This window comes from Triturus cristatus, chromosome 8 (assembly GCF_964204655.1).
Source record: "Triturus cristatus chromosome 8, aTriCri1.1, whole genome shotgun sequence".
Classification (NCBI taxonomy): domain Eukaryota; kingdom Metazoa; phylum Chordata; class Amphibia; order Caudata; family Salamandridae; genus Triturus; species Triturus cristatus.
This window is the reverse complement of record NC_140591.1, coordinates 138,069,431-138,357,788: the sequence shown is the minus strand read 5'-3', so window position 1 is coordinate 138,357,788 and position 288,358 is coordinate 138,069,431. Positions and strand designations below refer to the sequence as shown.

Genomic DNA, 288,358 nt, shown 5'->3' with positions numbered 1-288,358 from the left:
GAGCGGACTTCCTGCACCTGGCCTGGACCTGCCCATACATCGATGACTATTGGAGCCAGGTATACGAGGCCTTGGGGGAGATGCTAGGGTCCCCGCTGCCGCCCTCTCCTTTACAGGTCCTACTGGGGTATACTCGAGACATACCTAAGCCTGACCGCCGTTTTGTTATGTGTGTGCTGCTTCTAGCTAAGCGCCGTATAGCGTGTCGATGGGGGCGTGGAAGACGCCCCAGGTTTAAAGAATGGCTGCGGGATTTGATCACCTGCCAGGAAAATGTCCTGATATATTCATATTTGCTTCCGTCCGCGTCCCGGCCCCCCGACATATGGGGGCCCCTGACGCGGTACCTCGCAGCACACGGCGACCAGCGATCGCCTTCCGCTTCTGTTTGAGGAGTGCAGCTCCTGCTGCCAGCCCTGGCCGGGGGGGAGGCACTCAGTACAGGCCTGTTGGGGACTGAGTCATATGCTTTCGTCCTGCCCATGGGACGCGGGGGGGACACTGCCTGCGCAGGGGCGAAATGATGGCCGCCTGCGGTGCTACCCTTGCATAGCATACCACTGCACTGCCACAGCGAGCCACGCGGGAACATTACCTGTCTTTATGGGGCAGGGTGACTGGCTGCTTCTGGGGGCTCAAAGCATGCTGAATGTGATCACAGGGGGGGTCTGTCGGGGGGAGTAGAGCTTATGTCGGAATGTTTGGGGATGGGGAACGGCCTTGGGAGGATGGAGCTGCGTAGGAACATGTACCTGGCTGGTGTGTGGGATTCCTTGTAGTATGTCATTCTGTTACTGAAGCCATGTATGGACAAGTGTGTTGCATTATTGTCTTTTGATGCAAAAATTCTAAATAAAGAGTAAAAAAAAAATAAAAGAACGTGTTACCAAAATAGCCGGGGACACACTCTTTTTGGTAAACTGTCCCATCAACGTGGCAAAAGGCAGGAAGACCTTTGCATACTACTAAGGAGAGTGGGGCCGGCTCAAATGATCAGAGCTTGCAGATGATTTTGGGCATTTGCATACTCAGGGTAACTATAAGGGAGAACCATCAACTCTGCTTTAAAATTTATACAAGGGGAATATGACCCAGGGGACCCCACCCCAGTCCAAAACATAATATGGATGGGGGGACACACAGTCCCCCTTCCCGGACTGATTTAAACCCTGGGAATCCAGTCCCCCAGCATCAGCCAAAACATAATGGGGGAGGAGGGGTTTTATGCTGGGGGCCCTGGAGGCCACCCAGGTCACCCCGTGTGCAGCGTTGGGGATCACGTGGGGGAGCCCCCACTGTACCTATTGGCTCTCTGCCTCTAGAGGAAGCCGGCATTGCTCCCACATGTAGGGAGCAGCCAAAAATGCTGTTCCCTGTAAGTGGGAGCAATCCTTTCACCTGTTTTCCTGCCTGCTTGATAGCAGGCAGGACAACAGATGAAAACTCTGCCCCAAGCAAGCATGAGCCATTTTTCCAGCGAGAGTGGACTTACAGTGTGCTCTCGCTTGGCACGAGCTTTCAAAGCTCCAGCTAAGCGAGAGCAAATTGCTATCTCCCGAAGGCGGTCATTACTGGTGCCAGAAGGGGCACTGCACAGCCCTCCTGTTTTCGATTGCACAGGGCCAGCACTGGGGAGGTAATGGTCCCCAGGGCTGAAAACGGGCCCAGGAGGGGGGCCACGCATACCACTCCCTCTTTGTTATAAGCCATGCCCTGGGGAGGTGGTGGTCCCCAGGGCCAAATATGGCCCATGAGGAGGACTGTGTGGCCCCCCTCCTCCTAGTTCATGTCTTATCCCACAGGGTGGTAGTGGTCCCTGGGGCATTTTTAAATGTAGGAGGGTTGGCCGTGTGGCCCCCGTCTTACATATTTACATGCCCCATGGAGGTGGTGGTCTCTCCGGGGTCTTTGAAGGCCAAGAAGGGGGGACTTCTCATAATGATTTTAAATAAACCCCACCTGGGTCTGGTTCCCAGGGCTTAAAATGCCTTGTGGAGGGGGTGCGCATTCCACCCCCTCCCCATTTCTTCAATTTACATTTACCCCCAGGACCTTGCCCACCCGTGGGCTAATATTTAAACAAGCGTGGGAGACCACACTTGTTTTCTTTTTAAATTTTTGTTGGGATTTGTGAATATTCATGCACCATTCTCTTTTCTTTTTTCATTTTTCTTTGGGACTCGGCTGAGTCCAAGTCCCAAGGTGGCTGCCAACACTTCCTGGGTAAAGTGTTGGCAGCAAATCATATCTCTTCACAAGATCTTTAGGATTTGTGAAGGGTCCGCGTCCCTAGTTATACAACTTTCTTTTTCCTCCAAAATCTCAAGAACCACTGAACAAATTTATACCAAATAACAAAAAACATGCTAATGGACAATAAGCTACCTTTATGCCAAATGTGGGTAATTCCGTCGAACGGTGTGCCTGTAGTTGTGTTCAAAATCCGTATGGGAAATAGCATTTTGGGAACACAAATTTTTCTCAGCCCACACTTGAGAAATCAGCCCAAAACTTTCAACACAGCAGGTGTGATGCCAGGACTTGCAAAAAACCTCCACTGTGTATGTCCAATTTTTGTGCATAGTGTGGCTGCCCACTTGTGAAGTGGTGAGTATACACCCTGGCCACAGGCTAAGCCCTGTGTCAAACCTGTCCTACGTGTGGCTTGAAAATTGTGTGTAGTTGATGCTTGCAGATGGTTGGCCTTGCCTAGGCAAGGAGTCCAAGTCCTGATGAGTACTGGATGCAGGGTCTGACTGAAAACTATGAAAAAAATGCCTCAAGTGATGTCGTTAATGATGTCATTCAACATAGCAAGAGTGAGGTCTTATGTGAGGTCACAAGCAGTGCATGATAAAACTGTAACTAGCATATTTGTTTTTTAGGTTTTTAACGTTTGCCCATGTTTCATTTCAACACCTAACTGTAACGTCACTTTAATATTTTTTTTTTTGTTGAATTCTTATTTCTTTTTTAAACAAGTTAAGGTCTTCACACCTAACCTAACTATAATGTCATTTTAACTTTTGTTTTTGTTTCAGTGACATATATTAGTCTGCTGAAATGTTACTATTTTAGGGAGTTGTTAGGCAAATGAGAAAATGGGTAGGCTCGGTAAACAAAGGTGAGAAGGAGATGCTGTGCATATGCAGACAGCTCTCTCTTGAACTATTTTTAGCCCTTGTAAAAATGCATTATATCTCAATTTTTTTTATAACCAATTTTTATTGTTTTCAAACACAACGAAGTGCTTCGACACAGAAACTACACAAATCTGCCACACATGTAATAGTGTAAAGCAAAGGATTACTGGCGATATCCACTATGCTGTTACTCGTAGACCACAGTGATCCAACCATAACCTCCATACGTGTTCATATTTGCAGGGACATCCTCATGCCACATTCACGGGTTCCTCTCGAGGCGCACACAAATCCATCCCCCGGCCCCACTCAGCCACTGTTGTGCAGTGGGCGATTTTCACGTCGAGCAATGTCTCTTTTTGCCACAACCGTGGTCAACCTAATAAGGTACCTCCCCCCTGGAACTGCTAAGATCGTCTAGAGCTCACAGAAGGGCCTCTTTCGGTGGCAGTGTGAGTGTGTATCCCGGGACCCAGGACAAGGAGTGTGCCATACGCTTCCAACGCTCCGCGATTGGGGGACACAGCCAAGTCATGTGGAAAAAATCCACATTCGAGGTAGGGCAACAAAAGCAGTATTGGAATGCATTTCCCGGGCCTGCTATAGTTTCAAAGGTGTAATGTACGTGCAGTGACTATAGTTCAATTGAATAAGAAGTAGCTGAGAGGACATCGCTATTTTGGGGGGGGGGGGGCATTCAGGCAAACTGCCAGTCTGCATCATCCATAAGACCCATCCAGGGCTCCCACTTTATCCTCAGGGGGTCTAGGGCATCAGAGGCATTGTTATTCATGGGACAATAAATACAGGGCACCACGCCCCTCCCCAGTGCACCCATTAGTGACTGGGCTACCAACTGGAGCACTTTGAATCGTCCATATACACAGCAAGGGAATGTCTGATTTGCAGGTACTGGTGAAATCGGGTATCAGAAAGGGCATATTGTGCCTTAAGGTTCTGGAATGATTTGATATGGTCCCCTTCCCAAATGTCGCCTAGGTACGTAATACCTATGTAGTCCCACACCTGGAAGCTTGGAAGTCTGGTGGAGCTGGAGGCCATGCCACAGTGGAGTTTGCTGAGTGAGTGTGTTGTGCCAACCAATTGCTCGTGATGCTGTTTTTTAAGTCTGGGAAAGTACCCTAGTCATCTCTGGGGGATGTTGCGGGACAGGGTCACCAAAGAGCAATCCCATGACATAATGCAATTTCAATCCGATATGTAGGATCATCCCACCCTATGGTTAACCAACTAGTGATAACCAGGAGCTGTGTGGCCTGATACTACATTTGGAGATCAGCCATTCCCACTCCACCAACGTAAACTGCGCATTTGGCATTTAGTCCAAACAATACGGGTGGGCAATCAGCCCACAGGAAGGCACTGACTATGGCTGTAAAATCCATGAACTGCAGGTCGGGAATTAGCAGAGGTAATCTGGGAAAATGTATAGACAGCGGGTGAGAACCACCATCTTAAAAAGGGCCACACGGCCTAAGAAGTTTAGCTGGAGTCGCACCCAACACTGCAAGTTCACCCTTGCCTGGGTGAGAAGAAGGGGCAAATTCAGGATATACCTCAAAATTACTAAAAATACACACCTTCTGTGAGAAGTCGGCCTGGTATATACTGTCCACTAATTAAAATGGGCACCTTGCACCAGTCAAAACAACCCTCATGTTGATTTAAGAGGTCAAAAATAACCTTAGAAAGCTATCTAAGTGGTAGCTGTGGAGAGCAGCCTTCATGCTTAGTCTTGAAGGAATGTTAAGCAGCTTGTTTTACCAGAATGCAACCTTATTGTATTGGTTAAATGAAAGGAGAATCGCACAGCAGTTATAAAAATATGTATTTATTATTATAACACACTTTAAATACCTCACAGTATCTGCTACATGCAAATTAACGCAAAGCGCACAATACTGTAGCACAGAAACAATCGTAAGTAGCACTAATACACAGTGGGCTCCAGGAGGAGACCAAACCATATACTAAAATAGTGGTATAAGAACCACTACTCAAGTCAAGACAGTGTCTAGAGGATGTAGAATCGCTGGGACCCCAAGGAACCACCCAAGGTGAGTAAGTAGGGATCCCACGGAGGACTGGTGCAGTGTGAGAACACGACCGTGTGCTACGTACAATTCAATGGGAGAGTCGTGGTTGCAGTTTTACAGTTTAAGGAGCATTCACAGTGGATTATGAAGCAACACTTTGGAACTTAGAAGGTTGGAGAGCCACCCCACCCGTGGATACCAAAGTACCAGAGTAACCTATCCCAGGTTAGCCGGGTGCAGATGGTCGAAGTGGCGCCGAAAACCGCTGTTGTTCGCAATGGGAGTCTTCAAAGAAATGCCACTGCTGGAAAGAAGAAAAGAGTCCGATGCAACCCACAGGTTGATTCTTGATGGAAGGAACCTGAAAGAAGAGGGGATAGAGTGTGGGTCACTCAGGAGTGACCAGGTGCTTGGTAGATGAATGCCCACCGATGTCAGGTGATTCAGGTGTGAAGATGGAGACCTTGACTCTACAGCTGCAGGGACCAGGAGATGTCGAGGATGACCAGGAGCTGGAGACAAGCTGTCCCACAAAGGATATCGAGTGCTGAGGGGTCGGTGTCCGGCGTTAGCACCAACAAGCCTTGGCAGCGGCAACCCAAGAAGAAGGTCAAAGAAGGTTACGGTCTCGCCCCGCAAGGACTAGGGGACTCACCATAGCAAGGGGAGTCAGGGCAGGCCTGAAGCAACCAGGGGAGCTCAAAAAAAGCAGTGTTGTCCCTCAAGTGGACCCACAGGCCGAAGGCACAGCACTCGTGAGGGGACCTCTAGCAGTTTCCCAAAGTTACAGCTTGCAGGCACAGAGTGTGAGGAGGAAATGTCTTTTGTATGAAATGAATGTGCGCAGAGGTTGGGCTATTGACAGCCCAATGCACTTAGTTGGGGAACGTCAACAAGCATATGCACTTGCAAAGTGCACGTACACAGGGGTTTGGGTTATGTTGTCCCCACGAAGGATACCAGCCTCAAACTTGGTGAGAGGGCAGCTCAACCACAAGGAACATAGGAACCCACCTCCTGTATTGCTGGAGCCTTCGGAGTCCGCAGGAGCTCAGGATCAGCAGACCGGTCAGTTGTTCTACGGTGCCTGCGAATGCAGGGAAGTAACTCCTTCACCCCGAGGGAGATACTTCAGTTGTACTTGATGCTCCACAGGTCCTGCACGGAGCCTGTATGGTGCACAGGCACAGGCAATGCTCTGGACGGAGAGGAAGATGAAGTCAGGCCTAGTCAAAGTCCAGCAAAGTCTAGAGTGTCCCGACAGTCAAAGGTCAGTGGTTTCTTGTTCAGAATCGTGTCCACATCGAATCTAGGGTCCTACAGCCAGGTAAGCCCTTTTGTACCCTAGGGAGAGGGTTGGACAGATTCAGGGGACCCTCCCAGGGGAGGGTCAGGACAGTTGGGATGTTACTCCCATGTCCTTTTTCCAGTTTCGGGCCAGAGCAGGAGCCAAGGGCTCCCAGGACTGGTTTGAACTGGGCTATGCACAGGGACACAAAATGTGCCCCTCGTGCAGACTTTCAGGCACTTTGAAAGTACACCCACCCAGCCCCCATACACTAAATCCTGCATGGGAGGTGGTCACACCTCCCTGTGACAGGATGCCTATTGTGCTGCCTTCCCCTGCTCGAGTTTGGCTCAGCAGCAGAAGGGTAGAAATGTGTCTTTGGTCGGCAGCAACCATTTTGTGCTGTGCGGGTTGAGAAGGCTGGTACCGGGAAGACCAGGGACCCCACGAAGCTCACTTCAGAAGGGTGGAATCATACCTCCCACACCGGCTACCGGTATGATTCCAAGGTGTTTGATACCAAACACCACATGGTTTGTTGCAGCTGTTTTCGAGATAGCATGTTACTCGAGCAAATAATGCACCTCTACCTATAATTCTGGCTGCGTCAACCCGGGAGACTGGTCGCGGAAGGCTGCAGGGGTGCTCTGCTCGTGCAGGGGCACCCTTTCCGTAAAACCCAGCACCCTGCCTATGGGATTGTCAAGGCCTGATATAGGGATGACTTATAGGTTTTAAGTGTAGTGACCTGTAGATATAGTAAACCTATATCTAAAGTAAGTGGTGCATGCACCATCTTACACAGGCTGCAATGGCAAGCCTGTAGTTCCATTTTGCATGGCCTCTCATGGGTGGCATAATACATGCTTCAGCCCATGGGAGGCCTCTGGGGTACCTATGACCTGGGTACATGTGTACCATATACTAGGTACTAACAAGGGAACCACAGCATGTAATCTGGAGAGTACCTAAATACATGGCATAACATTTTAGGGAGAAAGCAGATAAACTGTGGTCCTGATTAGCAGGGTCCCAGTCAAACTAGTCAAAACAGAGTAACATCAAGCAAAAAGTGAGGGTAACCATAAGAAGCAGATCCCACTTTCCTACACTTTCCCACTAGTTTCATACCTGCATTAACATCTCAATGGTCATTTACATTACTCAGGAAAGGCTATAAATTCAACAGTTCCTATACCAACAAAATGGCAATGAGGAGTGTCTCACTTTCGCCTTCAATACAAAATGTTAGTGCTCTAGTTGTTCATCAGAACTCTGTGGTGAAGCAGCATTTGATTAACTGATATACTGTTGCTGGTGTTTTGAAAGTAATTGGTTCACTCTGCAAGGCAGATTGTTTTACTGAAATGGATGAGGAAGATATTTGAGAACTCAGGAAATGTGCCCTTGTTTTAGCTTTCTAGAGCACTAAACATAATTTCTATGTCAAAAGAAACCCTTTGTGAAAAACTGGGTAGTTAGTTGAGGGAGGTGTGAGCCCTTCTCAAGCAACAGCTACAATCCTTGTCGGAATGAACCACAAATGTCACATATTTAACCTGTGCTTAACCCTCTGGTAGGATGGTACAACAGCAGTCAGAATTAACATAGTTGCAATGTGTAAAGTATTACTCAAATAGAAGTAAAGGGAAAACACAACACAAGAAAAATACCACAGCAATTTAGAAAAATAGAATACAATTTAATAAATCATTTGACACCAAAACTCCAAACAGTAGAACCAGAGTTATGAATTTTCAGAGATTTAGGTAATGTAGCGACAAAAGGCACAAAGTGCCGCTCGTGGTTATCTGGTCATTCTAGACCATGGAAAGGCACAAGTTCAGGCCGACTGTGAAGGCGCTCTGGCTGAATACAAGGACCAGATTAGTCCTGCTGAAAAAGGTAACTTTTACAAAGTAATTTGCGATGAGGCAGTGAGGAGAAAGGAAAGCATCGAGGATGGTCATCGCTGTAGTGCAAAGAGCAAGTCAGGCATTGCGGACGGTCATCAGTGTAGTGCAAAGATTCTGTCGGGAATCGTGGATGGTTGTTAATGGAGCTTATGTTATTGATCACCGCAGACTATTGTCGCTGTAGAGCAAAGTGCAGCTCTCACGTTGACAGTTGTCGGTGGTGCCCCGAAGAGTCATGTTTGCAGGAGCTTCACGTTGGCGGTCATTTCAGGATGCAAGACCTCAGCATGAACTGGTCTGTTTGCAGTTGTGAAGAGCCTAAAGCTTCAGAATTTCTGCTTTGTCTTCAGAGAAGTGCACTCTGATGCCAACGAAGGGCCCAGTACCTGGAGAGGCAGGGCTCAGGCAGGTCCAGTTGCAGGTACAGGCAAGGCCAGTTGCCACAGGGAAGCCTCTGGAGCTTGTTGTGTTCCTGTAGCTCAAACAGGTGATCAGTCAACTGACCCTTGGAGCCACTCATGTATCCTGGGATGAAGAGAGCAGGTCTAGCCTTTCTTCTTTGACAGCAGGGTAGGCCACCTGAAGCAGGGCGGTCCTCTGGCAGCAGGCATGTCCTTCTTCTATAGTATTATAGTATCCAGAGGTCCAGAAGTGTACAGAAGAGTTAGCTTTATGGTCCAATATTTATACCTTATGCCAGCTTTGAAAGGGGAGAAACTACTAGACTTCCCCATCTCATCTGGTACTGTAATTTATTTCCTTTCCCTGCCTTTGCTCCAGAGGTCTATATTGACACCAGACCAATGTGAAGTCCTATTTGAGGTTGCTGAGGTAGCCCCTTTGAAGTGCAGAATGGAAGGTGACAGCTTCGCCTCCTCACATCCTGACAAGATGGCCGATTCTGATGACACCTTTTGTATCACTGTCTGGCAGGATACAGAAAGGCTAACATTAACTACACCTAGTCATGTGACACAGGATACAGGCTGCAGGTACGAAATGGTTAGGACAAATAAACAGTAGCAGCTCGTCCACTAAGGCAGAGGAGCGTTGCCACACTGCTTTGCAGCAGTGAAATGAAGGAAAAATAAAACGATAAACTCAACGTTATTATCATGCAATTTTTTCTTGCTGCAGCAGCTTTGCGGGCGGGGCGGGGCGGGGGGGCTGCTCTGATGACAGAGGAGCAGAGGGAGGAGTGGTGGGACAAAGTTAGTGTGCATGACTGTTTAGCCGACCATCTCAGAACGGCCAGCCATGTGCCCTTTGCATGCTCTTCACCCAGGCTGCATTATAGCCTGGGTGGAGAACATGCGCAGGCTTGCCTGTCTGAGCACCAAACCATGGCGCTCAGACCAATCACAATGCTGCATACCTGGGTGCTTCCTGTTCCGGCCCGAAGTGGTGGACAGCGAACGAGAGACGCAGCGATAAGGTAAGTTTTTTTAATTTCTTTTTGTACAATCTTGTGTTTTTTATCTGATGTCATGGCAATATTTATAGATGCTCCTATAGAAAATAGTTTTTGGGAAAAACGATTCATAGAATTCGGGCATTATATGTAAAACCTTCCGCTGGCATGGTTATAATGGGGAAAAAATAAAAACATTTTAGAATCACAAGGGGCACGAGGCCAATGCCCCTATCCCTCTTGCTACTTGTTATACTTAGAGCTTTACCTACTAGCGTTAAAGAGAAATCTCGATATAGCTCCAGTTGCTCCTAATGATGTCAATCTGAAGGTCTCCACATACACAGATGGCATTGCTATACATTCGAATAATAATCACTGACAATGGGTTCAATTGAACAGGTGATTGGATGTCTGGCGAAGACTCAGATTATAAACTGAATGTTAACAAGACTTAAATTATATCAAATTACATGGCTCACAGGTAGGATATAAGCATGATTGAGGGTGCTATCTATTTTGCCACCATGATTTGCTGTAATGTAAGTCAAATAATTTAAATCATTTTGAGGTGTTACTGGAAAAATGCTGCAGAAATTACAGAAACTGGAATCGTCTACCTATTACATTAATGGAGCGTTGTTACATAGTTAAAATAAACGTGTTACCCAAATTCTTATATTTAATCAGATCAATTCCGTTATTTGTTCCTATTACTTCTTTCGGCAACTTGAATCAGCAATTAATTGTTTTCTATGGCACTAAAAAAGAAAGAAGAGCTATCAAGATTATTAAATTACCGGGTGAGAGAGGTGGTCAATTTTTCCCTAGTATATTAGCAATCAGATTATAAAGGAGTGGTCTAAATTATGGCGTGCCATAGTTGGGCAGCTATTCCATAATGGGATGTTTCTCTCATTTACTGAGCTGCTGAAAAATGTAAATATCTACAAGTACCTGTTTCTTTTTTTAAAAGTTTTCTAGTATTATTTTGGAATTAAATGAATTGTTAGCCTTGCTTTAGTAATTACTGGGTGATCACTTTCTTCAAAGTGGACCACTATGTTTGGTCAGGGCATTGATAGTTTAGAGATCACTAAAGCATTCAAATTGGGGTTTGATACGTGCTGATCACCAACTCTGACTACAACACTGTGAAATACACCATATGACTATACACACCGTATAAATTAAACTGTTTGGAGGATTCTAAATGTCCTCGACATCATACAGATGTAGCAGATAAAGTTTATATGTCTGGACAATGTAGGAGCTTATGTTTTCCTCTAGATAGCAGCCTCTCACTACTAGTCCTTTTCAAGATCCTGAAAGGAACATGGCGACTTCCAGGAGTTGTAGAACGACATCAGCACGTGACCATCCAGTGCAGCACTAATTCTCCTCCTGGGACTCTCCTGGGACTCTGGATCAATGCAGGCAACAGAGCAGCCCTCGCCCACGTGGGGGCTCACATCCAGAATCCAGTGAGGGCCAGACTGCCGTCGTGGTAGCGCTGTACTGTTATGTACCCCCAACAAAGGGGCATATCAGCAAGGCGAGGCGATAGAATTATCGCTGCTTTTGCGGCCGTTTTCGGCCGAAAAGCAGCGATAATTTTATCGCCTAATTAGCAAGCTCATGCTAACGCGTGAAAACTTGCGTTAGCGTAGGAATTCCTAACGCCCAGCTTTGCATCTCTAATGAGATGCAAAGTGGGCGTTCCTGACCTGACATGACAGGAGAAATGTCGCTAAGCGACATTTCTCCTTTCATCAAGCCCCACGCTATGAAGCATAGCGGCCAGAAAAGTAGAGATGACCCCTGTTATCGCTACTTTCCTTACGCCTGCTTCAGGACTGACTTAGCCATGATATTCTATGGAAGGTGGATATCATGGCTAAGTTCGTGGGGCCCTATCAACAAGCTAAAGCCACATTGCGTGAGATTATCGCTGGGTTTCCAGCGATAATCTCACGTTAGGCAGTTAGCGTGAGGATTTCTATTGCTTTTGAGATAAGCGTTGCTAATAGCACGCTATCTCAGTGATAAAAATCCACACTAGCCGGCGATAATTATCCTAGCGCTAAGTGCGCTTAGCGATAATTATCGCCGGTTGTTGCTGATATGCCCCAAAGGGCCATATTAGCAAGGGCAGTATCGCCACTTTAGCGGCACTTTTTGCCGATAAAGCGGCGATACTTTTATTGCCACATTAGCAAGCTGTCGCTAACAACTGTTAGCGACAGCTTAATGGCGATAGCGGACGTTTTTTTACCGCTTTGAATGTCAGCGATATTTATCGCTAATGACATGCAAAGTGGGCGTTCCTCACTAAAAGTAATAGAAAGAAGTCGCTAACACAACTTCTCCCTATTAGCAATGCCCGTGAAGCGATAAAAAAACTCACGCTAACCGCGATTATCGCTGGATTTTAACACCTGCTAAAATCCTGACTTGGCCATTGTTTTCTATGGAAGGTGGATTCTACGGCTGAATCCACACCTGCCTATTAGCGACCTTTTCCTTAGCGATGGAAATTCATCGCTGGAATTCCCGCGTTATTGATGGAGAATCGCCGCTATCGCTGGTTTATTATCGCCTTGGAGATAAACGTTGATAATAACGCGTTATCTCCACGATCTAAACCAGCGATAAAAAATACAGCGCTAAGCCTTGCTAAAATGGCCCAAAGTTCGTGTGTAGAAAGTTAGATTGCTGTGTTTTAGTATAGTGCGGAGCTGTAATGAGTAGATTCAGACTTAGGGTAAAGCAGATCAGAGCAGGAGATTGTAGACTGCTTTGAAAATATATTCATTCTCTGTCTTTCTTGCGGAGCCTAAAGTGCTTCTCATTTATTGAGTGTATTGTTTTGTTGACCAAGCTCAGTTGTGAAATTCGATTCATCCAATAGCACTTTATGCGCCCTGACATTTGCACATAGAAAAGCCATAACAGTACTTGACCGTTACAGCACTAGCACCCATATTTTTTTATGCCAGATCCTACGTACTAAGATAGCCAAACCATGCTTTAAATAAAAAAATAATGCCTCCTTGCGGGCACAAAGGTGGACTAGCAATATTATTCCATATTTTCTGAATTATATAGGAAACACACATCCATCAAATCTAGGCATAGGGTTTTTTACGGAAAGGGTATACCTTCCGTACAAACCCTTTGCTAGAAATCAGATACACCTTTGCACCATGAAGCAACAGATTCTGCATGGCTTGGTTTGGGTTGGTTTGTGCATGGTTTGTGCACTAACACAGAGGAAGAGAGTAGTGGCAGTCCATTTTTAGTAAATGCAGCTCTGCGCTCTTTTCCCCCCTTCCACAAAACAGTGCAGCATCTTTAGTTTCTAAGATTTAGAATTTCATAACTTTCTTCAAAGTTTCCTTCCTAAACTACTCAGTACCACTGGCCCACTTTTTAGATCACCAGACCTCTCTATGTTAGTTCTCAGGCGCCAGTGCTCATTGATCACCTGGGTGTTTTGAAATGGACTCAGGATGGAATGTGCATTTTATAAACAATGACATCAAGGGGGACTCCAAGACTGGTACACTGCCATGAAGGGAGGGGCTCACGCCGACAGAAAACTGAGAAAGGCATACTAACAATGACGCAGGGGCCCTGACATGGGGGCACCAAGACTGTCACTGGCTCACTGCCACAGGAGCACCAACACTGACATGGGGACACTAACACTGTCTCAGCGACAAAAGTAGACTGACACTAGGACACTAACATGGGGACACTAACACAGAGACTATGGCAAATAGGGTACTCATACTAGTACACTAGCATGGGACACTAACACAGAGGCTATGGCAAATAGGGTACTCATACTAGGACACTAACATGGGGACACTAACACAGAGGCTATGGCAAATAGGGTGCTCATACTAGGACACTAACATGGGGACACTAACACAGAGGCTATGGCTGATAGGGTGCTCATACTAGGACACTAACATGGGGACACTAACACAGAGGCTATGGCAAATAGGGTGCTCATACTAGGACACTAACATGAGCACACTAACACAGAGCCTATGGCAAATATGGTGCTCATACTAAAATAGTGATGCTTGGACACAACACCAGGACAGTGAAATGGTACAAGCACACTAACGCAGGGGTACTGACTGGAGGGACAAAACACTGGATTTCTGCAGTTGCTGGCATGGGTCACTGACACAGAATGCTGACATAGGAATACAGACACTGATACTAAAACATGAACACTAACATGGGCACTCCAATACTGCCAAGGGTTATTTCCACAGTGGCACTGCCTAGAAAAACAGATACTGGGACATGAGGACACTGTCAGAAGGGCACTGATATTGGGATGCTGTCATTGGCACATCGGCAATGACACAAAGGAGCTGACATGGATGCACTGTCGTGAAAGCACTGACACTGGTTCGATAGATAAACAGGGTCACTCACTTTGATACTGGTACAATTGTGGAAATTTAGCTTGTAACTGAACATTATCTGCGCCATCTTGCCTCTCCCCAGCGCCACGCACAGCGAATGCACGGCCACCATTTTAGGCACCTCACTCTCTCCCCGCTCATTCTCGATCGCCAGCGCGTTCCCCTGGCGCTGCGAGCATCCCCCGCGCGCCGGCCACCCCCGCTCTCTCATACACGGGCCATAAACCCTCTCATTCTGCGCGACCCTGCCATGGAACCACATCCCATGCCTGACCGACATCCCATACATGGTCATGCCTCTCTTTGATAACCCCCTTCCTCTGCGCCCCATTGTCCGAACCGATCCCAGGCCATCACCTAGCCCTGCTGTGGTAAATAATTTAATTACCGGTACTTAATTTGATGCGGAAAATTTATAATAATAGCTCAGTAAAATAAGAGGCAGAATCCGTGGTATTAGAGGTTCAGAACGGGCTTTATTCCAAAATCAATTCGAATTGTGGACTCCATATTCCATCACCACGAAGGTTCAGGAAGTGAAGGACAATACTTTATTGACAGGTAATCATTTTTATAGAAGAGGCATTACAGTGAAACAGATGCAGGAGGCGTAACAGTTGATAACAGAGATAAAAACATACATGCGTAACTAAAATGGGTGTAACTAGGCGTAACTAAAGAACGTCATTAGGTATGATGTCACAAATGGGTGGTTTCATGAAAGAATTTCGCAATGTCAGCAAAAATACTTGGCAGAGATGCGCGCGCAGCAGCATGACGTGTGATTGACGTGCAACTAGGGGGAGAATGGGACTTGACATTTAGCTCTGCATGTGGAGACAGAAGTCTGGGGTTATGTCAACCTAATCCTAAATCATATCTTACATCCTATGTTTAAAGAACTGTGTTATCCAAAAAGAGAGGTCTCTTAGGATAGAATCTTATTCTATACTGACTATACTGACTGTTAGTGCGTGTACAAGCGTCTAAGTGTCTACACTAGATGCGAGGGCAGAAATCTTCCATAGTAACAGGGCTATGAATTACTTGCATAAGGACAGAGAAGCCGGGCCCTTTTGCACGGTAGCTAGAGGAATGTTTACTTAAACTGCTAGACAGGAATGCATTGGATGAGGAGCGGAGCAGAGCAGATAATCTTGAAGGTGAAATACAGTTTTTGGCAGGCAGACAGGCCGACAGGCCGAGTCAGGCACCGTTAGCCGCGCAGGGAGTAGGACAAAGTTCATGGATACAGATGCGAGCTCAGACTGGAGCTTTTCAGAGGCAGAAGGCAGGAAAAAGGCTTAATGGCAGAATCAGGGCCTACTCGCCTGGACTGTAAAATGGGATAAATGAACCATATAAAGCCGGTGGCCTTTCATACTTAGGAATAGAATATCCGGCCCATTCATGGCGGATCTGAAAGAGGACATGTTAACGGTGGACGCACATGTGTTTGCGTCTTCATAACTGGAACTGGAGGGAACATACATGTACTTGTGATTTATACATGAAACCGTTGGAGTCCAAGATAGGGGACATAACTGATCATAAAAATCCATATTTCCACATTCCCTCCTTGTCCCCTACTTGCCCTTAAGAGATATCAATCTTCATCAATCCGTTGATCTGTTCATATAACATCATTTGTTCTTCTTTCTTCTTCCGGGATCTCGAACGAAAACTTGGATGTGGGATACACGAGGTGGCACACAGACCACAAATCGCTGGCCCACATTGTAGACATAAGCAGCAACTGAATAGTATGAGAAAGCCAATACCTAGGAAGGAGAGCATTCTCCATCCCCAGGCTGACAACACGCCCCAGAACCAACCGGACCAAGTCCAGGTGCCTGGACTCTGGTGTATCTGGCTTACAATCTTATGAAGGCGGGTTATGGCTTTATATACTGACGGCGAATTTTCTGGTATGAAAATGCAACAACTTGATCCGATGACCCTACAAGCTCCGCCCCTATCGGCCAGGATGACGTCAAGGACAAGACGATTTTGAAGCACAACAATCCGCATAGCAGACTGCTCTTCTGTTAAATTGCCTAAGGCGGAAATAGTTTCGTTCACTACTGCTTCAAGGGTTCTGGTTAATCTACGTATCAGCTTACTATTGGTAACTGTACCTATATAGGGAAAGAGACCTTTATTGAAATCTGTGTATTTTTCCCATGCTGTTTCAGTGTAATCGACCATTGGGAGATCTCTCTGCTGTCTATTGTGTACTAAATGAGTATTTCTATGATAATCAGGAGGAGCTAGGAAAACAGGTGGCAAAAGGAATCCGATGTAACAGGTACCATCCCAATCTAGAGGCAAACGTGTATATGCAGTCTGACCACATACAAAGTAGGAATGGCGAGAAGCTCTAAATGTAGACTTGCCTTGATCACTGAATTCTATTACAGTGGTGCACTTACTATGGCCCATATGTATGGAACCATTCTTTCTTACACACAATTCACCTTTAACTGGAAATACTGACATAGCGGGCAAAATTGGTGCAGCTTCGGATTCAACATTCAGGATCATGAGATTAAGCGTGAAATTACCTAATCCGTATACTTCATTTTCTAGATCAGTTCCTGTTCTTTTGGGAAGTCCCTCCTTGTTAGGGTAGCAGACTTTAAGCAAAACTAAGTTCAGGTTTCCCCATACCCAGTTGTCTTGATAAACTGCGGAATTCGAATCTAGGGAATTAATAAAACTAAACCATGCTCCACAGGAGCCATTGTGTGTGAACGGGTATGGAAAAAGAGGCAGAATTCCCTTATAGTTCTGATAGGGAGGGAGTCGGCCACATATCCAACAATTTGTAGCATTGCTAGTCTGATGGGAATGATGTAACATACTAATAAAAGTGTTATTGCGCAGCGCAAATCTATAGGACAACTCATGCGGTGGTAATTCACTAAAAGAATGTTCAGCAGTAACATTGTAAACATGTTTAGAAATAGGATAATATACGTGCAACAATATACTTGCAACTATTATTAAAAGACTTAAGAAAAACAAAATTAATAATGTCACTGTGCAATGACTACGCAGTGATTTACAATACGCATGTTTTTTCAACTGTATCTTTCGGTTTCTTTCTCTATTCAGGTCTAGGGGATACATGTCAGAGACAAATTCGACCGATTCACCTTGGAGAGGACTTAAACAATCAAATTGTCTGACTTATTAGACCGTAGTTTTAGTTTGTATAGTTCCTTATCACTCTGTTCAACCAAAGGAAGCTTTGAGTCAATCGGTGAAGACACGCGAGGTGTATCGTTTACATCAGACGGTAGTCCATGAAATTTCTTGATATGACTTGAATGTATCCAACCTTTGCGACCTTCGATCTTCACGGCTGTCCTCGTGGTGAGTAGTACAAGTTGAGGCGATTTCCACCTAGGATCCAGCTGAGTCTTCCGGTCAAAATTCCGCACTAACACCAGGTCCCCGGGAACTACGTCATGGGGTTTCACCTCGGTGTTGTCGGGAAAGGCTGCAGCTACCTGTGAACGACAAGATTGTAGTGCAGACATCAAGGAAGCCAGGTAATCTGTCAGCATATTACAGTCAACATCAGTTATTTTGCGTGGTATAGGCGTCCCCCACATATTTGGTGGTCTACCGAAGATCACCTCATAAGGGGATAGCCCTGTTCGAGAGTGCGCTACCATTCTCATGTAAAAGAGTGCAACTGGTAAGGCTACTACCCAATCGACACCTTTCTCTCTACATATTTTGGACAATCTAATTTTCAGAGTTTGATTATGTCGTTCCACGAGACCTGCTGCCTCGGGGTGTCGGACACAGTGAAATTTCCACTGATAGCCTAACAAAAGTGAAACGTGTTTCATTAGTTCGGATGAGAACGGCTGGCCGTTATCTGAGTAGACAACACGTGGTAAACCGTACCGTGGGAAGAATTCTCGAACCAACTGTTTGGCAGTAGTCGGGGCAGTGTAATCTGAGACCGGGTATGCTTCTGTCCAACGGGAAAGAGCACAGACAACTACGAGAACATATTTGAATCCTCGACATCGTTCCATCTGGATATAATCCATCTGGAGGACTTCAAAAGGGTGCTCAGGAGGCTGAAATCCACCCTGTTCTACGGGAATGCTTTTACCTGGGTTGAACTGACAACAGATCATACAGGTACGAACTTTTTGTTTAGCTGCTGCTCGTAAATGTTTGTTAAACCAAATGTGTTGAATGCTGTCTAGCATAGCTTTTTCTCCTAGGTGCGCTGGACTATGTATTGTATTAATGATAACTTGAACCATAGAATCAGGAAGGAACCATACAGATTTTTCCTTCGTCATCCATCCTTGATCCGTTTGGATCCCTCCTAATTCAGTCCATTTCTTTATTTCATCTGGTGTAGCATGTGTCTGTATGTCAATTACGTCAAGAGTGGGATCCTTAACCATCATGCAATGTGTTGGTGTCGGAACTATTGTCTTTGTCATGTCGGATGTGTGAGTTTGAGCAGTCTGTTTAGCTGTTCTGTCAGCTAGATCATTGCCTTGGGAAATGATATCAATAACTTTCGTATGAGCTTTACAATTCATAATTGATATTGCAGTGGGTAGATGTATTGCATCTAATAAGGCATGAATGAGGGGTCCGTGCTGAATGTGGGCACCGTGAGAAGTTAAATAACCTCTCTCTCGCCACAGCACGCCGAAGTCATGTACAACTCCGAATGCATAACGTGAATCAGTGTATATGTTGACTTTCTTATTCGTAGCTTGAATACAGGCTTGTGTCAGAGCGATGAGCTCTGCTGCTTGAGCTGACAAGGTATTTATGCAATTTGTTTCAATGATTTCGGTGTCTGTTGTGACTGCATACGCGGCCACTAGCTCTCCTGTACTTGTTCTCATACATGAACCATCTACATACAACGTCAGGTCTGGATCTGACAATGGGACGTCTGTCAAGTCTTGTCTAGGTTTCGTCGTGATAGTAATAACTTCAATACAATCATGTGCTAGTGGGTCTGTTCCGTTTACTGGCAAAAGTGTGGCAGGATTCAATGTATTACAACGTCTGATTTCTATGTGTGGCTGAAACAATGTTAATTCGTAACCGGTGAGTCTTGCTATAGTCAAGTGTTGTGTTTGTGTGCGGTTCAAGAGAACCTCTACTGCATGTGGTACTTGTACTGTCAATGGATGTCCTAACACTATGGCATCGCTTTGTCTGATTGCTAAAGCTGTCGCTGCCACTGATTTCAGGCACGCAGGCAGAGCCTGAGCTACGGGATCTAATGTACTAGAAAAATAAGCACATGGTTTGTGTGATCCTGCTTGTTCCTGAGTGAGTACTGACAAGGCAGTACCTTCGCGTTCTGTAACAAAGAGTGTAAACTGTTTATTGTAACATGGTGTTGCTAAAACAGGTGCTTGACATAAAGCTTTCTTTAGGCTTTCAAAAGCTAGTGTATGTTCCTGAGTCCAAGGGAGGACAGTCGATGTGGCTGCCTCCTGTGTTGTCAACTGAATGAGTGGTTTTGCTAGAAATGCATACTGAGGGATCCACTGCCTACAGTATGAAGTGAGGCCTATGAAAGCCCGCACCTCCTTTTGTGTCTTGGGTATTGACATGTTAGCAATTAACTGGATGCGATCGGGTGTAAGCTGCCTTCCCTCCTTGGACAGCGAGTGCCCAAGGTAAACAACTCGCTGAACACAGAATTGCAGCTTAGAAGGGGACACCTTGTGCCCCTTTTCGGCCAAAAATTGTAAAACCGTCAGTGAGGCTTTTTCACATTCAGTTTCGCTTCTAGCGGTGATCAGCAGATCATCGACATATTGAAGCAGGGCAGTGTTGACTGGCATGTGGATACTGTCAAGTTCTCGTTTCAGTGCTTGGCTATAGATGCTGGGGCTTTCTGTGAATCCTTGAGGTGCGCGTGTGAATTTAAAGCTTCGTCCATTTAAACTAAATCCGAACAAGTATTGGCTTTCCGGATCTATTGGGACGCTGAAAAAGGCATTCTTGAGATCAATTACAGTAAAGAATGTTGCTTCGGAATCAATGGCTGTCAGTAATGAAGAAATGTCTGGGACTACGGGGTATTGTGGTACAATACATTTATTTAATTCGCGCAGATCAATAACCAGTCGATATACTGGCGGGGCTTTTGGATCAGTTCGTTTAAGAATCGGAATTATCGGGGAATTACATACATTGGAGTCGGTTTCCACAACCACTCCTTGGGTAATAAGCTCGTCAATGATTTGCAGTAAAGCCACTACAGCATCTGGGGGTAACTTGTATTGTCGCATTCGTGGTAGTACCACTCCTGTCTTTAGTGTGACTCGATATGGTGTAATGTTCATGCAACCAACATCTGTAGGGCCTTGTGCCCATAAATGTGTGGGTAAAGTCTGCAGTCTGTTATCCATGTCTCGGGACACATAGTGCCCTTTGAAATCACGTAGAAACAATCTTACTCCTTCCGGAGAACAACATATTATAGCTCCTAGAGCTTTCAATGTTTTTATACCTAACAGGTTTTCTGGACATGATTTAGTAAGCAATAAATCTGTAGTTCGTGTCAAGGGACCAATCGTAAGTGGAAGAGGCTGTGATACTTCGTTAATGATAGGTTTTCCCGAAAAACCAAGGGAAATATTCTGTAAGCCTGAGAGGGGTGCCCCTGGAACTTCACTACGTTTTATGGTTGTTCGGCTTGCCCCTGTGTCAAGTAAAAATTTTCTATCTTGGCCTAATAGTTCACTGTGTACATAAGGTCCTTCTTGATCTACAGGGACCTCGATAAGGGGTAAGCCAACTTCCCTCTCTAGGCTGTTTCATGAGTATCGTTGATAATCAGGATAGTCATACTGTGCGGTCTGGTACATCTGTTGTGTCGTTGTTTGTGTGGCAGCAATAGGCTGCGGTGGTGGAGCTGGCATAGATTGTTGCGGAGCCGGCATGGACTGTGCATGCTGCGGGGCTCCTTGTTGGTTCTGATCCTGTCTAAGTGGCCGTGGTCTTTCTTTTGTATTACCTATGGCGATATTATGTTTTAAAACTGGACAATCGTGTACATAATGACCTGGCTGTTTACAATAGTTGCATGTCCCTTTTACAGGACCTGCTGAAACACTGGACTGTGTCATACCCTTTTTATGACCGTCAGCTGGAACTGTCTGGGAAACTAGCATTTTATTTCGCTCGGGTACCTTCTTCAATTAATAGATTTTCTCGGACTTTATTTGAATTCTCCTTACTTTTCTCTTCTTGTCTGAGTGCTTTTTCTATACGTCTATATGATTCTTTACGCCATAATTCAATGGCATCTTTCTGTGATTGTCTAGCTTTCTTTTTCCATAATTCTTCCTCTACTTTCATGATGCAATCTGCATCCCAGGTCCCAGCTGCGGGCCACCTCTGACTTTCTGGTAATTCCTTGGTGTAGTCTACCCATAAATCAAGAAATAATATGGCGTCTAGGCCATGTTTATGATACATGAAGTACCCTGGAGTGTCCCTAGGAGGAATGGGAACAGCTTCTTCGAGTACCCCTTTTCTAGTTTTGATCTGTCTTAATCTCGAAAAGAGCGGCATATTGAGAACTGATCTGATACCTAATTTTGAACACGTTTAATACAACAAAACACAATAATGAACAGTCATTCACCCCACAATATGCAGAACGTATTTAAAACATTTGACATTTAACATTTAATGAACAACAATGATGGCTATTTAGGGAACTAGTCACTAAGCATAATACTCGGCACTAACTAGGTAATTCTGAATTATATACTAGACATACTTGATATACTGCTAAACAGTACAGATACACTGCTGAAACAGTGCAGACCGGATTTGTGTACCCAAACCCGTCTTGACCGGCACAACCTATGTGCACGTCAGAACGCCTCCCCGGCAATGGTACTCACCGGGTAGCTCGGAACGGAAGGCCTCGGAACTGAACTGTACTGGACTCGGACCAGACTGGACTCGACTCGAAACTTCGGAACTTCGGAACCTGGTGGGCCTCTGTATACCTCGGATCTTGCTCTCTCAGCTAGGCTCTGGTCGGGATAGTTCGCACTTCTCACCGCCTCGTCTGGGTGTTGATCGCAGCCTCAGTTACCCCCGCTCGGCAGGAGGGAGATACAGGAAATCCTGTGGGTACGCGTTGTTGTCCGTCCAGCTGTGGCAGGAGACCGGGCCTGCAACGCACCTCCGGCGCGTGAGATGAGAAAGTGTCCCTATTCGGGCGCCATATATGTGGTAAATAATTTAATTACCGGTACTTAATTTGATGCGGAAAATTTATAATAATAGCTCAGTAAAATAAGAGGCAGAATCCGTGGTATTAGAGGTTCGGAACGGGCTTTATTCCAAAATCAATTCGAATTGTGGACTCCATATTCCATCACCACGAAGGTTCAGGAAGTGAAGGACAATACTTTATTGACAGGTAATCATTTTTATAGAAGAGGCATTACAGTGAAACAGATGCAGGAGGCGTAACAGTTGATAACAGAGATAAAAACATACATGCGTAACTAAAATGGGTGTAACTAGGCGTAACTAAAGAACGTCATTAGGTATGATGTCACAAATGGGTGGTTTCATGAAAGAATTTCGCAATGTCAGCAAAAATACTTGGCAGAGATGCGCGCGCAGCAGCATGACGTGTGATTGACGTGCAACTAGGGGGAGAATGGGACTTGACATTTAGCTCTACATGTGGAGACAGAAGTCTGGGGTTATGTCAACCTAATCCTAAATCATATCTTACATCCTATGTTTAAAGAACTGTGTTATCCAAAAAGAGAGGTCTCTTAGGATAGAATCTTATTCTATACTGACTATACTGACTGTTAGTGCGTGTACAAGCGTCTAAGTGTCTACACTAGATGCGAGGGCAGAAATCTTCCATAGTAACAGGGCTATGAATTACTTGCATAAGGACAGAGAAGCCGGGCCCTTTTGCACGGTAGCTAGAGGAATGTTTACTTAAACTGCTAGACAGGAATGCATTGGATGAGGAGCGGAGCAGAGCAGATAATCTTGAAGGTGAAATACAGTTTTTGGCAGGCAGACAGGCCGACAGGCCGAGTCAGGCACCGTTAGCCGCGCAGGGAGTAGGACAAAGTTCATGGATACAGATGCGGGCTCAGACTGGAGCTTTTCAGAGGCAGAAGGCAGGAAAAAGGCTTAATGGCAGAATCAGGGCCTACTCGCCTGGACTGTAAAATGGGATAAATGAACCATATAAAGCCGGTGGCCTTTCATACTTAGGAATAGAATATCCGGCCCATTCATGGCGGATCTGAAAGAGGACATGTTAACGGTGGACGCACATGTGTTTGCGTCTTCATAACTGGAACTGGAGGGAACATACATGTACTTGTGATTTATACATGAAACCGTTGGGGTCCAAGATAGGGGACATAACTGATCATAAAAATCCATATTTCCACACTGCGGATGCAGTTTATTGCCCCTACTGTAAGGGAAACACCCCACATCAAAGGAATTACAGTGGATCAAAGCCCCTATCCCCTGAGACCTGGCCGGTTGCACACACCCCCGGGAATTGGCGGAATGTCCAGCTGCGTGATAGCCATCTCCTACTGTAGATGGGGTGAGGACTTCCACTGTAGATATGTGTGGGAACGAGTTCGAAGTGGGGATTCCGAAGACGTTCTTTTATACATCAAAGTAATCTCAAGAATGTGCCATGTACAATAAAACCTGCAATAAAGTCATAAACCTGTGTATAAGAGGCCAGGCCTCAGGGATGCAGTTAGAGCACCTCGTGACGATACCTTGCTGTCTGATCTGATGTGTTCTGCTCCGACGGAATAAAACTTTGTTTCCTGCCTTCCAGTCTCCGGCGCCTGCCTCTTTTATTGGTAAATTATCGAGTGGTATGAGAGGCGATTACCGCCGGGCAATACTTGAAAGGTTATCGACTGAAACTGCCGCTACCATTTAACAATTGGCGTCCCAAACGTGGGGCCCATCAGAGACACGTGGATCCAGTGGGAGAGGTCCTGACGACAGAGTGAACGACTGCAACGATCGGGAGAGCTCCTGCCCAATAGACCCTCGTCTGGCAGCCGATCATCCGAACTTCACTGGTTCCGAGCAGACCTCTCTCGAGTGATCTACGGTCCTGACTGGGAACCATCAGGAGTGCCGCGGCAAATACGGAGAGTAGAGGACGATCGGGCGCTGGAGGCGGAAGACGAGAAACTGTCCACGCGGTCCGGGTAAGGTCGTGATACACGACAAATTGCGAAATAATTGATTGATTGTTTGAAGTTTTGAAATACTAGTATTGCTCATTGATTGTTCTCTTTGAGATATTCGCTGTCTACAAACGGGGAGGAGTAGAAATACTCTCTCTCTCTCCCTTTGCAGATAGTGAAGGGTAGGTAACGCAGACTTTTGTCCCCGTTGAAACCCGTCGTGCCTATCTTTATCTCCCCACTGATTGATTGTCCGAACATTGATTGTTTTGAAGAATAGTGCTCTCTGATATATTCTCTGTTTGCAAATAACGTAGAATAGAAATATTCTGTCTAGTCTTTGCAAATAGTGAAGGGTAGGTAACGCAGACTTTTGTCCCCGTTGTAACCCGTCGTGCCTATCTTTATCTCCCCATTGATTGATTGATTGATTGTCCGAACACTAGTTGTTCGATATTGGTTCTTTGGAGGTATTCTCTGCTTACAAATAACGAGGAATAGAGATATTCTGTCTAGTCTTTGCAAGCAGTGAAAAGATAGGTAGTGCTGACTTTTGTCCCCGTTGAAACCCGTCATGCCTATCTTCTCCCCACTGATTGGTAGTTGGTTCTGCCCGGACCGCTTATTAGAGGTGGACCATCCGGCTCCTCTGGAGGGCACCCCTAATAAGGACATGTTCACTAAATACGAACTAATCGCTGTAGTTTATAGCAAGCTAAGGCATAAAATATACAAAGGGGGACCCCGAGAGTCAGTGGCCACTGGTAGGATCCTTTTTGACCCTACAAAACTAAAGAAACGCTAGGAAGTAGCCCTTTGTGGGCTATATGGAACTAGGGGAAGGAACCAAGCTCGCGGTCAAGACGGCCACGAGGTAGCCCGGCTCCATCGCTCTCGCTGCCTAAACATGTCTGCCCTACCACCCACCCCGCCCAGTAGACACAACCGGAAGTCTGTTGATACCCACCATCAACGCCACCGAACTTGACTAGGATCACGTGCAATTGGACAATGCCATTTTTCGATTACACTAACTAGATTGCAAATATGTGCAACACTCCAACAAAGTAGTATGGTTAAACATTTTAATAACTTATAGGTATAACAACATTCCAACAAGATGAACAGGTTAAAACACGTTTTAAACAACTATTTACATGACAGTCTGCTGCGACCTGCATCCCAAAGCATTTACGTCCACGTGACACCGTCCTCGCCTCTCCTTCCTCGAAGTTGCAACATTGGCCTGTTTTGGGCGGTCCTTTTAGTCGGTTTTGGGCTATAAAAGCCATGCAAAAATCCATCGACATCAGTGGCGGACAACTGTGCGAATAGTCCGGAAGCCACACACGGCACCAAGACCCCGACAACGCTGAGGTGGGTCTGCCACGACGTGCGGATCTTCCCATTTTCTTCTTCTTTCTTCAATAACGGAGGGTGCCCTGGCGGGGGGAGGCGACGCGGACGGGCCTCCCCCACCTCCCCAGGTGGAGGCTCGCCAGCAGATGAGGGCACCCCAACCGTCTCTTTCACCAGCCAGTCGAGTTGCGCCCTGCCACTTCATTCGCCGTTCGGCTGAGCTGGCGCCCCTGCACTCGACCGATGGGCAACCACCCAAGCACGGGTTCACCAGGGTTGCCGCTAGCGCCCGACGCGAGGAGTGGGCCCCCGCAGCCGAGTAATCGGGGACCCACCCCGGTGGCGGTACCATCCGAACTGCCGTTGTTGCTGCTGTTGGCTCCTCTCCGGTGGCTGTACCGAAGAGCTGCTGCTACTGCTGCCCTTGGACTCCGGCGGTCGACTCCTCCGGATCCAGGCCTAGCCCACCGTGAGACAATTCTGGACTCGAAAGCTTGTCTGCTTGGGCGTGGGCCCCACCCTTGACAAAACGCTCCCCTCAGCTTTGCAGAATCTGCTGGAGTCATTGGCACTCGACTCCCGTGGACTTCCGGTAAGGACAAACCGCCGCCATTGTTCTTTGCCCCGGGCGGCAGCCACCTTGTCTCCGCTTGGTGCAGTGAGAAACACTGATTCAAGGCGTCGGCGGAAGAACCCGCCCGCTGCCCCTCCCCAAGAACGGACAACGGCATTGCTACTAGATCGCGGTGACGCCATGCTTACGCAATCTGACGCTAACGAAAGTTCTCGAACTACCGAAAGGAATTCTGGTCCAACAGTTAATTCATGGAAAGACTTAGACTGTGCACTGGCCGGACCTCGCCCCAAAATGGCGCCGATGTAGGAGAGGCCTGCAACTCCTTGTGGCGTTCCAGTCACGTGACATTTGTGTTAAAAAGAGATATGTATGCGATGTTTCCACACATGATAGTCGGGGGGGGGTGGGGAGGGAACCGATTTTATGCTAAAGTAGTGTTGCTCATGATACTCGACGCCTCCCACGCTGTGGCCGGACTATAGCGATTGTAGGCCCGTATTTGCAAACTGACATTATTTTAAATAAAGGGCTTCTTAAAAGGAATTACGGAATCAGTGTCATGACAAATCATCTAGGTTGGTAAAGGTTTTTCGTTTGAATAAATGATTGTCACTCCCAAGCAAAAGAATACAGATAATGCAGACTCCATTTGCCTGAGTCTTTTTAATTAACGGAATTTGTACCCATCTCACCTGTCCTTTTCCAAGAGTTGTCAAATCAATGGCCAACTATAGCTTAAGGTGTATACCGAACGCAAGGTATGGTATCTTGCACCATAATACACGACCGATTGAGGAATGCTTTTACGACAAGGGAACCCGAATTTAGGAGATGAATGAAATAGAGCATCTTTGTCTCGGACAAAAGGAATAATAGGTCTGTGGTATTACCCACTCCTGCGGCTAGCCTGGTACATGGTAAGTAGAACTTTTTCGTGTCTACACGCGCTAAGGTACTTTTGAAAATTGCGCATCCCCTCCCCTCTTTTTCCCCTCTATAGGTCACGACGAAGTTCCGACTGAAGAGTGGAGTGGACATGGACCGCACCGAGTTCAATATTAAGGAAAACATAGACAAACGTTGTGGGATAGTGCGTAAAAGTGCAGACCACCATTGGGAACATGAAAAACTGTATGGTATGATTGTGCGTGTGTGCTACGATTATACGGTATGAATGTGTATGTATTTCATGCTTGGGTCACTTGAAGAGAGCATCACCGTACGATTGAAGCGCTCGTCCATCAATCAAAGGGAGGAGAGTAAAAGGTCCGACACCCCCCCCCCCAAGATAAACTACAAAATACTGAAAATATGCAGCATGCATAGGAAAGAGAACAGGAAAGGAGAGGTCCCCATACTCAACGTAGCCCTGAGTCTCCGTCTTAAGTCTCTGCGCATGATGCATGTACTGTCACACCCTACCCGGCATTTGTGTGTACGTGATCACCGAATTTATGTCTTTTCCCCGCTTGTGTTTTCTTACATAGAACAGACCCATGCTACTCCATGTTGTGTGTGCACCAAGTGGCCTATTATCATACCCATGTCTCTCTCTCGTTTTGTATCGTACGTATGCCAAATAGCCTACTTGATGCACATCTCTCTCTCTCTCTCTCTCTCTCTCTCTCTCTCTCTCTCTCTCTCTCTCTCCCCTCCCTCACTAAAGGCTTTCTTTCCCTCTTTCTTTTTGAATAAATTAACGACACATACCTCTTCGATAAGTGTATAATTGGCCTGAAACACGGTGGTGTTCGAACAAATTGACAGAAACAAAACGACCATACTTTACCACGTTACTACCTCTCCTTTTTGCAAATGTTGAGCTTAATCGGCTGAGAAAGAAAGGACAGGTAAGACGACTGATGTCTCCCAATCTGGCCCTCAACACGGGGACTATATGTCAGTGGTTTTTGTTTTTAGAAGACACCATCACCACCACCCAGAATTACCCCCGACCAATTACCCCGAAATAGAATGTCTAAAGCACCCTGTTCTCCCAAAGATAAACCCAGCCCTATACTAGCCGTCTCAGAGTATTTTGAACGAAACAGCTGATGACCCTATTTTCTAATAATACATCGCCTAAACTGATAAAGGGTTACCTATTGTCCCCAGCAAAAATAATGCTTAGCTTATGTTCCTCCCCGAAATGGATACTCGTGAACGCATGACAGTAGCACCTCGCACTTACTTTTTCATAAACTTAGTAGTCCTCGGAGGAAAATGTGTATTACCAAAACTTGTGTTGAGATGAACGAGTCTCTACCGGAGAAGCCGGTTTGAATTTTTAATAGACCAGAAGGTTGACAGATGTCAGGCTTCCTGCAACGGTTATAGGGCGCAGGAATCGACACCTAGAAGGCTAGACGACGGACAGGGACACCCACAGAAACCTGCACCACAGCAATAATTAATAGATTAGTAACACGCACACTAACATCAGAGTTAATAGACATCAATCATACAGCAACAGATAAGAGCATTTCCGCAACTACTCGGTGGTTGGGAGAGAGGATGAAGTATGTAAATATCTTACCTGCCAACTCTCTAAGATTTTTGTTTCTTGTACCCATTCAAAGATAATCGGCGACCATCGGAAGAGAAGGGTCGGACGTGACGCACAGCCTGACTGCGGACCATGGAACATCTATGGCATCGACCAAGGGGGAAGCATCGAAGCAAAAAGGGCGTGAGACGAGGCACCCTTATCAGGATGATAAGCGATAAAACGAGGGGCTGTATCAAGGCCCCCTGCTCACTGACCAGCGTGCCTGAAGTCCCAACCCGTCGGGCCCGATTGATGGGCCCAGTGCTGGAAGATTCTGCTCCCCTTGGTCCGCATTTTTGATCCGATCCCACTCCACCCCCTCTTCCCTCGGCATCCCGAAGCACGTCACACCCTTCTCTCTCTCTCTCTCTTTTATATGGATTATGAATCTGACTTAACTACAGAAGAACAAAAAGCAGGTACCCTGTCTCAAAGTACCTATGGTGAACTGTGTTAAGGAACAGGACTGTGATCGGAGAACAGTGAATGGTCACACCCTGCCACGTGAGAAATTGGATTTGAGCTGGACCTTAGCTCCACCGCCGGTGCACAATAGTGCCAGCGAAAGAAGAACAACAATAAGAGCTTACCAGTGATGGCTCTTTATAAAAAGGACACTGGAAAGAAGAACCCATGTCAAGTTGAAAATCCTCTCCCAACCACCCCCTTTTTTTTTTTATATATTAACTATCTTCCTATCAAGTTTTCATGATGTTGCATCAATCACTTCCGACTGTACACTGAGAAGTTAAGAAAATGTAACTTTGTATAGTGACATTCATACAACACCAGCCATGCACACGACTATACTGACTATTTTCGATCCACACGAAGTCTGGGCCTTAAGTAATGTACGAAATATCCCTTGTTTTGCCAGAAACATCCTTTTTGCTTTACAGTATCCTATTTGTGCTCAAACAAACTCCCCTCCTCCTATCCCTGGGCCTAACATGCGGCACAGCTGACGTAATTTTGTATGTACTACCTCCTCGCCTACTTTCTCAACTGTATGTAACTATGTACAAATGTGTCAGATTACTCCCGCCTGCCCCAAAAACTCTGTATCTTTAAGGAATGTATGAAACATTAACGATATTATAGCTGAAGGGTTAACGAAGGTGAATGTCGGCCAGGCAAGCTGGCGAGATATGTTAAAAGGGAGGACTGTGGAAATTTAGCTTGTAACTGAACATTATCTGCGCCATCTTGCCTCTCCCCAGCGCCACGCACAGCGAACGCACGGCCACCATTTTAGGCACCTCACTCTCTCCCCGCTCATTCTCGATCGCCAGCGCGTTCCCCTGGCGCTGCGAGCATCCCCCGCGCGCCGGCCACCCCCGCTCTCTCATACACGGGCCATAAACCCTCTCATTCTGCGCGACCCTGCCATGGAACCACATCCCATGCCTGACCGACATCCCATACATGGTCATGCCTCTCTTTGATAACCCCCTTCCTCTGCGCCCCATTGTCCGAACCGATCCCAGGCCATCACCTAGCCCTGCGGATGCAGTTTATTGCCCCTACTGTAAGGGAAACACCCCACATCAAAGGAATTACAGTGGATCAAAGCCCCTATCCCCTGAGACCCGGCCGGTTGCACACACCCCCGGGAATTGGCGGAATGTCCAGCTGCGTGATAGCCATCTCCTACTGTAGATGGGGTGGGGACTTCCACTGTAGATATGTGTGGGAACGAGTTCGAAGTGGGGATTCCGAAGACGTTCTTTTATACATCAAAGTAATCTCAAGAATGTGCCATGTACAATAAAACCTGCAATAAAGTCATAAACCTGTGTATAAGAGGCCAGGCCTCAGAGATGCAGTTAGAGCACCTCGTGACGATACCTTGCTGTCTGATCTGATGTGTTCTGCTCTGACGGAATAAAACTTTGTTTCCTGCCTTCCAGTCTCCGGCGCCTGCCTCTTTCATTGGTGAATTATCGAGTGGTATGAGAGGCGATTACCGCCGGGCAATACTTGAAAGGTTATCGACTGAAACTGCCGCTACCATTTAACACAATGACCGAGTGAGCCAAGGGGACACTGTTACATATGCACTAACACTGACATGGAGACACTGACCATGAACACTGACAAGTTCACATATATTAACGCTCAGACACCGAAAAGGACACTTGCACTGGGACACTGGTGCTCAATGCTACAGTCTAGGAAGTGTCACAGCACCGAACACCAACAAGGAGGCACGGACACTGAGTGGCTTGTGCTAGAGAACCAAAACTGACAAAGGCATATTGACATCGGGGCACTGACACAAAAGAAAGGATAAGGATATATTGACACAGGATTATCAGTATTAACAGTAGACTACTAGCATGCAAAATGAGAAGTCCACTGCTGCCACTGGCGCAGTGCTTTCCCCTTTATGCATGTTTGGTAGGCCGTGCCATATTGGGAGAAGTATTTGACCTCAGCTAGGTAATAGTTTCTGAGGAGCAGGCAAACTGCTCGTCCATAAGACGGACGAGGATGTAACTGTGTCTGTTGGCAGTTGAGGTCTGGGCTCTTGTTTCTCTCATTATCTCGCTGAGAAGCATGATACTGCTTACCCTTGCTACCCTTGGAGTCAAGCTCAGAGAGGTGTATACGTTGCCCAGTTTGCACCACCCTAATAGAATGGAACCCAGGTTCCAGTGTAAATTGCCTCAACCATTATGGTTGGGGCTAAGTAGCGCCTGTCTGCCGTTAGGTCCTCCAAAAGGGTATCTAACAAACTGCATACATTTAAAAGAATGTATGTTTTGCAAGAGTGCTTTCAATTAAGATAGTGAGCATGCCACAGACTCTTCCATTAGAGACAAGATTTCACAGGTGAAGGCAAGGAAAGTATTTACTTGGAATGGTGTGAGGTGGGGAAGAGGTTAAGAGCTTACGAGAGGGAGAGCGAGAGGGAGGGGGATAGTAGAGCAAGCTAGAAACTGATGTCTCTCTCTTTGAGAGATGTAGGGACTCCCACAGAGAGAAGGAGGGCAAGGACAATTCCTGCTTAGGGACGTAACTATCAACAGTGGAAAAGATGGAATGTCTGATGGCACTATTTTTCTTGTTACCAACAAACCAGAAGATAGTTCACTGACACCAAATCGATGTCATAAACATCGATGTAAAAAATATTGATGAAAAAATATAAACTTCAAAAATATCAACTCCTCTACCTAAACAGGTAAGTACAAAAATATCAACAAAAAAATATTGTTGCAAAAAATATAGATGTACAAATATCGATTTATATATATATTTATATATAAGTTCAATACGGGGTTACCAATCGCGCTCTCAGGTTGTCCAAGCAGGACACCAAAGTTAGAATTGGGGGTTTATAGGCATCATAAACCCTCCATGACGTGTTTCGACTTCGTAAAATCTTGATCACACAACGGGACAGTACGTAGCAGTTACTTTCATACACTTCCTCTTTAGTAGTCAACATAGATAACGGACTCATTACAGTTCATGACAGTGACGTGAAAGTCCATGGTTACCATCTATAAGTGGTTGAAAAGCAGTTCTGTAGTATTGTAGTTGTGAGTATACGGAGGGTTTATGATGCCTATAAACCCCCAATTCTAACTTTGGTGTCCTGCTTGGATTTTTGCGACAACCTGAGAATGCGATTGGTAACCCCGTATTGAACCTATATTGAATTCCCGGCATCGCGCCACCCCTCCAAGGGCTCGGGATCTCTGGAAGGAGTGTCTTGATTGGTATACATATATATATGACATTGACGAAAGCCAGGAGGCTGAAACGCGTTTGTCAGCAGATCGTGTACAGATCGTGTTTGCAACGAACTTCAATAAATTATTGAATTGAATTGAACACTGACCAGAGTGCGCAGCAATCTTTGAAACTGTGGCTGGTATGGATTCGCGAGTTTCGTCCTCGCGGCTGGAGCACCCGCTGTGCTGAGAGCGGGATAATTGACGGAGAACGTGGAATATATATATATATATATATATATATATATATATATATATATATATATATTATCTACTGGCGGTCGCCAGTAGATAGTTATAGTTAGGACCGAGTTTCCATAGGAAATCTGAAAATTCTATTTTGAATAACTTTGGCGCCGGTTGACGAATCCTCGCGAAATTTTCAAAACTAATGGGGCGCTTCGTTCAGCTCCTACCCTGAAAGTCTCGGGGTGATTCGTCAAGCGGGGGCTGAGAAAAAAGGTGGGTCCCAAAACACGTTTTCCCCATGCATTTTTCCATAGGACCTTTAGTCGAAGGTACAGCCCGAACCGCTGAACAGAATTACTTGAAATTTGGCAGAGAGGTAGTCCTCAGATCAGGGAAGTGCCTTTTGCAGGTCTGGTGTCAATCTGTTCATTAGTTCCTGAGAAAATAGCATTTAAAAGCATATAAATATCTATAAGCGCGCACCGTGCGTGCACCGTGCGAGCGCCCTAACGTGCGCGAGCGTAATTCTGATTGGTGGTTACATGTTAGTCAACGTTCGAATCGGTCGAAATCAGGAAGTGTCAGCCGCCATTTGGTTTGTTTTCAGTGCGAGAGTGAAAAAGGAAGGTGGCGAACGTGAAAAGGGGGCAGGGTAGAGAGTTCCTGACCCCCTAGCCTTTGTCAGGGGGTCCCTGAAGGACCCCGAAGGCAGAAATGTTTTAAAAAAAATTTTTACAAAAAAAATCGCGGGGGTGCGCGCACCGTGCGCGCACGGTGAAAAAACTAAAAATAAAAATAACATTTTTTAATACGTATTTTATTGTAAAATAAATATATAAAAAAAAATAATAATACATAAATAAATTAGCATTTAAAAAAACGTACAAATTCACTGAAAAAACCATAGGTTTCACACACGTCATAGTTAGGAATTAGCATTTAAAATACCTTGCAAATTCACTTAAAAAACCATAGGTTTCACACATGTTATAGTTAGGTGGATATTTCACTCGTAAAAAACCAATGAAATTTCCCCGTTATAGTTAGTTCAGATAACTATAACTCGCACGACCGCCACTCTATCACAAGGATGATGTCATCAGTGATGTCATGAGTGATGCCACTGACCATGTCATGAGTGATGTAATATGTGACGTCATGAGCAGTGGATTGCGGGCGCGCGAGTTATAGTTATCTGAACTAACTATAACGGGGAAATTTCATTGGTTTTTTACGAGTGAAATATCCACCTAACTATAACATGTGTGAAACCTATGGTTTTTTAAGTGAATTTATATATATATATAATTCACTGAAAAACCATAGCTTTCAGGGGCGTTATAGTTAGCTGGACATTTCCCTCGTACAAAACCCTAGAAATTTCCCCGTTATAGTTAGTTCAGCTAACCATAACTCGCGCCCCCGCAATGCACTGCTGATGACGTCACATATTACATCACTCATGACATGGTCAGTGACATCACTGATGACATCACTGATGACATCTGAAATGACATCACTGATGACGTCATCCAGTGAGTGTGTGTTTCTGTAAATTTTAAATATGTTTAATATATATATAGGGAAAAACCTATGGAAGAATGAGTGGGTGTATAAGTGTGTGAATGGATGATTTAGTAGGTGCGTGACTGACTCTATAAGTGAGTCATTAAACGTATCTTACTGCAGACTAGTGACTAAACTGTGTGAATGTCTGTATCTGTCTGTTTGTTGGTGTATAAGCGGCTGCATGGTTTTGTGAATAGCTATATGAGTGTCTCTATGGGTTATTGATTGGTTGTCTGAGTATCTGTATGGGTGCCTGAGTGTTTGTGTGGGTGGGGTGTGTGTGACTCTGTGCATACATGTGTGAGTGGGTGATTCTATGGGTGCATGGTTTTAAGAGTGCATCTGTGATGGACTGTATGGTTGGGTGAGTGTATAGTAATCATTTGATGTTCACTTTGGAATGTAATGGGGTCATTGATGACATGGGAGGAATCTAGAATGGAGAGAGAGCAACAGCTGTTGAGCTGTTGAGCTGAGGATGCTGTAGAGTTCAATCTGGAAATCAATAAATTGAACTTGGATCTCAAGATATAGCTGTGCTGGAATCTTTACATTGGCGACGAGTTGAAGAGAAAGCAAGAACTGAACTCAAAGTTATAAGAAAAGTCAAGGACTACTGTGCAAGGGACAGTGTCAGCATCCTCACCCTTGGAGAATATACAAGAATTACAAGACTAAGTGATATCATTTGGACTGAACAGGCAAACTTCTGTCTTTTATCACACGGTTAATTTTTTTTCTATCGTAATTGGGTAATTGCATTATCCAAACTGAAACGATTCAACGCGAGCGGGAGGCACGAGTAACTAAACCGCGTGAGGGAGCGCGTGAAGACAGCACGAAGAAGCGTGTGTTGCCAGCGCGTGTAAAGTGCCCCTGCTAGCACACGTGTAAAGCTCGTGAACAAACGCTGCTGTCAGCACGTGTTAGGAGGAAGAAAAGATCGCGTGGACAAGCGCTAGTACTAGCGCGTATACATACGAAACGATCAAAGTCAAATTCTTCGAGCGCGAAAGCTAGCGCGTATGTATATGGACAAGCTCAAAAGACAATTTCTTCAAGCGCGAGTGCTAGCGTTTATGTAGTAACAATCAAAAGAATTTCTTTTAGAGCGCATCAAAAAACACCGGTCGTGCGCGTCTAAAAAGAAATTGAACAAACAAATATTTTCATGAAAGCACTAAACGACGTTTCTAGCACTGTGTATACAATCATAATAAATGCCTCATCACTTGCCTGATTACACGAACTATTTCAAATAGGAGCATCCACGAGAGCAGCAACTGCACCTTCGTTTCTTAAGGAAGTGAATTGAATTAGAGGAAAGCACCTTGGAATTTTATACATAAATAAGCTCTGCAGCAAACAAGAAAAGTTAAAGGAAGAAAATAAAAAGGAAGATAAAGGAAGAAAAAAAAAAAGAAGGGAAAACTAAAAATGTATCTTTTATTTTTTTTGTTTTAGTTTATTGTATTATATTATTTGGAGTAACTATCTTAACTTAATTGGTTGCCTCATCATGGGTGATCAGTCAATGTCGTCACCTCCATCTTTTTTGTCATCTCCTGGTGAACCGCCTGTACCTTGTAAACAGTGGAAAAAACCTTTCGTAACGTATCTTTTAGCAATCAGTGGTGATCGTTACGGACCCCTTAGGAGCCAAGCAATACTACTGCATCATCTCGGGATAGAAGGGAGGCGGATATATGAGGACTTGCCTGAAGTATCTTTGGGCATGGGTGATGGACAACCAAACAATGTATATGATATGTCTATGCAGATGCTTGAAATTCAGTTCACTCCTACAACAAACTTGGTATTAGAACGACATAAATTATTTTCTACAGCGCAGAAACAATACGAGGATATAGCATCTTATGTCGCTACTTTGAGAGGTTTGTCCTTGTCATGTCGATTTGAGCAGTTGACTGATTCTCTGATTAGAGATCAAATAGTCAGGGTGCATATTTTTGTTTTTAAATGCATGATTCTTATTGGTTAACAAAAACTGATTGTAAGGAACAGTATATATGATAAGCTGATATGTTGAGAAGTCAAGCACACTTGCTGTCTTGATTAGCAACATTGTGTGTGCTGAACTTGTGACCTGTGTGCTCAGTACAGTGTTCCATGACCTGTTTCTATGGTAACGGGCAGAAGGCAGATTGGGGGAAGGGTTGAAGTTTATGTCATTTGGAAAGGGTTGAAATGTTTAACCATTAGAAATGTGTGTTTGCTTTTGAATTTATGTGGGAAGGAATGTGATTTGATGTTTACATGTATATGTGTGGAAAATGAGAGGGAAACTTTGCCATTCTTTGGTTCTGCTGACAGGTGCACAGTGCAGAGATTCTGTATAAGAAAATCTGGTGTGTGACTGATATACTTCTTAATCTACAAAACATCTTGAAAGGTGAGTTATTTAATTGTGAGGGGATGTATGTAGACTATTTTTAATTTAATCAGACTAATGTATTTCTTCTGCTAAAGTGTAGGGAGTCCATTTTTTTTTCTCTACAATCTTATTGACAGTGTGTGTGCATGTAGAAACCATTTTGGGATAAAGATTTGTTTTTTTCATGTGTTTGTAGACAGATAACTATGCAGTTTTTATATTTTGGTAGAATTAGAAACCAGTCATTGTTTATGAATTTGTGAAATGAGTTATATTTCTGCACTAAAATGTAGTACTCCTTGTAGATGAAGAAATGTGTTTTGGTGTAGTGCAAGGGATAGTGTTGTTTGTCTAGAATCACACAGCGAGCCTGGGTGCATTTGGGAACCACTGTGAGAGAAGCATTTAGCAACATCTTGTATTTGCTGACAGATAACTCTTTTAAAACCTGTCATGTTGTCAAGTTTTAGAAGCAATAGAAGCCAGTCTTTGCTTATGCGTTGATTAAATGAGTCAGGCTTTGACACAAAAGTGCAGTCTTGAAATATGTACATTGTGTGCAGTTCCCTTACCACTTCCACTGTAGTGAATGAGTTTTGGTAAACTCCTAGGGATAGTGGTGCTTGTCTAGAATTACACTGTGAGTCTGTGTGCATTTGGGAACCACTGTGAGAGAAGTGTTTGGTAACATCGTGTATTTGCTGACAGATAACTGTTTTAAAACATGTCATGTTGTAAAGTTTTAGTAGCATTAGAAGACAGTTATGGCTTATGCTTTCATTAAATGAGTCAGGCATTGACAGTAAAGTGCAGTCGTGAAATATGTAGATTGTGTGCAGTTCCCTTACCAGTTCCACTGTAGTGAATGAGTTTTGGTAAACTCCTAGGGATAGTGGTGCTTGTCTAGAATCACACTGTGTGTGCATTTGGGAACCACTGTGAGAGAAACATTTGGTAACATCATGTATTTTCTGACAGATAACTCTTTTAAAATCTGTCATGTTGTCAAGTTTCAGTAGAATTAGAAGCCAGTCATTGCTTATGCGTTGATTAAATGAGTCAGGCATTGACACTAAAGTGCAGTCGTGAAATATGTAGATTGTGTGCAGTTCCCTTACCACTTCCACTGTAGTGAATGAGTTTTGGTAAACTCCTAGGGATAGTGGTGCTTGTCTAGAATCACACTGTGAGTCTGTGTGCATTTGGGAACCACTCTGAGAGTAGCGTTTGGTAACATCGTGTATTTGCTGACAGATAACTGTTTTAAAACCTGTCATGTTGTCAAGTTTTAGTAGCATTAGAAGCAAGACTTTGCTTATGTGTTGATTAAATGAGTCAGGCATTGACACTAAAGTGCAGTCGTGAAATATTTAGATTGTGTGCAGTTCCCTTACCACTTCCACTGTAGTGAATGAGTTTTGGTAAACTCCTAGGGATAGTGGTGCTTGTCTAGAATCACACTTGAGTCTGTGTGCATTTAGGAACCACTGTGAGAGAAGCGTTTGGTAACATTGTGTATTTGCTGACAGATAACTGTTTTAAAACATGTCTTGTTGTCAAGTTTTAGTAGCATTAGAAGATAGTTATGGTTTATGCTTTCATTAAATGAGTCAGGTATTGACACTAAAGTGTAGTCGTGAAATATTTAGATTGTGTGCAGTTCCCTTACCACTTCCACTGTAGTGAATGAGTTTTGGTAAACTCCTAGGGATAGTGGTGCCTGTCTAGAATCACACTGTGAGTCTGTGTTCATTAGGGAACCACTGTGAGAGAAGCGTTTGGTAACATCGTGTATTTGGTGGCAGATAAGTGTTTTAAAACCTGTCATGTTGTCAAGTTTTAGTAGCATTAGAAGCCAGTGTTTGCTTATGCATTGATAAAATGAGTCATGCTTTGACACTAAAGTGCAGTCCCATGTAGTATTGTCTTCACTGCACCAGAACTGAAAATGTAAAAGTTTTACCCAGGCACTGTCCTAGAAGTAGTCTGATGATTTAGTCGGTTTCTAAGTACTTATGTTGTGAACCATTCATTACCAAATAGACTGCATCAAATGTCTATGTAGTATGCATGTAGTTCTCTAACCACCTACACAGTTGTTTTTCACACCTTCAATTCCCTAGTCAGTATCCATACACCCTGTCACTCCCTTTGCAGTCCTCTAGTGACCCATTCAGCACCATGTACTTATCCATTCACTGTGCCAAAACCCAAACACTTATAAATTCACCAAGACACTCTTTTTCCAGTACTCTAATGATTCAGTCACTGCCTAAGTATTCATGCACTGAGCCAGGCCTTAGCACATGGACTGCTTCAAACCCCTATGCACTATGCATGCAGTCTTCTAACCACCTAGACACTTGTCTTTCACAATTTCAATTCCCTAGTCAGTATCCATATAGTCCAGCAAACATCCTGTCACTCCCTTTGCACTCTTCTTGTGACCCATTCAGTACCAAGTACTAATCCATTCCCTGCGCCAAAAGCCTACCACTTATAAATTCACCCAGGCACTCTCCTTGATGTAGTCTAATCATTCAGTCAGTTCCCAAGTACTCATGCAGTGAGCCAGGCCTTAGCACATGGACTGCTTTAAATGCTTATCCAGTATGCATTCAGTCCTCTAATCAGCTACACAGTTGTCTTTCACACCTTCAATTCCCCAGTTAGTATTCATACACTTCTAGCAAACACCCTGTTACTCACCCAGTGTATCTCCTTTTAGTACTGTAATCATTCAGTCAGTTAGCATGTAGTCTTTTAGTAAGGTAGGCTTTAGGGCATGAACTGCTTCAAAGTAGTATGCACTATGTATGTAGTGTTTTAACCATCGTCACATTTGTGGTTCAGGGCTATAGTTTCTTAGTCAGTTTTTATATAAAATGTGTTTGTACAGTAATGGAATACTGTAAATTTGAAAGTTATTAATATACATTTATTTGTGATTCTTTTTTGCAGATACTGTTTTTCAACGTTAAAATAGAGAAATTATGCCAGAAAAAGAAAAGAACAGAGACAGGAGGATTATTTGAAGAAACATCAACCACAAGTATTGAATGAACAAGATAATGTGGCTAAAAGGAAAAAATCTTCTGGTAAGATCACAAAGCAATTTATTAAAAATGTTTGTAGGAGCAAACAGAATGTAGATAATGCTGCAACTTCGGAGAATTTTTCAAGTAAGAAAAAAATTCAAAATAAGAGGAAAAGTAAAAAAGTAAATGTTCAGTCAAAAGAGATAAAGTATGGTAAAAGAAGACAAAATCAGTATAAGGAATTACGCAAAAAAATATTTTACAAGAGAGTAGTGCATAATTTGCTGAAAGATGTGAAGAAATATAAAAAGAGAGCTTTATTTTATAAAAAGAAGAAGCATACTGAAAGTATTGTGGAAAAGGCTTTTGAAGTAAAAAGTTAAACAGAATTCGATCACTAGATAAACCAATATATGTAATGAAGGCCAAAAGTAGGAGGAAAAGAGTTATTAATAAAAACATAAATTTGTGATGTTTTTTTGGGAGAATGGAAACACAGTTCTAGTTCAGAGCCTTTTTTTAATGAAGAGAGTTATTCACTGAGTGAAAAATTATTGTATGCAGTTGACACCAGTGGTAGAGGTTATGAGGTTAGTGATGGTTGTCCAATGGAGAAAGAGAAAATGGTTGAAAGAAATGCAGAAGAAGTGATAGCTGATGAAGTTTTAGGGAGACGTGCTAAAAACCCTGTGTACACTTGGGATTGCAGTAGTGTTTGTAGTGTACGACAGGAATCTATTGAAAAATTATGTAATTTTTTACGAGCCTATACTAAAAAAAGTGTAAGACAAAAGATTAAGCTATTACAAGGACTAGACCCTTGCAGAGTGAGAAAACATTATGGTTTGCAAGGTCATTCTCTGGCTTGTCTTTCTAGGAAGGTTTGTGAAAGTGTTTTTCACCATTTCAGAATGCTGGCAGTACATCATACTCAAATGCGGAAGTTAGTGAGAAGGTTGTAGTATGCAAAAAGTCCAGCACTAAAGTTAAGTGAGTTGAACAGTGCTCTTTTACGTGGGTCAGTTTCAGATGTGAAGCAGGTCTGTGAGGATATTGAGTTTTGTTACTTTGGGCCTGTTGGAACCAGCCCACTCCCACTCCGCAGGGTGGTGGTGGACCTTCCCGACACAACGGGGTAGCTTGGCTCGAGTGGTCAGGAAACAGGCGCAGTGCTAAGCATACAATATACCCATACAATAACCATGCGTGCATCCGTTCCAAAAACGACTCTACACCGTAAAAATTATGAAAATATGCTTTCTTTATCTTTCTTCTCTTAGTTGCTGATTGGGAAAATAAATAACAATCACAGTATATACATTTTAAATAGAGCAGGTCAAATAAATACTGGCTGTTTGCTGAAATAAATAGGGGTGATCATAAATAACAGGGCATAAATACAAGTGCAATATATACAGTCAATTAAATACTTTGAGGTAATAAATACTGTACTAATAAATACTGTCCCAATAAATACTGTACACCAACAAGTCCTGTGGACCTATAAATTCAGTGCAGCAATAAATAGATAAGAACTTAATAAATACAGTTTCCTCAATAAATAATTAGAAGTATACAGTACACTTTGTGAATCAGATGGCACTTCAACTCTTAAGGGCTGATTTGGCCCAGGTACAGCTTGTAGGGTGTGGAAGGCTTGAGGGGGGCTACTCCCTGGCTGAGGCGAAGGCTGAGGCCTAAACTGAGGTAGATCAAAAGGGGGGAAATTCCAATGCCCTGGCTTCCCTCTCCACACAACCTCTCTAGGTCAGTCCCAGTTCACCCCAGGCACAGTCAGGTGGGTTTCAGCACCTCCCTAGACCCTTAGAGTAGTCTCTCAGGTCTCCACAGGGCCTTAGGCGCCCTCTACTCCACTTACTGCCCTTTTCTGATGCTCCGACGCCGCTGGAGTCGTGTCGACGCCGTGAGGCGGTTCCGGTTCGGTCTCGGCGGCCTCGGCACAGTGTCAGTTCTTTGACGACGCCGGTAGGCGGTTCCGGTCCGATGTCGGTGGCCTCGGTTCGAACTCGACCTCCGATTCGATGGCGTCGGGCAGTCTCTTCACGATGTCGACTTCGGGCGGCTCCGGTCCGATGGCGCACTCGGCTCCGATGACGTCGGCCGGCCTGGCCTCGCTGTCGACTTCCGGCGACTCCGGGGTGCGATCCTCACCCCCGACCTCCGGTGTTCCTCCTTACAGGTTCCGGGCGACTCCGGAGTGCGATCCTCACTCCCGACCTCCGGTTCACCTCTACCTCGGTCTCCGACGACTCCGGAGGGCGGACTTCACCCTTCCGATGACGCCGCTCACTCGACCTCGGTTCACCTCCTTCTCGACCCTTGGTATTCCACTCGACCTCCGCCGGCGCCCTCTTACGACCTCAGGCGGCTCCGGGTACGACGTCTGCTACCTCAGTCAGCGCCGCTTCTTCACCTCGGGCTCCAGGTCTTCGGCTACTCGACGCCAGGCTCCAGGGAAACCAGTTCTCAGGTCAGAATCTTGCTGTTTTCTTGGTTCTAAGGCCTGTTCCTGCTGTCCAGGTCCTTAGGAAGGTTTTCTTCTGACTTCTTCCCACACAGGGCTATAGGCTGGGATCCATCAGTAGGGACAAGTATCAAGGGTGGGTTTATGGACCCCACTCCAGGCACAAGTTTCCACCCCTGCTGCTTCACTCCTTCCTCCTTCTCTGTTGTGCTCCTCTCTCTTCACCAGTCAGGTGCCAACTGCCAGCTCCAACTGCCAACTGCCTCTCTTATCCTCCCAACATTCTAAACGGTTTCCAACTGTCACACAGTTCTGGAATCTCCTGGAAGGTTCTGGAAGGTGCTGGTAGGTTCCAGTGGATGCTGGTGATGTCATGGGAGGCCACCATTTTGTGCTTCAGGCCCTCAGACAGAAGTTTCAGGGGTAGCTAAAATGGCTCCCTGAATCTGTAGCAACACTAAAAAGAAGTCTGGTGGTTCCCAAAAAGGAAAAATTCAAACAGGGTTTGAGGCAAAAGTGGGACAAAATAAATAATGATGAGGAGGGACCACCCAAAGGGCTGACAGGTCTAACACGCGTCCCCCCAGCTGAAAGTGGGGAGAGCTACCCAACCCCTTGGGAGTTCTCATCACTAAGGCGGAAATACCTTGAGAGACCGTCTGCGTTGGCGTGGTCCACTCCAGGCCGATGTTCCACCTGAAAGTCCATCCCCTGTAGGGAAATAGACCACCTCAACAACTTGGGATTCTCCCCCTTCATTTGCATCAGCCAACGAAGGGGTCGGTGGTCGGTCTGAACTAGGAAGTGCGAGCCAAACAGGTATGGCCGCAACTTCTTCAGAGCCCATACCACTGCAAAGGCTTCACGCTCTATTGCACTCCACTTCTGTTCCCTGGGAAGTAGTCTCCTGGATAGGAAGACCACGGGTTGATCCAGACCCTCTTCGTTGAGTTGCGATAACACTGCCCCAATGCCATGTTCTGATGCATCTGTCTGGACAATGAACTCCTTGGAAAAGTCTGGGGCCCTTAAGACCGGGGCCTCGCACATGGCTTTCTTCAATTTCTCAAAGGCTTGCTGACAAGCCTCCGTCCAGACTACCCGTCGAGGTTGTTTCTTGGACGTGAGCTCCGTGAGAGGGGCTACGATGGTACCGTACCCCTTCACGAAGCGGCGATAGTATCCCGTGAGGCCCAAAAATGCTCGGACCTCAGTCTGTGTCTTGGGGGGTTCCCAGGCCATGATGGCCTCGATCTTCGCCTGGAGGGGTTGCACCGTTCCCCTACCCACCAAGTGTCCAAGGTACACTACCGACCCCTGCCCGATCTGGCACTTGCTGGCCTTGATCGTCAATCCAGCTTGTCTCAGGGCCTGGAGAACAGCTTGCAGGTGACGCAAGTGATCCTCCCAGCTGTTACTGAAGACGGCTATGTCATCCAGATAAGCAGCAGAGAAACTCTCCATCCCGGTGAGGATCTGGTTTACCAGGCGCTGAAACGTGGCAGGTGCGTTCTTGAGCCCAAAGGGCATCACACAGAACTGGTAGTGGCCATTGGGCGTGGAGAAGGCTGACCTTTCCCTTGCTCCATCAGTCAAAGAGATCTGCCAGTACCCTGAAGTAAGGTCAAAGGTACTTAGATATTGGGCAGCTCCCAGCCGGTCAATTAATTCATCCGCCCTAGGGATCGGATGTGCATCAGTCTTTGTCACTGAATTCAGTCCCCGGTAGTCCACACAGAACCTCAGTTCTGGTTGGGCCCCCGGTGGTGCAGCTTTCGGTACTAACACCACCGGACTAGACCAGGGGCTGCTAGAAGGTTCAATCACTCCTAGCTCCAGCATCTTAGTGACTTCACCATGAATGCTGGCCTTCACCTTGTCTGACATCCGGTAGATCTTGGACTTCACAGGTGGGCTGTCTCCTGTGTCCACGTCATGGACGCACAGGTGAGTCCTACCCGGGACAAGGGAGAACAACGAGGAGTACTGCCCCAGGACCTGGCGACAGTCCTCCTGCTGTTCAGGAGTTAGAGATGGGGAGAGAATCACTCCCTCCACCGACCCATCCTTTTCTTGAGACGCAAACAGATCAGGGAGAGGCTCGCTTTCCACGTCCTCTCCTCCGTCAGTCACCATCATCAAGATGACTTCGGGCCTCTCGTGGTGGGGTTTGAGGCGGTTGGCATGCAGCACCCGCAGGGGCTGACGAGGGGTCTTCAGGTCCACCAAGTAGGTAGCCTTACCCTTCTTCTCCAACACCTCAAAGGGTCCTGACCAGCGATCCTGGAGGGCACTAAGCTCTCCAGGTTCGATCACCCACACCTTCTGGCCAGGCTCCAACTCCACCGGGTGAGCGTTGTGGTCATACCACGCCTTCATTACTGCTTGGCTGGCTTCCAAGTTGTCAGAAGCTTGCTTCCACAACTTAGCCATTTGGCTCCGGAAGGCCAGCATGTAGCTCACCACATCCTGGGGGAGCTTTCTGGGAGTTCTTTCCCATCCGTCTCTCACCAGGTTAAGAGGTCCGCGTACAGGGTGCCCATACAGAAGCTCGAAGGGGCTGAAGCCCACTCCCTTCTGTGGCACTTCCCTGTAAGAAAAGAGTAAACAGGGTAGGAGGACGTCCCATTTCCTCCGCAGGCTTTCAGGCAGACTTCTGATCATGCCTTTCAAGGTTTTATTAAACCTCTCCACCAGACCATTGGTCTGGGGGTGGTAAGGAGTTGTGAACCGGTAGGTCACTCCACACTCCTTCCACATTGCCCGCATATATGCTGACATGAAGTTGGTCCCCCTGTCGGACACAACTTCCTTGGGAAAACCCACTCGGGTAAAGATTCCCATCAGGGCCCTAGCCACAACAGGTGCTGTTATGGTCCTCAGAGGTATTGCCTCTGGGTACCGTGTGGCATGATCCACCAGAACCAGGATAAACCTGTGACCAGCTGTAGTTGGTGGATCTAATGGACCCACAATGTCGATGCCCACCCTTTCAAAGGGGGTGCTAACGACAGGAAGTGGTTCCAGGGGAGCTTTCAGCTTCACCCCTGTTTTCCCACTGGCTTGGCAAGACACACATGTCCGGCAGTAGGTATCGGACGACACTTTCATCTGAGGCCAATAAAAGTGTGGGACAAGACGGGCGAAGGTCTTGTCTTGCCCCAGGTGTCCTGCCAATGGTATCTCGTGAGCCAACTCTAAAAGGAAGGCTCGATAACGTTGAGGGACTACCAAGGCTCGTGACGATCCATGTAGGGGTGCCTTGGGTTCACTGTAGAGGAGGCCATCCTCCCAGTAAACACTGTAGTTCCCTTCAACGTTCCCTGCTGCCTGGGCTTCGGCCTGTCGCCTCAGCCCCTCAAGGGTAGGGCACTCCCTCTGGCCCTGGCAGAATTCCTCCCTGGACGGGCCTCCCTCCACGTGCCACTCGGCCGGGATGGGTAGGTCCTCCAGGTTGGTAACGTCCCCCTCCGCAGACTCCTGGTCCACCACCTCCGGTGGCCTATCCGTCCTACGGGGTGGAGACGCCGAGGCAGGCTCCTCCTGTCCTCGGTTCTTCCCTTGACTGGCAGCTGGCTGGGCCTTTGTTCCAGGCTCCAGCCGGAATGAGCTCCCTCTTCGGGTAGTCTCGGACCTTGTGCTAACACAGGCCCAGTCAGGTGTACCCAGCATCTCGGTGTGAGTCCGGTATTCCACCTCCTTCCAAGCGTTGTGCTCCATGTCATTCCCCAGCAGACAATCGACTGGCACGGCAGGGCTTACGGCAACTCGAAGTGAACCTGCAACCCCCCCCCATTCAAAGGGAACCTCAGCCACGGGATAGTGGCCGGTTCTGCCGTCAGCCATCGCGGCTGGGTGGAGTACATCGGGAATGACTTGCTCTGGAGACACCAGTTGGCTACGTACCATAGTCATACTGGCTCCTGTGTCTCTCAGAGCCTCCCCTCTTTGGCCATTGATGGTGATCCACTGCCCATACTTTGCGGTATTTGCGGGCACCTGGATCTTAGGAACCATCTCCCGTTCTCCCAGGGACACTAAAGTGACACCCGCCCACTCCCTTCCCTTAGTTAAGGGCATCTCCTCCCCGAGCACTACACTAGCTACTCCGGGGGGCTTTCCTCCAGTGGGAGGGGGTGAGCGTTTCTGACACTTCGGATCTCCTTTATAGTGTCCAACGCCACCGCACTCGTAGCAATGGACAACCCTTGGCTGCTGACTCTGGCCAGGATTAGGGTTTCTGGGAGGGTTAGCCTTAGAGGTGAATCCTGTTCCCTTCCCTTGGAAGTTATTTTGGGGGCCTTTGGAGAACTCCTTTTTCTTTTCCCCTCCTTCTTTCTTCTGGGGGGCGCCCTGTCCGGTCTTTTGAGTATCCCCTCCAGTCCCCCTTGTGGACACCCGGGTACTAGCCCAAATGTCCGCCTCCTCAGCAAGCTTCCGGGGACTGGTCAGCTTGCTATCCACCAGGTGTTGCCGCAGTTCAGGGAAACATTTCTCGAGTAGGTGTTCCTTCAACACTAGGTCAAACAGCTCCTCGTAGTTCCTTACTTCACTGCCCTGAATCCAACCTTCCAGTGCCTTCCAGGAAGTCCACCCAATTCTGCGTGCCCAGCTTGTGACTACCCCTGAACTTCTGTCTGTACTTTTCCGGAGTAAGTCCAAACTTCCTGATGAGCGCCAGTTTCATGGTGGGGTAGTGGGTTTGCTCATCCTCTTCGAGGGCCAATAAAGCATCCCTACCAGCTGGAGGCATGTATTTATACAGTCCCCCTCCCCAATACTTCGCTGGAACCCCATGGGCCCTCAATGAGACCTCATAGGCTGCTAGCCACTTGGCGATGTCGTCACCTGTCCCATAGCTCGCTACAATGTCCTTTGGCAGGTAAGGTTTGGATTCCCTGGTGGACTCTTGGTTTTGGCTGCCACCATTGGGAACAGGTTGTGCCCCGATTCGCAAAATCTGAAGATCTATTTCTTTCAGGCGCAATTCATGGGCCATCCTCTGCTCCTCCTTTTCCTTCTCCAGCTTTGCTAAGTCCCATGTGAGCTGTCTTTTCTCCCTCCGGTCTGCTAACTCCACTTCAGACAAGCCCCCGCTAGAGGCACGGCTGCCCCCCCTAGAAAGTGTCCTGGGCCCTGCGGACAGGTTCCCCACCTCAGGTTGGTACATCTCAGCCCCCTCGGGGTCAGGCTCTCCATCCCTGTCTTCTTCCTCAGCCTTGCTTTCCCTGCGTGCCTCCCCCCAAGCCCTTAAGCTGGTTTGAAGTGCACCCTTCTTTGCTCCTGGGGGACAGTACACCCCCTCTCGCTGGCAAAACTCCCTGAGTTGGGCCACAGTGTACGTGTCTAGATTTTCAAGAACAAACTCCATCTTGCCCACTCAGGTTAGAGGACAGGTTTTGTGCAGTAACAATGCAGGGGGGTACCTTTAATAATACCTCCTCCCACCACCAGAGTAAATTTGGAAAAAACAAAAACCCACAATTAGGAAGGCCGCTGTGAGAAAACTCCCGGTGTAGGCCTATGGACTACCCACAGTTATTGTTGAGTATATGTAGGCACAGCTCTATCCCACCACTGAACACCAATTTATGTTGGAACCAGCCCACTCCCACTCCGCAGGGTGGTGGTGGACCTTCCCGACACAACGGGGTAGCTTGGCTCGAGTGGTCAGGAAACAGGCGCAGTGCTAAGCATACAATATACCCATACAATAACCATGCGTGCATCCGTTCCAAAAACGACTCTACACCGTAAAAATTATGAAAATATGCTTTCTTTATCTTTCTTCTCTTAGTTGCTGATTGGGAAAATAAATAACAATCACAGTATATACATTTTAAATAGAGCAGGTCAAATAAATACTGGCTGTTTGCTGAAATAAATAGGGGTGATCATAAATAACAGGGCATAAATACAAGTGCAATATATACAGTCAATTAAATACTTTGAGGTAATAAATACTGTACTAATAAATACTGTCCCAATAAATACTGTACACCAACAAGTCCTGTGGACCTATAAATTCAGTGCAGCAATAAATAGATAAGAACTTAATAAATACAGTTTCCTCAATAAATAATTAGAAGTATACAGTACACTTTGTGAATCAGATGGCACTTCAACTCTTAAGGGCTGATTTGGCCCAGGTACAGCTTGTAGGGTGTGGAAGGCTTGAGGGGGGCTACTCCCTGGCTGAGGCGAAGGCTGAGGCCTAAACTGAGGTAGATCAAAAGGGGGGAAATTCCAATGCCCTGGCTTCCCTCTCCACACAACCTCTCTAGGTCAGTCCCAGTTCACCCCAGGCACAGTCAGGTGGGTTTCAGCACCTCCCTAGCCCCTTAGAGTAGTCTCTCAGGTCTCCACAGGGCCTTAGGCGCCCTCTACTCCACTTACTGCCCTTTTCTGATGCTCCGACGCCGCTGGAGTCGTGTCGACGCCGTGAGGCGGTTCCGGTTCGGTCTCGGCGGCCTCGGCACAGTGTCAGTTCTTTGACGACGCCGGTAGGCGGTTCCGGTCCGATGTCGGTGGCCTCGGTTCGAACTCGACCTCCGATTCGATGGCGTCGGGCAGTCTCTTCACGATGTCGACTTCGGGCGGCTCCGGTCCGATGGCGCACTCGGCTCCGATGACGTCGGCCGGCCTGGCCTCGCTGTCGACTTCCGGCGACTCCGGGGTGCGATCCTCACCCCCGACCTCCGGTGTTCCTCCTTACAGGTTCCGGGCGACTCCGGAGTGCGATCCTCACTCCCGACCTCCGGTTCACCTCTACCTCGGTCTCCGACGACTCCGGAGGGCGGACTTCACCCTTCCGATGACGCCGCTCACTCGACCTCGGTTCACCTCCTTCTCGACCCTTGGTATTCCACTCGACCTCCGCCGGCGCCCTCTTACGACCTCAGGCGGCTCCGGGTACGACGTCTGCTACCTCAGTCAGCGCCGCTTCTTCACCTCGGGCTCCAGGTCTTCGGCTACTCGACGCCAGGCTCCAGGGAAACCAGTTCTCAGGTCAGAATCTTGCTGTTTTCTTGGTTCTAAGGCCTGTTCCTGCTGTCCAGGTCCTTAGGAAGGTTTTCTTCTGACTTCTTCCCACACAGGGCTATAGGCTGGGATCCATCAGTAGGGACAAGTATCAAGGGTGGGTTTATGGACCCCACTCCAGGCACAAGTTTCCACCCCTGCTGCTTCACTCCTTCCTCCTTCTCTGTTGTGCTCCTCTCTCTTCACCAGTCAGGTGCCAACTGCCAGCTCCAACTGCCAACTGCCTCTCTTATCCTCCCAACATTCTAAACGGTTTCCAACTGTCACACAGTTCTGGAATCTCCTGGAAGGTTCTGGAAGGTGCTGGTAGGTTCCAGTGGATGCTGGTGATGTCATGGGAGGCCACCATTTTGTGCTTCAGGCCCTCAGACAGAAGTTTCAGGGGTAGCTAAAATGGCTCCCTGAATCTGTAGCAACACTAAAAAGAAGTCTGGTGGTTCCCAAAAAGGAAAAATTCAAACAGGGTTTGAGGCAAAAGTGGGACAAAATAAATAATGATGAGGAGGGACCACCCAAAGGGCTGACAGGTCTAACAGGGCCTCAGCAAGAGAGTGGAGAAACTGACACATTAGTAGAACAAAATGTTGAAGACAATGTAGAACCTGTAATTACAGAAAAATTTGAGGATGAAATCACAAAGTTTAAGGTAATTTCAGGTGAAAGACCAAATGTTTCTGGTATTTGTTGTCGGCGAAGTCACTATAAAAATCAGACTAGGGGTGTCAATCTGTATTTAAAAAGTGAAATAGAAGATAATGATAAGTGGATGGAATTTGCAACTTATTTGTTGGTAGAGGATTGTTTTGATTTGGGATGTGAGCAGTGTATTTGCCAATATTGTTATAACAAATTAGATGAGAATAAAATGCCTGTTAGAACTGTTCATAATAATCTAGAGTTGGTTGCTATTCCTCCAGAGCTGATAGATTTAAATACGTATGAGTCTATTCTGATACAATGTGTTCACCCATTTCAGGCTATTGTTCATATGGAGCCCAAAACAAGTAAATTATCTCCATCAGAATTGCAAAGAGGATTGAAAGGAAGAGTTGTGTATTTACCATTAGATTTAAGGAAAAATATTGAAACTATTGGTGTAGATCATGCAGAAAATGAGCCACTAGTCATTCTAGTTAATGGTGTTCCTACTAAGAATAAGAAAATCTGGCAAGAGTTAGTGGATGTTAGAAAAGTGCAAAAGGCATCATTGTATCTGTTAAAAAATAATGAGTACTATAGAAATGTGTTTGTTGGAGAAGATGAAATAGATTTAGCAGAAGATAGTGAAACATTAAGTGGACAAATTGAAAAAGTGGACATGTCCAGATGTGAAGAGATCTATGAACATTACAGTGTACATCCACTTCATTCCAAAGAGGTGATGGGGAATACGATTAAGTTGTTTCAAATGAAAAAAGCAACAGGAAGTCCCATGAGTGTATGGGAAGAGAGCTTGGAAGCTCGTTGTTTCCCGCAGTTGTTTCCAACAGGAAAAGGTGGACGATATGATGAACGTCCTGTGCTGATTCCGGCATCTGAATATCGGACGACAAGCTTATATGCAGAAGATCCAAGATTTCGACAATGTATCCCTTATATGTTTCATCTTCTGTTTGAAAGTGACTTGTCTGGACTTTCATATGCAGTAAATCACATTTTAAAAACTGGAATGCATCTTCAAAATGTAACTGGACAGGATTTTATGGATAAAGTGCATCAGAGAGATGATCATTTAGAATCTCAGTTGATTAATCTTTTGGCATGTCAGCGTGGGACTAATGAATATTGGTACCGTCGACATGGAGAACTGAAATGTATGCTACGGAACTTGGGAACTCCTACATGGTTTGTTACACTAAGCTGTGCTGAGTATGCTTGGGATGATTTACTTGAATTTCTTTGAGAGGCAAATTCCAATCTAAAAAATATTGAATACAAGACACCTGGAGAATTGTGCTCTTTGGATCCTGTCAATGTATGCAGATATTTCAATCATAGATTTGAAGCTATGATGTCTTTCATCTGCAATAAAAAGAATCCTCCTCTTGGAGAAGTTGTGGATTTCTTTTGGAGAAAGGAGTATCAAGCAAGAGGTGCTCCTCACATACATATGTTGTTATGGGTCAAGGAGGCCCCTAAATTTGGAACAGATTCAGATGAAACTGTTTTGTCTTTCATTGAAGAGTATGCTACATGCGCTCTTCCAAATAGCAGAGAAGAGAAAAACTTAAAACAACAAGTCTTACGATTTCAAAGCCACAGGTGTGGAAAATACTGTTGACGAAAGTACAAGTCAAAGGATAAGTTCTATACCAAATGTCGTTTTGGATTTCCACGTCCTGTATTATCCAAAGGAAGAGTGAACAGTTTTATGTCAGCTGTACAACATACCATCACAAGAAAGTCTCCGAAAAACACCTACAACTTAAGAAGAAGCGAAGAATCAAAATACATAAATGACTACAATCCAGTTACTTTATCCATGTGGAACGCTAACATGGATATTCAGTATGTTGTGGACAATTCCATTGCTGTTGCTCGATATGTAACGTCTTACATTACTAAATCAGAAAAGACTGAATTGAAAGAAATGTGGGAAGAGATTTCTCACGAGAAGACTCTAAGTAAGAAATTATACAGTTTCAGTTTGAAGATGTTATCGCATCGTGAAATTGGAGTATATGAATGTTCAGATCGGTTATCATCTGCAAGTCTATATTCCAAAAGAGATTGAATATTTAGCAGAAAATGACCCTGAAAGTACAGATATTTTGAAAACCAATATGTTGGACACATACTATCCAAATAGAAGTCATCATGTTGAGAACATGTGTCTCTATGAAAACTACACTTTTAAACGGAATATTACAGAGAACATCAACAATGGAAAATATGGAGTGATTGGTTCTGAAGGATGTCTGGTGAAACAAAGGAAAGGAAATTTAATTAATCACAGAAAACTGAGTTGCGACACTGGTGACAAAAGGGAATTTTACTATTTAGCCCTTTTGCAAATGTTCAAACCATGGCGTTCTGAACTGGAATTACTTGGACATTTTCCCAGCTATGAAGATTCATTTAATGCTTGTAAAGATAGCATACAATGCAGTGCTTTCGCAAATTATGTCAAAATGTTGAATGATGAAATTGATCAAGAAGCTATAATTGCAGCTGAGATTGCTAGAGACAGTTCTCAAGACAATCAAAGTTCTGCTGCACGATCCACTAGGACAACCAATTGTTGAAAATGAAGCAGCGATTGCAACGAATGAGGTGGAAACAGCAATGTATCAAGCACAAGAAGATGCAATACAGTTAGGAAACTTGGAAGAGCAACTAAATGTTGAACAGAAACAAATATATCAGCAAGTGAAAGAGCAGATTGACCATGGATTACTTCATGAAAAGAGAGTGTGCTCATGTACATCATTTCAACCTATCCGAATGTATGTGAGTGGTCAAGCTGGAAAAGGAAAGTGTTTCTTAATTAAAGTAATTACAAGTTATCTGCAAAAAACAACTGAGTCGCATTTGTCTTGTGTTGTCACTGCTCCAACTGGGTTGGCAGCACATAACATTAAAGGAATTACTTTACATCGTTTACTAATGCTGCCAGTAGAGCATGAGAACAAATTGGAATACCACAAGCTATCTGGAGAAGCTTGTTGTGAAGTTTCAAGAGTCCTGAAGAAAATGAAACTTCTCATTATTGATGAGGTGAGCATGGTTTCAAACTTTTTTTTTTTTTTTTTTTTTTTTTTTGAAACCGTTTATTGCATCCATAAAAAGGTTACAGGTATGGGCCTACAACCGCACGGCCGGCCGCTAAAGCATCACAAATATAGTACATACAGACAGTAAAGGTCTCTCAGCGGTGTACAGTAGAAACACAGGAGTAATCAACGGTGCAGGCCTCACGGCGTCCTGCCACAGAGTACGGTTTCATTTTAAGGACTAACAACATCAACAAAAAAAAACCACAACCGCAAGGCAACCCGAGATTCAAGATGACAACACTTGCTCCATAGTGTGGGATCCAGACTGGCAGGAAAGATCTGAAGAGGGGGATGGGAGGAGATCAAGGACTGGGGGGCCGCGTGCCCGCGGCCGAGCAAGAGGGTCCAGCTAGGGAGACGGAGCAGGCGAGGCAGCCGGCAGCTGTGGTGGCTCACAAATGCCCCCACGGTAGGCGTTCCAGGGGCCCCAGATTTTCACCCACGCCCCAGGCTTACCCCTCGCCACATACACCACCCTTTCACGGAACATACACCAATCCATGTGCTCTTTCCAGGCCGACACCGCAGGGGGCCTCTGGGATCCCCACAATTGAGCAATATCACGTTTCGCTATCATGTATCCCAGAGTCACCCACCGCGTCTGCGGAACCGAGTAGTCATTCGGTTCCCATACATTCAACAAGCACCTCCTCGCTTCGGGCAGCAGCGCTACACGCGTGACCACACGCAGGACCTCATGCACACCACGCCAGAATCGCTCCACCTTCGGGCACTCCCACAGTATATGCATAAAAGTCGCCAACGCACCGCATCCACGCTTACACAGTCCGTCCATGGCAAAACCCATACGTAGAAGCCTCGGCCCCGTCACGTAGACCCGGTGAAGAATCTTGAGCTGGACGAAACGAAGGCGAGCCGGGATGGCCACCTCTTTCGGAGAGGCCACCGCGGACATCCAATCCTCGTCGTCCAGCTCCAGCCCGTCGGCCACCCAAGCCTCGCGTAGACTAGTTAACAGGCACGATCTATCATTAATCAGCTTCTTGTATATGAGGGAGATCGTGCTGTCCGGGACATGGCCATCCAGCACTCTGTCCTCCAGGGGGGAAGACTCCGGGATGGATGCAACATCCGGGAAGACGGAGCCCAGCGCATGGCGGACCTGCAGGTACCGAAAGTACTCACTGCCCTGCAGCTGGAACTCCGCCTGCAGCGTCTCAAAAGTTTTGAATCCCCCCCTCGTCCAAAGATCCCCCACTGTGCTGATTCCGATCGTGTCCCACTTCTCGAAGCCCTTCGATGTCCACAGGGAGCCCAGTCTCTCAGAGGCATACAGTGGAGACGCCCGGGTCAAACGGTCCTTCCACCCCATAGCTGCATTAGCCGCGTGCCAAACCCGCACCATTACACGCGTCGGTCCCGTCAGACGGGAGTCAGGCGCACCAGAGTACAGCGCTCGATTGTAATCGCCACCGGGCAGGAGCATCTTGTCCATCTCGAATGCCGGGTTCAGGGCGGGCCCGTAAAGGCCATGATTAATTGCAGCTAGCTGGGAGGCCCAGTAATACCGTTTAATGTCCGGGAGGGCGACCCCTCCATCGTACCACGGGAGCGTCAGTTTAGCCAGAGCAATACGCGGCCTCCCGTCCCAGAACAGGCGCCGCTGAAGGCCCTCCACCTCACGAAAGTAGCGTGCCGGGACCATATCCATAGTGTTCTGGAGGGCGTAGAGGAAGCGCGGCAAGGACATCATTTTAAACAAGGCCGCTCGACCGAGCGGCGAGAGCGGGAGACGCCGCCAGCGCACCACATCCTCCTTCAAACGCTGGAGAGGGGGCAGCAGATTCCGCTCATAGCGGGCCTCCGGGTCAAGAGTGATATATATACCCAAGTACCGGAAACCCTGGGAGGCAATCTGGATCGGGCAGTCCCGCGGCAGGACCGGAGCCTCCCCGGAAAGCACGTAGACGCAGGATTTCGCCCAGTTAATGACTAGGCCTGAGTTGCGACCGAAGGAGCGCAGAACATCAACTAGGACGATCAGGGACTTGCGCGGGGAGGCGAGATACAAAAGGATATCGTCCGCGTAGAGGGACACGCGGTCCTCGTGCTCGGGGGTCCAGCGGAGACCACGGATGGAAGGGTGCCACCGCAGCCACTCCGCCAGGGGCTCCAGGGCCAGGGCGAACAGAAGAGGCGACAGGGGACAACCCTGTCGCGTGCCCCGCCCCAGCGCGAACGGGGTCGACACACGCCCGTTCACCACCACCTGCGCCATCGGGCCCGAATATAGTAATTTGACCCAGCTGATGAAACCCGGGCCGAACCCAAACTTCGCGAGCATCGCCCAGAGATATGGCCATTCGAGCGTATCAAACGCCATGGTGGCGTCCAAGGACGCCAAGATGGCTGGCTCCCGCACAAATGGGACACGCGCGAGCACGCCGTGCAAGCGCCGTAGATTAAGAGCCGTATTGCGGTGTGGGATAAAGCCCGATTGGTCTTGATGGACCAAATCGCCCACCACGCCAACCAACCGGTTAGCCAACACCTTGGCGAGGATTTTGGGCTCCGCGTTCAAAAGCGAAATCGGCCGATAGGATGTGACCCGTTCACGGGGCTTCCCCTCCTTGTGGATTACCACAATTGTGGCCAGACGCTGGTCCGGCGGGAGGGAGCCCTGCGAGTGGGCCGCGAGGAACATCGCTCGCAGGTGGGGTGCCAGCACATCCGGGCGTAACTTATATAGCTCAATGGGAATGCCATTGGGGCCCATGGCCTTGCCGGATGAAATCGAGCGAATAGCCGAGGCAATTTCGTCCGAGGTGGGAGGGACGTCTAGCGAATCTCTGTCTTCCGCCGTAAGGGAGGGGAGTGCAATATCCCGAAGCAGGGCACGGGAGTCCGCCTCCGAACAGGGAGAAGCAGGGGAGTAGACTCCGCGGAAATAATCCGCGAAACAGGAGACAATGGCTTCCGGCTCCGTGGCACACGCACCATCCACACTCTCAATCAAAGGCACCACTCGGCTCGCTCTCTCTCTCCTATCCAACCACGCAATCAATTTACCGGCCTTATCACCCACATCATACAAGCGCCCCTGCTGCTCTCTACCAAGGCCCCTGGCCGCCTCCGTGACGAGGGCCCGGTAGGCCGCCTGCTTTAACTGCAGAACATGTAACTTGGCGTCTGTTACCCCGTTCCCCAGGTCACCCTCCAATTCCGCAATCTCGGCCTCCAACCGGGTCACCTCCTCCCGCTCACGCCGCCGGGCACTGGCAATAAAGGAGAGGGCCTCCCCTCTAAGAACCACTTTGAAAGCCTCCCATAGGGAGATGGCAGATGGGACCGACCCCACATTCTCCTCAAAATAGCGCTGCAAGGATGTGACCAAGTCGGCACGAATGGTGGGGTCGCGCAGATACCAGGCGTTAATCGGGGCCACCCTGCCATCCCCCCTCGGGAAGACATCGAAATGCAACAACAATGGGGAGTGGTCTGAAATACCCCGTGCCAGATGGCGCACCTCTCCCACCCTCCCCGCATGGGCCGCTGGGACAAGGATGTAATCAAGCCGCGAAAGACTACCATGGGCCCCCGAGTGGAAGGTGTATTGTTGCAATACGGGATGCTTTAAGCGCCAACAATCCACCAGGCCCAGTGTGTCTAAAAGGCCAGGCAGCCACGCCTGTGCCCGGGGGAGGTCCCTAGGGGGATGGCGATCCATAGATCCAGAAACAACCGCATTAAAGTCCCCTCCAACCACCAATAGGCCACTCGGAAGTTCCAGAAGGAGGCGCCCCAGGTCCGCAAATGTAGTGGCCTGTAGCCCAGGCGGGACGTACACCGACACAAAACTGAACACTCTACCCTCCATACGTCCCGCCAGAGCAGTGTAACGTCCCCTCTCATCGTGGTGCACCTCATCAATCTCCAACGGGAGCGAGTTCCTAACCATAATACCCACCCCCCGCGAGCCTGAGGTGAAGCCAGAGTGGGCCGCCAAACGATATCCCCTCCGATTCATTGCATGAAAGGTGTTACCTATAAGGTGCGTCTCTTGCAGAAAGACAACATCTGGGGAAATACGTTTTAAATACTGCAGGACCACACCACGCTTAATCCTATCCCCCAGGCCGTTAACATTCCATGACAACACAGTCAAGTCCCTACCCCCCATCGTACGTCGAAACAATCGGTCGTCCCCCACCGAGCAGTCTAAAGACAACAAAACAGTCGCAGGATTGCCTTGCGGTACAAACAAACAACACACCCCCCCCACCCCCCGGTCCCAACAAAACTCCCCCCTCCCTGCACCCCTGCATGAGCCCAGACAGCCCCCCCAAAGTGCAGTGTGCCTGTCGCCCCATAGCTAAATACTAATTAGTCCCCCAGAGGAGGAGGGAAGCCCCCAGCAGACCCCACATGACCTCCATGGGAGGGGAACCTACAGAAGCAGTATGTGGTGAAGGAACAATGTCCCGAGTAAGGCAATACAGTCACCCCTCAATTCTGAACCAGCGGGCCCCCCTCGCCAGCTGCGCTCCCCCCACCCCCTCGGCCCCGATCCCCAGGCAAGGTGTCCAACCAGTCCCCAGCCGCCTCGGGCCGGTCGAAGAAGTGCGTGCGACCATCCACCTCCACCCGCAGCTTAGCCGGGAAGAGCATTGAGTACTTAAGATTTAGGTCCCTTAAACGACGTTTGATGCCAATAAAGCTCTGCCGCTGCTTCTGGACTGCCGGGGTAAAGTCTGGGTAGAAGTTTACGTCCATGTTGTCCAACCTGACCGGTCCCTGTTGCCTGGAGGTCTGGAGGATGGCATCTCGGTCCCGAAAATTAAAGATTCGGGCAATAAGGGGCCGCGGCGGGGCACCGGTCTTAGGGCGGCCCCCGGGGACCCGGTGGGCACGTTCCACCGCAAAAAACTTACTCAGCCCCCGGGGCTGGAGATGGGTCAGGATCAAGTCTTCCACGAAGAGATCCGCCGCCTCCGCCTCACGTCCCTCCGGCACACCAATAATGCGGATATTATTCCTCCGGGCGCGACCCTCGGAATCCTCCAGTCGCCGGTCCATCAGGGCGCTCGCCTGGCCAAGCCGGCGCACCTCCTTCTGGAGGGCCACCACGTCAGTCGTGAGGCTCGTTGTGGTGTGGGTCAGGGAATCGACTCGGTCGTTCGTCTTTGACAAGTCCGCCCTCACAAGGCCCACATCCACCAGGACCGAGTCAATTTTTTGCGACAAGGTATCAAAACGCTGGTCCACTGAGGCCTTCAGTTCAGCGATGGCGCCCATGACGTCCCGGAGGGTTAGATCCACTGGGTGGGCAGGTGTCTCCGTCGGTCCCACCGGGGATGACCGCGTTGTCTCCGGAGAACCCCTTTGGAGCGTGTAGCGGTCCATACTATTGGCCTGGTGCGCCGTGCCACGGCGGGTCGTCTTCACCTTCGCCCGGTCGCCATCTTGTTTGGTGGCCATGCTGGCCCTTCCACCGTCGCGCCAAGATCTCCAAACGGGCCGTCACACCAGATCACGGGTGTCAAGGGGGCGACCACAGAGCCGCGGGTCGACCCACCGCCGGCGGGCCAGCTGGGTACCTGGACAAGGCCACACCACCGCACCCCGCTCCGCAGCCCGACCTCGCCAGAGAGCAAGGAGGGCGCAAAAGCGAAAGTGAAAGTGCGGGGTGCGCGAGCTGCCCAGCCCCGCTCGCCGCTGTTATTCACCTTGTCCCCGGATCGCGCCACTACTCCAATCCGGGGGGCCGGCGAGGAGAAGGCCGCAACCTTCAGTCGATGTTCCCACCGGTGTTCGGGGTCCGATTCGAGCCCAAAAAACGGGTAGTGCCTCAGCTCGGGTTCCCCGACACAGTCCCCTTAACAAGGACAGGATATTTCCAGGATTTATTCAGGAGGTCGCGGAGGTCCTCGGGAGCCTCGCACCTACGCGGCCATCTTGGTTGCGCGCTAGGCTCCTCCCATGGTTTCAAACTTGATGCTTGCCTTTGTGCATTTAAGAATGCAGCAAAGTCTTAAAACAGAGTATGAAGTGTTATTTGGAAGAAAACACGTCATAGTTTTTGGAGATCTACTGCAACTGACACCGGTAAAAGGACAACCAGTATTTAAAACACTTGCCCATGAAGATACCAGAAAGTCTCTTGGCAGTGTTGGTAATGTGAACGTTTGGAGTAATTTTGAATACAAAGAACTAACAACAAATATGCGACAGGCAAATGATGCTGAATATGGAAGTATTCTTCAAGATATAAGAATTGGAATTCTTTCAAAAAAAGGGAAAGAAGCTTTGGAGAGTCGATTACTTTGCAATGTCTTTCCAAATGAAAATGCAGTTCCTGCAAAAGTGTACGTGGAAATTGCTAAAAATAATGTCAGTGATTTGCTTAATGCCAACACTGCGTGAGTGTTCAATATTCAACAAAGAATTATTAAAATTGGAAAATGAAGAAATTGTAAAAATGGAAGCCATCGATAAAATACTACATGAAGGAATCACTATTATTTTGATGGTTAAGTCGAGATCAAAACTGGATTGTTTAGAAAAAAAATATCTAAAACTGCTGGTTTGGAAAAGACACTGTATGCGTGTGTAAACTGTCGGGTAATTTTAAGGCATAATTTGGATGTAGAGAAATGTTTAGTTAATGGTGCAATGGGCAAAGTGGTGGATTTTGTGAATTATCAGAAAAAAAAAGGAATTGAATTTTTTAAAATTGAATTTGATCAGATTGATGAAGTTAAAGAAATTGGTCGTTGTTCAGTTCGTTTTTTGCTTGTTAAAGATTTATATGTCCGTAGGAAACAATTTCCATTTTCTCTGGCATATGCAGTGACTATTCATAAATCGCAAGGATTAAGTGTAGACAGTGCATTGGTGAACATTGGATCTACCGTATTTAAAGAGGGTATGGCATATGTTGCTTTGTCGCGAGTCAGAACATTATCTGGTTTGTTTTTGATTGATTTTGATGAGACAAAGGTTACTGCAGATGCAAACTGTGTAAAAGAGTATAATAGGTTAAGAAGGGTGTATGCTCCAAATTTAGGTCAATATCCTGTATTTGAAAAGCGTATGGTTGGTCGAAAAAAAAGGGTTAGAGAATATCTGGTCTGAAGGTATCAAGAAAAGAAAAGAACAAGATAATGTTGTGATTGCAGGTAAAAAGAAATTGGACACTGTTGGAGAGATTGTTGGTTATCAGTTTGAAAATAGTTCTGGTGTCAACTGCTATGCTAATGTAGTGGTCAATGTTGTATTTTATCTTGAAGGTTTGCAAGAACAAATCATGGAGAATCGGCAAAAAAGATTTTGTTCTCTGTTGCATTCTGTTTATGAAAAATTGACAACAGATAGAAGTAAAATACAATCTGTTTCAGATGTTCGTAATCTTTTGGATGTGTGTTCTGGTTCTACACAATTTACACAAAATATCCAACAAGATGCTCAGGAATTTTTAAATGTATATGCTTACCATTTTTGAAAATGAAGGTGTAGAAATAGAAAATATTTTTGGCCTTTCTTACAAATGGGAACATGATTGTGAAAATTGCATGTATACATGTAGCACCAATGTAGACACTGAGAGATTTCTGTATTTAACATTACCAGACTGTAAATCAGTGTCTTTCAATAAATTAGTTAAAGGTGCAAATCAAAACATGGAGTGTAGCCAATGTAAATCAGAAATGTTATCCACATTATTTTTACCAGAATATGGAAAATACATCATTTTAATGGTGCAACGTTGTACAGCTGACGGAAGAAAATTGGATACTTTAATAAAGCAATTTGTAGCAGCACAACTATCAATATCAGGACGGACTTTTGTAGCAATTGCTATAATTTTTCATGATGGTCCTTCCACCACATCTGGACATTACACTGCCTATCTAAAATGTGACAAAGGCTGGACACTTTGTAATGATGCCCAGTTGGTTTTCAAACAACGTTTGCCTAGTGAATTACCAAATTCCTACTTAATATTTTTAAAGCCAAAGTTTTAGGAAGATAATTCACTCTCTGAGGAATTTATTATTATAATTTATTAGGATTACCATTGGATAATTTACATAAAGAAGAAGTACAAAAAAAACATTTGGCCTCAAGGAAAGGTATATTTTTAAATTATGGACTTTTTGGTGGTCATTTATTCGGTGATTATTTTAATGCGGCAACATTTACAGTTTTTATAAATTAAAGTTATAAAATTTTGTAATCTGTAAGCATTTCATATATGTATGATTTGTATTTTCTGGTATTTTACTGACAATAGTATGTTGGGTTCTTTTTAACAATATTTCTGATTGTTTTTTTTTTTGCCCGCTGTTAAGTGATGAGTACGATTGAAATCACTTTTTCTAGTGAAATTCAATATATTCTGAGAACAGCAAAAAAGGCAAACAAATTACTTTGTGGAAATTATGTTGTGTTGTAAAAAATGTATTATTATGTAATAATACATTTTTTACAACACAACATTTTTTTTTTCTTTTCTTTCACAGATCCAAGCAATTTTTAAGAATTTAGATTTGAATGAAAATGTGCAAAAAATGTGTACCATGTTTTATTCCTATTAGTATGAAGGTAAGTTTAACTAAGTCTCAATATGCAGAATGAGAAGGTCTGCAAGAAGCTACAAAGTGGAAACATATTTCTAAAAACACTCTGTTTATACCTATGTAGATTTGAAATCTGACCATAATCAGATATCATGTGACCTGCAAAAAAAGAGATTTGAGGGGTTCATATTATTTCCTATTTTAGCTATTGAAGGACCGCAATTATTTCAATCATTCTTCTTTGAACATCTTTGCAGACAAAACTCTGTGCTTACTTTTATCATTCGCAAGGAATTTTAAAAACGGAAATATGTCACTTTTTGTAACATAGTTATTGTGTAAGATACTGGTTCATATTTACAAAGAGAGGAAAAGGCTCTCTGTGCACTTTTTATACTCCATATAAATACAACCTCATCATGCAGACCACTTAGCGTTGTTAGGGTGTTCTATAAGTGTTGTTGTGCATGATTGCACTGAATACTCATAGAACAAGACACATGTCTAGATTGATCATAAATCATAAATCTCGATATGTGTGTGAATGGTGCACCATTCTAAAATTGGTGTAGGAAAGCACAACAAGGAGAATTGTTTTCATTTCTCCACATTTTTATATTTTCAATGCATGCTGAAATGTTCAGCATACATTGAAGGAGAAAAATGCATTTTCTCATTGTTTTCCTGCAGAAAAACAAACAGCACATGACACAGATATCCTTGCACTACGGTGCAAGGGTGCCTGTGTCACCACATGGCTGCAGTTTAAGCAGTCGTGCAGACAGAAGCAAAGATTTGCAACATATTTATGTACATATGTTGCATCCCTGTGCTTCGGAAGTACTACAGCACACTGCAGTTAAAGAGGTTACTGTGTGATGCTGCAGCACTTCCTCATACTTCTGCACTTATACATTCACCATACACTACTAATGCATTCATTCAGTCAAATACGTACTACACATACATTCATCTAAACTAACACTAACAAAGAAATTTAGCTCTTTTTTTAAACCAGGAAAGTTAGTTCTTACAAGAACTTTTTTTTTCTTCTTTCTCCTTTTATAATTTTTTTGGGGTTTTCTGAACAATTTTTAAATTTTTTGCGTTTTTCTGCAAACACCCCCCCCCCTCACCCCCCAAAAAAACCCAGGAGAAACCAAACAATGAACTTCAGGGAACAATAAAAAAAAAAAAAAAAATAGCAAATGTGACTTTCTCGATCCACTGCTCACCATAGCACAAAATCGCATTGCACTTAGTGCAGAGCACTTTTAAAAATTCAAATTGAGGACGGATGTCCAAGGTTTGGGCTGATGGATGCACTCTTGATGTGCTAGGCTGCGATGAGGTGGATGGCGCAGGAGCAGGATTGTTTCTCATCCGTCGGCACTCTTCTCGTGCAAGATTGTTTGGATGATGGGTCCTCATGTGCTTCATCATACTTGCCGTGCCGTAAGAGTATTTCTTGTTAGGATCCCTTCGCGACAGGACTCTTTTGCAAATGTTGCACGTGACCAAGGTGGCATTGGTCTTATTATGCCCCTCTGGAAAAGTAAAAAATTTCCACACCACTGAAGAAAAACGTTCTTTCGGTGGTGCCTCCGGCAAAAACTAATCCTCAGAAGTATGAGGTGATGCAGGTGATGCCTGCTGCCCTGAAGCCATTTTTGAAAAGTGTAAACTTAGTCTAAAAAATCTTCTCTCCAAAGAGATGGTGCTCCAAAGAAGGTCAAAGAAGAATGATTGAAATGGGTGGGGTCTTTCAATAGTTAGAAGAGGAAGTGTAATGAACCAATCAAATATCTTTTTTTGCAGGTCACATGGGATCCGCGCACCCTGCGCATACGCAGTACGGACCCAGCGCGCATCCGCGAAATTGAATTAAAAACAGATTATAGGGTTAGATGTAAAAATATATTAGTTTTAAGACTAGTTTAGAGTTTGACTTTAATTAATATTCACATGAAATACATACATGTTTTTTTAAATGTTAAATACTTCGCGGGATCCGCGCACCCACCGCGTCATAGACGCAGATGACGCATCGCGGAAGCGCGTAAACGTCGCGTTACATACATCGAACGTGTCACGTATAGGCTGGGAGTCGCGTACCGGTTGCATTGGAATCGCGCAGTAACCACGTACCCGGCGCATAGCATGCGCGGATGCTATCGCGTAGGGATTGAGAACGGTGCGCATAGGGTCCGCTGATCCACAAACATTAATTTTTAAAAGAATTAATTGAAAAAATAAGTTTAAAAAATGGTGATAAAAAAGTATTTAAAAAAAAAAGATAATTAATGAAATTGACACACTGAATTTGAAAAATATAGAAATCCAATCAAAATCATTAAACATGATATCTTCAGAGATAAGTTATAGATAGGAATTAGCAATTAAAAAACCTTTGAAATTCACTGAAAAAACCATAGGTTTCATGCACGTTATAGTTAGGAATTGGCATTTAAAAAACCTTTGAAATTAACTGAAAAAACCAAAGGTTTCAGGGGCGTTATAGTTAGGAATTGGCATTTAAAAAACCTTAGAAATTCACTGAAAAAACCATAGGTTTCAGGGGCGTTATAGTTAGGAATTGGCATTTAAAAAACCTTAGAAATTCACTGAAAAAAACATAGGTTTCAGGGGCGTTATAGTTAGGAATTGGCATTTAAAAAACCTTAGAAATTCACTGAAAAAACAATAGGTTTCAAGGGTGATATAGTTAGCTGGACATTTCCCTCGTACAAAACCCTAGAAATTCCACTGTTATAGTTAGTTCAGCTAACTATAACTCGCGCCCCCGCAATGCACTGCTGATGACATCACATATTACATCACTCATGACATGGTCAGTGACATCACTGATGACATCCCTGATGACATCTCAAATGACATCACTGATGACATCACTGATGACATCATCTATGTGATAAATTAGTGCATCTTCTCACACCCTATTATAACCTTTGATACATCGACTCAAAATTTCAGATGGCCATTTTGAAAACCATAGATACTCCAATACTAATAACTACATACCCACTCATTAACTCTTAGGTCTACATACACCTCCACTCACTCACCTGTACAGTCACTCATACTTACAGTCACTCTGTACAAGACTATCATATGCATTTATACACCTACATAGACACTCACACACCACCAATCATCTATAGAGGTACTCTCACACCTAGTCAGTCATGCAAATAATTAATCACACTCCCATTTACTCACCTATGCAGTTATACACACTCAAGTTCACTTACTCATAAAAATAGTACCACATTCTTACGCTCTTATACAATCATTGATACAAGCACACACTCATCCATACAGCCACTCTCACAATCACACACTCTCACATATACCCACTTATATACTCTTACACACATATATACTGCCTTTCACATATGTAGTTAGTCACACATGTACATTCAATCCCTAACACACCCATACATACACTCACTCAACCATATAGTTCATCACAGATGCACTCTTAAAACCATGCACCCATAGAATCACCCACTCACACATCTATGAATAGAGTCACACACACCCTACCCACACAAACACTCAGCCACCCATACAGATACTCAGACAACCAATCAATAACCCATATAGACACTCATATAGCTATTCACAAAACCATGCAGCCAATTATACACCTACACACAGACACATACAGACATTCACACAGTTTAGTCACTAGTCTGCAGTAAGATACATTTAATGATTCACTTATAGAGTCAGTTACACACCTAGAAAATCATCCATTCACACACTTGTACACCCACTCATTCTTCCACAGGCCTTTCACTATAAATATATAAAACATATTTAAACTTTACAGAAACATACAGTCACTGGATGACTTCATTAGTGATGTCATCAGTGATGTCATTTGAGATGTCATCAGTGATGCCATCAGTGATGTCACTGACCATGTCATGAGTGATGTAATATGTGACGTCATCAGCAGTGCATTGCGGGGGCGCGAGTTATAGTTAGCTGAACTAACTATAACAGGGGAATTTCTAGGGTTTTGTACGAGGGAAATGTCCAGCTAACTATAACAATGAAATTCCCCCTTTATAGTTAGTTCAGATAACTATAACTCGCGCGCCCGCAATCCACTGCTCATGACGTCACATATTACATCACTCATGACATGGTCAGTGGCATCACTCATGACATCACTGATGACATCATCCTTGTGATAGAGTGAAATATCCACCTAACTATAACATGTGTGAAACCTATGGTTGTTTAAGTGAATTTGCAAGGTTTTTTAAATGCTAATTCCTAACTATAACGTGTGTGAAACCTATGGTTTTTTCAGTGAATATGTACGTTTTTTTAAATGCTAATTTATTTATGTATTATTTTTTTTTAATATACTTATTTTACAATAAACTACGTATTAAAAATGTATTTTTGGGTTTTTCACCGTGCGGGCACGGTGCGCGCACCCCCGCGATTTTTTTAAAATTTAAAAAAAAAAAAAAAATTCTGCCTTCGGGGTCCTTCAGGGACCCCCTGACAAAGGCTAGGGGGTCAGGAACTCTCTACCCTGCCCCCTTTTCACGTTCGCCACCTTCCTTTTTCACTCTCGCACTGAAAACAAACAAAATGGCGGCCGACACTTCCTGATTTCGACCGATTCGATCGTTGACTAACATGTAACCACCAATCAGAATTACGCTCGCGCACGTTAGGGTGCTCGCACGGTGCGCGCTTATAGATATTTATATGCTTTTAAATGCTATTTTCTCAGGAACTAATGAACAGATTGACACCAGACCTGCAAAAGGCACTTCCCTGACTACCTCTCTGCCAAATTTCAAGTAATTCTGTTCAGCCGTTCGGGCTGTACCTTCGACTAAAGGTCCTATGGAAAAATGCATGGGGAAAACGCGTTTTGGGACCCCCCTTTTTTCTCGGCCCCCGCTTGACGAATCACCCCGAGGCTTTCAGGGTAGGAGCTGAATGGAGCGCCCCATTAGTTTTGAAAATTTCGCGAGGATTCGTCAACCGGCGCCAAAGTTATTCAAAATAGAATTTTCAGATTTCCTATGGAAACTCGGTCCTAACTATAACTATCTACTGGCGACCGCCAGTAGATAATATTTATATATATGTATATATATAAATATATATATATATATATATATACATATATATATATATATTTCTATCCGTCACAATTGCGATAAAACACACTCTCAGGCTCCAAAGTAAATACCAAGTGGGATGTTTATTTCCATGCCTGGCATGGAAATAAACATCCCACTTGGAGCCACTTGGAGCCTGAGAGTGTGTTTTATCGCAATTGTGACGGATAGAAATTTTGAATACCGGGTGCTCTTCCGGAGCACACACCACCCTCCACGGGTCCGTGGTCTCACAAGGAGCGTTTTTGGTTGGATATATATATATATATATATATATATATATATATATATATATATATATATATATATATATATATATATATATATATATATATATATATATATATATATATATATATATAATAAAATAATATATATTAAATATTAAAATACATTTCATTTAATATACATTAAAAAAAATAACAAATAAACTTAGCAAAATATAAACACACAAACATAATAATTTATATATATATATATTCTTTAAAACAATGTATAAACTATTAGTTTTAATTTATTTTAAAACTTTAAAATTATATGAAAATGAAAAATATATATATCAATAATTTAAAATATAAGAATACAATTCTATAATAGATTAATATATTAAACTGTTAAAAAATATTTAAATTTAAGTTTCCTAATACAGTCAGTGCAAAAGTAGAGATAGTGTTGAACAGCAGGAGAGGTAAAAATTATTATTCCCAGTTTAATACCTACAACAGTAGGGAAAGTGTTGGCTAGCGAAAGGGTAAAAATTACTATTCCAACTCCAATGAGTGCAGCAGTAGGGTAAATATTGGATAGCGGAGGTAATAAATTTACTATTCCAACTCCAGTCAGTTGAACTGTAGGAAAAGTATTGGATAGCGAAGGGGAAACATTTACTATTCCCACTCCAGTGGGTGCAATAGTAGGGAAAGTGTTGGATAGTGGAGGAGTAAAAATTACTATTCCCACTCCAATGAGTACAACAGTAGGGAAAGTGTTGGTTAGTGAAGGGGTATAAATTACTATTCCCACTCCAGTAAGTGAAACAGTAGGATAAGTGTCGGATAGCTGAGGGATTACATTTACTATTCTAAACTCCAGTGAGTGCAACAGTAGGGAAAGTGTTGGATAGCAGAGGGGTAAAAATGACTATTCACACTCCAGTCAGTTAAAAAATAAAAACAAAATAAATATATAAATATCCAAAAATAATATTATAAAAATTAAGAAATAAATACATGTATAAATATGTTACAAATTAAAATACCAATATATTTAATATATAAAAAGAAAACATATTATAATATTAATTACATATAACAAATAACTACAAATATTATATACAACAAAATAAAAAAGCAATTTAACAAAAATAAATATTTTAAACTAGAACATATTTACAAACAAAAACATTACTTATTACATAAATGTATTTATTTTATTTCCTAACCTATATTACCACACAAATCACAACACACTTCTAATAAAATATACTTCCATAATTAACATAAATAATTATCAATTGAAAAAATATAATGAATAAAAAAAATTGAAATAATGAATTAACTACCCACACTTTAACCCTATGATCCCCACAACACACACCTAAATTAAACTGTGAAATAATTAACCCCGGGCGTAGTACTATGCTTCGCCCACGTAGTGTACGTAGCGCTGCCTGCTTCGCAGTTTTCGAAGTAGGCGAAGCAGGCAGCGCTACGCACACGACAGGGTGAAGCGGAGCTGCCTGCCGCCCGCCACCCGCCTCCCGCCCGCCATCCTTTTAAAATAATGTCATGTATGATAAAAAAAATTAAGTATAAAGACTTACCTGCAGCGCGGCGTCGCCGGGGCTCCCTCTTCCTCGTTCACAACTTCTTGTCAAAAATGCGCGGACGACCCGCATATGCGCATTTCTTCAGAGAAATGCGCATGCGCGGGCGTACGCGGTCATGTGCAGAGACCGTGGTGGACCGGAGAGTAGCCTAACAGTTTGTGTGGTGAGTGCAGTCAATGAAGCTGTGAAAGTGCCCCCCAGTCTGCTCACTATCCAGAAACCAGTGCGTGGCAGTGCGTGGCAACACAACATATGTTAAAACACAGCGAATTAAAGGAATTTAAGACAGGTGTAAAATTGTGCTCAACATACAGCATACATTGCGCTAAGCAGATTGAAGAAGCCTGCTGCTCCACTGCATAAGCGCGGTGATTTTATGCCCTGTTGGCCAAAATCACTAGAGAGCTAACTGTCACCAAGATGGCGCCTCTGCCCCACCCTCTGTGTCCGGCTTTCCTCTCTCCACTCAATTGGTCATGTGCAGAGACCGTGGTGGACCGGAGAGTAGCCTAACAAATCGTGTGGTGAGTGCAGTCAATGAAGCTGTGAAAATGAAGCTGTGAAAGTGCCCCCCCCCTGCTCACTGTCCAGGAACCAGTGCGTGGCAACACAACATACGTTAAAATAAGGCAAATTAAAGGAATTTAAGACAGGTTTAAAATTCTGCTCAACATACAGCGTGCATCGCGCTAAGCAGATTGAAGAAGAATGCTGCTAAGGAATTAAACATACATTACTTCCCCCCTTTACTCATATAAACACCACAACCCACACCTAAAATGAATTACACAATTACCATAATTAATTACCAATTAATTCATTAATATTATTTAACAACCAATTATTAATTAATTAATAATACATTAATTTACACAATTAACACTTCAACATCTTAATTAAATATATTTTAATAATTAAAAAATAAACAATAATTGTATGTAATCAAATTACTTCCCACCGCATTCCGCTATAAACCCACAACCCGCTACAGAACTAAAAAACGCAAAATTCAAACAAAACAAAATTAATAACTACGAAAAATGTAACATATATATGAAAAAATATAAACAATTCTTATACAAAAAAATACATCACATACATTTAAAATATATACTACAATACTTAACATTAAGTTAAAAATCGATATTTTTAACAACTATGGGGTTGATTAGGATGGCGGGCGGTAAACCATTCCGACCGCCTTGGTAGCGGAAATTAACTGTCTGCAGGTACTGCTGGAAAACCGGCGGTCAGATTAGGATGACCCGGCAGTAAAATCTGACCGCGGCGGACGGATTCCACGAATGACCGCCGGGAGCGTGCGAAGCAGGTGAAAATCTGTCCGCGGGGGTCGGATTTGCTGCGGAAAGACCCAAAACTGACGCATGGCCAGCAGATTGACTTCACGTCAAATTAGGATACCATTGCGGTGACAGTGGAACGATCAGCTGTTTCCGACTGCCGCGATCGCAACTATAGATGAATGGGAGAGCCAGTGGAAGGGCTGTTGCTCCGGAAGAGTAATGGCGGTCAACAAAAAAACACACACCAAGGCTGCCAAGTGTGGCCATTAATCTGACTCAGCCTCAAAAAACACCTAACACACCCCAATGACACAACACCATGGCAACTGAAAAATAAAAATCCAAGGTCAACCCACACACACCGGACAGGAATACTCCATCTTGACCCACCCACGTAGCTGAGTATAAAACCAGCCCCTTCCTGACCAGAATCCTTTGCACTACTCCACTACTGAAGGAACCAACCCCACAGCACAAAGGAGAGGCAAATCTGCACACATCACACCATCACAACAACACACACTCACCACACACATCACCACCACCACCTTCACACCTGCACCTTTAACCCATTTGCACATCACACACCATGTCACAGAAGAAAATGCCCAAATTCACTAACAATGAGTTGGCAGTGATGGTAGATGAGGTAATCAGAGTACAACCACATTTGTTTGGAAGCCTGGTGCAACAGACACCACAAGCCATTAAAAATCAAATGTAGGCAAGGATAGTCAACAAGGTCAATGCAGTAGGGACCATCCCTCGCTCCCAGATAGAGATCAAGAAGCAGTGGAATGACCTCAAGAGCAAGGTGAAAGAGAGGAACAGCAAGAACCTTAAGCTGGCTCAGATGACTGGCGGTGGCCCTTCCATTCCACTATGAACATTCACCGAATGGGAGGAGAAAGTGCTTGCCACACTGCATCCAGAGAGTCTCACAGGAATAGCCGGGGGAGTGGAGGCTGGTAAGTACCAACAAATGTCCCCCTTTACACTGCTATGTACTGTCTTGTACAACTACAAAGCAATACGTCCTAGGCCCAAATGCATTCATGTGCACCACACTCACCAACACATGTCTCACGGATCCAAGATTTACTCCCTCTGATTCACCCCAAAGGTAGCTAGCAATATTTCCATGGGGGCATGTGTACAGGCAGCCAGCACTACAACTCACACCAGGCACCCCAGTCCCAAAGCTGAGCAGGATGTTCTGATGGCCCACGTTTAAACTCTGTATGAGTCCCCATGGCCTGTACATATACTGCCCAATTTGACGGGGATCCATCAGTGAATGGACAGAGTGAGACATATGTGTTGTCTGCCACCCTATTTCTCAATGAGCTATCCTAGGCCTGAGGATTGCACAAGAAAGACCTGGTGAGAAGGGTGTGAGAATGTAAGATAATGTCCCTAAATGTGACCTCCAGGACACAGTGAGCCATTCACAGGCCAAGGACATTGAGGGGTGTGTAGTGTTGGTCACAGTGAATCTGCCCCGACACATCATTTACAATGTAATGTATGTCTTGCACCGTTACATACTGCATCACAGATGAGGGCCTTCTTAACATTGCTTTCTGTGCTGGCATTCTGCATGTGTATGAGATGGCCAGGTACTATGTCCATCCTCATACCTGCATGCATTTCTATGCGATTATCTGATGCAAATGAACTATGTGTCATGCTGTAAGGCCTCTGCTAAACATTTGTGTATCGCTGTTCTAAGTTTGTGCATGCTCCTGTACTGAGACACAGTGGTACATAACACAGTGTCATTGAAACTTCCTTTTCTTGTCTCCCATACTTGCAGCTTAAAGTCCACCAGCGTAAGGTCTTATGGAGGGCCATTGCACGTAAGGTGCGGGCTCTAGGTGTCTCCAACCGACGGCACACACACACTGTTACAAGTGGTGGGATGACATCTGCCGGCTGAGCAAAAACATGGCAGAGATGACGCTGGGGCTGCTCCCTTGGACTGGAAGGTTGGCGCTCAGGAACATGACAACACTAATGGCCCTCATCTTGGCAGTGACACAGCCAGAGCTGGATGGACGTTTGAGGGCACATCAGTAGCTAGTTGGGGGTGAGTATTCTGCGAAGGGTGACTTTGGGTGTGAGTGACTACATATAACCCAACCCTGAGCCAGTGAGGAGCTCTCTGATGTTTCTAGTGTGATGCAATGGCTTGTAAGTGGCCTCTGTGTTGAGTGCAGCTGTCATGCATTTTCGATACATGTACTTTCTGATGGGTTCAATATAATGGCCTTTGACATTGCAAGATGAGATGTTGCCTTATGACATCTACTGCATTATGGGTGTCATAGACATCACCGGGCAGTAAACAGCAGTGTGCATCATCTTAGTGTGCTTTCGTCGATGTGTGCAGTGCCTGATTTGGAAATTGTGAGAACTACACATCTGACACCAATGTGCAACAGTTGTTGTGCTAAAAAGCACAACATGGTGGACATCAGTAGTTCATGGCCATTGTAAAAGGAAATTTTGGAGTCAGTATCAGTGTTCTCCCCTTAAAGTGGCTCCATATGTGACTGAGACAACATGTTGAGATGTATATCTATCTCACCTACAGGCACGTAGGTATGCTTACAGAGATCAGTATGTCAGGTTACAAGGAGGCACGGGCCAGCTATTTGGCTGCGTGAATGTCACATGGGTCATTAATGCCAACTTTGCATGTTTCCATGCATCTTCTGAGTTTTGAATTAAGGTTCCACATGCAGACTGCACAGGGTGGTGTGCAACATGGGGGTATCGTATTCTAGTTTTGTGCTTTGCTTGCATATGATGTTTGTGAGTATGGCACTATTATGAACCTACATCTCTGTCTATTACAGCATCTACCGATGGCACGGAAGGATAGGAGACGGACACCAGTGGTGAAGCTTCTGGCATGACTGCTACACATGAGCTCACTGATGTGACTAGTGCCTCGGAGGGTACAGGAGTGCCCTGGAAGAATCATGCTCAGAAACACCAACCTCAACATCATCTGACTCCAGCAGTGACTCCTCGATGTTGGTGGGCACAGGGAGTGGGAAATCTGCTTTTTCTTACACCACACATTGTCCAGTGCCCACCCTCCTGGCTACTACCACTAGTTCTGTATGTGCCCGCAGCACCAAGAAGAACCGCTGCCCCTGCCCCTGTCTCCCCTGTCTCCCCTGCTGCCCTCAGTGTGGAGGCCGTGGACCTTTTGCGCCAGCTGTGTGTGGGTCAGCCTACTCTACTGAATGCCTTCCAGGATCATGACAATAAGTTGGCACAGGTAGTTGCCTTTATGGAGGGCATTCATTCTGACGTGCGTGGGTTACACAGAACTGTTGAGTCTTTGTCCTCCACAGTGATGGCGGCCATTCAGCTGTCACAGGCTCAGAGTCCAGCTCCAGTACCTTCAGCAACCACCCTGCCAGTGGCAACATCTGACGAGAGTGACCACACATCACAGCCCTCAGGGTCCAAGTACTCCACACGCAGCACATAACAGCAGCACTCCAAGCAGCCCAGAGCACAGACACCATCCCCAAAACAAAAAACAGGCACACAGGAGCGCAAAGGCAAAAGCACTTCACATGACACTCAGGGTCATCAGGCCAAGAAGCAGGCCTCAGGCTCACATGCATCCAAATCACCCCCATCCAAGGACACTCCCGTCCCCACACCTGCTCCCAAAGACAAAGAAACAGTTTCCCTGCCTGCTGTGAGCTGGTGCCTGCAAAGAGTCCGCACAAACAGCTCTCTAAGGCAGATTCACCCACAACCTCAGCTCCCGCCCACACCCCTGTGAAGCTGGGACAGGAGAGCAATGTGGGAGGTTCACCTGGTCAACAGGGGATGGAGGGGAAAAGGCAAGGCCAGCCCAAGCGTTTCACCAGATCCAGCAAATCCCCACAGATAGAGCCACCTGCACCCGATACACCTTTGGTGGTGTGTGAGGCTGTTGTGCCCGCCCCATTTCCCACTGCTAACAAGACAATTCTTGCCTATCGAATCCCCAAGAAGTGTAGACTCAGCCCTCCACATTCACCCTTTTACACTGTCTCTCCCGGCAGCATGTCTCCGCCTCCCCTTGCCACCAAGCCACCAGGTCCAAGCAGCCCTCCAGCTCTAACACCCACTGATGCCTCAAACTCAGCTGGTCCTCACTTTCCAGGTCTAGTCCTCCAAAAAGCCCGACAATCAGCCACCTCCAAGTTCAACTGACAGCCAAGTCTGAGGCAAAGTCCCCCTCTCAAACCCATCTCCCCCACAGTGGTGCCTGGACTGCCCATTTGTATCCCCGGAGCTGTGGTGATTCCCATGGCAGTGTTCGTTGTTACCCATTCCCTGTGTAGTTTCTCATGCACACATGTACATACTTTGCACTATGGACTGGCCAATGGCATTGCTGTTTGTCACTCTGGATGCCATTGACTGTGCAGTTTCTCATGCACACAAGTACATACTTTGAACTATGGACTGGCCAATGGCCTTTCTGTTTGTCACTTTGGATGCCCATTCCCTGTGCAGTTTCTCATGCGCACATGTACATACTTTGAACTATGGACTGGCCAATGGCCTTGCTGTTTGTCACTTTGGATGCCCATTACCTGTGCAGTTTCTCAGGCACACATGTACATACTTTGCACTATGGACTGAACAATCGCCTTGCTGTTTGTCACTTTGGATGCCCATTCCCTGTGCAGCTTCTCATGCACACAGGTACATACTTAGAACTATGGACTGGCCAATGGCCTTGCTGTTTGTCACTTTGGATGCCCATTCCCTGTGCAGATTCTCATGCACATATGTACATACTTTGAACTATGGACTGGCCAATGGCCTTGCTGTTTTCTACTTCTGATGCCTATCTGGGTAATATGTAATAAAGACAGTTACTTCTGATGTCTGCTTTGTCTATGTCCTTTCTAAATAAAAGTTTTATGTATGGGTATGGTTTCACGTGACACATGCTCTGTATGTCACTTTAACATTGCCAATTGCTTGTTTTGCTTTTTCAGAGTTTCTCAGAGATGACAGGCACTTTAGTTCTTCTTAACTCTGAGGGGACTGAGAGCCAGAGAGCCGGAGAGGTCGGACGCTGCTGGCGTGTAGAGAGAGGCGAGAGCGAGTGGAGCGAGTCGAGTGAGCAGGCGACGGACGACGGGTGACGGGGGAGAGCCAGTACTACCAAGGCCCCCCGAGTCTCCTGAACGGCACCCGCAGTTCTGCTCTTCTTCATCGTGAGTCGCGAGCCGTCTCAGCATCAGCCGCGCCAGCCACTCCAGCAGCTTTACAACGCTGGAGCCGAGCGGTGGTACGTGAGGGGAGCTGAGAGCAACGAGCAGAGAGGCCAGGGCGGGGGGAGCTGAAGAACTCCGATCACCCGATCTCACCTGTCTCCTGCAGCCCCGCAACTCCCGTAACTCCAGCAGCTCCCGTGAAAGAATAATACTAGCCGGGGGGGGGGGGCGGACAACTAGAGCGAGTGTGCCAGGAGACCAGGAGTCTGGAGAGAGTGAGGAGGACGCAGGGGACAGCGGGAAGTGAGCCCTCCACACCACGGATTGTGATTTGAACCACAAAGCTGTACTGGGAGGCTCTGTGGGAGGCTGCAGGTAGCACTAGCAAGTCCCGGGAAGGCCCATTGATCCCCAGTGAGCCGTGTGGGAGCCGGATCGGCAGAATGGAGTCTAACCGTGAAGAACTGTGCCCACAAGATCCTGGGGCCCAGGCCGGATCTTCCAGAGAGCCCATATGCCGCGGTGCTGTGGTCTTGAAGCTGTTGAGGCGCTTGTGCTTGTACTTCTCTACTTCTCTACTTCACATCGTCGCATCTCCACTCGCCACCCATCACTTGCCATCACTTGCCTACAGCCGGAGCTCGTGCTACCGAAGCTGTTGAGGCTGCCGTGAGGGTGCAAGCGACTCCCCGCTTTACATCACTCTACATCGCTTCCAAACCCCCGCTCCTCCGCTCTTAACTATTACGCCGACAGATCATTGCTCCCAATCATTGTTTCCAACCTGTTGAGCGTGTGGGTGGAGAATTGCAGGGGAACAGCACGAGAGCAGCAAGGGAGTAGCGGTGATCTCAATCCAATTTAGAGCATGTATTGGCTCCGGTGGTGGCCCAGGAGGGCAGACATCGAGCCCGTGTGTGTGGCTGAGTGGGAGCCACAGGTGGGAGCCACAGGCAGCGAGAGCGAGAGTAGCGGGTGTTCCTGACCTTTCATCAGTTTTCTCGGGAAAATGAGGTCTGCCACGCAAGTAGGTGACTGAAGGTGTTTTGTTTTGTTTTCTAATATACGTGTTGCAATGGCAAAGCGATTACGATGCAAGGAGAAAATTGTTGGTGCTACGGGTGATATGGCGGGAACATTAGATGCTTTTCTGACCCGTGCAGAATCAGTTCTTAATCGTGAAATCCTGATGACGGAAAAGAGAATTTCCTTGGACCCTGTCTCTCTGCAAAGGAGGTCTTCTTTGGGACACATTAGCCGGGTGAGATCCCCAGGGCAAGCTCTCCAAACGGTCTTGGTCTCTCATGAAGCCTCCGGTCACTTCTCTGCTACGGACAGCGCTACCGATGACCTGCAACCCGTTAATAATGAGCCTATAGTCTCTATCTCTCCCTCATGATTAGCACAGACCCCTCCTGTAGATGAACAAGTGAACTTGAGGACTGGTCCTTTGGCTGCACAAGTGGACGAACAATCTCTACCCTTGGACTCATCCCCAGTGCTTTCCTTTTCCCCCCCAAAAGTCTTGTGAATTAGTGTTGTTACAAGAAGTTGATGTGTCTCGTAGAGTTATGAGGGCTAGGAATTATAAACATAAGATGTCCCCCGTTAAACAAAGGGGTGGTACAATTTTACGTGCCCCGGCAGTTAAACGGACACGCAAGGTTCCATCTAAGGGATCAAAACAACCCTTAAAGAATAAATCTCTTTTCCAGCGCCTGTCGTAGAAACCCATATAACTGACGGGAACTTGTTAAATCAAGCAGCGACTCCACCCACACATACATCTCAGGACCCCTTACTTATGGGAAGCGTCGACGAGCAATGGTTAAGACTCGAGGCACTTATGTCTGTGCTGCTGGAGCCTTTGACCAGTAGGTTGCAGAAAATTTAGGAGAAGCTTGTAACGATATAACACAGACTAAATGGGATCAAAGAAAAGAGATCTACTAGTGTCATGTTTTACCACTTGGAGGCTATGGCTACTAGTCCACCGTCTACATCTGGTGTGGCTAGGACGGACACTTCCTTGGTGAGGGTAGACGTGGGGGGGGGGTTACGCCTGCAAGTGTCCTTAATAATGTTCTCACTAATCATGCTCTTATTCCCAATAACCTTGAATCAAATAGCCAGACCACTCCGGGGGTTAGTACGTCAAGCCCCACTCACCATCCCACTGTGCCTCTTAATAGCACAGACCTAAACACCGTTTCCCCCCCTATGATTCCACCTGTAGTCTCCCGGACAGGTTATGGGAGACCATTGGTGGGTTTTGCCTGTCAAAATAGCTACATTGCCCAAGGGGTCAGCATTCAATGCCCTAATAAGCAGGGGAAGGATGTGGGGGGCATAAACCATGAGCATGCTGCTACTGCTATAATTGATCTCCCCCCTGCATGTAGCCCATATACCATTGTTTTGGCAGGGGTTCCGGGTGCAGAAGGGGAACACACTTACCAGCTAATGAATAAGGTTCTTCACTGGTTATGTAGATATGCCAGTTTTAACCTCGAAGACCACGCTTCGATACTAATGGCCAGGAGGGTAGCATGGATCGGGAAGAGTACTAAAAGACTTCCGGGAGATTGTGTTATTGTCACCCTAAGGCATCCAGGCATGGTTCAGAGCATTATTCAACAGTGCAATGATTACCTAACTTTTGATACCCAAATAAGACCTTTACCTCTTGCTTACTTCTATAGACCGACGGGCCGCCCCAACTCCATCTCGGGCCTCCCGAGAATGGGTGGAGGTTGGCTGAATGGTCAGGTCTATTATGGTAATCGTTTCGCCCCGCTGGAGAGCTTGGAGTCATTAGAGGGTGTAGACTGACTGAGTTCTTGGGTCCTACATCAGTCTTTAACCTCGGCTGACTCATCAAGCCAGATAGGGGTCAATTGTTCAGTCAGTGAAGCTAGTGAAGTAGGAACAAATGCTGGTATTAGAGTTCGATCCCACGATGCCAGGTCGAAACTTTCTGTTGACAACATGGATATAGTTACACCAAGCTCCACTGAACATCGGGTACTTAGTGAAGGCGAGAACACATATGAACACAGGAGTATTAACTTCATTTCCTGGAATATAGCGGGATTAGCCAGCAAACTTCATGACCCACATTGGCTGAGAATGATTAGGAAGTATGACATAATTTGTCTCCAAGAGACTTGGGAAATTGGACATGACATTTTTTTGGAAGGTTACAAATCTTACCATAGACAAGCAGCAAAATCATCATCTGGGAGGGCCAAGGGAAGTCTGATTGTTTTTGTAAAATTGGGGATGTCAGGCACATGGAGGGATTTGCTGTTGGACTCAGCAGTGACGCAGGGTATCACAATGACCACTCGCGTCATGTGTCTGATTATCCTAAATTTTTAAAACGCACAATCTAACTGTGAAGGAGGCAACTCGTTCTCTGAGCTTAACTCGAGGCTGAGCTCAATACTGGACAAGAATGCAGGTCGAACCGAACTAATCTTGTTGGGAGACTTTAATTGTCATTTGTGCCCAAATTTGATGATCACTAGGGGAGACTGGTCGACATGTCCGGTGCGTAAGGGCCTACATATGGAACACTCGCAGACAGGTCTAGAACTTACTACTGTTACAAGTTCTTTGGGCTTCGTAAACATAATGGAAACGCTCTCCGTCACTGGAGATAGTCTAATCTCCCCAACTTTTAAAGGGAGGGGTTGTAATTCCTTCATTGATTTTGTTTTTGCCACCCCTTTGTTAGCAAGCAGAATCCTAAACTTTCACATTATCTCTAGCCCATTCAGTGATCATAACCCTCTTGTCTTTTTGCTCCCTACTATCGTCTGTGCCACATCGCTGACTAGTCACCTTAAGGCCTCCTCCCTTACAACCACGGGTCAAGGGCGGCGAGTAAGATGGGCACAAGTAGAAACGGAATTATTTACTTCTTCTCTTTTTAAAGATGGACAGGAGCATATAAGGAATTGCTTAGATCCCACTGTGGGGGGTCTAGAAATAATTACTTCCTTTGAGGCCCTTGCAAATTTGATTAGCACCCTTCTTACTATCCCTGCGAGGAAACCTAATCCGCAGCAATATAGATGGTTGGATGCCTCATGCTCACTTGCTCTAAGGAACCTCAAAATGGTTATGAAAGAATCCCCGTGTGTAAAGGCAAAAGTGGCTGAATGTCAGAAACAGTATAATAGGGTGTTAAAGGAGCGCAAGAGCCAAATTCAGCGCGCGGCCTGGGAAGACTTAACAGAGGCTGCAGAATTACACGATACTACACGCTTCTGGCAGGTGTTAAATAGTCCCTGCTTTGCAGATCCAAATAAGCCAGACATTTCAACAGTAATTTTACCGGATGATTGGCAGGTGTATTTTAAAGGGCTTTATAACCACCCCACAGATCAAGTGGCCTTTTTGACCCCAGCAGTCTCTATGGATTCCACACAGTCACTATTTTTCTCTATGGAGGAAGTTAGTGTAGGTATTGCCGCCCTAAGTCGTAACAAGGCCCCAGGTCCCGACGGTATTCCGCCAGATCTTTATCATAGCAATCTTGAAGTGTGGATCCTGCTTCTGACTAGAGTTTTAAATGCTGCTATTACAAGTAAAATGCCAGCCACATGGTCCTCTGCAATAATTGTCCCGATATCTAAGAAGGGGGATAGGGACAGTCCCCATTGTTATCGTCCTACTTCGCTAATAGACGCCACCATGAAGGTTCTGCGTGGGGTGATTTTAAACAGACTAGAGGACTGGGCAGAACTTAAGGGGGTGATTACCGACACCCAGTATGGGTTTTGGAAGTGAAAGTCCACAGTGGATCAATGTCTCAACCTATATTTAATTAGTGCCAAATACACCATTGCCAAAAAGGGATCATTATTTCTGGCCTTTATGGACCTCTCAGCTGTGTTTGATCGTGTGAATCGCAGCAAATTGTGGGCACTGCTTGGCGATATGGGGATTGACCCATCACTTATAGGCATACTGCATACTCTTCACTCTGACACCTCATCCGTAGTTAGATACTCCCCAGCGGGGAATTTAACCAAAAGTTTTGAATGCTCGAGTGGGGTGCGCCAGGGTTGTATTCTAGCACCCTTTCTATCTGTCTTATATATAAATGGGTTGGACTCCACTCTTAGCAGTATTCCGACAGATGTCCCTAGGATAGGCTCACGTAAAGTTCCTGCCCTATTATACGCAGATGATGCTGTTCTCCTGGCCCGCACTCCCTCTGCACTACAAATTTTAATAGGCAGTTTTACAACTTTCATGACAAATCTGGACATGTCTACTAATCTCACTAAATCATATGTGATGACGGTAGGGGAGAAACCACGTAGACAACAGAACTTTACAATGGGCACACATGTACTAGGAAATGTACCCATGTTCACTTACTTAGGCATAACCTTTGATGTAAAGCTGAATTTTAAAAATCTAATAGACGAAAAATGTCTTAACATGTCCAGGATTACAGGGTCCATCAAGGGATATGCCACTCGGCTGGGGTACTGGACGCCCGGTCTTATTTTAAAATTGTATAACTCTATCTGTTGTTCAGCGGTTCTATATGGTAGTGAAGTTTGGGGTTTCATAGAAACATCTAAACTTCAAACTGTGGAAAACAAATATTTGAAAAGCTTGCTGAGAGTTCCGCCTAGCTCACCTACTTTCAGCATACACGAGGAGTTGGGGGTCAGCTATCTCTCTGACTTGGTGGCCGTCAAACCTCTTCTTTGCTGGCTTAAAATTTGGCTCAATGAAGACTCCGGATTAACAAAATCTGTCTTATTGGACTGCTTGAAACTGGATCATAGCAGCAGGATCCCGTGGCTGTGATACGTCAAAACCACATTTATGAAATTGGGACGTGAGGAACTGTACAGTGCACCCGAGATAATTAGGTCCAGCGACAAGGGGAGTATAAAGATCTTGCATTCTAATTTTCTGTTTACAACTCGTGAAAAGGCGGAACTCTCAAAGGGGACTGTGAGAGAACACGCCTTGGTCAAAACAACCACTGGTATAGAACCCTATCTGTCTTTTGTACTTAACCCACATGAAAGATTTTTAATGACCCGTTTTAGATTTGGTCATATTCATTTTTTATTAGCAGTGCCAGAGGGTTTTACCGATAAACTTAGCGATAAAGGGCCCTGCGGCTGCGATTGTAGATCTCCGCAGAAAACCCTTCATTTTATATTTTTATGCTCTTTTTATGCCAGGCCAAGGAGACAGTATCTGAAAGATCTGCTTAAGAAACTTAAGTTTAAACATGTAAGGGTGGCATTATTGTTTTTAAAAATGTCTACTGATCAATTCACTTTATTTTGTGTTTTAAACTTTTTGAAGGCAGGAATGAGACTACGTGAAACTAGAACTGGGGTGGCAGAGTGGGCTAAAGAACAGTGATGGATCAAACCAGGATCTGTTGACTGGGTGTGAGTGTTTGATTGGTTCTGATGCTCCATCCATCACCACCCCCTTTTGTACCGCTTTGTTCGCCATAAGTTGGCAGGGTATGCTCAGACGTGAGTCCCTTGCTCACTTTGCCACTGGATTCAAGCAAGCCTGGCTGAAGACGGCTGAAATGCCAGAAACCGGTCCTAGGAAGCTTGTTTCCGGTCCAGGGAAGGCATGGCTTGGCAGTTCGGGCTGGACTGTTCCCATGAGGCACAGGGTCAGACTGATTTGTATATGGCCATGTCTGAACTGGGGTGGCAGAGTGGGCTAAAGAACGGTGATGGATCAAACCCAGATCTGTTGACTGGGTGTGAGTGTTTGATTGGTTCTGATGCTCCGTCCATCACCACCCCCTTTTGTACCGCTTTGTTCGCCATAAGTTGGCAGGGTATGCTCAGACGTGAGTCCCTTGCTCACTTTGCCATTGGATTCAAGCAAGCCTGGCTGAAGACGGCTGAAATGCCAGAAACCGGTCCTAGGAAGCTTGTTTCCGGTCCAGGGAAGGCATGGCTTGGCAGTTCGGGCTGGACTGTTCCCATGATGCACAGGGTCAGACTGATTTGCATATGGCCATGTCTGAACTGGGGTGGCAAAGTGGGCTAAAGAACGGTGATGGATCAAACCCAGATCTGTTGACTGGGTGTGAGTGTTTGATTGGTTCTGATGCTCCGTCCATCACCACCCCCTTTTGTACCGCTTTGTTCGCCATAAGTTGGCAGGGTATGCTCAGACGTGAGTCCCTTGCTCACTTTGCCACTGGATTCAAGCAAGCCTGGCTGAAGACGGCTGAAATGCCAGAAACCGGTCCTAGGAAGCTTGTTTCCGGTCCAGGGAAGGCATGGCTTGGCAGTTCGTGCTGGACTGTTCCCATGAGGCACAGGGTCAAACTGATTTGTATATGGCCATGTCTGAACTGGGGTGGCAGAGTGGGCTAAAGAACGGTGATGGATCAAACCCAGATCTGTTGACTGGGTGTGAGTGTTTGATTGGTTCTGATGGTCCGTCCGTCACCACCCCTTTTTGTACCGCTTTGTTTGCCATAAGTTGGCAGGGTATGCACAGACGTGAGTCCCTTGCTCACTTTGCCACTGGATTCAAGCAAGCCTGGCTGAAGACGGCTGAAATGCCAGAAACCGGTCCTAGGAACCTTATTTCCGGTCCAGGGAAGGCATGGCTTGGCAGTTCGGGCTGGACTGTTCCCATGAGGCACAGGGTCAGACTGATTTGTATATGGCCATGTCTGAACTGGGGTGGCAGAGTGGGCTAAAGAACGGTGATGGATCAAACCCAGATCTGTTGACTGGGTGTGAGTGTTTGATTGGTTCTGATGCTCCGTCCATCACCACCCCCTTTTGTACCGCTTTGTTCGCCATAAATTGGCAGGGTATGCTCAGACGTGAGTCCCTTGCTCACTTTGCCACTGGATTCAAGCAAGCCTGGCTGAAGACGGCTGAAATGCCAGAAACCGGTCCTAGGAAGCTTGTTTCCGGTCCAGGGAAGGCATGGCTTGGCAGTTCGGGCTGGACTGTTCCCATGAGGCACAGGGTCAGACTGATTTGTATATGGCCATGTCTGAACTGGGGTGGCAGAGTGGGCTAAAGAACGGTGATGGATCAAACCCAGATCTGTTGACTGGGTGTGAGTGTTTGATTGGTTCTGATGCTCCGTCCATCACCACCCCCTTTTGTACCGCTTTGTTCGCCATAAGTTGGCAGGGTATGCTCAGACGTGAGTCCCTTGCTCACTTTGCCACTGGATTCAAGCAAGCCTGGCTGAAGACGGCTGAAATGCCATAAACCGGTCCTAGGAAGCTTGTTTCCGGTCCAGGGAAGGCATGGCTTGGCAGTTCGGGCTGGACTGTTCCCATGAGGCACAGGGTCAGACTGATTTGTATATGGCCATGTCTGAACTGGGGTGGCAGAGTGGGTTAAAGAACGGTGATGGATCAAACCCAGATCTGTTGACTGGGTGTGAGTGTTTGATTGGTTCTGATGCTCCGTCCATCATCACCCCCTTTTGTACCGCTTTGTTCGCCATAAGTTGGCAGGGTATGCTCAGACGTGAGTCCCTTGCTCACTTTGCCACTGGATTCAAGCAAGCCTGGCTGAAGACGGCTGAAATGCCAGAAACCGGTCCTAGGAAGCTTGTTTCCGGTCCAGGGAAGGCATGGCTTGGCAGTTCGGGCTGGACTGTTCCCATGAGGCACAGGGTCAAACTGATTTGTATATGGCCATGTCTGAACTGGGGTGGCAGAGTGGGCTAAAGAACGGTGATGGATCAAACCCAGATCTGTTGACTGGGTGTGAGTGTTTGATTGGTTCTGATGCTCCGTCCATCACCACCCCCTTTTGTACCGCTTTGTTCGCCATAAGTTGGCAGGGTATGCTCAGACGTGAGTCCCTTGCTCACTTTGCCACTGGATTCAAGCAAGCCTGGCTGAAGACGGCTGAAATGCCAGAAACCGGTCCTAGGAAGCTTGTTTCCGGTCCAGGGAAGGCATGGCTTGGCAGTTCGGGCTGGACTGTTCCCATGAGGCACAGGGTCAGACTGATTTGTATATGGCCATGTCTGAACTGGGGTGGCAGAGTGGGCTAAAGAACGGTGATGGATCAAACCCAGATCTGTTGACTGGGTGTGAGTGTTTGATTCGTTCTGATGCTCCGTCCATCACCACCCCCTTTTGTACTGCTTTGTTCGCCATAAGTTGGCAGGGTATGCTCAGACGTGAGTCCCTTGCTCACTTTGCCACTGGATTCAAGCAAGCCTGGCTGAAGACGGCTGAAATGCCAGAAACCGGTCCTAGGAAGCTTGTTTCCGGTCCAGGGAAGGCATGGCTTGGCAGTTCGGGCTGGACTGTTCCCATGAGGCACAGGGTCAGACTGATTTGTATATGGCCATGTCTGAACTGGGGTGGCAGAGTGGGCTAAAGAACGGTGATGGATCAAACCCAGATCTGTTGACTGGGTGTGAGTGTTTGATTGGTTCTGATGCTCCGTCCATCACCACCCCCTTTTGTACCGCTTTGTTCGCCATAAGTTGGCAGGGTATGCTCAGACGTGAGTCCCTTGCTCACTTTGCCACTGGATTCAAGCAAGCCTGGCTGAAGACGGCTGAAATGCCAGAAACCGGTCCTAGGAAGCTTGTTTCCGGTCCAGGGAAGGCATGGCTTGGCAGTTCGGGCTGGACTGTTCCCATGAGGCACAGGGTCAGACTGATTTGTATATGACCATGTCTGAACTGGGGTGGCAGAGTGGGCTAAAGAACGGTGATGGATCAAACCCAGATCTGTTGACTGGGTGTGAGTGTTGAAAAGCCCCTGAGCTTCTGTGCAGGGTGTTCTTCTTCACCCCCACCTTCCCAGTCAATCTCCCTTGTCCTTTGATGTGTGAGATGCGAGGTCTGGCAACACCTGGCAGATTAATTGGCACAGAAGGAGCACACAGCATGTTCCCAAATGGGTGTGGGAAACGTAGTGTGGGAAGGGTGAAGGTGGAGCCCTGTGAATCTTGGCGACTGCTCATGCCTGGCGCATGCCCTGCCTACTACATTGTGCGAAGGTTTTACTGCATCTTCACCGCTGCGGTGATGTGACCGGGACATTGCAGTGATTTTGCGGTTGATGGGTGACTCAGATGCAGAGGGGTGAGTTTCTGACAGGTGGACATGTGTGGGTACACTGGGGGATATGTTCCTGTCCCCACCAGAGTGTCTGATGTGGACAGGAACTGTATGTCAACACAGGAGTTGTGTATTGTGGTTGTGTGCTGAGTTGTGTATTTGCGTACCTGCGGCATTGTCCTTGGTGGTGTATTAGTTGCTGGTAGTGGATGAGGTACAGCAGCGGAAAGGCTTGAAGAGCTGGATCCATAGCGGTCAGGACCGGGTGGAGGGGACTGGGAGTCTGGTTTTGCTCTCCACAGTAGTGCTTCCGCCGTCTCCGGATGAGTGGATTCTCCGCTATGGTGTGATGGGCTGTTTGCAGCATCGTGATTTGTACGGCGGACAGGACGTCATTCCGCACGGCGGTGAGTCTCTATTGGTTCCCTCTGCTGCGGTGGCGGTGCAAATTTCTGGCGGTTTACGTAACTCTGCTGCGGACGGAAAATGGGCTATGTTTGCCCATTGTAATATGGCGGACGCAAGGACCACTGCTGGAGTGCGGAAAAATACATTTTCACCACGGCAAGCACCGCGGATGTGCCTCCGCCCGCCATCCTGATGAGCCCCTATATTCTTGCAAACAATATTAAACACTTCGATATTATTTAAATTGATATTACTTACCTTAAGTCGATATTCTTGACCACAATATTCTTGCTGTCGATATTTCTCACTTACAATATTTGTGACTCGATATTTCTGCCAGTCGATATTTAAAACTTGATATTGTGTCTCAGCACCCCAGAAGACAGGGGCCTTAAGTCCTTGCTCGCATAAGAGGCAATGGCGTCTTTGCTACACCACTGCTCCAGATATGTTGTCGAGAGATGGACAGCCAGGCAGAGAATTTCACCCAATCGAAAGAGTGAGACCCATAAACGACATAGCTACCAATAGTGCAGCAGTACAGTGGAACTGCAAGACTCTTGTCTGAGGGACTCATTGGAACCCAGTAATAAATGTTTTAACTACTAAACAAGGACATAGGAATCCTATATTCCAATTGGGCCTATGGCACCCTCGCTATTAAACCGAGAACAAGGCTAAAACAGAGAAAGGGAAAGGAGAGAACGCAGACAGGGTAGAAGAGAAATTTATATTTCAAGGACAAAGTATTGAGCAGTCCAGCACAGAGACGGAGGCAAGAAGTTCCCTGAAAGGATGCAAAGATGATGACACCTTAGGATTGGGGAGAGAATATTATTGGCACACAGAGGGTAAGAGAGATGCAGAATTTCTTCCAAAAAAATATAACTCACTCAGAGATAAAGACATGGACTCACCCACAGGTGGAGAGAGGGAGATACAAAGAGTCATCAGTAGGTAGGGTGACATGAAGGCTCCCACGTGAGCGATAGAGACAAATATTCTAACAGAAAAAGGAAAGGACTGCACAGAGAGAACGAGACAAAGTTGGTTGCAGGTGAGTAGTGTGTATTTATGTGTAAATTAGTGGCTGGCAGGATTTTGCCCTTTCTGTTATGCTTTTTTGACGAACCTATGGTTATGGGTGGGAATCTTGGCTTTGTGGGGCTATCTTTCCCATAATGGTGCCCTCTCTGGTCAAATTTGTAGTTATGTCATATTGATGGTAAACTATAGCGGTTTGGGGCAGTGGTAATTATTGTCATTTTAGGGCCATTCATTGCGACATGGTGCACATCCTGACCAAAATGCTAGCCATGATAAATACATAGTCATTTATGGACTGAGATGGTAATGCAATGACATGTAAAGTAGAGTTTATCCTTTGTGCTACAGTAGTACAAGTAAGTACTTCATAGAAATGGAAAATCATGCTTAGGCAATGAACATGTGTTTAATACATATGAAAAGGTGCTATTTCAGGACAAAACTATTTTTCCGTGACAATGATAGGATTTTGGTAAAAGGAATCAAGTTTATTGTTCTAAAATGAAGTCAGAATATTTAATAGCAAAATATTTGCATTTTCATAAACCGACAAGCTAATGTTTGTGGATAAAATTATTGCATTTTCAAAATATATATCTAAAGCAGACCCATGGGTGATAGTACTGCAGTCTGAAACCCCAGTCTGTTACATTAGTATCCTAAGAGCAAATGTGCAGCTCTTCTACTGTATGTACTGCCTGCTTCAGATTTTGAGATTTTGTTTTTACATCTTGTCCTTTTTAAGGTGTTTTTTACTCATAACATATAACAAAGGGGCAAGGTGGAAAAACAAAAGGAAACGTAATGTACAATTGTCGATTGATACTATAGTAAATTATATACCATGTAAAATTTAATTTCCAGAATTGATTGTTTCCCTTAAGGCTTTTTATGGCACTAATGTTGCCATCAACCCACAACTCTCCTCCGATCTGGAATGGAGCATCCTACTCGACTCCTCCCAATCCAGATTCCGCAGCAACCACAGCACCGAGACAGCCAACATTGCGGCTACCAACAACATCCTAGCCCTACTTGACAGAGGAGAGACTGCGACTCTGATTCTCCTAGACCTCTCAATAGCCTTCTATATGGTCTCTTACCACACATTCATCACACATCTGCACAATATAGACATCCAAGGAGCCTCTCTCAGATGGATCGTCTGTTTCCTCACTGGAAGACCGCAAAAAGTCTGCATTCCCTCTTCACCACAAAACCCAAGGACATCATCTGTGGAGTACGCCGAGGATCCTCACTCAAACCCACCCTCTTCAACACTTATATGAGACCTCTGGCTAGTTTCACCAAAACCCATGGATTTAACATCATATCCAATGCTCACAACACACAACTCCTTCTCTCTCTCTCTCTCTCTCAGAAGACACCACCAACACCAAGACCAACTTCCACAACTGCATGAGAGATGTCGCCAGCAGGATGAAGGATAACTGCCTGAAGCTCAACATGGAGGAGACAGAGGTACTGGTTTTCAGAAACAAAAGCTCCCCATGGGACACATCCTGGTGGTCCTCAGAACTTTGACCCCCACTGACCACACTAGGAACCTAGGCACCATTCTGGACAACAAGCTGACAATGATGACTCAGGTTAACTCCATCTCCTCCTTCTACTTCTTCATCCTCCGCATGCATTGTACGTTATTAGAATTGCTACCCCAAAACATAAGACACACCAATACCCAGGCCCTCATCATCAGCTCACTGGACTAGGGCAAAGCTCTCTATGCTGGGATCGCAGCTCATGTCCTCTGATGACTACAGACCATACAGAACGCCGAAGCCAGACTCATCCTGGATTTCCCTAGATGAACCCACATCACCCCCCATCTCCCGTAAATCCACTGGCTCCCTGTACAGAAAAAATGTCAGCTCAAGCTCCTGACCCATTCATACAAGGCCCTACACAACTGCGACCCTGCCAGTTTGAAAAACCACCTGAACTTCTATCTTCCCACCATACACCTCTACTCTGCGTTCCTTTCTCTAACCCTCACCCCCTGCATGCAACATAGCAGATGTGGAGGTCGCTCCTTCCCCTCCATAGCAGCAAAGACATGGAACGAGCAACCCTTTCATCTACGGACCTCTAGATCTATTGCAGAGTTCCAAAACTTCCTGAAGACCTGGCTATTTGGCTCATCAACTGGACCCTGCCCGCGTCTGGACATCCTACGGGGTGACACGAAGGGCTATACAAATCTACTGGTTGTTTGATTGAATGCAGTGTTTTGCCACCATATTCTTATAATGACCACAGGGGCAGGAGAATCCGCAATACCGACGCATAGTTCTCGCACCAAGAGAGTACTGGAAAATTCCATAAGTGCCATTAAAGATCATTCCTAGTTTAGCAAATTTATGTCACAAATGTGCTGCAAAATGAACTATTAAGCAAATGCCTCCTGATACTGAACATAGAATTTACGAGCTTGAATTTAGCAGAGAATAGATATGATAACTGATTACCGAATGCTTTTCTGATGGTATCCACTCATTCTCTACCTCTTGGTAGCAAGGCAGCAGTTCAGTGATTGAGCGTTTGTACCAACTTGGCATCTGAACTCTGAAAATATATTGGTTTTACGGCTGTGATAGTGCATGGCGTGTTGCCACTGTACTTTAGCAAACAGAGACGCTTCACGTGGTTATAATGCATACAGCACACTAATTTACGCAAGCCTTAAAACTGTTATATTATTCAAATCGTATTGGTTAGGTTAACTCAGAGATGGTAATTTGCCTCATTATGAACATACAAACTAAAACGAGTTCTGAACATTTTAAAATTATTTTCTAAAAAGACAGTGTTGGAAACGGATGGCTAAAACCTTTGCAATAACTGGACGATATAATCACTTATAAATAATCACTTCCGCACAGATTTTACAAGGAAGTCAGACGTTTTCGGGGGTTAGAAAATTCTACTTAAATGTTTAAACATTACAAATCTAGACTAAACACAACAGCATGATAACTATATACCAGTGTACCAGTGCAGAAGTGAGTGGTTATGTGTGGCCGCTCTGCTGATCCTAACCCTCTCCATCAGATACACGTGAGGTGTGCAAAGTGATGGCCACTACGATAAGAGAAAGCACCCAAGTCAGTGACAGTTGTTTTTGTTACATTCGTGTTTATAGTGCAGTGTGGTTATTTGTGTGGCCTCTTAGCACTCAGACCTGGCACAGTATTTAATGGGTACTTGTGGGGAAGGAGAAGCAAGGCGCTCTTTTTCCACAGGCTTTTCAGATGGTGTTAGGTAAGGTCGATAGGCTAATAACTTTATCTGTAGGTCCTCTTTTAGTAACTGGGCAGCACGTTGTATTCCTGGAGAGAGGTCAAGTTCAGTCAGTGGTAGGTTGAGGTTTAGTAAAGTGCTTTACTAGCTCTATGGCTGTTCGAAGCTATAAAGCAGAGTTGCATACTGAGGGAGCTTGGGAAGGACTTAGTAACCAGAGTTTTGGAGCAGCGGAGGGTGGCACAGAGGGCATGACAAGTGGGCTGGCTTAGGGGGTAGCCACAGCTGTATTAGACTGCTTGCCTCAGCAAAATAAGTTAAAGAAAGCAGAGGAGGCAGGAGGGACTGAGGTAGACAGTGGGTTTGGAGTGCTGGGAGGGGACCAATGGTGTGCTGGTGGTAGGACCTAGAGGTTCACAAGGGCAGAGGAGCCCTGCGAGGCTTCTGTGGTAGTACTGGTGGCCGAGCAGGATGAGGAAAAGGCTGGAACATAACTTACCATCTGTGGTGGTGAGCACTGCGGTGAAGAAGGGTTGTCAGGATCAGAAGCAGCTGTTGCGCTAGGGTTTGTGCCCCTCTGACAGTGAATCATATGCGTTGTTCAGGGAGCCAAGCAGGTGGCTCACAGCGAGCACACGGGATCCTCCCTGGCGTGCCCATTCAAAGCAGCAGCCATGACATCAAGAGCTAGGCGATGGCCTGGACCGGATGCTGGAGTAGGACTTCAGTCATTGCACTTAATGCTTTGGAAGCCTAAGTCCGATGTGAGTTTTGTGACAGGGGAAGGAGGGTTTTCGAAGTAAAGGTGGACAGGTAGGCAAAGTATGCTGGAAAAAGAGTCCATAAATGATTAAGTAAGGGATGAAAAATGGATGTTAGAAAACAAATATGGCCAGGAGATGGGAAGTATAGGGGAAGGAGGGAGCAGGGAGCAAAACACGTGGGGGTTATGAACAGTGGTTGAGCAGAGAGGAAGTGAGTTAAGATCTCATAGAAGATGGGTCGTTAGGCCAACGGACGAAACACCACATCACTGGAGGGCAGTAGGGCCAGAAGAAGGGTGAAGTGCAAAAAAGGGACGCTGTTGTTGGTGGGGACTGAGAGAGATAAAACAACATCTGGGGACAACCTAGATAATATGAGAAAAGGGGTTGGTATCCAGGCAGGCTTGAGGAGTAACGTCAAGTGGGCAAACGCCCACTGGTGAAGAAGAATGGTGATTGTGGAAACCGGTAGAGTTCAGTGTGGCTTCAAAATCTCAATCAGAAGACAGGGTAAGGTCCAGTGGACAAACCCAGAGGTGTTTAGGGATATGGATGAGAATGCTTGATGAAGGTCTAGTGTGACAAATTAAGTGATCAGTTTAGGGATGCGGGTAATGGAGAGATGACATGTACTAGTGTTTTGTGTATGGATGAGAGAATGTATGATGGAGTAAGGGAAACAATGCTGGATTATGAGGATGATGATGATGAAGTGGAAAGGGGAGATTGGAGAGGAGGGCAATGAACTGTGCGTCTCTGGACAAGAAGTGTGGCATTGGAAGGCGAAGGACTTGGTTGGCTGATGCAGACCACGATGCACTAACCCGGAAGAAGAGACTAGTATTTTGCAGAGAGCTGTAGCGGCTGAAGGAACAGTGTCAAAGAGAAGGGCACTTTCAGAAGAAGGACAAAGATTTACAACAGGCCGACAGACCCCAATGCTACAGCCAGGTATTGGTGTGTGAAAAGACAGAGACAAAGAGGGAGGTATAAGTATGCGATCTATTGGTGTTGGCAGGGGCGTTACACAGGCCCCCGCAGCCTCTGCGGTGCAGGGTGGCCCGAGCAGCAGAGGGCCCCCTCAGCACAGTGCTCAGGCCTCAGAGCTCTGGATTAAATCCGGAGCGGGAGCCCCTTTGTGTACCTTGCAGGGGAGCTCCCTCAACTTTCATTATGCCACTGGAAATTGGAGGTGAGTTAGGTCAGAGTGTGACCAATGATAGGATAATAAAAGGATGGCATGAGTCAGACAAGAGTATTGGTACAGAGGAGATGACAGAACTGATGAAGGCACACAAAAAATTGGCAGTTGGTAAGTGAGAACAAGGAAGGGAATGTGAAGGATAAGAAGAAAAATAAAAAACAGAAATAAAACAAAAGTTATCTTACAAGGGAGTGACAAAGCCATTGGATGCGCATCCTAAGACTTCTACTGAAAAAAACATTTGAAAGGAAGAGTACATCAAAGTTTTCAATTTAATACAAATAGAGGTTAGAGAAAAGGAAGATTCTAAAACAGAAAGAGCTTGAGCATTCACTGCAGCCAAAGATGCCGGCGAGAACAGAGAAATGAATGTTAGCTTTTCTGATTTTTGCCATTGTATATACTGTGAGAGACATCCAGAGAGAAATGTGTGGCACTCTTTAAGTATATTGATGTCTAAGAAAAGTTCATACAAGCTTTGAAGGTTTAGACTTGGTCTAATAGTTATAACATAAAGGATGTTAGTGCTAGATTGGCAGAGTATGCTGAAAGCAAGTAGCACGAGATGGATATGAACCTGTGGCTGCAATAGATGGCACACATTAGACCAAGCAATGAATTTTCTAGCCAGTGGGCATCCTGGGTTATAGAGCAGTGGTTCTTAACCTGTGGTCCGACGACCCATGGGGGTCTGCCAAACTTACTCATGGGGTCACTGAGACTGCTTACAAAACTAAACAATATTAACAGATTGGTAGATTAGTAAAGTATAAATAAATAAAGAAGCAAAATGCAAAAGTGAACTTTTTAAAACGTTCTGTAAATGTGAAGTAATTTGAAATTGGAGGCTGAAAATGAATATCCTGTGATCGATTTGTGGGTGCAGATCAAGTGCATCAAATAGAATAGAATATGGAAGATGGGTGGGAATTTAGAAAAGCTCCAACCATCCCATTAAAATAAAAATGTTGATTTTTTAAAAACATTTGTTTCTGAATTAAATAAAATATTGAATCATTTGTGTATTGATTGATGAATGCTTGTGTCGGTATTTTTTGTGCAGTTTTGCGAATAAAATCAGCGAAAATGCTTAGGCAGGGTCCCTGGCTTCCATTAATGGCTGAGTAGAGGTCCCCAGATTCCAATACTGATTCAGTGAGGCTCCCCTGGTGCCAGTAATGATAAACAGGGAGTCCACAGAAACGAAATGGTTACAGACCAGTGATATAGAGTCTGGTTCAAGGGCGGCCCACCTAGGGAGTAGTGGGTGGACAGGTGGGAATACACTGGTCCTATAACAAAGGTTTCTGCAATAGAGAGTATTGCAGGTTCCTCCGGCATGAGTGTTCGTAGTGTGGGACAAAGCACCATCTTACACATTGCTTCAAACAGGTGGGAAGGAATGAGCAAATGGGAAAGGAGAGTCTTCGCCGCCACAGAAACATGTGACAAGTAAGGTTGACTACTAGCTGCAATTGTACCCCAAAACAAAAGATGGCTTATTGTTCAATGGTTTCTGGATTGGTTTTAGACTGGGATATGAGGGGTCTAAGGTTAGGAGATGGACAGAGAACTTGTGTTCAGTAGTGATCTGGTGTTTAAGAAGCAGCTAGTGAAAGAGGTGGTGTAAGGGAGGATGAATGATTAGCCTTTAGAGAGGTAGATGATATGTCCACATATGCAGTGCCCAAAATAGAGAAAGCTGAGTTATGCTTGAGTCAGCCAGATGGTTAATATGTAAACAAGTTAAATGCAGAAGAATTGAGGTTGGTTCATTTTTCATTAATGGGTGATGCCATTGAACTGGTAAGAGCAGCACGTTCAGGAGTCTACAGGGCAAAACCAGCCTTTTGACAACTAACACTACAGCTGGATGATTACAGGTTGAAAGACATACAATTTCGGGGTTACATCATTGTGGAGAAGGCCTTACCAATGGAGTGTTATTTTCTGTTGTTTGAGAAGTTTAGTTCTGAAGTGATTACACACAGACAGGTAAGTGTAAGAGCACTTAATTTATTGACCGTTCGTCTCCACAGCTTCCAGGGAAAGTCACAACTGACCCTGGACTTCAAACAGCAACATTACGAAACCATAGAGGTGACGTCATAACAGGGAAAGATAGATTTTCACATTACTACAACACAGCAACATTCCGAAACCATAGAGGGAACATCATAACAGGGAAAGATAGATTGTCACATTACTACAAGTTCCTTTGTTGTTCACATTTGTCACAGACTCGTCAGCAATAACACATTACTTAGATGATTTCTTTACTGCTGTGTAGCAGATGTCAATGAGATATCATGCAGCTCTGGATAGATTTAGAACAATCACAACAGAAATGGGGGTGACACTAGACCCTGAGAAAAGTGTCGATCCACTCACAGTTCCAAAACCCCTAGTTAAACAAACTGATTCTCTTGTTTTGGAGGCAAGGGTTCGTTTAGACAAGAAGATGTCATTGTTATTGCCATTGCTGGAGGAGATGGGTACAAAGAATGTTGTTTCAAGTACTTTTAGGTCATCTGCATTTTCCAAGTAAGGTGGGAAAAGTGGGCAAAGCATTCTCCAGGACACTTAGATTGAGCTTGGAGGGACAAAGTTTGTTACATCATGCAAGCCAAGTGACTGCAGCAGTGAAGGCAGATTTGTTACCGTGAAAGACGTTTTAACACACTTTATGTTGGGAGTTTGGAAGATAAAGCACAGTGGACAGTGCAGATGTTTTTAGATGCAGCTGGGCTGGTAAGTTTTGGATTGATTTGACAAGGAAAGTGGTCAGACAAATGGCTGCAGGTGTGAAAATGTTAAGAAGCGTTCAATTCTTGAAGTCTTCGCATTGGTAGTGCCATTAGTTATGTGGGGGTAAGCATTTTGAAGAATAAGAGAGTGAATTTCAATGTTGACAACATGACAGTGGTGAGCACAGTGATTTTTCAGTCAGCAAGAGATGTGAAGGTGTTTCAGTTGTGAGTGATTTTACTAGGCTGTTTTTATTACATTATGTTTAGTTTGAGACATAGCGGATACATTGCCTCAATCACAATGGAAGAGGTCCTGTGACCTACTGCCAGAAACAGACTTGGACAGGACAGTGATGCCAAAGGACTTGTTTGTGGAGGTTAGACAGGTGAGAGTGATCCAATTAACAGAAGGGTCATTGGTGCTATTGAAGACAAAAGTGTATGGGCAGGCCTGCACAGACTTTCTAATGTCTAGAGCAAAACATATGTCTTTGGAAGCTGGGGACATTCAAAGGAGAAGGGAGGATGTAGTTATTTATTATGGCATTATGTGAAAAACGTTTGTTCCCCTTTACAAATTGTGGGGAAATTTGTGGGTTTGGTGTTTTACTAAAGATATTTTGGAGTTACGAGTCATCAGTTAGGAAAAGGGCAAGAGAATTTTAGAGGGTTGGTGGAGGGAGTTCACTGGCACCACTAAGGTGAGAAGACCCATAACAGTTTCTTTGTTATGTCGGAAACTGCAGACCTATGGAAGGTTTACTAGGGCCCATGTAACAAAGCAGCTTATTTCTTACATTGTCCTCACAAATAACATTTCCAGCTGTGACCTTTTGTACACATTTGCACTCACAACAGTGTTGGATTAGTTTCTCTGAAACTAAACTTGTTTTTACATCTAGCTTTGCACGACATTATCACCACACCCTGAACATTATGTACTAGGTCCTGTTTCATACTATGTACAAATGTCATCACTTTCTTCATCCATGGGGTGACAGGACTATCTACATATCCATAACATCACTAATCTATACGTACATTGCAAGGCTACTTTTTATTATAAAAGATGAGCATCCCGATAGATTAGTAGAGGAGGTCCACCGAGGGTCCTTGCATGCTGAGAAATCACCACGCAGCGGTCTGACATCTTGTGAGGGGTGTCCAGTTAATGACCAAGACGGGGTCCTTCATTCTCTCCCATCAGGTGATGGGGTTGGGTTGTCCCTTGGGGGAATTCTTGGCTGTACACCTACACACACTCTAGTAGGATCCGCATAGTAGGAGTACGCTAGATTACTACCCTGTTTTTAAGCCTGCATATATACAATTGTTTAGCACGATGGTAGAACTATATCTACAATTTACACTTTTGGTGCTTGTAATCATGTTCATCTGCTTCTGTCTCCTAATTATTGCAGCACATGGATTTTATGCAAGAATAATGTTGGTTCAATAAATGTTATTGAAAAACGTCCCACTGTGTATTCTCTGTATATTTCTCTGAGAATCAATGAGCACGAGTGACTGAGCGAAAGGTTCTGTACTGTTTCCACGATCCCTGAGGGTCAGGGTTGTCATGTTTAGTGGTTGCCAGAAACCATTCGCTCCCTGGTAGGTTAGGAGGGATTACGGTGGCACTGTGAGCTAGTTGGTCGGTAGGCCAATATATCCTGCTGGGCTGTCTGGAATCAGTCTCTACACCAAGCCCTTAGTTCATGCTGTCCGAACAATGCACAGGTCCTACTGATTGGTAGGAACTACACAACTGTTGGCTTTGGTTCATTTCTCGCACTACAGTTGTTAGAGGCAAGTGGTGGACACAGTTTGCATTTGGTAGATGTGATTGATCAGGGTGACATGCTGGAGGTTTGGTGACTTAAGTCAGAATCAGATCAGAAGAGGCTGAGGTAACTGTGCAGGGAAGGAAATATCTAGTGTTTGAGGTTTAGCCTACGGTTTGGGGTTAGCAGTAGGAGTTTTTGAGATCGAGGATATGTCTATTTTACAATTATTTAGGGTCTTACACTGGACTATGAAGTTTTTTAAATTGCCATCTGCTGAGTCTGGGAATTTAGAATAGGTGGATTGGCAGAAGCTGGGGAGAAGAGCTGTTCAGAAGAGGATATATGGAGAATGAGGACATGGAGATCGAATTGTTAGGTTATGTTGATTTGTATAGTGCACATATCACCCTAGAGAGTGTGCAGGCATTTGTGCAAGATGTGAAGGTGTGTGCTCCCAGGGTGCTTATGTGAAGAGCCAGGTCTTCAGCTTCTTATGGCACTTAAGAAGTGAGGAGGAGGCTCTGATCTTTTGAGGGAGATCATTCCAGTGTAGGGTGTGATGTAGGGGAATGGGCAACCTCCCGTTTTGCTATTGCCGATGCGGGGAGTGTGTGAATTAGAGTGAGAGTGAGAGTGAGGCAGAGCCCAGGTGTCTAGTGGGTTGGTGAAAGTGTATGCCGCTGTTTAGCTATTCCGGTCCTTTGTTGTGTAGGGCTTTGTTTTTTTGTTTTTGTTTTTCCACACACATATAACTACAATACCAGCAAGTGTACTTACAGAAAAATCCATTAAGTAGCCAAAATAAATAACATTCAATAAATAGAATAGCAGCACTAATTCATAATACATTCCAAATTGTGAACAGAGACAACGTATATAATAATCTAAACCATAATGCCTAATAAAATTGTCCCAGCCATGTCGTTAAGACCCCCTCAAATCCTCCTCCCCATCCTTTGAGCCCGCTTTCCTTTACGTGCATACAGTGCCTTTTCAAAATGATATACATGCAAAAAGCGGCCTTTCCATTGCTAAAAAGTTGGAGGTAAAGGGGCTAACCATGATGAAGAGATACACAACCTTGAAACTGTCATTGCAATAAAAATAATTTCCACTCTAGGGACCGCAGCTGCCTTGTCCACCCCCAATAACATTAGTTTTGGCCATGGGGAGATAATACATTTTAAAACCTCCCCTAAAAAGCCTACAATTTCCAATTGAAGAGATTCTAAACTGGGGCAGTAACAAAATAATATGTGAACCAGGTCTGCCTCCAGTGCCTGGCATCTACGGCATCGGGTCCCAGCCACGCCATCCCATTTTGCGATCTTTGCTGGGGTTATATACAGATCAAACAGGGTTTTATAATGTTGTGACTATAGATTCGAGGCGCACATGATTGCCTCTCCCATCTCAAGCGATCTCACAAACCCAGAGTCTGCCATATTCAGCCTATACCCCCATTTCCCATTCTGTTTCTCCAAGTAATCCGGAACCCTTTCTAGCAAACAGCCATATAACTGCGAGATGGAAGAGTTAGTGTTCCTCACCAATATTTCCAACAATCGTATTCGGTCAAAGCCGGCTATCCCCACATCTTTCTCATGAAAAAGTCCAGAATTGGTAGATAGTTTTAAAAATCCTGTGGCCCAGCATTAAACCTGCTACAGACCACCTCAAAGGGAGCAAAAAGATTCCCAACGAGTAGATCTCCTATCCTGCTCAGTCCCCCACTTCCCTTGTAAAATGCACTGTCATGAAATTTGATGGGCAGGGAGCGTATATCTGGTTTACTTACCCACCCCCAATTTCTTTCAGCCTATCGCCCAATTTTGAAATGTGGCATACAAAGTCTTTAAGCGAGTCCACTTGAAATAGTTTGGTTAGAAAAACTTCAGTAAGCACCCATGGGCTGCATTACCAATCAAAAGTCCATAAATGGAGGGAACATAACCAGTTGCTCGACCTTCTATTGCCTGACAGTTAAATAATATATTATAACACTGCAAAGCAGCAGCTAAATAATATAACAAATCCAATTGGCCGCACTCTGCTCGTCTTACCAGCAAGTTGCCCCAAGGAACAATGGTCCATGTAGTGGCGACGGCGAGTACGCCTGTGCCACAGTGTTCGAAGAAAGTAAGTGTCGCATTAGCCATCCCTGGACACGTGGTTCGAGGTAGTTGCCTCTCGTCAGCAGGGAGCAGGTGAGTGTATGGGGGTGCCGCGTAGACTGCCAAAAACGTATTAACAGGTAACGTACCACTCATGGCACGCAGGTTCTGGTCCAGGGCTCGTCAGCCCAATGGCTCAAGGTAGCCTTAATACAACAAATCCAATTGGCCGCACTCTGCTCGTCTTACCAGCAAGTTGCCCCAAGGAACTATGGCCCATGTAGTGGCGATGGCGAGTACGCCTGTGCCACAGTGTTCGAAGAAAGTAAGTGTCGCATTAGCCATCCCTGGACACGTGTTTCGAGGTAGTTGCCTCTCGTCAGCAGGGAGCAGGTGAGTGTATGGGGGTGCCGCATAGACTGCCAAAAACGTATTAACAGGTAACGTACCACTCATGGCGCGCAGGTGCTGGTCCAGGGCTCGTCAGCCCAATGGCTCAAGGGAGCCTTAATACAACAAATCCAATTGGCCGCACTCTGCTCGTCTTACTAGCAAGTTGCCCCAAGGAACTATGGTCCATGTAGTGGCGACGGCGAGTACGCCTGTGCCACAGTGTTCGAAGAAAGTAATGGCTAATGCGACACTTACTTTCTTCGAACACTGTGGCACAGGCGTACTCGCCGTCGCCACTACATGGACCATAGTTCCTGGGGGCAACTTGCTGGTAAGACGAGCAGAGTGCGGCCAATTGGATTTGTAGCTAAATAATATAACCTGAAATCGGGAAGCGCCCAACCCCCCCCTCTCTCGGCAAACACATGAAGATGTTGGCTCTCCTAGTTTTACCATACACCCAATTAAAACTTGTCACTAATCTATAATTTTTTTTAAACCATTTGTTATTGAACTCCAGTGGGACAGTGCGAAAAACAAATGACAATTTAGGAAGGAAAATCATTTTGACTAAGTTACATTTCCCCATTATAGAGAGTTTCAAACTATCCCACCACGTAAAATCCTTTTTGGCTTTCTCAAGGATGGGCACTAAGTTTAGATCTATTATACGCTCAACCTTAGCAGTAATACATATTCCTCATTTGTAATCCTACTATCTGTGGCAAGTGTATGGCTATTGATAAGTACTTGGGTTTTAGCCCGGTTGAGCAAAAACTCAGAATTTTCCATAAAGTCTTCTGCTATCTCCTCAACCGCCCGCAGAGCTCTGTCCGCATTGCTGCTAATTATCACAACATCATCGGCATAGACCAGGGTTTTCGTATCCCAGTCCTGTAAGCTGACCGGCATAATTTCCAGTGAAGATTCCCTCCTCCTTAAAAAAGGGTCAATGAATAACGCAAATAACAAAGAGGAGATAGGACAGGCCTGTCTAGTGCCCCTCTCTATTGCGAAAGGGTCAGAGTCGTGTCCCATTATTTGTAAGCAGGCTGTTGGCTAATTATACATTGTGCGAATTGCCACAATGAAATCTAGCCCCAAGCCATTTGCTTCCAGAACTTTCCGCAGAAAGGCCCATGACTCCCTTTTGAAGGCCTTTTCAGCATCCAGTAAGGCCACCCCCATAGGTTTGGCCAGGACTTTATTTGCATCAAATAAAGAAATTACCCTCTGAACATGATCTGTAATCCCTCTGCCGGAAACAAACCTGTCCTGCCGTTCTGACACCAATCGGCGTATAACGCCCGCTAATCGGGTGACAAAAAATTTGAGTATACCTTCACATCACCGTTAAGTAATGTGATTGTTCTATATGAGCCCATGACTGTGGGGTCCTAGCCTTTCTAAAAAATAAATAATTATATTAGCAATGCCCCAAGACCCGTGGGGAGGAATCCCAGTTTTAACATCATTAACAGCTCCTGATATATTTCTGTACAGAATACTGTATAAAATTCAAGGGGGACGTGGTCTGCCCTAACTGCTTTCCCAGATGGTAAGACGAACAAAGCTGCCTGTAATTCCTCAGGTAGTATAGCGCCTCCTGACCACAATCTCTCCTCGTTTGTAATATTACTCGATTGATCTGCTATCCCAATGTCTAATAGCATGGGGCCACAGTTGGGGGTGCCCCTGTAGAGATCAGCATAAAAGCCCCTAAAGGCCTCTCTAATTTCACAAGGATCGGTGACTATATTTCCCTGCATGTTCTTTACTTTACTAATACTGCCGGTCACACTCTGTTGCCGTGCCCTTATTGCAAGTAACAGCCCGATGCGCTCGCTATACTCATAGCGGCCCTGTTCTTTAGGCAGATACTCGGCAAAAATGTTCGTTTAAGTGAGCCTTAGTGCTAGTTATCAAAACGGGGGACGAGTCTTTCCCAGTTTTTACCAGACAGATTAATTCTGCTTCAAAATTACTCAATTTCTTTTAAAGCTCCTTACTACTTCCCAGCTCCTGCTTCTGTTTGATACTGAAGCTCAAGGTTTCACCCCTCACACTGGCTTTAAATGCGTCCCAAATTATCCCTGCAGAGGAACTTCCTTTATTCAGCTCAAAGAACCCCATGATCCAGAGCTTCAAATGTTTGACATAATCGGGATCCAGTAGCAATCCCCTCCCAAATGTCCATTTTCTAGGTACACGACACAGCCCTGTTGTATTAAGATCAAGAATAATTGGGTTATGATCAGACATTGCTCTGGGAGATAGTTCAACTTGAGCCCCTCTAGCCAACACGGGGGATACAAAAAAATTATCCAGCCTGGCAAAACTGCCATGGGGAGCCGAATAATAAGTGTATCCTGGATAAGGCGCCTTCAAGGAAGCCCACACATCAATCAGCCCTAGTTCCTACTGCAAACGGCTCAGGCATTTAAGAGACTGCTGCTTGTGCCCAACATATCTGTCTTCACTTCCGCATCCCCCCCGCCTTGAGCCATTTAAGTCCATAAACAACAAATGGCCCAGGCCAAGACGGGAGTTTGGGTGTCAAAAAATCAAACAAACTGAGATTGTCTAATACTGAGGCATAAATTGCACATAGAGTACATAGAGTAAAGGACCCACTACCCAGCTTGCATTCCATAATTGCCCATCTTCCCATCTTGCCTGCAGCATTATGGCCAGGGGTAATAACATTTCCTTTTACTAAGGTCAGAGTTTCTTGTGTCGTATAACTAGCCACCTTTAACCCAAAAGTGTTGAGGAGAGCCATGTCCTTACTAGCAACGTGGGTTTTTTGGAGACAATACACATCCGCTCTTAAAAAATTAATCCCTCTTGTATCTGCCTTCTTTTAACTTTATCATTAAGCCCACAGATGTTAGTGGAAGCAATTTGTAATCTTGCCATAGCACATAGAAGCTAACAAAGCCACCTGAAGCTTTCTCCTCGGTAAAGCAAATGTCAAACTACTGCCCAATCTAGTATTTTTTACTGGATCTGCTTTATAATCACCAGCTGACCACCGGCTCTCGTAGCTATATCCATATTCATATCCATGTTCATAGTGCATTTTTGGGGAAAAGAAAAATAGATAATCACACTTCCACTTATATCTACTTGCTGTGTATTGATAATCACACTGTTACACCACCAGCCACCGCCCCCACTCTCACCCCCTCCCTGACAAGCCCCAAACCCCCTCATCCCCCCACCTCCTCCCGCCAACCCCTCCCACTAGTGAAAGCAGCCAGATAAAACGGGTCTGTGTGATAGAGACTGAAGGCTGGCACCACGGGGGTCCCTCCTATCCCAACTCAGATGTACCCCCCCACACTCACGCTTCAAACTGCGCCCAGTGAAAAAGATAAACAAAACAAAAAGGGGAAAACAAAACATTAGAAAAAAGGATAGCCATCCCTAATATTACGATGATCAGGCCGACTCATAGAGAGGACCTCAGCATTTATACATTGCTACTGCCCGCCAAAACCTGACACAGATAATCTTTAGCTTTAATTTCCGAAGTAAAGAATTTAGCAGAGTCTCTAACAATTGTTTTCAGTCTGGCGGGAGCCAATAGGTATGCTCCAAAGCCTGCATCTTGAAATGGTGTAATCACCTGCCACAGGCGCCACCGGCGTTTGACTGCTTTATGACAAAAGTCAGGGCGCATGAAAAATGATGATCCCAGGTATGTCTGTCTTGCATCCGGGCGGGCTTTCTCAAAGATAGCTTGGCGAAGCAAAAAATTACTGAAAAAAACTAAGATAGCCCTTGGTTGTCTTGAGTCCCTGCCAGCCCGAACTTATTTATTACGGGTCATCGGGAATCGGTGTACTCTTTGCGCTTCCATAGCCCAGTCTCATCCTGAGAGTTCGGGAAAGGCAGTCTTTAAAAGTTCCAGCCTATAAGAGGGTAAATTGTCCCCCTCAAGACCTACATCAATTCCGAGAAACCAAAGATTATTCCTACGTTGCCGGTTTCCCATGTCCTCCAGCTTCCACTACACATCTGTTAATTGGGACTCATGCATCTTGACTTGCTCTTTCACCTCTGTGACCTCTGCCTACAAGGCTGTGGTCCTGTCCTCAATACAGCTTAGGCGCTCCTCAATCTCAGAAAATGCCTTCCCCGCCTTCGAAAGGCGCCTTCCAATTTTTTTGTAGCAAGTCTTGCCTTTTTATTATCTGCCCATGCCTCAGCCCGACGTTCTTTAATGGACTCCAAAATTAAGCTTAACTCTAAGTTTACAGGCATGGTGGCAGTTGGCTGTGCAGCACATGAAGCTATAACTGTCAGGGCTGGTGCTTCTTCTGGAGTCCCAACCATCTTAGTATGGGAGTAGTTCCATTTCAAGCTGTTGCCGATCAAATTCTTTGCTCTCCTCATCCGAGGGTCTGAGCTGCCTTTACGGGTCTTTTGGTGCTATGGGTACTTGAGTGCCATTCCAGGTGCTTCCAGTGTGCTGGACCCTGAGGTAGAAGAGTTAGTGACACTTGTTTTGCTAAAATATGAGTTAGGGGCCTCTGAGTCTGACCTATTTGTCAGGGAGAAAAATGTGTCAGCCCCGTCCAAGGTGAGATCATTCACTGCTGCTGTTCCGCACTGATCTGTGCTATTCCCCTTGCTGCCGTCCTCCTTGCTGCTCACTACCCCCTCGAGAGGTTGAGGGATGTAGTTGGCTCCAGCACTTTCAGATAGAGAAGCCTGACCTTCCACAATAAAGTTACTCAGTGAGTCACCCAGCCCTTCATTCAAGGTTTTTTCACATGGCTCTGGTGACGTCCCGCTTGAATCAACCTAGTCTGCTTCTGACTCTAAGGCTATCCCTGACCATGCATCAGGGCCTGTGGCAGCACCAAGACCTGCTTCACCCTGCTTCTCAATAGTGCCCGGGTGACTTGACCCACCTCCAGAATTCTTAATAGCAAAAAATTCAGTTATTACAGGCTGCAGCTGTGGTGTGAGCATCCTTAACAAGCCCCACAGCTCATTCCTCCATACCCAAATTTGCCCAGGTGTCTTTGATACCAACTTGATTCCTTCTCTTTCCTGCCCCCATAATTTCTACCCTGTGCGTCCTCACATGAGGGTGAGATGGCTTACCTAGCCCAGCAGTGGTCTGTTCAGGAGGAGAGTCCTGTCTGGCAGCCAGCGCGTGGGCTTCAAGTCTTGGCGAAGAACTTAGCACTTCTCCCCTGTCTTTCTGGGGTTTTGCAGGTTTTGGTGGCATTTCAGCACAAGCAGCCACCCAGACAGTAACGAAGCTGCAGCCAGCCACCAATCGAGCAAATCTTCTGGTAAGTCCCACCCACCCTCCAACAATGCTGAGACACCGTCGTGCACAAAAGAAACAATTGATGGACGGAATGCTGGACAATCCAAACATTCACCACCTGTCACAAGGATCTGGGTTTAATCCATCATTCTTTTGCTCACCACACCACCCCAGTTTGGACCCAGCCATATGCAAATCAGTCTTGACCCTGTTCCTTGTGGGAACAGTCCAGCCTGAACTGCCAAGCCAGGTCCTGCCTGGACCGGAAACAAGCATCCAGGGACCGGTTTCAGGGCATCACCCTTCATAAGCCAGGCTAGCTTGAATCCAGTGGTGTAGTGAGTACGAGACACACGTCTGGGCATACCTTTCCCACTTAGGGCGACATATGCAAAATAAATAATTGATGGACAGAATGCTGAACAATGCAAACATTCACCCACAGTCACAAGGATCTGGGTTTAATCCATCATTCTTTTGCTCACCACACCACCCCAGTTTGGACCCAGTCATATGCAAATCAGTCCTGACCCTGTTCCTTGTGGGAACGGTCCAGCCCGAACTGCCAAGCCAGGTCCTCCCTGGACCGGAAACAAGCATCCTGGGACCGGTTTCAGGGCATCACCCTTCATCAGCCAGGCTAGCTTGAAACCAGTGGTGTAGTGAGCACAGGACCCACGTCTGGGCATACCCTTCCCACTTAGGGCGACATATGCAAAATAAATAATTGATGGACAGAATGCTGAACAATGCAAACATTCACCCACAGTCACAAGGATCTGGGTTTAATCCATCATTCTTTTGCTCACCACACCACCCCAGTTTGGACCCAGCCATATGCAAATCAGTCTGACCCTGTTCCTTGTGGAAACAGTCCAGCCCAAACTGCCAAGCCAGGTCCTCCCTGGACCGGAAACAAGCATCCTGGGACCGGTTTCAGGGCATCACCCTTCATCAGCCAGGCTATCTTGAATCCAGCGGTGTAGTGAGCACAGGTCCCACGTCTGGGCATACCCTTCCCACTTAGGGTGACATTTGCAAAAGAAACACCGTCGTGCAGCAAGCTCCAGGACTGAAGAGCACCAGCCTGAAATTCTGCCATCTCCCGGCGCCAGGAATTCAGCCAGCCTACTGTGTTGGCTGCGTAAGGATAACCACGCAGCACAAGGCCCGTCAGCCCTGAGCCCCCGGCACAGGTAACTCTTAACAGGCAGCATCCGTGGGAGTATGGGGGTGAGAAAGTTCCGCAGGAGAGATTCATGTGATGTAACAATGCACCCGCCATTTTGCTTTCAAAGGGCGTTGTGTGGGGAGCCAGTGAAGCGGTGTGATGTGGGTGCAGCGTGAGATGTCAAGTATTAGTCTTGGAGCTGCCTTCTGGATAGTCTGGAGTCTGTGTAGGAGTTGTTTGGAGATTCCAGCATCGAGAGTGGTGCTGTAGTCCCACCGGTTGTTAATGAGTGTTTGCGTGATGGTCTGTCTGGTGTTCTGAGGCAACCTTTTCAAGAACTTTCGCAGCATACGCAGAATGTGGAAGCAGGGTAGTGCACACTGCGTTGACTTGAACCATCATGTTGAGCTTATCATCTATGATGATCCCTAAATATCTTGCGTGGTCTGTGGGTGTTAATCCTAGCTCTGAAGATATAAGATATATGTGAGGTCAGAATGGTTGCTTTAATAATTGAGTGGTTCTAATTATGTTTTTCTTGGGGTTTTTTAGGTTAAATTTCAGGCCTGGTGAGTAGTGCCATCTTAGTATGGATCTGCAGACACTTGTTTTAAAGAGTTCACTTTGGCAGGCACAGCATAGGTCATTCTGCAAGTAGTTCGAGTATGACAACACCAGGGTACAGATTAAGTATTTGAGGGAAGGTGAGATGTGTTGGATTGAGCAACTGCCAATTCCAGTAAATTTGTTTATAGTTAGGGGCTGTCCAGATGTCCTAGTAGTTCATTGCAGTGAGAATTACTTGGTGCAGTTAAAGGATCTGACGCTTTTGAAAAATATGAAGACAGATTTGAGGGAGCTGAAGTGTCTTTGCCAGAACCATCTGTACTGTAGACAAAGTTAATACTGTAGATAGCACCGTTTTTCAGTGTCAAAGAGGTATGCAGAAATCCGCTTTGAGGAAGTGCAGTCTTTCAGTAATGAAGGTGTATGTTCTTTTATTAGTTCTTTTATTAGTATGGAATTTAACCTAATGAAATTAAGTGATACTTTGATGAAGTTTTGAGATGAAAAATGCTGGTCGGGACTGGTGGGACAGAAAAACTCATCTGAGTAGAATATTTCTGTATGGCAGTTTTAGAGGCTAGCGGAGGGCACAAGGAAGGTTGATTACACAACTGGCCGGGTGGATCAGATCAAGGAAGGGACATGGGCAGGGGTTCGAGGAGTTCAGAGATTGCCTTTGTGTCTTACTGCTTTCTTCAAAGTCCAAGGGGGTGGTTGTTTGAGGTGGGATCATCATATTGTGGTTAGGTATTCTGGATTGGATGGTGAGGAGTTAACCATAGTCTCTAAGGCAATGTGCCAAAGATATGTTTTTTGCGAGAAACAAATGCCTCATTTAAGCAGTTTTTTGCATGTTCAGAAATGGTGTGGTTCCTGGTCTTCACCATCTCACACAGAGTGAGCTTGCGGCCAAACAATTGTAGGAGCATTGACCTCCAGGCTTTTTGGATGGGTGGTGCAGATCAAGCACCACAGCAAGAGAGACTAGTTTAGGTCAGCAAGGTGTAGAGTTAAGTAGGGTTGATAGGCTAGGGACTTTAGGTTAGGGTGCTCTATTGATAAGTGGGCAGCACATCGGCTACCTAGAGAGAGGGTCATGTTCAGGCCACACCAACCCTCCCAAGTTAGGGCACTTGCCTTACTGTGATTGTAAATGAAGAGCTTGTTGTTTCAGGTGCATAAGGCTTAAAGGAGATGTTACAGGGATCGTCAACAATGAGCAGGTGTGAGCTGGTTTGTAGGTTAGTGTAGAGAACAAGGATACTTGATTGTGCTATTGCTTGGCAGATCACATAGTGGAAGCCAGGTACCTCGAGGAAGCAGCACGCAGGAGCTGTGATTGTTCAGAGGTTGTTTTGGTAACGAAAGGAAGGTGTCGGAAAGAGTATTGTCTAGGGTAAAGTTAAGTAGAATCCTTTGGGGAAGTTCTTGGAGAACTGCTTTTGTGTAAATTTAGAGGTGGTGGTTGGGGGGATGTCATTATGTAATTAGGTATTCCAGTTTGTATATAAGGTGCTAATTATAATCTGTAAGGGAATGTGCCATGATTATGTTTTTTGTGATACATACCTGTCTCATTAAAGCAGTCTTTTTCACACTGCCAAACAGGTGTGGTTCCTGTGGTGTGCTGTCTTGTCCAATGTAAGATCATGCATGGAAGTTTGAAAGTGCATGCAGACCCATAGAGTTTTCAAAATTCTGAGGAGTATTCACTAATTTACATTTTGATGATGTTACAGCAAGTTATGCCTCATGGCCTTTGACACTGATTCAGTACCAGAAAGTGAAGTTGATATAACAATGGTAATGCTCAAAATAAATGTAACAATAAAGTTATGGATGGAATGCTTGAATTAATCTCAGCCATTGGTAATCACTCGGGCCCACATCCCAATCTATCATTATTTTGCACACCATGTCACCTCAGTTAGGACCCAGCTATATGTAAATTAGTTTTGACACTGATTTAATCAGAACAGTCCAACCCGAACTGCTGAGCCAGGTCCTCCCTGAACTGGAACACAAGCAGCACAGGACCGGTTTTGCCCTAGACATGAACTCATTAGTTGAGTACAGCTTAGTTCCAGTGACGGGACCCACGTCTGGGAACACCCGTCCCACTTAGAGTGACACACTACAATATACAATAAAGTGATGGACATAATGCTTGAATACATCTCAGCCACTGGTAATCACTTGGGCCACATCTCAATCCATCATTATTTTGCACACCATGTCACCTTTGTTTGGCCCTAGCCATATGCAAATTAACCATGACCCTGCTCCAATCAGAACAGTCCAGCCCAAACTGCCAAGTCAGGTCCTCCCTGAATCGGAACGCAAACAACCCAATACTTGTTTCGCCCTATTTATAGACTAATCAGCCAGGTACAACTTGGTTCCAGTGACACAGTGTGCATCGGACAGTGTATGGGCATACCCGTACCACTTTGGTCAACTCACTAAAGTATACGATAAAATGATGAATGGAATGTTTGAATTAATCTCAGCCACTGGTCAGCCGCATCCCAGCCCACTGGTGTAGTTTGCTTAGGGGTTTGGGTATGTGCGTTATTAAGCGCTAATTTAGTTGCAGGACATGAAACGGGCTGCAGGTTTTTTTATCCGGCTGCGATGCAGTGTGGTATTACGGAGCGTTTACAACTGATACGCATTATTTAAATTATAGCACATTGTTTTAAACAACCTCTTTTTTCATTTTAACGTTTTGGAATAGATTTTTATTTTTATATATCAAGTGCTGTGCAATTCTTTCCTAAAGGACTTTCTACGATTGAATTTAGAGTCTTAACATTGAAAATAAAGCAGGTTGTTGGGTGTATGTCCAACAAGACATATACAGTGTATAAAATATTTTGTGATATTTTTAACATTGCCTAAGTACATTTATATTTATGGCTCAGGTGATTTTGCGTTTTATATTTATCTATATATGTTTACTACTGTAGGGTTATTTATTGCAATTATCATTTCTGAATATACGTAGTGAAAACACACAAGAAAATTGCACTATTTGGTTGTAGGTGCCCCATGAGATTTATACATACATATCCCTGATGGTCTTATCCGTACATTATCACAAATGAGGATTTGACAAGTCAAACGTGTGAGAGAATACATTAGAGACGAATTAAGGACAAATAAAATATATATTTTACCGCTACAAACATTATGATGGATAAAATTACATGGTATGTTTTCCCTATATTTATCTTCACACGATATTGGGTATTTTTTAATATATGCGACTTTAACTCACCCTCCCTTCTTTCTTTTCATCCTGTCTTGGACATTATGTGTAAAAGTTGATCTTTTTAAATATGTTTTTAACATAATATCATGTTTTTGAAAAATAATAGACAAATCATTTGGGCCTGACCTTGCTTTTTTTTTTGTCTTTTGACTTTTGTTAATGACTTTTAAATAAACCTGTCATATTGTTTTGTTATACGTCGATTGTGTAGATAGTATGCTATTCCTTGCTTAATTTCCCTCTTGTTTTCCGTGTCTTTTGTATATTTTGTTTTCTATATTTTGTATTAAGTCAATATATTGCTCATTGTTAGTATTGTGCAAATGTATAATGTATATGTTGTATGATATGTGTGTTGTATGTTTGTAGTTTTGCATTTGTATGTATATGTTTTACAGCCCTAATGTTCACGTGTAGTGAACGAATCGCGTTCGCTGTCTGGTGATAAAATTAAGAAAAATAAAGATTACTTTTTGATTATATATGACTACTTGGATTGATATCTATTGGACATTGATTGGTGGTGTACTCCATGTGTATATGTTGGACTTTGCTAACCTTTTGGTCACATCTCTTGAAACAGCTAGTGCAGTGTTTGTGGACGTGGTACAGAATATGCACTATGGATTGTTTGGAACAAGGAGGGAGGTGGGGTTGGTGCTGTGGCTTGCTGTTTCACTCGTTTTGTATTATTTTCAGCCACTGATAATCACTTGGGCCACATTTCCATCCATCATTATTTTGCACACCATGTCACATTAGTTTGGCCCTAGCCATATGCAAATCAATCTTGACCCTGCTCCAAGCGAAACAGTCCAGCCCGAACTTCCAAGCCAGGTCCTCCCTGAAGCAACCCAATACTAGTTTAGCCCTATTTATGGGCTCATCAGCCAGTTACAGCTTGGTTACAGTGACACAGTGTGCACGGGGCCATGTTTATGCATACCTATCCTACTAAGGTCAACACACTAAAGTATACAATAAAGTGATATACAGAATGCTTGAATTATTCTCAGCCACTGGTAATCACTGAGGCCGCATCCCAGTCCACTGTTATTATGCACTCCATGTCACCTCAGTTTGGAACCAGCCATTTGCAAATCAGGCGTGACCCTGTTCCAATTGGAAAGGTCAAGCATTAACTGCCAAATAAGGTCCTGCCTGAACCGGTAAACAAGCAACCCAGGATCGGTTTCACCCTATTTATGGGCTCTTCAGACAGGTACAACTTGGTTCCAGTGACACAGTGTACACGGGAGCCATGTAGATGCAACAGGCAGATCAGCTCAAGGAAGCAGCAGGTGGAGCTGTGACAGTTCAGGGGTTACTTTGGTAAAAATAGAAGTTGTTGGAAAGAGTGTTGTTCAGGGCAAAGTTAAGCAGAGTGCTTGGGAGAAGCTCTTGTGGAACTGCTTTTATGTAAATTTAGAGGAGGTGCTGGGTGGGTAGTAATGTAGTAAGGTATTCCTGTTTGTATATCAATCAATCAATTGGGTTTTTTGAGTGCGCTACTCACCCTTGAGGGTCTCATGGCGCTGGGGGGCCAGGGTGGTATACGAGCAGCTCCGTTGATCATTCGAAGAGGCAAGTCTTGAGGACCTTTCTGAACTGGTGCAGTGTCAGGCTTCGCCGGATGTGAGGGGGGAGTTTGTTCCAGGTCTTGGCTGTGAGGTAGGAGAAGGATCTGCCCCCTGCTCTGGCCCTGTGGGTGCGAGGGACCATGGCTAGGGCGTGGTCAGCAGAGCGGAAGTTTCTCTTGGGGGCGAGGAAGGAGATTTGTTTGTTGAGATATTGGGGTTCGGTGTTATGGAGGGCTTTCTAGGTGTGTGTGAGCAGTTTGAAAGTTATTCTTCTTTCAACGGGGAGCCAGTGGAGGTCGTGGAGGTGTTGGGTGATGTGGTCCTGTCACGGGTAGTCAAGGATAAGTCTGGCTGCGGCGTTCTGGACGGTCTGGAGTTCAGGCAGGAGTTTTTTGTTGATTTTGGCGTAGAAGGCATTTCCGTTGTCCAGCCTGCTGGTGATGAGTGCGTGGGTGACGGTCTTCCTGGAATCAGGGGAAATCCATTTGAAGGTCTTGCGAACTATGCAGAGCATGTTGAAGCATGTGGAGGAAACAGCGTTGATCTGGCGGTTCATGAAAAGTGAAGAGTCGTGTATGATGCCGAGCGTTGCGTGCATGGTCCATTGGGGTGGGTTTCTGAGGGCGGGGCCACCAGGTCTTATCCCATGCAGAGGGGGTGGAGCCAAGGATGGGGACTTCTGTTTTCTCTGAGTTGAGCTTCAGGCAGCTGTTGCTCATCCAGGTTGTGACATGTTTCATCCCTTCTTGGAAATTGTGCTTGGTGATGTCGGGTTCCTTGATGAGGGAAAGGATGAGCTGGGTGTCATCGGCGTATGAGACTATGTTGAGTCTGTGGTTTCTTACGATGGCTGCGTGGGGCGCCATGTAAAACGGTGAAGAGCATGGGGCTGCGGGAGGATCCTGATCTCTCTCAGGCGGGAGTCTTACTCTTTGTGTTCTGTCTGAGAGGAAAGATTGAATCCAGTCTAAGGCTGTGCCTTAAATGCTGGCGTCGTGGAGCCTGGAGGCTAGTGTGAATGGGAGACGGTGTCAATAGCTGATGAAAGGTCCAGGAGGATGAGGGCTGCTGTGCTGTCTTGGTCCAGGAGAGCGCGGATGTTGTCAGTGGTGGCTATGACGGTGGTCTCAGTGCTGTGGTTCCTGCAGAATCCTGATTAAGAGGAGGGTGTTGACAGCTTTTTCAATGACTTTGGCGGCAATAGGGAGTAGTGAAATGGGCCTGAAGTTCTTGAGATCTGTCGGGTCTGCGGAGGGCATCTTTAGGAGGGAGTTGACTTTGGTGCATTTCCAGTCATCGGGGAATGTGGCGGTCTCGAGGGAGCAGTTGATAGTTTGTGTGCGGTGGCTATGGCGCACCTGTGAAATATGTGCGTCGGGCAGGGGTCAGTAGGGGCTCGGGAGTGGATGCTTTTCATTGTCTTAACAGTGTCTTCTATGGGGAGAGGGGTCCAGGTGAAGAGGGTCTGTTGGATGTCGTCGCTGGGTTTGGGAGTTGTGGCAGTGCAGTGGTCTTGGCCATCAAAGTTGTCGCAGAGCGTCTTTATCTTGAGGTGAAAGAAGGAGCTGAGTTTGTTGCAGAGGTCTTGGTGGGACGTCGGCTGTTTCGCTGTTGGGTCTGGCGAATTGTTGTATGATGGCGAAAAGTTCCTTGGAGTTGTGGGAGTTGGAGCGGATTCTGTCTTGGATGAAGTGTCTCTTTGTTTATTTGATGAGTTGGTGGAGTGCTATGGTGGCTGCCTTGTAGGCAGACCGAGTTTCCGGGGTTTTGTTGTTTCTCCACAGGTTCTGTTGTTTCTATATAAGGTGCTAATCATGGTGTGTAAGGGAATGTGCTAGTGGTATGTTGTTTGTGATACGCGTCTCTTTCATTAAAGCAGACGTTTTCACACTCACAAAGTGGTGTGGTTTCTGTGGTGTGCTGTCTAGCCCAAGGTAATTTACATCCTTACGATGTTGCAGTAAGTGATGTCACATGGCCTTTGGCATTGATTCAGTTTCAGAAAGTCAATGTAACAAAGTATATCTCTTTAATCGTCAATTATTCCCATGACTACCGCTCAATATCATTATTTTGGTGGTTGTTCTTGTTATGATCATTGTCTTTTTACCTCTGTATCCATTTGCATCTATATTTTGTGCTGATCTCGCCAATATCTTGGAAGCCTTACTTTTTTCCATTTGTCTTTGCTTTCTGAACATGTGTAATGTGCTCTGATACCCGCATGGGTCATGTTCGTGCTATATAAATCTTTTATAATAAATAAAAATAAAATAAGTGCTCAAAATAAATGTAAGACAGTTTTAAAAAAGCTGCACTAAAATAAAAATGGCAACAAAATTATACTCTATATACAATACACTTAGCTGTTTGAATAAACATTGAATTTGGAGCATTTTGTCTCCTGTGTAAATAGGGATCGTTCACTGAGCAATAGGAGCAGGAAATGGTTGCCCTTAGAGTAGAACATCCTTATGTTTATAGTACTCGTGAGAAAAATAGTGTTAACCTCAGTATTGATCAGTGGGCTTGACTACATAAAGATCAAAGTCAAGAACACCGGCATGCTGTGGAGACTCATCTTAAAAATGAGTGGGTCAAGAGAAAATGGTTAAGTACTATCATATAATATGATTAAAAAAATGTCGAAGAATGAGAGGGTCCTTAGCTTTATGACAACACATTACTGAACCGTGAATTTAGCTACATTTATACAACTTTAGGTAGAAGTGGTATAACATTAGTCATGGCATTTCAGAGTTTGGCTTTGAATCAGACTGTTGTGAGTGGCAGGCTGTCACAGGCAAATTGAATACATTTGCAATGTACAAGAAATAAAGGTGAAATTTGCAGCCCAAAAGAACAGCTGTGGAATGGTTGACAGAAGTTGCAACCAGACAAAGAGCCTGATTTAGAGTTGTGAGGGCGAACTATCATTCCTCGGTCATGGAGGGTCAGATCCGTCTGTCAGGCTGATGGATTTCCGTTTCCTGTATGTAGTGTTTGGCCTGAAGGAATGCAATCCATCAACATGGAGGATAGACTGTCAGCTGATTCTCAGGTCTCTGCCGTCGGTCCCACCATCTACTACTGACTGATACAATTCTGTCAATGTTGGTATGGCGAACATGTCATAATTAGGGTTCTGGGCATCAGAGTGGTATGGAGTGATCCTAATAACTGAGGACAGGGTTTCTGATTTTGACAAGTCCGTCAAAATGCACATGCTTAAAATCAACTAATCAACCACACCTGCAGCTCCCACCACAAGACTCTACTCACACCACACAAAACATTTACCACTCACAGCACGCAGCACAGCTCTTTGTTACAAAAACCAAAAGATGTCTGGAAGATGACAACCCAGTTCTCACAAAATGAGTAAACTCTTATGGCTGATGATATAATTAGGGTAGAGCCACAGCTGTTGGGAGGCCTGGTACAGAAAAGAACTATGAGGCAGAGAAGGGAAATGTGGGCCAAAACTGTGGATAAGGTGGTGCAACATCAGACACCTCCAATACCAGATACTCACAGAAGGACATCTGTAGGTGGTGGAATGACGTGCGACGGACAGTCCCTTCCCTTGCTTCGAGGGTACGCCAAGATACCTTGGCAATTGGTGGCGGCTCTCCAAGGTTCATTAACCTCATGCCGTAGGAGGAGAAGGTGTTGTCTATACACTACAATGAAGGGATTGTGGTAAATACAGGCAAGTCAAGACTGGTAAGAACAAATATTTCCTCTATATCACTAACAGTTTTATCCTCTACCAGCTCTGCCACTCCTGTTTCCTAACCAAAATTTTCACACTAATCTCAATGGGGACAATTCACAGAACTAATCTACGACAAAATCCTAAACTTACTACTTTTGGTATTCACAGAAGGCATTTAGTAGTAGGAAAGTTAGTATTTTGTCTTAAATTAGGATTTTTTCTTAAGTAAGTATTTTGTCTTAAGTTAGGATTTTCCCTTAAATTAGTATTTTGTCTTAAATTTTGGTTTTAAAACAAATTCCTAATTTCAGACAAAATCCTAATTTAAGACACATGCATTTCTATATTATATCTATTACAACTCAATATATCCACTACCTAATCTCAATCTACCATTTCCTCACTGTGTTTCACCAAGTTCGTTACACAAACTGAGACAAGAAAAATATCTAAACAGTGCAATTTGTGGCACTAAACACACTTGCCCTTATGTAACATCTGCATTTAACAATTTACTAATGCCAAAGTGCTAACCACTTTAATCTCATTCTCATTCCACAGAATATTTGTATTCATATATTACAATTTTTAAAAAATCATTTCTGGTAGTGTAACATATCAAATGAATCCATCCTCTTAGGCCTATCGTGTAGCAGTTTTGGCTTTGAAAATACTGCATTGCTTCATTTTTGTTTTTTTCATTTTCTTAACTCATATTGTTGAAATATAATTTTTTCCTGTGATAAAGAAAGGGAAGCCAATGTCAAAGTTACATTTGGAAGATATTTACCCATTTGACATAAGTACTATCCCTGTCTTTAGAGATATAAGAATAAATAATTACTTCATGTCTCAAGCTATGGATTATAAATTTTTATTATAATTAATTCAACGCAGAATGACATCATCTACAAAGAGGTTTTTCTACAAATGTGTATTGATAGGTCACCCAAAACCATAAGAAATGTACATGTGTCTGCTGACAAGAGTGTTTTAGCTATCTCACTCAAGACTCACTATATTAGGGATATATATATATATAATAATAAAAAAATAGCTCTCATGTAGCATCTCCATTCTTTCTATCACAATTAAAACTACTTATATTAAATGCTGTTGTAGTACCAGAGAATTATGTAGCACAGATATCGTTCACTCACACCTACATATTTTAAGAGTTTTAAATCTAAATAAGATAATAATGCCATTTCTCATTAACTTTATAGTGACTCATTATAAAAGTTTAGATATTAAATATGAAAGAAATTCAATGATGGATCTAAGCCAATGTATGTCCTCTATAGCAATACTATGTTATGCATTAATTATTAAGTTTGGAATACAACAGAATAAGGGACTTCATTTGACAGTACGATGGTAAGGTATATTTCTCTGTACTGTGCAAAGCTCATAGATGTGAGTCATAATAAACACCACAGTATTGCAGGCACAAATTCTAAAATCGGAATTTACATTGCCTTTTTTATAAATAATGTTATTAGGAAAACAGTATTATGAAGGTTCGAATGTGTAAGGATCATTATTGAAAAGATGTTATGATTTTGAGAAAGAAATTCATCAAACTAACAGTAAATCGGACACCAAGCTCTGTAATTATTATAATAAAACCTAGAATTTACTATACAGTGTTGGACTTGGCTTTTTCTGCAGTTTCACCTCCAAAGGCTTTGCCTTTACCCATCATGTGTTCTGTACCTGTGTTTGTAGGCCTTACGACTCTGCACACTTTACTTACAGCTAACCAGTGCTAAAGTGCTTGTGCTTTCTCATTTAAACATTGTAATATTGACATACACTCAATTGACATATTTAATTTACTTATAAGTCCCTAGTAAAGTACATTTACATGTACCCAGGAACTGTAAATTAATTGCTACTAGTGAGCCTGCAGCACTGATTGTGACACCAACTTAAGTAGCCTTTTGAACTATATCCCAGGACTGCCACTGCAACCTGTGTGTGCAGTTTTGAACTGCCATTTCGACATGGCAAAATACGCCTTTTGCTAGGCCTAAACCTTCCTTTTTAATACAAATAAGTCAGCCCTAGGGTAGGTCCTAAACAGTCTATAGGGCAGTGTGCAGTGAAACTTAATAAGTTGGACATGTACTTTTAAGATTTCCATGCCTTGGTAGTGAAAAACTCTTAAATTCGTTTTTGCTACTGCCCAAAAACCTTTATTGAAAGATTCAGCATAACCAGAATACAAATCTGCATCAAGTCAGAGCATCATGCATGATGAATCAATTACATGGCACAACACCAGAGCAAAGAGACCGATCAAATAAAGGCATAATCCAGTACAATACGAAAAACACATCAATAGGCCAAACAGAACAGGGATAATGTAATGTCAGCACCTAGAGGAGAGAGCAGGACCGACTCCAGAGCATAGGGGAGAGAAGGGGAGATAGCTGCTGACCAGCACCGGCGACCGCCGCGGGCGGAGTGCTGGCGGGGAGCGCGGGGGAGACAGTCTGGCTAGGAGGAGAACGGGTACGAAGGTATGTCACCAGGGGACCCCATATGTCTAGAGGACGAGATCTAGCAGGCATAAGATCCCAGAATTCCGATAGTAGGGTCCGACATCTAGAGGCATCCTCGAGCCACTGGGCGAATTTAGGTGCCGGTGTGCGCCCCCATCACATAGCCACCCTGCGCCGCACAAGAACAAGCAACATTGCAGTCAGTCGGCGAGAGGCATCCGGGCAGAATTTAACGAAGCCCAGCAGGCAAAGCGGTGCGTCAGGCCGAACCAGCGAAGAGGTGATGTCAGAGATAGCAGTGAAAACCTCCTGCCAAAAATCAGACACTCTGGGGCATAGCCAGGCCAGATGAGCAAAATCAGCAGCAGGGGCAGAGCAGCGCAGGCATCTATCGTCGGGGACGAGTCCCAGTTTATGTAGCTGAGCGGGGGTGCGATATACCCTGTGTAAGTGTATAAGACAAAGGCGATAATTGGGAGATAGTTTTTTAGTCTGGTTGCAGCAATAAAGCCAGTCAGCTTGAGAAATGTCTTCACCAAGGTTCTCACCCCACGAGCGCGCGGTCGGTGGAAATGGAGGCGGTCGACAGGGTGATGGCATATAATTTGGTCACCAGCTTCTTGGGGAAGGGGGAGGAATTAATGAAGTCGAGAGTGGGCATCGACGGAGGAGGCTGGGGGAACGTGGGATGTAACTCCCTGCAAATTGCCCGCAACTGATAAAAGAGCAAAGTGTCCAAAGGGCCTGAGGAGGCTGGAAAAGAATAGAAAGAATTTCCAGGGTATAGATCCGCCAGTGTCGCAAGTCCAAGACGGGCTACATGTCTGGACATGCCAGATGGTTGGAGAGGAGGTAAGGCAGGGTGGCGTACAATCGGCATAGCGTTAGCAGATAACATGGGGGAATTGGAGAGGCGACGCAGACCCAGCCAGGCCCAACGCAGTGTCTCAACCGTGTCCACTTCAGCTCGCGGACGAGTGGCCAGGGCAAACAGGGCAGTGTTTAACGGCCAAGGGGCCGCGAGGTCAGTCTCGACCGCGACATGTGGCTGAAAAGGAGAGGGGTGAATCCAAAAGTGAAGAAAGCTGGCCTGGGCGCATAAAGCATAGAGCTTAAAATTGGGAGCGCCCATGCCACCAACAGACATGGGGAGTGTGAGGATGTCGTAGGCAATCCTGGGTTGCTTGTCAGTCCAGACGAGAGATATAATCAGGGAGCGGAGTTTACGGAAAAAATGCGCAGTTAGTGGCAAGGGGATATTCGAAAAGAGGTAAAGAAACTTTGGAAGGACCACCATCTTGGCGATGGCGATACGACCAACCAGAGACTAGGGGAGCCGATTCCAGTGAGGTAGTTTAGACTCGAGCCAATCCACTGCGCATCCGAAGATGGCTCACCAGAGATCATCCAGGTCTCTACTCAGCCAAATACCCAGATAGCGAGTGGGGCCGGAGGCCCACACGAAAGGAAAGTCTGGGGTAAAAGGCTTAGTGGCATCCGTGAGCGGGAACAGAACTGACTTGTTCCAGTTCACATGTATGCCAGGCAGACCACTGAACCGTATAATCTCCCGCATTAGAGGGCTGAGGTTGTCTTGAGGGTGGCGGACATACAGTGTAATATCATCCGCATACATAGAGACCAAGAGGGAGCAGGTCGAGAAGCCAATGCCCCCCTGTGTGTGGTGTTGCCGGAGACGGGCAGCGAGTGGCTCCATCGCAATAGCGAAGAGCATAGGGAAAAGCAGGCACCCCTGCCGAGTACCCTGACCAACCGAGATGGGGTCGGCGATCTGGCCGTTGATACAAAGACAGTCAGAGGGGCTGGTATAGAGGAGTGAAATCTTCTGAATAAAGATGTTAGTGAAGCTGAGGCGAGGTAAAAGAAAGAATAAGAAAGGCCACTCAAGTGTGTCGAAAGCCTCAGTGGCATCGAGCAAAGCCGCGACAGCTGGAAGACCAGGGTTAATCTGATGGAGAACAGAAAAGATTGTTCGGAGATTATGAGACATGGCGCGGCCTGGGATGAAACCGGACTGGCCCGGAAGAACGATGGTAGGCATGAGGAGGAGGAGTCGGGAGGCCAATAACTTTGCAAAGATTTTGTTATCTATGTTAATCAAATCTCAGCAGTCTGAAGCCTTGTACGGCTTAAGTAGAAGAGTTATCATCGCCTCAAAAAGCGATTGCGTGAAAAGGCCATTGTCAAAGGATACATTATACATAGCGGCCAGATGCGGCTCGAGCAGGGATGCAAAGGTCTTGTAGAACGAGGCGGGGAGGCCATCCAAACCTGGGGGCTTTGTCGCCGGGTAAGCTATTTATGGCTGCAAGTATTTCTTCCCTAGAGAAGGGCACATCTAAAAATTCACGGTGGTAATCCTCAAGCCAGACCAAAGCAATAGTGTCACAAGAGGGAGTGGAGCCCACAGAATATAATTGCGAGAAATAGTCCGTAAATCTGGTCATAATTTCCTTAGGAGAGGTGGCTCTGGTGGGGCCGCCATCCCTGAAGGCCCTAATAAATGACGCGGCACGAGGGGGATGGGGGAGGTTGGCCAAGGTCCTGCCAGGCGGATCACCCTCACCGAAACGGCGAGCCCGGACCTCCCTACCAAGGAAAGAAATTTCCCGATCGGCCTCCTCAGTGAATTCCGTATGTTTTTCACTCAGAAGAGCGAGATTATCGGGGCTTGGATGGGTTGCCTGAACAGCGTCCAGAGCCTTAATATCAACTTTGAGCCTGTGTAAAGTGGAGCGGATGGAACGAAGGCCACCAGATTGTTTTGAGATACATTTGTCTCTGATCACAGTCTTGAAACCTTCCCAAAAAGTGGATGCCGAATCTACGGAGCCGACATTCAAGTCGAAATAGTTAGTAATAGCGGATTGGATCTCATCACAAAAAACGGAGTCACGAAGAGCGTTCGGCGGAAGCCTCCAGGTAAAGCAACACTGAGGGGAGTGGGGAAGGCGGAGACGAAGCTGGACCGGTGACATGATCAGAAAGAAGTACGAGCCATATGGTCAGCAGAGGTAAGCCAAGTGAGGACATCAGGGGAGGTAATCCAAAGATCAATACGAGACCAACAGCCGTGGGCGCCGGTGACGCAAGGGCCCTCCCTAGCTTCCGGCCACATGTGACGCCATGCATCACATAACGAGTAGTCGGTGAGGATTGACTGGAGGAGAGAGGTGGAGCGAGGGTGGGATAAGTAGGGGCCAGAACGGTCCAAGTCAGCCAAAAGTGTGACGTTAAAATCTCCCCGCCAGAGAAGGACTGCCTCAGCACAATCAAAAGAAGTTTCACACTAGTCTATTATGACCCCAGACAATTTGAGGCCAGAGGCAGGGAATAAGGAAACTCCAGACACATCTGTGGGGGAACCTCTAGAAGTTTCACCCACTCCAAAGTGGGCACCAGGTATAAATAATGGACCCTCAGACCAACTCTTCAGGTCCCACCTGGGCCTCTGGAAGACTCAGCAGAAGGACTGCTTTGCGGCACCGCTGCTGAGAGGACAACCCTAATGCCCTGCTTCAAGGAGGACTGCTCTGCTGCCGGAGCAAGAAGGACTGGATCTGCAACTTGAACCAAGGACCCCCAGAGTTACTCCAAGGGCTTGTGGCTGACCCCCAGTTCAGAGCTACAGGGTCAACAACACTTTTGAATCTTACACCTGGACTCTGCCTGTAGTGAGCCCTGACCCCCCCTTGCAGCTCCTTTTCAGAAACAACGCAGAATGATGCAACTTGCTCAGGACCTCAGATAGCAGCCCTCAAGGCTCCTTTTTGGAACCCACGCAACTCGACACAGGACCTTGCATCACAGCACTTGCAGGTCCTCATTGCCCAGCTTGAAGGACGTGAGGTACAATTCTCAGTGGGACAAACCTGGTCCATATATCCAGCCCGTGCTCCACCATTGTTGTTGTGACTTTGACCTGGTCCAGAGTAACCAGGTAACCATAGTTGGCACTATCTGCTTTTAGGTGCTATTTTTACCTAAATGTTTAAAATTCAATGTATACTGTTCTACTGATTGAAGTTTTGTCATTGTGGTGTTATTTTATTTATTATATTTTACTCTATTTTTCTAAATTGGTGTGGGATTTTGCTTATGATGTGTTTTCACTTTACTGCTGTTTGAGTGCTGCATAAATACTTCACACATTGCCTCTGAGTTAAGCCTGACTGCTTTTGTGCCAAGCTATCAGAGGACTAAGCACAGGTTATTTAGAGACTTTATGTGGTTTGTCCTGACAGGGATTGTGGCTGTTGCTTGAATAGGGTTTCACCCCCTAAACCAACATCCCAATTTCTCACATACAACAAACTAGAGTAAATTTTTTTTTAAAAGGTCTAACAACCAGATCTGAATCCTCATTATGATCTGCACTGGCTACTCAGCTTGAGAACGGAAAATCTGAAACCTTCAGTGGGAGCAGAACGCCTACCAGTGATGAACATCTAGAACAGCCTGGCCCAACAGATTAGGGTGCCAAAGCACAATGCTTCTCCCTCTCCCTGAGGACACAGCACCAACTAGATTCAGCAGAGCACTATCCCCATTAGCTACATCACTGATACCTCAAGCTCCCTTTGGCCCCACGACACCAACAGCAGTGGCCTGGCTGCTGTGTCAATACCTGCTGTGTAGTCAGGATATATACTACACCAGTGGTCACCCAGGGTAGGTCACAGGGTGGTTTAGAATGGGCTGGGGCAGGACCCACTAGAAGAAGGCTCAGTGTAACTCCCCCTAGGGCCCACATCTCAAACCAACCTAGACCCGCTATCACACATTCTGCACCGGCTATCAGATCACCCCCAAACCCTTAACATCCTGCCCGCATAATCCTCCCGCACTCCAGGCTATTGAAATGCCTACTAGGGCCCTCAGCACTACCTTGGAAACGTCCAATAGGGCCCAGAACTCTGATCTATTTAACCTCACCACTAAGCGGCCAATCCAGTCTGACAGAATCGCTCCCACCCTTTCGGCCCGCTGCCCGCAAGGTCTTCCCTCTCTTAGGGATGGTCGACCCAGCCCCCCAAACTCTGGCCGAACCGCTCACCTGAAAACGGCCCTTGGCCCGCCACGTCTCACCCCCAGGTCACCAGCACACCCTATCAGAATCGCTCCCTTGCAACTGGCACCCTGCCTGCCTGAACCTACCTCTCTTAGAGATATTGATAATCTCCACCGCAGAGCCACTGAATTAACCCTCAGAATCCATATGTCCATCCTGGACCTAAAGCACCTCCTTCACATCACCGAACTTTCCTTCTCGAATCTCCGGTTCTTGCAGAACGAAACTCTCATACCCCCCGCCAAGCCACTCCTTCACCCACTTTCACTATCCCTGAGACACTTGCAACCCTGCAAGCAACCCTGCCACCTCTCGGGGGAGGAAATCATTGCTCTCCTCCATACCTACAAACCCACCCCTGCCACGCTTAACCCGTCACACCTCACGGAAGAAGAAGTGGCTGACCTCCTCATTAGCTACGTGTCTGCCTTGACAACCCCATGCCCCTCAATCCTGAGGGAGGAACACCCTATACGCTCGGTAGCAACCAACCACAACAGATCTGCCACCCTCTGTGTCAGAGGGGTGGTCAATAGCAACCTAGCTGAGTTCCCATCTCTGAGTCTACCCCTGACACTCACTCCTACCCTTCCCTAACCAGCCTCCTAATAAACTGCAGATCAGCAGTAAAGCATGCATCTGATGTCACTGACCTCATCCTGAGACATAAATCGTACTTAGCGGTCCTGACGGAATCTTGGCTCAAGGAATCCTCTTCGCCCTACCTAGTCCTCTTAGTCCCACCCAATTACAACATCGTAGGAATGGACAGGCACTCAAAGGAAAAAGGGGGTGGCATTGCTTGCATCTACTGCTCTAACCTCCTGGTTACGGAACTGCCGGTAGACCCTACAGACTCCTGTGAATACCTTGCACTCTCCGTCTCCTACAACACCTCCCAACTGTGCAAACTTCACATATTTTACCACCCCCAGGCAAGAATGACACCTTTAAGGACCTCCTCATGGAAATTATCACAGCCAAGGTTTCTCCAGACTCTAATGACATTTTCCTTGGTGACTTCAACTTACACTGGAACGATCCCAAGGACCCTCAGGTCAATGCCATCAGAGACTTCTTGGCCGACAAAACCCTTACCCAAGCCTGTTCTCTCCCTACTCACTCGAAAGGTGCCACCCTACACTGGATCATTGCTAAGGAATCAGTGGGCAAAATTATCTCTATTGACCCGTTTGATTGGTCAGACCACCACGCCATCACCTTCCTCCTGCCCAGCACTCACAAGGCATGGACACCTCAACCCATGATTCCCAAACAATGGGTTAGAGACAAAAAAGAACCTTGATCATGGGAAACTGTCAGCGCATTGTGAAACCGACCTCACCCCTCCTCCCCCCCCCACCCCAGTGCACCTCGGTCGACAACCTAGCGGATCACTATTCCTCAACCATATCCGACATTCTCAATGACCTGGCACCACTGAATTTAAAAAGAACCCAGATCAAGGACAGGAATCCCTGGTTCAGCGGATCCCTCAACAAGAAGAGGACATCCCTTCGAGAGACTGAACGAATCTGGAAACAACACCCATCAAATGCTTATAATAAGAAAATACTCAACTCAAAAAAAGAATTCTTCAGAACGGAACTCGAGAATGCCAAAAACCGACCTCGCAGTCGCAAGCTGTTCGACTAAGTCAAACACCAATCCAACCTAGTGAAAACCTCCAAGGAAACACACAAACCCCTAATATCAAGCGAGGAATTTTCTTCCTTCTTCTGCGACAAAATCTCTGCCCTAGGAAATGAACTTAAATCTGCAACTCAAAACCAAAATCAAAATCTGCCAGCTCCACCTCCTCTCCACGTGCTGTCTTCCCAAACCTCACCCAAAAATCTAGCGCACTGGTCCAACTTTAATTACTATGACGAACACTCTATCTCGAAAATTCTCGCCTCCTTACACCCGAACAACCACTTCAATGATCCTCTCCCCTCTAACTGCCTAGCAGCCGCCTCGCAGGCTATCATTCCCTCCTGGCCCCCAATAATCAACACCTCCCTCCAACAGGGCTCAATTCCTGATTCACTCAAGGCCGGCCAAGTTGTCCTAAAAAACCTACCTTGGACCCTGCTTCCGCTGAGAATTACAGACCCATATCCAACATCCCACTCCTTGCCAAAGTTCTAGAAAAATTTGTGCAACAGCAGCTGAGCCTACATATTAATAACTTCCACCTGTTAGATGACTTCCAATCCAGTTTCAGACCTGGACACAGCATGGAAACCACCCTCCTCCACATCATGGATGACGCCCTCCAAGCCCTCGAACAAGGCAAAACCTGTTTTCTAATCCTCCTAGACCTATCTTCTGCCATTGTTACGGTTAGCCACGAAATCCTCCTTGAATGAATCAAACTCAGGATGGGGTTAGATGGCACCGTTCTTGAATGATTTAGATCCTTTCTCCAAAATCGCTCTCAGAGAGTCCTCATCAACGGTAATCTTTCCGCCTCCTCTCCGGTCACGGTTGGAGTCCCCCAAGGATTAACCCTCTCCCCTACCCTCTTCAATCTTTACCTTGAACCACTCACCGAGGTACTACGTGCCGCCAATATCTCCTACCTTATGTACGCAGACGATACACAGATCTATATCAAAATCTCCTACCCTGAGGACATTTACTCCTTGAATGAGGCACTGAAGCTGACAGTCCATTGGCTCACCGCCAACCAGCTTAAACTCAACGCAAATAAAACCGAATTTCTCCTAGTCTCCCCACTCAAAACCAATCCTGACATCCAGGAATGGATCAAAAGCATCACAGCATTAAACTGCCCTCCCACCATTGTTGACTCTGCGAAATCCCTTGGAATAACCCTTGACGGCAGCTTGAACATGTGTGGCCATATAAATTCGATGGCCAAGACGGCCAGATTCCACCTGAGCTACCTAAGAAACCTAAAACCCTTCCTTGAAGCTTCCGACCTCAAAACGGCAATCCAGGCTCTAGTCATTTCCAGACTAGAATATGGATGCTCCACTTTCGCAGGGCTACCCAAGAGCTCCCTGGCCCCACTGAAAGCCTGCCTCAACACCGTCACCAGACTCCTAACTGGCTCAAAGACATTCAACCACATTACTCCCTACCTCTAAACTTTGAACTGGCTTCGCCTGGAGGCCAGAATCCAATTTAAACTGGCCTGCATTACTCACAAAGATCTCTACTCCAATTCCCTTGCTTTTCTCGCCTATAAACTTGTGATATCAGGCGGAACCAGAAACTTCCGATCTGCCAAAGACCTATTGCTGCAACCAGCCCGCTTCTGGAAGAAAAAAACCTACAATCGGGCCTTCTCTGGGGCCGCTCCAAGAATCTGGAACTCCCTCCACCCGCCATCAGAAGACTTCCGTCCTCGGCACACTTTAAAAAGGAGACCAAATCCTTCTTAATGGGCAAATACCTCGTCTTATGATTAAATCTCAATCACTGTAGCAACATGTTTCCACCCTCCACCATGACATCATCCACTCTACGGAGGATACCTATTATTGCACTCCTGGGTCTCCCACCGAAGAGTTGAGACTGCGTGCCTTCTTTTACATTTAAGTACCTATCTTTACATTTTTATCCCTCTTGTAGCTTTTTTTTGCATAGTGTATAACATATCCCTCATCTTACCCAACTGTTCCCTCCCTTCCTAACGCTTTGTATACCTCCCTTAAACCTGTAAAGCGCTCTGATACCCACACGGGTCTGGTTCGCGTTCTATAAAACTTTAAAATAAATAAATAAATAATCCACCAAGGTTTCCACCAGGGGCAAAAACATAATAGGGGCTGCCCCATAGAGCCCAGAAATAACTCCTGAGTGTGCATATTTTACATGCTACAGTGGCACAGGATGACTTCAGAGCGTTGTCTGCAGCAGTGTCGAATTTAACAGCTGGTTTCCATGCAGAAGCTGCATCTGCTGCCAGCGTGGTACCACAGACATCTCCAGCTGGCAGCGCCTTGGAAAGTGGGGCACTCTTGTCCACAGAGTCACCTGTCACCCCCTCACCTGATGCCACTCAGGCTGCTTTAGTGGTCCTAAGGAGGGTCGGTCACCTGGCCCAGTGGAGGACAGCACTCAACAAGCCACAATCAAGAGACACCAAAATGTTATGTAAACGTGTGAGCGTCTGGCCTATTCATGTAATATACCTTCTGTGCACACATTTCCCATCCACTCGGACTTTTGTCTGATACTTTTTTATTTGAATATAATAAAAAATGGAAATATAACTGTTGGAACCTGCACATTCTGGTTGGCTGAAGAGATTCCCCCAGACACGCAGAACCTACCCATCCCATCAATGGAGGGTGATTACACTCACCATATAACCTGTGCTCAGCCTTGGGTAGCTTGGCACTGAACAGTCAGGCTTTCCTCAGAAACAACGTGTAAAGCAAAGGCACTGCAGTCACATGCAATAAATACACTGAGCGTCACAAAAGAGACTTCACACAGGAGGCATGTGAAGAATGTTTATATTCAACACACATTTTCAATCATTATAACATGAACATCATATACTTTTGGGCATAAAACACATAAAGAAATATTAATAGCAGTACTAGTCCCTCTCGTATCGTTATGATATCAATAGTATGCACATTGTAGACATTTTCTAATCTAATCCCCTCACCCCAAATAGAGAGAGAGAGAGCACCCTTATGTGGTGCGACAAGCTATCTACACCAGGCCCACCATAGCAATCCTGATAGTAAAGTCCAATCTCTGCCCTGCCCTTGGAGGCGAAGATTCTGGAGAAAGAACTAAATCGTGCCCTTACAGCACACTTGGTAGCCCATGATTTGCTCGACTCATCTCAGCACGGTTTCCGTGCCCAGCACTCCACGGAGTCAGCATTGTTGATCGCAGCAGAAAATGTACGGGCGATAGCTGACCGCGGAGGTCGAGCAGTATTGGTGATGTTGGACCTCTCGGCGGCCTTCGATACCGTTAATCACAAGGTGCTGCTTCGAAGGCTTCAGGAGTGTGGGGTCCAGGGTAGGGCATTGGCACTGCTAGCCTCTTTCTTGGATGGCAGAGATAACAGTCTGTTATGGGACGGCTTGCGGTCAGACCCGTTCCAGTTACCATGTGGTGTGCCACAAGGCTCCTCTTTGTCCCCAACGCTCTTCAACATTTATGTAGCCCCCCTGGCCAAGCTTATTAAGGCTCAGGGTTTTACTGTGATCTCCTACGCTGATGATTCACAGCTTATAGTCTCGGCTGGTGAAGAATCAAATGACACGGCTAACAAGTTTCATAGCTGTATGTCTGCAATCATGAGATGGATGCGAGAAAACTTCCTTAAGATCAACACAGAGAAAACGGAGATAATGGAATTTGGTCCAGGAAGTCCGGTATGGAATAGCTCCTGGTGGCCGGTGGAGGCAGGTGAATGTCCCTGTCCTGTGCTTAAGGTCAGAAATCTGGGAGTGATATTCGATAACCAACTTAATTTCTCCGCACAGGTCAACAACCTTGCCTCCTCCTGTTTTTATTTAATCAGGATACTGCGGAAGATTTTCCCGTTTATTAATCCAGATCTTCGTAGGAATGTGGTTGTAGCTTTAGTGCTGTCCAAAATGGACTATTGTAACGCAGTACTGCTTGGACTGAATAAGACCTTGCTCAAAAGACTGCAGATCCTGCAGAATGCGGCAGCTAGACTCCTGTTGGATGTACCCAGGGACCAGTCTGTTGCCAAGGGAATTGAAGCGCTTCACTGGCTTCCAGTTCAGCAGCGCATAGAGTTCAAGGCGTTATGCCTAGTTCATAAGGCGGTCTTTGGAGGGGGAGCTCTGGAAGTCCAGAAGCTCTTCAGCCCATATCTCCCGGGGCGGACACTGAGATCATCTACGCAAAGCTTACTGCAACTGAATCGTGTCAGGAAAGCCAGATGGGGTGGTAGAGCTTTTTCCTTTCAGGCGGCTTGCCTGTGGAATGAGCTCCCTGGCTTTGTTAAACTTACGGAGAATCACCAAGCTTTCAGAAAACTGATAAAAACACGGCTGTTTGATACGACTAGGGGTTAGGTGGAGCGATCTCTTTCTATGGACCAGCGCCAAGACGCCTCGGCATTCGTTCGCGCTTTATAAGTGATGATCCTATCCTATCCTAAAGTCCCACACAGGTATAGGGGACACCCGGGGTAACAAAGGTATCAAAGATATGTACATACATGATACAAGAACCTTTTTAGCAGCACCTCAGGCCGGCAGCATGTGGGTAAACCCAAAGTCAAATGTATTGTGCTTTTGGCATGAAATCAACGTATAAATCAGCACCACCGGCCAGTATCTTGAATCACAGGTGGTCTGCTGACTATCACTCCCACACACTCATTACGCACCACCACACAATGCGTCAGGTACTAGTCCAGTCCATATGAAATGCTCTTGGTACCCAGCAAGTCAATGGATCACATCTTGTAGACTCTATGGCCTCAGGGTCCCTCCACTGTCTGGTTCACCCTGATTATCCTATACCTTTAGGTGGAAGATAACCATTGCATGTCGAGATGGGCTGCACCAGGCAACTCTGGTCAGACATCAAAGTGCAAGTTCAGCAGAGCCACATGAGGTAGAATGAGGCACTACTACAGGTACACCCCAACCTGCGAGGGTAGCACCCAGTGAATCAAACACCACACACAATGAGCATGCAGTCGGCATGTTGCATGAGGGAGATGGGGTACGATCGCCAAAATGGGCCTGTCTGTCATGGGGCCATGAAGTGTAGATCTTAATCTTTAGTTGGGCCATGATTTGGCCCCTAGAGGCTAAGTGTCAGAACCTCTCTCTCCAATCTATCCAATCCGGTCCTCAAATAGCAGAGATCTGCCTTTCTTGTGGGATGCCCATGGTTTAAGGTTGTCACTTGGGGAATGCACAGATGTGCTCCCCCGACCCCTGGCGGACACTGGAGCCCGGCACCACGGCAAACAAGACCCTTAGTGAATAGAAATGTCCATATTCTATAAGTGGCATTTCTAAGCGAGTTATGCCAAAACCTCTTTAACATTAGAAAGGGTTTGGCATGGTGAATTCATTGAAAGGAAACATCATGAGGCTGCTCAACTGCTATCCACTATTGCAACCTGAAGTGAAGTCAACCACTTCCCCATGTTAGGCTATGGGAAGACCAAGCCTCATAGGTAGTGAAAACACACACAGGTATTCCTCACTACCTGGGCCCACATTCAGTACGGTACCCCAGGACCTGCTATGACAAGTTAGACACATAGTCCCTAGCACCAGGCTGCAAGTGCGTCCGCCCAAGTCTGCAACAGCAGACTGGACATGGGTTTAACTAATATGTATGTCAGTGCTCATGCAGGAGCCTGCAATTGCAGGTGGCAGAGGCAATAATGGGCACCATAGGTGCGGGTGCGCACATACAGGAACCTGTCCTGGCAGGCAGCTCATTAGTTTAATCACGAAAGCAGCCAAAGTGCATACACTGGTCGACGATGGCCAACCGGCCCATGGTACAGAACATCATGTCAGCGCCACTTCCCAACATGGGTAGGAATAGTGCGCGCACTTTCACAAATGTATTTACAGTAAGAAAATGCCCAGAGTCCATAGGCAACACAGGAGAATTTAAAACCCAGGCAGAAAAAGCAAAACGTTTAGGAAAACGCTACCTGAAGAGTATCATGTACAACAGTAACATTACTGGGTTGTCGTATTATTGAAAGAATAATAAAAAATGCTATTTGTAGTTATTAATATACAAATAAAAATGTATAAAGCACAAGACAAATTTCCTTTTGTATTATCTATACAAAAAAACGTTTATGAATTAAACTTAAATACAATGGCAAAGATCCCTTTTTCAAACTTTTTATTTATTTTTCATAATTGTGTTGAAAAAAATATAAAAGTAATCTACTACGCGGGAAAGATACAGTTACATTGTGTACATACACTTACCAAAATGGAAACCATGCCAAGAGGACATAACAGGAATTACAGAAAAACAATTATGGAAAATAAAATGAAAAATAAACAAAATAGTCAAACTGAAATCATGGGAAAAAACATCCACTTTGAAGATAACAAGTCAGTGTTACATTTACTGAACTACAAACGCAACCAATACATAACTAACAACAAACAGTCTACCTGCACAAATTTGTATATTATAATGTTTTCAACTGAGATTATGCTCGGACGTATTCATAACAAATTAAAAATCTACAGATATGCTACACATTACCTTACTAAGGATACGTTCTACACGTGGAGATGCATAATTGTCAGTTATTTTACATGAATCTCAGTTGCACTGGTATCACTCCATGACTGAGAATAAGTGTATCCATATCCTTTTTTTCAGAAGCAGTGCACCAATATTCAGGCAACTTACACTGCAGATCTCTCCAACAAAAGTCCTTGTGCAAGACAAAACAATGAGATGCTTCTGTCTCAGCAGATGACAGGATGAGATGACCTAGGAAGAAATAAATAGACATTAATGCGATTGTGAGAAATAGATTTTTTAAACATTCAAATATGTTCCCTTCCCCATAGCAAAAAAACATCTAGAACTGTAACGGACATGATTTCACATTGCATGCTGATAATTATTTGTCAGTTGTAGACAATATGTCTGAGTTTGTTTTTCCCAATGAAGCCTCTGTCACAAAGGTAATAGATAAAATGGACTACTATCTCTTACAAGTTACATATATAATAATGCATTTGGAATAAGGCTGATGTGAATTTTTTTTTGTTTGTGATGGAGCAACTAGTTTACAAAGCAGTACATTGCTCACTGTTTAACATTCTAACATAAGAACTACTTTGTTGCAAATAAATAAAAAATACATAATGTTTAAAAAAACACAATCTTGGATTAGTTCCATCCATTTTCAAACAGGAGATGTCTATATAAGCTATTTTACAGTTAATTTCTCATTTATGCCTCTTACCATCTGGCAAAGATGTTTTCAGTAAGTACACGCCTGATGTCACTGCCTTTATCCTCATCACTGTCATCTTGCTGAAGCATCTCACCAACATTACCCTGGGGTTCCCACTGATAGTCGTCATCAGGGATAAAGTTGATGTTTTGACGAAGGGCAATGTTGTAAACCATACAATATAGCATACTATATTGCAGACCTTCCCTGGAGAGTAGACGGGGAATCTTCCGGGCTTGTCCATGCAACATAATCATGTCTTAAGGATCCCAAAGGTCTGTTCCACAGGTCCCCTTGTTCACACAATGGCCTCACTGAAGCAGACTTCCCCTCACGTTGTTGGATTCCGTATTGTTGTAGTTCATGAATATTCGTTACTGGTTTGCAAGAATGCAATGAAGAGAGACCATGACTTCTAATTGTAATAGAAATCACAGCAGCCGACACAGATGGAAGAAGGGGAAGGGGAAGAGAGAGAAAACACTCATGCGAGGCTCATCACACTTCTTTCAAAATTGCTTGCGGAAGTCTGCAATAAAACAATACCCGATTAGAAGAGAAACCTGTAACATTCATAATATATTCAATCCTTTACCTCAAGTAACAAGTTCTACCTCGCTCAGTACTTTCCTCTCTAAAAATTAATATAGTTTTCACACTGGAAATATTACAAAACACTATTTTTACTATTCGTCCTCTTGAAAATCTTTACAGTGTAATTTTTGCATATGACTCTTAAGGACTTACTAGGGAGTTCAATGCACTTAAGTTCAAAATGAGTTCCAGTCTTTTAAATCCAGAAAAAATGTGGATACGTACAATGTCGCCGATGAGAATGGGAGAGAGACAACGTGCAAAATAGAATGTGCTAAAAACCATCAAAAATTGAAATAAAATAATATGTGCACAATAGGTGCAAATATACAGGACTTAGGAAATGGTACATATTGAGAAAACTATCTCAGTATACAAGATATTACAAATGTAGGAAGCCAAGATTCCAATCCGACACCCCAACCACCAGATACTGGCTCCATGACGATCCACCAACGACTGCCAAACCTTAACTATTTTGGGATGCGCTAAAAATCTGAATTTACTCTTTTTATACAGTTACAATCCAGAACAGCCCCATATCTGAAATCCCGCTTTCCACGAGATTCAAGTTGGTTTCGTTTATTTTGTCACTACGTTCGCCACTGCGCACACTAATCTTACACTGTCCCCGAACATCCTTATATCTAGCTCTCCAATTGTGATAAGTATCTAACAAACACAACTTGGACTTGTCATTTCATGTAACTCGACAATGATTAACACCGCAATATTGTGTAATCATGATTCTTAGTAAGGTTAAAAGCCATGTTTGACTGGGATAAGCTGAGCCCGCTGGAAAAATTAGGACAAAAGGAAACATTATTTAAATTATGTCTTGAACTACAAACTACCTAAACATTGACGATGATGGAGTAGAAATGTTTTCAATTGTGGTCCACTTTCTGCCAGGAATGAGGTGACAATGCCTGCTCTATCTATGGCACCAACAGCACATGGCATTCCTCCAAGCCATAGAACTTGGCCTTGATTATGTTGTATGTAGCATTATCTGTCGGAAATTAGATGAATTCATTGATACATCTGAGCATAATATTGAGAACTTGGAGGACAGCTGAGAGAGTTGGCTGTGACTTCCCACTGAAGTTGCTAACAGTGTACTGGAAGGAGCCAGTAGCACAGAAATATAAAACTGCCATTACCTTCACAATAGGTGTAATGGTTATCTGGATGGTAATATCTGGCAAAAATACTAAATTAAATTGTAGGGCTAAGGCTTCTATAGTGTCTCAGTTCAACCTGTACTTCTGACTGATATGCGTTTCCTACATGGGTGTTCGATCAGGACATGCTTTGTACACTCCTTCTGATCATAATGTATCCACCTCCCTCTTCCTTTGGTTGGTGGATAGACATAGGTCTGCGAATAATGAAATAGGTAATTATTTATAGTGCAAATATTTGCAACCCTGTGAATTGACCATTTTTAAACAATATATGTACTGAAAACATGTACATTGAAAAATGATTTTACTTTTTTCATTTTCAAACAAATCTACATACTCTTTTCTAGCTTTTTCATCATTAAGTAATGTCATTCTACTTCCATTAGTAATCCTTTAAGTAATTCACTAACAATGTCAGATAGAAATAGGATAATTTCTCTCTAAAGTAAAATATATTATTATATTATTTCCAAGTCTATTATTAACGTCTTACATTAATGTATGTATTTTTATTAATGTTTTTCTTTGAAATAATTTTTGCAAACTCCACGTACACTGACATAATTTTCTGTTATATGTTGCCATACTCGATTTAGGGCCATTTTGTCACTTGTTTCCTGTCAATTGAAGAAGACCTACACAACCGTTGCTGCTCATATTCTGCTGCTGAAACCCACCATGGTTGAAGGTACAGGTGACAGCGCCTGCAACTTCACTGTTGAAGAACTGGAAATCCTTGTGAAAGGGGCCTTGACCAACTACAGCCAGCTAAGTTATGATCCAGCAAATAGTCAGGCAAGCTCGATACATGCTATGCAACTAAATAGAAATTTTGATTTTTTTATTAAGATTGTGATTGATTTAACAAATGACTAAATGTTAAAATACGGCAATACACCATGGCTGATTTCTAGTATTATAACATATTTTGGGCCTAACATAAATTGTAATCCCATTTCATATACTAATGTTATGTAATGTTGACCTTGTGTGCCTTTAATATACAATTTCTATGATGCTGAAACTGAAATTATGTTAAAAACATAGCGTATTGGAAAACCACCCAACCTTTCCTTGTTAAATCAAATGCATGCGTATTAAATTGTGTAAAAATGAAAACATTATAATTTATATATTTAATTTAAAATATCTTAAAGTTGACATCAATGCCCACCATTTGCAGTAATGATTTCTAAAACGTCTTACATTTAAAAATGTACATATATATATATTCACTTAAAAAACCATAGGTTTCACACATGTTATAGTTAGCTGGACATTTCCCTCGTAAAAAACCAATGAAATTCCGCCGTTATAGTTAGTGCAGGCAACTATAACTCACGCGACCGCAATCCTCTGCTGATGACGTCAGATATTATATCACTCTATTTAGACACCTATTTACCCATGTCTTCTTCCATTAATCTTTAGCTATACATATATTACAAATATTTATTTTTCAGAAAGACACATATGTAATCAGTGATGTAATATCTGACGTCATCAGCAGAGGATTGCGGTCGCATGAGTTATAGTTGCCTGCACTAACTATAACGGGGGAATTTCATTGGTTTTTTACGAGGGAAATGTCCAGCTAACTATAACATGTGTGAAACCTATGGTTTTTTAAGTGAATTTGCAAGGTTTTTTAAATGCTAATTCCTAACTATAACGTGTGTGAAACCTATGGTTTTTTAAGTGAATTTGTACGTTTTTTTAAATGCTAAGTTATGTATTTATTAATATTATTTTTTCAGGTTTTTCACCGTGCGCGCACCGTGCGTGCGCTGTGGGCACTCGGTGCACTTCACGCACCGATCGCCCACGATGCGTTATGCGCGCCGTGTACGCACGGTGTGCGCACCCCGCACTTTTTTGTCAAAAATATAAATGTTTTTTTCGCCCTTGGGGGTCCTTCAGTGACCCCCTGACAAAGGCTAGGGGGTCAGGAACTGTCCACCCTGCCCCCTTTTCACGTTCTCCACTTTTGTTTTTCACTGCCTCAGACTGCGAGAGACAAAATTGTGGCCGACACTTCCTGATTTCGATCGATTCGAATGTTTACTGACATCTAACAACCAATCAGAATTGCGCTCGCACACGGTGCGCGCACGGTGCGCGCTTATAGATATATATGTACTTTTAACTGACATTTTCTCAGGAACTACTGAACAGATTAACTCCAGATATTCAAAAGGCACATCCCTGACCTGAGGACTACCTCTCTGCCAAATTTCAAGTAATTCTGTTCAGCCGTTCGGGCTGTACCTTGGACTAAAGGTCCCTATGGAAAAATGCATGGGGAAAACGTGTTTTGGGACCCCCCTTTTTTCTCGCCCCCAGATTGACTAATCACCCCGGGTAGGAGCGGAGCGCCCCACCTATTTTGAAAAATTCGCGAGGATTCGTCAACCGGCGCCAAAGTTATTCAAAATAGAATTTTCAGAATTCCTATGGAAACACGGTCCTAACTATAACTATCTACTAGCGACCGCCAGGAGATTAAATATATATATATATATATATATATATATATATATATATATATATATATATATAATATATATATATATATATATATATATATATATATATATATATATATATATATATATATTCACTGAAAAAATCATAGTTTTCACACATGTTATAGTTAGGAAATAGCATTTAAAAAACCTTGCAAATTCACTGACAAAAACCATAGGTTTCACACATGTTATAGTTAGCAGGACATTTCACTCATGAAAAACCAATGAAATTCCCCCGTTATAGTTAGTGCAGGCAACTATAACTCACGCGACCGCAATCCTCTGCTGATGACGTCAGATATTACATCACTGTATTTAGACACTTATTTACCCATGTCTTCTTCCATTAATCTTTAGCTATACATATATTACAAATATTTATTTTTCATAAAGACACATATGTCATCAGTGATGTAATATCTGACATCATCAGCAGAGGATTGCGGTCGCGTGAGTTATAGTTGCCTGCACTAACTATAACGGGGGAATTTCATTGGTTTTTCACGAGTGAAATGTCCTGCTAACTATAACATGTGTGAAACCTATGGTTTTTTCAGTGAATTTGCAAGGTTTTTTAAATGCTAATTCCTAACTATAACGTGTGTGAAACCTATGGTTTTTTCAGTGAATTTGTACGGTTTTTTAAATGCAAATTTTTTTGGGAGATTTTTGGTAAAAAATAATATCCAACCTATGTATAAAATAATATATGTACTATATCTTGCATTATGGAATGGTTAATTTTTTTTAAATTAATGTTTACATACAGTTGTACATCACAGTTATTATCTTCTACAACTCTTGAAACTTGTACTTTTTTTTATGCATTTTTTGCCGTGCGCGTACGGTAAGCTGACGCTACGAGCTCCGTACGACATAAGTACGGTGCACTTACGTGATACGTACGTGACGTACGCGTACACGCATGCGCGTTGCGTGGAAACAACGTCGCGGTTACGCGGGTGCGTGTAATGCGCATGCGCGAGTGCGTCCTACGTACGCGCTCCGTAAGCGCTCCGTAAGCGCATATTTACGTCACGTTTGCGCATGCGTACTTGTTTTTACGAGCGCGTACCGTAAGCTTACGGAGCGCGCACGGTAGGTCATGTGATCCACAAAGAATACTTTCATTGGTTGAAACTACTTTCAGTTCCAGAAACTTCCCACACCACACCCATTCCCCTCATTACTGCTTGAGATCCCCTAGGAGAAGGAGCTGCATTGACATTGAGATACAATGGCAGAGCAGCAGTCCTCTTCTGAGAGTGAGCCTAGCAGCACCATCATCAGACAGAGAAGGAGGAAACAAAAGGATTCTTTTGTGTGGGAGTATTTTACTTTTCCAGAGGGGCAGAAAAAGGTCAATGCTCCATTGGTCACTTGCAGACTTTGTGAGCGTGTTTTATCTAGAGGAGATCCAAGGAAGAAGTATTCCTTTGGAAATCACTCTATGATGAGACACCTTAGGGATAAACATCCCAGGACCTTTGCTCGACATACTGAAGAAAACTCTTCAGTAAGTCACCGGAGCCCAACCTCAGAAACTCAGCCGAGTACATCATCGGCAGCTCAGCTGAGCCCTTCCTCTGAGGTGGGAGCATCACCTTCTTCAGCTCCTCTGGACATTAACCCTCGATTTCGGAGGGTTTCAATGAGGTGTACAACGTGTTGTGGTCTTATTGTTTTTGGGGAGACCAGTGTTTCCCTTATTAACAATAAGATAGACCAGCACGTTTGTAGACGTTCATAATATTCCCATTCTTTCTTTCCTCTATCCCTGTATTAACCCAACGGCTCTTTTAAGAGCCAACCTTACCTCACAATTTTTTTTTTTTTTTTTAAGCTTTCCTTTTTGAAAAAATTTTTTGGCCGTGCGCGTATGGTACGCGTAATCGCGGAACAGTTACGCGAAGTTCGCAGAATTTTTCTCGCGGAATTTTACCGTTTACGCCGTGCGCGTACGCTACGCGCATTCCGCGATTTTTCGAAAAAAAAATCACATTAATTTTTGCCCTTGGGGGTCCTTCTGGGACCCCCTGACAAAGGCTAGGGGGTAAGGAACTGTCCACCCTGCCCCCTTTTCACGTTCTCCACCTTTGTTTTTCACCCCCTCAGACTGCGAGAGACAAAATGGCGGCCGACACTTCCTGGTTTCGACCGATTCGAAAGTTTACTAAGATCTAACAACCAATCAGAATCGCGCTCGTGCACGGCGGCGTGCGTGTACGGTAAGCTTACGGTACGCGCTCGGAGCGCGCCTATAGATATATATATTGATTTAAATGCTATTTTCTCAGGAAATACTGAACAGATTTACACGATACCTTCAAAAGGCACATCCCTGACCTGAGGGCTACCTCTCTGCGAAATTTCAAGTAATTCTGTTCAGCCGTTCGGGCTGTAGCTCGGACTAAAGGTCCTATGGAAAAATGCATGGGGAAAACGCGTTTTGGGACCCCCCCTTTTTCTCAGCCCCCGCTTGACGAATCCCCCCGAGACTTTCAGGGAAGGAGCGGAGCGGAGCGCCCCACCTATTTTGAGAATTTCGCGAGGATTCGTCAATCGGCGCCAAAGTTATTCCAAATAGAATGTTGCGGATTTCCTATGGAAACACGGTCCTAACTATAACTATCTACTGGCGACCGCCAGTAGATAATATATATATATATATTCACTGAAAAAACCATAGGTTTCACACACGTTATAGTTAGGAATTAGCATTTAAAAAACCTTGCAAATTCACTGAAAAAACCATAGGTTTCACACATGTTATAGTTAGCGGAAATTTTACTGATAAAAAACCAATGAAATTCCCCCGTTATAGTTAGTGCAGGCAACTATAACTCACGCGACCGCAATCCTCTGCTGATGCTAATACTGTATTTAGACACTTATTTGCCCATGTCTTCTTCCATACATTTTTAGCTATACATATATTACAAATATTTTTTTTTCATAAAGACACATATGTTATCAGCAGAAGATTGCGGTCCCGTGAGTTATAGTTGCCTGCACTAACTATAACGGGGGAATTTCATTGGTTTTTTATCAGTAAAATTTCCGCTAACTATAACATGTGTGAAACCTATGGTTTTTTCAGTGAATTTGCAAGGTTTTTTAAATGCTAATTCCTAACTATAACGTGTGTGAAACCTATGGTTTTTTCAGTGAATTTGTACGGTTTTTTAAATGCTAAGTTACTTTACGCCATTCATGGCGTGCGCGCCCACTTAACGCAGTTCGTTCCGTGCGCGCATGGTGCGCTTCGCGCACCGTGCGCGCACAGTGAGCACGCGGTGCGCTTCGCGCACCGCGCGCCCACTTTACGCAGTTAGTGCCGTGCACGCACGGTGGGCACGCGGTGCGCTACGCGCACCGCGTGCCCACGTTACGCTAGATGGGCCATGTACGCACGATGCGCTTCGCGCACCGTGCGCACATGGAGGACATATGATGCGCTTCGTTGTGAAAGGTAATATTTTAATTTTTCATATCTGTGATATCCCATGCACAAATGGTGCTCTTCGGGCACCATTTGCACATGGGGTGGGGAGAGTATGGATAATTTTTTTAAAAAAAAACTTTTTACCGTACGCGTACGGTAAGCGTAATCGGCGAAATTATCGAAAAAATTAAAATTCCGTTTTTGGCCTTGGGGGATCTTTGGGGACTCCCCCAACATGGCTAGGTGCTTAGGAGCTGTCTAAACAGCCCCTTTACATGTTTTTGTCCTTTGTTTTTTAATCCCCATCAGAGTGCGAGAGAGAAAATGGCGGCCGCCGCTTCCTGGTTTCGACCGATTCGAATGTTTACTAAGATCTAACAGCCAATCAGAATCGCGCTCGCGCACGTCACCGTACGCGTACGGTAAGCGCACCGTAAGCGCACCGTAAGCTTGCTCAGATATATATATTGATTTAAAGGCTATTTTCTCAGAATCTACTGAACAGATTTACACCAAACCTACAAAAGGCACTTCCTTGACCTGTAGACTACCTCTCTGCCAAATTTCAAGGAACTCTGTTCAGCCGTTCGGGCTGTAGCTGTGTCTAAAGGTCCTATGGAAAAATGCATGGGAAAAACGCGTTTTGTGACCCCCCTTTTATCTCAGCCCCCGCTTGACGAATCCCCCCGAGACTTTCAGGGTAGGAGCGGAGCGTAGCGCCCCACCTATTTTGAAAATTTCGCGAGGATTCGTCGACCGGCGCCAAAGTTATTCAAAATAGAATGTTGCGGTTTTCCTATGGAAACAGGGTCCTAACTATAACTACCTACTGGCGGCCGCCAGTAGGTAATATATACCCGGCAAGTTCTCAATTTTATATCTCGGTGGTTGCCCTCTAGTGGACGCCTCGATGGGCTGTGATGTAGAGCATGCTGGTTCTTGAAGTGCGTTGCCAAACCCTACAATTCTTACCCACCAGTGGGCGATGCCTGCTTAAATCCACTTATACAATTTTCCCGCGAACCCCTGGCACACCATTTTCAAATGTGTTGGGGTCCAAAACCAAGAACAGTTCCTGGCGGCTGCCGCTGCCCTTGTAGTTTCCACTGAAGTTACAAATGGGTCCAATTGCGGGCAGTTTTGGCGCGCTTTTGCTGGCGGTGCGATCTTCGCGGTAGGACCAAAACCGCATTGTATATTCCAAATCCTCTCCCGAAGGGAAAGAGTGAGCCGCACACATCATGGTAAAATTTGAATTTTATTTCAGCGGTTATCAAGCTCCGACATTCCTTATGCATTTCAGTCATCTTGGCCTTCTTCAGAGGAGGAGCTGCAGACATCTGGGGGTCGCACGAACACACGTTAGAACCCGTCAAGTTCTCAATTTTATATCTCGGTGGTTGCCCTCTAGTGGACGCCTCGATGGGCTGTGATGTAGAGCATGCTGGTTCTTGAAGTGCGTTGCCAAACCCTACAATTCTTACACACCAGTGGGTGATGCCTGCTTAAATCCACTTATACAATTTTCCCGCGAACCCCTGGCACACCATTTTCAAATGTGTTGGGGTCCAAAACCAAGAACAGTTCCTGGCGGCTGCCGCTGCCCTTGTAGTTTCCACTGAAGTTACAAATGGGTCCAATTGCGGGCAGTTTTGGCGCGCTTTTGCTGACGGTGCGATCTTCGCGGTAGGTCCAAAACCGCATTGTATTTTCCAAATCCTCTCCCGAAGGGAAAGAGTGAGCCGCACACATCGTATAAAACCAAAGATATTTAAAGTTTTAGGACATGCAGGCAATCCCGTTGGCATGGGGAGGCTGTGTGATCAACAGTGCCAAATTACACTCCAGTGAACACAATATTAGCATACCTAGTGTCACTAATCATTTCATTTAAAAGTGGGATGGTATTGCCACAACTTTTAAGGTTTAGGACATGGCAGAATTAGAGGAAAGGGTGCCTTGGTTATTGTGGTTAATGTCAACCATATGTTTTCTAACTCGAAAGAGCCTTTTAAAAATCTTTCCAAAGAGCATTACATGTTTTAATTTCTTGACTGGCTACTTTATGACTTTACTTTATGAGTACATTTTAGGCAGCATGTCAGCTCCATCACAATGTGAAATTAAGCCCATAAGAACCAAAAATATATCAGTTGCTTATCAGTACGTTGTATTGCTCATCTGTCTCATTCTTATGGCATAACTGATTTTAAAATTCAAAAATATATCTGAATAAATAAAAAAATGGTTCACATATTTATATGTTGTCCAATATGAAAAACATTGGTTCTGATTTTGAGTTGGGGGCCAAAAACTTCATCAAAAATGTGACGCTATGGCGGCATGGGTAAGACACAGAACATGGTGGCTGCACCTTAGATCAGCTCTGCGCTGCCACCCTGCATCCTTCAGTATCCTGCAGTATACCAATGAGGTTCCCACATATAAGGGACACAGGGGACCTACGGAAACCTTGCATTCCCTCCGGGAGCATCCAGACGTTCAGTGGCTGGGTGCAGCCGCAGTGGACAGTGTGGCCTATCGCTCCCGCTGGCTGAGGCCTGGAGTGGGCTGGGACCTGCTGCGTGTCACGCAGGGACTCAGCTGAGGTTGGAGAAGAGTGCAATTGGTGTGACCAGGTTTCAGTAAGTCATGAGGGCTGGGAGGCGTGAGCTCACGGCAGCCTGATCTTGAGGCAGACGTGCTGGGCCCATTTGCAGGGTGCGCTCAACATGCCGGCCTATGGGGGTGTGTTTGATGTGGGCCGGTGGCGCCCGGAGAAGTTTACAGACACCCGGGAGTCGCAGCATGCTTACTGCTGACCGGAACAGCTCCACTGAACTCTTCACCCCACAGGTAAGAGCCGCCAGCCATTGCGCAGTGGATCTGGATGGGCATCCATCTGGTGAAGAGCACGGATGGATGACATCACCTGCTGTATGGGGTCACAGAGCATGTAACAGGCTCATACTATTGTGGTGCAGGTGCTCATCCATCATTTGCACCAGTGGTGCGCGGACTGGTGACATAAAGGCCCCTCTACAATTCTGCTTGTCATTATCCTGCTGCCCAGGCACCACGGGGTCAAGAATACCGGAAGTTACTCCTACACCAAGCAGTTGTAGTGGCTATAGTGGCAGGTGAGGGAAGTGCCCACCAAGGCCTGTGAACATAAATTAACTCAACCCCACTAGGAGTTAACACAGGGTGGTCACATTAATTAATTGCGGAGCCGGCCGCATTAAGATCTGTGTGGCTTGCGATGAAGTGTGTCCCCATCGTTCATAGTAAACTTGGGGTGATTGCCCCTTGGTGTGGTGACTGCAGGGGCCAGTGGCATCGATAGGCCTCAGATCGGACTGCTGGTGCTGTCAAGGGGAGCCACAGTGGGGTTCTGGCGAGTCAGATATAGCTGGAAATGCTGGGTACTGGAGATAGAGCCCAGGATCTCAGCCCATCATCACGAAAGACAGGGGACCACCAGTCGCCAAATACGGTATGCACGAGAAATATACTCAGCCTTGCAGCTCAGTATCACAGATGGCACCAGATGCCCAGGCTGGTGGGGTGCCACATAATGCAGCTCTGCTGGCAGCCATCACTCAGTCTGGGCTCAGATGTGATGCTACTGCGGTAGGACCTTCGCAATGCTGTGGAAAGAATCACAGAGGCTGAGGTCCGGGTCTCTGGGGTGGAGGACTCCATCATGACCCTGAAGGCTACCGTGTCCAAACTCACTGTGGTGAACAGGGAGTCGGCTGTGCGCATTGAAGATGCTGAGGGAAGGGCATGCCACAATAACCTGCGCTTTGCTATATTTCTGGAGGCCTGAGAAGGTGCCTCGATGGAGCATATCCTAGATCAATGGCTGCCTGACCTGCTACCGGAGGGAGCCCTCTCCCTATGTTTTGTGGTTGAACGGGCCCATATTGCATTAGTACACCGGCCGCTCCGAGGGGCAAGGCTTTGCTTAGTAATAGCAAAACTTCTAAATTACGTGGATAGAGACACAATCCTAAAACACACTGAATTCCAAGACAAGATCATGTATGAATCGCCCACAGTTGTGATCATTCTGGACTATACCGGCCAGGTACAGCAACAATGTTAATTCTTTCAAGCTGAGAAACAGAGTCTACGAGAACTAAATATAAGACATATGCTTCAATATCCTGCAAAATTCAAGGTGTTGTACCAATCCCAAATGCTCTTCTTTGACTCCCCGGAAGAACTATTCCAATGGACGGATGAACGGGTCTGGAATAAAGCAAACACAAGAAAATGATGGGTGGAGCGCTGAAACTTTTCAGACACTCACCCCCAGTCACAGATCTGGGTTGAATCCATAATCATTCTTTAGCTCACTTTGCCACCTCAGTTCCCAGGTCTGGAATAAGCCACATACACCTCCATGCAAGGAGTCTGATTCTTCCCTAAGTGACAGGCAGAATAAGTCCAAAAAGGCCTCAGCCACTGGTCGCCATAGATCTAGGTCAACAAGGCGGAGCTCCAGGAGGAGTGACGACACATCGGCGGCTGCCGGGGGCTCCCTGTTTTCTCAGACGCCTGAAGCAGGATCTCCTAAATAATACCGAGGGTACTACTATGGGACAATATTATCCTTAGTTCTCTTGGTTTTTGATGTCATGGGTGGTCATACACCATGGTTACCAGGAACTTGTACCCTCCTACGAATATATTTTTGTTGTGTACAGGGATCCATTGGGATGAGCTGAGACAGACTCCCAGTTGACGCCTCCTGACATCCTTTCCTGAGACAGATACTTTGGGTTTTCGGACAATGGGGTGAAGGGTGGGGGGTGTTCCATATGGGTTGTTCTTGTGGTAAGTATTGCAATGACACAATGTTTATTTGTTCTGTAATACTGCCACCTAGGTTATGTTCTCATGTTTATTTTCATTCTTTCCATTGGTGCCTATCAGATGTCCACTCTCTCACATGCCAAATAGATAGATACAATAACTGGATCCATTCATGGTTTTGAGCCGCAGATGTATTAATGGGATCTAATCTTATTAGTGTCATGGAATAGAAACGGCCTGCTATATAAAGTGAGGGGGCAGTCTTGAAGCAGACCAAGAGGATGGGGCAGATATCCTACTAATACAGGAGACTCACGTCATAGGTGGTAAAGTCTCCTGCTTAGCTGGATGGAGATATGCACAGGTCTACCAATCGGGCTTCACACGGGGTTCCAGAGGCACAGGGATCCTGATCAAACAGACAATTTCCTTCCGACATATCAAGACATGGATTGATCACTATGGGAGATACACTGCAGTTACAGGGTGGCTTTATGATGAACCCATCACACTGCTAAGTGTTTATGCCCCGCCCCCACTGGGCTACTCCTTTATTGAATTACTGACAGGGCTGTGGAGGGAGCTACTAGATGGGCTTGTGGTGATGAAGGGTGGGTTGGAACAGAGTTGTCGCCCTGGCAATATATAGAGGGGGCCCACAGGGGCAGCCTCTGACTACAGGCCAGACACCCCTTTCATGGGCCTTGTAGACATATGGTGGGCCCACAATCCCTACGCAGGTGGATATACATTCTACTGAGCTGCACATACTTCTTACTCCTGCCTGGACTTTTTTATGGTCCCCAGTAGTCACTTACATCGGGTGACGAATATAACAGTGCTACCAGAGATCTCACAGATCACTCCCCAGTGGCGTGGGTCTCCAGATGGGACATCTGTGCCCGATATTCCGCTGGCGCTTGTCGCCATGGCAGCTTAGGAGCCCGAGTGTCGTAAACATATAGAAGACTGCATAGATGGGTATTTTACACATAATATAGGTACAGTGCAGTTCCCTCAGATCTTATGGGAGGCCCTGAAGCCCACACTCCGGGGGCTAGATATCAGTTACTGTACTAAGGAGCGTCAGCATTGTCTGCAGGATATACTGGATTTGAAGACGCAATAACAGAGTTAGACTACTGCGGCAGCCAACCGGATGGCCAACAAGTGGGTAGACAACTAGGCTTGGCACAGCAGCAGTACCATCATGCTCTGATAGGCGAAGCAAGGTTAGCATGGCAGGTTTCTCAGAGCTGTATCTATCAGGGGGGGAACAAATCAAGTAAGTTACTCCATAGATCATGCCAGGGTGTCCCTAGTACGCCCCCTTTTCCTTTAATAACGAGTGAGGCAGGTACCCCACTGATGGATCCGAGGGACATAGCGAACACATTTGCATCCCATTTTGAGAGGGTCTACACCAGGAAGAAAGTCATTTTAGAGAAACAAATAGAGAAGTTTGTGGGGGCGTTGCCGATTAAGTCCCTGTCCCCGGCGGCTTATAAAGTTCTAGATGCAAAGCTCACAGGTGAGGAACTTCTAGCAACTATGGCATATATGAGCCTGGGCAAGGCTCCTGGGTCAAACGGCTTCCTTAGTGAATTTTTCAAAGTACACATGCCTAAACTTCAGACTCATATCTTGGAAGCGATGTTGTCTGCAGCTGCCATGGGGATCATGCCACAAGATTGGCTCCATGTGGTGATCATTGTGTTTTCCATACCAGGGCCCTATGGCAGGTGATCCCACATCATCCTGACCGTTCTTCCTCTTGAACCTAGAAATAAAGATATTAGCCAAGGCTCAGGCAAATAAACTGATTGTGTACATTCAGGATCTGGTCCATTCAGAACAGTCAGGGTTTGTGCCGCAAAGGGCAAAACGCCATAATATACAAAGAACCTATAACGCGCTGGCGATGGCTGTTGGGCGGACGGAACCGTCGATGTTGCCCCTCACAGACATAGATAAGATATTTGACTCGGTGAGTTGGACTTATTTGCTCTTCCTCCTTCGGCGCCTCAACTTCAGCCTGCAGTTCCTCTCTTATCTCCGATGGTTATGTAGCGACTTGATGGCAACGGTGCAGGGGCTAGGTCGGATGTCTTCCGTATACAGCAGGGCACGAGGCAAGGTTGCTCCTTGTCCCCCTTATTGTTTGCTTTTGCCATGGAGCCCCTGGCGGCTTAGGTTTGGATGGATGCTTAGGTTCAGGGTTTCCAATGGGGCAATGGGTAATGGGACAGAATCGCTTTATATGTGGACGATGTATTGTTAATATCACAGAGCCTGACATGACAGGACCCCGGCTGTTGCAGATAATGGGCCTATTTGGGAAAACTTTGGGCATCCACTTAAACTCCTTCAAATCAACATTGTATGCCGTGGGACCTGGCCCAAATAAACTGGACTGGGCGGCGAGTTAAGGGTGGCTGCTGAAGGGTTCAAGTATTTATGCGTATCCCCGGAAGTCACTATTGCATTGAATGTCAACATAGAACCCGTGTTGGCTCAGCTGAATGATGATCTATAGATATGGTCGGGCACCCACTGTCCTTGACCATACAGTCAATGATCTTTAGGATGGTCTCATTACCCAGGTTCCTCAACCAATTGTAAAACTTCCCCTTCAATATCCCAAGATATTGGTTTTGGAAGTTGAATTCCATCCTGCCAGCCTTCCTTTGGGATGGGGGTATTCCCCGCGAAGCCCTCAGCAAATGCTTCCAGTCGATGTATTGCAGAGGCATTACGGTGGCTGATGTTGAGGCATATTACATAGCGGCCCACTGTCAGATCTTAAATGATTGGTGGTTTGATACACAAGGCGACGAGCCTATATACTGGATAAATTGGCAATGGGCATAACTCCGCAGCAACCCTACTTGTAACGGGGGGGACCACTGCTCTTCCCCCAGCGATGAGGGTGGAACCTGAATTAGTGGCTGTCAACCCTCAAACAAAATTTCTCTCCTGGAACGTCAACGGTCTAGGAGGCAGCAGGAAACAACGGAGGGTTTGTAAGTACTTAAGGGGTACGGATGCCCATCTTATTTTGTTACAGGAAACCCACCTAGAGGCAAAACTATGTGAACAGGCTTATCGCACATCAGGGTGGGTTCAGGATATATTATGTTCACATCAGACAGGTTGTACCAGAGGTGTTGCTATAATTCTTAGATCGAATAGAGGGATTAAAGTTCAGAAATGGGAAACAGACAATTCAGGAAGATGGTTAGTGGCGGCCCTATCTATAGCTGGATTGGTTTTCACGTGCGCAGTGTATTACGGCCCGAATGATGATGATTCGGGTTCCATTTTAAAATTGAATGCATGCCTCATACAGTATCCTGCCCCGGTTATTTTAGGGGGAGATTTTAATTTAGTTTTTGATGGGCAGGTTGACCGAACCTCAAGGGCTAAATATTGTGTTCCAACCAAAACTTTGTCATCATTGAAGTATATGATGAAGGATTATACGCTTCTAGACATTTGGAGAGTGAAAAATCCAGTTCAAAGAGAGTATTCCTTTTACAGCAAGAAATATAAGCAATTTTCAAGAATAGATTTTTTTTTGGTGGATCAATCTTTGCTTTCTAATACTGTCTCGACTGCTTATATTCCGGTAGGCCTTTCAGACCACTCTCTGGTAGAACTTGTTCTTAGCTTAAATCTTATAAAAACAGTGACTAGATGGACACTCGATAGATCACTTCTCGCGGATGACAAAGTGATGGTTCTAGTAAGTACGGGAATAACCGAGTTTTTTTATTTTAATCTTGGTTCTACCACCGTACAAATGGTTTGGGAATCCTTTAAAGCTAACTTAAGAGGCTTGTTGAGCTCGCAAATGTCATACAGGAGAAAAATGCGTAAGAGAGAAGAAATAGATGATATTAAAGCCATAAAAGACAAAGATTTGGATTTACAAAGGGCTGCTTTGATGGACAGGGAGAGGATCCCCAAATTTGAGAGAGAACTGTTGGAACTACAAGCAGCGTTCAGCGCAAGGTGCGATAAGATCAATAAAGAAAAATGGGAAGCTAGTAGGCTGAAAAATTTTGAGTATGGTGAAAAGTGTGGAGCCCTTCTTGCCTGGAAATCAAGGGCGGATAGGGTTAGGAATAATATAAAGGCTGTAGTGCAAAGGGATTCTGGCCTATTAACTTCAGAGGATGATTTGATTAGAGATGAGGCGATGGGGTTCATGTCTACTCTATATCAAGAGGATACTAGAGTTGGATTGGGCGAGGTAGATGAATGGCTTAATTTGGTTAATCTGCCTCAACTGACAGAGATAGAGAAAATACACTTAGTTAGCGAAATCAGAGAGGGTGAAATTCTAGAACAATTAAAAAAAATGAGTAGAGGGAAAGCTGCTGGCCCGGATGGGCTCCCGATAGAAATTTATTCTGATAACTCTGAAATAGTTGTTCCCGTTCTGAAGACACTTTTTAATAGTATTCTTTTAAATGGAGAGCCTATCCCCCCATCTTGGTCGGAGGCTACTATAACTTTGTTAGTTAAACCAAACAAAGATCCACAAAAAATGGAGTCGTATAGACCAATTTCATTGTTAAATTCGGATCTAAAAATCTTTTCAGGGATATTGGCCACTAGATTGGCGAGATCCATTAAAACAATTGTACACCCCGACCAAAGAGGGTTTATACCAGGGAGGCAGCTCAACGAACTCACGTTTCAAGTTTTAGGAGCAATTGATTATGCTGAAGTAAAAGGGCTCCCGCTGGCCATTGTAGCAATAGATGCAGCCAAGGCCTTCGATCGGGTGAACTGGGGGTACCTTTGGGCCTCTTTGAGGAAGTTCGGTTTCCCTTTATTGTTCATTGAGGCAGTTAAATCCTTATACTCTGGACCTTGTGCAAAAGTCCTAGTGAATGGGGGGCTATCGGATTGGTTTAAAATTACTAGGGGTACAAGGCAGGGTTGCCCCTTGTCCCCATTATTGTTCGATCTTTATATAGAGCCTTTTGTTTGTACACTTAGAAGTGATAACACAATTATTCCTTTTAAAATCGGCGAACTGGAGTTGAAAACCGCACTGTACGCGGATGATCTCTTATTGTATACGTCTAATCATGTTGAGGCAATTCCACGGCTTTTTGAACTAGCAGAGGAATTTGGAAGAGTCTCGGGGTATAAAATTAACAAGGAAAAAACGGATATAATGGGTTGGAATAATTTAATCCCGATAGAAGGGGCTAAACAAAAAATCAGATACTTAGGAATTTTTTTGACTCAGAAATTAGCTGATATTTCTAAAACTAGTTGGTTGCAAGTTGTTAAGGAAGTAAGTAAGCTAATGGTGAGATGGGGAAGTATTCCGCTTAATATTTACGGGAGAGTAAATCTCGTTAAAATGATCATCCTCCCCAAAATAACGTTTCTTTTTAATACTATCCCTTTATTATTTAATTATAAGGACATTGCCTCTCTGCAGGGAAAGATTAGTTCATTTATTTGGGCCACCAAATCGCCTAGGATAGCGTGGAAGAAATTGAGGAGGGGTTTGAATATAGGGGGATTGGCTCTACCTGACTTGTTAATATACTGCCATGCCTTTCATTTTAAGAATTTTAGAATACTGGTTAATAAATTGGACTCTTCTTCACAAGGGCGTCTTTTTCAGGCTCTACTATATGACCAACCACAAGGTCTTGAGAGTTTTCTTCTTAAATTTGGAGACCAAAAATTTTTTAAAAAGGTCCGCCTCAAGATTCTATTAACAGCACTTAAAAATTGGGGATTTATTCGGAAAACTTTCGGGATCCCCTATTTCAATCAATATGCCCCAATTTGGGATTCCCCAGGCACTCCTGAATGCCTTTTAGATCAACTATCTCAGCCTCTTAAAGTAGCAGGGATCAAAGTATGGGGAGACCTGTGTTGTGAGTTTAGGCTTATGGATTGGGAGTCTCTAGCAAACCTAACGAATGGATCCCTAACCAGGTTTACGTTTTATCAACTGTCTGCGTGGTGGGTTAGACAATCTCAGGGACTGACAGTGGATTTCCCAATCTTTGATTCTATTTGTAGGGTGGGAGGTTGGAAACGGGAAGTCTCGTTTTGGTATCAAACACTGGTCGGTTATGGGGATAGTTTAATATTTGAGATATAGAAACTTTGGGGCAATGGCCTAATAGGGAATACGGAGGAGATACAAGAAATTTGGAGAGACTCGTTCCGCATGTCTCAGAGAATCATTAAACCCGCTAATCTGAGGAGAAACCATCTGTTTACAGCTTATAGGGTCTATTGGACTCCGGCAAAACTGTCCCGGGTTTCATCTAATAATTACTTTTGTCCAAGATGCAAATTTTCGACAGCAGATGACACCCATATGTTTTTGAATTGTCCCAGGATTTCCGGTTACTGGGGGTCTGTATGCCGTTTTTTAGAAGAGCTTTTAGGTGTACCAATCATTAGTTGTCCCAGATTGATATTTTTTGGTAGTATACAAGGATATAATACAAATATTGCTGCACAACTTGTGTTTTATGTGATCGTCATTGCCAGGAGAGAAATTTGTAGACATTGGAAGTCTGAGATTCCTCCTAAATTTGCTGATTGTTTGAGGAATATTATATGGATTAGCCAGTCAGATATTGCATGTGATCAAAGAAATTCGGAGACACTTTGGTCTCCTCTTCTGGCCTGGTTAAAGAAAATCTGATGGGTCCAATGATTAAGCCAGGGGTCTGTGGTCAATCCTTTCCTAGCACCAACGTGATTCCCAGTGGTAAACGGAAATGGATAAGGAGACAGCCCTTCTCTGGGGGAATCCGGCGGCTGCACATAGGCCCCGAGGGCAGGAATCGAAATGGTCGGTGTGGAGGGCCCGGATAGTTCCCATCTAGAGCAATCTGTATCTGGCGTATGTATGAGGACACAAAAAAAAAAACAAAAAACCCTCAAACGGATAAAATGGTGGGGCGAACTGAGAGACACCTCAATGGGGAGGGACTATGCTGGAGGGATTTCGGAAATGGGATCTTATTGGAATCTCTGTGCTAGGTAATGTCATGCAAGTGACGGTCCTAGATTCATATTAGACACTCCAGATTGAATTTCAGCAACACCACAGCCAGTTCCATAGCGTCCTGCAGGTTTGCCACCGCTAACTCTGCACATCACGGCATTGCCGGACCTCCAGAATTCAACTCACTAGAAGGCAAACTTCTCCTGGGAGATTTGGTTGATCACGAAGTTGGCAAGATCTACCAGACCATAATTTCTAATCAACCTGATACATTTGGTGCCTTGCGCGCAGCTTGGGAGGCAGATGTGGGTGAACTAGGAAATGAAAACTGGACAGAGAGTTTGGGCTCCCCTAGAGGAGCGGCTGTGGCGGTACAGCTCTTGCTAATCCCATTTAAGTATATCCACTGAGTGTATATAATGCACCACAAGCTCTGGTATATGGGGGCGATTGCTTCCCCCCAGAGTCTTAGATGTGGTGCGGAGGGTGGCCCCTTCATCCACACAGCGTGGAGCTGCCCAGCATTGGAAAGGTTTTGGCTGGGGTGGTTACATGCCTGGGTGAGGTCCTGTCAGGGCAAATCCCATGTAGTCCGCGGCTGGCCCTTCTTCACCTAACGGAGGATGTGGCAGGGAATAGATATACATTTTGCCTGCTCTGTTTAAGACTTTGCTCTCGCTAAATGTGACATATTCAAAAAGTGGAGGGCATGAGCTCCCCTATCAAAATCGGTGTGGAAAAACCACATGGCTCACTGTATGGGAATGGAGATTGGAGTGTACAAAGCTAGGGGCTGCCCCCATAAACACCAGAAAATATGGAAGCAGTGGGCGGACTACAGAGGAATGAATTAGTGCAAATCTCTCAGATTCACCAAATTATAGATGAAGAAATCAACACACTCCATGGCCAAAATGCACATATCTCACACTGAATCGCCGAACATCTTGGACTATGTAATTGCGATGCTTCTTTTTTTCTCCACATTTTCTTTCAATGTATGTGTGTGGGGGTGAGCAGAGTGCGGCAGGACTGTTATATACTTTTTTTTATTCCTTTCCATATGATGTATGTAATGGTTTATATGACAGGCCATGTCGGAATCTCTACATATGCATCAGTAAATTGTGTTTTTTAAAAAAAATGTGACGCTAACCCCATTCTCCTTATTATAAATGCCATAGGATACAAGACACTTGTTATAAGGCCAGCATTATATGTTTCATGTTTATGACATACTATAAGTACATATCTGACAAACTCTATAAGTATTTTTGAAAACCTATTATTCATGTTATTTTATATTTGAAGGACTAAAAAGATAACAAAAAATCCAAACCAACATTGAAAATACAAAATACAACATTGTATATGATCTACTTAGAATAAAGTGGATTGTATTTCTGTTACTGTAGTAAAGCTCTAACACATCTAACAAAATTTCAGTCACAACAATTGTAAGAAATGAACATAAAGAGACAGACATCTGTTTCTTTACTTGTGTAGTTTCAATCAACATATTTTAATATATTATTTTTTGTGTTTCACCTCTTAATCTCTGTAGGTGAGCCCCATCAGAAGAAGAAACAATGGATAGTGGAAGTTCAGGCAGCCAAAATGAAACTTTTGAAAATTTACTTTTACTTAATATTCTTTTTTTTAATCAGACTTTATCATTAAATTGGATTGTTTTAAAAATATTAAACATAATCTTAGAATTATTTGTGTAGCTGTGTCCTGTCCACAGTTACAAATGAAAGTTCACAATCTGTACTTGAACTTTTCGAGGATAAAGCTGGAGCACTGCCAGTGAAAATAGCTTCTCACTGTGTCCTAGGCACTGAAGGAACATAGCAATTTTAATTTTGAAAATGTTAAACTTGTACATTTCAGGCACCCTACCCTGGGATCTTCTCACGCTTCTCCCATTCTGGCAACTCTGGTCTTAGAGGAGGCCATGGAAGTCCTTTCAAACCTTTCCATGTTGCAGGCAGCATTGTTGATTGCTGTCCAAGGTATCAGTCAGCAAATGGGTAAAGTGTTTGAAAACCTGGATGGCATGGGTTCTGCCCTGTCTGCCTTACAGAGTGCATCTTTGTCTCCTAGTGCCTCAACTGATACCAGTGTTTCTTTCACACCTGTCCCCATTTCAACACCATAACTTACACATTCCATAACCTGACCCCCTTCCAACACCTGACCCCAAACCCCATTTCTCCTCTGACCCTATCCCTCAACTTCCCTCACCCATTCTACCAGTTTCAACCACCCACAAATCCCCTAACCCTACCTATTCCCAGAAACCTTCCCAATATGCAAAACTCCACCTCTCAGTCATTTTCCCTCTACTAACTTCTCCCAAAACCTCTAAAACTATCCTTTCCCAGAATCCATCCCATATCCCAAACTTTCTCTATTCCTGTCACCCTCCTTCCACAGGAGCACCTGGCCAAACCACCCCCAAAATTCTTAAATCTACCCATTTCCAGACACCATCCCTTACCCCAAAGCCCCTCTATTTCCATTACTTTCTCTCCTCAGAATCACTTGGCCATGTCCCTTCTTAAATAATAATAAGAACCCCACTCAACTCTAATACATAGGTGCCTGGACGACCATCAGCTCCTGGAAGGAGGGCTCCCTTAAAAAGATATTGCTGATAATCGTGGGAAGATAAGAACAATGCCTTGATCCATAATTGACCGTGATAGGACACTATTTATGTCTATCCCACCCATGAACTTTGATTTTTGTAATTTTTACTAGAAATACATTACAGTTCCCAGAGAAGGACGATTTTTGTTGTTTCCTTTTTCATAAATAAATCAATTACAGCTTTTGCAGTCTGTTGTTTTCTTGAATCTATATGGTTTTTTAAAAATTGCTTGCCATATGCAACTGCATTTTACAATATGTTGCAAATGTTAACTATTTACTTCCATATCCAGGTATTGCCATTTACCATTTTACACGTGGGTTAAAGGAAGTGGTAGAGTTGCTGTGACCACCAAGGATCAGTGGCAGAGTGGTATTGTGTGTGACTGCATTTAACACAAATATATATTCCTTGCAAATGTTGTAATATGTTATGATGTTGTGGTCCAGAAATAGTCCATGTAATGCATGATGTATGCTGATACCTAGGCTAAAAATATGAGTGTAATGTTTTGCAGGTAAGTGTGTATTTCCAGCACCAGATATGGGTTATAGCTTGAGGCATAACATATTAGTGACTAGGTATTATAAACCTGCACTTGGGTTGCATTGGTGTCTCATTTAATTGTGGAAAATGTGATATGTTTGTAAAATGTGAATGTGGATTATATCTCTTTACATTTTGAACAAATTTAAAACTGCTTAAATACAGAGTGTTGACAATACACGTTTGTATAAACATGTATACTTCTTCAAACAATGTTTTCGTATCTCAATTAGAGTTGTGGGGGTTAAATTAAAAGGAATTAGGTTAATATTTCTTCTAGGTATATATTCTGACACACAGAGTAGGTTAATTGGTGTTAGATATGGTTTGAGAATCATAACATAGTTTACTGGCATTGAACTTAACATTCGCCATTTAAAAAAAAGAACTATTTGCAAGTGTAACTTATTTCCTATTCTGTGGTGAATTGTGATGTTGCTTGTTTAGGACTGCCAGAGTGAGGCCCAGGCCTTGAAACAACAGTGACATGGTGCGGAAGTAAGTTCAGAGATTGCTGTGGTTAGAGTTGGGCTATTTAGGCTAATTTTCCTTCAAATCTGGTGTGGAGGATGAACCACCATGTTTCAGTTGATGGTAATTATACTCTAAATAGCACAGACAGAATGGTGTGCTTCCATCGCTCTATTCATTGTGTTTAGGGTTTAATGCCGTTGACAGAGGTATTAAATGTTGTGGAGAAAGCTGGCGTTTGATTAACTTTTGTCCATCAACCCACCATACTCTAAATTGGTCGGAGGAACCTCTAAGGCGGCAAACAAGTGATCAGATGGTTTTTGACAGTCCACCCACATTAACCAAACTCTAAGTCAGGCCCTAAGTCTGTCATTTGAGGATTGTCAGGGCTGCTTGTGTACTAACAGCTATATAGCAGGAAGGGTTTAGCATGTATCAAGACTTCCAAGAGCATGTCTTTGATTCTGTTTATTGTGCAGTGGTGGGTGTTTGACTATTCTGAGATGTAAATGGTGTTTGGTGATGCAATATTAAGGTGTCAACTGAGGAAAGGTGGGCTTCCAGTTGCTGAATTGATTTGCAGTTTGAAATCCAGTTTATGCTAAGTTGTGGTGACGCCAGAATTAAAGCTAAATATTCTTCTAATTAGAAGGCAGCAGAGAGATTGGCTTCCATTCTTACTGTGTGGCAGCACTAGGTCTAGTCTAGATTTGAAGAAATTGTTATATATGCAATACTGTACGTGCAAACTGACATTAGGTTGCTGGAGCCTAGGGACAACATTCCATTCTTCTGTGAATGCTAATTTAAAACGGACAAGATAATGTGAACTTCTCCGAGAAACCTTGGAACAGAGAAGTGTATATGTCAGACATTATTATGCTTGAAAGAGATAAACATTACCGTGCATGAACTACATATCACTACTGAAATAGCAAGATGAAATATAACATGACTTCAAATACCATAATGTATCTGATCTGCACAACTGCTAGAAATAGTTGATCAGTGCCTAAAAGGTTTGAGACGCAGCCTTATCCAACTTTACAATATTTTCCTCTTCATATGTAAGTAGCGCTGCAGCATCTTCACATATCATAAAAACAGATGTGAATCTCTTTCTCTTCTCTATGTTAATCACACAAGACATGCTTTTTAAGTCACAGACCACTTTTTCTACGTTAACTTGCAAAAAAGGTACAAAATTCATGTCTTTGCTATCCTCTGACTCCCAACTTGAGGATATCCCTCCAAATACCTAAACATCTTCAATGATGACGAAGTCCTTCTCTGGGTCAAAACTGCTCAATAATAGTGCTTGGTATATGACTCTTTCACAGCTTACCAGCTAGTGTGAGGTAGGATATCACTCACTTCTTTGGCAGCATTTTTTAACCAATGCTTCTGAGGTCTGTAACTGTGCTAAATCCAGAGATTAACCCCCTGAAATACTCGGCAATGCCAAAGGAGGCCCCAACTTCTTTTTGGGTTTGAGAGCTTAGGCTACGCAGGCTTCAAAAAGTCTTTACCCCAGCCATGACCTAGGCCAAACTTGCTCTACTGTGCTTTCTAAGACATCTCATTGTATCTTATCCAGGTTAGCACAATTGTAATGTAAAATGTTCAACAACCTCAACACAATATGACCTCACTAAAAAGCATCATGATTCTTCATACTTAACCAAATATGATCAACACCCTGAAGATGTTCAACCACATTACCTCAACAGTAAAGAAACAACATTGGTTTCCACTCCAGGTGCAAAGCATCTTTCAGATACCTAGCACACCTGGCCAAGAAACTAACCAACTATCATGAACTGAGCCACACAAGGAAGCAGACCATAGACTGGAGATGAAGAAATACAAATGATGAAATAATTAAAGTTATTTGTTGCTGTAGATTCTGTTTAAGTGGTGAAGGCACTGCCCAGCTGCAGCGATGAAAAGATGCGAGAAGGATAGGACCAAAAGGCAGATCTTCACTAACTATGCCCCAATATCTACAATAGAATCCCCATTGACATTAAAACTGATGTAATGTTACTGCAGTTCAGAGAGAAACAGAATCCACTTCATATGAAAGAACAATAACACACTACACAAGGAACACAAAGAACACATTTTACCTGCTGTTTTGTAAATCATCTTAAATAGTATCCCTCCCTGTGCTCTTGTCCACTGTTTAGCTATTGTCCTCCATTACTCCCTAAATAGATTGGAGCTATTTAAATTAGTGTAACAAACTTACTTATCTACATGTGCTGTTGATGGACTTTTCAGTCAGAAAATAAGATAGGAATGACACTATTGTAGGCTGCAACAAATGTGTCCAGGTCAGCCAATGCCTAATTAATTAACACTTAAAAGTACCCGTGGCATTTTTCATTCTGAAAGTGCTGAAATAAACCAAGGTGATGGCTGAATTCAGACTGATTAAAAATCTGTAATTAAGCTTCATGTGCCAGTACCCTATTGTGAGACATACAGCAGAGATAAATTGAGAGGATCCTGGCATTCAAGTTAGTATCATCAGGACATAATCTGGTAATCTCTACAGACTTCAAAATCAGGAAACTAGAGCTTGCCTAGTCGCTGCTGACTCCTATCCATCTCCTATCTAGCTACAAACTCCAGCATCCCCTCTACATGTCCTTCAAGAGGCTGGTGAACCTTAGTGAGGGTCAGAATAGCTATGCAGCCCATCAACAGTGCACATGTTGTGGTCCATGGTTTTCACAATGTCAAAGACACTAGTAGAAGGAGGTCACAAATATGATACACTACCACTTATCGGTCTCACTGGCCACGAACCAGCAGTGCAGCCAAGGTAACCCAAAAACATTCTCACATGACAAGAACTAAGTTGAGATCATCAAGTGCTGTTAAAAAATTGATGCACTTAGTTTCTTGACCACATTGATAGGCCAAGTCTAGCCAGCACTCACTTTGTTCTAAATCATAGGCAATGCATCACCTTCCCTGCTGAGCAGATTTAGGTGTATATATAGTCACAATACAGCAATATTACCTTCTGCAGTGCCTCCTTCAGAGGTTCAGTAAACATTGACATGAACTACTGAAGATGCTTCCTGATGTTGAGGATGCAAGGGTCAAAGAATATAGCTTGTTCTTCATCCTTATTGTTGTAGTGTCTCTAATCACCTTGAATGAGCTGTATGGCTCCTACCATTCACTAAGTGGTCTGCTGTGCTAATTGCCTGCAAGTAAACAGGAGCTACATATCCCATGCCCTTTGGCACATGCTGTCAGCTTACATGTGAAGCACCTACTGAAAAGCTAACAATGTATCCCAAATGTTAATTAGTTCTTGGGTGGCGAAGTATCATTGAAACTGCACCTCAAACTACTCCGAAACTAGGCTCTGTTTAGAGGTAACCTTCATTGGTGAAACCAAATGGTATCACTTGTATTGAAGGCTCAGCTTCTGACTTGGTGATAACTCATACATTAGGGTTTTGTGTTACGTAAACTTCACTCCATCACTCACTGTCCAAATGTACTAAATGTGTGCCACTACCACTCGAATGTCAATTCAATTTTTTATTATTTCAGCTTTACAGTGAAAGCTATAGAATAACTGATCAAAAATTTAAAAAATCAAGGGGCACATGCATCAAGGAAATCATTTGCGTTTACCAAATTGCAAAGTTTAAGGATTTGCTATTTGGTAATCGCAAATGTCTATGCATGAAGGATTTGCAAATATTTTGTGAATCCTTAACATTCCCTAATAGCGAATGCCAATTTAGGGAATTCATTCTCATTCATTCCTATGGGCCTATAGACTAATACAAATGAATGGGAATGCATTCGCAATTTGGGATTACCAAATTAATAATCGCAAATTGCGAATGCAATTGCAAGGGTGCCAGGGGGCATAAGGCCCCCCCTGATGTACCCCCAAATAAGGTAAGTGTGCGACACATGGCACTTCGAAAAATGCACTTTTGTGCATTTTTCAAAGCATGCGCAAATTACCATCAACTTGAAGTTGATGGTTATTGGTGAGTCCTAAATATAAAGTTGCATTTTGAAAATGCTACATGCATGGCATTTCGGGAATCGCAAATTTTGATTTCCTACATGCATTCACAAATTAGGTAAGTGCAAAAATTGCGATGACCTATTTTGCAGATGCAATGCCCTTGATGCATCGGAAACGGCATTTTACCGGTCGCATACGGGCCGATTCGCGTGTTTGCAACTGGTAAAATGCTTGATGCATGTGCCCCCAAGAGTACCAAAACAAAGGCAAAAGCACTAAAACAATACAAAGATTCAAACCAAATTTACAAATGTATCTTCTTCTTTGTAAGAGTTTTTCTTATTATTAAATACCTCCGTCCTGAGCATAACAGGTGGGTGGTGAATCTGAAGGAACTAACAGTCAGTCTAATACTTTCCTCAATAGGATAACATAGGGAAAGGCCCATGATATGAGTATGGCTGTCATCATCTTTACTGATGACTGGTAAAGTACAATTTTTATAAACAAGACAACATGATATAACGAATAAAAGCAGAATTATAATTAAATGAATAATGTATCTCCTTCACAACAAATGAGGCCAGATAAATGCAACCTGACTACTAAAATATGGAAAAATAAACATCATGAATTATTGTACCAAGGGTTATAAAAAGATAAAAGCAAATGGATCATTAGTGTCCTTGACTGTGCAAGTAGGGTAATAAAGTGGTACGTATTAGAGCCATATACAATGGGCTCTGGTCTTCATGGTCTGAAAAAAAACAATGAATCTCAATGTTCTTGGCTGTGCAAATAGCTATTAAAGTGCATCATTATATTGTCATCTAAAATCATCTTTGCAGAATTAAACCTCTGCTCAAATATATGGACAGGTAAAAATCAAAAGTAAGCAAACTGTCATTCACTTTAGATGGCCATACATTGATTAAGGTAAAGTGCAAAAATGCTCCTATCACTGTCCTTCGACAACCAGGCGAGCCGATTCGGTATAATACTTTAGTACTAACCAGCGCTTCACATATAGGGCATGGCTGAGAAAGTGGTATAACCATAGAAACAAAAATTATCATATTGTTGCTCTCCGACAATCAGGCGAAACAGTTGAGTATCATATTTTAATACTGGCCTGCAGCTCACATGTAAGCTGCAACCTAGAATATGATATTGATCAAATCAGAGTCCCGGTCGACGGAATCGAGTATCACTCACTGCTGAAATCTAGTGATATATTATTATTAATTCTTTATTGTCTGATTAATTAAAATCGTACAATATTGTACCAATCATTCCTGCCATAAAAAGATCCAGTTCTAAGAATTGTTAAAAAACATGAGTAGACAAATCAATCATGCATATTCTAATATATTTCAAATTACATATTATATGCATCCTATGTTACATTTCACTTTGATTTAACTGATCTAACTCAGTTCCTAATGTCAATCAAAACTTTATAAAAGCTGAGTTCAGCATTATATCGTCTGAATATAGACATCTTATCAGCGCTTGTCTACAAGTCTGTATACCTTGTACATTAAAATGCCGCTTAAGCATAGATTTTCTTTAGAATAAAATTTTCGGTCATACACACAGTAAATTAATAATGTTCTCTTCTCCCAATTTGCATAAGCGACAGAGCGACTGGTCCACTGTTCGAAGCCAAGGCATTACATGGCATTGGCCAGGGAAAATACCAAAACATGCTTTTATAAAAATAAGTTTATACTTCATAGACCATGCAGTCTCCAGATATGATTGGGCTTTCATCTTTGTATAACCATTAATTGATGACCATGCATGCTTTCTTTTTGCAAACGAGTCTTTATCCAGACGTAGTGATAGATGTTTTGTTATTTTATTAGTGGATTTTTTAAATGAATCTATAGTTATTGGCGTATCCCAGATCAAATTCGCTGAGTATTTGTCTAATGCAGCGTGTAAGTACTTCCAAGACTGTGACTTCTGATTTGCATTTATTTCCTGCCATAAAAGTTTGGACATTTGATTAACATTGTCTATTTTTATTCTTTTCCATACATTTATAAATTGGTCTTTTTGTGCAATTAGCTGGTTAGTTAACCCAAATTCCAACCTTATCTGTGCAGGTGATGCGTTATGTGGAAGATTAAAAAGAGATTTAAACATTTTTGTCACAGCATTATTGATGATTACAGAATCTTTTCCACACAGTGCTTCACCATCATACGTTAATGTTGGCAACAGTTTTGCCATTTTTACTTTTAGAAGCGGTAAGTAAGTCATCCCTCCTAATGACTTTTGCAAGATTCTATACGCAGTTAACAGGGTGTTTGCTCTCCGTTGCATATCGACCTTGTGTGGATCAAAAGATCCTTTATCTTCAAATAGTACTCCCAGGTATTTGTATGTTCTTACTTGTTCTAATTGCGTATTATCAAGGAACCATTTGTACTTATATTTTGCCTGGTAACCTTCATATTTATATCTTGGTTTTGTTTATAACCATCCCATTTTCTTGAGAATGCCTTGATATCCTATTTATCAGGCGTTGCAGCCCGACCTTTGTTTGGCTTCATAGGATAACATCATCTGCATATAGCAGATTTGATATCTGAGTGCCAGCTAATTTTGGAGGATAAGCATTCACTTCATCCAACGCTAGTGTTAGATCTGATAAGAACAGGTTGAAAAGCAATGGGGCCAGTACACACCCTTGCTTTAAGCCCGTGGAAGTTGAAATTTCCATTGTTACACACAAACCATCTCCCATATGTACTCTGACCCAGGTGTTAGAGTAGAGGAGTTGGATTGATGTTAAGAGGCATAATGGGATACTTTGATTTTTCAACTTTTTCCACAGTACATTCTAAAGCTGATTTAAAGTCCACGAAACACAAAAACAATGGTTGTTTCTTTGCAATGCATTTGTCCATTAATACTGATAATACTAATATATTTGTTGTGGTGCCTAATCCTTGTATAAACCCTGTTTAATTTGGTAGTATTATCGGTTTCTCCTTTGCCCATAAAGATAGCTTTGATAGTAGAACTCCTGCAAATAATTTGGCATCTGTATCTTGTAGAGTAATTAATCTGTAGTTTTCAGGATGTGCCCAATCCCCTTTTTTATATATTGGTGATATTAATGAGCCCCTCAGTGTTTCAGCAATTATTGATGTCTTGACAATCTCCTTAAATACTTTTGTGAGATATTCCCCCCATATTTCCGACTTTTCATTGTAGAGCACAAATGGAATGCCATTGGTACCAGGGGCACTATCTTTTTGTTTCCGAATTAATTTACATACTTGTTTTTTTGTTATGACAATTTTATGATCTCGATCCTTCCTTAATGTCGCAATCTCATTCACACTGCCTTCTAGTTGGTTGATTTCCCAACTGGTGCTATAGTGATATAATGAGGTGGTGAAATACTGATGACACACTCTGCCCTATACCTTTCATTACATTGGAATTTTTTAATACAGACCTACTGGCCTTTCAGGCTGTGTGTGTATATATCTATATATATATATATATATATCGGCAAACACTCTCCTCTCTCGAATCAAACCAGCTGAGTAGAAGGGAGCACGGACCACGGGATTCTTGTTGAATATCCAAATTTTATTCAATGATTCAGACAAACAAGACGGCCATTACGCGTTTCATCCCTCCTGGGGGACTTGATCACATGACGCAGATCTACCAATGGCATACGGTATTTAAAGAAAACTTTTTTTGTATTTTTTTAAGTGTCATGTCATCTGATTGGGCAGCATTTCATTAATGATTTCATATGCAAATCACATTCTAATATTTAACAAATTATGTCGTATGTTCATCACAGACGTAAAATAAGTCATAATTATTAAAATTTCAGGATAAATCCTTGATTGCTTACTAGCAAAGACTTGCTATGTCTATTAAAGAAACCTACTTCATTCTAAATTAGTGGTCTGTAATATGACAAAAAAAAAATCCCCAATGGAGTGAGGTAGACTTGTTATCACATGTTCAAAATATGGCTCTATAAATATTTAAAATTTCCCACATTGTATGGAGACACAATTATTCAAAAATATTAAACAAATATACTCCAAAAATGGAAACTGTTAATCACACATGAATAAATACCATGAATAAATATAATTAACACGAATGACATTAAGATGGTTAAGAGGTTATTCATATATACATATATATTTTAAAATTATATAAATATATACAATACATATTAAATATTAAATATTCTAAAATATCTAAAACCATCATTTTTTATAACCAAAACTGTTAATATTGGTTCTAACAGTGCCTCCCTGATGTGTGGAATAAAATATTATATTAAGCTTGATGAATTGCAACATGTTCGGTTGAATTAGAGAGGCTAGCAAGTCTTTATGAGCAACGATTTGGAAACGCAAGTATGTTGAACAGTTGTTAATGCCTGCCATCTAGATAACGAGAACAGTGAAGGGCTAAATACCCAGAGTGGTGAAAAAAGGATTTTTATTTTTTTATACATATTAAAAATATATACTTAAAATACAATAAGTACATATAAAAATTATTTTAGTGCAAAAATATACCTATAAAAGCTGTGATGATTAAAACTCATGTGTTTAAGAGAAAGGTCAGGAGGAGACAGAGCGGGGCCCTTTGATTAAATACAATTGAGTATTGTATTTAAATTATCATTGCATAAATACCCACATAAGTGTGGCATGATAATTGACGACTTGTGAATAAATAGACTAGGGGTACAGGAATGTGTTAGGTAGCGCGGCAAAGAATTTCAGTATACAAGAACGGAGATGTCATTGATGATGAAATCAATTATAGACTAGCATGTAACTCCTCAGAACTATTAAGTCCGTTTGGGTGCTTGCTGTCTAAATTTAAAATGTAATGCATCTCCAATAGTCTGAGGGATTTCTCCCTATCACCCCCTCTTTTGTTTCTAGGGACAGAGTCAATAAAAAAATATTTAAGATCTTTGGGGTTACCTTCATGTATTTCATGAAAATGCCGCGCTACCGGGTACGCCTGATCTTTGTTCTTAATAGCTCGTAAATTTTGGAGTACCCTTTTGTGGCCTGGTAGTATCTTACTCCCTATGTACCTTAAATTGCAGGGGCACTCCAAAACATAAACCACATAGTCTGTTTTACAGTTAAGGGCTTTGGTAATTGCTTTGTCTGGGCCGCCAAAAGGAGTAGAGTAATTGGATGCGGATACACCATGTTGACAGGCCTTGCAGGTCTTACATTTAAAAAAACCTAGTCGTTGTGCCAGCCAAGATCCCTTGGCTGGGGTACCGCAAGGATCATTGTCAACAAGTGAGTCCCTCATTGAAGTCCCTTTTCTATACGTTATAGAGGGTTTTTTTGGTACTAATTTGCCTATAATAGGATTTTGCTTTACAAGCTACCAGTTTTTGTTGATGATTTTTCTCACTGACATTTGATGCTGATTGTAGTCTAATATGAAGCTGAAGTCATCAGCAGTATCGTCGGGGACTGTTGGCTGAATTCTCTTTACCAGTGTCTTGTCTCTATCATATAGGTTACTTTTTGTGAGAGCTTTGTCAAGGCATTTTCTGCTATATCCTCTAGCCTTAAATCTTTTGATACAGTCCTGTTGAGCTTGTTTTAAGGCTTCCTGATGGCTACAGATGCGCTTAATACGCAAAAGTTCGCCATAGGGAATGCTCTGTATAAGATGGCTTGGGTGTGCGCTGCTCGCATGCAGGATTGCATTTCCCGCCGTGGGCTTTCTGTGTAGTCTGGTTTCTACTCTTTCTTGTTCCACATACACTTCCACATCCAAAAAAACTATGTTTGTTTTACTAATATTGGAAGTAAGGTGGAGATTAAGGTCATTATTGTTTAGAGATTCAATGAATTCCATTGCTCCCTCCTCTGAACCTTGCCATACACAAAACAAATCATCGATGAATCTCCACCAACATCTGACATTGTTAATGAAAGGCTCAGAGTGTGTTGCCATGAGGACCTGCTCCTCCCACCAGCCCATGTGTAAACACGCGTAGCTGGGGGAGAAGCTGGCCCCCATCGCCACACCCCTCAATTGTTGGTACATAGTATTCTGGAACATAAATATGTTATTCATTAAACACAGTTCGACCATGTTTACAAGCATTCTGTTGTGTTCTTCATACTGTATTCCCCTCTTGGCCAGAAAATACTTCATGGCTCGAAGCCCATCATTGTGCCTGATAGAGGTGTAGAGTGACGTAACGTCCAGGGTAATTAGGTAATAGTCATTTTTCCATTGAAAATTCTTAATCTTTGTGAGAAAATCACCAGTGTCTTTGATGTATGATTTTAAATTCTGTACATGATCTTGAAGAAAATAATCGACATATTTGGAGGTGTTCTCAAATATACTGTTCCGGGCTGATATTATGGGTCGCCATATATATATATATATATATATATATATATATATATATATATAGAGAGAGAGAGAGAGAGAGAGAGAGAGAGAGAGATCTACAAACTGCCTTTCAGGTTCCATGCACTGTTCGTATAAAAAACACTATTTTATTCCTATAGTAGGCCCCAGAGCAAATTGGCAAGTAACTTTTCATATACAGCATGCTGTGCTGTTCGGGATGAAACAGTCCCACACTCAGCCTCACGTTTCCTGTTCACATGTGATGGTGCCTGCCCCCAAGACCCGGCAGCCGTGCAGTAAATAGATCAACAAATTGCCTTTCAGCTTTTGAGGCAGCACACGACAGCATGCCTGCTCTCCGGCACTGTCAATATATACTGACAATCGTGCACAGAGGCATTCAACCTACTCAAGGTGAATAATTATACTCACCTTTACGGACCACATTAACCAGCAATCCTGGTGGATGAAATCATGTTAGCCACACCCAATGAGGGTGGACGAATCCAATAAAATGTTTTTGAATCAAACAAAGGTGAGCCTTGTATCCCTCTGTGTTGAGTCCATGAGGAGGGGGCGTTCTGGACCCGAAACGCGTCGGACCTGTGAATAATTGTGGAGAGAGGCCGTGAAGCTGCATGGGGGCCAAGAAAACCGATGGTTGGAGTGCAGTGGTGAACCCTTTCAAAAGCTTAAGTGTGTGTTGTTGATTAATATATATATATATGTATATATATATATATATATATATATTATCTACTGGCAATAGTTATAGTTAGGACCGAGTTCCCATAGGAAATCTGAAAATTCTATTTTGAATAACTTTGACGCCGGTTGACTTATCTTCGTGAAATTTTCAAAACTAATGGGGCGCTCCGCTCAGCTCCTACCCTGAAAGTCTCGGGGTGATTCGTCAAGCGGGGGCTGAGAAAAAAGGGGGGTCCCAAAACGCGTTTTCCCCATGCATTTTCCCATAGGACCTTTAGTCGAAGGTAGAGCCCGAACGGCTGAACAGAATTACTTGAAATTTGGCAAAGAGGTAGTCCTCAGGTCAGGCATGTGCCTTTTGCATATATGGTGTCAATCTGTTCAGTAGTTCCTGAGAAAATCAAAAGTAAAATCACATATATATATGGGCGGAGCCTAACCACACATCTCACCGTGAGATCTGATTGGCTGTCAGCACTTCATCCAAGAAGTGTTTGCAGCCATCTGGGGACCAATATACATGATAGCACCTCATTAAAAAGCATTGCAGTTAATAGAAGGTTTTAAGACTTTAGATACATTATAAATCATTTGTTGATGGTACCATACTCATTTTAGGAATTGTGGTGTGTTCTATGGTGATTTTACCATGTGAAAAAGCCTTCTGCTGTGATATCATGAATCATGTTTGAAAACTATTTTCTCATGCTTTTCCCACAGAGGTTTGGAAGGTGATCTATAAGCTAAACTGAGAGCATATTTTCTGTAAATTCCCATTATCTTTCTCAGTCATGTGAGAATGAAGTCTGACATTCTCAGTAAAACATGTACATCCAACAAGGGCAGAGACTGTCAGTTGATTCCTTTGTGTTCTACTGCAGCTTCCCAGAGTGTTCTAAAGAACAACTAGAGCGCTAACAGTCCTACTTATGACAAACGTATGGCACACCTGAAGCCATCTTCGTTGGAATAAAGTGGTAACTCTTAAAACATTTAATTTAAAAACGAGGGGGTTCATTTTGGCATAGAAAGTATGATTAGTGCTGCAGAAAGAAAAATTAGGGCACATTTTGAGTGACTTCTCAAATCCTCTTCTATTTCATTAAAAAATTCTGACATGCAGACTGAATCATGCACTTTCAATACCAGCAGCAGACTTCCCTGGTGAGCAGTAGCTTTACTACAGTGATCTAATAAGCAACTAGAATGCTAACATTCTGAATTTATGGCAAACGTGTGACACATCTGAATGCCTTCTTGATGGAATCAAAGTAAAAAACTGAATGTATTTCCTACTGAGGAGACTGTAGTAAATGAGGAAATTAGGAAACATCATAACAAATAAGTCTCCCAAAATGGCCACCAGAGACAAAAGAGCCCAAATGTAGCCCAAATATCACCCAGATGTAGCCCACGTATAGCCCAATGACAGAATGTCCCAGAGTGTTCTAAAGAACAACTAGAGCGCTAACAGTCTTACTTATGACAAAAGTATGGCACACCTGAAGCCATCTTGATTGGAATAAAGTGGTAACACTTAAAACATTTAATTTACAAAGGAACAAAATGAGGGGCTTCATTTTGCCATAGAAATTATGATTGGTGCTGCAGAAAGAAAAATTAGGGCACATTTTGACTTCTCAAACCCTCTTCTATTTCATAAAAAAATTCTGACATGCAGACTGAAACATGCACTTTGAATACCATAATAGACCATTGTGGGCAGAAGGAAGAGGCAGTGGTAGTACAACCATACATGCCAACAGACCCGTTTCAGCCAGGAAACATCCAATGTTTTTAAGCTCAAATGGTCTTTATTTGATCTGTCTCCTGTCTACAATCTCCTCTTTTTCAATGTAACTCAAAGGGGTAAATCAATACCCCAGTTTTTTTTCAAAATCTCCCTCTTACCAAGTTCAAAATGTTCGCAAGTATGGTACATTGGATTATGGTAGGCAGGAGGAATTGGGATAGGGACATGGACTTGGATAACAGAGGACAGGAGGGACATGGAGAGGTGTACCAAACTGACCCTACAGGGCAGGCATCAGGGTTTGCAGCAGCACAATACACCACACAGCGCATGCGGGACGGGAGTGCAGCACAACAATCCATAGAAAGCAATAGGGAGGGGACAGGACCATGCACATGGACAACAGAGAACAGAGGGGAAAGAGGCAATGGTAACTAGCTGACCATAATGGACAGACAGGATAGAACGCTGCAGCATAACAGACCATAAAGGGCAGGAGGGACGGATCAGGGGCATTACAATGGAACAGACAAGCCAGGAGGGAGGGAATAGGGGTCTGCACATGGAAACAGAGGGCTGGGGGAGAGAGGGCAGGGCAGGAGCAGCAAGATGACCATGGAGGTCAGGCAGGTTGGGCACTAGAAACAAGACACACCATGGAGAGCAACAATGAGACTATGATGGCATACACACAGTCCATGGAGGGAAGGTGGGAGGGGGTCAGGGGCAGCTAGCTGACCACACAGGGAAGGTGGGAGGGGCCATGACAGCAGAGAAGACCATGCATGGCAAGCGGGAGGGTTAGTGGCAGCACAGTGGCAAGAAGGAGGGTGCAGGGGCATGCATAAAGGACCATGGAGGATAGAAGGGAGGGTCAGGACCTGGGCACAGACAAGAGAGTTCAGGGGAAGGGGCCTCACAACAGACCGCACGGGGCAGGCAGGAGGAGCAGTTGTAGCACAACAGACCAGGGAGGGCAGAAGGGTGTGGCAGTAAAATGAACCATGGAGGACAGGAGGAAGGGGATAGGGGCATGGCATGTGGACAGGCAGGGTGGAGGTGGCAGGGACAGGTTACAGTCATCTGACAATGCTAGGCAGGTGGGAAGGGAGTGCAGCTCAACAGAACACTCAGAGTAGATAGGAGTGGCAGGTCCATGGAACATGGTTGGCAAAAACGATGGAGCAGGGGCATGCACAAAGAGGGCAGGGGGGAGGAGAATAGGGGCAGCAAGCTAAGCACAGAGGCTAAGCAGGAGGTCAATGATGGACCATAGAATTGGGCAATGGAGGGCAGGAGGAGTGGACTGGTACATCATGCTAAATGGAGGGCAGTGTCAGCACATCAGACAATGCATGGCAGGAGGGAGGAGGCTAGTTCGTGGATTCAGACAACAGAGGATAGGGAGGATGTGGATGGGACAGCAAGCTAACTGTTCAGAGAAGGTGGGTATTAGGAACTTTATTGTTTTTAAAATGTGTGTCTGTGCGAACTACTTAAAATATGAACAAGTATGCAGCATAATCTCACTTTTATTCAGGAAGAAGAGGACGTTTGTGACTGTGACTCCGGGCTCACTTGGCAGAAACACCCCCTGACCCTCCACACCCTATCGCAAAATGTAATGCTCGTGAAAAGGGTAGGTGAACACAGTGTTATATAGAACATAGTCCTGGGAGCACGATTGAAAATGAAAACTTGATATAGTATATGTGTTAGATCTGGGGGTCTCTAGTTGGCAGAGGTATTCACCTTAGACCAAATAGGGACCCTTGCTTCTAGTCAGGGTACAAGGACACACACGGTAGATAACCCCTGCTCACCCTCTAGGTAGCTTGGCTCGAGCAGACAGGCTTATCCCCAAGGCAATGTGTAAGGTATTTGCACGTAGACACCACAATGATCCCCCTTCCGTACACCACAAACTTAGACCACACAGGTGGGTTATATCTAAATTAATATATCTTTATCTAGTTTCCGCAGTTGAAATCAAGCATCACAGGTTTACACAATATTCGCTTTCTTGGTTGGTCGGGATCGTAAGACGATAGTCTCTAGTCTCTTGTGTGATTCGATACTCACTGAGAATGAATCAGTTTGTAGGCTCTTGATGTTTAGGCAGCTACGTTGCTCCGGCGGTGTCGTTGCACTCGTTGTAAAAGCGCTCCTCGGGCTGTTCGGTGCAAGGTTTCCACAACTCCCTCGACGAGCCCCCAGTGACGATGTCGACGTCACCGGAGTCAGCCACTCACAGTGCGGCTTCGTAGAGCAGGGAAGTACGACTCTCGATCTGCTTCAGGCCCCCGGGTCGCGGCAAGGCACGTGCCGATGAGCACGTCGGTCTTCTTGATGTGGCAACCGGTGTCAGGCCCTGGTCAGTGCGGCACTCTCCAGCAAGACAGAGAGCAGCCAGCCCACTTCACAGGCAGATGTTGAGAAGCTTGGTAGAACAGTCCCCGGTCCCTGCAGCACACAGCAGTGCAGGGGGGACACAGCAGAGTCTTGACTTCTTGGCAACCTTTCTATCCCTGGGTTGCAAAACAGGAGGCCAGCTCTTCTCAGTCCCTTGGAGATTCGGTTTAAGACACAGCACACAGCAAAGTCTAGTTTGGTCAAGTTGGTAGGGTTAGCACACAGCAAGACCCCTTCTCCTCCTCAGCTTCAGTTGTACAGCAGAACAGGTCAGCCCTTAGAGCACACAGCAAGGCAATCTTCCTTTAGTTCTTCAGCGGTCCGTCTTTCAGCAGAGGTTCCTCTTGATGGTAGAATCTAAAAATCTGTTGTCAGGGGTCGTGTACTTATACCCCTAAAAGTCTTTGAAGTCTTTGTGCAAGTGGGTCCTGAGCCCGGTCTGATCCAGTTCTGGGTGTTGCTGGAGCACTTTGTTTTCCTGGCCTCTACATTCTTTTCAGAGTGAGGGGCAGAGTCGTCAGCCGCCCAGCAGGAGGTGGAGCCAGCAGTGTGGCAGGCAGGCACAGCCCTATTCAATCGCAGGTGCTATCTCCTCCCTCCACTCTCCTTGCAAATGTCGCCATTCAGCAGAGGGCTGACTCAGCCAACCTCCCGGGGGATCCCCAGCCCCTGTCACTCTCAAGCCAGACAGTCAATCCACAAGCACGCCCAGGCACACAGAAGGGTCAGACAAGAGAACAGCTACTCTCTAAAAAGTACTATTCTCCAACTCAGGATTTAAAAACAACCTCTCCTAAAAGATGTGTTATTAAATGCTGAGCTCAGGGATATCAAACACTCATGTCTTATCTTGTTCCTATGAGAAGATAGGTGGATAGCCATTTGCACCAGCCTCCCCCATTTTTTTTTTTTTTTTTTAAATTATTTTTATTGCAGGAATCAGTAAATCGTTACATAATCGGTCAGCATTATATGTCAAGCCAGATCAATGAGACATACCCCTCCGTCCCCCCACCATGAGTCGCTTACACAGCCATTTAGCCCACAACCCTGGGGTCGGGCGGCGGAATTCAATGGGGGCTCAGAAGGATGTTGAAGCTGGCCTGGATGACCCACTGTCCGTCATCTGCTTTTCCAAACAAGCCTATAAACCCAAAAAGAACACCCCACCCTGAACACCCTACAAACCCAGGAAAACCCACCCACCCCCGCCATCAGCGCACGGCAACAACCGCAACAGGATCTACTAAAGGACCCATGGGGAGAGCCACAAAGCTGAAAAGTGCAATTGTCTATCGGGACTCGGGGCGAGCCGCTTCCTCACGCTCAGAGTCGCTGGGGGCGCAATAGTCCCTAAGGGCCTGCACTAACATCTCCCATTCCAGCGCTGCCTCCTGTGCCTTCTCATTACCCTGCCTCCAAGCTAGCTGGTATCTTAGCGTGCTCTCCCCCGCCGCCCACTTCAAAAGTTCGCTGTGCCACCGGCCTCCCGTCGGACCAGCTCGTGCCTTCCAGTTCCTGGTCACCTCCCGTTTAGCAAGGAGTAACCCCAGATCGATAAACTTGCTAGATATTTTATTCTTTGGGGTATGAGGGAACCAGTGCAGGAGACCCACCGCCGCGTCAAACGATAAGGATCTCCCCGTCGTCTCCTCCAGGGTCTTCCCCACTTCTACCCAATAGGATGTCAATCCCGGGCAGGCCCATAGCATGTGGAGAAGGTCCGCCTCCTGGGCCGGGCACCTTGGGCATTCCGCCGAAGTTGTAGCAAAATATCGCCTGATTTTCACCGGGGTCAAATATGCTCTATGGAGCACGTAGTAGTGGACCAATTGAAAGCGGGCGTGGCGTGTGCCCTTCCAGGCTCGCCGTACCAGCTGGGACCAGGTCGTCTCCGGGATCTCCTTGCCAATGTCCTCTTCCCAACGGTTTCTCAAGGTGGTGAGGGGAGCCAGCCCCTCATTGATCAGCCTGCCGTAAAGGCAAGTGACCGCTTTTACCGTGCCCGCAGACATCATCACGTATTGGCATACCGGGGATAAGGGGGGTTCCTCCTGCCCGCATCTCCAGTGCGCCTGGATCGCTCGAACAAGGGCCGAGTGCAGCAAAAAGTCGCCGCGGGGAATCCCGAAGCGATCAATGAGCTCCTGGAAGGGCAAGAGCGACCCGTCTTCGTATAGATCACCGACTAGCTGTAGACCGGCGTCCTCCCAGGTCGCCATCCGTGACCAATCGCCCCCATGGGGCAAAGCCGTTAGCATCCCCAGAGGTATTTCAGGCGCATACGGTGTCCTCAGGTGGCCCCGGGCATGAGCTCGGTTCCAGCACAGGCGAACGGTCCGCTCCTCCTGTGACAAGTCCTGCAAGGTCAACCGTTGTCTCATCGCTATGAAGGAGAGAACATGCCTGGCCATGCCCGTTCCCCTCCTGTCTTCTGGGCCCCGGAACTCCCGGGCGATCTCCTGGGTGAAGGCCTGGAGCTGCGCCGCTAAATAATACTTTTCGAAGTCCGGCACCGCAAGCCCACCTTCCTCCTTCGGCCTCATCAGGGTCTTGAGGGCCACCCGCCGGCGGCCCGAGCCCCAGAGGAATCCGACTATCATTGATCGTAATAGGCGAAACGTGGCCGGTGGGACCCAGAGCGGTAGTGTCCGGAAATAATATAACAACCGGGGAAGCGCCACCATTTTAAGCAAGGCGATCCGCCCCGCCACCGAGAGCGGTAGCGTGGCCCAAAAGCTCATACTGCCTCGAAGTGCTCGAATGCCCCGGGTAATGTTCCCATCCAGGAGGTCAGAAGGTTCATGGTAGATATACACCCCTAGATACTTAAAGCATTCGGGTTCCCATCTGATCTCCCTACTTAGAGCAGGGGTGGGGGTGCCCCTGCGGACCGGGAAAAGACAGGTCTTAGTCCAATTCACTCGGAGGCCCGAGACCTCCCCAAACTCCGTGAGCGCCGTCGCAGCCCCATGTAGGGCAGCGAGCGGGTCTTCTAGGAAGAGCAACAGGTCGTCTGCATACAATGAAATGTAGTGCGGGCCCGAAGGAGTCCACAGGCCCGTATAATGGGCTCCCGACCGGAGATGCAGCGCAAGAGGTTCCACCGCCAGCGCAAAGAGCAGTGGGGATAACGAACACCCCTGCCTCGTGCCTCGCTCCACCGGATATTGTGAGGAAATCAGCGGCCCCGCCCGAACCCTGGCTGACGCCGAGGCGTACAGAACCCTGGTCCACCTGATGAAGCCCTCCCCGAGGCCGAACCTCCGTAGCACAGTACAAAGGTAGTCCCATTCCAGGCTATCAAAAGCCTTCTCTAAATCCACTGATAGGACAACCGGGCACGGGGCGTCCACCAGTGGGTCCCCTAGCAATCGAAACAACCTGCGAATGTTCATGGTCGTGTTACGCCTGGGGATAAAGCCAGCCTGGTCCTCATGTACCAAGGAGCTCATGTGTCCGAGCAGCCTCGAGGCCAAGATGCTGCTCAGTATTTTATAATCCACCGTCAGCATTGATAAGGGACGGTAAGACCCCGGATCGGATGAATCCCTTCCGGGCTTGAGGAGCGGGACCACCAATGCCTCGCACATCGAGCCCGGGAGACGCCCAAGCCTCTTTGCCTCCCCGTATACTACCAATAACCTAGGGGCTAGGAGATCAGCATAAGCCGCATAGAACTCCACAGGAAGGCCGTCCAGGCCCGGGGTCTTGTTTCTCGCCATCTTTTTAATAGCGCTACGGATCTCTCCCAGTTCTATGTCGGACCCCAAGGCTTTCGCCACGTCCTGCTCCATTGTTCGAATCTCCAGAGGCCGCAAATAATCATCGAGCAGGTCAGGGTCTCGGTCCGAGCGACTGCGGTACAAGCGCTCATAATATTGCCGGTAGCAGCTCAGAATCGCAGGCTGGGTGTACACCTGGGTTCCGTCTGCCCTGCGCATGGACGTCGTCAGCGAAGACTGCCGCGTCGGGTTGGCCAGCCATGCCAACAGCGCGCTCGACCTATCCCCCTCTGCGATGGACTGAACCGTATAGGCCTTATAGTCAAAACAACGGAGCCGTTCGACCTCCGCCGCCACCACCTCCTTCGCCTCTGCCGTGCGTGCCTGTAACTCGGGGCGCCCGGGGCGGCGTAATTCCAGCTTGCGGAGTTTTCGATCCGCTGCCTCTAAGTCGGCAAGGATAGTTCGCCTCACACCGACCTGTTTAGAAATGCAGTACCCCCTCACCACCACCTTAAAAGCGTCCCACTCTAACGCTCTTGAGCTCGCGGTGCCACCATTGGACGTAAAGTACTCTGAGATCGTTTCACCTAGGTCCGCCTTGAAAACACTGTCCTCAAGGGTCTCGGGCCGTAATTTCCAGGTGGGCACTGCAGGCACCCCGGGAAACCAACGAAGGTCCAGCAGGAGGGGGTTATGGTCAGAAATGGTCCTGGTCAAATATTCAGACCGGACCGCTGCTGAAACCAGTTCGGGCGAGCCAAGAAATCCGTCCAGTCGAACGTGCAACTCATGGAGGCTCGAGAAACCAGCCTCCCCCATGTTAGCCTATGGAGCAAGATAACCTTGCAGCAGTGAACACACAAAATGGCCGTTGTTCACTACCAGAACATGTTACCTGCACTAGTACATGCTCTACCTTTTACATACACTGCACCCTGCCCAGGGGGGTACCTTGGGCCTTCCATAGGGATGACTGACGTGTATAAAAAGGGAAGGGTTAGGCCCGGTCAGTGTGGACACTGGCCAGGAGGACATGGCAGTCCGGGGACTGCAGGCAGGCCTGCGGTGGCAGGCCTGAGACACTGTTTTAGAGCTACACAGGTGGGTGGCGCAATCAGCGCTGCAGACCCACTAGTAGCACCTGTCATCACCAGCCCTGGCACACACAGTGCACTTTACTAGGGACTTCATGGTAATACAGATATGCCAATCAGGTATATCCAATCAATATGATATTTTACACAGGGAGCACTTACACTCTGGCACTGATTAGCAGTGGCAGAGTGTCCAAAGCATCTTAACCAGCAAAACGAAATCCAGCACAGCATCAAAAATCCATGTAGCAGAGGCGAAAGATAGGGGAAAAACCCACGCCAAGGATGTCGGGTCTAACACGTGTCCCCTCCAGCTGAAATTGGGGAGAACTACCCACCCTCTTGGGAGTTCTCATCACTAAGGCGGAAAAACCTGGACAGACCATCAGCATTGGCGTGTTCTGTACCGGGACGGTGTTCCACCGTAAAGTCCATTCCCTGTAGGGAGATGGACCACCTCAACAGTTTTGGATTCTCACCCCTCATCTGCATTAACCATCTGAGGGGCCTGTGGTCGGTCTGAACACGGAAGTGAGTCCCAAACAGGTAGGGTCTCAGCTTCTTCAGGGCCCAGACCACAGCAAATGCTTCCCTCTCAATAGCGCTCCACCTATGTTCCCTGGGGAGTAGCCTCCTACTAATGAAAGCTACAGGTTGGTCCCCGCCCTCGTCGTCCATCTGTGAGAGTACTGCTCCCACACCTTGCTCTGAAGCGTCTGTTTGCACTACGAACTCACTCGAAAAGTCAGGCGCCTTAAGCACCGGTGCTGTGCACATTGCAGTTTTCAGGGCATCAAAAGCAGTTTGACAGGCCTCGGACCAATTCACTTTCCTGGGCTGATTTCTAGAGGTTAGTTCTGTCAAGGGGGCAACAATGGTGCCGTATCCCTTGATGAACCGTCTGTAATACCCGGTGAGTCCTAGAAAGGCTCTCACCTCCGTCTGCGTCTTGGGGGGTTCCCAAGCCAGAATGGTATCAATCTTAGCCTGTAGGGGCGCCACCTGGCCGCTCCCCACCTGGTGTCCCAAATACACCACCGATCCCTGCCCTATCTGGCACTTACTGGCCTTGATAGTGAGGCCTGCCTTCTGCAGCGCCCTCAACACTTCACAGAGGTGTTGCAAGTGTTCCTCCCAAGTGGAGCTGAACACAGCAATGTCATCCAGGTACGCGGCGCTGAATTGCTCCAGCCCGGTCAGTACCGGAAGGTGGCAGGGGCATTTTTCAATCCAAAGGGCATGACGCGAAACTGGAAGTGCCCCTCTGGCGTGGAAAATGCCGACCTTTCCTTTGCCCCTTCAGTTAAGGCAATATGCCAGTACTCCGACGTCAAATCGAAGGTGCTGAGGTACCTGGCGGCTCCCAACCGATCCACGAGCTCATCAGCTCTGGGGATGGGGTGCGCGTCAGTCTTGGTGACCGCATTGAGCCCGCGGTAGTCCACGCAAAACCGAAGTCCTGACGGGCCACCGGGTGTAGCAGATTTCTTGGGAACGAGGACCACTGGGCTAGCCCAGGGACTGCTAGAGGGCTCAATTACCCCTAACGCCAACATCTTGGAAACTTCTTCCTTGATGCTGGCCCTGACCTTGTCAGCTACTCTGTAAAACTTCTGTTTCACAGGCAGACTATCTCCAGTGTCCACATCATGGACTCACCAATTGGTGACACCTGGTGTCAGGGAGAACAGGGAGGCAAACTGACCCAACACCTGGCGACAGTCTCTCTGCTGCTCTGGGGTCAGGGTGGGCGAGAGGACCACACCATCCACTGACCCGTCTTGCTCCTTGGTTGCCAGGAGGTCAGGGAGAGGATCACTATCCTCTTCCCCACCGTCATCTGTAGCCATGAGCATCGTCACTTCAGACCTCTCGAAGTGGGGTTTGAGGCGGTTCACATGCAAGACTCTAAGGGGCTGCCTAGGAGTCTTCATGTTGATCAGGTAGGTCACCTCACTCTTGCGCTCTACCACCTCATATGGCCCGGTCCACTTGTCACGGAGTGCACAAGACTCCACCGGCGCCATTACCCACACTTTCTGCCCCGGATGAAATTCTACCAGAGTGGTATTCTGGTCGTACCATCTTTTCATCTCCTCCTGGCTGGCTTCTAGGTTCTCCTGAGCGAGCTTCCTGAAGCGCTGCGTTTGGTTGCGGATGGCCAGCACATAGCTGAACACATCCTGGGGGGTTTTCCCACAGGATTTCTCCCACCCCTCCTTCACCAGTGTGAGAGGTCCTCTAACAGGGTGGCCATACAGCAGTTCAAAGGGGCTGAACCCTAAGGACTTCTGAGGCACCTCCCTGTAGGCAAACAACAGGCATGGTAACAAGACGTCCCACTTCCGTCTCATGGGCTCCGCTAGGCCCATAATCATACCTTTCAGGGTGCGGTTGAACCTTTCAACCAACCCATTTCCTTGAGGGTGGTAAGGAGTGGTGAACTTATAAGTTACCCCACACTCCTCCCACAGAGACTTCATATACCTAGAGATGAAGTTGGTACCCCGGTCGGAGAACACCTCTCGGGGGAACCCCACACGGGAAAAGATCCCCATCAATGCACGGCCCACCACGGGTGCTGTGATTGTCCTGAGAGGGACTGCCTCCGGGTACCGAGTGGCGTGATCCACCAAGACCAGGATAAACCTGTTGCCTAAGGCGGTCTTGGGATCCAGGGGCCCTACGATATCAATGCCCACCCGCTCGAAAGGGGTGCTCACTACAGGAAACGGCTGGAGGGGCGCCACACACTTCCCTCCGCTCTTACCACTGGCTTGACAGGTTTGGCAAGACTTACAAAAGGTACCGACGTGCTTCTTCATCTGGGGCCAGTAGAAGTGGGTGACAAGCCTGTGATAGGTCTTGTCTTGCCCCAGATGTCCTGCGAGAGGCACATCGTGAGCCAGACCCAGTAAGAAGTTCCTGAAGCGCTCGGGTACCACCAACACACGGGCTGCACCGGGCTCAGCGAACTTAGGCTCACTATACAGTAAGTCATCTTCCCAGTAAATCAAATGTTCCTTGGACCCTAGGCCTGCTGCCTGGTCTGCAGCCTGTTGCCGCACACCGACGAGAGAAGGGCACTCCTTCTGAGCCTGGCAGAATTCCTCCCTAGAGGGGCCACCCTCTTGCTGCCAATGGGTCAGCTCAGGCAACTCCCCCAGTTCGGCCACCTGCTCCCCTGTAGGTTCCAGGGCATCCCCCTCAGGTTCTGCTTCCTCCTGGACCGTGGGAACAGTGGGGGCCGGTTTCCCGCGCCCTCTGCCCCTTCCTCTCTTGACAGGTCCCTGGGCCATTGTTCCAGGCTCCGGTTCTACTAATCCACCCTTACTGGCTGTCATGGCACGTGTGGATACACAGATCCACGCTGGCAGTCCTAACATCTCCAAGTGAGTTCGGTGCTCTACGTCCTTCCAGGGAGAACTCTCCAGGTCGTTACCCAACAGACAATCTACTGGCAAGGCATCACTGACACAGACTTCCAAGGTACCAGAGACTCCCCCCCATGTAAAGGGAACACGCGCCATCTTGCAGAGGCGCACTGAAGTGTCAGCTGCCACTACTGGGCGTAGCACATTGGGAATGACTTGCTCTTCAGACACCCACTGACACCTGACAGATGTCACACTAGCCCCGGTGTCTCTCAGAGCCTCTATCTCCCTCCCATTGATGGTCACCTTTTGCCCGTATTTCTTAGTGTTAGCGGGTATCAAGGTATCCTGGACCATCTCTTGGTCTCCTAAAGAGACAAGGGTCATCATAGCTAATCCCTCCTCCCCACTGGAAATCAAATCCCCTCCCAAAGCTACACTAGCTAACCCTGGGACTGGAGCAGCAGCTGGTGCTGGGGGTCTCTTGGGACATTTAGGGGCGATGTGCCCCACTTCCCTACAAGCATAGCAAGTAGGCGGTGGTCTGTTTCCCTTAGGGGGCCAAGACCTCTTAGGCTTGGGGGCTTGGGACTCCTTCTCCTGGGAACTGTTTTGGGGCCCTTTAGAGAACTCCTTACTGTTACCCTTGTCCTCCCCACCTTTCTGCTGGGGACCCTGTCCACCCTTGGCTGGGATACTTACCACCCCTTTGTTGACCCTGGTGCTAGTCCAGCGGTCTGCCTCTTTAGCAAGCTCACTGGGATCAGTTAACTTGCTGTCTAAAAGATGCTGGCGCAGCTCTGGAACACATAGACTACTCAAGTGCTCCCAACTAATCAAGTGACACAACCCCACATAATCAGTAACTTTGCTGCCCTTTATCCAACCTTCCAGTGCACGTGTGTACATACTCACACACTCCACCCAAGTACTTGAATCAAGTTTCTTGAAGTTCCTAAACTTCTGGCGGTACTGTTCTGGTGTAAGCCCATACCTGAGGCATAAGGCCTCCTTCATAGTGGGGTAGGTTAAGGTCCCTGCTGCTTCTAAGGGTGCTAAGACATCCCTCCCAGAGGCCTCAAAATGTTTCCACAAACCTGCTCCCCAACTCTTCTAAGGCACTTCATTCATCTTCAAGGCAAGCTCATAGGATCTAAACCATGCATAGATATCCTCACCCCTCTGATAATTCTGCACCAAATCTTTCGGTATGTATACTTTACCCGCCTGTACTGGTTGTGCGCTGCCACCATTCGGACTGGACTCCACTTGTTTGGCTTTAATGTCCAGCTCCCTCATGCTCAACTCATGAGCCAACTGGAGTTTTTTCTCTTCCAAAGCGAGAGCATTCCTCCTCTCCTCCGCCTCTTTCTCACTGTCAAGGCGCAGTTTCCTTTCTTCCGCTTGAGCTTTGAGCTTAAAAAGTTCAATCTCATGGGCCCTAATCCTCTGATTTTCCTCCAGCTCCTCTGGAGAAAGGCTCCTACTGGAATGGGTGCTGCCAGCCCTAGACGCTGGCCTATTCACTGGCAGATCATCGGATCCAAATCCGTGCTCCGGTGTGCCATCCCCTCCAGTAGTTTCCTCGGTTGCGCCATTCTTGGCCTCCCACCAGGCCCTTAGAGCTTTCTGTAGCTCCGTCTTGTTGGCGCCGCCCTTCACTGGGCATCCAAGCTGCTTGCAGAATTGCTTTAGTTGATCCTTCTTGTACGTGAGCAACTTTTCTACTTCAAATTGCAATTCCACCTCCTCGCCTATTCCATTCAGAGACATGATGCTTCGTCGATCCTCCAAGAATACTCTTCGCAAAAACTTTGTGCAATGCAACTGCTTACTAGATTAGCGATGTACAAAGAATCACTGCAGGTCAAGTGTAAATACTGGTTCTAATCCGCACCGCTGACCACCAATGTTAGATCTGGGGGTCTCTAGTTGGCAGAGGTATTCACCTTAGACCAAATAGGGACCCTTGCTTCTAGTCAGGGTACAGGGACACACACGGTAGATAACCCCTGCTCACCCTCTAGGTAGCTTGGCTCGAGCAGACAGGCTTATCCCCAAGGCAATGTGTAAGGTATTTGCACGTAGACACCACAATGATCCCCCTTCCGTACACCACAAACTTAGACCACACAGGTGGGTTATATCAAAATTAATAGATCTTTATCTAGTTTCCGCAGTTGAAATCAAGCATCACAGGTTTACACAATATTCGCTTTCTTGGTTGGTCGGGATCGTAAGACGATAGTCTCTAGTCTCTTGTGTGATTCGATACTCACTGAGAATGAATCAGTTTGTAGGCTCTTGATGTTTAGGCAGCTACGTTGCTCCGGCGGTGTCGCCGCACTCGTTGTAAAAGCGCTCCTCGGGCTGTTCGGTGCAAGGTTTCCACAACTCCCTCGACGAGCCCCCAGTGACGATGTCGACGTCACCGGAGTCAGCCACTCACAGTGCGGCTTCGTAGAGCAGGGAAGTACGACTCTCGATCTGCTTCAGGCCCCCGGGTCGCGGCAAGGCACGTGCCGATGAGCACGTCGGTCTTCTTGATGCGGCAACCGGTGTCAGGCCCGGGTCAGTGCGGCACTCTCCAGCAAGACAGAGAGCAGCCAGCCCACTTCACAGGCAGATGTTGAGAAGCTTGGTAGAACAGTCCCCGGTCCCTGCAGCACACAGCAGCGCAGGGGGGACACAGCAGAGTCTTGAGTTCTTGGCAACCTTTCTATACCTGGGTTGCAAAACAGGAGGCCAGCTCTTCTCAGGCCCTTGGAGATTCGGTTTAAGACACAGCACACAGCAAAGTCTAGTTTGGTCAAGTTGGTAGGGTCAGCACACAGCAAGACCCCTTCTCCTCCTCAGCTTCAGTTGTACAGCAGAACAGGTCAGCCCTTAGAGCACACAGCAAGGCAATCTTCCTTTAGTTCTTCAGCGGTCCGTCTTTCAGCAGAGGTTCCTCTTGATGGTAGAATCTAAAAATCTGTTGTCAGGGGTCGTGTACTTATACCCCTAAAAGTCTTTGAAGTCTTTGTGCAAGTGGGTCCTGAGCCCGGTCTGATCCAGTTCTGGGTGTTGCTGGAGCACTTTGTTTTCCTGGCCTCTACATTCTTTTCAGAGTGAGGGGCAGAGTCGTCAGCCGCCCAGCAGGAGGTGGAGCCAGCAGTGTGGCAGGCAGGCACAGCCCTATTCAATCGCAGGTGCTATCTCCTCCCTCCACTCTCCTTGCAAATGTCGCCATTCAGCAGAGGGCTGACTCAGCCAACCTCCCGGGGGATCCCCAGCCCCTGTCACTCTCAAGCCAGACAGTCAATCCACAAGCACGCCCAGGCACACAGAAGGGTCAGACAAGAGAACAGCTACTCTCTAAAAAGTACTATTCTCCAACTCAGGATTTAAAAACAACCTCTCCTAAAAGATGTGTTATTAAATGCTGAGCTCAGGGATATCAAACACTCATGTCTTATCTTGTTCCTATGAGAAGATAGGCGGATAGCCATTGGCACCATTCTCCCCCATGTTAGCCTATGGAGCAAGATAACCTTGCAGCAGTGAACACACAAAATGGCCGTTGTTCACTACCAGAACATGTTACCTGCACTAGTACATGCTCTACCTTTTACATACACTGCACCCTGCCCAGGGGGGTACCTTGGGCCTTCCATAGGGATGACTGACGTGTATAAAAAGGGAAGGGTTAGGCCCGGTCAGTGTGGACACTGGCCAGGAGGACATGGCAGTCCGGGGACTGCAGGCAGGCCTGCGGTGGCAGGCCTGAGACACTGTTTTAGAGCTACACAGGTGGGTGGCGCAATCAGCGCTGCAGACCCACTAGTAGCATCTGTCATCACCAGCCCTGGCACACACAGTGCACTTTACTAGGGACTTCATGGTGATACAGATATGCCAATCAGGTATATCCAATCAATATGATATTTTACACAGGGAGCACTTACACTCTGGCACTGATTAGCAGTGGCAGAGTGTCCAAAGCATCTAAACCAGCAAAACGAAATCCAGCACAGCATCAAAAATCCATGTAGCAGAGGCGAAAGATAGGGGAAAAACCCACGCCAAGGATGTCAGGTCTAACAATATGGTATAAACTATGCACCAAAAAGTGTGATATAAGACGAACCGGGGCATGAAATATAATATGCAATACATTGTGCGCAATGACAGATTCATTGGAGAGCGCGAGATAGCACAGGCACTAGCGTGTGCTATGCGATATGCACCTTGGAGTGTAATATGCACAGGGCAGTGTTGTGTAACCTAACTAGTCTCTAAAGATGTAATATAAAATATGTGCTGGGGAGTGTAACGTTGCATATGCACTGTGACAAAGATATGGATCCCAGATTGTAATATGTATGGCATAGCACTGTGCGTTATAACAGAGGCATCGAGAAAGGCACGTTAGATGGTGCAATATAACCCGTGTGAAGGCAAGTGTGGCATGACATATTCACGGGGTGGTGTTACAGTGCACATGGGCTAGAGAGTGTCATAGCATACGCACTAGCTGGTGAAATACAACACAGAGGTGTGAGGCACTCGGCGGGCACTGCTGGGTGTAACACAGCATTGGGCTCAGCCAGGAGCACGCTGTGACTCTCAAGTGAGGTTCGTCTCCTTTCCAGAGAGTAAAATAAAAAGTATTACACATCCGGCGGTGGATGTGTGTTTTATTAACCGTGAGGGGGGTTTCTTGCATAGTTTGGTTGAATTTTTGTCGAATCCCCTTTGAATGGCTTGGTGTGCGTGTATATTAAATGTGCTAGTCAATAGCTACCCATGTTTGTATAAATAAACGCCAAGGGTGTCTACTTGGAGAGTACCCACCGGCGGGGGCACCGGGATTAGGCATGGTAGGGCGTCAGACACGTCAGAGCTTCACTAGCGGTGTAAATACATTCCATGTGGATTCATTCTATGCATAGTCGCCTTTTAATGAATATCACGCAAATCGTCATGGTGATAGGTACATACGGTTTGTCCAGCATGTCCTAGGTGTTTCTATAAATATATATTTTTTAAAAATAATAAAAAACAAAGGCCAGCCCCGGGGGATGGGGTCCCCGGGGCCATAAGTGCCCTGAGGAGGGGGGCAACGCAGCCCCCTCCTAAAGATTTTTTTTTTTAAAAAAGGCCATGACCTGGGGGTTGGGGTCCCCGGGGCCGATTAAGGCCTTGGGAGAGCCAAATGTATTTTTTCAACAAAAAAAGTTAGGGTGCAGGCCCTGGGGGGTGGGGTCTTCAAATGAAAGACCGGCACCGCGCCGGAGGCCACGCCCCCTCCTTGCAGCACTCTGCAAACGCGCCCCCTGGCCCGTTGTAAGTTGGGGAATTATTTCCCCTTCAATACTGAGGGTCCCTGAGGGCCAACTAGCCCAACAGGTATCTCCAGTATGCGCCAGGGAGCTGCATTGCAGACAGGTGTTCTGAGGCCACGCCCCTTTTTTCACCTCTATGCAACGCAGCTCTGTGGCGCTTACTGGAGGTACCTAGTGGGCTAGTTTGACCCTAGGGACCCTTAGGATTCAAGGGGACTTAATCTTTCAACTTAGAACGGCCACAGGGCGCGTTTACACAGTGGTGAAGGGGGGGGACGGGGCCTGAGGTGACGTGTGCAAACACGCCCTGAGGTGCATTTTAAGTTGGGGAAATAATTCCCTTTCAATCCTGAGGGACCCTGGGGGCCAACTAGCCCACCAGGTGCTTCCAGTAAGCGCCACTGCTCTGCGTTGCAGAGAGGTGGTGCAGGCTGTGCCTCTTTTTACACCTCTCTGCAATGGCGCTTACTGGACGTACCTAGTGGGATATTTTGCCCCTAGGGATCCTCAGGATTCAAGGGGACTTAATCTCCCAACTTAAAAAACGGCCACAGGGCGTGTTTACACAGTGGGGAAGGGAGGGGACGGGGCCTGAGGTGACGTGTGCAAACACGCCCTATGGCGCGATTTAAGTTGGGTAAATAATTCCCCTTCAATCCTGAGGGCCCCTGGAGGCTAACTAGCCCACCAGGTGCTTCCAGTAAGCGCCACTGAGCTGCGTTGCAGAGAGGTGGTCCAGGCCGTGCCACTTTTTACACCTCTCTGCAACGCAGCTCTGTGGCGCTTACTGGAGGTACCTAGTGGGCTGGTTGGACCCTAGGGACCCTCAGGATTCAAATGAACTTAATCTCCCAACAAAAAACGGCCACAGGGCGTGTTTACACAGTGGTGAAAGGAGGGGACGGGGCCTGAGTTAACGTGTGCAAACAAGCCCTGTGGTGCGTTTTAAGTTGGGGAAATAATTCCCCTTCAATCCTGCGGGACCTTGGGGGCCAACTAGCCCACCAGGTGCTTCCAGTAAGCGCCACTGCGCTGCGTTGCAGAGAGGTGGTCTAGGCCGTGCCCCTTTTTACATCTCTCTGCAACGCAGCTCTGTGGAGCTTACTGGAGGTACCTAGTGGTCTAGTTGGACCCTAGGGACCCTCAGGATTCAAGGGGACTTAATCTCCCAACTTAAAACGGCCACAGGGCGTGTTTACACAGTGGGGAAGTGAGGGGATGGGGCCTGAGGTGACGTGTGCAAACACGCCCTGTGGCGCGTTTTAAGAGGTAGTTTTAATCCCCTGCCCTATTATATACTAGGGGCTTACAGAGGAGGTCATGCTGATCACAGGGGGACCCCAACGCATTGTGTTCCCTAGTGTATGTAGGTGTTTTCACTGTATTCTGAGTGTCTTTTAACATAGGACTGGTTAGTCAGACTCAGTTACCACCAGTATCCGTCTGAAAAAGTTGAGGGTACAGGATGATTTTGCAACAAGGCTTCTTTCTGCTCTTCTGTTTGCTCTTTCTGCACGTTATCCTTCTTCCTGCACTTTTCTTCATCTTTGAGGACTTCTGTTGCTTCTTTCTGCATTTCTTTTTTTTCTTTCTGTGCGTTTTTTCTTCTTTCTTCACATGTCCTATCTCTGTAGGCATAGTTAGAAATTAGCATTTAAAAAACCTTTGAAATTCACTGAAAAAACCATAGGTTTCAGGCACCGTATAGTTAGGAATTAGCATTTAAAAAACCTTAGAAATTCACTGAAAAAACCATAGGTTTCAGGGGCGTTATAGTTAGCTGGACTTTTCACTCGTACAAACCATTGAAATTCCCCCGTTATAGTTAGTTCAGCTAACTATAACTCGCGCGCCCACAATGCACTGCTGATGACGTCACATATTACATCACTCATGACATGGTCAGTGACATCACTCATGACATCACTGATGACATCTCAAATGACATCACTGATGACATCATCCTTGCTGATAGAGTGGCAGACCTCCTCTCCCCCTAATATAACCTTTGATACACACATTCAAAAATAGAAACTAAAATTTTCAAAGCAATGGACATACCAATATCAGTTACAACAACCTATTCAGTAATTCTAAGATCCACATACACATCTACTCATTCACCAACAGTCCTATACAGTCACTCATACATGTACTCACTCATCATATGTACCCATACACCTATACATCCTGTTACACAACGCCACTTATCCATAGAGTTACTCACACACATAGTCACTCATGCTAATAAAGAATCAAACATCCATTTACTTGCATATACAGTTATACACACACCACCACACTTACTTCTACAGAAACTTACACATACTAAGGGCCATATGTAGGTAGGGACCCATTTACCACTTCATAAATACCGAATTTTACCGATTCGGTATTTATGAAGTGGTAAATGATATGTAGCTAATGAGTCGGTATTATTTACCGATTCGGTAAAAGTCGGTAATTACCGAATCGGTATTTACCGATTCGGTAATGAGGCATACCTTCCCATTGATGGGAAGGTATGCCTCATTACCGAATCGGTAAATACCGATTCGGTAATTAGGGGAACACATGCAAGGGTGGCAGGGTGTCACATTGACACCCTGTTGCACCCCTGAGACGGCCATGTGTGCACATGTGGCACACATACATGCCCTAAGGGCATGTATGTCTGCCACATTGCACACGTCTAAGCGCTTTAAAACGCTTACACACATCCATTCATTATTTACCACCAACTAATAGTTGGTGGTAAATACCGACTCCAAAACACACACTCCCCCTACATCTCATTTTTGTAATCGGAATTTACCGAATCGGTAAAATTACCGATTCGGTAATTTTACCGATTCGGTAAATTACCGATTACAAAAATGATCTCCCTACATACCAAAAGCCAAAATACCGGTCAGTAACGGTATAATTACCGAAAATCGGCCGTTACCGACCGGTATTTGGCTTCCTACATGAGGCCCTTAGTCTTTTAAACAATCACTTATAGAAACACATACTTATTCATACAGGAACTCTTTCAATCTCTCACTCTCACTCTCACATATACTCACTTATATACACCAATAGTCACATATACTAGTTTAAAACATATGTAGTTACTCATAAAGACATTATTGAGACAGTCATTCACTCACTAACACACCCATGCACACACTCATCCGCCCATACAGTCCTGCACACATGCTGTCTTCAACACAAACAGTGAGTCACTCATTCATGCACCTATGCACTACGTAATACCCCCCACCGAACCATACAGACACTCAGACACTCATACTGATACTCAAAAAACCAACTAATAACCTATATAGACACACATGTAGCTACTCACCAACCCATGCAGCCACTTATACACAAAGTGAGAGACTGATACAGATATTTACATATTTAAACATTACTCACTAAGCAATGTATTCACTAAGATACACTTAATCAGTCAGTTATACAATAAATTTTTCAAAAACAAATCATCCATTTAGACACGTATATACCCATTTATTCTTCCATCGACCTTGAGATATACATATATAAAACATATGTAATTTTCAGAAAAACACACATTCACTGGATGATGTCATCAGTGATGTCATTTGAGATGTCATCAGTGATGTCATGAGTGATGTCACTGGCCATGTCATGAGTGATGTAGTATGTGACGTCATCAGCAGTGCATTGTGGGCGCGCGAGTTATAGTTAGCTGAACTAACTATAACGGGGAATTTCAATGGTTTTGTACGAGTGAAAAGTCCAGCTAACTATAACGCCCCTGAAACCTATGCTTTTTTCAGTGAATTTCTAAGGTTTTTTAAATGCTAATTCCTAACTATAACGTGCCTTAAACCTATGGTTTTGTCAGTGAATATATATATATATATTTATATATATATATATATATATATATATATATAAAAATCCGCATTAACAGCGTAAATGCCGTATTCAGCCTTCCCCTTACTCACTTTTGATGGTGGTCCGCGGTGAGGTGGCAATCCTCAATATCTGAACCCAACGCTGTATTAATTCTCTGCTTGAAACAACAGCAACCACGGACAACTTTCTGCTTCCAGACAGTCTTTTATTGGAGCACAAAACTCTACGCGTTTCGGGATGAAAATCCCTTTCTCACGAGTAAGAAAGGGATTTTCATCCCGAAACGGTGTAGAGTTGGTCATTTGTTTTGTGCTCCAATAAAAGACTGTCTGGAAGCAGAAAGTTGTCCGTGGTTGCTGTTGGTTCAAGCAGAGAATTAAAACAGCGTTGGGTTCATATATTTATATATATATATATATATATATATATATATATATATATATATATATATAGATAGATATATATATCTCAAAACCAGTCCAAACTTGCAGATAAAGAAGGCGCTGACCCTGTGGATTAGTTACCAAAGCAAGATAGATTTATTCCAAAATGACCCAGACGCATTTCGGCGGCGGACCGCCTTGCTCACTACATCTGGTTCCTCACATGTCATTGTATATATACATTTCCAGATTGACAGGTATATGCTGGTTGGTTGTCACAGCAACCGTGTGAAGGCGACAAACATAGAAGAGTTTGCTGCATGAGCATGATGGTGCAAAAAACGGTGAGGGTGCTGAAAATTAAATCAAATGCTGTGTGTTTGTGTGCTTAGTCATAATTGTTAGAAACTGCACAATTATTTTGCCACTGTATCTGCGAAAACCTCACGCACTGATTATGTATTTAGTCGAAATTTACAACAAATAAATAATTGAATTTATAAATTATAAACTGTGACAGTGTTTACAAACCCAGAACAGTGAGAGAACCTATACCACTTTGGTTTACTGTCTCGAGTACTGAAGTGAAATTACAAACAGGTATACGATCATAGTTACATTATACTATTACGAGTTACTCTCCTGTCTGAACCCGCTGTCTGTAGGAGTACCAGGTGTGTTACAATGTGCTCAGGGAAGTCCTCAGTTAAAGTTGATACATCATACACATAGTAACCTGTGTTACAGATTTGATAAATGCAGGTGCACTGAAGTAAGGTGTATTAAGGCAGGATGTATGAATTTAAGAGTTTGTCAGTGTCATTCATGGAGAGTAACATAGAGTGCTGCCCAAGTGGGCTGAGGTGTAAAGTATTCTGCCTATGGCTATGCGTTGGGTGTCTGATTTATACTAGGACAGACTCGGTTCTGCTGTGCGGGTTGTGTGTAAAAAAAACAAAAGTTAAAACTGTGTCAACTGAAACTTATAAAAACTATCAAGTAGTGAGGACCTGACGTTGCGGACAGGGTTTAAGGTGCGGGACAAGCGACTAGGATATTAGAGATGCACATTAAGGGCCTCGTCAGCATTCATCCCATTCGGGATTTTGGAATCTAGCAGGATTATGTATCTAGATTATATAAAGATATATACATTCCAAATGCAGTGTGACGAAGGGAGCCACAGCCAGGCGAATTGATCCTTTTAAAGCATTGTGTGGTTTGTATGTTTTACTTAAAACTCACTAAGGCACGAATCAACAATTAACAATGAAGGCACCGGACTTTGCAAATTAGCTGCTAGGCATTATGGACATTGGAGTCCAGTATCAAAAAGAAGTGCAGACTCCAGTAAAGAATCCCAAACATTGGACAGATAGAGCCATTTACACAATATTCCGAAGGGTATGTGTTGAAAAAAACTGTGGTTGGATCTGCGAGGCTGATAGAAAATCGAACTACTGAGCTCTACCGTGCGTTTATACTATACCGGAAGTGGGAAGCGAAATATTACACCTAGCGGTGTGAAGACTCGAGGATCAAACCAAGCTGATTGTTGTAAAGTGATGGGCTGTGGGAGCTGTAGCATACTGGCCGCTGTAGTATAACTGTAAGTAGTGTTAGTATGTGTTTCTACTATACAGGGAGTAGGAAGCGAACTACTCACCCCTACTGGTCTGAAGACTCGGGGATTAAACCGTGAGCTCATTGCTGTAAAGTGATGTGCTCTGTGTAATATTTCAATGTAAGTCATAGTATAATGTTAGTATGTAATGATACTATAATGTAAGTATGTAATGTTAGAATGTAGGGCTGTCATGAGGAGAATCTTGGGGAGTTTGTACACGGTGCTGGAGAAGACGGATGCCTTGGTGTCTGGTCCTGTAGGTGGCTGTTTAAGCTGTCTTCTTTTCCTGCAATAAATATACTTATCTGTTCCACTGCTGTCATCCTGTTCACTACATAAATTTGGCGACGAGCGGGAGAAGATGGAAAGAAGGCAGCACTCACCAAGATTTTGCGCTTGCTTGTGTTGTGCTGAAGACCCGTTTTCTTGGTGAATCGATTTCTACTCATCTCAGGGTCATCGGCTGATCGAACTATGTGATCCTACCTCTGGTAGGATTTATATTTTTTGATTTTGGGCTTCCTCTGCCTCTTCACTACACTCTGGTTGCTGTACCACACGTGTGCAAGTAGTGTTAGTATGCGTTTATACTAATTCTGTAGTTATGCATTAAACAAAGCATCATGGTCCCATGGAGCACCACCTCCCAGGCGCAGGTCATACAATGTCCCTGGATGTGCAAGCGCGGGACATTTATGTTTGATATTACAGGGCGGGAGCATTGCTTGCACCCTGTGATAGTAAATTCTTGTTTGCCTCGTTGAAGCGAGAGGAGGAAAACCTTGTATCGTTTCAATAAAGCGGAACCGGATGGTAAAATTAGAGAAAAAAACATGAAGCGGGGTCTCACCCATTCATTTAAATGAGCCCACTGGTGGATAATGTTCTGGGCCAATCCTATTATTATATTGCGGGGTCACTGCAGCACTGGGGATCTTAATCTCACATGTAAATTAGGCGTGGGAGGGCACAGAGACGTTTCGCAAACTAGGGGATCGACACCTCCCCGGGTATTGTTTACGAATTGTTCAGGGGGCTTCGAGGCCAACGATAGGCCGGGGATCGGCAACCTCCGGAACTTTATTTAAATATGCAGGGTTGGCCTCGCCAGTCCTTGAAGCCTCAGTGGCCCTAGGCAGTGTCTTATTGGTTCTGAAATCACACAGGCAGTACTCATGGTGTTATGGGACAGAGAGCGAGTGGGTGGAAGGGAGAAGGGGAGGGAGAGTGAAAAAAACAGAGGGAGGAGGAGACAGAGCGCCGGCCTACTGCACCCAGCCCTCACGGTTCACCTCCCGTCACCCGTGTGTCTGGGACACTGGGGTCCGCGAGAAAGAGTGCGGTCCATCAAGTCCTTAAAATGAAACAGAGATATGAATGAGGCCAGAGATTACATTATTATCTATGGCAACATCGCTTGCCTGCACCTGTGCACACAGGCTGCTGCACCCCAGCCCCTTTCTCCGCTCTGTGCTCAATTGCAGCTTCTGCGCGCCGAGGCTTGACTGCACACCTGCCACAACCGGTGTGTCCAAGGACATGCCGGTGCGAGCTCCAACTCGGGGGTGCCGCTATCAGGGTGGCCCAGCAAGTCTCCGGTCGGGGACAGTGTCTTGATACCACAGTGGAAGGCATCAGAATGCCCAGGGCAGCATCACGGGGTGAGCACCCACTCCGTCCATTTTGGCTCCACTAACCCAGTGTCTGGAAAGGGAGAAAAAATATAATGTTGGAAACGTCTTGAGGTAAATGAAGGTTTCTTTCAACGTTAATAGAGAACACCAGTTGAGTGCATCCTTCCTTCTTGAAGTACGATCTTCGAACTGTTAGTGGTAATCGTGGTTCAAAGAGGAGTTGGAGTGCACGAGAATACACAAGGTTAAATAATAATATGTTATGCCAACGTTCACATACAAAGGAACAGAGCGCATGGTAGAAGCATAATGTGAGGGTGTAATGCAGTGGCACAAGCCTGTGTGCATGTACACTTAGTAATCAGCTCACTACTAGCAGGTCCTTAAAATGAGACAGAGATGTGACTGAATGAGGTCAGAGATCATATCGGTACGCAGGGTAACATCGGTTGTGTGCACCTTTGCACACAGGCTAATGCACCCCACCCCTCCCGCAGCACTGCGCTCAACACGTGTCTGTAGGGCAGCGCTGCCCTCTGGCTCAGGCCTACAGTACGGTCCAGCAGGTCCTTAATACGAGACACACATGTGACTGAAAGAGGTCAGAGAACACATTATTAAGCAGCGCAATATCGCTTGTTTGTACCTGTGCACCCAGGCTGATACACCCCACCCCTCCCGCAGCATCGCGCTCAATTGCAGCCCCTGTGCACCCAGGCCCCACTGCTCACCTGCTGTCATTGTTGTGTGTCCAAACACGACGGGCAGCAGTGTTCTCAATTCAGGTGCAGTGTTGATTGCGACGATGGTGTACGCCTTATGGATTCCTTTTTTTATTGCGCATTGTGATATGCGAGGTGGATGCAGCCATATCACCTGAGGCAGTGCAGAAGAACTGGGACATGTGGCGTCGTCGTTATCCTATTTATACGTACGCAAAGTGGCCTGGACTTACGTACGCCAGGCGAGCGTAGGGGGGTGAATAATAGTTCCGGGGACCTGGGCGTTGTTCAGTTCCTGCCTGGCCAGGAAGTGTACTTATGTGTGTTTCTGTTGCAGTTTTGACGTCGCAGAATGCGCAATTTACATTAATGAAGCATGTACCGGGAGGGCGGTAACTATCTCTAAAGAGATGCTGTTCGAAAACATTGAATGGCCAACATCACATGTCGTTGTCAAGGTTGTGGATTTGCGCAGACACTCATGTCAATGGTGTGCGATATTATTGAAAGTGTTGCTATCGCGAAGCACACACATGCGAATGTGCTCGGATGGAGGGAGTATCAGCAGTGAGGTTACATCATAAATAGTGATAACGTTCATTATAGTCAAGCAATGCATGCCAAACGCGAATCTGAAAGTTTCACATATGACACACTACTATACTGGTAAAGCCTGACAACAGAGAATACAGCAATACAAATGTACACATTACTGTTTACTGTTTGTCACATGTGATCTAGGATGTGCACTCTGCCCGTGACTGATGATACCCCTTCGGGCCACCAATACCCAGGCCAAAAGGCAGCACAATAATGTACACACACACCAGGGGCATCGTGTAACATACATTTGATTTTTGATGTAACGTTTGAGATGCATGGCCATCACACGTGGAAGGCTAATGTACAGACCATGAATATTGATCAAGATGATTGTTGCATGTTGTGTGTAGTAGAAGATATGTGTACACAGCAAAAAAACATTTCAAAAAAGCTCTCTAAGCAGAAGGGGTGTGTCTCATCAAACGCTGTAGAGAAAATAATAAAATGGGTGGGGTCCTCCAACTGTTACAATGGGAAATGTTATGAACTAATCAAATGCTTTATTTAAGGTCACATGGCAATCACGCATCGAGGGCGCAAGGAGGCCGCACCCGACAAGATTTTGAGAAAATATATTTATCATAATATACGTTTATTACAGTTAGAAATATATAAATGTTTAAAATATTATAGATTATCGCTTGCTCTCATATACAGTTTAAAGTTATTTAGATATAGTTTTGAGATATGAAAAGAAAACGAGGGAATGGCGTACCCGGCATGACACCATACTTCTATGACGTAACACAGGGTCTGGCAGCGTACACTCGTCGCATACGCAACGCGCAGAGGGCGCGACACCATCTGTACATGACGTAACGCGTGGCTTGGTACTACGTACCCGTCGGATATCTATGTAGCAGGTGGCGTGAACTCATACATATATGATGTTACACGGGACGCGGTGCCATGAATCCGTCGAAAATGAAATGTGCATCCTTTACGAGTTTAGTAATATGCGGATTGGATTCACGTGGTGATTGAGCTTGGTACACTACCGGTATGGGAGTGCAGTTTTCTCAAACAAAAAAAAAAGATATACTTTTTGGGGGGAACTTAATTTTTAAAGTTAAAAAAAAGAAGTATTATAGAGTTCCAAAATATTACCAAAAAAATGGAAAATATATAGGTTTTATAAACATTAAAATATGAAATTAACATTTGAAAAACCTTTGAAATTCACTAAAAAAAACAGAGGTTGATGACATCACTGGATGATGTCATCAGTGATGTCATCAGTGATGTCATTTGCGATGTCATCAGTGATGTCACTGACCATGTCATGAGTGATGTAATATGTGACATCCTTAGCAATGGATTGTGGGTGAGCGAGTTATAGTTAGCTCAACTAACTATAAGAGGCAAATTTCTCTGGTTTTATAGGAGTCAAATGTATAACTAACTATAACGTCCCTGAAACCTATAATTTTTTTAGTGAATTTCAAAGGTTTTTTAAATGCTAATTCCTAACTATAACGTCTGTAAAACCTATGTTTTGTCAGTGAAAATATATATATAAAGCCACTGGTAGAAGAATAGAGCTGGCATCAGTGCGAAGATAAAATGCAATTGCAGCCTTTGTGAAGCCTGATATTATAATTCATAAATAGAGGACACAAAATGTGCCTTCCGTCCAGCAAGGAAATAGTGCAAACTAGCACAAAATGCAAAAAGCTTTTCTCTCTTCCCTGTTTGCAAGTACCAGCAGTTGTGCCACTAGTTTCAATTGCTCATCTTGTAAGGTAGGACAATACAGTAAGGGCCTCTAGTCTAAATCTTATATAGAGCGATCTTTTTAATTACTGAAATATCAGCCAAAGGCAGCTGGAACTTCCCAACAGCATACTTTGTAGTGATGGCTGCCTCATTAACGATTCTGAAGGGAGCCCTACTCTTTTGATAGGTGGCACTGCAATTAAAGAAGCTGATGGTATGTAGTGAGTAACTTTTGTTGATATGCACAATGCACATCTGTAGAACAACGATGTATTTTGCTGCAGTCTTTACTCACATGTACAGGTTATGAACAACATTTCTACAAGTGCAAGAGAATCTAGAAAATCTCTGTGCTCTGTACTGGCTAAGTCACTAGGCCCTTGCCTCATTCCCACACTGGTTCAATTTGTCACGCTCAGTCACTAAACGGAAGGATGCCGAACTTAGTAGAGAAACTAAAAAATACAATAGTACTCTACCCTCCCTCTTTAACTTATTTGCAATTTGTGCATCAGTTCCCGCCTCCTGTCTTGTGACTGACCTGGTTATTAGCACTGCAACACCTTTTGCAATGGAGAGATATGGCTCTTTGCCTCCATAGCTATGTAAAGCTTAACAGTAAATCAATAGGTAGGTCCTCCTTCAAGACTGTAATCTTCCAGAGATAAAGGCCAGGGAGGAAACAAGAGATGATGGACACAAGATAAGTGAGAGGAAAGGATAAGCCCCTGCAGTTGGTCATAGTTCCTAAAAGCGCCTCGTTCTTTGTTGGTGTGCATGTTAGCATAAAACTGAACATAATTGTGAAAATGCATGTGCAGCTTTTCTTGATATTGAAGTGCTCCCACCTGACCCCATGGTAGCCATTGTTAGCATAAAATACCCATTCATGACGTGGTGGTGACCAATCCTGGTATGATAGAAGCTAACTCTGGCATATCAATGCCATTCCAGGAATATGTTGGGTATGCCTAGAATCTACTGCCCATCCCATTTAGTAGGGATACTACAGGTTGTTCTTTGACTCTTCATAGAATGTGGAATCCCAAGGTTGCTAAGGAACACTGAGCAACTGTTCAGTTGACAGTTACAGGTCTTCAGTGTTGGATGGGGTCTCTGATGTATTCGACCTAATAAAGACACTTAAACCTCTACTTCTGCCTGCTGAGTTCCTGTGAAGACAGATCTTACATTTAGCAACGACTGGAAATTGAAGAACACCCACGCTTACTCCCAGAGACCCCAACACGCCATTTCAAAGAAGACGCTTCAAGGGGAACAACGTGCACTTCTCATCTCATCTCTTTCGGAGGAGAAGACAGACATCTCGTATCCTGCGCCTTGGATCCTGCTCATCTATTTCCTGATCATTTGTGAATCCAGCAGCTGGTGAGGCGTAGGTGTCTGATATTTGCACGGATGTGAGACCCTGCTGCGCGTGTGTATCTACCTGTCTGATGCTGCTACTTATTGTGTAGTAAGCAGCTCCACTCTGAAGAGTCTGGTGGAGATTCATATTGGGACATTTTACACGAAGGGGAGCGCTACTGTTGCGTGTTTTAAAGCGATTTATGCATGTCATGGAGCTTCAACACAGACACGTCCAGCCACTCACCTTCTTTGTCTGCTGCGCTGACACGCACAGCATACCTGTATTAAAAGAAAGGAGGTACTTGTTTCACTCTACAGGCATAATTACTAATTCTGATTCTGTTTACAGTGCAAGTACAGATTTAGATACTGGGTTTTGCATAACAACTTTTCACACTGTTACTAACATTTTAATATTACATTTATTGTCAACTTTACTTCTATATAGGTAAGAGCTCTTATCTGCATGACATTCTTTTCTTTTAATACAATATCTGTAAGGTGTGTTATTCATATTTATTTTTCAATTATGCAAAATGTACATGGGCCACACTTTTTCTTCTTCCGGTGAGTCTGCCCTTCCATGGCTCAAATGAAAGAAGGTTTTTAGCCATTATGCTAGGGTCTGTGGCACGTCTCTCAGCGCTGAAAGGAAAACTTCTCTATTAATGCATTGTTTGGGTTCTGTGGGACAAGAAGTTTTTGAGCATCTTCCCGAACTCTCGGATGGGGATGCCACGGGTCTAAATGAATTTGAAATTTCTATAAAAAAACTGGATTTACATTATCTTCCGAAGATCAGCACGGTCCTTGAAAGGTACCATTTCGGAAGGAGGATGCAGAGGCAAGAAGAGTCTGTGGAACAATACATTACTAAATTGCGTAAACTTGCTGCCACTTGTAATTTTGCAGCATCTTTGGATGAACGTCTTCGTGATCAATTCATGTTGGGCTGTAGTCTTGACAAAGCCAGGGATAGCTTGTGGCAGAAAGACAATCCGTCTTTACATGAGGTTATTACCATTGCTAAAACCCATGAAAATTCAAAGGCATGTGTTGATACTATTCGTAAAAATTAGCCTGCTAAAAAAAGGTCATGATAATGGTGTTTTGGTCATTGAGAAAGAAATAAAGTACTGGAGCCAAAATACCTGTATCCTGGTGCCGTGAGGGGAACAGACGTTACTCACCATTTTGTTACCGAGCCGTGAGGGGAACGGCCGACTTCCAGCTTCTTTCCATTAAGCCGTGAGGGGAACGGCCAACGAGTAAACTACAACTCCCAGCGGCCCCTGTCCATCGGGCGCTGGGTGACGCTGACACTGCGACGGCGGAGCTTGAAAAGCCGCGCAGGACCTCCGCAACGCGGGACACCCTAACCACTGTATCCTGGTGCCATGAGGGGAACGGACATTACTCACCATTTTGTCACCGAGCCGTGAGGGGAACGGCCGACTTCCAGCTTCTTTCCATTAAGCCGTGAGGGGAACGGCCAATGAGTAAACTACAACTCCCAGCGGCCCCTATCCATCGGGCGCTGGATGACGCTGACACTGCGACGGCAGAGCTTGAAAAGCCGCGCAGGACCTCTGCAGCACAGGACGCCCTAACCACTGTATCCTGGTGCCGTGAGGGGAATGGACATTACTCACCATTTTGTCACCGAGCCATGAGGGGAACGGCCGACTTCCAGCTTCTTTCCATTAAGCCGTGAGGGGAACGGCCAACGAGTAAACTACAACTCCCAGCAGCCCCTGTCCATCGGACGCTGGGTGACGCTGACACTGCGACGGCAGAGCTTGAAAAGCCGCGCAGGACCTCCGCAGCATGGGACGCGAGCGCGCGGCACCCGGGCAAAGCCCGTGCCAAGGGCGGGCCCATCTGTGCCCGTCTGAGACCGATCGAGGCTGGGCTGGGCCACACCTCTTTGAAGTACGATTGAACAGGGCGGGTGAGTGTTTCATCAAATTCACATAATTGTTTTCGTAACTTTCTGCCCGCGAGCTGACTGAGCAAGCTTATTTTAAATATGGGAAAATGCACTTACATTACCGCCAGTACGCCCCATTACATCCAGCATTAACAGTATGTTCGAGAGGGTTGTGAACATCGTCTCAGGCGAAATTGCACTCACAGAAAGACGCCTGTCCCTGGATGCTGAAGGATGGGCGGCTGTCATCCTCCATAGAGGTGCCTCACCAGATAACATACTAGAGCAACCTCTATTACCACCAATTGACCCTGATTCTGGAAATCCATCTGCTATAAACGAGAGTGCTAGCAGTTTGGAGATAACTGAAATAACTGAGGTCCCCCCAACTAATAATTCTAGTCCATCTGTTGGGATCCCCGTGGTAAAGAGGAAGAGAAAGATTGGGAATCCCACCTGCACTAAAAGGAAACAACCGACCCGTATTACCCCTGCTCGGAATAGTCTCACCACTTGGATGCAACCTTCCATTACCAACTCTACTAACACTATTGACAATACCAGGACCCTTAATGAACCCCTTGCATCGTTTATAGTCACCTCGAACTTGACCTGTTCTATTGGCACACAGACCGACTCAACATTTTGCTCTGGGGGCTGTGGGGATGCCATTGCTGCTCTGGTGAATAATCAAGTGGCTGCTCTTTTAGAAGAAAAATTGAATTTACTCAAGGCCACTGTTGACAATCTGGTTGCAATTATTGGAGGGGGGGTTATGTGACCAGAAGTGCACAAATTCCCTCAGAATCAAAGAAAGGAGGGAGGGGTAACACAGAGGCAAACATAACTACCCCAAACATCTTGACCATAACACAACCCTCCCAACCGACTGTCATCATACCTGCAAGCAAGCCTTGTGAGACATCAGACAAAGCGTTGTCCCCCCGTCCCAAATATAAATCTAGTTACCATGGGAACTAGTGTTAAACCCATATGCAATCAACCTAGAACCACACGCAATTATCACCGAAAGGAGAATGCAGGTGGCCCCAGTAGATCTGGGGCAGATGACCAAAATTCTATAATTGGTAACCTAAGGCACAATGTGTCATCACACCCAAGCAGTAACACCCGACAGTAAATCGAGACACGTTAAACTTGCCGCCAGATGCCTGTCCCTATGTTCTGGTCTTAACAGGGGTCCCACCACTAAAACAAGATCAGTGGGAAATGTGGGAACAATTTCTCAACAAATGCGTTGATTGGCTATCAAGACATAGGACACTTCAAGCCCCTGACGGGAGGGACATCATTATGGTGCGCAGAGTTGGGTGAGTTGGCACTGCACAAAAATGTTTTGAAGGTGATTGTATTGTAATTAACTTTTGAAGCCAGGCTCTGGTGAGATATCTATTGAGACCATGTGAGCTTGAAACCCCTATGAATACCAACATCTGCCCTTTACATCTTGGCTACCTTTATAGATCACATAATGGGCCAGGCTTTAATGTACCACCCTTGTTCATTCTGAGATTAGGTTTGAAGCCCTTTCAGGTTTGAATATGCAAGATTGCCTACCATCCCCCGTGGCAGTAACAGCTCAAAGTGAAAATCCCCAGCACGTAATAGAAATGGAAACACCTGTTGATACTGGTTTCCATATTCTCCATACATCATCCCCCTCATCACAGCTAATGCAAGACAATAGAGCACAAGATAGCACGACTGACCTCACAACCAATCTAAGTGGGTTGAGAGTTCTGTCATGGAACATAGCTGAGCTAAGATCAAAAAAAGGTGATACTGCCTGGATGCGCTTTGTGAGTACCCACCATATTATAGCATTACAAGACAGGTGGGAGCCCACTAACCATTTCTTTTTGGATGGCTACACATCATTCTGGAAACCCGGTATAAAGTCAAGCATGGGTAGAGCAAGGAGGGCCTCCTTTTGCTGTTTAGTCTTAAACTCTCCCTTAATATTAAACTGATAGATGTGTGCTCACCTCACGTGTTAGCTGTAGAACTGACAGGAAAGAACCTATCTACACTCCTTGTGGTAAATTTTTATAACTCTTCCTCAAGGGTTAATGAGACGGAGCACCTAATGGTCTTGGAGGGTTTTTTATCTGCCTGTGGGGAATGTTCTGATGAATATAATACACTTATTCTGAGAGATTTTAATACGCGTCCTTGTCCCCTTAACTGTTTGGCATCATTAGAGGAGGAGGCTGGTCTACAGGGGCTAAACCATTTTGAACATTCACCATCTGGCGCCTTATTAGAAGGTATTCTATCAGCACATAATCTGTATTGCCCACAACAGTTAGATAATTCTGCACCTGTAGCCACCTATATTGGACACGGACGTGAAAGCGTAATTGACCATATATTGGTATCCTTGTCGTTAACATCTGTTCTAGAAAATCTAAGAATTAGCCAGAGTCCGTTTAGTGATCACAACCCTCTGATACTGGATCTCCATCTACGTGCTGTTTTTAAGGACATGACCGTCAGTCAACTTACTAATATTAACATAAATTCTAAAGAACAAGCACGCAGATTGAGATGGGACAGGATTACTCCCAAAAGCTTCATGAACAATCTGTACACTACCTGTGCTTCAGAGTTTAAGGTATGCTTAGATCAGGAATCTTATGCAAGCTCTTATTTTGGATGCCTTTGAGTCAATTACTAAATGTGTTGCCTCTAATCTGTCAACTACGACTAGAGTAGCATGCCCGAAGCTGAAAAGATAGTTAGATGATACTTGCATGACTACCCATAAGGAGCTCATGCAGGCTCTCAAGCAAAAATCGAGGGTGGCCTCTTCAGTTAAAAATAGCAGAAAGGCATATAAAACCGCGGTACAGATTACGAAAAAACAACTGAGGGAGATGGCTTGGGAGGAGCTCAGCCAAGCAGTGTGTTGGAAAATAGTGCTAAATTCTGGTCTGTGCCCCCTCTTTGATGACACATCATACACTGGCATGGATTGTTTAGAACATGGGTTCAGAATTTCTGCAAAATTTATAGCGATGATAACCTGGAGAACATGGAAAATTCTGTGGGACACACCATTCCCGGATTAGTAGGCTGCCCGCTTGTTTTTAATACAGATGAGGTCCATAAAGCCATCACAGCGACATCAGGAGGGAAAGCACCCGGTCCCGACGGTGTACCGGCCGACCTCTACAAGGCAGATTCCAAACTTTGGGTTATGATTTTAACGTATGTTTTTATCGTAGCCTGCAAGTTTGGTTTTCCATCGTCATGGGCAAAGGCGGTGATCAACCCCATCTTCAAAAAAGGTACCAGGGATGACCCAGCATGTTACAGGCCAATTTCGCTTCTTGACACTTCGGCAAAAATAATGGGGAAAGTGGTCTTGGAGCGCATAACACCTGGTGATAGGAAAGTATACCATCGCCGGGGGGAAATCTGCGCTTGGCCTTTATGGACCTCTGCTCGGCCTTTGATCTAGTTAACAGGTCCAAGTTATGGCTGGTCCTTCAAGAAGTGGGGCTAGACGCCGATCTGATAAGTTTTCTGGTGACTGCTCATGACAACACCACAGCAGTCTGACTAATTCTTGGACGGTCAAAAGAGGGGTGTGCCAGGGATGCATATTGGCCCCTCTGCTATTTACTCTTTATATTAATAAACTAGGGCACGCCTTGACAAATTGTTGTAAAGATATACCTCGAGCAGGTGCAAAAATGATCCCGGCACTTTCAACGCTGATGACGCGGTTTTAATATCCAGAACTGCAAGAGGGCTGCAATTGTTATTAAATTGTTTTATAGATTTTATGGATTCTCTGGATTTATTTTAAAAAAATGTAAAAATCACATGCAATGACAATAGGTTCTAGGAAGGCAGCTAAAGCAAAATGTTACTGTAAGGGGGCTGAGCTAACCAAGATGTCTACTTTCCCATATCTATGGATGCTCTTTGATGATCAACGCTCATGATATGCACAGTGCACACTTCAAAAGAATGTTTTAGCTAGAGCGGCAGGGGCATCATTAGCCTTTGCAAAAAGAATAGGTTCTAAGTCGCTCCCCTCGATTTTAACAATTTATAACGCTAAGTGTATCCCCATGACTACCTATGGTAGCGACATCTGGGGCTATAAGGACGTGACAGAAATACAAGTGGCAGAAAAAAAATTTATGCATAAACTACTTTCTGTCTCTGCATCCACCCCAATTTTTAACGTACATGAGGAGATGGGAGCGGGTTACATCTCAGACCTGATTGCAGTTGCCCCACTACTCCGCTGGATGAGAATTTGGGCTCACACAACCCGAAACTTAAGTCAATTAATAATTCAGGATTGCTTAGTGCTGGATAGGGCACTAAACATCCCATGGCTTAAATACATTAAAGATCAGACGGAGCAGTTAGGTTGCCCTGAATTGTTTATGTTCCCTGCCCCTTTGACTAAGGCCGCCACTAGAGCAGCTAAACTGAAGTTTCTAGACAGATGTCAATGTTTAAGGGAGGAAAAGGAACTAAGTAAGCCTTTGGTGCGAAAGTATGTCATACTGAGCCTGGGACAGCAGATGCAACCATACTTGACTTATATAAACAAAGTTTATCATCTCTTTGTTTTAACAAGATTTTGTTTAAATATGGTACCCTGGCTACTGGAATTTACGAAAGGTTATTTTAAATCAAATTCCTTAAATAGGTGTACATGTGACAACTTCTCAGAACAAGACACTCTACACATTATGTTCTTTTGCTCCCATTATGATCACCTGCGCAGAAAGTACATTCTTCCGCTGCTAAGGGATCAAAACTTTGTGCAAGTAAGGCCAGCTCTGGTCTACCTGCAAATGTTAAGCTCACCTGTAATTTGCTTGGGGGTAGCCAGTTTTTTAATTAGTGCAATTAGATACAGGAATAGGATGAAGCAGAGTTAATCCTTCTGAACAAGATTGATAGGATGTCTATGCGGATCATCATCTAAAGTTACCTAATAGTCATAATTGTGGTTGGTTTTTATTACCTTTTGTATGATGTTTTAATGGATTTTAAATACACAAAGATATGAATTCCTAATGGATTTAAATGATGCTTATATGATTTTTTATGACTATAGATGTTTTATGTTTTACTTTTATGGCTCTAACCAGCCAAATAAAGTTGATTTGACTGACTGACTGTTAAAGTTGAGAGCAAACCTGTCGTATCCAAGACGTTCTCTGGCAAGTGTTTAAGGTGTGGCAATCCTGGGCACATGGCCAATTTTAAAGGTTGCCTTGGTTTAAAAGCCACATGTAATGTGTGTGGGCGCAAAGGTCATTTTACAAAATGTTGCAGATCAGGTAAAGACCTGAAGAAAATTAAGGAAGTAGATCTTTATGAGAATGATTCTGATTCAGATATTATAAAAAAAATTCAAGTCAAAGGTTCTGGTGGCAGTGAACCGATGGAGGTTGTTCAAATTAATGATGCACCAGTAAAGATGTTGTTTGACTCAGGGGCCAAGGTGACTTTTATTCCTAAGTCATTCTTTGAACAATATTTAGCAAAGAAAGTTAACTTATCCAAACCTGATATCAGACCAAGGGGGTATGGTGGAGAAATAATCTATCTTTTAGGTTGTTTTTGGCAACAATTGATTTTAAGGGTAGAATTATTCCTGGAAAGGTGTACGTTTCAATGAAGGGAGATTCCCTCATAAGCTGGTTCCATCAACGTGATTTACATGTAATCTTGGACCCCAATCAGAATCCCTCTGTATGCTTGAAAGAAATTCCGTCTGTAAGCCAAGTTGTTAACGGATGGAAGCTATGGGTCGAGGAGTTTCCCGAAGTATTTGATAATAAACTTGGGTGTCTCAAGAATTACTCACATTACATAAAAGTTAGGCGTGATGCTGTAGCGAAAGTTGCCACAGTTCGGAGTGTACCGCTCTTAGCAAAAGAAAGCATGAAAGTGGAACTTGACAAGTTGGTAGCCAACGGCATCAAACAAGAAGTTGAAGCCACGGAGTGGTTTTCTCCTATTGTTATGGCCCGCAAGTCTAATGGCGAGGCCAGACTCTGTGTGGACTTGAAGGAGTTAAATAAGGCTGTGGTAGTTGACCATTACCCTCTACCTAACATCTGTGAAATGTTATGCCTAGAACTTCTCCTCCCTTGATTTGATTTCCGCCTACCACCAGGTCAAACTATATCCCTTATCTCAAAATCTCACAGCCTTAGTGACGCTTTTTGGGATTTTCACATTTTTGAGAATGCCTTTTGGCCTAATTTCTGCTGTCTCAGTATTTCAGAGTCATGGAGCGAATCTTGAGGGGTGTGGATGGAGTGAAGATTTACCACGATGACGTGCTTGTGTTTGGCACTGACACCAAAGCGCATGATCGTAGGATGAGGGCTGTCTTAATAAGATTGCGTGATGCCGGTCTCACCTTAAGAGCTGACAAGTGTCGCTTTGATGTGGCAGAAATTGAAAATCAAGGGCATTTATTGACCTCCAATGGTATCAAACCCAAGCCTGCTCTGATTAATACGATAGCCAATCTGAGGGCACCTCAAGATAAAGATGAACTTGTTAAATATTTAGGGATGACTGAATTTTATCGCAAGTTTATTCCTAATTTTGCAGGTGTTACGGAACACTTAAGAAATCTTTTTAAAAAGGGGTGTGAGTTTCTTTGGTGCAAGGCATGTGATAAAGAATTTCAGAATTTGAAAGACTTGTTGAACAAAGCTACAGACCTAAGTAGCTTTGATCCCAAGAAAGCGTCTTACTTATTGACTGATGTTAGTTCAAAGGGTCTTGGAGCTGTGCTGCTTCAGAAATTTGACGGTGAAGACAAGGCCATATTGTTTTTGTCTAGGCCTTTGCGAGCTGCAGAGATCAATTATTCTGTCATTGAGAGGGAGGCACTGGCTATATTTTGGGTCATACGTAAGTTGCGTAAGTTTCTGCGGGGCTGTCAGTTTTTGGTTTTAACTGATCACAAACCTTTGAAGGAAGTTTTTTTTAAGAAAGATATAGATTTAGTGTCTCACCGCATTAGAAAAAGGGTTGTAGCACTACAGGAATTTAACTTTCTGGTTACTTGTCTTCCCGGTGCCAGTAACACTTTAGCTGATTGTTTATCTAGATTAGGTAACATGTGTGATGAAGAGGTTGCTGTTCAAGGTGAAGGCGAATGGTTTGGCGATGAGGAACTTGATGAAGAAGTTGATGTCCGTCTCATCAGTGAGGGTATAATTTCTGAGAAAGAATGGAAAGAGTCGTTAACTAAAGATGAATTGTTGCCGAAAGTTGTTGCGATGGTCTTGAGTCGCTGGTGTGACAAAAAAGACTGCTGTGAAGAACTTAAAGGCTTCTGGCTAGTCAAGGAGAAGTTGTCTGTGGTTGATGGTATTCTCTTGAGAGGTAGTAAATTAGTTCCTCCTCGTGAGCTCTGGGATTGTTTGCTGGAGTGTGCTCAGGCTAGCCACAAGGGAATTGTTAAGACCAAAGAGAGAATAAGAGAAGCTTATTGGTGGCCTGGAATTGATGCACATGTAAAAAGGGTTGTAAGAAATTGTTTTGACTGTGCTGGCAGCGATAAGATCTTAAAATGTAGGACACAGCCTATGGTAAAAAGGGAGCAGTCTGATGGACCTTGGTGTGAAATTTCCACAGACATTTTGGGCCCAGTAAGAAGGAATACTTGTGATCTGTATGTTTTGGTGTGCATGGATATGCATTCACGTTGGCCCGAAATTAAGATTGTAAACTCTGTAGAATCAAATGTTGTAATTGAGTTTCTAGATGAGTTGTTTGAGAGGGGAGGTTTTCCGTCTTCTTGGTTGTCCGACAAATGCGTTCAATTTACTTCAAAGATTTTTGAAGATTTTCTGTCTTCAAGAGGCATTAAGCACAAAAGAGCAGCTCTCTACCATCCTGAAAGTAATGGTTTGGTTGAGAGGTTTGTGAAGGTCTTGAAGGAATCCTTACAGTAAGCAATTGTGTCAGGAGTAAACTGGGAACTAGCCATGAGAAAGAAAGTAAGAGAATATAGGTTTACCCCACTCTTCCACGGGTGTTTCACCTTTCCGACTGCTCAAGGGAAGAGTGCCTAACATTGAAGTTTATCCTTCTTGGGTTTTAGCAAAGAGATCCGTTGTTGATGAGAATGTTGGCTGTGTTGAAGGTTGGAAAGAGAATTAGAGGCAGGTGTTGGAAAAACTTAAGGTTTGGTTTGATGATTGCAAAGCTGTAAAATAAACAGTTGTGTCTGTGGGAGACTGGTAAAAATCAAGTCACCCCGTCTGGGTACAGGTAGTTCCAAATGTAGTAAACCATTTAAAGTTATTAAGGTTTTCAGGAATGCCGTTAAGACCAACAATAACAGAGTGTGGAATCTCAATAGAGTATCAAAATGTCATCCCACGGATGTGTCTAATTCCTCTGTTCCAACCTCATCCATGTTTCATGTGGAAGGGAGATTGAGACCTCACAGGGCAGTCAGACGTCCTACCAGGTTGCAAGATTTTGTGTAAAGCTTTATGTTTCACATACTTGGTTTGCTTATTTTCTTTATTTCTTTGTTATCAGACTCTGTTGTAATCTTATTTCTGTTGGGATGTTTGCTTTTTATCTTGTATATAGGGTACTATATTGTTTATATTAGGGGGGAGGTGATGTAGTGTCTTACTTTAAGAACAGGTTGTTCTTTGACTGTGGAATCCCAAGGTTGCTAAGGAAGGCTGAGCAACTGTTCAGTTGACAGTTACCAGTCTTCAGTGTTGGATGGGGTCTCTGATGTCTTCGACCTAATAAAGACACTTAAACCTCTACTCTAATAAGAGGAAGCCTGCGATCCTGAGAAAAGAAGTAAGTAAGTGTACTTGATGAAAATATCCAGCTGATATATGTGGACTAAAATAGCGCATTCATTGAAATGCAAAGCTGTTTGTTAGTTTGAAGTACAAAAGAAAATAGCACAACACATACCATTTTCAGAAAATGATGTGCTGGAATGCAAGGTGCAAGGTGCAAAACTACTAGTGAAAAGCTAATGTTTATTAGTTTATTTATTTATTGGTAATATTCATCAAGTGCAGACTTAGCCACAAAGCAGCAGCACACATAGAAGTTTAAAAACAGCATTTCAGATTGTTTTTGTCCAGGTGGGGAACCTTCCCCATGGCGCAGGCATTCTTGCACCATGGTGCAAGGGTACCTGCGCCGGCACATGACAGCAGTTTGTGCGCCAGCGCAGGGGGAACCACAGAGATGCGGCATATTGTTGTAAATATGTCACATCCCTGTACTTTGAAAGTGACTCAGTGTGGTGCAGCCAAATTACTTGAGTTTTGCACTGAATCACTCTCTTGTAAATCTGACCCTACGTGCGTTGAGGTCAGGGAAGGAGTTGCGTAGCTTGCAGAAATCCATGAAAAGGTTTGCTTTGGTATTTTTCTTTTTTGGTTAGGAATTTTTGGGAAATTAGTCTTTTATTTCTTCATGTCAGATGGGAGCCCATTGTGCGTTGTTTTGTGAGCTATGCATGCAATTTTTATTTACAGGTGAAAATATATTTTTTTATTGACTCAAATGAGAACAAGCATGAACAAAGGCAATAAGTCTGGCGTTTTGTAGGAGCGGTCAGTCCATTTGGGCTGAGGGGCCACGCCCTCCACCTTTCGCCCCTCATGAACAGTGTCTGTCAGGCCGAACAAAGGTCAGCCTGACAGACACTGTTCATTTTCAGGTCAGGCAGCCAGGAGCCAGACATGCGCATTTAGCGCAGGCTCCCGGCTGCATGAGCTGAACTTTGCTGGGCTGAGGAAGTCACAGCTCCTGTGGGCATGACGTCCTCGGCTCAGCAAAGGTCCCTGAGTCCCTCCCCCCAGTGACGAGGGGTAGCGCCCAGGGTCAAGTGTCAATCAGTGACACTTCATCACAGAGTGGCGTGGGGTCAGCAGTCTTACTGACCCCATCCCACTCTGTGATGATGTTGAGACTGCTGCCTTCCCTCATTGGCTCACCATAGGTCATCCAATGAGGAAAGGCAGCAGTCCCAAGCCTCCTGGAACCTTTGAGTCAGAGCTGGTAAGTGTATGTTTTACTTTTAAACTGTTTGGTGCGTGTATGTATGAATGTTTGGTGATGAGTGTTGTGAATGGATGTGTGAGTGCGTGCATGTCTGTGAATACATTGCCTGAGTGTTATGTGTATGTGTGCGTGAGAGTGTTCCCGTCCGCCCCCCTCCCTTCAAAACTTCCCGGCAGCCTTAAAACCCTTTATCATGGCAGTAAAATGAAATAAATGAATTTCCAACACAGATCAGTGTCTAGCACTGGAACATTGGGATGCAGTGAGGTATTCAAACAACACACGCTGCCTAAACAAAGAAAAAGCCATAGACCAGCAGTAAAAATATATTGTTGCCTCAGCAAAGTAAGTACCTCAAAAACACACACTCTGGGTTTCAGTTGGAAGCTACATGTCGCATCTGCCGTCATTGAAAAGGGCTATTTGATACCTCATCATCAACCCCTAATGGTAAACACAAATGCCTAATGAAACTATCCTCGAAAGGCTATAGCCTTGGTGGACAGATGATCCATGAAATGGCAAACCATGAAAAAACATGTCAGTGGCTGAATGAGGTTGAACCACAGCCCACTCTCACCTTTCTTCTTATTTTACTGTTGAATTGATGACATGAGTAAATCAAATAGATTAAGCTGTTTGTAGAAAGATCTCAAAGTGATTTCATAAAATTCAAGATTATGCTTTGAAAGCTGCACCTGGTGCAGTTTTGAAGGTGTAACTTGGAAACATTTCATGAATTACTGAAATTAGTATATTGACATCTATGCAAGATCATAAACCTCTGGCAGTAGAATCCGTTAAGGCCCTCAGGTACAGATAGAGAATGCTACTATCTTGCGTCCTGGTTGACTGTTTTTAGATACAGAATGCTTGCGTCTGGGTTAACTGTTGTGATCAGTAAATTGACAAAGATCTACTAATAGGGCCTACTACAAGTGTCCAGTGTCAAATAAGTTAATTATCGCATCCACTAAAATCAGAAGATGTTCGGAATTTATTGGATGTGATAATTATCACCTATTGAGACTTTTTGGTGAATTGCATGCAGATTGTTTCGCTAGTATTTTGAGAGTGTACCAAAATCTGCTGGCAAATATCGTCTTCTTCCCCTTTTTAAAATCCATCAGGCTTGACACTGAAATTCAACCAAGGGTGAGATCCTTATAGTGTTTTGCAATTAAAGAGTTGAGTGTTAACAAAGAAAGATAACATTACGACCCAAAATCTGTTTGCAATGGGGAGAGAAAAGAATTACACCAGAGCCATAGGAAAACAGACCATAATAAGCCTGACCTTCTGTCTGTCGGGTATATCAACATTCAAGACCAAGGTGAAGTAAAATCAGTACAAGAGCGGCCCAGTTCCTTAAGCTCCTAGCTGGATGTACAGTAACAATACACTAAATGCATGAGAAACCTCTCATGCAAGATCTATGGTTTGGAGATGTACAGGAGTTGTCTCTGACAGAGGCGAACTGTATGAAACAGGTCTGTGGAAACAATAAGGTAAGAAAAGATCTACCCGGACGGAGGCTGGCCATTCAAGTTTTACTATACCCACCTAATATCCTCCTACCATTTCAAGGAACACGCCTACATACATGGAGCAAGCTATATATAGATTTATCCTTGCAATGAGCACTTCTCTTTCAAATTGAATCACTGATGGAGAATTAACTGAGGCTATAAAGTAGACGCAACACTTAAATTATGTGCAAGAATGTGAGACAGCTTGGATTTGGAAAGTGTCCAACTTAGTGTTTTAAAGATTAAAATAAGAAAAGATAAAGACACTCCTCCTTTTTGCGATTGTGAATGATAACCTTTGTTTATTCAGTTTTTGGTATGTTGAAACATTATTGAAAGTGTAAATGAATTTAAAAAAAGAATGAGGTCAATGATTTATAGCCAATATCTCTGAAAGCTGTGCTCTAAGTGAAATACTTGGTGCTATTATTTGTAATCTCTCGATGCCTCTCTCGAGGAGGGCGGAAAGAAGCCCACTCACTTAACTTGCTTTGTTCATTCAGTGCAATTTGGTACATAGTTTAACACTGAATATAATTAAAGTAGTAATAGTAAGTAATAGTTTATTTGATCAACAGTGATCATGAACATATAAACAGTTCACATCATACATTTATAACGTTTTAAAGAAGCAATAATATTTCCATCATAAAACCTTCATAATTCTAAACATCATTTGGCAGTAAAATGTGTAATATTTGTCTAACTAAAATTCATTAAGACCTTCTAAAACAATTAAGAATGATTATTTAAATCCCTCCAATGGACGCACTAATCAGATCAAGCACCAAGCATACCACTAGTATCTAGATAATGTAAACACAAGCCACCAAGTTGAGTCAGATCTAAACACAGGTAGTGCATCTGCAGATTCGACAAGCAAGAATGATCCACCTTTTTCTGAGGTGTGCATAGTGAGGGCAAGTAAACATAAAATGTTCTATTGTTTCAGGACTTAGCCCACACTCTGGGCACAGTGGAGTTACACTAGCATTTGCCCAACTGCTTTTCAATGCATTCAGGGGAATACTGAATTGTATGTAAAGTGCTCGCGTCTGAGTGTATCCATGTATTGATCAAACTGAAAACATTTTTTAAATTCTAAAAATCTAATAGTTAGAGTGCCTGGTGCCATGGGATTAGTACAAGAGAACTCAATGTAGTCCAGTATCTTTTTTTGAGATGGGGGAGCATTTTTTTAGTCATGGTCTTTGGGTCATCCCACAGAGTCCCCAACCCCAGTTTAAAGAGCCAAAACCTGACCTTTCTAAACTAACCCAAATGCCCGTCTTGTCTTTCAAGAGTTAATAATTCTTCCAGTGCTTCTTTGACCGGGATCTGTGAATTGTGAGTCCAGAGTCTCACCCAAAGCACAAGAGCCTTCAGCACAGCACAATGAGTGAAAAGACTTCAGGCCAAGGTCAAGGCGTATCGGTAGTAATGGTGTGTTGGTTGGTAATTTTAGAATTAATCTTAAGAATTTATTTTCGACAACCTCTAATTGATTTAGTTGTTTCAGTTCCCATAATTCAGCACCATAGAGGGCTGCACCCAACCCTCTAGCCCGGTGTATTTCTATTTTTGGGGAGATCAGGCAGTAAGCAGATCGCAAGATTTTCTTTACTATTGCATTATCCACATGCTGGAGTGTGAGGGTGCGCTTCTGGATCTGGGATGACCATGCCAGATTAAGAGCAATTCTGACTCCCAAATAACCAAAAACCATGACCTGTCTAAGTGATTTGCGCCCAGCCTCAATTTCCCCTTGAAGGATTTATGTGTCTTAAAAGCCATAAACTTTGGTTTCGAACAATTAATTTCATGGCCCCGGTCCTCACAGGCTGAAGCAAACCTATTTTAAGCATTCTGAATCCCCATTGGGGTTTTCGAGATAAGTTGCATATCATCTGCAAATAAAAGAGAGGGAATAGATTTCCCAGAAAGATCAGTAGTATCACCACCATAATCATACAGTTCATTAATAAGCCCATTTATGTATAGAGTAAACAGGGTTGGGGCCAAAACGCAGCCCTGTTGCACCCCTTTTGATACAATTATATTGTTAGTTAGGTCTCCACCAGGGTTTCACCTGACTTTGGCATAATTTCCTTTATGCGATCGAACCAAAAGTTGGAGCAAGCCATAGCTTAATACGGTTGATTGAATCGAATGCTGATTTAAAATCAACAAACACAACGTACAGGTGTCCCTCCTTGACCGTGACTTCCTTTCAAATAAGCATAAGGAAGCAGAACACCCGATCCAGAGTGCTTGTGTAAGCCCTAAAGCCAGCCTGCAAATGAGAGAGTATACTGTTTTCTTCTATCCAACATTGAAGATGTACCAAGATCATTTTACTAAAAACTTTCTGAGGAACTTCTATAAGTCTAATAGGCCTGTAGTTAGAGGGATCCCCTTCATCCCCTTTCTTGAATATAGGGATTATTACTGCACCCTTCAAGGTCTCAGGGATATCCCCTCCCCGTGTTACCGAATTGAAGCCTAAGTGTAGTAGCGGGCCCCAAATGTTAGGCTTCGTGCAATATAAATCTCCAAGTATTCTATCCAGCCCCGGTGCTTTCTCAGACTGAAGTGTGTAATAGCATTCACAGTTTCCTCTAAGGTGAAACTGACTATGTCCCCTACAACTGGCTCCAAGAGGCAATCCCTCCCAGCCAGTGCAATCTCAGACGCAGATTCCCAAATTCCGAAAGTGGTCTTCCCAGACATATGCTGTAAGTAGAAATCTGCTTCTTTAACCAAATGTGTTGCCGCTTTGGAGAGTAAGTGCTAGAAAAACTGTCAGTCCTTTAGTCTGGAAGCCTCTACTAGGATGTGCCAGTTCTCTACCTCCCAGTTCCTTTGTTGCCTCCTCCTGCATCTTCTTGTAGATTCTTCTTCTCGCTATTATATCACTACTATTACCCTTCTTTACAGCCGCACTTTTTTTACAATTAAAGTATTTTAGCTGTCAAATGGCTCTTAGCCAATTCACATATTTGTCAGTTCCTGAACCAGGTCTTCAAGTTATTCGCAATGGTAAGCCCAAAAATCTACTACAGATCATGGCTCCAATTTAATCCAAACCAATTTGCCAGCAAGGAAAATTTAATGAGCTAGCTTAAAGATCTTTCTGCTGTATGTGTGATGGATCTACCATCCTCTGCTGATGGTTCAGAGGTCTCACTATCGCAAAGTTCTACTTGTCATTATATTCCATCCTTGGGTGGCTGAGCTTGAGAGTGCTTCGTCTACATCTTCTTGGCTTAAATGCTCAGTTTAGTGAGTGAGGGATCTTCCTCTAGGTCCATCGGAATGCCTCCTTAGTATAGTGTTCCAAGCAATATAGGGGAAATATAGTCAGAAAGTTAGAAAACAAATGGCCTTGTGTTTTCTTCTCTAAGCGAGGAACTTGATTTTATGTGGGTTGAAAGTCCAGAGTCACAGCTGACCTGGACCTTACAGAACTGTTACTTGTTGGAGCAGAGGTATGTTAGAGCCTGAGTGGTATGGGGTGATGTAGTGCCATTGATTATGGCTCCCGGTCGACTTGACTTCAGGTGACTGGAGCTCACCACTCACTTCATATACAACCGAGTTTGATTGAAGACTTTATCAGGCAGTCTGGATAATATTATGCTTTGTGTGGGCAATGTGCCATTTATCAGGGTCACGGTGCACCTACTATTAGGCAAAGCCTGGATCACTTTGCTGTCACAGATGAAATTTCATACCATGGAGAAGTTCCTTACAAATTGCCCCTTTAAAGAAAAAGCTAGCCGGGATCCCATTCATGATTACCTCCTCACTTAATAACAATTCCTGGGCTAATAATTTTAGGATTCATAACCCTCTTGAGTCAGCTTTTAGAACATAGCACAACACACTGTTCAGTCCCCTGACACAAAGCCACACACAACCATCTGACAGATTCACGAATTGCTCTAGATCATGGTTTATATAATCATGTGTGAATTTTAATCTATTCCCTTTTGAATTTCTAAATGTAAGTGTACAATATTTTATTTTTATTTTTAAATGCATCAATCCTACGGACACTACAGTCTGCTCAATTACAACTGAAAAGAATCCCTCCCAACGCCTCCAATCACCGGCTTTTCCCAACCTTCAGACATTCTCGAAAAGTGTGTTCACCCTGTTCACCCTTATCCCTCTTTAGAGTTTCCTATATTAGCTGCACACAGCTGACTGCCATTGTGGGTCTCTTCAATGATACATAGGACATGTAATTGCTTTGAGCATTCCAGCTCTCTTAAGTCTCTAGGCAGGTAATCTCTAGTGGGTACTGGATCTTTAAAAATGCCTTTTCCTTGTCTTGGGTGCTATACACAAGTTTTCCTATACCATTTACTCACCCACCAGGACCCTATAGTTGGCACTCATTTTTCCCCACATTGCTAGTAGTACTTGTTTCACTGCACGCTGTAAACCTGCCTTTTTTATGTAATGGGTAAAATAACTCTGGAGGGCTCCCAGATCAAGTCACCCCTGGGCTGTTGGATATTTGCTTTAATATGACCTCCTTGGTGACTCTAAATACGTTTTCCCAACACTCCCGATTTTTTAGGAAAGATGTATGAAAGACAGTATGTGGGATATGTAAGAGCTATCTTCACATCCTCTCTAACAATTGTCTGGCTGTGATGGCGCCCTTCAAATGTAGTCACGCTGGTGTTAATTGCAATCTATATAAGATTTTGTATTGGGATTGTCTGCCCTTTCTGAGTCTGTCATGATTTATAATCCTGGTGAATATATTTTGATATTGTATCTCGTATGCCTATTTCCAGCCCCTCTGTAGTTTGGAAGGCGACCAGAGAGCCATGGGAAAAGCAGGAATTACTGGTAACGGTAATTAGTGGATTGTTCAGTCAAGTATTTGCTTTTATGAAAAAAGGAGTATTTTAATGTAAGCACACAAAGCATATAAACAACACACTAAATAATTTCCACAGTCTGTTAAAGTTGGCGTGCTAGTGTAATCCTTGGCAGATTACCCGAGTCCCTCTTTCCTGTCTACTGTGGTTGCTTATTCCCCTTTCGATTATGGAGGAAACGCCAACATGTGCCCCAGGCTAGCACGACACCACAAATTTGGCCTTAAGAGTCAATGTTAGCAGTGTTAGGTGGTAAGTGCGCACAAGTCCCCTGCAAGCCTGACAGCCTAGAACAGTTTTACCTGACCTGATGGAAGCCAGCAAGCACAGGCGGACCAGGATGCTTCTTTAAGGGCTCTGGTTTCCTGGTTCTAAGAACCCCCAACCTCTTGCTGTCTTTCTGCAATGACAGGTCAGGTCATCTTACACATCAGGATCGCTGACATCAGCTGGCACACAGGCAATGGCCTTATCTTTACGGAAGCATGCAGGGGATTGCCTTATCTCCACTGTGGCCATTTTCCTATCAGAATGGAGTCGCCGACCTCAGCGTATGCATGGGCAATGGCTCTGGCTTCAAGGAGGACCCTTTTGGTATTAAGTGTGATTTAGTATCCAGCCAGGGAAGTAATCGGGACCTAACTGTCTGCCTATATCGAAATATATCTATTAGAAACTAGGTTTCTGGTTCCTGGTTGGCAGAGGTATGCACCCTGTCCAAGCAGGAACCACAATCCTAGCCAGTGTAAGTCAGAAACACACTATAAATGTAGTGCTTAAAAGTATTACAGGCCGAACCCAGGCTTTCTGGTCATGGTAGACCAGGTCAAATCCAAAAGTTCAGGCTGACTGTGATGGAATGAGGGTCGAAAACAGGGACCAGCCTTGCACAGTACCTTGGATTTATCGACGTTGAAGACGATACAATGAGCAGGAAACGTGATGCATCATCATTGATCCTTCCGATGGAGGCAATGCATTTGGTTCTGAGCTGCGCAGCATCAAAGATTCGTTGAGAGTCGAGATGCGAGGAGCATCAAAGCAATGCATCGTCATTGAACTGCTGGGTTGTAGGCGAGAGATGCAGGCAGCACTAAGTGATGCATTGGCGCCCAGCCAGGCAAAGACAGGAATGCATCAGGGCCTGGAGTCGATGTGCCACACAGTCGGTGATGTGAGGTCCACAGTCTGTGCAGCAGCTGCGATGAGTCGACGACAAGTGAGATGTTCTGGTTCCTATCAGCACAAAGTCGAAGATGCATGGATTTCAGCAGTTGCAGCACTTTATACCTACTTCCGAGGGTCCAGGATTGGATTGGCACCACTTGGGGTAAGACTGTCAGATGGCAGAGTCCAGGTGCTGTAGGTGGATGGATGAAAGTCTTTCATTTCCCTGAGATTTCAAAAATAGAGGCAAGCAGACAAGCCCTTTGAGTCACTTTGGTTCTGGGTTGGAGAGATGCAGGTCAAGCCTATAACACTCCCAGGCAAGAGGGCATCAGGCCGCAGGTCAGCACAGCAGAACAGGAGTCCAGTAGAGGGACAGTCCTTTCAAAAGGGCAGCAGTCCTTGTTCTTGGCAGAGTTTCCACAGGTCAAGAAGCGTACTGCATTGGTGCTGTCAAAGGTACGGTACTTACACCCAGCGGTGCCTTAGATGTGGGGGAGACTTTAAAGAGAGGCCTTTGAAGTGCACAGAGGCCCTGCCCTTCAAGCCCTGGTTCCAGACTCGCCCCATGGGAGTATGTAGTCCTTTTACTGGGGACAGGACACAGTCCATTCAAGTGTAAGTGTCAGCTCCGCCCTCTCATCCAGCCCAGGATAGCTCATCAGGTTATGGATTCCAAGGCCCTTTTTTTCTCCTTCTATTCAATGGCAAGCCTTTTCTCCTCCAAGGCTCTCTCAGCCTTCTCTTTCTCTGATTTTAACTAGATCAGCTCAAAATTGAGCTTTTTTTCTTCCCGCTAGTACTCCAGCTCCTCTGGGGACAGGCCGCTGGAAGACACACTGCTCCCTGCCCTTGGAAGGATATCCAATCCTGGGAGTATGTTACCTCCTCCTCAACAGGTCACAGTCCAAAACCCCCCTGCTGGTCCTCGTCCAACTCCTCCTCATCCTCCAACTCCTCCTCATCATCCAACTCTTCCTCCTCATCTGCTGGGTTCTGGTGGGCCTATGCCCATCCTCTCAAGGCTTTGTGGAGCTCCGCTTTTTTAATGATCCTCTTAGCAGGCAGCCCCTTGTTATGACAAAACCCCTTGAGCTGGGCCATGATGTAGCTGGCCAGGCTGGCCAGCCCAAACTTCACCCTTGCAGGTAGGGGTCACAGACACAACAGCCAGGTGGAGTAAAAATGAATTTGGAAAAAGCAAAAAATGGTCTTAGATGTGGAACAGTAGTGTACACCAAGTCAATGTATGGCACTGCACGAGGACAATTCTTATCCTCACAGCTGATCACCAGTGTTAGAAATTGGGTTTCTACTTGGCAGAGGTATGCACCCTGTCTACGTAGAGACCACAATCCTAGTCAGGGTTAGTCAAACCTTACTTTAAATTAACCTGTGCATATCATCTGGTAGCTAGGCACAGAGCAGTCAGGCTTAACTTAAGAGGCAATGTGTAAAGTATTTGTGCAACACTCCAACCAGTAAAACAGTGACAACACCACAGAAAAAGATACTGAATCTGGTTAGGAACCTAGAGCCTAATGTAATGAACACAACAACACTAAAATGACAAAAATCCAATACGTATAACCAGAGGTATAAATTTTTTAAGAATAGACTGGAATGTAGGGTTTAAAAGCGTAAAGTGCCAACCGGGGCTATCTGGTCATAAAATACCGGGTTAAATTCAAAAGTTCAGGCCGACCACGATGGAACCCGTGGAGATACAGGGACCAGTCTTAGCCCGATAAAACAGTAACTTGGATGCCTCGATGTCAAAGATGATGCGAGGAGCAAGGAAGCAGATGTGTCATCGTTGATTTTGCCATTGAAGGCGATGCGTTGGTTCCGAGCTGCGCCGTGTCGAAGATGCTTCGAATGTTGAGATGCGATGAACCTAGAGCCTAATTTAATGAAAACAACAACACTAAATGACAAAAATCCAATACAATATAACCAGAGTTATCAATTTTTAAAGAATAGACTGGAATGTAGGGCTTAATAGCGTAAATTGCCAACCGGGGCTATCTGGTCATAAAAGACCGGGATGAATTCAAAAGTTCAGGCCGACCACGATGGAACACATAGAGGTACAGGGACCAGTCTTAGCCTGCTAAAACAGTACCTTGGATGCCTCGATGTCAAAGATGATGCGAGGAGCAAGGAAGCAGATGTATCATCATTGATTTTTCCCTCAAAGGCGATGCGTCAGTTCCGAGCTGCGCCGTGTCGAAGATGCATCGAGAGTTGAGATGCGAGGAACACCGAAGTGATGCATCGTCGTTAAACTGATGGGTTGTAGGTGATGCAGACATTGTGAAGGGATGTGTTTGTGCCAAGACCTGGAGTCAATGCGCCATGCAGTCGGAGATGCGATGGTGATGCATCTGCGTCAAGGGAGATGCGCCGGTTGCGATTGGCACAATGTCATCGATGCGTAGATTCCATCAGTTATAGTACTTTAGTCCCACTTCCAAGGGTCCTGGACTACAGTGGCACCACTTGGCGGGATAAGAATATCAGATGGCAGAGATCCAGGTGCTGTAGGTGGATGGTTGGGATCTCCCTGAGACTTACAAACAGGGGGCCACCAGATAGGCCCTTTAAGTCACTTTGGTTCTGGGTTGGAGAGATGCAGGTCCAGTCCTTCTCACTCCCAGGCAAGAGGACCGCAGGCCCACACAGCATAGCAGGAGTTTAGCATAGTGGCAGTCCTTTCAGAAGCACAGCAGTCTTCTTGGTAGAGTATCCACAGGTCCAGAGGTGCACTGAGTTGGTGGTGTCAGAGGTCCCAGTTGTGACTTTAAAGTAGGGGAGACTTCAAAGAGAAGCCTTTGAAGTGAACAGAGTCCATGCATTCACGGCCATGGCTCCAGACCCCCTACAGGGGGTATGCAGTCCTTTGTGTGAGGACAGGACACAGCCTATTCATGTTTAAGTTTCAGCACCCTCCTCCCATCCTGCCCAAGATGGCCCATCAGGATGTGGATGGCCTATCAGTCACACCTAAGCTCACTTTGTGCGAGGATTTCTAGAGAGGATGCACAAAGCCCAGCTGTCACCCACCCCAGGCATGCCTTCAGAGAAAGACAGAAGGCACCCAATGGCTAAACTTAGAAAATACCAACTTTCTAAAAGTTGCATTTCCAGAATTACAATTTAAAATCCAACTTCATCATAAGTTGTGATATTAAATTGTGATTCAAAAGACACCAAACGTGAGCTTCTGTCAGATCCAAATTAGAAATTACACTTTTGAAATGTAATAAGGTAATCCCAATGTTATCCCATGGGAGAGATAGGCCTTGCAGTATGCAAAAGAATGTAAGAGTTTTTCACTATCAGGACATGTAAAACGTAAAAGTACATGTCCTACTTTTTAAGTACCCTGCACCCTGCCCTTGGGTTGTCCAGGACCTACCTTAGGGGTGACTTATATATAATAAAAATGAAGGTTTGGGCCTGGCAAGAGGGTTATCTTGTCAGGTTGACATGGCAGTATAAATCTGCACACACATGCTGTGCAACAGCAGGCCTGAGACATGCTTAAAGAGCTACTGAAGTGGGGGACACAGTCAGTGCTGCAGGCCCACTAGTAGCATTTAGTTTACAGTTCCTGGGCATAAGTAGTGCACTTTACTAGAGACGTATAAGTAAATTAAATATGCGCATTGTGGCTAAGCCAATGTTACTATGTTTAAAGCAGAGAGCACATGCACTTTAGCACTGGTTAGCAGTGGTAAAGTGCCCAGAGTCCTAAAGCCAGCAACAACATGAGTTCTGAAGGCAAAAAGTCATGGGAAACCACACCAAGGATGCTAGGTCTAACAACTCATAGAGGATAAAAGGTCTAAGCCTTCCCCTCTTTCACGACTGCCTGGCCCTACAGTGCCAACCTTATCAGACCCACCATCTCCCTGACAATGAGCCCAGCCTCCTCAGCCCAGTGCTCTTTCTAGGGTCAAAGTGACCATTGAAGTGCGCAGAGGATGCTCTGCTCTCCTTCCTCCAGTTTATGTTTGTTTCCACCGCGGCCCTCAGCAATCCACATTTGCTGTTTGGGGGTTGCAGTCTTCAACATCACTAGCCTTCCAGGCTCTGAGCTTCCAAATGTCTCCCACGGGGCTATACGTTATGTACCATGCACAGGCACACAAATGTCCCTGCGTCCACACAAGTATCTTGCCTGTCTAACACTACAAACAATCACCATGTAGGGCAAAGGTGTGCTAAATACACAGCAGAGCAACTTTACATGAGTGGGACTGTAGAACCTTCTCCAGTGATACGGATAAAAAAGCCTGTTCACACTACTGATCACTACTAAACACAAAACTAGTATGCTGCTGTGACTGCCCTTGCAGTAATTAACTCCTGGTAAGGTAAGTAAACCTCTACCATTACGAGAGTGGCACTTGGTGCACCTCTGCGTAGCATATAAAGACCACATTACCATGAGAAAGACATAGCTCATGCATGGCACAAACACATGATTTGTGTTCACCCATGACCAAAAATCAGTACCACGCACCCCGATATCCATGCATCTGGGCCACTCAGGGTAAGGGGCAAGTCTGTAACCATGCAGGGAACTTTTCCATCCCAACAGTTGCAATCCTTACCAGATGAAAATTATTTTGAAAGGGTTGCCCCATAGACGTCGTACATTGCGGCTGCTGCGAAAGCCTTTTACTAGCAAGAATGACGTGATGGATAGAGCTTTATATGGCTACATTTAACCTCCAATAAAAACAAATGCTTCCAATTCTCAATATTTTGAACATTAAGGGGCCGATTACAATCTCGCTAGGAAAGCCCTCTGTGCGACTCGGATCCGGAGGGCTTTCCTAGCGAAATGCGCTCCGCAAGTCCGAGCAACCAATTCCGATGCAGCCGTATGGTGACGGACTCAGTTCGCTCGGACTCCCATTGAACTCTATAGGAGCCTGTATAACGAATGCATGCACAGGCTCCCATAGCAAAAACGGGTGGGTGGGGAAAAGCGTACACCATGGGGTGCCCGCCACACTGTGCATTCATGGAGATAGGGAACACATGGGTACCCCCACGTGACTGATTTGGAGGGCTCTGGGTGAAGGAGGGCCTGCTACAGCCCCCCGAAGTCCGATTCCCACAGCCGTTTCGTCTCGCTGAGATCGAGTCGATACGGCTATCCGAATCTTGCATCGTACTCTCTTGTTCGGAAGCCGGCTCCATTGCACGGCACGATTCGGCAACAAACTAGTCAGACTGACAGGATTGGTTCGGAAACGATTCGTTCAATGAGGGTGAGATCTTCGCAACGTACTTGGTCGTTCAGAACAGGGGAAGATTCGGTCGGAAACATAGGCTCCGAATCGGATTTGCTAGTTCCGGAACACGTCTGGAAGCCTTCCTAATGGTCCCTAAGTATTATTTATCTTCATAATAATGGAAGCCCGCTAACATATCAGAAAAAAGCAGTATGATCTATTACTGGTGGCCATTCTATGTATCCTATCCAGCCTCTATGTGGGCGATGGAAACATAGTTTTTCAGAACTTTTGGCCTTCTTTCCTCCTCAGAACTTCTCTGATCTTAACACTGCTGGTTCTTAAATAGTTCTTTTAAGTATGATGTTTTATTCTTCTAGTCCAATTATTTGGGAATCTATGGTGTTCCAGTTCCAGGACTGAACCATCCACTCTTTCTTCCAGTGCATTGACTCTCGTACCTAGCTCTGTCACATCTCTCTGGATCGCCTTGAGCCATTTTTACAGTTCCATTTTGATATAGGGCATTTCCTCATTAAGGTTCCCAAATAGTTGTTCCATAAACCTTTGAGTGACCTGGGAGTCCATTTTGTCTATGGGTAGTGCTCCTTTTACACTTTTATGGATATCCATTTTGTCTCTGTTTTGTTGTGCTGCAGCATGGCCTTAATGATTTGGTCTTACTTTCCTTTGTTTGACACCATACCACGAGCCACACTCTGATTTGCACTTCTTTGCAACACCGTTGTAGTCTACAGAATACAGGTGTGTTGTTAGGTTAGTCTTCACTTATGACCTTGGAGAATCTATAATTGCACTTCAAGCCTTGTGTGCTTCATGCATGGGCAGCTTGTTCAAGTCGCTTTTGCTTTGTGTGCAGGTCTTCCCTCAGCATCTTTTCTTTGGGCTCTAGTCACTGCCCTGCAATCATGTGGCCCAACACTGCCGCTGACCCTGGTGTGTAGTTCATGTAGCTCTCAAATATTCTGGACTCCTGCTATGAAACTGCCTTACCCAAAGCTTCCGTCGTTTACCAATGCTTTTGCCAGGTGGCCAACACAAGAGTGCTAGTATTAAGAGGATAGTCACACATGTTTGGAACACTTCACTCTGATGATTCATGGTATCTTACCATTTTGCAGACCCTTTCTTTTGGTCCACCTTGTCTATTGTACTCATTGCACTAAGATACAGTTTTTCCTCCACTTGTGATTCTGCATATTCACTCAGCTCATTGGTGTGGTGCCTCAGGGGTCTGTTCTTTTTCCTTCTTTTGGGAATTCATACTCTTTGTCTGGCAGTGACAACCCACAGTGGTCTTGAACTAGCTTTCTGTGGTATCCAGTGGTAGCGCTCTAGCTGTGCCTAGAACGGATGACACAGTCATTCTTAGAATGTTTACTTTGGAAGGTATATTCCAAAAGGTTGGGGCTTTGAAGACGGCTGGAGTTCTATGACTTGGATTAAGCTACTTGGAAACTTCTTAAATGAGTGGACATCATTAGACTCAGTTGAAACAGCACAATTTGGCGAAGAGGATGGGATCAGGCATATTTCTAATGCTTTAAAGCAATTTCAACTTGAGTTTATTGCCCTCACTAGTGATAAGATGACCCAGCTAACTCATCTCAGTTTGGGGAAATTTACTGTTGCTGGCTTAGAAAGTCAAACCACATTCTTCCAGAATTTTCAATGCTACTTTCACTCTATTAAAACTGATAAAAATGGGGGTATCTAGTTGGCAGAGGTAGGTACTTTCGTTCAAGTGGAGACCCTTGCTTCTAGTCAGGATAAGGGAAATACACCCTTCAGATAACCCCTACTCAACCCCTTGGTAGCTGGGCACGAGCAGACAAGCTTATCCCGAAGGCAATGTGTAAAGTATTTGTACTCACAACACACAGTAACACAGTGATAACACCACAAATGGACACAACACCAGTTTGGTAAATAAAGTATCGTTATCTAAACTCAAGAAGACCAAAACGGCAAAAACCCAACATACATGTATCAAATTACGATTTTAGAACAGTTATTGTAAAAAATATAGCTTGCAGAAAACAAATAGCTCCACCTGGAGCTATTATGATGTCATGACAGCAATAATCCAAAGTACGGCGCCGACCGCGAGGTGCGCAGCTTCATGCACGGAGTCACACAGACCCCCAAACAAACAGCATCTTGGAAAACTAAGTCTATGATGATGCACAGTGTCTTGGAGGTGAGGCATCAGTGCTAAGGTTGAGGCCTGCATTCTGGCTGAGGCGTAGCGTCTGCGAGGAGGTGACGTGTCAAATCCAGGACAGGCGATGTAGTTGGCGTCAGCGGTGAGGAGTCAGTTCTGGGAGGCAGTGCGAAGTCGGCGAGTGTGGCAAGTTCGTGGAATCACCCTTGAAGGTTATCGGTGAGCAATAACTGGATGCAGGCGGTGACGGAGTCGGTGCAAGCGCTGGCATCGAAAAGACCGATAACTGTAGGCATCGAAGGGCGTCAGAGCTGCAGTGCAGGCATGGCAGTGCGTTATGCACTTCTTGAGCGGTGCCCCTGGCCTCGGTGCAGATTGAGGCATCGCTGACCGCGTTGGCAATTGTTTTTCTTGCTTCTCTTAGGTTTCTTCCAGCTCCCAACAGCAAGAACAACATACAGAGGCCTAATACTAGAACAGGCACCAGTTAATCAGGGATACTCCATCATAATGACAATTTATACAAGGCGCACTTGCACGTTGACATTGATCAGCAGTGGCAAAGTGCTTATAGCATCTAAGCCAGCAAAAACAAAATCAAGCACGGAATCAAAAATACAGGAGGTAGCGGCAAAAAGTCAAGGAAAACAACGCCAAGGATGCCAAGTCTAACAAAAATGTTGATTTTGAAAGTTTACAAAAATCAGGATAACATCCCGGAAAAACTGTCCGCCAGAAATTACCAAAGAGACAAGCCTTTACGAACAGAGGCGTGTGATTAAAGTGAAATGGCCTGAATGGTTTAATAAATTAAGTTAAATCCTTAGATTCCTCACACACCGTAGTCTGGTGGTAAATTAATTTTAGGGAATTTCCAAGAATTTTCTAGAAATATGAGACTTAACTATATCTCATCTAGGATTTGTAAGTGGATTTAGTACTCAAATAGTTTTGATTTACTGTTAAATAATTGCCAGGTGTCCTTAACAATGGTATTCTTTCTGAGCGCTAAAACCAGCCACAGGTCTCCTATCAACGAGTTAAATTATACAAAGAGCGTAGGGGTTATACTCTCAAGAACGTGCAATAATCATTGCAATTTTTCATATTGTCGTTTATCGCGGGAAAATAACACCGTCTTAGTGTCGTATTCACAACACGGCGGTAACATGCGATAGTTTCCCGATAACGCGTCAAATGTTCACGATAAAATTACCAGGATGGTGATAAAAATCTAAAGCCGAACGTGAGATGGGCCCATCCGCAATAAAAAAAATCAGCGATAAGCTGCGCCAGGCCTGCAATTCACACACGCCAGGAAGGAAAAATCACTATAGAAGCAGAAAAAAATCACAAACAAAAACAAAACAACTGCGAAGCACAATGGAGGTAGCCGGAGCAAGTACAGAGGACAACCAGAACCCCACAAGCCCCACGGAGGACCAGCCTGATACCTCGGGGTCAGGGAAGGGCAAGGAGAAAAAGAAGAGGAAGACGTGGTTCAGTCCGCAGGAAAACAGGATCCTGAAGATGGAGGCGGTAGAACACCATCAACTACTGTTTGTCACCTCCACTGTGTCATTGGCAACAAAAAATGGAATATGGCAGTCCATCGTGGACAAGGTGAATGCAGTCGGAGTGCTGAGGAGGACAATGGAAGAGGTCAAGAGGCGCTGGAATTATGTGAAGTGCAAAACCAAGCAGAAACTCGGCAGCAATGCAGACTAGAGGTGGCAGTCCAGCGCCACAGGAGGAGCTGGATGAGATGGAGGAAATGGTGTCCACAGTCATCAGTGTGGAGATGGTGGCAGGAGTTAAGGGACCGTACACTGCTCAACATGACCTGACACAACAGCAACAGGGTGAGTAATGACCAGGGACTGGTGGGACGGGAGGAGATGGGCACAATGGCACACATGCACAATGAAGTATAGCACAGTGCACACCCACAATGACTCTGGATCATGTCCCTGATCCGCTTGGCACACTGCAGCACATCTAGAAACAGCAAGTAGGCCCCCGTCGACTATGTGCCCAGAGGGGGCCCTTCCCACACATCACCAATCTCACAACCAACCCATGCACATGTGCCAAACCCAGCAAAGCGGCATGTCTGTGAGCCTCACTGACAATGCAAGTGACACCGCATGACGAATAGCATGGCTGCAGTCAATATATCATGACAAGTTGCATGCCACGACACTGAGGTGGCTGAGTGTGGACCACATCCGTAAAGGAGCAGGTCACACTCTGACACATCCACGTGCACAAACAACCCCTGACGTCAACAACTCATCTGCGGACAAACCATGCCCCAGAGTCCCAACTCCCACCAAGAGTGCAATTTACCCAAGTATGCAACATGTTTGCACTGTATAAGCACAGAAGTCAAAGGCACACCGCCTGAAAGGGATAAGGGGCAGCAAAATCAGAGCTGCAGGGGCGAGTCCCTCCCAAAATGCAGCACACACACATAACATTCAGAACACATGAGTACACAACTGGTGCCGCTTGTGTGTAGAAATTGACCAATCACATTTGGAATAGCAGGTAAATGTGAGATGATAATTTACAAGTACAAACACACATCTGTGATGTTGTCGAAATGTCCACTGTCCCGCATCAAATAGGCAGCTCCTTCCAAACAATCACAATGTACATTGTCATGCAGTCTGTATGTAAACTTGTACAATGCGTCAACATACATGTGAACATAATGTTAAACTGCATCTCCCCTTCACATTGCAGAGGGAAAATCAACACCTCCTGCAGAGTGGACTGAACATCTCTTCACTGATGACGAAGAGGACCTCCACACCTTCGACACCGACGCCCTCCATTAGCTCATTGACACCCTCAGCACCCCACCCCGAGGAGCAGGCAGCCCAGCTGCATCGAGGAGACCTCACCCCCTGCAAAGACCACACAACAGGAAGCACCCACCACCACGGCTATCTCCCAGGACCCCCACAAACAACACATGGCCTTCCAACGCCATGTGTTGGGGTGCCAGGAGATGATGGCTGATCAGGACCGGGTGGGGTACGACCTCATGGCAGCCAAACTAGATGCCATACGTGGGTGTCTGAGTCCCATCAGGGACCACTTACAGCCCCTAACGGACACCCACAGTCTTATCCATGCTCTCCAACGATCCAAGGCTGACATCGCCTGAGTCCTGACTCTGAGACAAGAACAACTGTCTAGTCACAGTGGCTCCAGTGATGTCAGCCGGGAGTTGGGACACATGCAGAGGATCATGGAGAACATGGAGCAGATGCAGGCGGAAAGAATGGCAGCCACGGCTGCACACCAGCGAGATGTAGCTGGGTTCTTCCATGCCCTGCAGACCCTCATCATGGCATTGCTGCCACAAGGCCTGGCACAGATGAATGCTGCTGCTACTACTCCATCCACATTTCCGCCTCCTGAAGTGTCAGTAACACACAGTGCTGCAGACAATCTATCTCCGGCCACCGATGTGTCACTGCCACACGGTGATGCAGAAAAAACAACACCACATGAAACATCAGAGGACGAAGACATGGATGATTCTGCCTTGGTGGTAAGAAGGAAGCAGAAGCATTCATCTATGCCATATGGCCTGTTTCTGCATCATCACCTTCCACTGTCCTCCGATACACTCTGCGACACTCACCTTGGACCTCGACTTGGACTGCCACATTCTGTTTGGTTACCAATGACACAGCAATCAGACTTCGGACTGAACTCTTCCTCTACTGATGAACTTGTCAATCCCTAAAGGACTCAGGCTGGCCCTCTACGGGGCAACAAGTGGGGTTTGCATGGCCCTTTACTGCTCCAGATTCAACACTCCACCGAATGTGAATAAAACATTCTAATTCACACAGATGTGTCATGTCTATGATCAATCAAGTATGAATGTAGGGGCATTGATTCCCCCTGACGTCCATGTTGCTAATGTTGTGGGACTTGAGTCACAGGGTGAAACTCTCGGCATCATGGTGGTACATATTTGACCCCAAAAGACGCCCTGTTGTCTTTTCTTGGTCACAAATGACAGCCTTTATGTCATGAATTTGGACACGTAATACGCTGCTGAGTGTGATTACGTACTATCTTTGACACCCTGAAATGGCATTTTGAATACGTGACACCCTAAACAGCCTCTCTGTACAGAGGTGACACACCCACTATCTAATTGCCATTTGTGAGATTGTTAGCCCTAAATGTTGCACTTACACTTGATAGAGTGATGTGCTTATGCAGAGGAGTGACATGCACACAGGGAATGTGTGTTGGAATGAATTATTTTGCACATGCTGTGCCTGTGGTCATTTTGTCCTGTCCCATAATTGCTAAGGACAATCACAATGTGACGTACCCATGTGAAGAAATTGTTAATGATTATGTTCCTTCGGGCTATTGCTGCTGCAGCTGCACTGGGGTGTGGTACACCTGCCTCATTTTCATCATCATCATCCGGTGCATCTGGCACTTGGATCCATGGGGCATTGGTGTACACATATGTTGTGCAACATACCACATGCAATGATCATCTTGCACACTGTTTCCAGGGTGTATAGGAGTCTTCCACCTGGGATGTCCAGGCACCTGAAACTTGACTTTAACACGCCAAATGAGTGCTCCACAATGCCCCCGGTGCGTTTGTGGGGCGCAATGTATTGCCTCTGGGCCTGGGTGTTCGTGTCTCGGAGGGGTGTCATCATCCACGGGCAGAGTGCATATCCTTCATCACCTATGACAGGGGAGAGAGATATGTGTCAATCGGGGTTCTGCATTCTGTGTTGGCAGGCTTATTAGTTTAGTGGTGTGTGATGTGAGCGACTTTGGGATTCATGTTTGACATGTATTGCTTTTGGCAAATGAGCGGGATCCATGTGTATTACATTGCCTCACAGCTGCTCCTCACTACCCCCGAGCCTATTTATTTGTGTGCTCTGCGTGGTTGCATCACTTGCACTCCTAAGACACACCATTGTCATGACTCTCTGCGCATGTCCACAAGCCTGACAACAACACTGTGATATTGGCCGTTGAAGGTGCTCGTCCACGTGTGTGTAGGCCTATGGTCTGGATATGGCAGACACAGATACACACACAGTATTTACTTTGGTGGCCATCCCGGAAATGAACTATGCCCAGAGCCACGGGCTATTTATTCCCACTCCTACGCTGGACTGGCGTATGCCGGCCCAGCCCACTCTGCTTACGCGTACGGGTGGGGGGGCATAGCTACATATCTAAGGTCTTCCCCACTGCCTGAGGTAACATGGTTGCGTCCACTGTCCACAACACTACAAACACCAGCTGTATATGTCAACATGGACATGTTTGTGCTCTGTATACTGAAGTCTGTCCAGCACATCACCGCCACAGTTAGCATTGTGTACATTTTGATTCATGGGTCACTTGCCTCCTTCGCACAGACTTGGTTCCCACCTCTCCCCACATTCTGCAATTGTGTGGCAGAGGTGCCATGACGTGGATGGTGTGTCTAAATGGCTGGCCACGGTTACCACAGTTACCTGTGCTGTTGTGTCTGGTAGGTGGGCATGTTGTTTCGCATGTTGTATGTGATTTTGTAATGTGTGCATTCCCACAGTTGTGAGTTGCATGATTGTGAAGTTGAGGTGTGTGGTGTGTTCATTTGGTACTTACCAACGAGCAGTGCATTTCCATAGGTGCCATCCTGGAAGCGCTGGTTGATGATGGACTGTCAGAATATGTAGGAATCATGCACACTGCCTAGGTAGTTGGCGAAGCCGTTGGTGAAGAGTCCCCGGTGGTCCACTATTGCCTGCACATTGTTGGAATGTGTGTGCTTTCTGTTGCGGTAATTGTGTGCAGTGTCAGCAGGGGACACAAGTAGGACATGTGTGCAGTCAATTGCCTCCAACACGTGTGGGAAGCCAGCTATGTCGTAGAAGCCTTGCTTGGTCTCCAGCTGTTCCTGCGCAGTGTGGGGGAAGTGCAGGTGCTGGGGTACCAAGCTGATGATGGCATCCAAGACAGGTGTGAGGAACTTTCAAAGGGCTGGCTGTGAGACTCCTCCGACTCTGGCAGTTGTTGGTTGGAAGGTACCAGAGGCCAACAGGTGCAGCACAGCTGCGGAGGGATGTTAGTTCTGCGCTGTGTTGGTACCGTCAGCCTGTAGGCAATGTGGATCAGGATGCGGAGGATGGTTGTCCTTCTGAGCCTGCAGTGGGCAATGACATCCTCTAGCGTTCAGTCTGTGAGGCTTTTGCATTTTCGGAAGGTCTGCTGTCTTGTTCTACTCTGCCTCTGTGGTAGTCCGGGGGGGAAATGGTCTGGGGGGGCCTGGGGGTGGTGGCGGTGGGTGTTTTGGCCCTCTTGGGTCTCCGAGCTGCATGATGAATAGCTCCATGACATGTGTTGGTCTTCAGATGTGGCCCTCGGCTGGGCTCCCTTTTATACTGCAGGTTGTCGTCCTGCTTAACACCAATAGAAGGCAGGTATTAAATCCCTGCTGCTAACCTGCTTTTTCGCCTGTTTTTGGATTGCATCACCGATCTGACTTATCGTTGAGAATATCGTGAAGTAGTGTTTTTGTGTGTTTTTGCACAGGAACGCCTACTCTGCATATCATTAGCAGTAGTTGTGGCTCTCATCCGTGGCGATGTTTTTTGCGGCAGCTAAAGCTGGGAAACTGGCGATATCAGCAGTTTGCACCAGCTTGAGAATAGGGCGATCAATCTATCACCACTTTTGCGGCGCTAAAGTGCCGATAAATCGGCGATGAGTCCTTGAGAATATGCCCCTAAGTTTTTAACAGTTTCCTAAATTTTCATTCAGACTCAATTTGACTCATCTGTAGCAGTAGCACAGTTCCAAAGCTTAGGGGCAATGTGCGCAAAGATATGTTAACGGCTCTGGCCTTCGTAATCCTAGGGACTGTGAGTAATAGCTGGTCAGTGGTGCATAATAGCCTCACTGGATTCTAAGGTGTGAGAAGTTCTTGAATCAGTTTTGGACCTTTTTTGTACTTCACTTTGTGCACAAGGTAGAGTGTCTCAAACTCTATTCTTTTGGGTACTGGCAGCCAATGCAAGGCTGCCAGAGCTACCCTTACTGACTGATGTTTAGGCATTTTTAAAAGAATGCGTGCTGTAGCCTTCTGTGTGACCTGCATTCTTTTTAAAACTGACTTGGGACTCCCAAGATATAAGGAATTACAGTAGTCAAGTGGTGACATTACCAGGCCTTGTACTACCACTCTGCATGTTGAATCTGGTAGCTATCTCAGTTATCTTCTTAGAGTATAAAGCAGGCCAAAAAAGATGGCAACGACTTTTGTGCCCAGAGTTTCCATTGTCAGTTTTTTGTCCGACCAGAGTCCAAAGCTATTAACCTCCATTTTTGGGGTGGGGTGACTGCCCAAACACTTTGGATAGTTAATTTCCATCCACCTAGTGGGATTGTTACCCACTATCATCACCTCAGTCTTATCTCCATTCAGTGTAAGACTGCTAGCTGCCATCCAGTCTACTAAGTGTTTAAGACAGGAGTTAAGAAGAGTGGAGGTATGTTCCATTTGATGGGACAGAGTAATATTTTGTGTGTCCTCTGCATAGGAGAGTGAAGAAAAACCATAATCTCCATCAGTCAAGCGACATACAAATTAAACAGAGTCGGGATAAGAGATGAGCCCTGTGGTACTCCACACTTGGCTGTGGATTGTGTCTAGAGTGGTTGTAGAGTGTTCAGAAAGGGATACTTTTACCGATGAAAGGTGGTCAGATGATACTGTTAAGGTATGCCTTGTCTCGAGGCATGTATCACTGAAGAACGGTTAGATGAGTAAACAAAGAAATTGTTGCTGACAAAAGTTTTTGAATTGATCACTTGTGAGTTCCAAAATGCAAGAAAAGTGAGTGTTGTGAACATCTTGATGTGTTTGAAAAGGTGAAAAATGAACACTGTTCAAGAGTTCTTACTTCTACATGGAACTAAGTCTGTTCCTCCTCCTACTACTTTGAGACCATGTTTGATGGGGTTTACTCGCTCAGGTCAGCAAGGCATTTGCAAGACCAAGGGAAGACTAACATTAAGTTATTGGTGGCCAGAAATGAGCCTAAAAGTAAAGAGAAGGTGAGAGATTGTGTGGATAGCCAACAAAATGATAGGCTAAGGAAAATTAGAATGTCATCTATGATATGTAGAGATTTGCCTACCTTTCTTTGGGAAAAGATTTAATTTAACATTTTAGAACTGATACTAGGAGCCGCTAATGTTTGTTGTCTTCTGCTAAAGGATATGTTCTCTTGTTGGGCAGAGGTAGCTGTTGTGAAGACCATGACCATCTCTTCAGTTATCAAAATTATTGCCAATTGCGTTCAGTTGACATCTTGTGAAATGGAAAGTTTTTTTAAAGCTAGGAGTATAACCCATAAAAAAAAATCTATTCATCACCCACAAACGAATAGCATGCTCGAGAGGTTCAACAGAACATTTAGAGAAAGTATTCAACTTACAAAAAGTGTGGCTAAGTACTGGAAATAAGAAAAATAAGGTAAGCATGTAAACTGTAGGCATATTCCACAACTGCAGTCACACATTTTGAATTGCTCAGGAAAAGGAAGCCAGGTACTGTGTTGTGTCCCCCATAGGTTAAAGAGAAAGTAAAAAATATTGAAAGAAGATCAATTGACTTAACTAGGGAGAGAGAATTGCCAAACAGATTTCCATGATGACCATTTACGATATCAGAAAGACTGTGAACAATTCTAGTGTACAAGGTAGGGATGAGGTGTGTGTGAAACTGCCACAAAGGAGGAGGAATGGAATATCTAAACTTGGGAAGCCTCTCAGAGTCATCAAATTATTTAAGAGTGCTGTTAAACTTGAGGATGCTTGTATTTGGAATTTGATTCATATTTTAGTTATAAAATAAATTGTTTATCTTTTATTATCCTATAAGTACAGCCCTAAGCCTATTTTAGCCGGGTGCCATATAACCTTGATAAAGTGACCTGAGATATATTATCACTTTGGAAGACGAAAACAATCTGACGCCATATTCTAGGCCCCCAAAAGTCCACAAACATCTGTGAAGAATCAAATTGGGGAAATTCTAATAATTCATTTTCAATGACTTTGTGACATTGACTAGCATTTTCTGCAATTTTAAGGCATGTTTCTCAATACCCTGAGTGTGCTAAGATAAGCTGATATGAACAGAATATATCCTGGATGGAGGTAATGCACCTTGGGCTCAGGAAAAGGAGGAGTGCCAAGGTTGGGTGAGCACATTTAAAGAATGAAATATCAATGTCTACCCAAAATCAAAAGCTCAGTTTTATAAAAGTCGAATTGGAGGAGGTGTACCATGCAAGACTCAAAAAACTACATGCCATCTCAAAATTGTTACAACAAACAAATGATGGACGGAATGCTGACAATGCAGACATTCTCCCCCAGTCAAGAGATCTGGGTTAAATCCATCGTTCTTTTGCCCACTACGCCACCCCAGTTCAGACATGGCCATATGCAAATCAGTCTTGACCCTGTGCCTCATGGGAACAGTCCAGCCCGAACTGCCAAGCCATGTCTTCCCTGGACCGGAATCAAGCATCCTAGGACCGGTTTCTGGCTATCAGCCGTCATCAGCCAGGATAGCTCGACTCCAGTGGCGTAGTGAGCACGGGTCCCATGTCTGGGAATACCCATCCCACTTAGGGCGAAAAGCGTTACAACAAACAAATGATGGACAGAATGCTGACAATGCTCACTACGCCACTGGAGTCAAGCTATCCTGGCTGATGACGGCTGATAGCCAGAAACCGGTCCTAGGATGCTTGATTCCGGGCCAGGGAAGACATGGCTTGGCAGTTCGGGCTGGACTGTTCCCATGAGGCACAGGATCAAGACTGATTTGCATATGGCCATGTCTAAACTGGGGTGGTGTAGTGGGCAAAAGAACGATGGATTTAACCCAGATCTCTTGACTGGGGGAGAATGTCTGCATTGTCAGCATTCCGTCCATCATTTGTTTGTTGTAACGCTTTTCGCCCTAAGTGGGATGGGTATTCCCAGACGTGAGACCCGTGCTCACTACGCCACTGGAGTCAAGCTATCCTGGCTGATGACGGCTGATAGCCAGAAACCGGTCCTAGGATGCTTGATTCCGGGCCAGGGAAGACATGGCTTGGCAGTTCGGGCTGGACTGTTCCCATGAGGCACAGGGTCAAGACTGATTTGCATATGGCCATGTCTAAACTGGGGTGGTGTAGTGGGCAAAAGAACGATGGATTTAACCCAGATCTCTTGACTGGGGGAGAATGTCTGCATTGTCAGCATTCCGTCCATCATTTGTTTGTTGTAACGCTTTTCGCCCTAAGTGGGATGGGTATTCCCAGACGTGGGACCCGTGCTCACTACGCCACTGGAGTCAAGCTATCCTGGCTGATGACGGCTGATAGCCAGAAACCGGTCCTAGGATGCTTGATTCCGGGCCAGGGAAGACATGGCTTGGCAGTTCGGGCTGGACTGTTCCCATGAGGCACAGGGTCAAGACTGATTTGCATATGGCCATGTCTAAACTGGGGTGGTGTAGTGGGCAAAAGAACGATGGATTTAACCCAGATCTCTTGACTGGGGGAGAATGTCTGCATTGTCAGCATTCCGTCCATCATTTGTTTGTTGTAACGCTTTTCGCCCTAAGTGGGATGGGTATTCCCAGACGTGGGACCCGTGCTCACTACGCCACTGGAGTCAAGCTATCCTGGCTGATGACGGCTGATAGCCAGAAACCGGTCCTAGGATGCTTGATTCCGGGCCAGGGAAGACATGGCTTGGCAGTTCGGGCTGGACTGTTCCCATGAGGCACAGGGTCAAGACTGATTTGCATATGGCCATGTCTAAACTGGGGTGGTGTAGTGGGCAAAAGAACGATGGATTTAACCCAGATCTCTTGACTGGGGGAGAATGTCTGCATTGTCAGCATTCCGTCCATCATTTGTTTGTTGTAACGCTTTTCGCCCTAAGTGGGATGGGTATTCCCAGACGTGGGACCCGTGCTCACTACGCCACTGGAGTCAAGCTATCCTAGCTGATGACGGCTGATAGCCAGAAACCGGTCCTAGGATGCTTGATTCCGGGCCAGGGAAGACATGGCTTGGCAGTTCGGGCTGGACTGTTCCCATGAGGCACAGGGTCAAGACTGATTTGCATATGGCCATGTCTAAACTGGGGTGGTGTAGTGGGCAAAAGAACGATGGATTTAACCCAGATCTCTTGACTGGGGGAGAATGTCTGCATTGTCAGCATTCCGTCCATCATTTGTTTGTTTTAACGCTTTTCGCCCTAAGTGGGATGGGTATTCCCAGACGTGGGACCCGTGCTCACTACGCCACTGGAGTCAAGCTATCCTGGCTGATGACGGCTGATAGCCAGAAACCGGTCCTAGGATGCTTGATTCCGGGCCAGGGAAGACATGGCTTGGCAGTTCGGGCTGGACTGTTCCCATGAGGCACAGGGTCAAGACTGATTTGCATATGGCCATGTCTAAACTGGGGTGGTGTAGTGGGCAAAAGAACGATCGATTTAACCCAGATCTCTTGACTGGGGGAGAATGTCTGCATTGTCAGCATTCCGTCCATCATTTGTTTGTTGTAACGCATCTCAAAATTGAGCAACAAACTCATTCAGCTCATCAAGCTTACGGCTATATCTCAAAATGACCTAGATACCATCGATGTATGCATAAAAAAACGAAATCCAATACACAAGTTTAATGTATCCAGTGGAGACATATAACTGCATAAAAAAGAACATGAATAATCCTGAAGAAGGGGTGATAGAAAGTGAAAATATGGGGCATTCAATTACATATTATCTATCAGATTGCAAAGCCTGTAATATTTACAAAATAAATTCAAACCCTTCTCATGTTAAACAACACTGAATTATACCTTAAACTTTCAGAAATCGGTAACACAAAAACAGCTGAAAGCTCAAGCTGCCAGCTTCTGCAAACCAAATCATACCAAAAGAATGTATGAACCAGCATTTCCAAAGAGATTTCTTTTTCATTCTGGAATTTTTGTTGTCTTGCAACAACATTTTACATGGAATTCAGTGTATAATAAGCCTGTTCCTTCCATTGTGGGAAAGAAGGATGTCTTGGCAGACATTTAGTTGATAACTGCATAATATCAACATAAGACATATGCATTTAGTGCTTGTAATAGTAGCTTTAGTTGCTGGATGTTCGTAGTCATAAATGAAGCCACTCCACAGCTAGGAATAAAAGCAATAGTTTGAGGATATACTAATAACTGTCTCCTGATTCAATTCCTCTGACTTACCCCTCCTCTCCTCTTTCTATGTGAACATAGCTCTAGTCAGACAGTGACTTCTGACTCTACTGAAAAAGAAAAATGAGAGGGGCTGTAAGACAGTAAAGGGCAGAGATCTAAAAAGAATTGTATAGCAAGAGGCATGAAGTATAGGAAGACAGGGAGGCGCTAGGTGGCGCACAGCGGAATGGCTGCCTGTGGGTGAAGCTCCCGCAGCCCAGCGGCAAAATCCTGTTAAAAATCCTGCCTGAGAGTGGCGAATCGCTGCCAAAACGAGCCCTGGTGGGGTCCCGCACTCCGCTGCCGCTGCCGGGGCTTTGCCTTGCCCTGAGTACCGCGGCGAGACCGGACTGAAGAGCTGCTGCTGACCGCGCCGGCTGGCGTGCGCTATCGCCTGGTGCGGTGACTGGGGGACGGCCGCCATGCGAGGGCGGTGCTGCACACGCGATCGGAGGGCCTCACTGCACTACGGCCGCGGAGGACCTCCTGCTGCCTTTGCCCTGGCCTGACCCCTCTACCGCGGCGGCGGTTGCGCTGGGGGCTGGTGGAAGGCGCATGCCTTGACGGGGAGTGCTGCAAACGACCGCGGCGACCACGGCGATCGTCCCCCCCGGCCGTTCCTGGGCGTTGCGGAAACGCGGCGCTGCACAGCCTGCCTGGGCGCTGTGAGGACCCATCCACCCCCGCTGTGGCCCCTCTGCTCCCCCGCTGGATGAGAGAGTTTGGGGCCCGGTGAGACCGGCTTCGCTGGCGGCGGGAGCCTGGGACCGGCTCGGCGTTCCAAACCGGGAGGCCTACGTCTGGGAGCGCGCCGAGGCGGCAGCGAACCTGCAGCGCTCGCCATTGGCCTGGAGGCGCTGGATCCCGCTTCCCTCATCGACCTGGTTTCCTTTGGAGAGCTAAGGCTGCTACGAGTGAGTACCTGGGGGTCCCGGTTCGGGCCCCTCTGCCCCCCCCTGTCTGGCTCGAGACGATTGGTGGCCCGGAGTGAAGGAGATCCTGCTGCCTACTGTCGGAGGGAGTTGTGGCCCCGGGTGATCGAGCGCAGCACTGGGCACTGGACCCGTCCCTGCTGCGTGGTCTCACCCCCTGTTGGAGAGGGTTGACAGGTGCTCGTGAGGAGATCACGGGGCGCGTGAGCCCGGATAGCTGGGGCGCTTCTGCCTCTGCGGAGCTGCGTTCCCCCCTTGGTTCCCTCGTGACCCGGCCATCCCGACTATATCCTTACCTTTACTGGGGTCTGTCAGTTGGTGTCGCCATGGGGAAACCGGACAGCCGCCAACCTCGCCTCACCTTCGAGTCGAAAAAGACCACCCGGTCCCAACCGGAAGCCGGCGCGGGGGGCTCGGCACCAGTGGACGCCCAGGCGGGCGACGACGTCAAATCCATCCTGCTGGATATGCGGCAGAGCCTGGCGACCATAGTGGACAAAATGGACTCCATGCAGTCCCGTATGGACTCAATAGTGCACAAGGTGGACAGTCATGGAGAGCGAATCTCAGAAACGGAGCGGCGTGTCTCAGATACCGAAGACCGCACGACACAACTATCGGACACCGTAGCGCGCATGGACAAAGTCCTTCTCGTGATAGCGGCCAAGAATGAGGAATTAGAGGCGCGCAGCAGGAGGAACAATGTTCGCCTACTTGGCATACCGGAGTCGACCCACACAGGCAAGATGGAGGACTATGTGGAGGGCCTACTGCGCGCGGTGGTGGGGACTGACTCCCTCTCCCAGCAGTTCATTGTTGAAAGGGCGCACAGATCGCTGGCTCCGAGGCCACCGCCGGGGGCCCCCCCCCGCCCTATCATCGCCCGTTTGTTAAATTTCCGGGACCGGGATGCGGCGCTTCGAGTGGCGCGGGAGAAGAAGTCCCTCTCGTATGACGGCGTTACCTTTACTATATTCCCAGACTTCACTCCAGTGGTCCAGGAGGAGCGGAAAAAATTCATCCAGGTTAAACAAAAATTGCGAGCTGCTCAAATTGACTATGCGTTGCTCTACCCTGCTCGACTACGCATCACCCACCAGGGGAAGCAAATTTTCTGCACTAAACCCCAGCAAGCTGAGGAATTTTTGAAGCGGGTCAAGAGGCGAGATATGGATGGCCCGGCCTCGCCGGCCGCGGAGTGACAACGCAGGATCGTTGACCTGATGCTTCTGTGGCGGATGATTGACAGTTGGTAAGCTGATGCAGATGTATGCTGCCACGGACCATGATATGGGGACTTAAGGACCTGGCTGCGCTGTGGGTGGGGGGATGTCACCGGGGCCCTACCTCCTTTTACCGCGCACCTGACTCTCAGGACATATCACCTCGCTGGGCACTCCCTGTCCCTGGAGTGGGCTCGGTCCCTGGCCGAGCGCAGTCCTGTGGATCGCGGAGACACGGTGTATCCACCTAGACTGACCTCCGAAGGGTATTACCCCATTGTTTTCCTGTTTAAATGTTAATCCCTAATGGTGTTGGCCATAGAAAGGGTTGGTTTTGGGGTGGGGAGGATGGGGACTGTCCAGATGGCATGATTGGGATGCTGCTGTGGGTGGAGGGCGGAGGGGGGGGTGGGAATTTTTCTTTGCGGTTTGTTAGTGTTAATTGGTGTGTTGAAGTGTTTGCATTATTTCTTCTGCATCCTTTTAGGGGCGGTGGTGACATTGGCTTACTGATTCTGAGCACTGTTAATCCTTATGGGTGATCCACAGACACGCGGGGACTTTACTGGGCAGCTTAATTTTCTGACCTGGAATGTGCGGGGGTTGGGGGACCCCAGAAAGCGTAGACAGATCCTGGCGTACCTAGATAGACATCACATTAATGTGGCCTTCCTACAGGAGACGCACCTGGACCCGTCCAGGCCGTCACTGTTTGCATCTAGGTGGGCCATGCACCGTTCCTTCTCCTCTTATTCCACCTACTCTCGGGGAGTCGCAATTCTTATTAAGAAACACACCCCCTTTGTGTGCCTGGGTGAACTGACTGATAGGGAGGGCAGGTATTGTATTATCTGGGGTCGCATTGGTATGGACACGCTCACACTGGCGTGTTATTATGGCCCCAACTCGGATGATCCGCAGTGCCTTCGGGCGCTCTGGGGGGAGATCCTGGACATAGGCTCCACTCACCTGATTTGGGGAGGAGACTTCAATGTTGCTATTGATCCCATGAGGGACAGGGCAAACCCCAGCCCTCAACACTACTCTCGCTCACAGGCATATGTTCATGACCTTCTTACTGAGCGCCATCTGTTGGATGCATGGCGCTCTAGGCACCCGGCGACAATGGAGGGCACGCACTGGTCGGCCGCACACGCCACATGGGCAAGATTGGATTATTTCTTGATCTCCCCAGGCCTTGCTCCCACGGTCTGTAGGGTGGAACACCTGGCACGCACGTATTCCGACCATGCCCCGGTACTGATGGGTATGGAGCTGGTTGATCTTGCTGGCTCTCCGATGTCCTGGAGATTGCAACCTACTGCCCTGCTGGATGAGGTCTTTCGCTCGGAGATTGCACAGGAAACCGAGAGCTTCTTTCAGCGCAATGGTGGGACGGTGGATAGTGTCGCTGTAGTCTGGGAGGCCTTTAAGGCTACCATCAGGGGACTGTGCATTTCGAAGGGGGTGGGAGTCCTCAGGGACCTCCGTAAGAGCCTTAGCAAACTGGAAATCGCTCTCCGGGCCTTGGAGACCGCCCCTGGGTTCCCCACTGATGCGGAGGCGCAAGCCAAGTTCCGTGATCTCCTGTCTGACTATAAAGCCACCGCGGACAGGGAGGTTCGGTTTAGGGGGAAACACTTCCAAGCACGTAGGTACGGTGAGGGAGAACGGCCGGGTAAATTCCTAGCATGGGCGATACGACCGCCCCGTTTCAACAACCACGTACTGGAGATCCATGGATCTTCGGGGGCGCTCCACAGGGACACCCAGTCTATATTGCAAACGTTTGTTGCCCACTACACTGCATTGTACTCCTCTACCCATGCGCACAAGCCGGAACTGGACAGATATTTTGAGGACATCACACTAGGATGGCTTTCTGATAGACAGCGCCGGTTCCTCATGGCTCCTCTGGGGGTTGACGAAATTCGGGAGGCCATAATGCAGATGGCCTCGGGGAAGGCCCCGGGCCTTGATGGCCTCCCGATAGAGTTCTACAAGTCCTACATTGATATCCTTGCCCCGATTTTGAAAGAGGTGTTTGACGAGGCTCACACCCTGGGGAAGCTCCCCCCCTCCATGAGAGAGGCACTGATTACCTCCCTCTTAAAGCCGGGCAAGCCGGCGACGTCCCCAGACTCGTATCGGCCCCTGTCCCTCCTTAACTGCGATGCAAAGATCCTTGCTAAGACCCTGGCTAATCGCTTGTCGCTCCTCATGGCGGGACTGGTGCTCCCGGATCAATCGGGTTTCATACCCGGAAGGGCGACGTCGCATAACTTGCGTACACTGTTTGCGACCTTGCAGAATGTGGATCCCAGCCTACAGATGGTGGCGGTATTCTTAGATGCTACGAAAGCGTTTGATTCCTTGGAATGGGATTATCTGGTGGCTGCACTGACTCACATGGGTTTTCCCCTGGTGTTCCTGGGCTGGATAGCTATTCTCTATGGAGGTCCGTGCGCCAGGGTCCTGGTCAATGGCAGGGTGTCCGCACCCTTCGGAATTGCACGAGGGACCAGACAGGGGTGTCCACTCTCCCCACTCTTATTCGCCCTGGCGCTCGAGCCTCTAGCCTCGCGACTCCGACAGCACCATCAAGACCGCGCGCTGTTCTGTGAGCAGAGACAGATATTGCTGTCGATGTATGCAGACGATATCACTCTGTACGTGCGGGACCCACAAAATAACTTGAACCCTCTCCTCCGGGAATTCTTGAGATATGGGGAAATGTCGGGAGTACAAATCAATTGGTCGAAGTCTCAGATTTTCCATCTTACTGATGGTTCCCAGACCTTCCCGCTCGACTACCCCATAGAATGGAGTGAGTCCGATGTCAAGTACCTAGGCATTAGGATCTCCCGAGACAGGGAGGAGCTTATGCGGATGAACTACGGCACGACGTTGCTGCACATCTCCTCTTGTGTCGACCGCTGGATTGCGCTCCCCCTGTCGATGGCTGGACGAGCAGCCCTGATTAAGATGGTGGTGCTTCCTCGGCTCTTATACTTGTTCATGAATATTCCTTTTCCCCCGAGCAGGCACTTCTTTACTCGTTTGAGATCTGAATTGATACGTTTGGTATGGGGTGGGAAGAGGCCCCGCTTGAGGTGGGCTATGATGACTTCTCCATACTCGTGCGGCGGATTCGATATACCGGACCTGGAACTGTACTATCTCTGCGCTCAAGCGCACTATGCTTACTACTGGTTCCACCCGATCGCTTTTATGCCCCAGCTCGCAGCGGAGGACTGGCTAGCAGCGCCCCTGCCCCTGTCTGGCCTACTGCACAGTGTGCTCCCGTACTCCACTGCCAACTATAATGCTCTGCAGGGCACGGTGAGGGCTTGGCTGGAACTGTCGAAGCGAGTGGGAAGTCCGCTCCTGTACTCCCCTCTTCTCCCGCTTTCTTATCACTCACAGCTTCCTCTTCTCCAAGAGAAACTGTTTCAGGATTTGCTCCGCAAGCTGGGCTTCCATAGATGGGGAGATCTGTTTTCGGACGGGACCTTTCGTGACCAGGGTAGCTTCTTTGACGGTCACACGCCAACCCCCCTGGAGCTTTTCACCTACCTTAGACTGCGGCACGGCATGAAGACCATCTTGCCAGATTTCCCGTCTGAGCCTGACACCGTGGCTCCCTTGCACGGGGTCCTTCAGGCCACTTCGCCCTCTCATTTAGTTTCGATACTATATCATGCAGTCCGCTCTGATGCTACACCTGACGTATCCCGGGCACGTGGGGAATGGGAGCGAGAGTTGGGGCTGGACCTCGGGGATGACAGGTGGACCTACTGCTGTTTGCAGACGGCACAGATCTCGGCGAGCAGTAGACACCGCATTATACATTTTAAATTCCTGAACCGTCTCTACTGCACCCCGGCCACCAAATACAGATTTCAGCTCCAGGACTCGGACAACTGTGAGAGATGCCATGCCCCCCAGGCAGACTTCCTACATCTGTCCTGGATATGCCCCACTATCCAGAACTACTGGACGCAGGTGTGCTCCGCCATTTCACAAATGACAGAGCTGCCCTTCGCACCGGACCCCATACAGGCGCTACTGGGATACACCAAGCCTATCCCACGGGCGAGTCGCAAATTCGTTACGACGGCGTTACTGCTGGCGAAGCGACGCGTAGCTTGTCGGTGGGGACGGGGACGGGCTCCGAAATTTAAGGAATGGCTCAGGGACCTGGTGTACTGCCAGGAGCAAGTACTGACATACTCCGAACTGCTCCCTGACCGGTCCCGCCCCGCCGATATCTGGGGACCATTACAAAATTACTTATTGCAGTATCCGGAGGCTCTGACAACAGACGCCCCTTCCCTGACCGATGCTGGCCCGGACCCTACCCTCACTGATGGAAATCCTACATAGGGGAGGCTGTGTGCTACTGTGGACATGTGGGAGGTGGGTTGCGGCTCTGGCGGCCCCTCAGGGCCTTTCCATCAAGATGCTCCAGGGCGCGAGTACTGTCTGTGAGTGTATGTTATACGAGCCCGTTTGACCGAGGGCGCACTGCGGGGGTTGGGTAGCGCATGGCTTGCCTCTGCTTGAAGGGACCCTTACGCCCCTGCCAGGTGTTTATAATGTGTGCTCTGTATACAGGTTGTCAAAACTTACTCTATGGTACACGATTGCTCAATTGTTCCCTGCGACTACAATGGATCTGACGTTAATGCGATATGAGACTTGCACTGTCACCTGACCCTGCTTATGGATGTCCCTTTGATTTTGTATGTATGTATTGTCATGACATAAAACTTTCAATAAACAAAGTTTAAAAAAAAAAAAGTATAGGAAGACAGAAGGAAGAGATCAAGGGAAAGGTAAGGTTTTATAGTGAGGTGGAAAGACCTAGAAAACGAAAGAAGGAGATGAAGAGAGAGATAGAGGGTGGGGTGCACAAAAGGGTGAGGTACAGAAAGTGGTATGGTAGAAGTTAGATAAAGTTAGAGTTAGAAAGGCGGAGGTAGTGGTAAAGAGGTAGTAAAAGGTGTACAGAGAGATACAAGGCAAAGTGAGACCAGACAGAAAGGAAAGTGGCATAACAGGAAACAGCATAAACATGCAGGTGATGGTAAGAGGGTAGTTAGGCAGAGAGAACTGTAGAGACAAGGGTTGAAGGGTAGAAAGAGAGATGAGGTGAGGCAAAAAGAGGTGAAATAGAGAGAGAGCGACTCTTGGGCAAATTACCTACAACTGTCTCAACTGTGGAACTAGATGTTCTGATAAGAAGAGAGATGAGGTGTAGACAGAAAAAATTGTGATAGTGGCAGTATGGGTTAATGAGTGCGTTTACAGAGTGGTGGAGAAAGGGGACTGGGCCTCCGACCAGCTCTCAGGAATTCTGTGGTGTAGGAGTTACAGGAGGTACCAGAAGGGCTTCTTGGCCCACAAGGTCCCTCTGCAGTAAAGTGGACTTCATCGTCCAACCAGTAGAGTACCAAGAGGCACGTTTACAGAGTGGTGGAGAAATGGGGCATGGCCTCCCAAGACCTCTTAGCATTCCCACTGTGTGGGACTTACTGGAGGTAACACGAGAAGTAGTTGCCCCCCGAGTACGTCCTTGGGGGCAAAGTACCCCTCCTTTTATCTCCAGTAAGTCCCACACAGCAGGATTGCTGAGTTCTGATAGCAGGCCACACCCACTTTGTCCACGCTCTGCAAACATGCTTCCTGGGGGGCTCTTGGTTGGGGGATGAAGTCCCCATTGCTTCTGGGGATGCTTAGAGGCCACCTAGCCTACCTGTTACCTTCAGTAAGCCCCACACAGTGAGATTGTTGAGAGGTGGTCGGAGGCCACGTCCCCTTTCTCCACCTCTCTTCAAACACACCTCCTGGCACGCTCTTGGTTGGGGGATAAAGTCCTCTTGCCTCTTGAGGGTACCTGGGGGTCAACTAGCCCTACTTTTACCTCCAATAATCCCCAAATAGTTGGATTGCTGAGAGGTGGCCAGAGGCCACGCCCCCTTTCTCCACCAATCTGCAAACGCGCCTTCTGGTGCACTGCTGGTTAGGGGATGAAGTCCACTTAAGTCCTAAGGCCCTCAGGATGCAATGGGACCTCATCCCACTACCAGTAGTGCACCAAGATGCATTTTTGCAGAGTGGTGGACAAAGGGGGCATGGCCTCCAAAGACCTCTTAGCAATCCCACTGTGTGGGACTTACTGGAGGTAATATGAGGGGTAGTTGGCCCTCAAAAACATCCTTAGGGGCCAACTACCCCTCCTATTACCTCCAATAGTTGGCCCTCAAAAACGTCCTTGGGGGCCAACTACCCCTCCTATTACCTCCAGTAAGTCCCACACTTAGGATTGCTGTTTTCTGATAGAAGACCACGCCCCCTTTGGCCATCACTCTGCAAACGCGCTTTCTTACGTGCTCTTGGTTGGGGGATTAAGTCCCCATCGCTGCTGGGGAGCCAACTAGCCTACCTGTTACCTCCAGTAAGCCCCACACAGCTGGATTGCTGAGAGGTGGTCGGAGGCCACGCCCCCTTTCTCCACTGATCTGAAAACGCGCCTCCTGGTGCACTGCTGGGCGGAGGATGAAGTCTACTTTAGTCCTGAGGCTCTCAGGATGCAAGGGGACCTCATCCCCCCCCAGCAGTGTGCCAAGATGCATGTTTTGCAGAGTGGTGCAAAAAGGGGTATGGCGTTCGACCACCTCTCAGCAATCCCACTGTGTGGGGCATACTGGAGAAGCCAGGTGTGCTAGTTGGCCCCTAAGGACCCTCAGCAGAGAAGGGGACTTCATCCCCCAACCAAAAGCATGCCAGGCGCGTTTGCAGAGTAGTGGACAAAGGGGGCGGGGCCTCCGGCGAGGTGCCAGCTTACTTTTTTTCACTTTAGGAAAGTGGGCTGAGTGGCCTCCCTTCCCTTGGCGCTTTTGGGCACGGGGACCCCAACTCCAGGGGCCACCCCATTTTTTTTTATATAACGGGGAGGGGCTGCGCGCCCATCCCCCCACCTCCCCAGGCCAATTTTGGCCCTGAGGACCCCAGAGCCTTTTTTTTTTATCTTTTATTTTTCTTTTTAAGAAAGGGGTGCTGCATGGCCCCCTTCCCTGGGCCAGTTTTAGCCCCGGGGACTCTATCCCCAGGGCCTGCCCTCTATTTTGTTTTTGTTCCTTGGAGGAGGGCCGCGTTGCCCCCCTCCTAAGACCGATATAGCCCGAGGACACCAACCCCAGGGGCATGGCCACATCCTTTTTTTTATATAAAATGGGTAGGGGGTCTGCGCGGCCCCCCTAACCCGGCAATTCCCGGCCCCGTAGACCGCAAACGCCGGGGATTGACAGCATCCTTGGAGACCACAGTGGGAGCCCCAAAGCCCCCGTGGTCCCTGCTGGCTGCCTCCTGCGGGAGACGGCATTGCTTTTGGGCAGAGGGAGCTGCAAACATGTAGCTTCCACTGTCCAAAAGCAATTGTGCTGTGCTTCATGTAAGCGAGAGCATTTTCAATGCTTTCACTTCCAGTAAGCAAAGCAGAGTTTGCTAGCTCCTGCCATGCCATAGCAAACTGCAATGTCCAGGGGGTGGGCATCGCTGGAGCCAGCTCTGGGGTGGCAGTCCCTAGGGCCATTTAGGGCTCCAAGAGGGAGGCCACAAGGCCCCCCTACCACCTAGTTTGTAGCCCTGGTGAGGTGATAGTACCCCAGCACCGGGGGTCCGCAACAGACCCCCGTATTTGTTTTGATTTCTGCCCCGAGGAGGTGGCGGTCCCCGGAGCTGCGAGGGGACTGTGTTGGGGATACTGGAGCTCCCCCACGCATTCTGTTTAATAATTAGCCCCCGGGAGATGGTGGTCCCCAGGGCAGGGGGGGCGCATGGCCCCACACATTTTTTTTAAAATTGCCCCGAGGAGGTGGCAGTCCTCGGGGCTTCTTGGGTGGGGCAGGAGCCCCCACCAAGCATTCATTTTATAAACAAAGCTGGAGGTGGCGGTGCCCCCACATCTCATTTTAACATTGCCCCCGGGACCTGGCTCACCAGGGGACTTCAAGGGAATGAATCGCGGGAGCCCATACCTTGTAGTTTTTTGGGGTTTTTCAGCCGGATGTGCCAATCCAATCCTGATTAATTTTTCTAAAATGCTTTTTTGGGCCCCGGGGGCACTGTGAGACCCTTCTGAGCATGGCTAGGGGTCAGAGTGCTTCTACCCTGCCCCCTTTGTAGCTTTTTTTTACCTTTTTTCTTGTGACCCGGTTCAACTGAGTCACAAGATGGCTGCCAACACTGCCTACGTTGAAGTGTTGACAGTCAGATTGGAGGCTCCAGATCGGGAGGGTTTGCAGATCCTCCGCACCCATATTTGGATATCTGAGAAATATTTATATTATATATATTGAGCAGACTTTTAACAAAAAGAGTGCTTTCTGTACCACGAGCTACCTTTCTGGCAAATTCCATTCAGCAGTTCGGGTTGTAGCCGTGTCTAAAGTTGCCTATGTAGATTAACATGGAAAAAATGGGTTTTGAGATCCTTCCCTTTTTCTCGGCTCCCGCTTGACGAATCCCCCTGAAACTTTCAATACAGCAGCTGACCTGACCGCCCCACTAGCTTTGAAAATTTTGCAAAGATTCGTCAAACGACGCCAAAGATATTGGCAAAAGAAAAAATACTTTTTGAATAGAAACAAGGTCCTAACTGCAGCTACCTATTGGCTACCGCCAGTAGGTAATATATAGATGGAGAAATATTTTTCATATGAAAAATGTTCACAAGGAATAAATGTGTGCAATAATGTAAAGAAAGGGGACCCCCTGTAAAGCAGTATGAGTACCTGGGGCAGGGAAAATATTTTAATTGATTGATAAATGTGTGCTTTTACACATTTATTACATTTATTTATGTGTTTATATGCTAATTGATTTGATAAGGGACACCAATATCATAAATTGGTTTCCTGGGGCTGAACAGATACAAGAGAAGCAACAAAAGAGGGGAGTGAACAGCCCATCTATGGAGCAAGCTTAACCAAAGAGACAAATTTTAAGGGCCTTATGGAAGTGGAGGTGACACTCTTATGTTCTGAATATTGCTACTCAGCTGGTTACATAGCTTTGAGGTCAAGTAGCTAAAGGTGTGGAACCCAATATGCTCCTTATACATATGAGGAACTTTCAAAATAGAAAGAGTCGCAAATTGCATGAGTGTGCACATGTCAAAGAGCATAGAATTCTCAGATTTCTCTGAGCCAAAGAAAATATTCTGCGGCCTAAACAAAGATACTAAACTGAACACGCTTTTGAATGGGTAACCAATGAAGACCTCTACGAGTTTCTGAGATGTATTCATACACAAATTGCAGACTATTCTTACTATGTGATTCTGTGGTCTTTAAAGCACTGCCATAAGACAGTCAGGTATTACCAAATATAGGCAGTTTCTATAGTCCTGCCTGGACAGTACACAAATGACCACTACCTACCATGCTTATATTTAGGAAGAAAGGGCAGACGTTTTCTGATCAGCTGGAGCACTGCAAAACAGCTGTAAGCAACTGGTCTCACCTGTTCCGCCAGAGACATTTTCTGAGTTAAGTACTCCAAGGAATTTGAACCTGTCCTTTGGAGCAGGCATGTGGGGGAAGGAGGTCCCATACAAAGAAGACGATGATCTTGCTCAATATTAAAAGCATGGCCTTCTGAGCATTCAGCTTACCTACTCTGGGACAGCAGTAGGACAGTAACTATGCATTATCACTGACAAGAGGGTATTATCTTCCAGTTTATCATTTGGATATCATCCACACAGGAGGATGCCTTGCACCCAAAGAATCTAATCAGGACCAAAAGAGGGCGGACATAGCTGTTAAACAATGTAGGTGACAGTGTAGTATTTTATTGAATCCTGCATGTCATAGCGGAGGGCGCTTATTTGTTTGGAAGCAGGAAGAGCACCTTGTAATAATTATTCACAAGAGAGGATACCCAGCTTTTGACTGTCTCTCCTACTCTTATACTGCTACTGTAAGCCTCTGAAGAAGGCTTGTATGTTCAACTGGATCAAATCCAGTCGAGAGATTTAAAAGTATCACTCCAACCTTGTCATCCTTGTCTTGAGTAGTTCTAACCTCATCAACAGCAAAACCAGAGATGATTCTCTCTGCCATCCGAGATAAAACCTTTTCAACAGGGATCAAGAATACAATTAGCTTCCAAGTACTTGGGCGATTATTTTGCTACCAACTTTTTGACTGTCTTGCCTAAGGCAGAAAGTAAGATTATTGGTCTGTACATCATCATAGCTGTAGGGAATAGACTAGGTGTTTTTTTAACGAGTGTGGAGATAAGGCCGATTTTCCATTTGTTGTGTATCATCTCAAACAAGAGGCTTGCAATGCCGATTTGTGTTACTGCATTGGTGATAGTAGATGCAAGAGTAAGCCTGAATGTCACATGGCAAGATTGTACAGATGACTGTGACTTAATGCTGGACAGCAAAACTCCTCTTTCAGCTTCTTGAATCTGTAGGAAATGGTGCCAGAAAATATCTGCCTCGTTTGCTACATGCAAAAAAGGCACATTTCTGCATTAATTTCCTGCACTGCTTTTTCCTTGAACCCTACAGTCACATGGAAAACCAAACTCTATCAACCACAACAGTTCTGGTATTCTGAACTAACCAGGACATTCCGTGCTTGTTCTGTAATGAAAGGTTGGCCGCTCATAACTCACTAGGTTGATGTGGACGAGCATCAAGGCCTATCTCAAAGAATATGGTGCATGGTAAAGATTAGGTATAGTACAACACAAATGATAGAACAGCTAAAATAGAGCACTTAGATGCCTTGGCTGGGTGGCGTCTTTTTATAAACTTGGCTTTACAATAAAGGAATATTTGTATGATACGAAAACTGGCAATGGCATCCTTTATGACTCCAGGAACATTCCATTGAGAAGCCAAACTCAACTGAACGAGTCAGAAGAATCCACGTGCGATGTTGAAAATATTTGTGTTGGACTAAGAAACTACAATTGTGTTAATCATATGTACTGATATTTACTTAAATCACCTGAATGATCCCTATTACATGCTCTGTCATTTTGTTTGAAACATTGGGGTCCACAGGCGACTGAACCCATAAAAGGGGGAGCACCACAGTATTGAAAACCACTACTGGAGTATGTGCAATGTGATTGTGCATAAAGCTGCCACACTTTGTATGTATTAAAATACAACATCATTTTGACTGATGTTATTAATAGCAGTCCATTCAGAGTTGCCAGTTTTTTTAAATTGCACAATACTCAAGAAATATCTCAAAATATATCAATATATTTATAGGGAAATGACTAATAGTATTAAACACACATCACCAAACACAATCAGACACTAATACAATGAAAATACCGGCGTAAGACCTGGGCCCCTGGGTGTAACAGTAGATACAGTTTGCCATCACTAAAAATTGCCAGCACTCCAACAACCCTCCTGAAATGACGAAACACATAGGTAACGCAGTGCAGCTCTACTATAAAATAGTAGAATGACTTATAAAACTTTCACTAACATCTAGCATTTATAAATGCTAATTGTGTAGAATGCACCAAAATGTGTCACTTTGATATGGTATCACCATTCTGGTGATCAAGAACAATAAAAGAACACAACAACTAAGCCAAAAGATACAAAGTAGCAAGAACACAAGAGTGTTCTGAAAAATGGGTTAAAGTACCCTGAAGCAACAACTACCTGCTGGTTTAGGATTAGTTTGTGTCAGTGCCTTAGAATGTGGATATTTTACAACCTGAGGAACATACGGAATCAGGGTCAATTGCTTCTTACTGATAGGGGACCTATTCGGATGTTGAGATTTTAAGACCACAGCATGACTGAAGGACAGAGAGATGGGACCCAGTCAGTCAGTCAAAACCACTTTATTTGGTTAATAAAAATCTTAAAAGTACAATGCATATATCAAAATACACTACACAGTAAAAATATCTAAAATCCAATTCATCAATAAATATGGAAGACCTAAAAAGGAAGGATATTACAAAGCCAGATTTCCTTACATCACTTAAAAACCCAGTACATATATAGCAACGAAACACATCAATAAAAACAATTCAGAATCAAATATGCCATCATAGGAACGATAATCATGTAAGCGTAAAAGGTGCTCTTAAAGCGTTTGGCATAGGATACTGTTTTTTCCTAAATCTAACCGCTGCGACTAAAAAACTTGCAATGTTAAATATCTCCTGTGGGTCATTCAGCAGCTAAAGATAGAGTAAGGCAGGTTTGACCTGTATGAAACCTTTTCCCCTTAAAATTGGAAATAAAAACCTCCTACAAATAACGCTGTAATGATCACAGAACATTATAAAGTGCATAGTATCCTGAATCGAGAAATTGTCACAAGTGCAGGGGTCTGAATCACACACCCTACTCCAGCCTTGCAGATTTCCCAAAAAGAAATTAATTAGATTGAAACGGAACCTTGTTAAAAGCAGTCGATGGAAGGCGTGACAATTCTCAAGTAGGGTTCAATCTGGGGCGAGGTTTTTAACAAAAAACAGGCTTTTACTGCAGGCTTCATTAACTCGGTTGCCTCTCTCTCAGCCATCAATAGATTCAGAAGATGTATTTTTACCCAAGCCAAATCCTCTTTTCTTATTTTATCCGGGAAATCAAAAAGATCTGGGCGCCCTAGTTTGTTTAAAGTGTGCTTGACGTAATATAGCCACGGAATACAACTAGCTCGCTCCAGGGCAACACAGTCCGTAATAACCTTGTGATTCAGGGTTGATTTCGACTTAAGCCAGATCTTAAGCCAGCAGAGCACTGGGGCCAACCTCAACAAATCTGACACATAGCTAACCCCTAATTTTTGATGTATTACAAAAGTTGAAGTGGATTGGGGGACCGACAAGAGAGTAGGTAAAAACTTGTTTTCGACTGTCTGTACCCCCTCCGATGGCTTTTAACCCCAGATGGCTGATCCATACAGTGCAATAGCTATGCATTTAGACCTGTAGATGTTGAGCATGGCTTCAATAGGCCTGCCCCCAATCGCTGTGCGATACCATGGACAGCAGCCGTTGACCTTGCCATCGCATTTATTTTTGCTTTCTGTTGGGGGGCCCATGAACCCCTCTCATCAAATAGTACCCCCAAATAGGTAAAAGAGGTCAGCCTGGTCAGCTGTATGCTTTCACAGTAAAATGTTTTTGGTCTTTTGGGTTTCTGGCCCATAGTCAATGTATGCGATTTAGCTGCACTATCCGCATATAGGAGCACGGCGATAGCCCTATCCTCTACTCGCGGTATATCTAGGCTAACCGAATCCAAAATCTTTCCTGGGTTATTTATGTATAGAGTAAAAAGCAATGGAGCTAAAATGCAGCCCTGACGAACACCTCTACCAGATTTGAATTGCCTTGTGCATTTACCTTCTTGGTTGACCTTCACCCTGGCGGAGAGATCCCTATGTAGGTCAGCGAGGAAGTAAACCAGACATGGGTCTATGTCCATGTCAAGCAGTATGTGCCAGCGCTTAGATTTATTTACCAGATCAAATGCTGAGGAGAGGTCCATGAATGCCAGCTGTAGTATCCCTGCTTTGGCTACTGTGTATTTTCCTGCTATTAAATGTAAATTTAGGCACTGGTCCAGGGTACTCCTTCCACATCTAAAACCATATTGGAGGTTGGTTAAAACCTCATTCTCTTTCAGCCAGTCCATTAACTTGGTTAAAATCACTCTTCCTAAAACTTTAACTGCGGAATCAATTAAGGATATCGGCCTGTAGCAACGTGGGTCCTCTCTCTGGCCTTTTTTTAAAACTGGGATAATAGTAGACAATGACCATGATGATGGGAAACCCAGATGACTTGACACATTGCAGACATTTGTCAGGATTTTGGCCCTGAAGGTTTGATTTTGTTTATATAAGTCAGCCGGAACACCGTCTGGACCAGGGGCCTTATTACTGGTCATTTGCATTATTGCCAGTTCTACTTCAGCTTCGTTAAAAACAATTTTGGGGGAATCTCGATTATGATTTAAGCTTGTAGGCAAATCCAGGATAGCAGTGGCCTCATATATGGTTTCAAAATGAGAGAGCCATTGGGCTTCAGTGGTGTTGCAGTCTAGGGGGACATTCTCTGTACCAGAGAAGAAAGGTTTATTTACAATAGCCCAAATCTAGGGCAATCTTTTATGACCTCCACCGCTAATAAATCGTTCCATGCATCCTCCTTTATTTCATTTTTATGCGTGGTTATAGCGAGCTTATACAGCTTTCTTTACATGGCTATATGTTCCTTATCTCGTGGGACCTGTTTCAAAGCTACAACCAGTTTTCTATGAGCTTCAGAGCAGTTGCTATCAAACCATCTCTCGCCAGTAAACACCATCTCTCGCCAGTAAATCAAGCCATCCTGTATTCTCTCCACCCCTTACTTAACATCTAGTCAATTGACAGGCTAAGTGAGGAAAAAAAATGTTCATTTTAAATTCAGTTTAATGTATCTGCATAGATGGCTAAAATAGAAAATGCAATTAAACTAAAAACTGTTAAAAAAAAATGTTTACAAAAAAATACAAACAAATGGAAAAGGGTTTAACAATTGACCAGGGAAAAAGTTTTAGGCACACATTTGTAGAACTATTTACAAAAAAAAATCGGAATTGAGATCATTAATGCGAAAAAGAGACCACAGAAGGAAGGACATTTTGGGCCAAAAAATGCAGTCCTTCTGCTACACTGGCACTAACCAAAAAAAAATGTTTCTACAGATTTAGAAACTGAGGACAAGCTCCTGCAAACAAAGGACTGATATAAGGTACAGCTGATCAAGCTACAATGGCTTCCATTTCAAAGCCCCATCCGTTCGCACCAACCCCCTCATTTTGTTTCATGTTTGTCTCGGCCTCCTTCGGCGAACAGCTTGGAAAAGCATTCCGCACTGTGTATACTTCCAATAAAAACAGAAAGAAACTTGAGAAAATGCAAGGTAAGGAGCGCGACTTCCCAGTTCCTCTCCCGGCCTTCGCCGACTCTTTTCAACTAGCTTTACAGTGGGAGCCCAGGCCAGTGGGCTTAGTTTCATCGCCACCGATCTGCGAGAGGCTACAGTAAACAGCGATGTGTGTGCCCTCTGCAATAACATTTTAGGCAGGCTAGATGGCTGAGGTGGCAACCAATTAAAAAAAGTAAGTATTATATAAATAAATATAGACACACATACATACATGTATATACATATATATCATACACAGTATGGAAATAATAGCCCACCTGTGCCCGTTTTAAAGGTTTACGATTTCAAAAGCAATTATTTAAGATACACCTGAAGTCAAGATAGTATCGCTTGGAAAAAAACAACCCTCTGACAAGAATGTAAGCAACATGTTGAAAAAAATTCTGCAGAACTTTTTTCAGCGCGTTCGTGTGTGTGGGTCGAGCAGGTGCTGTTATGTCAACACATGAAAAGCCGGCATACCTTTCGACTGCTGCTAGCCCACTTGGCACAGAAATGGAACTGCCTATTGAGCAGAGCAAGAAGAAATAGTCCCAGGGGCTGGGAGAGGAACCTGTTGGCTGCAAAAATGTTCTTCTTCAGTTGTGGAGAATGACTCGTGACAAATGTATTTTAACAAGAAATTAAACTGAATCTGAATCTTGAATGCCAGCCCGGAGACCTTGGCAGAAGAAGCAGAGACATATTGCTTCACAATTCTAGCTTGCGCGGTCAGAGGCCTACAAGAATATACTGTATATACAAAAGAAACAAGTACAAGACGTCCGGCATTTTCCTATATACAGAATTTGTTAATGCAAAAAATAGAAAGGGTGTTTACATTACTCTTTCCCTACATGCCTCATCTTATCCGCCATCCATTTTATATAAAATGCGTGAGCAGTCTTCCAAACAGTTTATGTAACTCTCTCCTCTCGGCCCTGCTCTGCGCTCGCCTTTCTAAAACAAAGCAGCAGCATTCTTCTGAGATCCCGGGGACGAGAAAAGAAAGCTCATTTTATTAAAGATCTGTTTCATTCTGCCTCAGAACCAGTATCAATGCCACGTCTGATGGTGGCCTGAACAATCTGTGCCGCTGCAAAAACACTCGGGAGATAAAGCAAGAAAATACTCTCTGATACAAACCACAGCAGTAAATACAGGATGCTGTGCAACATCAACACGACAGATTGCCTGTTTATACTGATATACAGTGATATATGGCTACACATATAAAGTTGCCAGACAACATCTACACAATCCAAGCAAATATTTATGCGTTTCTATATGTGTTACAACCAGCAAACACATGGCATCTGAGGTCCTCTCCAGAGAGACTGGGGGGTAACAAAAACACAGTGAAAGCATATTTTCCCTATAATATTTATGTGAGTATCACATTGCCATAACTATTTAACAAGGGCAGAGATAGGAATTTATTTATGTAAATAGGCGCCCCAAAAATTATAATAAAATCGCAGCTCGGTTCAGAAGTATGTACTGGAGGTTGTATAATAGAAATGAACACCTTAAATTGTTACAATCCCAAAAGAAACAACCCCAGGGCAAGGCTTGACAGGGTTATAAAGTTCGACCCACCAAAAAATGGCAAACGCTGAAAAAACAACTTTGTTACTGTAAATAAGAGGCTACATAGCCAGAGATATGGCATATTAAAAATACAACTGACAGCACATGACACAAGTAGAGAAGGTTACTTTTGTCACAAGCCAAATATATTGATGTATCAATAAACTCCTGGAAGAACAAAACACAACTGCTCGCGTCCTTGTTTAAAAAAACAATATTGCAAAACAAGACACAAATCTCTTTTGCATCCTCATCACAAAATTTAGAACTAAAATGTTTTTGGGGGGGGGGGGTGCGGGTAGAGGGACTATTTCTAGATGGCAAACATTTTAGGCTGCCAAACTTGCGATTAACATTTAGGAATGGAGGTGAACAGCTCGGGGGGGAGGGGCTCGTATTTCCTAAAACAAGTTAGCTTGCCTACCTCGTCCCCCAGGGCTGAGTTTCTCTTCCTATAGCCGGAGTCCCCCTGGAAGTGCAGTGTGAGTGGTAATGACCGCCTGCCTCCCTAATGAGTCCATTTTCCTGCTCTAGATGTGTATATACACACACACACTGCAACCTACCTTACAAACCACAGAGACGGGGGGAGAGGCAGAGGGAGCAGCGTGTGTGAGAGGAAGAGAGAGAGAGGGAAAGGCACAACAGACAAAGCCCTCCTACCAGACAGCAGACAGTCCTCCTTCTTCCTCGCTATCTAGCGACCAAAATACTAACTCGAGCTAACGCAGCAGCAACAGGTTGAAAATGCTCCTCGACTAGCGAAAGACGAAAAAAGCTACGCGAGCAGAAGGGCTCCCAAAAGCAGCCGGCCCCACCTTCTTTTATTTCAGAGCTCCACCGAGAGAGGAATGTATTGTTCCAGCCTGCATACATTTAAATCTCATGAATATGCTTATTTATTTATTTACGTTTATGATATCGCGCCATTATATTCACAGTCGCCCTTTACAGAGGGTGTGGGGCTGTTGAAAGGGCAGCAGGAACCGGGGCTGTGACGTTTGTTAATTTGTTGGGACAATGTCGATTTCTACTGGACCGACAGTGGATGGGCGCTTTCTTTCTGTGCTTGTTATCAGTAAAGGCGGACAGGCGTACTGTTAAACAGTATGCCAGGAAGAAATGGCGAGTAAAAATGATATATATACGCTTTTGACGGGCGAGGGCGTGAAACGCGCTTTTATAAACCATGAAGGAACTGTGCAAACTTTGATGTCGTTTTGGCAGTGTTTTGGTTGGCCCGCGTCCCTTTGGAGAACCTGTCAATAAAATGTTTTTGCTTCACGACCAGGCACATTAGAGCTGTAACACCATGTGTGTGGAGTGCAAAGATATCGGAAGGCAGCTTCTGCACAATGACCACTGGTATTTTAAAGTCATGAGCTGTCTGATGAAAAGGCACCTTTCTGTATACAACAAGAGACGAGGGAAGCCGATCTCCCCAGGCCATGAGGTTTTCTTTTCAGCAGCAAATTATAAAGCGGGCCCTCGTCGAAACCACAGGCTGAGAGGGTGTGTCTCTCGCCACCGCTGTACTAATTGCTGTGCGTGTGTCTGAACAGGTGCTATGCATAGAGTACATAGCATTACAGCAGGACAGATATAAATACTACAACCGTAAAGGAGTATTAACTAATGAAAGAGCAGCCAAAGCAAGCAAGGCGTGTCGTTTTAAGACGAATTTCCTTTCATATTCCACACAAAACAGACCCAAACCCCCAAAATGCAAACTCTTAGTAATACTGCATCGATGCACATTTTATCTTGAACACATATAAAAAAAGAATATTGTTTTTGTTTCTCTCACACGATTCTCAATTTAACAGGTCATTTTAAAATGTGGCTTTGATTTTAGATCTAATTTAAAAACAATTTTACTGAATCATTTATTTAACCCGCACAGAACATGCTCACAAGACAATACAGCATCCAGGTACAAGATAGGTGATACCTTATCCTGAGCCCACAGGGACTATGGTACGACCGTTCCCATTGCAACAGAAAGATAACCAGCACGAGACCAGCACGCCGCTGAGATATCCCATAGGGATCTCAAATGTAGCGTATCAGATTAGGCCCTACTATGACCAAATCCCTAATTCAGAGGGTAAGCGGTAATGTAGCAGGTTGTTGTAGGTACCATGATGCCCAACACATATCACGCTATCACAAGTAAATCACAACAAAGAAGCCACGAACAGACTCTTGGGAAATCAGGGGCCCTCCAGTGGGACAGCAGAGGGAAGCTTCAGATCACCTTAGTACAAGTTGTGTAGAAAACAATGTAAATGTCTGAGAGACTGTGACAACTAGCCTGGTGAACAGTATTGCTGTATCCTCATTAATTCTAAGCACTAAGAACTTCCAGGCGAAGGCTTGCAGGGAAATCAAGTTACAAAACACAGGGTACCACACTTTGCATTAAAGTGTCTACTTAGATTTGGCACATAAAGAAAGCATGGAGAGCATCAGACAAGCTTCAGAGGCCACCAAGAGCAAAAACCAATAGTGCCCGACTCCAAAATTCAGAGCAGACAGGTTGAGAAATAGACTCAGCATGGAAAACCCTCATATCCGACTCAAGGGCTCCTCAGAAGAGTCTTGAGGCAAGCCTCTGGAAGCACCTCAGGAAGCTAGCACCACTCGACCTTTATCTATCAATCAATCAGGGTTCTGTAGAGTGCGGCTAGTCACCCGTTAGGGTCTTAAGGCACTGGGAAATCTTTAAGAAAGACCTTTAGGAAAGTCCTGAAGGATGGCAAGTGTTCATTGGATCGCAGATCAGGGGAAAGGGCTTGTCTGACCCTTGGTAATTCCGGGCAAGCACAATTGAAGGATCTGTTAAAGAAGAAGGCCACAGGTCTCACTGAACCTCTAGCATTTGTTCCCCAGACAAATAATTGATGAAATATAATAAAGGAATACAATAAAGTGAATTTAAAGATATACAGGATTATGGACTCTTTAATGGATGGGTCCATAGTGTTAACACCAACCAGGTTTGTACTATTCAAATATTTTACCTTCTGACTTTAGTCTTTTAAGTCCTAATCCACCACAGTACACTTCTAAAGCCTTCCAGTACCTCAGAACAGGCAGGCAAAGACTCACAGGGTTTCAGATAGAAGCCAACAGCAGGGTCCACTCATGATACATTTATCACTGCTCAGCAGGAAAGGCCCCTTGAAGCTTGTTGTATCCATGTAGCTTGAATAAGAGGTCAGCCTTATGACCCTTGGAGTTAATTTATTTGTCCTGGTACAAGAGGGAGCAGATGCAGTACTACAGGACTCCTTTCACATGACAAACAGCAGGTCCAGTCCTCTTCTGTTCTTCTTCACGTCCCGGAATGTTCTAACATGGGTACCTGAAGTTGTCACATTTATGTCCGTCATGAACTAGCGTGTGGGAATGACTCCTGGGCATGCCCTAACCAATAGAGTAAACGTTCCATGGGCCACCTCACCCCACTTTGGCCATTTCAACATGGTGAAGGTATTTGGCTGCATTAAACTTGGGCACTGAGGGCTGGAGGTGGGTGTGGGGAGTGCACTATGGTAACCCTAGTGTCCTCCCATATCTAACATGAAAATCTAGTTTAAGGCAGCTACTGTACCCACAATAAACTCGGAGACAGATGTCTGGTAGAACAAAAGTAGAGATTTCTAGTGACCAGACAGTGTAAACACAAGAATCCTGTTTCTCTTCCTTTCAAGTGTGCCCCCTGTGTGACCTTGGGCTTTCAAGAGCACACCCAAAAAATTGCTGGTACGTGCTTTGGTCTGCTACGTGGCTTAAGGCCCATTCTTCGTTTTTTCGATGCGACCACACACCATCTCATAGTCCAGACCACTATCCTTTCAAGACTTGACTACGCGAACTCCTTGTTGCTGGGCGCCAATAAGGCAGAACTCAATCGTTTGCAGCGCATCCAGAATTCAACGGCACGTGCCATACTTAGACTTTCGAGATCATGCTCTAGAGCAGGGGCTGTTTGCCGCCTCCATTGGCTCCCTATCGCTAAAAGGGTCGAATTCAAGACCCTATGTCTCACCTTCAAAATCCTAAAGCTCTCCACACCTGAGATCCTGTCAGGCCTGATCACCCCCTACACCCCAAGCCGCATGCTGCGTTCCTCTGAATTGATTCTGGCTTCTGTCCCCTGAGTCAAGCGATCGAGAGCTGGCGGCAGATCTTTCCGTCTCCTGGCAGCTAAGCTGTGGAATTCCTTCCCCTTAAAGATCCGTAGCCTAAAGTGTCTGCTATCCTTTCGCAAGGCTATTAAAACCTTTCTTTTCCCCTTGGCTTAACCTCCTCTTGACTGGATACTGCTGTTAGCGCCGGGACGCCCCTTCGTTGGGGCAGCTGTGCGCTCTATAAATGATGTTAACATAACATAACATAACATAACATGTAAAAACACAGGGACAGAAGTCTGGTGGCTTTTACACTTAAGCAAGATTCAATACTGTAATATCAAAAAGGATGCTCATAGCCCTACCCTACTTATTTTGTGAGGTTCATAGGAGTCACCTTTGCCATTCAGGTCAGCCTACTGTTTGCTCATGGGAGGCATTTCAATTTCAAAATCTTTATTCGGACTGGGAACCAAAAGAGATGCACTAAATATAATACAATACAGTAATCATACTACATATTATTTTAAAATATAAAAAATCCCTCATTAAGAGCAACATTATTACATTACTAAAATGCAGGCAGAGGTCACATAAAAATACAGCATCAATAGTCAATTTGATATCCTTTCCTATTGTACAATATATCATGTGGACGTTTAGTCAGTTTGATAGAGTACATTTTCGAGGTGAGTATATGTTTTCCTTCTTTTTATAGCCGAATAAATAAAGATAGACACTGCAAAGCAGAGGTCTACTGTGTTTAAGATACATAGGTAATTAAAAGCATATTTAAAATAAAACAGTTTATGTGTTATAAATAATGGTTTTCAAAAATGGTTCCTAATGTCCCAATAAAATTTACAAAACAGGATATAATGCAGAGTAGATTGTACAGATGTGCCATCACAAGGGAATTTAGGTAGGGTTTCCTTCCATCCACCCATTCGTGGGAATGCCAACAGAAAATGTAAAGTACCCAGTCAAAACCTTGTGGTGTAAAATTTGTCCTGGGTATTATTTACAAGTAATACATAATTTAGGATACCCTTTTGAGTTGTTAAACCCAATTGGTTGGGTCACTAAAATATATCTGAACTGTTGGTTTGACATTCTCACTAGATTCTCTACTAGCCTCTCTGTGCTCTATTAAAAGCATATTCAAATCCTTTTTACTATAATATAAGATATCAGCTGGATCATCCAAGCTGATATTTGGATCAATTTAATTCGACAGCCTTTTCACATGAGCCAGTCGGGGAATTTTTTCTCTGCAATGAAGGGCCAGGAAAGCTTTAATTTTCTCTCCGATAAATTTAGTTCCGGAATTACTCTAGATACTGTGCCAGGTCAGAAGCAAACTGATGTTAATAGTAGTTAATAGTATGTAAATAGTATCTTCTACATAAGAGACAGCTAATTAATTGTGGACAATATGAGTGGAATAAGAACGTGCATGGTACTGCTAATAGTCTGCATAAAACGTTGTTCTCCAACTTTTGTAGTGGCTAACAATTTGCCATACCGAGCAAGTGAGTAAGTAAGTAAGTTGCCTTTATTGTATATGGTTAATTAAAACTGTTACAAAATTCCTTTTTAAAAGCTCAGATTCAATAAAATCAGAAAAGATTATAAATACGGAATACAGAAGAATTTACAATTTAAAAGTGTAAGTTTTGAGAGGCTCATACAGTCATCTTGGTCTGATTACTCTTGGATTGCGTAGTCCTATATTCTCAGCCAGCAGTAAGAGTCATCTGTGTGCAAGCTTCTTCCAGTTTGTTGTCTACCAAGGTTAAAAATTCCACTAGCTTGCAGTTCAACTGAGGGTCGTCAGATTTGAAGCATGCTATCACTGCATGTCGCCGTGTGAGAAATCCACGGGCGTTGAATTCTGATTTAAGTAATCAGTCCCTTTCGTGCTTTAAGAGCATCGAACTAATGTTGAGCGTTTCCTTCCCTAGCGCATTGTCACGCCGCCCTAACTTCCCGAACCATTGTAACATTTGTTGGACCGTCAACTGTTGGACTCCTCCTCAGATTCATTTCACTTTAGGTAATATGGTTCCTCCTTAGCGTTGTTTCACCATCATGCCCACCGTTTACTCAACGCGTAACTTTTCACTTCTAGTGGACCTTCACGCAATCAGATTATCGTTGTTGCTTGACGCACCCGCCGGACCGTGCATTCTCACGAATCTAGCGTGTTAACTTTTCCCTTTCAAGGTGAGAACGCTCTCCCTTTCTTACTCTTATTGCAGCCACGCGTTGCCTGTTCATTCACTTTAACGCCGTCCTACTCCCCTTGCCCCCCTACTCTGATTGATGCCACAGGCTCCGCCTGGTCATTAAGGTCCCCTTGCCATCCCCTTGTCTCCCACTTCTGCTTGTTGCCATGCGCTTTTCCTGCTCATTCAGCACTACTAGGTTACAGCGAGATCGCTCCCTCATTCCAACCTTCATTGCAGCCACGCGGTTTGCCTGTTCATTCAATTCAACGCGGTCATACTCCCCCTTTTCTTCTACTTCTGATTGATGCCCCGGACACCGCCTGTTCATTCAGTCCCCCTGCCATCTACTCCTGCTCATTGCCACGCACTTCTCTTGCTCAATTAGTCCCACTAGTTTACAAATCCCTTTGTCATCTTTTTGCTAGTTTCCTTCTACCTCCGGGACATCGCTCCCTCCGCGGATACGGATTCCTCTCGACCACCTTACCAAGGTGAGCACCGCCTTCACTCGCACCACGCATGTCTCCTTAATACGCGTTAATTCCGCTCCCTGCTATTATCCATTTCGTCAATAGTCAGCCATTTACTTTGAGCGTAATTAACTACTCCCCATTGTTTTGGCAGTACGTACACAACTAGCACGTCTGCGCGCCACCCCTCCTTGACCCTTTCCACCGGGTCTCATGGCTTATGAACTCGACGCATGCCCACACACCAGCATGCTTCCTGGTTACCACATCTGTACTTTATGCACCTTTGTTGTGACAAAATTCAACATGCCATGAGTGGATCACCCTAATCTCCTCTCTCTATTCTTTCTTCAATCACCGCTTACCCCTCCCCTTCTCTATATCACCCCTGTTTGTTTTCCCACAGGCAATTTCTGTTATAATCAGGCATGTACTCATTACTGTCCCGATGATGATCCTACTACCCTCGTAACAGGATTGAAACGTCGTCGACCCCTACTAAACAGCATGCGCATTAATCCATTGTGTAAAAAAGTGCATTCACTGTTTTGCAAAAGCTTAAAACATTGGATAATGTAAAAATTTATGCCTAAAATGTTTTACTTTGCGACATTCTGAACTTCTACGTTCCCCAGATGCCAAGCACAGAATCTTTTTAAAGTTCTTTTGTATAGACATGGTTTTAGTTTTGTCAAGATTTACTTTCAGGATGTTTTCAATGTCATAGCTCTCTGGTGCATTCAGGAGGTGCTGCAGCCCTACTTGCGTGTGGCTAATCAGGACCACGTCGTCCGCATATAGGATACTGAACAAGGGATTGCCACCTATTCATGGAGCGTGTGCATTGCATAAATTTAAGGCTTGCATCAGATCTGCCACGTACAATTTGAATTGGGTTGATGCGAGCACACAGCCCTGTTTAAGCCCGTTACTCGTGGGGGTACACATCGAAAGATGTGTGCTATTGCCCAGTTTTACCTGCACCCAGGTTCCAGTTTGTAGTTGTATTAGCATGTTTAAGAGAGGCTTTGGGATATTCCAGCCGGCCACTTTTTTCCACAGACCTGCCTGATCTATATTGTCGAATGCGGCTTTAAAGTCTATGAAACTGAAATTCAGTGCCTGCTTGGTTGCCCTCGCCCTGTCGATAAGAAGTGGCCTTGTTAATATGCTAGTTGTTGTGCTGGTTTCTTTGCAGAACCCTCTCTAGTTGAATGGAATAATTCCTTTATCCTCGGCCCACTCTTGTAGCTAAGTTGGTAGGGTACGAGCAAAATATTTTGCTTCGATATCGAGCAAGGCGATAAGGTGGTAATTTTTCTGAGAGGCTTTGTCACCTGATTTATAGATTGGTGAAATGACAGAGCCCTTCCCTGAAGCTTTAAGCTGGCCAGTTTGCCTGCTTTTGTAGAAGATTGGATCTAACTTTTCTCCCTAAAAAATTGCATCCTGTTTAAAGAGGGCTGGTGGAATTCCGTTTGGTCCTGGTGCTCTCTCTTTCTTGTCCTTGGAGATATTTTGTTTAATTCTGGCTAAGCGAATTGACTTAACTTCCTCCTGGTATCGTGTGGTAGTGCTGAGGGGGCTTTTATTCTGCTCTTTACAGGTTTTGATGGGACCAAACATTGGGCCATCCATGGGTTCCCTGATTGGAGATTGAAATGAGACAGGTAATGAGCCCACGTCTCCTCTGGGATATTCTATGACACTCCACCATGTAGTGGCCACGTTACTTTGTTCACAAGAGTCCAACAGTGCTTGCTGTTGTTAGTTTTGGAGTCGTGGAGTAGTCTGGCCCAGGGATCTTCTTCTCTGGCTCTCTTAATGTCGCATTTTATTTTTTTCAGCTTAGATCTTTGCTAGCATAGAGAAATATTTAAGGTCGGGTCTGCGGGATTGTACCTCAGTGATCTAAGGGCCTTGTTAATTGCTTTTTTTACTGTTGTTAGCAGGCGCAATTGTGCGCCAGATATCCTTTCTGTTTCATATGCTTCATTGGTCAATCTATGTTTGATTTTTGTAGAATATGCGTTTGATAGCTTGGCATAGAAGGCTTCCCATTTGCTGGGAAAGTTGTTTTTTTGTTTGTCGCAATTATATAGCTGCAGCTTTGCTGCCTGCCGAAATTCCTCAGTATTTGCCAACAACATTTAATTCTTTTGAGGTTAATTGTATAGTTGGAGCTGGATCCCCCTGGTACTGGTTCGAATGGTGGTGCACTGGCCTGCAGAAGTACTTCTTGCAGCCGATGATCGCTATCTGCTTTATCACCGAAGCCAAACGAGATCACACAGTGGAACATGGAAAGAGAGACCAGAGTGTAGTCTAGTGAAGAAGCTGTGGTCTCTGTGTAGAATGGAGCTGCTGGTGGAGAATCTTCTGCGAACCTGCCCTTTAACACCAGAAAGTTGATATGTTCTAGGTTTTTACTGGTCGGGGATGTTCTGAGCCGCTGACTGAGCCAGAATCTCTTCTGAAGACGAAGAGCCCAACAGATGAAGATTGAAGTCCCCTGAGAGAATAAAGTTGGAAGTCTCTTGTTCCCTCATAGTTTACAAGAGGTGATCCAGCAAGTACTTGGTGTCTTTGGTTTTCTGTTTCGGGTTTATGTAGGTGTTGAAAATCATCACTTCCTCATTTTTTCCTTCTATGTTGAGTGAGGTTCTAATTGTCTTGACCAATGAGGAGGCAGAAGGGATTTCCTTGGCGTTGGATGTACTTGTCACAGAAACATAGGTTGCCAGCCCACTTGAAAGACGCCCGCATTTTGTTTTACGAGTTGACGGTGTGTAAAACCCAGTGAAGCCATCTAGATGATATGGTGCTGATGTCCATATTTCCTGAAGCAGCACTATGTCATATGATCTTATATATTATATAAATTCTGGGTCTATTACTTACATACCCAACAAGGAAGCCCCATAGATAACACTGCTAATACTTTTACTTTTATACAATTGCAGTATCTCCTTTGTAGGTTTACCTCAGATTTTGGCGGCAAATCTGAAAATTGCCTCAGAAGTTCTCAGAAATTAGCATTTTCCAATATTCATATGGGAACTCCAAGCACCAGAATTGGAAAAGTGTAAGCCTGGGTAAGTGAAACTTTCTGTTTCAGTGAATGCCTGACCTTGGACAGAGTGTGTTCTCTTTTTTATTTTACCTATCCCACACGCCATAACAAAGGTTTTAGTTAAGTTCAGTCTCATAGCTATATCCTCCATAAATGCACCAAACCTTCAATCAAATGCCATTGGCAGTTCCTAATAGTAATACTGCATCATCGGCATACAGAAGAATAGGAGTTGGACGCATAACAACTTTAGAGGGGTCAGCTGTCAGGTATTCATCCAACCCATTTATGTATAGAGAGACTTAGGGGCATATCAACAACAACCGGCGATAATTATCGCAAAGCGCACTTAGCGCTAGGATAATTATCGCCGGCTAGCATGGATTTTTATCGCTGAGATAGCGTGCTATTAGCAACGCTTATCTCAATAGCGATAAAAATCCTCACGCTAACTGGCTAACGTGAGATTATCGCTGGAAACCCAGCGATAATCTCACGTTAGCTTGTTGATAGGGACTCACAAACTTAGGCATGATATCCTCCTTGAAAACAAGGAGAGGGGACTCTTAAAGCCAAAAGGCTGGAGCACCCAGGAATATATGTATAAAAAAAATTTACCTTTTGGCTATTACTCAACAATTGCTGTTATATCAAACAACACACTGACTCATGTATACACTTACATAACCCACTCTCCTCCAAGTTTGTATGAAGCACCAGTCGTGAACCCAAAAGATAGTGTCAAATATAAAAAAGATTCTTTATTTAGCAATGCTAATTCATAAAAAATATTCTATGTGATAAACAAAAATGCATACACAATTTAAAAATGATAAAATTACACACAATAATTTGTCAATTAAAAAGTTTTTTTGCATATTCTTAAAACAAGGAGAACACACATAGACAAACAATGTGTCATACAAATGTCAATCTGGATTTGAGGAAGACAGTGTTAGGCATGAATCACTAATCCCTGACTTTCCCTAATTCTACCCAATTTGACACACACCAAACACAAGCGTCGACGCGTTTCAATGGCATTTACTTCATCTAGAGCCACCTTCTTCAGGACTTAGAATATTATCTCCTTCTCTGTTTATATTCAAGTCTGGTATCGAATATGCCTATGATAAAACATAATTGTCAACCATGAGATCAAAACATAACAAATTCAGATAATACACATTTTGCAGGTTGACGTGGAGCCCCATAAAAATATCTTAATTTACATTCTAACATTGGGAGTTATACCTAAAACCGGCGACATATCTCACATATATCAACAACACAAATGTTTCATACAATTTGGCGGGGTTTTCTAACTCATTTGCAAGAAAACATCTGATTTTTTGCAGCAACATGTCTCTTTTCTTTCAAAAACCATTCACTCCTCATTCCACGCATTGATTTCCAATCCACATTACATTACTCAGCGGTTTTGTACACTATTGTAATAATGACACTCACCGATACAAAAGTATGCTGTCAAAGGTGTCTTGTCCCTAAGGGAGTACCTCAAGAGTCCTTCGTTGATGGCTGAAGGCTTGCGATAGCTGCTTCCTATTAGTCACTATGCATTTTGGAACAATAGTCTTGAATCCATATATATGGTATTATCCGGCTGTAATCACGGTCCCTATAAAACACATATATTGTATAGGTATCTACAAATTAAGAAAGGAGTGATATTCTAACGTCTCCTGGTGATGTAAGGGGTGATTTCATAACATAAATCACACCTTATTTTGTATGAGGGTGCAGATGTTCCCTAAGGATATACGTCCATATATCGGGTATCCTTGTTTTTTACCAGGGCAGATCTGTGTTTTATCGTCTCCTGGATTGTCTGTTCGAACGATAAAAATCAGTAAGAACGATTTGTTCTATCTATTTTATCATTCAATATTATTGGTGACTACACTCTTTATTTCATATGGTGCTCACCTCTTATCTAAAGGCGCAAATCCTCTCGGTGGTTATAGTGATTTCGTAGATCCTTATTTTGTCTCGGGACGAGTCTCTGTTTTGTCGTCCCGGGTAATTTCTATAAATAATGAGGATCAGTATATTAGCTATTATATCTACCAGTGTTGAGTATCCATTCTCATTTACACAGTTATCTAAGGCTGGAAATAGATGTCAAGGCTTATTTATCGTGCTTTTAATCAATGGACCAGCGTGTTATTATCAGTTTTGATTATCCATTCTCATTTTCGCATTAAGCCCTTGTCTCTTAGTTATCTAAAGCTGGAAATAGATGTCCAGGCTTATTTGCCGCGCATTTAATCAATGGACCAGCGTGTTATTGCTGTTAATATGTCCAAGGAGTCTCATTTCATAAATCGTGGTTTTATCATAGACTATTCTATTTGGCCAATTATAACCCCAGTTCTGTTGGATTATGTTTGCCTGTCAGTTTACTCTCCTTTTCTCTCTTAATGAAGCAAGGACCACTCGAGCCATAACTCTCAAAAAGGCGGTTCTATTTCCTAATGTCTATTCTCTATTGGCTTCTCTAGCGTGCTAAGAATGCAACATTCTACATTTTTTATAGTCATTAGCGCGCATGATAAAGTGTCAACTTCTACACTCCCCAATGTTTCTAGCATTCTCAAGATTATACTCGATTTCCCTCTTCTACAACCAGTGTTCATTCGTTTATATTGGCTTACCGCTTGTCGGGGTTGTGTGTTCATTCCTCCGGGAGCGTCTGTTTCTCCAACTTAAAATTGGCGCCCTATGCTTACGCCCATTTTATCCTACGGAGACGCGTACCGAGTCGTTGTATCACGTCACTTGAGTTTGCCGTTAATTACGTCCCTTCCGTTGCCGCCATTTTGGAGTGGGGAAGGAAAGATGTATCCCGCCACTTGATTTACAGTGGTATAGAGTGTAGCGTCCCCGCCATATTAGAGTGGTATAGAAAACTATACTTCATAGTATTTTTGATAGTGTCTTTAAGTGTGACAGCGCCACCTCCTTATTTAGATGGATAACATTAATTATAAACCTTTATTTTGATGTCAGTAAAGGTGTATACATTTTCTCGGGCACTAATTCGCGCCACCACCCCAAATTTAGGATGATAGTTGTGTTAATAAGTCGATTAAATTTAATCTACAGCCACATTAGGACTAGTAATTATTCCCTTTCAAAAATGAATCCATTATACTTTTAGTTTGGTATTTATTGATATCGTACAGAAACAGAAGTATCCTACTCTTACTAAAGAAAAAAAAACTTTTATAGAAAGAGGACGATTTCAGTATAGATAAATTGGTTAGGAGAAAAAAAAAATATTATATTTTTTATGTCACAAGTTTCATCCAGTCTTCTTTAGAATTTAATCCCTTATGCACAGTATTAAGAGTAAAAATGTACCATTGTTCTCTATTTTTCCTTTTGATTTCAAGGTTCCCACCTCTCCTACTAGTCGTTATCCTCTCTATAATGAACCATTTAAAATCAGTGTGTCTATGGTTCATTAGATTGAAATGCTCTACAAGTGGTGCATAAGGTTTTTTTGTTTTTAAAGCCGATCTGTGTTCTAGCAGTCTTAGTCTCAATTCTCTCCCTGTCTCGCCCACGTATGCTAATTCAAATGGGCAGCGTAGGAGGTATACCACATTTTTGGTTCTACAGCTATTCAGATGTTTGGAGACCATCGTGTGTTCGTTGTGTGTCAACGATTTTGTGACCACACAATTATCACATATCGAGCAATTCCCACATTTATAATTTCCCAAGGCCATATTGCCCTCAATGGTTTTCTGTGTCCTAGATTCTTCCTCCCTATATGTCCTGACCAAATTTTTTCGTATGTTTTCATTACGTTTAAACGCAAATAATGGTTTTGGAAGTTTAATCTCATTTCCTTCATTAATGATACACCAATTGGAGTTGACTATGTTTTTAAGCTTGTTGCTTGTGTTTGAGAACTGGGAGACAAACACAATTCTGTTTTCAGCCTCCCCTTTCTTTTTTGTTTTGTCCTCTACATTGGGGTTTAACATACTTTCTCGGTCATAGAAGCGAGCCCGCTTTAATGACCTTTTAATCAATTTTTTAGGATACCCTCTCTCTAATAGTTTACTTTGAAGTATAGCAGCATGTTTATAGAAATCATCGAGGGTTTAGCAGTTTCTCCTCAATCGTAGAAACTGCCCAAAGGGGATGTTGTCTCTTTGGGTTTGAGGGTGATAACTCGTATAATGGAGCAATGTATTTTTGTCTGTGGGTTTCGAGAATAACTCCACTTGTAGGAGTCCTTCATTGGCCTTAATGGTTATATCTAAAAAATTCACTGCACTGTTGCTGTGGTTTGCTGTGAATTTGAGATTTGGGTCGCCCAAGTTTAGCCACTCCAAGAATTCAAGCAAAGTTGATTCATCACCCGCCCAGATGAAGAAAATATCATCAATGAAGCGGCGCCATAATAGGATGTTTTCAAAGAAAGGCGCCGCTTCATTGAAGATATGTTTTTCCTCGAATCTGCCTGCATAAAGGCATGCCAAACTAGGAGCACAGGTAGCTCCCATGCTGGTACCTTTGCGTTGCAAGAAGAGGTCTTCCTTGAATAAAAACATATTTTTGGTCAGTACCAATTCGATACAATTCATGATAAATCCCTTATTTGCACCTCGGAGTTCCCCCTCTATCAGGATATCATCAATGACTTTGATGGTATCTAATTGGGGGATGTTTGTGTATAATGCTTCTATGTCGAGGGTCACCATGATCTGATTGTTAACATTGAAACAGGTCCCCTCGATCATAGAAATAATGTGTGCAGATAAGGTGAGATTTATGTTATGAAATCACCCCTTACATTACCAGGACACGTTAGAATAGAACTCCTTTCTTAATTTATAGATACCTATACAATATATGTGTTTTATAGGGACCGTGATTACATCCGGATAATACCATATATATGGATTCAAGACTATTGTTCCAAAATGCATAGTGACTAATAGGAAGCAGCTATCGCAAGCCTTCAGCCATCAACGAAGGACTCTTGAGTAGGCCTGGGCGGCAAAATCCGTTCCGCTAGCGGAATTTGCGGAATTTGCGTAATTTCGCGTTCCGCGGAGAACGCGAAATTGCTCAAAAGTCTGCTTTCAGCGATTTCGCGAAATTTTTGCTTGTTCGCGTTCTCAAAATGCATGTTCGCGAGATATTTCTCCTCGAGCACGCAAACAGCAATTGCAAACAGGAAAAAAGCATCGCGAACAAGCAATTACGCGTGTTCGCGGAATTTCTGCGTGTTCGCGGAGATTTTTACCGTTTCGCGGAGATTTGCGTAACGCAATTACGCAAATTCCGCCCACCCCTACTCTTGAGGTACTCCCTTAGGGACAAGACACCTTTGACAGCATACTTTTGTATCGGTGAGTGTCATTATCACAATAGTGTACAAAACCGCTGAGTAATGTAATGCGGATTGGAAATCAATGCGTGGAATGAGGAGTGAATGGTTTCTGAAAGAAAAGAGACATGTTGCTGCAAAAAATCAGATGTTTTCTTGCAAATGAGTTAGAAAACCCCGCCAAATTGTATGAAGCATTTGTGTTGTTGATATATGTGAGATATGTCGCCGGTTTTAGGTATAACTCCCAATGTTAGAATGTAAATTAAGATATTTTTATGGGGCTCCACGTCAACCTGCAAAATGTGTATTATCTGAATTTGTTATGTTTTGATCTCATGGTTGACAATTATGTTTTATCATAGGCATATTCGATACCAGACTTGAATATAAACAGAGAAGGAGATAATATTCTATGTCCTGAAGAAGGTGGCTCTAGATGAAGTAAATGCCATCGAAACGCGTCGACGCTTGTGTTTAGTGTGTGTCAAATTGGGTAGAATTAGGGAAAGTCAGGGATTAGTGATTCATGCCTAACACTGTCTTCCTCAAATCCAGATTGACATTTGTATGACACATTGTTTGTCTATGTGTGTTCTCCTTGTTTTAAGAATATGCAAAAAAACTTTTTAATTGAACAATTATTGTGTGTAATTTTATCATTTTTTAATTGTGTATGCATTTTAGTTTATCACATAGAATATTTTTTATGAATTAGCATTGCTAAATAAAGAATCTTTTTTATATTTGACACTATCTTTTGGGTTCACGACTGGTACTTCATACAAACTTGGAGGAGAGTGGGTTATGTAAGTGTATACATGAGTCAGTGTGTTGTTTGATATAACAGCAATTTTGAGTAATAGCCAAAAGGTACATTTTTTTTATACATATATTCCTGGGTGCTCCAGCCTTTTGGCTTTAAGAGTCCCCTCTACTTGTTTTCAAGGTCTCAAGTACAACCCTCGGGTTGGAGAGTTTTGTCTTAATTCGATCGTTATTGTAACGACGCTCTGAAAGAACAAATAGGATTTGAAAATGGATCCATTTAAAACATTTGGATTCACAGAGGATCAGTTCCAAAAAATAATTGGGAACTCGTCCAAATCAGGAAGTAAAATCACGGTGGTAAAAGGAAATAACGACAAATGGGGGAAAGCTCTAAACCTTAAGAAAAAATTAATTAGAACGGAACTACATGCCGAATTCCTAATAGAATATGTAAAGGCAGGAGTTATCCCAATTGGACTACAAGTCCGTGACGAACCGGGTCTTTTTGTAGAGAATAAAAGATTTCTGGAATTATGGACCCATATTGCCAACAGGTGTAGCCGGGATTGGATCCTGTTAATTATTGAAACAGCCCTTGAAATGGTAGTCTTAGAGAAACAAGAAATTGAGACTTTAGAACAAGCCCTAAAGGATATGTCAGCGTTAGAAGATGCTAAAAAACGCCTTGATGAACTTAACCAGGAAGTGAATGGATATAAGGAATATCTGGTTAATAAAAACACAATAAAATTAAAAAAAGATGTTAATAAATTTAACCTAGAACTGGTGTATCCATACACCAACAAAGACTATTTTACGCAACCTAGGGAACAACGAGGAGATAGGTTTTACGATCAAAAGTTGGTATATTCAAGAGGCGGCAAAAAGAAGGTCACATTCTCAGACACCTCGGGGTCCAGTAGCGAAGAGGAAGGGACACTAAATGAGGAAGAAGGAGGACATGCTTCAAGCAGCCACCGTGGGGGTGGTTTTTTAGAGCACCGCCAAAGGAGAGGTACAAGATACAATCAGAACCCACACCAGAATCAGGGCAGGGGTCAACATCAGTGGAACCAACCTCAGGAATACCTAAAAACAAGAAACCAGAGATATTGGCGATAACCCAAAAATTTCCCATCATTAATCTCTCCTCATATGATCTTAGTAAAACAGAAATAGACATCCTAGAAAGAGGATTTACATTTGCCCCCACAGCCAGAGTCAATCAATTTTCACTAGAAAAGGACTTGAAGGCATTTTTTCGGAAAATAAGATTAAATCGCTTCTTTGAGAACAATGAATACAGTAGACCAGAAAACATCTCTGGACTAAAGGGGAAATCTACCTTCACCCCAGCTATCACCCAAGTATGTAAAAATGTAGAAACCTTTGAACGGGTAGTAGAATCTAAGATCAGACAGGCCTTAAGAGAAGTGCATCCAGATTCGAACAATATGTCTTATGAACACAGGAGAGCCATGAGAACCCTAAAAAACAACTTTAATCTAGTTATAAAACCAGCCGATAAAGGCGGGGGAGTGGTGGTCTTTGATACCGCAGATTATGAGAGGAGAATGTCTATACTTCTTCAGGTTGAGGAACACTACATTAAAGTCCCAGATTCAAGATTGAATGAACTAAAAAGACAAGTACAGGCGCTCACAAAAGAGGCCAATGACAATGAATGGATCTGTGAGGCAGAATATCAATTTCTAAACAATGAGAATGCGATTACTCCAGCAATCTATGGACTGCCAAAAATCCATAAAAATGAGAGGAATCCACCCATGAGACCCATAGTTAGCTGTATTGGCTCACTATTGGAGCCTTTGAGCCAATATGTGGATGTATTCTTAAAACCATTGGTCCATAAACAACAATCATATGTACGTGACTCTGCACACATTATTTCTATGATCGAGGGGACCTGTTTCAATGTTAACAATTAGATCATGGTGACCCTCGACATAGAAGCATTATACACAAACATCCCCCAATTAGATACCATCAAAGTCATTGATGATATCCTGATAGAGGGGGAACTCCGAGGTGCAAATAAGGGATTTATCATGAATTGTATCGAATTGGTACTGACCAAAAATATGTTTTTATTCAAGGAAGACCTCTTCTTGCAACGCAAAGGTGCCAGCATGGGAGCTACCTGTGCTCCTAGTTTGGCATGCCTTTATGTAGGCAGATTCGAGGAAAAACATATCTTCAATGAAGCGGCGCCTTTCTTTGAAAACATCCTATTATGGCGCCGCTTCATTGATGATATTTTCTTCATCTGGGCGGGTGATGAATGAACTTTGCTTGAATTCTTGGAGTGGCTAAACTTGGGCGACCCAAATCTCAAATTCACAGCAAACCACAGCAACAGTGCAGTGAATTTTTTAGATATAACCATTAAGGCCAATGAAGGACTCCTACAAGTGGAGTTATTCTCGAAACCCACAGACAAAAATACATTGCTCCATTATACGAGTTATCACCCTCAAACCCAAAGAGACAACATCCCCTTTGGGCAGTTTCTACGATTGAGGAGAAACTGCTCAACCCTCGATGATTTCTATAAACATGCTGCTATACTTCAAAGTAAACTATTAGAGAGAGGGTATCCTAAAAAATTGATTAAAAGGTCATTAAAGCGGGCTCGCTTCTATGACCGAGAAAGTATGTTAAACCCCAATGTAGAGGACAAAACAAAAAAGAAAGGGGAGGCTGAAAACAGAATTGTGTTTGTCTCCCAGTTCTCAAACATAAGCAACAAGCTTAAAAACATAGTCAACTCCAATTGGTGTATCATTAATGAAGGAAATGAGATTAAACTTCCAAAACCATTATTTGCATTTAAACGTAATGAAAACATACGAAAAAATTTGGTCAGGACATATAGGGAGGAAGAATCTAGGACACAGAAAACCATTGAGGGCAATATGGCCTTGGGAATTATAAATGTGGGAATTGCTCGATATGTGATAATTGTGTGGTCACAAAATCGTTGACAAACAACGAACACACGATGGTCTCCAAACATCTGAATAACTGTAGAACCAAAAATGTGGTATACCTCCTACGCTGCCCATGTGGATTAGCATACGTGGGCGAGACAGGGAGAGAATTGAGACTAAGACTGCTAGAACACAGATCGGCTTTAAAAACAAAAAAACCTAATGCACCACTTGTAGAGCATTTCAATCTAATGAACCATAGACACAATGATTTTGAATGGTTCATTATAGAGAGGATAACGACTAGTAGGAGAGGTGGGAACCTTGACATCAAAAGGAAAAATAGAGAACAATGGTACATTTTTACTCTTAATACTGTGCATAAGGGATGAAATTCTAAAGAAGACTGGATGAAACTTGTGACATAAAAAATATAATACATTTTTTTTTCTCCTAACCAATTTATCTATACTGAAATTGTCCTCTTTATATAAAAAAACAATGTCTTTAGTAAGAGTAGGATACTTCTGTTTCTGTACGATATCAATAAATACCAAACTAAAAGTATAATGGATTCATTTTTGAAAGGGAATAATTACTAGCCCTAATGTGGCTGTAGATTAAATTTAATCGACTTATTAACACAACTATCATCCTAACTTTGGGGTGGTGGCGCGAATTAGTGCCCGAGAAAATGTATACACCTTTACTGACATCAAAATAAAGGTTTATAATTAATGTTATCCATCTAAATAAGGAGGTGGCGCTGTCACACTTAAAGACACTATCAAAAATACTATGAAGTATAGTTTTCTATATCCACTCTAATATGGCGGGGACGCTACACTCTATACCACTGTAAATCAAGTGGCGGGATACATCTTTCCTTCCCAACTCCAAAATGGCGGCAACGGAAGGGACGTAATTAACGGCAAACTCAAGTGACGTGATACAACGACTCGGTACGCGTCTCCGTAGGATATAATGGGCGTAAGCATAGGGCTCCAATTTTAAGTTGGAGAAACAGACGCTCTCGGAGGAATGAACACACAACCCCGACAAGCGGTAAGCCAATATAAACGAATGAACACTGGTTGTAGAAGAGGGAAATCGAGTATAATCTTGAGAATGCTAGAAACATTGGGGAGTGTAGAAGTTGACACTTTATCATGCGCGCTAATGACTATAAAAAATGTAGAATGTTGCATTCTTAGCACGCTAGAGAAGCCAATAGAGAATAGACATTAGGAAATAGAACCGCCTTTTTGAGAGTTATGGCTCGAGTGGTCCTTGCTTCATTAAGAGAGAAAAGGAGAGTAAACTGACAGGCAAACATAATCCAACAGAACTGGGTTTATAATTGGCCAAATACAATAGTCTATGATAAAACCACGATTTATGAAATGAGACTCCTTGGACATATTAACAGCAATAACACGCTGGTCCATTGATTAAATGCACGGCAAATAAGCCTGGACATCTATTTCCAGCTTTAGATAACTAAGAGACAAGGGCTTAATGCGAAAATGAGAATGGATAATCAAAACTGATAATAACACGCTGGTCCATTGATTAAATGCACGGCAAATAAGCCTGGACATCTATTTCCAGCTTTAGATAACTAAGAGACAAGGGCTTAATGCGAAAATGAGAATGGATAATCAAAACTGATAATAACACGCTGGTCCATTGATTAAAAGCACGATAAATAAGCCTTGACATCTATTTCCAGCCTTAGATAACTAAGAGATTAGGGCTTAATGTGTAAATGAGAATGGATACTCAACACTGGTAGATATAATAGCTAATATACTGATCCTCATTATTTATAGAAATTACCCGGGACGACAAAACAGAGACTCGTCCCGAGACAAAATAAGGATCTGCGAAATCACTATAACCACCGAGAGGATTTGCGCCTTTAGATAAGAGAAGGTGAGCACCATATGAAATAAAGAGTGTAGTCACCAATAATATTGAATGATAAAATAGATAGAACAAATCGTTCTTACTGATTTTTATCGTTCGAACAGACAATCCAGGAGACGATAAAACACAGATCTGCCCTGGTAAAAAACAAGGATACCCGATATATGGACGTATATCCTTAGGGAACATCTGCGCCCTCATACAAAAAAAGGTGAGATTTATGTTATGAAATCACCCCTTACATCACCAGGAGACGTTAGAATAGCACTCCTTTCTTAATTTGTAGATACCTATACAATATATGTGTTTTATAGGGACCGTGATTACATCCGGATAATACCATATATATGGATTCAAGACTATTGTTCCAAAATGCATAGTGACTAATAGGAAGCAGCTATCGCAAGCCTTCAGCCATCAACGAAGGACTCTTGAGGTACTCCCTTAGGGACAAGACACCTTTGACAGCATACTTTTGTATCGGTGAGTGTCATTATCACAATAGTGTACAAAACCGCTGAGTAATGTAATGCGGATTGGAAATCAATGCGTGGAATGAGGAGTGAATGGTTTTTGAAAGAAAAGAGACATGTTGCTGCAAAAAATCAGATGTTTTCTTGCAAATGAGTTAGAAAACCCCGCCAAATTGTATGAAGCATTTGTGTTGTTGATATATGTGAGATATGTCGCCGGTTTTAGGTATAACTCCCAATGTTAGAATGTAAATTAAGATATTTTTATGGGGCTTCACGTCAACCTGCAAAATGTGTATTATCTGAATTTGTTGTGTTTTGATCTCATGGTTGACAATTATGTTTTATCATAGGCATATTCGATACCAGACTTGAATATAAACAGAGAAGGAGATAATATTCTATGTCCTGAAGAAGGTGGCTCTAGATGAAGTAAATGCCATCGAAACGCGTTGACGCTTGTGTTTAGTGTGTGTCAAATTGGGTAGAATTCGGGAAAGTCAGGGATTAGTGATTCATGCCTAACACTGTCTTCCTCAAATCCAGATTGACATTTGTATGACACATTGTTTGTCTATGTGTGTTCTCCTTGTTTTAAGAATATGCAAAAAAAACTTTTTAATTGAAAAATTATTGTGTGTAATTTTAGCATTTTTAAATTGTGTATGCATTTTTGTTTATCACATAGAATATTTTTTATGAATTAGCATTGCTAAATAAAGAATCTTTTTTATATTTGACACTATCTTTTGGGTTCACGACTGGTGCTTCATACAAACTTGGAGGAGAGTGGGTTATGTAAGTGTATACATGAGTCAGTGTGTTGTTTGATATAACAGCAATTGTTGAGTAATAGCCAAAAGGTACATTTTTTTTATACATATATTCCTGGGTGCTCCAGCCTTTTGGCTTTAAGAGTCTCCTCTCCTTGTTTTCAAGGTCTCAAGTACAACCCTCGAGTTGGAGAGTTTTGTCTTAATTCGATCGTTATTGTAACGACGCTCTGAAAGAATAAATAGGATTTGAAAATGGATCCATTTAAAACATTTGGATTCACAGAGGATCAGTTCCAAAAAATAATTGGGAACTCGTCCAAATCAGGAAGTAAAATCACGGTTGTAACAGGAAATAACGACAAATGGGGGAAAGCTCTAAACCTTAAGAAAAAATTAATTAGAACGGAACTACATGCCGAATTCCTAATAGAATATGTAAAGGCAGGAGTTATCCCAATTGGACTACAAGTCCGTAACGAACCGGGCCTTTTTGTAGAGAATAAAAGATTTCTGGAATTATGGACCCATATTGCCAACAGGTGTAGCCGGGATTGGATCCTGTTAATTATTGAAACAGCCCTTGAAATGGTAGTCTTAGAGAAACAAGAAATTGAGACTTTAGAACAAGCCCTAAAGGATATGTCAGCGTTAGAAGATGCTAAAAAACGCCTTGATGAACATAACCAGGAAGTGAATGGATATAAGGAATATCTGGTTAATAAAAAAACAATAAAATTAAAAAAAGATGTTAATAAATTTAACCTAGAACTGGTGTATCCATACACCAACAAAGACTATTTTACGCAACCTAGGGAACAACGAGGAGATAGGTTTTACGATCAAAAGTTGGTATATTCAAGAGGCGGCAAAAAGAAGGTCACATTCTCAGACACCTCGGGGTCCAGTAGCGAAGAGGAAGGGACACTAAATGAGGAAGAAGGAGGACATGCTTCAAGCAGCCACCGTGGCGGTGGTTTTTTAGAGCACCGCCAAAGGAGAGGTACAAGATACAATCAGAACCCACACCAGAATCAGGGCAGGGGTCAACACCAGTGGAACCAACCTCAGGAATACCTAAAAACAAGAAACCAGAGATATTGGCGATAACCCAAAAATTTCCCATCATTAATCTCTCCTCATATGATCTTAGTAAAACAGAAATAGACATCCTAGAAAGAGGATTTACATTTGCCCCCACAGCCAGAGTCAATCAATTTTCACTAGAAAAGGACTTGAAGGCATTTTTTCGGAAAATAAGATTAAATCGCTTCTTTGAGAACAATGAATACAGTAGACCAGAAAACATCTCTGGACTAAAGGGGAAATCTACCTTCACCCAAGCTATCACCCAAGTATGTAAAAATGTAGAAACCTTTGAACGGGTAGTAGAATCTAAGATCAGACAGGCCTTAAGAGAAGTGCATCCAGATTCGAACAATATGTCTTATGAACACAGGAGAGCCATGAGAACCCTAAAAAACAACTTTAATCTAGTTATAAAACCAGCCGATAAAGGCGGGGGAGTGGTGGTCTTTGATACCGCAGATTATGAGAGGAGAATGTCTATACTTCTTCAGGTTGAGGAACACTACATTAAAGTCCCAGATTCGAGATTGAATGAACTAAAAAGACAAGTACAGGCGCTCACAAAAGAGGCCAATGACAATGAATGGATCTGTGAGGCAGAATATAAATTTCTAAACAATGAGAATGCGATTACTCCAGCAATCTATGGACTGCCAAAAATCCATAAAAATGAGAGGAATCCACCCATGAGACCCATAGTTAGCTGTATTGGCTCACTATTGGAGCCTTTGAGCCAATATGTGGATGTATTCTTAAAACCATTGGTCCATAAACAACAATCATATGTACGTGACTCTGCACACATTATTTCTATGATCGAGGGGACCTGTTTCAATGTTAACAATCAGATCATGGTGACCCTCGACATAGAAGCATTATACACAAACATCCCCCAATTAGATACCATCAAAGTCATTGATGATATCCTGATAGAGGGGGAACTCCGAGGTGCAAATAAGGGATTTATCATGAATTGTATCGAATTGGTACTGACCAAAAATATGTTTTTATTCAAGGAAGACCTCTTCTTGCAACGCAAAGGTACCAGCATGGGAGCTACCTGTGCTCCTAGTTTGGCATGCCTTTATGTAGGCAGATTCGAGGAAAAACATATCTTCAATGAAGCGGCGCCTTTCTTTGAAAACATCCTATTATGGCGCCGCTTCATTGATGATATTTTCTTCATCTGGGCGGGTGATGAATCAACTTTGCTTGAATTCTTGGAGTGGCTAAACTTGGGCGACCCAAATCTCAAATTCACAGCAAACCACAGCAACAGTGCAGTGAATTTTTTAGATATAACCATTAAGGCCAATGAAGGACTCCTACAAGTGGAGTTATTCTCGAAACCCACAGACAAAAATACATTACTCCATTATACGAGTTATCACCCTCAAACCCAAAGAGACAACATCCCATTTGGGCAGTTTCTACGATTGAGGAGAAACTGCTCAACCCTCGATGATTTCTATAAACATGCTGCTATACTTCAAAGTAAACTATTAGAGAGAGGGTATCCTAAAAAATTGATTAAAAGGTCATTAAAGCGGGCTCGCTTCTATGACCGAGAAAGTATGTTAAAACCCAATGTAGAGGACAAAACAAAAAAGAAAGGGGAGGCTGAAAACAGAATTGTGTTTGTCTCCCAGTTCTCAAACATAAGCAACAAGCTTAAAAACATAGTCAACTCCAATTGGTGTATCATTAATGAAGGAAATGAGATTAAACTTCCAAAACCATTATTTGCGTTTAAACGTAATGAAAACATACGAAAAAATTTGGTCAGGACATATAGGGAGGAAGAATCTAGGACACAGAAAACCACTGAGGGCAATATGGCCTTGGGAAATTATAAATGTGGGAATTGCTCGATATGTGATAATTGTGTGGTCACAAAATCGTTGACACACAACGAACACACGATGGTCTCCAAACATCTGAATAACTGTAGAACCAAAAATGTGGTATACCTCCTACGCTGCCCATGTGGATTAGCATACGTGGGCGAGACAGGGAGAGAATTGAGACTAAGACTGCTAGAACACAGATCGGCTTTAAAAACAAAAAAACCTAATGCACCACTTGTAGAGCATTTCAATCTAATGAACCATAGACACAATGATTTTGAATGGTTCATTATAGAGAGGATAACGACTAGTAGGAGAGGTGGGAACCTTGACATCAAAAGGAAAAATAGAGAACAATGGTACATTTTTACTCTTAATACTGTGCATAAGGGATTAAATTCTAAAGAAGACTGGATGAAACTTGTGACATAAAAAATATAATAATTTTTTTTTTTCTCCTAACCAATTTATCTATACTGAAATCGTCCTCTTTATATAAAATTTTTTTTTCTTTAGTAAGAGTAGGATACTTCTGTTTCTGTACGATATCAATAAATACCAAACTAAAAGTATAATGGATTCATTTTTGAAAGGGAATAATTACTAGTCCTAATGTGGCTGTAGATTAAATTTAATCGACTTATTAACACAACTATCATCCTAACTTTGGGGTGGTGGCGCAAATTAGTGCCCGAGAAAATGTATACACCTTTACTGACATCAAAATAAAGGTTTATAATTAATGTTATCCATCTAAATAAGGAGGTGGCGCTGTCACACTTAAAGACACTATCAAAAATACGATGAAGTATAGTTTTCTATATCCACTCTAATATGGCGGGGACGCTACACTCTATACCACTGTAAATCAAGTGGCGGGATACATCTTTCCTTCCCCACTCCAAAATGGCAGCAACGGAAGGGACGTAATTAACGGCAAACTCAAGTGACGTGATACAACGACTCGGTACGCGTCTCCGTAGGATATAATGGGCGTAAGCATAGGGCGCCAATTTTAAGTTGGAGAAACAGACACTCTCGGAGGAATGAACACACAACCCCGACAAGCGGTAAGCCAATACAAACGAATGAACACTGGTTGTAGAAGAGGGAAATCGAGTATAATCTTGAGAATGCTAGAAACATTGGGGAGTGTAGAAGTTGACACTTTATCATGCGCGCTAATGACTATAAAAAATGTAGAATGTTGCATTCTTAGCACGCTAGAGAAGCCAATAGAGAATAGACATTAGGAAATAGAACCGCCTTTTTGAGAGTTATGGCTCGAGTGGTCCTTGCTTCATTAAGAGAGAAAAGGAGAGTAAACTGACAGGCAAACATAATCCAACACAACTGGGGTTATAAATGGCCAAATAGAATAGTCTATGATAAAACCACGATTTATGAAATGAGACTCCTTGGACATATTAACAGCAATAACACGCTGGTCCATTGATTAAATGCGCGGCAAATAAGCCTGGACATCTATTTCCAGCTTTAGATAACTAAGAGACAAGGGCTTAATGCGAAAATGAGAATGAATAATCAAAACTGATAATAACACGCTGGTCCATTGATTAAAAGCACGATAAATAAGCCTTGACATCTATTTCCAGCCTTAGATAACTAAGAGATTAGGGCTTAATGTGTAAATGAGAATGGATACTCAACACTGGTAGATATAATAGCTAATATACTGATCCTCATTATTTATAGAAATTACCCGGGAGACGACAAAACAGAGACTCGTCACGAGACAAAATAAGGATCTGCGAAATCACTATAACCACCGAGAGGATTTGCGCCTTTAGATAAGAGAAGGTGAGCACCATATGAAATAAAGAGTGTAGTCACCAATAATATTGAATGATAAAATAGATAGAACAAATCGTTCGTACTGATTTTTATCGTTCGAACAGACAATCCAGGAGACGATAAAACACTGATCTGCCCTGGTAAAAAACAAGGATACCCGATATATGGACGTATATCCTTAGAGAACATCTGCGCCCTCATACAAAATAAGGTGAGATTTATGTTATGAAATCACCCCTTACATCACCAGGAGACGTTAGAATAGCACTCCTTTCTTAATTTGTAGATACCTATACAATATATGTGTTTTATAGGGACCGTGATTACATCCGGATAATACCAAATATATGGATTCAAGACTATTGTTCCAAAATGCATAGTGACTAATAGGAAGCAGCTATCGCAAGCCTTCAGCCATCAACGAAGGACTCTTGAGGTACTCCCTTAGGGACAAGACACCTTTGACAGCATACTTTTGTATCGGTGAGTGTCATTATCACAATAGTGTACAAAACCGCTGAGTAATGTAATGCGGATTGGAAATCAATGCGTGGAATGAGGAGTGAATGGTTTTTGAAAGAAAAGAGACATGTTGCTGCAAAAAATCTGATGTTTTCTTGAAAATGAGTTAGAAAACCCCGCCAAATTGTATGAAGCATTTGTGTTGTTGATATATGTGAGATATGTCGCCGGTTTTAGGTATAACTCCCAATGTTAGAATGTAAATTAAGATATTTTTATGGGGCTCCACGTCAACCTGCAAAATGTGTATCATCTGAATTTGTTATGTTTTGATCTCATGGTTGACAATTATGTTTTATCATAGGCATATTCGATACCAGACTTGAATATAAACAGAGAAGGAGATAATATTCTATGTCCTGAAGAAGGTGGCTCTAGATGAAGTAAATGCCATCGAAACGCGCCGACGCTTGTGTTTAGTGTGTGTCAAATTGGGTAGAATTAGGGAAAGTCAGGGATTAGTGATTCATGCCTAACACTGTCTTCCTCAAATCCAGATTGACATTTGTATGACACATTGTTTGTCTATGTGTGTTCTCCTTGTTTTAGGAATATGCAAAAAAAAACTTTTTAATTGAAAAATTATTGTGTGTAATTTTATCATTTTTAAATTGTGTATGCATTTTTGTTTATCACATAGAATATTTTTTATGAATTAGCATTGCTAAATAAAGAATCTTTTTTATATTTGACACTATCTTTTGGGTTCACGACTGGTGCTTCATACAAACTTGGAGGAGAGTGGGTTATGTAAGTGTATACATGAGTCAGTGTGTTGTTTGATATAACAGCAATTGTTGAGTAATAGCCAAAAGGTAAAAAAATTTTATACATGATATCCTCCTTCCATAGGATATCATGGCTAAGTCAGTCCTGAAGCAGGTGTTAGGAAAGTAGTGATAACAGGTGATATCGCTACTTTTCCTGACGCTATGCTTCATAGCGTGGGGCTTGATGATAGGAGAAATGTCGCTAAGCGACATTTCTCCTATCATGTCAGGTCAGGAACGCCTACTTTGCATCTCATTAGTGATGCAAAGCTGGGCGTTAGAAATCCCCACGCTAAAGCAAGGTTTCACGCGTTAGCGTGACCTTGCTAATATAGCGATAACATTATCGAAAAGCGGCGATAATTTTTTATCGCCTCGTTGTAAATATGCCCCTAAAAAGGATGCAAGGACACATACTTGCCGAATTCCTCGCATAGCTCTAAAGCCTGAAGTGCATTCGCCACTTATACCAAAACGCACCCAAGCAGTCAAGTGGGTATACAGCTGTGACAGGAAGGAGATGGCATCTGTCGGGCTCCCATTTGATCCAGAGTCTGCCACAACTTAGCATGTTTGATCAAATCGAATGCTCTACTTAAGTCCGCAAAACATAAATATATGTGGATAGAAATTGGTCTGCAGCACTGTGCATCCGCACTATTCCCATTTGTGAAAACACGGACTATTGTGCTTTCAGCCCACGTTGTGGGAACATAACCTTTTACCACTGCTGTGCACACTTGTGTTAAAATGGGTCCCCAGAGTGCAGACATCAATGAGGGACCCGCCTGGGCCAGAGGCCTTCCAATTTGCACATTTTTCCAAAGCCAAAGCTATATTAACTTTTTTAAGTGTAAATGGGATTAAATAGGGAGGGCCTACAGAAAGTATTTAGTGAGAGAGGGGATCCACAGCTAGATTGTTGGGATAAACAATTCCACCATAGTGTGTTATCCAATCTGCTGGTAGGACATGTGTCTCTACAGCAGCGCCCGATGATTCCATAAGAAATGGCTGGTTGATTGTCTTCCAGAACTGGGTAGTATCACTTAGCTCAACAGCCGGCTCTAGGTTATCCCAGACCCTTTTGCGGGGTTGAGATTTCCTTATCTCAAGTGCCTACTTGTATAGTAATCGCTTAGTATTCACTTCCTCCCTGTTTCTTGGTGAAGCCTGTAAGGATCATTTTAGGTTTTGATTAGCACACGAGCAATGGTGATCAAACCGTCCTAACTTTTTTGGTTTGTCGACTTTGTTTCAAATTTTTAAACTGGCTGCTATTGTGGCTGTAAGCTTGCAAAAAGCGATAAGTATTTTGCATGAGCAGGTATCCCATTCAGTGCAGGTAAGAAACTTGTCTTTGTTGCTCTCTATAATCTTTTCTAGCATGTCACTTTCATTAATTCCTGTCCATCTAAGAGGTTTCCCATTATTACCTTCAATTTCAATATGGGCGGCTTTATCTTGGGTCTTTATATTAAGGACTAGAACTAGTGGTTAACGATCATTAAAAGAACTTGGCACAACCCTAAGTGAAGTGAGCATTGCCAGACCATGTTTGGATATTATGTTTGGATATTATGATGTGGTCGATAATTGAAAAATTACCCCCTGAACCCAGAAAGCATGGTATTTTCAGTTCCTGGGTTCTGCACCATCAGTTCTAGAGCATACTCATTAATCATTTCATTTAACATCTCCTTGTACGGTGTTGTGTAGTCCCTATAAACCTATATAGGATCTGCGCGCTTAGACAACATAGTCTGTGGGATTGGTGTCCAGAATGAATCTAGACACCGGGTATATTCGCCTGTATACCTAGCTAGCTCACAGTGCCACTGTAAACTCCTCTAACCAAATAGAGAATTGTTCCTGGCAACTATCAAACATGACAACTCTGTCCCATCAGGGATCATGGAAACAGTACAGTACTTTTCGCTCAGTCACTCATGCTCACTTTGGGGGTGATTACGATGGCGTAACGATCGCCACCGCCGCGACCATCACGCCATCGTAACGTGATTTTCCCACCTCCTTATCACGATGGCAGCGGGTATCGTGGTGGACGGAAAGTCCGTCTGCTGCTTTTCCGCCGGTCATAACGATTGCCGGCCTCCGGAGCTGGGGCTCATATATGGTGGCGGTGCCTAGCAGGCACTGCCATCCATATTATGATGGCGCGATTTCAAGGCCTTTCCATGGCAAAGGCTGGAGGGGATTTGCTATGGGGGCCTGTTGCGGGCCCCCAGGGGGGTCGGGGTGCACTCGGGGGGTACCATTAGTACCCCCCTACATGTCCATGCACAAGGTGGCAGGCACCACGCGGTGCCTGCCACGTTGTGCATGGAAATGCACAACATGGCATTTTGTCATTGCGGCGGTTGCTGCAGCCAGCAGCAACCGCCGCAATATTAAAATGCCAGATGTGACCGCCGCGGTGGCCGTCGCATCATGATCAGGGGTGCGGGACAACTGCATGGCAGGCAGGCGGTCCCGTTACCACTAGGATGGTGGGCGGACCCAGTACCGCCCGCCATCCTAATAGGCCCCTAAGTCTCAGAGAGATACGCAGAATAAATGGGGGGAACGTTTTCTATAAGCATTTATTGAACCAGCATCATTCTAGTGTGAAATAGGGATGCTGAAACAACCATAAGACAGAAACAGATATAAATGATATTAAGCACCAACAGAGTAAATGGATGGTAGATCTCTACCAAAGTGCTAAAATAATGAATACAGGTAAGTACATAAATATGACAGTCATAATGTGTACTCCTATGATGCAACCCTAACTAGATGTACCTAAGTGTACCTAACATGTATGTAGGTGTAGAGCCAAGAATCCCCCTAGGCTGAAGCCAACCCCATTACCTGAAGTGAGAGACTGTGGGACCCCGTCTTGGTCTCGAGATGGACACCCCGTGAGGGATGTCAGACCACTGCGAGCTGGAGTGTCTGCGTGCAGGAACCTCAGCGTCTCGCATCAGTGTGTCAGCATGAAAGTCTTTCTCCTCTGCTTGCCTGGCAAAGAGATGGTGGATATATACCCAAAAGGTCCCCTCACGGGATTCTACCTTGCTGTGTCATGTCGGTCGTGGATAATAGAAGGGATGACCCTTATTCATAGTTATTATGTAGAGGATGGTAATCCTTCTGTGATTCTGGGAATCTTTATGCATAATTAATGAGGCTAGTTTTCGAGGAAAACCACACAACATCTTATGCAGTGCTTAACTAGGTAAAAGGTCAATACCAAAACCCATTATGGTGTAGGTGAAAGGTTGGGAGAATACTCGGTTCTGTATTGGGGTACCCTATGAAACATAAGAATGGGTCATGTAAAAGAAGAGGTTGACAATTCCTAGGATCATCCAAATACCCAGAGACCTCATCTGTTACTGCTTGACATTTAATGATCTTAAAATCCCCAACCCAGATATAGACATATGCTGCCTTAGTGCTGCCAGCAAGTGCTTTTAGCTTTTTCCTTAAATCAGAAACTACCATACATTTAGTAGAGTCAAACCTTTTATTATAGTAGTTCATCAGCCCAAAACACTCTTTTTCCTTGGATTGTAAATCTAAAATCTAAAAGTAGGGTGAACTAGTGTAAGATTTCATCAGTGTTAGAGGGGTAAAGTCAATATTAATACCACTAAACCCCCTTTTCCTCTTCCGCTGAGGGATGGTGTGGCTGGCGCAATACTAGGGAACAGCCTTCAATAAGGAACGACCCCTTGTGCCATGTTTCGGGAAGGCAAATCAGTTGTGATGTCTTTATAGCCTCCTGCCATTCAGAATTCAACAGTTTATTTTTGACTCCTGAAATGTTCCATGTCATGATTGTTCTTTTCTTACCCTGGGGGATGATTTGCGGACACTCAGTTCCTGCTATGTACCCTGCAGTCGTCTTTTCCCCTTGTGCAGTTGGTATTGTCTCCACCTGCCAAAGAGCCTAATTGCCAGTCCCAATCCTTGCAACTAATAAGGTGAGCACATCTATTTCTGCTTCTCCAGGTGTTCTCCTTAAGTTGATTAGCGGCAGGATATCTTGGGCAATGATCATGTTGGATGGAATAGCCTGTATAGGGATTATAAAAAAGGCAATTGGTACAGCTTTAATTTTCTCCCCCATAGCCACCCTACTGCGCTGTGTATGCTTTTGGTTACAGAAAAGAAGTGTAACGGACGGCAAAAATAAGCTATACAATCTCCCTGGCCTTGTTTTTTTGTGAGACCCACCCACGCTACCCGTTTCACCATAATTATGTCCTGATTTATAGCATTAGGCGTATATATCCGATATGACAACCAATGTACCACTTTGTTGTGTTAGTCCCTCTGTTACACATAAGTCTAGTTTTGGGACATCCTTCAAGACAATCACATATAGGTGCCGATTCCGATCCGGGTCAGAAAGCACTCCGACAGAGCCGGATCCGGAGTGTATTCCAACCGAACCGGAGTCCTGCAGTCCGACCAAGCGAGTACGATGCGGCCGTATGCTGCCAGACTCAGTTCGGTCGGACTCCCGTAGAAGCCAACGGGAGCCGATCGTACGACGCGTACATGGGCTCCCATTGACTGAATGGGTACGTCTAGCGCAAGGGCGCCCCCTACAGTGGGTACGCGTCGGTGCCATCCGCACCGTACATGCCTGTGTTGGGTGGACCCTTGGGTCTCCCCCTGTGTCCGAGTCGTAGGGCTGCGGGTGACAGGGAGTCCAACGCGGACCCCCATAGGCAACCACCCGGACGTTTTGAGAGCCGGACACTCCGGCTTGCACAGGCTGTCCGACGCGTGCATCATACTGGCTCGGTCGTAAATCGCATCCATTGCACGCCAAGGTTAGCTTCTGATCGAGACGTACGGAGCAGTTCGGACCCGGGAACGACTCGGTCGGTGAATTTCACGTAGCTCGCATCGTACTTGCTCGATCGTACAGTTGTACGAGTCGGGCGGAAAACACGCGTACGGCTCGTAGTTTTTCCATCCGGATCGCGTTCGGTGCCCTTCTGACCCAGATCGGAATCGGCCCCATAGTGTTCCGTCTGGAGATAGATTCAAAATGTCCTTGGCAGAGTCAAATGGCCTTGCTTACTTCTGGCCCTTCTACGAACAGGTTTAGGATTGGCATTTGAGGAGGAGGGGAGGGGCTCTCCTTTGGTCTTATGATAATATTAGAGTGTAAAGTGTTAGAAGGTATCACCTCCTTAACTTGGTCCTTTGTTGTCGACGGTAGCTGGGCCAATGTGGCACACTTTTGGAAGTCAGTTGGTTTTATATGCACAAAGTCGGTCGTTTTGTGAAAACTCAAAAAGTCTTTGACAGTCAGTTTGAGTGTGGCCACTCGATCCTTATTTTGAAAAGTTTTATATTTTTATGTATTTATAATTTTTAATTTATTTAGCATTTTCCTTTAGTTTATTTGTTTTGGTTGTGGAATAGTATTTTCTTTAAAGTTTATTATCTAGCAATTTGTTCTGAGTTTAGTTGGTTTTGGAGTTGGAATAGTAATTTTCTATGGTTTATTATCCAGCACTTTCCCTGAGTTTAGTTAGTTTTGGAGCTGGAATCATAATTATTTTCAGTTTATTATCCAGCACTTTCCCAGAGTTTAGTTGGTTTTGGAGTTGGAATATGAATTATTTATGTTTTATTATCCAGCACATTCCCTGAGTTTAGTTGGCTTTGGAGTTAGGAATAGTATTTTTTTTGGGTGTATTACCCAGCACTTTCCCTGAGTTTAGTTGGTTTTGGAGTTGGAATAGTAATTTGTTATGGTTTATTACCCAGCACTTTACCTGAGTTTAGTTGGTTTTGGAGTTGGAATAACAATTTCTTTTGGCTCAATACCCAGCACTTTCCCTTAGTTTAGTTGGTTTTGGAGTTAGGAATAGTAAATATTTATAGTTTATTATGTAGTCTCTTTTAGAGTTAATATGTTCAAATAAAAAAGGAGATCTATGTTAGTTTTTATTGTAAATGCTTTTATTTGCAAACACAAGTATTTATTTTTGTTGTTCACAATAAATCAAGCAATAAAATAAAAAAAATCATATTTGGTTTTGTTATACAATTTTTTAATATATTGATAAATGATTCAGAAATGTTATTTAGAATTTATTATAAATTATAATATATTTTTAATATACAATTTCATGTACATTTGCAAAATTAAAAATATATTCTTACATACATATTTTTGTAAACAGTTTAAAAAAATTGTACATTTTTCTGAAGTATAGTGATGTAATAGTAAAGTAAATATATTTTCAGTTCTTTTGTTATAAGTGTTTTGATTTTAATTATGTATCCTTTTTTATAAAAAGTAAATATTTTAGTACATTTGTTTTGACTTTTTTTAATACATTTATATAATTTTATTTTTGTTGTAAAGTTATATAATATGTATTTTACAAAGTTGTAGTTTGTACATTTTGTTTTTATTCTTTAGTATATTAAATATTATTATTAAAAAATGTATTTAATATATTAAAATATTAGAGTTTTATTTACAAATATATTTTTGCATCATATATTTTTTTAATTAAACATTGTTATATTGGTTGCACATTTCCAATAGTCTTATTGTAATGTTATATGTTGAAGGTGAGAACATCAAACAAACCTACATTTTAATATATATTAAATATTACTTTTTTAGTTTTTTTGGATAATATAATATTTAATATATATTTTACAATTTTCTAAAAAAAATTGTACATTAAAAAAAAACATTTAATTTTTAGGATTTCAAACTTT

The 288,358-nt window shown here is 44.8% G+C and overlaps 1 long non-coding RNA gene across 1 annotated transcript; it reads right to left on the bottom strand.

The window, feature by feature from the left end:
* Positions 1 to 126,799: 126,799 nt before the first annotated feature.
* On the bottom strand, positions 126,800 to 253,926 carry LOC146801690 (uncharacterized). Its single transcript, XR_014967646.1, has 3 exons — positions 253,794 to 253,926; positions 131,274 to 131,793; positions 126,800 to 130,792 (listed from the first exon to the last, which is right to left on the bottom strand). It is a non-coding gene; the product is annotated as an uncharacterized LOC146801690 (long non-coding RNA).
* Positions 253,927 to 288,358: the final 34,432 nt, after the last annotated feature.